General features: G+C 38.9%; 3 protein-coding genes and 1 long non-coding RNA gene across 8 annotated transcripts; 2 read left to right on the top strand and 2 right to left on the bottom strand.

The window, feature by feature from the left end:
* Positions 1 to 6197: 6197 nt before the first annotated feature.
* On the bottom strand, positions 6198 to 39067 carry dse.L (dermatan sulfate epimerase L homeolog). Of its 2 annotated transcripts, XM_018263281.2 has the most exons (6): positions 38673 to 39067; positions 26286 to 26754; positions 13867 to 14120; positions 12540 to 12779; positions 10971 to 11178; positions 6198 to 9875 (listed from the first exon to the last, which is right to left on the bottom strand). In XM_018263281.2, exons 2-6 carry the CDS (start codon positions 26699 to 26701, stop codon positions 8123 to 8125), a joined length of 2871 nt encoding a protein of 956 aa, XP_018118770.1. In that variant the 5' UTR covers positions 26702 to 26754; positions 38673 to 39067; the 3' UTR covers positions 6198 to 8122. The 2 variants fall into 2 exon arrangements, with proteins under 2 accessions (XP_018118770.1, XP_018118771.1); XM_018263282.2 differs by lacking the exon at positions 38673 to 39067 and having other exon boundaries at positions 26290 to 26422.
* Positions 39068 to 88208: 49141 nt separating this feature from the next.
* On the bottom strand, positions 88209 to 227163 carry nt5dc1.L (5'-nucleotidase domain containing 1). 4 transcript variants are annotated; one of them, XM_018261903.2, is made up of 13 exons: positions 227002 to 227163; positions 225453 to 225810; positions 223255 to 223346; positions 221645 to 221716; positions 219372 to 219481; positions 217233 to 217312; positions 208788 to 208869; positions 109383 to 109557; positions 108414 to 108511; positions 101893 to 102011; positions 99639 to 99797; positions 96783 to 96951; positions 88209 to 88711 (listed from the first exon to the last, which is right to left on the bottom strand). In XM_018261903.2, exons 2-13 carry the CDS (start codon positions 225543 to 225545, stop codon positions 88593 to 88595), a joined length of 1368 nt encoding a protein of 455 aa, XP_018117392.1. In that variant the 5' UTR covers positions 225546 to 225810; positions 227002 to 227163; the 3' UTR covers positions 88209 to 88592.
* On the top strand, positions 188648 to 198212 carry col10a1.L (collagen, type X, alpha 1 L homeolog). Its single transcript, XM_041562979.1, has 2 exons — positions 188648 to 188789; positions 196351 to 198212. The coding sequence occupies exons 1-2, from the start codon at positions 188648 to 188650 to the stop codon at positions 198210 to 198212; spliced, it is 2004 nt and encodes a 667-aa protein (XP_041418913.1).
* Positions 227164 to 249990: 22827 nt separating the features above from the next.
* LOC108716817 lies at positions 249991 to 259816 on the top strand. Its single transcript, XR_001935764.2, has 4 exons — positions 249991 to 250131; positions 256999 to 257043; positions 257161 to 257226; positions 258869 to 259816. It is a non-coding gene; the product is annotated as an uncharacterized LOC108716817 (long non-coding RNA).
* The last annotated feature ends 22044 nt before the right edge of the window (positions 259817 to 281860 follow it).

Below are 281860 nucleotides of genomic sequence, written 5' to 3' on the forward strand. Positions count from 1 at the left end.
ACAGCTCTTTGTCTACTTGCCTATTCTAGTGTTGTGTATCAAGTTGCTCTTATTTTTTTGTATATGGTACTAATCTGGTAAGAGTCAGGTTTGCACATTGGATCAGTAAATGGGGCACTCCTTATATGCTTCCTTCACCAGGGACAAGATGTTCTCATTACGTGGGCTCTTTCCTTTGACATGATTTTGGGAATTAAGGCAGTGACGATACAAACTGGGTTGGATTTTATTGACCACCTTAATAGGAATGATTTTGACATCCGATTTACTGCCTTGGTCTCATGCACCCCTTAGTGCTCTTGCACTTGTGCCCCCAGGGTCAAGAATGACACCTCATAAAAACTGTTAGTATTAACATTTCTGATGTTACCTTTGTAACTCATAGTTGTGCTGATATTCCACGTTGTGGCAACAGTGCATGGAGAATTTCACCGGCACACAAGAGATGCATTTAGCAGGGCAAGCCCTTGCAATTCTATTTAATGCAATTTGCAACGTTTCGGGAACACCGCAACCAATATTACCCACAGGGGGTAATAACAGAGAGGAGACAACTGCCCAATCGGACAACACGGAACAGCTACTAAAAACGTAAGTATATAACATTTCCAATGCTGTATTATCCTCTGAACAAATAACTGTCCTACAAAAAGGCCTATCTTATTCCCCCACTAGCAATTGTGATACATTTTCACTTGATATAGACTTGCAAAAGTTTTACTCCGTTTGAAAAGTTATTTTGCTAAATTACCAGCCTCATTAGGAAGTACATATACCAATGCAGGACTGGGACATTCACAATTATCATTGAAACAGGTGGACTTAAAAAACAAAAGTACATTCACACCACCTTGTAATGACAATGTGGTTGAGGCGTATGTGAAATTGGTTGAAAAAGATATATCTAAATTGAAAGAAAAACTCCAACGTTCAACTATATGTGATCAATATCCCAATATGAGAGAGAGAGAAAAATGTTTTATGGATCTCATGAACAATGATAAGTTGATCATTAAGCCTGCAGATAAGGAGGGTGCACTGGTAGTTATGGACAGGGATTTTTATCTGTCAGAAATTAATGAACAACTATCAGATGCAGAGATTTATAAAAAGATCTGTTAACCCATTAATCTCTATACAGCAGTGCATTATGTCCAGGGTGTACCAGGCAGTGGATGACGGCATAATTGATGATCATTTGAAGGATTTCTTAATTAAAACTAATCCAATAACCCTTGTATTTTACACTGCCAAAAATCCATGAAAACATGGAAAAAAACCCTGGACGTCCAATAGTGGCAGGCACAGATTCAGTACTCAGTCCACTGGCAATATATGTGGACAAGATTTTACAACCCCTAGTACATAATACCACCTCCTATGTAAAAGATACAAAACATTTACTCACAATTTTGGAATCTTTACAATTACCGTTACATAATATAATTTTGTCAGCCTTCATGTTTCCAGCCTTTATACCTCCATTAAACATTCTTCAGGTCTCACAGCTGTGAAATACTTTCTGGACAATAGTGACTACACTACACCCCGAAAAACATTCATTATTGATCTGTTGGAGATTATCCTACATCAAAATTACTTTCTTTTTGGGGATACTTTCTACTTACAACAACAGGGGACAGCGATGGGGAGTAATGTGGCACCAAGTTATGCCAACCTTTTTATGGCTTACTTAGAAACACACATGGTATATACACACCCCCTTTACAAAGCCCACTGTCGACTATACGTTCGCTATATAGATGACCTACTAATGGTATGGGAAGGCCCCTCTGACACATTGACAGCCTTTATAGGCTTCCTAAATAATATGGAATCTTCCATTAAATTCACATGGACAAGTGACAAAAATTGCATTAGGTTTTTGGATGTTAACATTTTCAGAAGGGGAATAAAATTGGAAACTGACCTTTTTAGAAAATCAACTGACAAAAATAGTCTCCTACATTTTGATAGCTTCCATCCGCGTTCCCTCAAATGTTCCCTTCCGTATACACAATTCTCGAGGGTTAAAAGAATCGTATCTGATCCACATATATACACAAAGAGAATTGAAGAAATGACTGACCGTTTCAAAGAGAGGGGGTACCCTGAGGATGTTCTAAATAAGGGTCTATCTCTAATTAACAATAAGAGTAGGGATGAGCTACTACAACCCCCAAGTAGAAACAAAACTAATGAAAATAGGATGGTTTTTGTTTCAGGTTTTTCTACTGCCAGCAAACATGTTACTAAAATCATACATAAACACTGGCATTTGCTTACATCATGTTTGTCCAACATACTGGCATTTCAGCAACCACCACTAATGGCCTATAAACGCGCCAGAAACCTTAAAGACCGATTAGTAAAAGCTGATATTGGACCTCTGAAACAGCAGTCCACACGCTTTTTATGTAATCCAAAATTCGGCCCTTTTCCCTGTCTCAACTGCACACAATGTAACTCAGTTACCAAGGTGGACGTGTTTTATCATCCACATTCGGGTAAAAAATATACTATAAAGAATTACTATACATGTGATTCCTCTTATGTGGTCTATTTATTGAAATGCCCCTGTGCTTGCTCTATATTGGAGAAACCACACAAAAGGTCAAAGACCGCATTTCCAAGCACAAATCCACGATTCGTAAACAACTGACAGCCCTCCCGGTTCCAGCTCACTTTCAGGAGGCTAGACACAAGTTAGTCAATTGCGCTTTCAGGTCATTGACTCAGTAGAAGTCCTAGACGGGGTGGTGACAGGATCTTGATGCTTAAGAAATTGGAAATGCGGTGGATACACAGACTGGATACGATTTGGCCTCGAGGGCTGAATAGGGACTATACCCCAGCAATCTTAAATATTAGGTATGGAGTCCTGTTCATAATGGTGCTTTTAATGGTGTAGAAAATAAATGACTGATTCAATATGTGTATTATATTTATGTTTTTAATAATCTCTTTGTTTTTTTTAAAGGAGCATGATCTACAGGAAACATCCTGAGTATCGGTACCAATTTGTACATACGATGAAGTGTCTCATGAAGAGTGCTGAGTACTTTATGCCACATGGGTGCCAGATGATATCTCAGGCCTGTATAGATCAATTCCTTTCAGCATCTACTTCCTTTATGTTTCAATTTTAGTATCACTTTTATCACAATGTGTCACAATGTTTTTGATATATTTATATTTTGGATACACTATTTGCAATTGTATAGTGCCATATCTACAGAAAATAACATTTTGGACATTGGTTGTTATGGACTATGAACTACGAAGAATAAAATATGGACACTGTGAACTTTGACCTTGGGGGAGGGATGAGAGGCGTAATTACACCCCTCTTCCACTATAAATGTTTGTCACATGTTTTACACCAATAGGCTTGATAAAGGGCCCAGTGGAGGCCCGAAACGTTGCCGCTTTGTTTGTGAGCTGAATAAATACTGATCACTTAATCAATTGCATCAGTTGTGCCGCAGGTCTCTTCCTTTGTCAAGCATAGTGCATGCGTGGAACAGAAAAAATTTAAGGGCTCTTACTCACGAGCGGTTGTAGCTGCGCTCCCCTGCGTTCCATTTTTCTGCGTTCAGCCGCAGGGGAGCGCAGGAATAGACGCATTACATTTTTTCCAATGGGGCTGTACTCACACAGGCGCGTGTAGGCGCCTACACGCGCCTATGTGAGAACAGCCCCATTGGAAATGCGTCTATTCCTGCGCTCCCCTGCGGCTGAACGCAGAAAAATGGAACGCAGGGGAGCGCAGCTACAACTGCTCGTGAGTAAGAGCCCTAAGAGTGTTCCCTCATGAACCAATTAGTAATTAATTAACACAATAATTGATGAAACCAATTAAGTTCAAACGAGACATTCCAATAGATAAGTCCAAAGTCTCAATTCCCTTGTGTTTTAGGGCTCTTACTCACTGGCGTTCTGACCTGCGCTCCCCTGCGTTCCGTTTTTTGGCGTTCAGCCGCAGGGGAGCGCAGGAATAGACGCATGTCATTATTTCAAATGGGGCTGTACTCACTCAGGCGCGTGTAGGCGCCGAACGCAGGTTGAGACGCAACATGCTGCATTTTTCCTGCGTTCGGCGCCTACACGTGCCTGAGTGAGTACAGCCCCATTTGAAATAATGAAATGCGTCTATTCCTGCGCTCCCCTGCGGCTGAACGCCAAAAAACGGAACGCAGGGGAGCGCAGGTCAGAACGCCAGTGAGTAAGAGCCCTAAACCTTGAAATGAAATCATTGAAACAGTAATCTAATGAGAGGAAATAAAAAAATGTCCAACAAACCCAACAGCAACTAGTATCACATGTAAACAAACCTTTAACTGTGTTTAACATGTGATACTAGTAATTTGATCTATCTTTTGAAATGTCCCTGCGGTCTGGCATATGTTGGCCAGACAACTAGACCCATTAAGATCAGGTTAAATGAGCATAAATCCACTATAAGGAACTAACAGCCACCACCAATATCCACTAATCCTAATTAAAACAAAGAAAGAAACAAAGATAAAGATTTAAGGAAAATTAAAAAAGAAACTTTACTAGGTAGGCATTTTTTTACACATGGCCACAGGGTGGCACAAATTTGTTGGCAGATCTTGGGAAAAGTTAAGGCTAAACAAGGACAAGATAAAAGGTTACTCTCACAGAGAGAGTGTTATTGGATCTGCGTACTTCAAACCAGATCCCCTAAAGGTTTAAATGAAGAGTATAAAATGTCCTGTTTTTTTATGAACAACATTGGTGCTATGTTCTAATACAAAATTTGCTTCCTCTTCCTTTCAGATAAGCATATTCTGATTACCCTCCAGGGACAGGTAATTTTCCTTTTACCCTTCCCTTAATACGTAGGGTTATTAATGGATACTTTAATACTGTGTAATTTATTTGTATGATACTTTTGTTGCTATTGGGTTTGTTGGACATTTTTTTATTTCCTTTCATTAGGTTACTGTTTCAATTCAAGCTTTAGTTTAACCACAAGGGAATTGAGACTTTGGGCTTATCTATTGGAATGTCTCATTTGGACTTAATTGGTTTCATCAACTATTGGGTTAATTAATTGCTAATTGGTTCATGAGGGAGCAACCTTAGGGCTCTTACAGAGGAGCTTTTTTACCTGCGCTCCCCTGCGTTCCGTTTTTCTGCATTCAGCCGCAGGGGAGCGCAGGAATAGACGCATTACATTTTTTCCAATGGGGCTGTACTCAGACGCAACATGCTGCATTTTTCCTGCGTTCGGCGCCTACACGCGCCTGTGTGAGTACAGCCCCATTGGAAAAAATGTAATGCGTCTATTCCTGCGCTCCGCTGCGAATGAACGCAGAAAAACGGAACGCAGGGGAGCGCAGGTAAAAACGCTCGTCTGTAAGAGCCCTTAAATGTTTTCTGTTCCACGCATGCACTATGCTTGACAAAGGGGCGTGTCCCCGAAATGCTGCACATTGCTTTAAATAAAATTACAAGGGCTTGCCCTGCTAAATGCATCTCTTGTGTGCTGGTGAATTTCTTCATGCACTGTAACAGAGGTTGCAGATTCCCCCAACACTGAGCACCAAGAAGGAGGATAAAGAAGGAGGATATTGGGAATGTAAGGTGTGCTGTTTCTCCACTAGTTGTTTAGTACGTTGTGGCAACAGCCCATTGTAGCATCTAATAGCACAGCTTGCTCTCAGGCTGCAGATGGAAGCACCAGACCCCTTCCCTATACAAATATGGCTGCAGTTATGCCTCTGTACACCCAGTGATACCCCGGGCACAATTGTAGATGATACCTCCATGCCTCAAGTGAAAGAGGAGGAGCATGAAAGAGAAGCGAGTGAAAATGAAATAGGAGGCAAAGAGATGTATAGAAATAATAATTTGGCCACTGGGGATATGGGTTTATTGCAGAGAATGCAGTATTGCAACTCTGATAAGCTCATCAATAAATGTAAATATGGATACGTCTCTGTGCACAATATTTGTAAAAGGAAATTGAAAGAAAGTTGATACCACCACTGCATTTAGGAGCTGCACACAAAGAAACAGCATTATATTTTCATATCTGTAATCTCCTGTTCACCGTGCAGCCTCCCATTCGGTAGGATACAATGCGGCAATCTACTCTAAATATAATATACATACTAACCATGTTATTCTTTATCATAGAATTATTATTGGTAAAATAAAACAAAGAATATGTTGAAGAGGTTTTATTAATCAGTCACTAAATTCCAAAAAAGTAGCTGATGCCCAAACAAAAGTGTAACTGATGAAACCATTTCCTCCAAGTAAAGTAGAGGGCCCGGCATCCAAAAATCATTTGTTGCATAATGAAAGAAAATATAGTGTTTGTTTATCCCTTTTTGTTGTCTGGGTCTTGCTCTCGATACAATATAAGAGGTGTCCTATTCTAGCTGGTTTCTGCTACATTGTCTCAAGAGTCAGAGGCAGCAGTGCAGAGAATATAAACAGCCTGACATACTTCTTATACTTAATCACAGATACATTTAACGATAACTTTAAAACCATTAAAAATGTTTAATGTACATTACAATTACATTTTCTTTTAGTATGCAAAAACAGTTTTGAGGTGGAGGACCCCTGTTTGTAAGAATAAGGGCAGGGTGAAATTTAAAAAACAAACAAATGTCAAAATCATTCTTACAATGCATTAATGATTGTGTGGGCATATACCCATGATCACTTTACATTTCATTGGCCATGTTGAGGATTTGCAGATGTTGCACAACACAGCAATTCAACTTCTACTCTTTTTTTATATAGAGCCATTATACTCTGAAGCATGTTTTTTCTTGTAAGTCTGCCTCGGCGCAGCTTACAGTCAAAGTCCTTGTTCTATTTACACATACTAGGATCAATTTCATCAGGATCAAATTAACCTGCCAGTTTATTTTTGTAAAGTAGAAGCAAGTACCCAGAGTAAACTAATAATAAACTCCATGAACATAGTACCTTGGCTGGAATCAAATCTAGGACCCACAAACTGTGCTGCATTAAGTTCATTTTTCTCTGTTCAACACTAATATTCACACCCTTTTTTCCAGATAAGGGGCTGCTCAGTCATTTGGATCTCCATTAAATTGACTAAAAATCATTTAAACGTTAAATAAACCCAACAGGGGTGTTCTGCCTCCAATAAGGATCAAGCACAGGGTACGGTTTTATTATTACGCTAAAAAAAGAAAATAATTTTTAAAAAAGTTTAATTTAATTTAAATGTAATTTAAACATTAAATTTTTTGTAAAATGGAGTTTATGGGAGAGGGTCTTCCCTTAATTTGGGACTTTCTAGATAAATGGTTTCTGGATATCGAATCCCATACCTGTACAATGAAGTAAAGTCACACAGCTTTACTGTGCTGTGGAACACAAACAAATCTACAACACAACAAATGCAACTGAAAGGAGAAGGAAAGATTGCCACGTTAGGCACTCCCCAGTGATTATAATCACTTACCTGATACCCCAGCCGATTCTCCTGTTAGCATAAAATTGCACTGGCCCAGGGTATTAGTGAGCGAGCACCACAGAGCGATCCTCCCTTTGTTCGTGTGCAGCTATTGTTCTATTGTGCAGGCGTCAATACAGGATCAAGGGTAGACTCCATTGTGCTTGCTCAGAAGTACCCCAGGACTGTGCATTTTTCTGCTCATATTATCACTTGTCCAGGGTATCAGGTAAGTGATTGTAATCACTTGGGTTCCTAACATGTGACAACGTTCTTTTCCAATCAGTTTGGCTACACAGAGCTTGCTGGCGCATGCGCAGTTGAAGGCAGTCCCAGGGTATCTTCAACTGCACATGCGTCAGCAAGCTCTGTGTAGCCAAACTGATTGGAAGAGAACAAGAATTTTCAGAAGATGGAGTTTGCTGACTCCGCTGCACATTTCTGCTTGTAGAGGTCATCTTTACTATGAGAGACACTGTTCACTGCAATAGACTCGGTGGGGAGGGGGCTCATTTCATGGCTGGGGACCTTTGTCGGGGGGGGGGGGGTTTAGTTCTCCTTTAAGCATCAATTTCAAGTATACACTAGACACTTGTTGCTGGGAGATCTAGCTTAACAGTTAAAGAGCTACAGGTTTGACATGCCTGCTTTCTAACACTGAGACCGATAACATGATGAATACAGCCACATCAGTATGCAAAAATCTAATGCAAGTATAGCATACAAACATCTTTTCTGCTGCACACCCTTTGGCTTTAAGAATCGAGACAGCTGTAGCACTAGCAGAACTATGAAGATGGCAATATTTAGAATTAAAAACAGTTTGGTGTAAGAGGCTGAAATTGATGAAGTCCCGCTGTGGAAAGTTGTAAACATATGAGGGGGTGCATGTTTACTAACAGAAGCAGGTTTGGGCTTGACTTGAGGTTCATCTACAAAGTCCAAAAGGTCTTTCATTTCTTCTTCTTCATTGACTGGAAGTTCACTCTGTGCCAGAGCCATGGCTTTTTGGCGTGTCTGCTTCTCGTTGACTTCTATTTGCGCAAATAAGTCTGGTATGGCATTTATAAATTTGTTGTTTCTTGTGGCCTTCCTGGTTTTTTTGGTTCTGCCTTGCTGCTTCTGCTGCTGAGATACAGAAAATATTTTTTCAATAGCCTCCTCTGTGTTCCTTTTATCTGTAAACCTAAGCAGACGTTCGGCTGTCCTTCTGAAGCTGGCTGTGTTTCTGACATGAGATAAAATCTGCTTCTCCATTTCCTGAAAAACAGGCTTAAAGTGCTGGAGATTCTGCTCAACAATTGCAGAATAATCTTTGACTTCCTCTGGAGAAGAGCTCCTGATGGCAGAGGTCTTGTCAAAGACAAATTTCTGTCTATCTGCAACTACTTTAGCATAGATGGACTGGCTAGGTGTTTCTCCCGTGAAAATGTAAGCAGCATATGCATGTTCACTAGTAGCAAGATACACATCAACTTGCTGATAGTCTCCATGGACACTGAAGCTCTCAACATCCACAGAAGGTCCTATGAAAACATGTATGGCTCTTGTTATAGGTTTCCTGAGGTAAGTTGTGACATTCACATAATTAGTTCCATTGTATGGATAACCCTGTGGGTAAGAAACTGAAGTAATGACTGCTCTCTCACTCAGACCAGTGTCATCCATCCAGTACATCTTATACATTCCATCTTTGTGCCTAATTATTGCTCCATGAACACTATCAATGGAGGTTGCCTCAAAAGGCATATCCACATTGTGGAAAAAGCTTGAAGTTGCCTTCAGAGTGCTGCCACTGTCTAAGTGAATATGGTCTACAAGGAGTAACAACTGTGGATGTAGCAGGATAAGATTTCTTTGAACACTTTTCAATTTCAAGTTAGGATTGTAAGCTCCAACCCCTTCACCCCTGATAAAAACAAACCCAGATTTCTCCACAGCAGCAACCACCCTTCCTTGACAGTCTGCAGCTTCTCCTTGCTTGTATTTCAGCCATTTAGAATGACAGTCTTCTGTGACCTGACCTTGCCATGGAGCAAAGCAGCTCTCAGACACAGAAGGTGAAAACATTAAAGCATTATTTAGAAAAGTATATTTTGGTCCATATAAAGCTTCAGTTATAAAAGGAAATCCGTTAGGAGCAAATGTAAAAGAGTTCTGATCAGGATGCTCATGTCCAGCATTAAAATTTCTCCATCCTTTAATCCAGTCTTTGTACTTGTTTTCATGAACAATATCAAATATAGCACGGCCTCCAAGTTTTCCGGATTTAAAGGAAAGAAAAGGCCTGTTAATTTCTGCGGGTAGGGAACTTCCATAAGTCACAACTCCCCAGTCTTCAAAGAAGTGAAGCTGAGGTGTGCCAAAATCTGGTGGAGGTGTAGACTGTAAAGTTGCATCATACCTGTATCAAAACAAAGTATATTTATTCTTAATCTCTTTCATTATAAATATACAACTAGACACATGAAATAACAAAAGTAGAGCATTAGAGTGAATCAAAATTAATGCTGGCTGTCAATAGTAGTGATAGTTACTAAGCCCTGCCCAGTCTTATAATTATGGAGGTTAGATTGCAGATTGTTAATCCTGCCTACTCTTGTCCTGCAAGTCAATAACTTTAGCTCACCATACAAATTAAGATCTTGCCTGATTTGGCCATCCACATTCTGGGCCAACTTGGCTGATCTCATTGTTTAGCCCCCAGGCCATTGATCAGAATATAACTGGTGCCTATGCCAGCAGAAGAGGAGGTCCCCACGATAAGGGATTTTCAAACCTACCCAATAGATATCTGGCAGATTTTTGGACAGATATCTACCATGGCCATTTGAGGGGGCCCATACACAGGCAAATCAACATCTTTAAACAGTTGTTGGACAAGCAGGTGGGGCTAAAAAAAGTATTATGGGGGAATGTAATAAAAGTCGCAAAGAGCAAAACAATTAGCACAAATAAGAAGATTAATACTCTTATTACATTGCAAATTTTAATTGCGCATTGCGAATTTTAATTGCGCATCGCCCACTTTTAAGAAGAGCTTGAAGGTGTCGTAATCTTTTGGTGCAAACATAACAACATTTTTAGTAAGAAGTTTTATTACATTCACTGCGCACTGGCGCTAACTATAAAATTCGCAAACCTTCTTCCACTGTCGGAAGTGGTCGCTAAACAGTTTCCGGGTTCGCAAAAGCTATATTAGATTTGCACAAAGGCAAATTTGTTCGCACAGAGGCATAATTTTTCGCATTGCGAATATTTTTTCAGTTAACGACTTTTATTACATTCCCCCACTAGAGTTTAGTATTAGAGTTGGCATTTCCCTAGGATAAATTGAATACACTTCTATTAATGCTTCTGGAACAATTACATTTTAAATATAAACATTTGTTACTACAGAACAGTCTTTGTCTTCATAGTAAGCAGTTTAAGGCAACATGCTGGCCCCCTATCTGTAGTTGGATTACAAATTCCAGCAGCTTTCCAAACTCATACTTACCAAATAAACTCAGTATGAAGGGTGCACCAACGCTGCCCTTTAGCTGGTGTTCCAGGACCTTCTTGCACTCTGTTTGCGTGAATCTGTTCAGCCAGCCAATTACCACTTCCATTTCTCAAGACATATTTGTCTAAAAACACCAATTGACTCTCAGGTCCATAAAACCAATTATAATTGGAATCTGCTATGGCCACAGTTCTCTGAAAGCCTAAAAAACAAAAGCACACTTTAATAGCAAATACACAGGTCTCCGGGGGCTCCTTTAAGTGGTAAGCCCTGCCAGTAATGTGTCCTCAATCCGCCCTTTATTTCCTAACTCACAGAAGGAACCATGAAATTATCAACTGAAACAGTAGCAGAAGGTGGTTAGTAAGGTTTGGATGAATCTACATAATCTCCCTGAATAGAAAAAAAAAATTCTGACAATAGAAACATTAATTAAAACAGTATTACTTGCTCTAAAACCCTCAAGAAGTGAGGCAAAAAAATGGAATTAAGAGATTCATATGCTGAGGAAATCTCTGGACTTTATTGTTAAGGATCTTATTTTGATGCCGCACCCTGTCATCTCAGCCCGTTGGTGCCTCTCCAGTAGTCATACAAGATGCCAATTTTGAAAACTATTTTCCAAGTTGGATTAATACTGTATAACCTTCTGATACAAAAATATTATGGCTAATACTTTTATGAATCATGAATATGAATCATGTCTTAAAAAGATACAAATTCCAAGTATAAGCAGAATGCAGCAATTTATATATTCGCACCGTTTCCAATGAGGATGTTTTTTATGCTATAATGAAAGCACATTTTATGCAATAATTAAAGTTTTGTGATATGTGACCTTTCTATTAAACATCATGCACATATTAACATAGCAAGCTTTGTGCACTGCAGTGCAATATAAGACACTGTGTAACTGACCAAAGAAAGGTATACGAGTTGTCCAGCTGTTATTGCATCAGAACTCAGGACCTACATAAGCCAAGATGCTGTTTTATTAAAAATCAAGTTGGCGTTTTTAACTTGATTTGAGAGAAAAACGGAGGGGAAAACAACATGGACATGAAAAAAAAAAACAAAAGTATTTTTTGAAATCTCGAATAGTTGAGGAAAAAAAAAAAAGAAAAATAGCTTGCATTTTTTTTTCTTGTTCGCGTTTTTTCCTGCAAAGTTGAATTTTACCAAATAAGGCTCCAAGTCTGTTGGTGGGATGCTGGAAGCTGTAGTGTGACAAAAGCAAGAGGTTGAAGGCCGGACAATATGAGGATCTAGTCTCCAACCAAATCAGCCCCTGTTCATTGTCCTAAGGTATTTTTCAACTTATATATATGAAGATGAGTATTTTGGTTAAGAGAGGAATGTGTAGCATTTGCAAGTGTAACCACAGTGACATATTTTTATAATCGGATCCACATTTTACAGTGAGGAGATATTCTTGCCATTTTATAAAGCAGAGGGAATGCCCGGGCTGTGTATATTTAAATCTAGTGGCTTTATATTATAGCCTTTTCCATAAAAAACCTTAAAAGAAAAATATGTTTTCCCCCCTTTTTTTGTATTTCTTACCTGGTAGTATGGTTCTGTACATGAATGCAAAGTGCTCTTTTAGCCAATGATGGTTGAAGTGATTTATGTCGAAATGCCTCTGAACAAGGAACATGTACTGAAAGAGCGATCTGGTGGTGTAGCTGCCATAAGCCACTCCCTCATAGAGAGAGCCATCCGTCACATCATTTAATAGAACTATAGACTTCTCCATGATTGTCAACACTTGCTTTGTCCAAAAATAGGACTCTTGCAGGTAACCTAAGATAAAGGCAGTTATACATTATAAGCATCCATCCAGATGTTGTCTAACTGTTGTAATGACTGCTGTTGGCATTCAATTCAGATTCCCATCATAGCTATAAAGAGTTATGTTGTAATGGAACTCAAGCAATACATTGGTCCATTAAGCTAATAAAGTATCCAGATGCTTTTGGCCGTGTAGTGTGTGGTGTATAGTAAACATAGAAAAAGAGCAAGTGGCACCTAAAGCACAAAAAATAAATATTTCTCCCACTAGAGCAGGGGTGCCCAAAAGGTAGATTGGGATGTACCTTTAGCTGGTGTTTAGTAGATCTCAAGACACCTTCTATTTCATGCTTTTCATGCAGTTATTACTTTAAGGTCACATAAGAAATAGTGGTTTGTTAAATGTAGCAAGATACATTTTCTCATAAATCAATAAAGTAATATTTTCCATGGAACAGAATGCTAACTGATTTTATGGATGTAGATCATAATGAGCCAACATCACTAGAAGTAGACCTTGCATTAATAAAGTATGGGCACTCATGCACTAGAGGTTTTATTTTATTCAGACACTGTTCTATTCAACTTTTAGTCACCTAATAGTATGTAAAATAGTAAGTAGGCATACACTGAATCCATGTGCCTGGCCAAATCTGAATTTGGTGCATCCCTAATATTAAGGCAAATAGCAAGGCACCGTATTGTGGAATATTTGAGATTCTTGTTATCGAAACTCTGTTTTAATAAATGTATCTTTATTAACAGAATTTTAGCTAATGTCTAATGTGGTGTCTTTGCTGCTGCCATCAGGGCAAAAACAGGCAGTTAAAATGCCGTTCTACATCGGGTACTGCTTCCTATATATATCTATGGGAAACAACATCCCTGAAGTGCAGGTAAAGCTAACAGGCTGATATCCATTAAAAAAAGCTCATTCGAGCATTTTTCAGCAGAGATCTACCCTCCACCATCAGGTGTGATATTAGCTCAAGTTCTGTTAATGAAAGCACATTAATTAAAATTGATTTATACGTGGCATGCACAGACAGTTTGTAAACTGTTATAACAATGTGTACTGTGTTACTGCAGAGTTGCCTACCTTGATTCATCATCACCAAACTTCCAGTGAGCAGGGCCACACAATTAGTGGGTTGATGGTTGTGAATGTACTGAAAGCCCCAGCCTCTCCTGAATGAGGTTTCATACATATTTGCTGAGGCGTTGGCAATAACCTCTAGAAACCTCACCTTCTGTTGCTTGCTAAAGGAGTGGTAGAGAAAGTCATACGCAGTAGCAAAGCCGACCAGAGAGTGTGCCAAGGGAACTTCATCCCAAGGAGCATCTTTCACTAACCTGTAGGAAGTAGAGCATATGTTGGCATTACACGCTTAACCTATTCAAACCAACTGCTACACACAGAGATGAGGTTTGTAAAGTTATCATGCACTTCTATGTATTTCTGGCTGAAACAAAAAAAAGAAAATCAATATGTGTATTTTCCAGGGGGGAACACAGACTGACACAAGCTTTGTGTAGCTCCATAATGCCAAGCATATCACTTCTCATGTATCGTTTCAGGGAAGAATTACTTAAAAGATACAGAACAACAACAACAACAACATAAAGAGCATTTCTGTGACCACACTGTATTTCTCTCCCCGTGATTCATTTCAGGAAGCAGATGGTTGCAACCATAATGTCACTTAATTAAGAGAAACCAAAAGATTGCAACTCTGACAACATAGAATTATGGCCAATCAAATTATATTACAGGACAGTTAAGCCTAATTTATTAAACAGAAAGTTAAATGTTTTGAATGGGGTGGGTGGTTAAAAAGTAACAACCACTAAAAAAAGATGGTGACCAATTGTGTTATATACGCCACTTTAAGAACTATATATTAAATGGGTTTTGGAAAAACCCTGGGACAGGGAATGTTTTAAATATTAGCCCCTTGCTTTCATTGTTGTACAGTCAGAATAGTTAACAGCTAAGGCGCTTTGTACTTACTGTACACACATGTACTACCTTGGCTGAAGCTGCATTTAGGCTCTATATTGGCTTACACTTATAAGATTGATTACGTATATCAACTGACAGTCTAGCCTGTGTTGTACTTGCAATACTCTTCCTTTACAATCAATGCTTTGTATACTCGGAATAAATTAACTGAACTTTAAAAAGAGCTAGACACAAGCTTCTAAATCTGGGCATGCTGAACAAAATAGTATGCCACCAATTTGCTCACATATGAAGTAATCTGGTCAAAAATATATTCAGCTAAAAAAATTCCAAACACTTGGATCATGAGGACCCATGCAGTACTGCTAATTGCCATACACTGGCCAATCAGAATTGCAAACTTGGCTAATAACTTTGCTCACCAATTCACACGGGTGCAAATAGTATTTGCACCCGAGGAAGGGGTTGGTCCCCGAAAGCTTGTGCCACAATGTCTGCAATAAACAAGATGAAGGCTTAAGCCCATGTGAATTGGTGTGCTTCTTCCCCTTGCATAGCTTGGATACTATTGGACTTGGACGCAGTCTGGGAATTGAAAGCACCCTATATGCAAGTAAGTGGTGTGCGGCAATAAATTTTCATTTCTTAATAACTTTGCTCCACATCAACAGGATATAATAAGTACCAAATTAATCAAATAATCTCAAATGAATAGCAACAACTATTAGTCAGAATGCAATCACCACTGACAAAATATTTTACAAACTCTATAAAGCCCAACTTTATTAAAGCCACATGAGCAAAAATCATTTACAGCTTTTTCCAGTATTTAGAAGAATGTCTGTATCAACTGATCTCATACTATCCATGGTAGCTGCTGCCCCCCCCCCACCCATTGATCAGCGCCAGGAACTTACAAGGAAGTAAACACATCAATCTACTTGCATAAAGAGAATTTATTATGAAAATGACTTGAAGAAAAAAGTGGTCATTATTAGAACAAGTTTGAAGACATGCTCTTCAGCTGTCATGTAATGTAGTTTTTGCATCCAAGGGCAAAGGCACATAGGGTGATCAAACAGCCAACGAAAGACACCCTATACGTAATCAACTGCAATGCATACAAGAACCAGGCATTACTATCTACTTTTTGTGCTAGAGGCCCAATAGAAAACTGTTCACTCAAGATGATTCACTTTTTAAAGGGTTTATTCTTGAGTATATAGCAGTCACTATCTTTTAGCCTCCCAGCTGTGTCTTCAAGCATTACTAAAGAATCAGTTGTTGGGTGTGAACTGTGTGCAATGCAAATAAATGGCATATGCAACACATTTGTGCCTGCCTTTGCTTATCTACACTAGTGCTATATGAAATTTTTCATTTGTGCCTAGTTTGGTGCATGAGTGACATGGTGCAGTGTGTTCTGGTGCAGAACAGCCCTATACAAAACACTTGTATTAACCAGACAGGAAGTTCCTTCATGTGTTACACCTAAAGGCACAAGTGATTTTTTTTTTTGCCAATGGGTGAAAAAAATTGTCACATGTCAAACAAAAATTTCTTGTGCATCGAAAATATTGTTTCCCATGGACTTCAATGCATTTCAGCAAATTTTCACTGTTTCACAAAAACTCGAATCAAGTTTTTAAAATTAGAATCTAATTTGATTCGATTTCAATTCTAGTTTTCTGGTCTGTTCTATTCACCAGAGTTTAAAAAAGATTTTTATAATAAATTTCAATTGGTTGAATTTCAAGTTCATGAATTCGAAATTCGACCCTTCATAAATGTGCCTTTTGATGTTGTGACTGCCGAATGACAGAAGTTGCTCCCATTTGAGCAAAAGTTGCACCCGACTGCTTTAGGTCACGACCACCCTAGAATTCTGAAAAAGATTACGATATACGGTACTGTGCTGATTATTTGTACTTCACACTCCATTAGAAAATGAGCCCTACTGTCTTTGTGGCATACTCCATTGTGATCTCACTGTATATAGTTTAAGTGACTTCTGTTCTTAGTCATGCAGTACAGGTATGGGATCCCTTATCAGGAAACCCATTATCCAGAAAGCTCTGAATTACATAAGGCGACCTCTAATAGACTATTTTAGTCAAAGTTAAAAACATATTTACTTTTTCTCTGTAATAATAAAACAGCACCTTGTACCCAATCCCAATCAATATATAATTAATCCTTATTGAAGGCAAAACAATCCTGATGGGTTAATTTAATGTTTAAATTGTTTTTTAGTAGACTTAATGTATGGGGGCTAATAGAGTTGTTTTTTTTTTTTTTTTTAAAATGCCCCCTCCCCAGAAGGAGCTCCCAGTGCGAGCAGCCATGTCCGGTCACTCGCATGCGGATAAAGCGCATATGACATCACAGGCATTCGCATAATAAGCAATTTGTGGCACATTTTCATTATGTGAGTAACCAGGCTGCTTGCATGGGAGCTCCCTCCTGGTGCAGGTAGCATAGCGCTGGCGGGCATTTTAAAAAAAAAAAAACTACTATACTGTTATCTACGACTGGAATGCGTGCGATATTAGACCGCACCTTTGGTTGGGGATAACATTTTTACCTAACAGGTTTTGTCTCCTATAAGGATTCATTCAAATTAGTTGGGTTCAATAACTGTTTTATTAATAAAGAGAAAAAGGAAATACTTTTTTAATATTTGGATTATTTGAATAAAATGGAGCCTGATAGTCTTTCTGGAATTTGGAGCTTTTTCACAGGTACAGAATGTGACCGTAAAGCATTTTATGAAGCAGTGGCGTCAACTGAAAAAAGGCTATATGGCACAGGTTAAATAGTGGTTAACAGATAACACCATTATTTTCTACAGAGCTTATCTGCTATCTGCTGTGTAACCCGAGTCTTTTCTCCTTTGAATGGCTGCTTCTATTGCTATGCAGCAGCTTATTTATATAAACAATAGTAGTGTTTCTGATGCAAACACAGCTGTTTTACCAGTGCAGGGCAACACTGCATTATATTTTTACTTTAAAATACTTTCATTTTTTGAAGTTACTGTTCCTTTAAGTGTGACAATTATCCTGTCAAGCTGCTTTTTTAGATCAGTAACTTTTACAGCTGCCACACTAAATAATGAGAATGCTGAAATTACAGTGCCAATGCCTTTTGGAAGAACAGATTATATCCTAGTTTGATAGTAAGGGAGAAGTGCAGTCTGTTTCTCAACTTAAGGTTAGTAAGGGTCACCTTTTCTCTCAGTCTGTTTGGTTTTCATAAATCATTTCTGTATTAACATGACAGATATATTTGCTGACAGGAGTTCTTTTTCTGAGTCATTTTGAAAATACTTTTACAATATATACATATATTTTTATTATTTAATAAGCACGTAATAATCTTGGATTTTGTAAGATAACTTTCCCATGGTTATATGGCAATAAAACATAAAGCAGAAACCTTAAATGGAAAAAATCAGCAAGTAGTTACAGTATGAGTGTTTTACTATAATATAGTATTACAAACATAGGAGCTAGTATCTGTATTCCTTGGGACCTGGGGTTTACAGGATAAAAGATCTTTCCATAATTTGGACCACCAAACCATCTGCTTAAAATCATTTAAACATTAAATAAACCCGGGGGGCGGAGCCGAATGCTGAGCCGGTAGGAAGCGCAACACGGGAGCTCCGCGCAAAAAATCCTGTTCAGCCCATATAATTGCTCCTTCTCGTGCAGGAAATTGCCCTCAAGCGGTGTCTACTAACTGCTCTTACCTTCCGCAGCAGAATACGCGCAGAGGAGCGCAAAAGGTACGTGCTGACACGGCTGTAAAGCTGGGGCAGTTTGCTCGCAGCATGGATCAAAATGGCGCCCGCAGCCCCAATACTCCGCCTAAGCAGGCCTCCTCTCCCAAGGTTTTTGCAGGCCCTCCAGAGGAGGCTGCGCCTTCCGCTCAAGATATGATGGCTGCAATTGCGGCTTGCCAATCCTCCATCACCGCCACCCTTACATCCAAGATAGATGAGGTTAAGGTGGAGATCTCGCTCCTTAAACAGGATATGCAGGCCATCAGGGAGCGCACTGGTGCGCTTGAGGAGAGAGTCAGTGCACTGGAGGACCGCACAGCTCCTGTTAATGGGGACATTACGCAGTTACAAAAGCAGCTGAAGATGGCTGCTGATAAATTGGAGGATATGGAGAACAGACAGAGGAGATCAAATGTAAGAGTAGTGGGGCTGCCAGAGAGAAGTGAGGGAGCCAACCCTGAAACCTTTGCAGAGCAATGGCTGAAAGAGCTATTGGGGCCAGAGACTTTCTCATCGCAATTTGTTGCTGAACGGGCACATCGTGTCCCCACTAGGCTCCTGCCTCCTGGGGCCCCTCCGCGTCCATTCCTGATAAAGCTGTTAAATTACCGGGACAGGGACGCAGCATTAAGGGCAGCAAGACTAAAAGGTGATCTGCTGTACAAGGGCGCACGTGTTTCATTATACCCTGACTACTCGGCCGCGCTGCAGAGACAACGCAGCTCCTTTTTAGGAGTCAAGAGGCAGCTACGAGATTTGGGAATCAAATACAACATGATTTACCCCGCCAAACTACGCATAATTGATGGTGATAGGCCACAGTTCTTCGAGCGTCCGGAAGGGGCCCTCCACTGGTTGGAAACACGTCCCTCGAGGCAAAGACGGAACCCACGCCCGGAGCAGGCCAGTCCACCTTCCTCCCCAGCATGATCCCCTTTTGCTTCTTCACGGATGAGGGACCGGGAGCATCCAGCTCGGCAACAAGTCTTTATAATGGAAGGTTTGTGACAACCCTGGGGACTGGGGTTGTTGTGGTGTCATCGCTACAGGGCTACCAGTAACTGGGGCATTTTTCGGTTCATGTCCATCTCACTTTGCATATATATTTACCTGGCTATCGTGTGAAATGCATCAGTCACTGGGAAGGGAAGGAGCTCTGAGACCTTAGCAGCGGGCATGCCCGTAGTTTGTCTTTCATTGCTGTTATTCTTTCGTTTTCAAGAACTACTAAGTTTTGGAGGACATATATATGTTTTTTTTTTTTTTTCTGTTTCTGATATTTTGGTCTAACGGAGGATTCTTTGGTTTGGTGAATACCGGAATACCGTATACCCCAAAGACAAGGGAAGTTCATAGTTAAGGGATTAATGTATCTCCAGGTTTGGGTGGTGATACCGGGTGGGGGAGTTTTGTGGGGATTTAAAATGCTGTACTTAACTGTTCTTTTCTTCTCCTTTCTGCTTCTGACTATCTCTTCCGGATGGGTTCTCCACGCGGCTACTCAGTGGATCTGGGGTCAGTCTGTGAGCGGTCCAATGATACCTAACGCTGTCCAACCACTACATGCATCATGGCAGGTACTAAGATTAGGTTAATCTCTTGGAACGTAAGAGGTCTCAATGATAGAATAAAAAGATCCTTGGTACTGGATCACCTTAAAAAACTTGGAGTGGACATTGTACTCCTGCAGGAGACTCATTTAATAGGGCAAAGGGTAAGGGCTCTCAGGAGACACTGGTTGAATCCCACCTTTCATGCTGAATACTCTACATATTCGAGGGGGGTGGCAATCCTTTTTAGGAAAACACTTCTACCTACAATTGAGTCTTGTGTCTCCGACAGGTATGGCAGATATGTAATTCTAAAATTAAGCTTAGCATCGACCCCATTTATATTAGTGAACGTCTACTCCCCACCCCCGAGGGACATTGCCCTCCTGCAGACTATTCTGGGAAAGGTGGCTACCTTAGGGGATTACCCCACAATTTGGATGGGGGACTTTAATGCGGTACCTGTTCCGGGAATTGACCGCCTTAAACCTAGCAGGGGTGACTCTTCTGCTCTGGGGGACTGGCTCCGGGCTTCCAATTTAACGGATGTTTGGAGGTGGTCCCATCCTGACAAGCAACAATTTTCATGTTTTACAGTCTCCACTGCTTCCCTCTCGCGTATTGACTTAGCGTTTGCCTCCCCCACACTTCTACCGTTTGTAGATTCAATTAGTTATACCACACGCATTTGCTCGGACCATGCTCCTTTGCAAATGGAACTGGGTCTTACACCCCAACCGGGAGAGAGGCAGTGGAAACTACCCCCCAAGTGGATTCAACATGAGTTTGTCAAGCAATTCAAAATGTACTGGGAGATTAATTCCGGCACAGCGCCAGCCCCAACTGTATGGGATGCAGCCAAGGCCTATACTCGGGGCACATACATTTCACTAATCAAAGAGGCTAGACGTAAGGCGGATTCAGGGTTGTTAGAAGTCCGCAAGGTCTTGGAGGAGGTAGAGGAAACACACGCGGTTGATCCGACTAATGATTCAGGTGAAGCGCTGTTATCTGCCCAAAGAAATGTCAATCTAGCATATATGGAAAAATATTCACAGAGGGAGGTGTATCGAGTAGCTAGTTGGTATGACAAGGGGGATAAGTGTGGCAAGCTGTTGGCAATGCTATCCAGAGAACCGACACAGATAACGGCAATCCCTAGGATCATTACAGCTGACGGTACAGTGCACCAAAGCCCTGACCAGATATTGAAGGAATTTTTTTCCTACTACTCTGACTTATATAGCTCCAAAGTTAACTTTTCTCAGGATGCCCTGAATCTGTATCTGGATGGCATTTCCTTCCCTAAACTTTCCAGTGATGATACAGAGTTACTAAACCGATTCATAACCACAGAGGAAGTTCTGGAGGCTATAGCCGCCTTTCCGAATGGCAAGTCACCCGGCCCGGATGGCCTGCCTATAGAATGGTACAAGGTACATGGTGAAGTTATTGCCCCACGATTGGCCTCTCTATTCAATGATATTATTCAGGGTGCCCCCCTTCCAGCCACCTCTAAACTAGCAACTATTGTGTTGATTTTAAAAGAAGGCAAACCCCCTGAACACTGCGGGTCCTATCGACCGATTTCTCTCCTAAATTCTGATGTTAAAATCCTGGCCAAAATACTTGCAAACCGCCTGAAACTGGTGATAGACAATCTGGTCCACCCAGATCAAACAGGCTTTATGCCAAATAAGGGTACGGATATCAATATTAGACGCCTGTACACTAATATTTCGGCCCATCATCGGAATGCGGGAGAGAGAATCGTGGTATCCTTAGACACCGAGAAAGCCTTCGACACTATAGAGTGGCCATACCTATGGCAGATCCTTTCTCGGTTTGCTATAGGTAATAACTTTATAGCGTGGGTTAAGGCCTTATATGATTCCCCCAGGGCTAGGATACGGGTGAACTCGGGTCTATCTGGTGAGATCCCCTTGGCTAGAGGGACGAGACAGGGGTGCCCATTGTCCCCCCTTCTCTTTGCCCTCGCGATCGAACCCCTAGCCATTAACATTAGAACAAACCCTCAAATTAAAGGGCTACAGATGCAGAGGTGGGAAGAAAAACTTTCACTTTACGCGGATGACATGCTGGTCTATCTGGCGGACCCGAGGGACTCATTGTCCAAGCTCCTGAGTGAGATAGCTGGCTTTGGAGATTTTTCTGGTCTCCGGGTTAATTGGGGGAAATCTCTTGTTTTCCCCATTGATGCTGCAGCCCAGCGGGATGTTCTACATGGCCCCCTATTACAATGGGTGGATAGTTTCAGATACCTTGGGATATTAATACACAAAGATACAAAAAAATATGTGGATCTTAACTTGGCCCCTCTCATTGGATCTCTCAAACTTAAGGTGCATAATTGGGCAAATCTACCCTTATCCTTACCCGGACGCATCAATATATTGAAAATGGTTTTTCTACCAAAATTTCTTTATGCCTTTCATAACTCTCCAATTATACCCCCCAGGAACTGGTTTAGGCACTTAGACGCCATAGTACGTGGCTTTGTTTGGGCGGGAGAACGTCCGAGGATTGGGTGGCAGACTCTCCAGGCTCCAGCTAACAGAGGGGGATTGGCCCTTCCTAATTTCCTGCTGTACTTTTATGCAAGCCAGCTGGTATATGCCTGGTGGTGGCTGAACCCCAATCCGAACAACCAGGCGGTGGTTCTTGAGGCAGGAATACTCTCCTCATTCGAGGCTTTAGCCAATCAGTTACATAGGGGTATAGCCTCGATATATGTTCTTACACCAGGTATGAAAACGGTATGTACAATTTTCCAGAGAGTGGTGGTGTCTCCTTGCCGTAAGAGACTTCAGTGGTCCAAGTGGTCCCCTTTGTGGGGGAATGACGCTTTGATGCAATTAAGGCATTTGCCCGATGCTGCCACCTGGGCAGCGGCAGGAATTAAGTTTTTGGGGGATGTGGTTGGTTCTGGGGAGATAAAACAATTTGCAAAGTTGAAGGAAGACTTTGACTTACAAAATCACATGCTCTTTCGATATTTGCAATTACGTCATGCCTTATCAGCGCAGTTTCCAGAGAGAGCCCCAGAGGTAGTGGAGACTACTTTAGAAAAATATTTGAGACGCCCTGAACTGGTAAGGTCACTTAGTTGGTTCTATGCCCTTCTCCTGCGGGATGACTTTGATCCGCTCCAACATTTCTACCGGAAATGGCAGCCTGAGTTTCCCCAATTAAATGTAGGTGACTGGAAGGAAATTTTATGTCAAATTCCTGAGACTAACATTTCTAGTAGAGATAGGTACATACACACAAAGTTTCTTAATCGTGTCTACTTGACGACTCACAGACTGGCCCAGATTTATCCTGGCTGTGCTGATGTATGCCCTAAATGTAATGGTGCTCAAGGTACTTATAGTCATGTTTTTTGGGACTGTCCTGAAATACAGAGATTCTGGGCGGAAATAATGCAGTTTGCGGAGAGTAAGCTTGGACTCCCCAATGTATGTTCACCTGAACTTTGCTTACTGGGTGTAACTGAAGGTCTCGCTCTGAGCACCAGCGAACGGATCTGCCTTTTGCAGCTACTGCACTTCACCAAAAAAGCCATCCTGATGACTTGGAAGGCAACGGCACCTCCGACTTTGAATTTCTGGAAAAAACTAATCGACGGTGTTCTTCCCAGTCAAAAGTTGACATATATGGCAAGAGGCTGCCCAGGAAAATTTGGGAAGATATGGCATGCCTGGTTGGGGGTGGGCCAGAATGTTTGAAGGTCGTCTAACTTTTCTCTACTAAAGGCAACATGTGAAATGTGACCGAGGCCTATCGATATATACGGACTGAAACTGACTTCTGCACTTTTACTCGTGGTGGGATGCCTAGTTCGACATGCCCACTTTAGTAACACTCTGAGCCGAACGTGGGTGACCCTTCCCCTCTTTACTCTTCCTTTTCCTCGGTTTGCCCCGAGGCTCTATCTCTCTTGACTCTTTCTCTTTCTTTTTCTTTGTAACTGGATGTTTAAAATGCAATAAAGAAAATCTGTTAAAAAAAAAAACATTAAATAAACCCAATAAGATTGTTTTCCACCAATATTAATTAATGCAGCTTAGTTACCATCAAGTACAAGGTGGCTTTAAAGAGAGAGATTGTCCAAACCAACGCCCATATTTAAAAGCATAGGACCACCATTAGTTTAAAGGGGTGGGTATGGGGTGCTATTACAAAAAAACCACATGAAGCTAAGCCACAGCTTCCAGCTAATACAATATACACATTTCTGGGGGTTTTAAATATGGGCGTTGGTTTGGGCAATCTCTCTCTCTTAAAAGCCACTTATTGGCGTGGGAGGATTCAGCCTTTAGACTGAAACCAATGTTCAAAACACACTGAATATAGATAATGCTATTATGCAGAGAACTAAGTCTTTTTATAGTATGACCTGAGGTAAAAAAGTTAGGTATGTGGCTTTTCAACTTTATGATCATAACTTTGTAACTAAAAACTCCTGTTTTGTAAACACATGCACTTGCATTTATACTGAATTATTTATGAGACAGGGGACCAGGGAAGTGCATTGTAAGTAGCACTTCCATTATACTTAAATATACTTTAATTTAGCCTTTAGAGTGCTTCCACAACCCCCCAGAAATTTGCTTATTAAGACCCCCAGAAAGTTTTTTGGGTCCCTTTTTAGTGGGACTCTCCTTACTTCTACACATAGATCTGCAAAGAACTGTGCTATTCAGCAATAGCAGTGATGTTATTTTTCAACAGTGATGGAGATAATGTGTCACAGGAAAAACGATGTTGCTGTATCCCTCAGAGGGGAGGGGAAATAACAGAGAGTTTATATAGTGTAGTAGTTTCAATCTTAGATAAAACACACCCTTAGTGTCCTCCAATACTTATTAAAACACACCTTCAATGTGACACAGAGAAATGCACAATTGTGTATTACAAAAAATTATTCACCCTGTGTACATTTATGATTTTTTAACCCCTATTTTAGACAAGAACCAAGACATGGGTGGGTGGATCCGTAACTAAGGGTTAGTGAGGTTAGCAACACAACTCTCGATTGCTACTCTCCGGTGGTATTATATACTCACAAGAGGTGAGCTTCAACCAATGTGTAACAAAAAGAACGATCTCTCATCCAGGGTGAATAATTTATTGTAATACACAATTGTGCATTTCTCTGTGTCACATTGAAGGTGTGTTTTAATAAGATTGAAACTACTACACTATATAAACTCTCAGTTATTTCCCCTCCCCTCTGAGGGATACAGCAACATCGTTTTTTCTGTGAAGTTTTTGTATGGGCAGAGGAGGGCCTTAAAAGAAGTTGCTGGACTTTGGGGGAACCTAAATCCCGGGACTTGTTTTTTGCATTTGGACTTATGGAGATAATGTGTGCTTGGTAATTTGCTGCAACCATATTTCCTTTTGGAAACTCAATATTTACACTAAAAAACAAAAGAATACAAAGCCAAACAGAAAAAATGTGACTGAAAACAAACACAGCTTCCCACTCTCATTTGCAAATCAACAGTGTCTAGTTTGTTGTATTAAACATTTAGAACTAGTTTGAAAGCCATGCTTGGTGGTCCTAAATTGGCCCATAATGAGGTAAAATATATTGAAACACTATGAAAGTGACCCTGCCATAGTTTATCCCCCTATTCACAACTTTGGACCCAGTCAAGAACAGCACCAGAGTGAACCTACAATTTAGAATAGTGGGTTCAAACTTGCCCTGGTGTTTTTTGGATAACTACGTAGCAGCACTGGTGCATGGTCCACGCAGGTGACCAATTGAAATACCTGCAGTGTATTTGTGTACCTCACTCAAATACTCCCCTAAGATCGCTTAACAAATCTACACTCGGATTCAATATTTTTCAAACGTGTGCATGTGTCTACATGCTGATCTACTGAGAAACCGTTAAAGTGGGTTAATAAAGCAACAGAGAGTGCACCATGGATACCTGGCTAAACTATATCCAAAGGTGTGCAACTGGGTGTACAATGAGGCAATCTCTAGGTTTCCCACAGTTTCTATTGTGATTATTATTTTATGATTCGGAGTACTGATATAAAAGAAGGCAAACTACCAAATGCGACTTTGTCACAAATAATATCAATGGCAATTTGACCGTGGCTGCATCGTTTTGCATCTACTGAGTATACTAAAGACATGACAGAAGTGAAGTTAACAAAAGACAAACAAAATCTACCAACTAGGCTGAGCTGCCATCCTTTCCATATATTCTCTGGCCAGACCAAGTGCTTCAGTGTTATCTGGATTCAGGACGCAGAACATTGCCAACGCGCCAAGGTTGTTGCCGTAAATTTCATTCCATCGAGCAGAAAACTCCTTTGGGTCCCATGGGGGAAGGTATTCACTAGGGTTGGTCAGCATTACATGAACTGCCTCATTGATTTTTGCAGAAATGTGTTGATGGCTGCTCTCTGCCTGGGCTCTGAGTCCTTCCATGTCACCCTTTGAGAAGTACAGCATGGGATAGCCATCATATTTTGCATTAAGGAATGGTATTTGTGTATTTATGTCCTTTTCTGTGCCATAGACCACAATGTAACAAAGCAGATGTATAAAAAATACACTGGGGGCTCCCCGAGTGTGAGTCCTCATTTTGACATTAGATCTCCAGGCCACCTGCTCTGCCAGACCATCTTTGATACAGCCTGGCGGAAAAACAAGAATAAAGAGATTAGAAAAAGAACACATGATTTTAAAGGTAAAGAAAGCACTGTAAAACATAATATGCACTAAACTATACATACTCATTACATAAAATAGCATTTCCACACAAATGTATACATGAATAATGTTGTCGCTTTATAAATTTTATTAGCATGTATTTATAAAAGGCCGTATTCCACATCATTGTACAATAAATGGGTGCATTTATTAAATATACAGGAAAATATACACAAACCACCAAAACAAAAATACATGTTAACAGTAGCTATATACTGTACAGATTTCACCTATATCTGGATCAACTAGAACAATATTTCTTAGCCTGTGGGCCCGGGACCCAAAAAAAATGGGTTCCTATGCTACCATTAATACAGTGTCATTTCTTCCTACAAAACAATATAGTACAGGTATGGGATCTGTAATCCAGAATGCTTGGGACCTGCAGTTTTCTGAATAATAATTTGGATTTCCATTTAAGTCTATTAGAAAATAATTTAAACATTAAACCCAATAGGTTTGTCTTGCCTCCAATAAGGATTAATTATATCTTAGTTGGGATTAGGTACAAGGGACTGTTTTAATATTACAGAAAAAAAAGAAATATTTTACAACATTCTTAACTGATTAAAATAGTAAATGAGGTATATTTATCAAAGAGTGAAGTTAGAGATCACCAGAGTATCCTAGTGTGAAATGCCACCATTCGTTTCTATAGCATTTTTAAAGGCATAATTATCAAAGGGTGAACTTTCACCCATTGATAAATATTCTTTTAAAAATCACTGACCTAGATGGTATGTCTGACATTTTAAGGTATGTGTTTTATATGGTTACACTGTTTATAGAACCGCATGAACAAATACCACATGGACATTGGGTACTGCATGTACAGAAACACATAATATGGCTAGTCTCACATAAATGTGTTCAGGTATAAACTTGTAATGTTCAGTTATAAACTTGTAAATTGCCTTTATACAAGAACATAATGACTATTTTCTGTTTACACATAAACATTAAAAAACAAATTAACTCACGCTCTGTTTTTCAGCATAAACATTCCCAAGTGATCAATAACCTCTATTTTCACTTACAATGCCAAACAGCACTGAAATGCCTGACGAAATTAGAAACCCTACAAGTCAGAATCCTTACAGTGCTTTTAGTATTTTACAGAGACTTAAAAGAATTATATATGGTGTTTCAGGTGAGTAGTGAAGAATTTTCCAAAGAGGAAAATAAAATAAGAAAATCTTAAACTTTAAACATCTGTGGTTTCTTATGCACCAAGACATTCCTATGAAAACAGAATTCTACTCCAGTTTCTGAAAGCGTAAAAATACATCATAGTTTAAATTCTACAAAAAAATATATTCGTATATTATGTCAACGGAATAGATTGAAATCGCTATGTATTTTAATCCTTACACACTAGAATGACTGAAATGAATGCAATACACTGCTCAGACAAAATATATTTTTTCTGGTTTGAAAACAGACATTTATATAATTTATGTAGAGGGGCCTGTTATAATGTTTTCTATAACTTTTCCTCTCTAAGAATGTCAGGAATTCCCTGTCTTTCCTCAAAGGGATTATACTGCATGTGTTAACCCAGGCGCACGCACGCGCACACACACACACACGACCTGTTATCCAAAATGCTTGGGACCTTGAATCAAGTACAAGGTACTGTTTTATTATTACAGAGAAAAAGGAAATAGTTTTAAAAATTTAAATTAATTTAAATTTAAAATGGTGAGATGGCCTTTTCTGTAATTCAGAACTTTCTTGATAATGAGTTTCCAGATAACGGATCTCGTGTGTGTGTGTGTATATATATATATATATATATATATACTCTTCCAAGAACTATGATAATGATCTCAACACTGGCTAGATGCATTGTAATAGGGGTTCATTGCTGTTGCATTTATTAAATGTCTAAAAATGCCATTCTTTTTCAACACAGATCATTAGTTAAAAACAGGAAATGTGAACACATGCTTAAAGTAATTTATTATTTCAGCTTGTTCTTATTGATTTATTGTTTTGTCATATTAAGAATGTTGATACAGGTGTGCATCTAAGTGCAGTTGCTAGCACTTAAAAAAAATGGAAATTTGGCTCTTTAAGGTCAGGAAAATTGTATTCACAGAGGAGTTGCAAATATGAGTAAATTGCTAAGTTTATTTACCCTGAGGCAGTGCTTCTTGTAGGTAAAGAGTGCACTGCTGCCATTTTACTTACCTTTCCCAAGCATTCCTACTGCTGACTGGCAGTACCTGAAATGCTTAGCTCTCAGTTTCAGACCTGTTTTCATTTATTTTTTAAATTAAAATGCATCGTATCTGTACATCACCCACACTGTTTTGAGGCTAACATACAATTTTATTTTCATGATATCATCACTGTATCAGTGGCATCTAATTTCTATACTTTCACTTCCACCATCCTTTTCTCAAGTATTAAGGCTACATCACCCTAAACAACAATGACAAAAAACAGGAAAAAAACTGTGACAAACAAAGTGAACGCACTACATAAATTAGTAAATAAACCTGTTCCGGTCTCTATTTATTATCACTTCCTCACGCTTCCCACTCCTGTTTACATTACTTTTATTGATTTGTTTATATAGACTCCAAACAACTGAGCCTCGACTAATTGATCTAACTGACCTCTAATGTAAACATAATTGGAATGTGCCTCAGATTCCTACTACAGAAGTAAAATACATTACAGAGAACACAGCCCCATTTCGTTCCTTTATGACAGTCTCCGCTACACATTTATGCGTCTAGGCCAGATCTGCAATCTACTGTGGAAGGCAAAATAGCTAGTAAACTGGGCTCACCGTGCACCAGTGTCAGTTTCAATGTTGTGCAAAATGACATAAAAAAAACAGAACAGAAAATAAATACTAGGCCAAAGGTACATGTACTGTTTTCTGACTGAATGTTGTGTTCCTAATCACTTCCCACAACTGCTAATCCCCTGACACACCTAAAATACTACACTAAAAATAGCAGGCTTCATGTCTCGAAGTGATATCTGCTCACATGTATGCACCGTTAAACCCAGAGAGTCTGGCAAACTAGAACAGGAAGCCATTTGGCAATTGTAGGCATGTGTATTATCTTGTAAACAAATTACACTTACATAATACCAGGTGCATCAAGGGCCTTAGTACTCGAAGTATAATTCTGAATGTGTATCACAGCTGCTCATTTCATAAGCTAAGGTTAGCCCTGACCAAAGGCTGGATTATCAAGGGAAACCACTGCCTTAGAGGGAACACTGTTGCTAAACCTGAAAAAGGATTCAATAATAAAAAACATGCAATTTCAGGAATTGTGCAATAAATGTGGTATCTGTAACTGAAAATTTAGTATGATGACTATACCCTTGCAACTAGGCAGCAGTGAGAATGAGAGTCTGGAAGATGAGAGAGTCTAAATAGAAAAATAACTAATAATAATAAGAATAATGTAACAGCACCAATAAAACTGTAGCGTCCCACATCAATAGTATTTTGTCAGCCGGGATCAGTGACCCCAAACTGAAAGCTGGAAAGAGGCCGAAGAGAAATGCAAACCATAAACTATACTAAAATATTTAAAAAATGAGGATCAACTGGAAAGTTAATAGAGTCTATAAATAACTAAAAGTTAACTTAATGGTTAAAACACTGCCCATCTCCTTGCATATTTGATGTCTGTTTTACATATCATTTTAGTATTGAAACATTATAAAGCAAAATATGGTTTGTAGTGATTTTAACATAGAGCTTTAAAGAACAGGTCCACCCTTTGGTGCAAACACTTTTTATTTATTATATCCCCAAGTGCCAAGATGACATTGTCTCCACATAAACTGCTAAATAAATAGTTGGAAAATGTGTCTCTCTTTAAGACAATGACCCCAATCATTAAGCCAAAACTACAAAAGAATATCTTTCGAACAACTATGTTAATGTCCTTAAATGGCCAAATTATACACCAGATTTCAATCCAATAGAGAATTACATTGCTTTCTGCATATGTAAAATGTATCATTTAAAAATATTATTGATATTGAGATTATTATTGAAAGGTATGCTTGTGGGTGGTTTTTTTTGTAGCAGCTACTTCAAAAGAATCCCCCGCTTAAAATTACATATCTGCTGAAAGATAAACTGGACAAATATGATCTAATATGGAATCCCTGGATTACTAAAGACGATCCCACTTAGACTGTTTATACCCCACTGAATGTGATATAACTATATTCTCTGCTCATGTAGGAAAGTTGAATCAATGACACGGTGACAACAGAAAATGTATGCAAAATGTTTGTTTATTATTTTACTTTCTTTTCCTTAATATTATATTATTTTATTGTGTGTTGTGATACAGAATTGCAAATTACAACTATTCATTGGCATTTTGTATAAAATGTTAAACCTGAATAAACACAAAGTTGAAAAAAAGAAAAAAAAATCCCCCGCTTGTAGGATTTTAAAGGACAAGAAAACCTTAATTAACTGGGAGTTTTTTTCGCCTTTTTTTCGCCACTGGTACTCCTATTGATACCCACCCAATGAATTAATTAAACTCCATTTACTGGGAGGTAATAATTTACTAGTGATTTGTCCCTTGAGCCTATGCAGTATAGCACACTGTCTGTTGTAAGTATACTGTGCAGGTGCAAGGCAAGTTTAGGCAAGTCTGGGAAAGTCAGGTGATATGGCGTGGCACTGCTATAGAGAGTTCCCTAGTGGGAAGTGCCTGACATATTGGTACCTTCCCCCCCATGATTTAGGGTTCCCTTGTCTTTTAAAAACAGGATTTACTTGCACTTTAATAAGCCCTGTAATGTGAAAGGGTAAGCAGTAAAACTTTATTTAAAATATGTAAAATCTAGATTTTCTTACTTTAAAGATGTGAGGTATGCATTGTATCTGTGCTGCTCTTTTGACCCTATACTCCTCAAAGCAAGAAATCAGGTGTTTAAAGAGCATACTAAAATACAGCTGATTCAGCATAAGAGTTTGGCTCCTGTTTACAGGGGAATTTTGTTCCTTAAAAAAACAATTTTGGTTATAATAGTTGGAACTGAATCTAATTCTAATGAATTCTAATGACAAGTTGATATAGTAGGGGAATTTAGCTTCTTGTTCCAGTGTTTAACTGGAATTTAGGATATATCTATGTATTATGACACATCATTTTCCCTTTCACCCACAGTTAAGCAATTTCTTCCAAGTATATTGCCCAGAATAACAAACTTTGCTACAACTTTCCCTTGAAGTTTTTCCAGCAGTGGACATGAGGGCATATATGAATGATGGTGGATAAAATATAAGGACACAGGGTTACCCTCTGTCTGCAAGTTTGGCAAAGCATTTCCCTAGCTCAACCATAAAAAATACATTAATGCATTAATACATCAATAACAATGCAACTGAAAGCTAGTGACCTAAACTATTTTGACAGTTTTTCTTGTCGAGATGCAGAATTTATTATTATTATTCATGGTTACATAGTAAGAGAAGTCAAATAAAGACATTGGTCCATCAAGGTTAATATTTTATTGCAAAGTCACCATTAAACAAACTGAACAAATAGTCCCAGTGTGTGGGAAATGGTATTCTGTGTTGCTGAATGAAATGAAACCTTGGGGCTCTGATAATAAAAAAAAATGTTTTCAATGCTAAGTAATAGCCGGAATGTGTCCAAAGAATATAGTCCCAAGGTCCAACTGTGCCCACAATCCTTAGCCGAGTCTTACTTGTATCCCTTCAAGTCCAAATCCCAGTCTCTAAAATGAAAGCCAGCGCCAAAGGCACAGGGAACAGACAAACAAATATATAGGGTAATATTGTTTTTTAATGTTGCCACCTTCTGTGTTCGATGGGAACAATTATCTCCACCTTTTTAGTGCCACCCTTATTCGATATCTACCACCACCAAAAGATTAAGAACTTTCCTTTAAAAGCTTGTTTAGGTGGGTACTCACAAATGCATATTGTCATCTTGCATGTAAAAAATCATGAAGTACATCTCATGGTAAATGCTTTAAAATGACATGCAGCAGCAAATAGTGTAAAATTACTTCTTTATTTTTTAAAAGTAAAATATTAAAATGCACTCACATGGCATTTGCTATTGAAAAGTATATCTATGCCTCGTCCTGCTGGAACGATTCGAAGGATTTTAAATCCAACGATCGAAGGAATAGCCTTCGATCAAAAAAAGTTAGCCAAGCCTATGGGGACCTTCCCCATGGGCTAACATTGACTTCAGTAGCTTTTAGATGGCGAACTAGGGGGTCGAAGTTTTTTTTAAAGAGACAGTACTTCGACTATCGAATGGTCGAATAGTCGAACAATTTTTACTTCGAATCCTTCGATTCGAAGTCGTAGGTCGAAGTAGCCCATTCGATGGTCGAAGTAGCCCAAAAAAAACTTCGAAATTCGAAGTTTTTTTACTTTGAATCCTTCACTCGAAGTTAGTGAATCGGCCCCCTAGTGTTCACTAATGTTTGGTGTATAACTATCTTGATTCAATATTGCATTTACTGTAAAATACTATAATAGAAATCAGTAGCTAAAGCAAATAATATATAACGGTTCAGACTTTGTGGAAAGATCGCTTTGGAGAAAGAAGCTGAAGTGTAAAGGGAGCGAAATAAAGGACACTGAAAAATACTCGTCTCTAGGGCAATGTACGTAAATGCAATATTGAATCAAGATGGTTATACACCAAACATTAGTGAACACTAAGAGGTTGTAGAGGATCCCTTATACAAAATCCATTTATATATAAAAACAGTTATATATATATATATATATATATATATATATATATATATATATATATATATATATATATATATATAAAAACAACTATAAAAGAACTGTTATACGTAAAAAAAAGTTCTCTAAAAGGCTTAATATGTTGAAAGAGTTATTTTTCGCTAAAAGGTTATTAGCAGATCCATATGTGTACCAATATATCCACATTTTTCGTATTATTACCTTTTCATATATAGCTGGAATAATATATGTATATTGGCATTTCATAGGAACGCTCTTAAATTTATATCTATATTTAACCCATTTGGTACAGATGATTCCATTTTATGTATCCATTTACTCTACCTGTAGCATTTTATTTACCAGATCAACCTCTTTTTATCTGTTCTAATAGCCGGAATGCTGCACCCAAATCAATGCTTTGATGATTGTTGCACACCTTTCCTCCAATATAATACACCAGTCAGTGGTTTAACTATATATTACTGGGCCACAAAGCAAATTATTTTTCAGGCCCCCAAAATATCTAGAGGTCGACCTGTTTTACCAATATTTATTGAATTAGGGCCTTATAGGACCCTATAGCTCCTGGGCACCCCTGCAGCTGCAGGGTCTGCTTCCTCTGTAGTTATGCCCCTGGCACCAGTTAGGATAAACAAATTCAGTGACCCTAGATTAAATAGTCTTTCACTTGCCTCTGCCTTTCTGGCTGCAAAACTATATGAACACAGATAGGACATATTGATAATGGAACTCACATAACTCTCAACATTTGAAAAATAGAATGAGGGGCAAAAAGATCTGCTGCGTGTAGCAAAATTACATTTTTTGTCCCTGCCCAATTATATGGTTACACCCCCTAAATAACACATCTACTTTACAAAGTTTGGCAGGCTATGGAAAATTTGAACACAGTTTAAGGTCAAGTTTTATGTGTTATTACAGTTTTGATAATGAAGGTGAATTGCCCTTTAAGTTGCAAGTCAATGATTCCCCAAGAGTCTTGCTTATCTTAAATAGCTACAATTCTATATTTGCTTAGCTTAAATTGTTACAAATGTATGTAAGTGCAGGTGCCAAGTATTCTGGGCTCTCTGCCAAAAGCCTCTTATTTAACTACATTTCAAAACTGTATCTTTTTCTGGCTGTTCAGCGCATGAGATCAAAGAAAAACTCAGGACATTTCAGTAACTATCTGGGACAACGACTGAGCTGTCAAAATCAGGACTGATTAAACAGGCATGTCAGATATCTATTTGGTAGCAAAGGACAAATTCATCCCTCAGAATAAGTGAACTTTTTAGTGGTATGTGGTATATAGAGGGATGAGTGGTGTGTGGTGTCACACAAAGGTGAACTCGGAAGCTGGGACCAAACACATTATTACTGGGGTTCAAACACTGGATTTATAGCATCTTCAAGGTTTGGGGAGGGAGTAACAAGCAGGTACCAGTTGCAACAATCTACAGGTAAACAGCCCACTCACATCAAACAATTCCCTAGTACACAGTACAGCACCCCCCTAGTGGTATCTCCACGTTAACGGTACAAAGTTCTCCTTAAGCAATACACAGATCAGCAGGACAGAGTTCCCTTTAAACACACCCACAGGTTATAAGTACATAGTTCTCTTTGTACAATCCTCAGATCATATGGGCAGAGTTCCTTTAAAGGGAAACTAAAGTCTAAAATAGAATAATGCTAGAAATGCTGTATTTTATATACTAAACATAAACATGAACTGCACCAGAAGCCTAATTAAACAAATGATTTATGCTTTCAAAGTTGGCCACATGGGGTCATCATCTTGTAACTTTGTTAAACATCTTTGCAAGACCAAGACTACGCACATGCTCAGTGTGGTCTGGGCTTCAGTTGGGAGGTCAAGCTTAGGGATCGCCATAAATTATAAAATCAGTGCAAGTCAAATAATATCTGCCATAGAAGCCGATACAGCAAGACTGATTAGTAATCAGAATATGCAGACTGCTCTGGGTCTGCGGCTACAAATCTGCAGCTGTCAGAGCAAGTAAAACAAAGGGGGAATTTCACTGCATATAGTCAGGTTTATTATAAAAACGGTACACGTTTTTTATATTGAAGATAGGTTTCTTTTTCATTAAAGAAAGTAAAAATTGGATTTTATTTTTTTGCATTTACATCCCCTTTAATCAATCCACAGATTAACAGTACCTGAGAAAAAAAAAACAGTCCTCTTTGGGTCAGGGGATCCAACTGGCTTTTATGGAGAGTTTTCCTACGGCAGCTAGGGCAGAATCCTGGGTGTGCTGAAATGGGATGTCCTGCCACAGCCAGGATGACCCACAATGTCTCTGAGGAAAAATGCCTCTAGCCATGAGCTACACATGCAGCTTACCCAGCCCACACTGCAACAACAACACCCAAGTCCCAAACCAACAGCACTATGTTTTAGTGGAGGGAGGGATTTTTTCAAGACCCCCTGGGATATACTGGTTTGCCCAAAATGTAGCTCTAGTGGGGGTGGGGGCTGGGTAAGGTCCTATGTTCTTTACTGTTGTGGGTTTTTTGTGCTAAAAAGGGACTATGGCAAAAAGATGCTCTACCTTTATGGTTACTAAGGGATTTGAAATGAAGCTGCCTTTTAAATGCCAAGCAACGTATCGTCTTCATCTCAGCATTCATCACATATGGTATATAGAGGGATGTGTGGTATATACAGGGAGGTGTGGTAAGTGGCATATTGAGGGATGCGTAGTATATAGAGGGATGAGTGGTATGTAGCAAGATGTGTGGTATGTGGTACATAGAGGGATGTGGGGTATATATGAGGGATGTGTGCTATGTAGTACTGTATATGGAGGGTTGCATGGTATGTGGTATATAGAGGCATGTGTGCTATAAAAAGCGATCAGTGGTACAGGTACGGGATACGTTATCTGGAAACCCGTTATCCAAAAAGCTCCAAAGGCCATCTCCCCTAGACTCAATTTTATCCAAATAATCCAACTTTTTAAAAATGATTTTCTTTTTTTCTGTAATAATAAAACAGTACCTTGTACTTGATCTCAACTAAGATAGAATTAAGCCTAAATGGAAGCAAAAACAGCCTATTGGGTTTATTTAATGTTTACATGATTTTCTAGTAGACTTAAGGTATGATTATCCAAATTAGGAAAAGATCTATTATCCAGAAAACCCAAGTTCCTGAGCATTCTAGATAACAGGTCGCATACCTTACCTGTATATGGTACCTAGAGGGATGTGTGGTGTGTGGTATATAGAGGAGTATGTAGTTCTCCATGATAGAGCTGATTCTCTAAGTTAGAAAGTACTGGATTCACATACCAGCAGCAGAAAACAGTGAGAGTTAATGAGCTGCTGAATAAAGAATTGAGAAAGCCTGTACTGACAGGAATAGACTCACACATGCTGCCCTCCAGGGGACTACAAATACCAACATGCGCAGCCAGCAATCTGCGACCCCAAGAGTTGAAAGGGAGTAGACTGTATAGCTATACAATGGACAGGACCAAAGAGCATTGATATAGAGCACACAGAGTAGTGGAATGACGTGCTCAGCACTGTACATGTGGAAGCACATGCTTACACCATCCTTCACTTAATCACCCCCTTGCTAAATGGAACAGAAACACCAAAAAATAAAAGTGTGTTAATTAAATATAACGTACTGTTTCCCAGCACTAGTCCAACTGGTGTGTTTGCTTTAGAAATTCTACTATAGATTATATAAAAATAAACTGCTGCCTAGCCATGGGGGACAGCCATTTAATCTGAAAAAAGGAGAAAAGGCAGGTTACATACCAGCTAAATTCTACAGAGATAGATTCCTGCATAAGAACTAGACTCATTGTATTCTATACAGCTTAACTACTACTACCTGCTATTTAACCTGTGCCAGTTAGCCCTATTTCAACTTGAACGACTGCTCCCTTTGCTACACAGCACATTTACAGGATAGAATTTACAGGACATTCATGGCTTTTGTGTATTATATAGTGAATAAAGTACCCCCTCTTGTAAAATATAAGGATATTATAAGTTACCGAGGAGTTTCATGACCATATAAAAACACGAGGCCGAAGGCCGAGTGTTTTTATACAGGTCATGGAACTCCGAGGTAACTTATAATATCCTCATATTTTACAACTGGGGGTACTTTATTAATTATAATACACAAATTTGAGTGAGTCATGTGACAGAAATTACATCACTACTCACCGTTTATAACTGATGACATCACTACTCACCGTTTATAAGGATATAATTTACAGGATATTCATGGCTTTTGTGTATTATATAGTGAATAAAGTACCCCCTCTTGTAAAATATAAGGATATTATAAGTTACCGAGGAGTTTCATGACCATATAAAAACAAGAGGCCGAAGGCCGAGTGTTTTTATACAGGTCATGGAACTCCGAGGTAACTTCTAATATCCTCATATTTTACAACTGGAGGTACTTTATTAATTATAATACACAAATTTTAGTGAGTCATGTGACAGAAATTACATCACTACTCACCGTTTATAACTGATGACATCACTACTCACCGTTTATAAGGATATAATTTACAGGATATTCATGGCTTTTGTGTATTATATAAACATCCATACAGAGACTGGTATACACACGCACACACAGACTAAACTATATCATGCATACAGATGTATAAGTCCACACATACACACCTAAACAGTAGTCAACATGTGCGTATGCAAACACATACACTATATACACCTTTTTCCTTTAGAGAAAGAATATATTTCCTCGGTCCCTAACCTGGCAGAGGGCAAGGGATGAGAGAGTCGACAGGGTCGCGTTAGATTTGAAGTAGAGACAGGGGAGAAGAAGGAGGGGACACGGGTAGGCTGTCACGGTCAGATTTTTCATCTGCAGCTCAGAACTTGTGCCCAAGCAAAAAAACAATATAATGTGTAACTGCAGTTACAGTGGGCCCTGGACTGTGGTCAGATGCCCCTATTTGTCCTTTATACAAGTGTCCCTGACCTGAACCTCACACTGCGATTACTGCTCTACAGTCTACACAGGCAAGATGTATATGCAGTAGGAAAGTAAAGAGTTCTCCATATACTCACCGGGCTCTCTGAGCCAAGTCCTGTGAAATGAGAGCGAGCCACACTACACCTTTTGCGATGTGCTTGCGATCTCTTGCGACTCGGAGTCAGGGCAGATCATCCCTGGCCTCTCGGCACCTCCCACAGAAGGCAGAGGTTCATGCTCGAAGCTATAATTTTACGGAACCTAGAGCTCCCGCTATTTCTACAGACGCCACAGCTCCTTGTGAAACTACAATTCCCAACATCCCCCAGCAAGGAAAAGGGGTTTAAATAGAGGTGCGCAATTTAAGAGAACGGTACCAAGCATAAGCCTCGTTGGCAGTGTAGCCCCGCCCCCAGTCATGTTTAACCCTGTCCTAGCTGAGACGGGAGGGAGTGAGGGGTCTGCATTTTTGTGTGGTGCCGTGCAACGTCAGCAATGGAAATACCAAGAGTTCCCCTCTCTGTGGAATTTGGAAAAGGAAGAAAGACACATCCCCCACCCTCAGTGTAATGAGTGTATCATTGAGCCCTGGGGTCTGGGGAATGTTGGATAAAGGTGCTGGCACTTGTCCTGTTTAACAGATACAATAGTTCTGAAGTGAAAAATAGTCATTTTTGGAATTGTTAAAGTGGTCCTGAGCCAAACATTGAGAATGGCTCGATTGCACCAACCACTAAGGCAATTAGCAGAAGTAATGGTTCCCCCCCTACGCATTTTAAAGGGGTTATTCACCTTTACAATAACTTTTAGTATGACGCAGAGAGTGATATTCTGAGACAATTTGCAATTGGCTTTCATTTTTTTATTATTTGTGGTTGTTGAGTTATTTAGCTTTTTTTTCAGCAGCTCTGCACTGATTATGAATAGGAGAAGAGCTGAATAGAAAGATGAGCAATAAAAAGTAGCAATAACAATACATTTGTAGCCTTACAGAGCATATATTTTTTTGATGGGGTCAGTGACCCTAGGGGCGCTCCACCAATGAGGCGAGCTGAGACACTCGCCTCAGACGGCAGCGCCACTCCTGCAACTTTAAGAGCCGAATTTCCATTTTTTAAACCGAAATGTTGTTTATAAAGGGCCATTCTATAACATACTAAAAGTTAACTTAAAGGTGAACCACCCCTTTCAGTACATTTTTGCACCAATGCTCTGTACACATCTATGCTCGGCTCAGGACCACTTTAACAATGGGCATTTGCCCAGGGTCCACTCTAGTTGCAGCTGTATGTTTTTATATATATATATATATATATATATATATATATTTTTTTTAATTTTTTTTTTTTTGGTTGGGCACAAGTTGCAGCTGCAAAAGAAAAATCTGACTGTGACAGCCCACGTGTGTGTCCCCTCCTTCTTCCGTCTGCTTCAAATCTACGTGTAATATGACCCTCTGACTCTCTCATCCCTCTCAGCCAGGTTAGGGACCGCAGAAAATCAGAAGTAGCAAGGCATCCAGATGCCTTTATGGCCCCCTGCCTCACTTCTCACTCCAGCTCTTGTGTCAGGTCACACTGCTCCAGATGTGTGTGACTGAACAACAATATCATTCCACAAAATACATTAGAAATAATACATTCTCTTGCTATTAAAGGAAAAAAAATGTATATAGTATATGCATTTGCATAAGCACATGTTGACTATTGTTGATGTGCGTTTGTGTGGACATATATCTCTATTCATATGTATCTAGGTTTGACAACTTACCTGGCATTCATGTCAAGGAGTGAGGATGGGGTGAATTGGGGCCAGCATTCTGCTGTGGAGGTGGGGCAGACCATGGAGAGGGGGGGTATTAACTGACCTATCCAGGTTTTATTGGCACAGCCTGCAAAATGATTTTTGATGCCAATGAAGAGTAAGCTGCAACAGCTATAGGAATTGGGGTATTTGTTTCCAGAAAAGGTTCCAACCCTTCAAACTGTAGCTGATTCCAGCCCTGTCAGGGATTGCTTCGGAGCCCTCAGATTCTCAAACAATCCCCAAATGACAGTGCCAGTGTCTGCTATAGGCAGCACCATTCAAACAAAAACAAGGGGATTTAACTGCTGCAGTTTTCTTTGAAAGAACTACAACTACATCTGGACTGAGATGCAAAATAAAGGCCCTGATATTTCAAGTACACAAATACCCAAATTTAAGCAGTGGCTTAGGTCACCCCCAACTTTCCTTATAGGTCTGTAGTTACACTATGGACTGTTTTTAAGTCAATCAAAAACATGTTTCAGGCTACTTTACTAATCCTGAAACATATTACAGGCAAAATTACAAATATTTTTGTTTAATTAAATTTTTCTCTATTTCACATTTTTTAACTTGTAAACTCATTATGACTGTACCCACTCTGCAGTGTCTGCAACCGAACTGGAAGATTTATTTCTTGCTCACAGGAACCCTTTTAATGCTTCTACTGTATCTATATTAAGGGAATGCAGATGCTCTAGATTGGACCCAGCAAGAAGCTGCATGTGGAGAGAGTGCTGAAGTTCTTTCATGGCGAGTATTATTTATAAATCCTTTAAAGGAGCTACAAGTATTTTCTAGGGAATGCTCACCCTAATGTGATATAGTTTGTGTTTACATTGACATTGGCAGAACATTGGTGAAACACCTTTGGACTCTAGATGCCATAGCTAAAGTGTTTTCTTTGAGCACAATGCTGAAGAATTCAAGTGAAAGAAAAAGTTGCTGTATTCTGCAGTTCATGAAAAGACCCTGCTACATCTTCATGTTCGTATAGAATAGGGCACTTCTAAATGTTTCACATGCACCATGATCATAATAGTATGATCTCAATAGCAGCAATGATCCAGGACTTCCAACTTGTCATGGGGGTCATCATCTTGGAAAGTGTCTGCGACACTCACATGCTCAGTGGGCTCTGGCCTAGTCACGCCGCCCTTCCCCCTATGCTACGCTTGTCTCCAGGGCTCTCTTGACACAGGCACGGCCTAACTTTGCTTCCTTCCCCCATTAACAACGCGTGACAATATGCTTATTTGGAATGATATTGGCCACAGCTTTTATTTAATCACATCCCAACAGTTGTATACATAACAAATGCATGTCAATTAAAACATATCAGCCCTTATATGGCTTCAACATAGAATAACAACCATTATCATAACATCACATAACAGTATATATTCATATATAGCTTTAAATGAAAACCCTGGGTTCCCTGTCAGTCTGCCGTTCCTCAATGCCTTGTCAGCTGGCCGCAATTCCTAGCTCAGCAGACCTGCAGAACACAGTCCAGTTATCACCAATCTGATGTACTTTTTCCAAGTATATAACTTATCCCCTTCCAAGCTTGTGTTAAATATTTTAGTTGTTACCATGGTTACCCACCTCAGGGGTTAACCATACCTTTTATACCATCCCATACCATGAGTATCGCCCTAGAGGACTGACAAGGACCCGCCACAATATGTGTGTTTGGACTCCTTCAAGCACACATATGACCCCATACTTTAAGAGCAAACTCCAAGCCTTCTTGAATGCCCATGTTGAATAAGTCATGACCTATGTCATTCAAATGCACTCCATCCGCTGCATAACACGAATCCTGACTTTCTAGCTCTACATGGCGGATTACTACCCCTCCGTTGCTCTGTATAAATTTTCCTACTGCTTTGTTGACCTTAATCCTTGCTTTATTGATGGCTATTTCTGACCTGACCCCTTTCCAAACCCGTCTGGGGATGATATCTGACCATATGATCAGCAGCTTGTGGAATAGGGACCATAATCTCAAACAATCCCGGCGTATATCTTTTATCAACTGTTTCATTGGGTACTTCCCTAAATCATTGCCCCCTGCATGCAAAATTACCACGTTCGGCGGCCCTTGTTTCTTTGCATTTTCCACTAAAATGGGTACTATTCTTTCCCATTGTAGACCTGGTACTCCAAGCGATGGTAACTGTAACTGGGTCCTTAAAAACCCCAACTGCCCACTGGTTTCCCGGACCCTGGCCCTCTTTTCCGCCCTCCGAATGTAGGAGTGGCCCACGATCCAAGCCACACAAGGTCCTGAACCTGTAAAACATAAGTAAATTCAAATTTTCGATTCTCACTATAATTTTTTTTTTTTTTTTAATCGAGTTAGCCCGTCTTCCATCCTATGTGGTCTTACATATGACCTGAACCTAGATGATTCCCATCGCCCGATTCTCTTGATTGATTCCTCCCCGAGGCCCTACCTTGCCGCCTCAGTTGCCGCTCCTATACGAAAAGAGTGGCTGCCGTACTCTGAAAAAGTCAACCCTAAAACTCTTATTGCTTTTTTGAATATGGCTATGAATTGAAACTTAGACAAACATGCTCCATTCTCGTGTATCAAGCACGAGCCTTGAGCTATTGGCCTAATTGCCCCAAACTTCTTGAAGTGTCACACCCTTCAACCCCATAAAGGAATATATGTAACCCTGCCCCTTTTTTATCTGTTTTTGAATGCCTGACCACAATGTGTAGGCCGACGTTAGTCAGTTGTACATCTTCCCACTGTATTCCTCCTGAACCTTTCCTACTATTGCTCACTAGTTCCGAAATCCGAAGTGCTCCGAAAAATGCCCATGAAAATGCCAATCTAAATAACGCCACCTCGTATTGGGAACGCAGCATATTCGGTAACAACCCAATAATCTCCCTCAGGATCTGTAACGTGACTGGTCGTCTCTTGTCCATCACTTGTTTCCCTCTCTTAAAACCTTTTAAAATTTGTTTCACCATGAAATCTTTTGTCACGTCCCTCCAACCCATTGCTTTAAATAAAAATGCCAATGCTGCCATCTTCTTACTTAACTGGCTCACCGATATTGCCTCCTCAAAATGCAATGTTAACTGCCAAAGTAAAATGTTCAGCCTATCTGTGTCATCCTGTGCACTTCCACTCTCTCTCTCCAACCTGAACCATTCTTCCCATACCCTTTTGTAACTCAACCATGTTGTTGGTGCCACTGACTGTTCCAGCCATTCTAGCATACCTCGCACACGATTTTCCAGAGATGTGCCGGGCAGCGAGTTCCTTCCCGTTCCGCTCCTGGTGCCAAGTTCCTGAACCTGTCCCACTGGAAGCGAGATAGAGCGTCAGCAATATCATTGACAACTCCAGGCAAATGTTTTGCCCGAAACACAGTGTTCAATTGTAAACAGCGTAACACCAAGGACCTTAGCACCGCTAATACTGGTTGTGAAGATGAAGTGAGGTTGTTTATCGCCATCACTACTGACATGTTATCTGTGTGAAAAAGGACTGATTTGTTTGCAAAACGTTCACCCCAAATTTCTATGGCCACTCTGATAGGAAATAGTTCCAGCAGTGTAAGATTACCCGTAAGGCAACCATGCCCCCATGCCTCCGGCCATTGCTCAGCACACCAGCTGCCTTCCAAGTAGGCTCCGAACCCCAAAGCCCCAGCTGCATCTGTGAATAAGTGCAGGTCCACATTAGATTCTGTCTCCCCCAACCAATAGGACTTGCAGTTATAGTTCTCCAAAAATCGCTCCCAGACCACTAGATCCGCCTTATGACTCTTATTCAAACTAATGAAATGATGGGGTGATTTTACACCTGATCTGGCCATCGCTAACTGTCTTGCGAAAACCCTGCCCATTGGCATAACCCTGCAAGCGAAATTGAGCTTGCCCATGAGTGACTGTAATTGCCGTAATGTGACCGCATTGTGAATGTCTGTTTGTAGCCCTCGAATCTTATCCTTAGGGAGTCTGCACACCCCTTCCCTTGTGTCGATTTCAATGCCCAGAAATTTTATACACGTTGTTGGGCCCTCGGTTTTTTCAGGTGCTAGTGGAATGCCAAATTGAATGGCAACCTCCTGTATCGTTTGAAGCAATACAGCACACACCGTGGAATTGGCAGGGCCCACACATAAAAAGTCATCTAGATAATGTATCACAGAATTTAGACCAGCCCTGCGCTTCACAGCCCATTCCAAGAATGTGCTAAAAGCCTCAAACAGCGCACATGATATCGAACACCCCATTGGCAGACATCGATCTATATAAAATTCCCCTTCAAAATGGCAACCCAAAAGGTACAATGAATCTGGATGCACTGGCAGTAGCCTGAAAGCTGCCTCAATATCTGTCTTGGCCATGAAGGCGCCCTTGCCTGCCTCTCTGACCAGCCGTATGGCTTCGTCAAAAGATGTATAAGATACTTTTGTCAGGTCTTTATCAATGTCGTCGTTTACTGAGCCCCCTTTTGGATAGGACAGATGATGAATTAATCTGTATTTTCCTTGTTCCTTTTTTGGAATCAAGCCCAATGGTGATACCTTGATGTTATCCAAAGGTGATTCCTTAAACGGCCCTGCCATACGTCCCAATCTGACTTCCTTCTCCAATTTCTCCCTTACCAATTGTAAATTGTCGTTTACAGATTTTAGGTTTTTAAAACGGTTTGCAACCATCATTTCCTTCCCAGGAATTCGCAAACCGTCTCTAAAACCCCCAATCAGCAATTTCGCTTTATCTCTATCGGGGTATTCATTTAGAAAAGGAAGCATCTCCTTTATTTTCACTGGTGTCTCCCCTTTTTGTATAGCTATCTTTTGCTCTGGGTGAAACCGCCTTGTTTCTTTTAAAGCATCTGGAAAACGGGTGTGATCCTGCACATGTTGAGCACTCGTGCTTAAATCGACATGTGTTCCCCCATTTGCAGTAGCTGTCATTATACAGCCAGCAAACTCCTTTTTCCCTTTACGAACATGTCAGTACTTACTGGGTTAGCCCCTCCCCCATGCTCCCATCAGAAGGACCCTCCCCAAGTCTTTAAAGACCGGCCACACCCACCTACCGGCGTCTTTTTTTCCTTCTCATTTTGCTCTCATCGGAAGCAAAAATGGTTTTCTTTTAACCTTGGGAAAGCATAGGCCTGCCCATAAGGCGTCCTAGGGACAGGGGTTTTTGGTCCATGGGACCTTTTGTTCCCCAGCACTCGGCCTCATATCCTGGAGTCTTCTGTGCTTCAGCTTCTGGATCAGGTAAGGCACTGGTGTGCAATGTTTGCTACTCCTGGTCTGCCTGTGTTTCAGTTGCGTTTCTGTATTGCTGTCAGAGCATTCGACGGCAAGTGCTTGTCCCCCCATCCGGTGTGCCCTCCTGACCTGCCCAAAAGGCGTCCAGGGGCAGTGGTGTATGTGGCCCCTACACACCCTTTATTTTTACGGATGGGCGAGGGAGGCGGCAGTTAAAGGGTCAGCCAATTATTAGGCAAAATTAGTTAGGGGCCTGAGCCTTACTGCCTCCTGTTTTTCTTTTTGTTTTTCTTGTCTTTTAAATGGAGGACAGGTTCCATGGCCAGCTGCCTCCCTCAGCAGACTTTCCTAAGGTGGAGGTCATTTAAAAAAAAAAAAAAAAAAAAATGCCTGCCTTATAGGTTTCAGCTAGAAACGGTGCATGGCTCTGTTAGGCGATACCAATTATCCAATTTGCCTCTGTGTAACCACAGCAGTTGCTTTTGGTTACCCGCTTCTGCAGACAGCACCTGAGTTTAATCAGCGGGTTCCACTGGTAAAGTGACCCCCCATTGAGCACAATTATGGGATTCCTCTGTATGTGCAGACACCAGCTGAGTATAATCAGGTGATTCCTGTGCAACTGCCAGCTATAGCAAGTGGAGATGGCCCCGCCCACTCACTAACTCTGCAGACTGGAAACTCTGTCCAGCAGCCTCTGGTAAGTACTGCTATCAGTAAACTTGTGAGGCCTGTTAACAATGAACCTGGTGTCCTGCAATATGTGGCATTAGAGACCTACTTACAGCCTGGCATTAGGAGCTACAGGTAAGGAACATGTTCATATTCTGTTCTGAAGTGTACTGAGCTAATCCTTTGCTGATCTGCACTGTGCAAGGCTCTGACCTTTTGCTCACCTGAAACCAGCAGTGTATGCTGAGTTCTGGCTAATTGCTGACTTTATTCCAATAGTTCTAGTGGCTAACACTATCCTATGCAAAACTACAGTGTACTGAGTCCTGTATATTTGCATACCTGACAACAATAGCCCTAATGAATGCTGCTATTTGTTCTGTGAGGTGATGTGCTGAGGTTTTTGCTATTTCTGGAATCAGTATTGCTCTCCAGTATTGCTCTCCTGGAACCAGTAGCCCTTATGAATGCATCCCTGGGCTGGCGGCTAGGCTCTGATATACTGTATGCTTGCTCTAAACAGCAGCTAATTCAAACTATGTATAACATGTTGCTGTGATTGTATCTTTGCTTTGCAGGATCTAATACACTTACATCTGAATGTCTTATAATACAATGCATTCTTCTATGTTAAGGTATTATTTAATTCAATTAAACACGGAATTGTATCAGGTTAATGTTCTCCCTGTGCTAGGTGAGTTTACATATTATTTCTGATATACACAGCAGGAGCGACTCAAGCCTGTCTGCTATATGGATTACAGGTATTAATTGTACAACACAATGTTTGGGGCCCTTCTCTGCAAGTTTTTCCCTGTTTTGTGTTGCAATTCACTGTCGGCATTACTGGAGGGCCAAGGCAGTTTGCTCCTTATTCCGGTCAAATAGGCAGTATTATTCAATATCCATAGCTGGAGCTCTGGGGTTGGTCAGTATACTCTCCCAGAGAGCAGTATCTCTAGGTCCTCAACAGAGGCCTATGTAATAATCTGCCATTATAATACATGTGGATTAATACATGCTAGCACCATGGCTCTACACCCTGTTGGTGGTCTCTAAAGGATCACTTATGGTGGCTTTATATAAGACAAAGTCGTCTAATCATCCGAGGAGTATGCTTATCCTAAGAAAGCCAATACCTTCAGAATGAATGCTTAACCAATGGTTAACTGTAGCGTGTAAGTGTTCTGCATAAGAGTCTTACATGTGTGCGTATCATGCGTGTGTGTGTGTATATATGTCAGTATATATGTATACATATATGTATATGTGTATGGGCCATCTGCATATATGTGCATGGCTAATGCATATTGAGATAAAGCATTATTTTGGCCTCATGGGGCCCCAATGCCTCCTGGGCTCCCTGCAGCCGCGGGTTCTGCTTCTTCAGTAGTTACGTCCATGTCTGTACCTGGAGGTCCAGACCCGATTGTGCCCTTAGCTGGATAGCTCCTTAGTCCCTCCTAAGGGCCGTAGGTGGTGACTGCCACACAGAATTATGCATTGGCACATACTACTAATAAACCTACTGTCATAACACACACATCACACCCCTCGGAGATGACCTTTGTTCAGTCACTAGGGTTGCATAACTAAGTTTAATTGTTATTAAATCTTACCTATGTAAGCTCTCCTGGCAGTTAGATTGCCGTGGTATAAAATATGATACAGGCTGAACATTGCTGTTGTGGTTTAAGTCATACTACCAGCAAAGCAGAACATCTCTGTGCCCCAAAAGCCAGGTTTCTGCTCTGTGTCTAGAAGACAGACTTAGTCAGTTGTCCATTTGTTTGTCTAGTCTCCTAGATTAAAAAAAAAAAAAAAAAAAAATATGGAGTATCCATGTTTTGAGGCTAGCTGTTCTGCATACCATATGGGTACTGATTTAGACTGCAAATGATGGAAGCATCTAGTGAGTGTTGATTCTTCCCTCTCTTTATATCGGTGTCCTCCTGAACCACCAGTATGGAATCTGCATCGTCACGGTTACATACCTACGGGTTCTACCCATTTTATTGCCTCACAAGAGAACATCTTAAAGACTGTCTTAAAGATTATATCAGTCTTGCATTTCTTGAGGTGTGTGCACTTCTCTTACTTCTATTTCATTGGTTCATAACTGGGGAAATGAAGTCATCGGTACCGAAATTGTCCCAGTTCAGCGTGTATAGTTCACCTGACCCAGTGTGCATAGTTCAGTCTGCATGTTTCAACTTTCCCGGTAGGATGGTTCACCATTCCCGGTAGGATGGTTCACCATTCCCGGTAGGATGGTTCACCTTTCCCGGTAGGATGGTTCACCTTTCCCGGTAGGATGGTTCACCTTTTCCCGGTAGGATGGTTCACCTTTTCCCGGTAGGATGGTTCACCTTTTCCCGGTAGGATGGTTCACCTTTTCCCGGTAGGATGGTTCACCTTTTCCCGGTAGGATGGTTCACCTTTTCCCGGTAGGATGGTTCACCTTTTCCCGGTAGGATGGTTCACCTTTCCCGGTAGGATGGTTCACCTTTCTCGGTAGGATGGTTCACCTATCCCATTAGGTCTAGTTTACTGGACCTAGTATCTGACCCGGCAAGTCTCGGTCATCTGACCAGGAGGTTCATTCATTCATCTAACACAGTAGGTCTAGTCTGGTGGATTCTGATGTTACTCAAACATCCTTATGATCAGTCCAGTCCTAAGTACTTGAGCAATTGATGCCTACGCACATCCTCTGCATGCCCAATGGTGGGCAGCCTGGTACTCAATTTAAGAGGATTCAGCTACCTCAAATATAGTCAATGTGAGGAACACACTGACACAAAAGATATATGGCTGCAGGGCTAACCCCTGCCATTTTAGTAATGCAGAATATTGAGGAAGTTCGCATGATATAGGATGGTTGAATTTCCTACATGTACACATGTTCCTTTGCTGGAAGGAGGAAATCTGATTGGTCTCATGAGACTCTGAGCATCTCTCCAGGTTACTCTACAACCTGCCTATGTGAGTCTTGTGGCTATCATAGTATTGCTTGGGTTATTTTATTCTGACTCCGAAATCCTCTAGGGGTTACCAGTTCTATTTCTCACAAGGCTATGCTCTGCCATTCAACCAGGGTTTTATTCTTCAGGTAATTGCCCTGTCTCCAACTGGCATTATCTTCTAGAGGTTGGTACCAGTGTTTCCATCGTAAGGATCATACACGGAGTAAGTAATTCTCACCCCAGATAAGTTTCAGGTTCCCATGTCCCTGTTCTCTGGGTTTGCTTTCCAGTTAGAGCAGATCTAATTGCTAGCCAATCAGATAGTTAGGCATTATAGTACATGCCTCAAGTATGCCTCATTGTGCATTTTATGCCCGGCACTTTTGTTTATATTCTAAACAGGCCACACATACAAAGGGGTCTGTTTGGCATTCTAACTCCTACCAAGTGTTTTTTACAGGTGCTTTACAAATCTGCACTGAAACTAAGCATACATGTGATGGATGCTTTCTGGTGAGTAGGAGAGTAAGTACATGCCTCAAGTACATCAAGTACATGCCTCAAGTATGCCTCATTGTGCATTTTATGCCCGGCACTTTTGTTTATATTCTAAACAGGCCACACATACAAAGGGGTCTGTTTGGCATTCTAACTCCTACCAAGTGTTTTTTACAGGTGCTTTACAAATCTGCACTGAAACTAAGCATACATGTGATGGATGCTTTCTGGTGAGTAGGAGAGTAAGTATTTTAAACTATTGAGTTTGCCAGGTGAAGGGAGGTCTTCATCCCTCTCTCTCCTTTTCTTCTGGAAGAGTCAAGCTGTTATGGAATTCATCTTTTCCACACACTGACGCTGGGCTAACGTCTCTTTTTCTGGGGTATAGAGCCTATGATATAAGACTATTCTTATACCTGTCACTTATTCTGGAGCTTTCACCGGGAATTTTAACATTCACTTATAGAAGTTGCATGATTGGTCTCTTCAAAGTCTTGCCATCTATGGCTACAGATTCTTGTTAAGAGCCTATTACCCTCCCACTGGGAAAATACTAGCTTGCTACGTCCCAGTAAGTACTGACATGGAGTTCGTAAAGGGAATAGGGAAGATTGTAACATACTTACCGTGATCTTCCTTTCCTGTACGAACTCCATGTCAGTACGGCCCGCCCTTTTTCAAGTGATTTTAGAAGCTTGTTACAAAGACGCCGGTAGGTGGGTGTGGCCGGTCTTTAAAGACTTGGGGAGGGTCCTTCTGATGGGAGCATGGGGGAGGGGCTAACCCAGTAAGTACTGACATGGAGTTCGTACAGGAAAGGAAGATCACGGTAAGTATGTTACAATCTTCCCTATTTGTGGGCTCCTGACGAGCTGGCCGTCCCCCCGCTGGAGCCCCCCTGAAAGGGCTGAGCATTATGCGCCACTGTATAGCCCTGATAACCTTTGTTGTTCATGAGTCGCATCCACAGACCAATGTCTCTATGATCCCACTGAAGGTCCTGTCTGATCGCCATCTTTTGCCTAAAATGCTCATCGTATCTTAACCATGCCAAGCCACCGTATACTCTATGTGCCTCCCATATCCCATCTAAATAACAAAATAACCCAGAACATTGCCCTGGGTGCTTTTCACCTGTCACACTGGCCAAAATTGCGAATGCCTGTAACCAGTTCCCAAATGTTCTAGGGATCAGCCGGAAACACCTTCTGTCCTCATCTTCCTCTTTTCTGTGTTCTTTCCCTTTTTCCCACTTCTCTACATTAAACCTCTCCAGCGGTAGTAACGTAAATATATCCACGTACTCTCGTTTCCAAATTTTTTCTCTCAGCTCCTGTTTCAGTGGGCCTTCATAACACACATATGTATGCCCCTTAGCTGCATCTGAAATAGGTGTTGCTTTATTCCCTGTACTTTCTGCAGCCTTTTCTGTGGTGCTTACCACTGCTGGTCTTATTTCACTTGCCGCATTGGTTAATATATTGTTACCTTGTGCACCACCCATTTGCATCAGTAATGTGTGCAAACCCCCTAGGAATGTCTCCATAGAATTGACTGAACCCGGGGTACTACCCTCTTGGACCTTATGTGCTCCTTGTCCCCCAACTGGGATTGTTATCTCCCTTCCCTGTTGCCCCATTTAACTTTGCATGTTCTGTGTGGTGATAATTTGTGCCGTGTGGCTAGAGCTACCTGTGTTAGCAACTGTGCTGCGTTGATCCTCTGCTGCTCTCGCTGTCATCCCAGCTGTAGAAGTGCTGGGCAACACGCTGTCTTCTGTGATCTGTGCAGAAACATTGCCTGACAGGGATCTTACCCTGTCGCCAGCGAACCCTGACTGCCTGTTCTCAGCTGGCTGCGACCCTTCTCTAACTTGTCTGTTCCCCCGTAATGGTTGTGGGTCTGTTATGGCCTGAGCTGACTGCCGTGCTGCAGCCACTGCGCTGTGTTGTGGACGCTGTGCAAGCTGACACTCCCCCCTTGCCGTAGATGGGGTAGACCATACCGCTTCCTCCGGCGGCAGCGCTGTCACCTGGCGGGTCCTTGCTCTAGACCCCCTGCTGGCGCCCCGCTCCTGTGCCGCTTCCAGACTACCCGCGGGGTACCTCCTCCCCCTGGTGCCTGGCTTCTCCGGATGCTTTGCGGCGCTGCCCTGAGTGATATTACCATCTTCCGCGCCGCTCCCTCTGTCTCCGCTTGCCCCTGCTGACTGTCTCCCGGATGTCTCACCTCTCGCCGCATCAACTGACTCCTTCCGACTCCGGTACCTCTGTTGCGCTGGCTGCGGGCTGCTGCTTGCTGTCCGTCTGATGCCTCTGCGCGGTGGTGACGGGCTGAGTCTCACTGGAGGCCTGGACCGCCGTGCCTTCTTAGCTTGAACCCCGGCGCTGCTCCGTCCGTTGCTTCCCGTCCTTTCCGACTCCGTTGATGCTTCTGGTATCAGCTACTGAAGCCACCCCGCTCCGCTCGTTGACGCCTCTGCTCTCAGCTGGTCCAGCATCGCTTCAATGTTCGGCTCCATTGTCGCACGGTTTGTATGACCAGTCTCTTCTCCTTGTAAAATGGCCGCTGACTGACTTATCTTTTGGCGCCCAAACCTATGCCCACTATAACCCCCCCCTTTCCTTTGCCCAGACTATTCTGCCTAACCAATCCCCGCTTAGTAGGCTGGCCTAGTCATGCCGTCCTTCCCCCTATGCTACGCTTGTCTCCAGGGCTCTCTTTATCACTGTACCCACTCTGCAGTGTCTGCAACTGAACTGGAAGATTTCTTTCTTGCTCACAGGAACCCTTTTAATGCTTCTACTGTATCTATATTAAGGGAATGCAGATGCTCTAGATTGGACCCAGCAAGAAGCTGCATGTGGAGAGAGTGCTGAAGTTCTTTCATGGCGAGTATTATTTATAAATCCTTTAAAGGAGCTACAAGTATTTTCTAGGGAATGCTCACCCTAATGTGATATAGTTTGTGTTTACATTGACATTGGCAGAACATTGGTGAAACACCTTTGGACTCTAGATGCCATAGCTAAAGTGTTTTCTTTGAGCACGATGCTGAAGAATTCAAGTGAAAGAAAAAGTTGCTGTATTCTGCAGTTCATGAAAAGACCCTGCTACATCTTCATGTTCGTATAGAATAGGGCACTTCTAAATGTTTCACATGCACCATGATCATAATAGTATGATCTCAATAGCAGCAATGATCCAGGACTTCCAACTTGTCATGGGGGTCACCATCTTGGAAAGTGTCTGCGACACTCACATGCTCAGTGGGCTCTGAGCAGCTGTTGAGAAGCTAAGCTTAGGAGTCGTCATAAATTATCAAGCAGAAAATGAGGTTGGCCTGTAATATAAGCTGATGCTACGGGGCTTATTATTAAATTCTGATGCTAGTTGCACTAGTTTCTGTGCTGCTATGTAGTAATTATCTGTATTAATTACTAATCAGCCTTATATTGTTACATTTATTTTCAATGTTACTGTATCTTGTGTATCGGTCCCTAAGCTCAATTTGTGACAGCAGCACAGAGCATGTACAGTGAATCAGCAGAAAAGAAGATGGGGAGCTACTGGGGCACCTTTGGAGACACAGATCTTTACTGCTAAAGGGTTGTGGTTGCCTTGGGCTGGTAAAGAAGCCTAAAACAGAATGTACATCATTCCTAGCCTAATTGTTAGTTAAGCTTTAGTTCTCCTTTAACTGTAGAAAAGCTATTAATTATTTCAGTGGACACTTAACAAACCTAGCTCAGAATAAAATGCAATGTAAGCACTGTTGCAAACAATGAAAGGGTGGGCATGAGGCTGCTTAAAGGGATACTGTCATGGGAAAAAAATTTTTTTCCAAAATGAATCAGTTAATAGTGCTGCTCCAGCAGAATTCTGCACTGAAATCCATTTCTCAAAAGAGCAAACAGATTTTTTTATATTCAATTTTGAAATCTGACATGGGGATAGACATTTTGTCAATTTCCCAGCTGCCCCATGTCATGTGACTTGTGCTCTGATAAACTTCAATCACTCTTTACTGCTGTACTGCAAGTTGGAGTAATATCACCCCCTCCCTTTCCCCCCCCAGCAGCCAAACAAAAGAACAATGGGAAGGTAACCAGATAACAGCTCCCTAACACAAGATAACAGCTGCCTGGTAGATCTAAGAACAACACTCAATAGTAAAAACCCATGTCCCACTGGGACACATTCAGTTACATTGAGAAGGAAAAACAGCAGCCTGCCAGAAAGCATTTCTCTCCTGAAGTGCAGGCACAAGTCACATGACATGGGGCAGCTGGGAAATTGACAATATGTCTAGCCCCATGTCAGATTTCAAAATTGAATATAAAAAAATCTGTTTGCTCTTTTGAGAAATGGATTTCAATGCAGAATTCTGCTGGAGCAGCACTATTAACTGATTCATTTTGAAAAAATTTTTTTTTCCCATGACAGTATCCCTTTAAGTGAGAGGTCTAAATCTATACATCACTGGCCTTTTTTCCAGCTCTCAGTGCAATGTATTCAAAAGGGTGCTCCAATGAGAATCCTGCCTGACACACTGTAATCATCACTGATATCAGTCCAGAAATGTGGCCTGTTATCTGGAAACCTTTTATCCAGAAAGCTCAGAATTAAGCGAAGGCAATTTCCCATAGACTCCATTTTAATCAAATAGTTAACATTTTTTAAATGATTTCCTTTTTCTCTAAAATAATACTACTTATAATAATACAATACATTGTACTTCCAAACTAAGATATAAGTAATCCTTATTGGAGGCAAAACAATTCAATTGGGTTTAATGATTATTAAAATGATTTTCTACCAGATTTAAGGGATGGAGATCCAAATTCTGGATAAGACCCCTTTTCTGGAAAACCCCATGTCCCGAGCATTCAGGAGCAACAGGTCCCATACCTGTAATTTGTATCAGATTTTATGACACATAAAAATATACAAAAGGCATAAGATAGTTTGTTCAAAACTCACAAATTAACAAATGTGATTCTGGTGCACCAGAACCTCAGCTAGAAGAGTGGAAATCCACAGAAGAAGCAATAAAGAGGCACTCAAGGAATCCACAAAGGCCACATAAATAAAGAGAACATCTGATAGAGACTTAGGGTTTTGTTCTAAAAGCTTAATTATAGTCTGGTTGTGTACAGTGAGAGGTAGGTATTTAAAAACAATACAACCATAAGAAAACAGAGTGAAAACAACACCTAAAAGATTCTTAAAGGATCAATGCACCCCACAAATAGAGGGCAAATTCAATGACAGCAAGACACATCATAGTAAAAATTCATACCTATAGGTATGAATGGTATATATGGGTGAATATCCCAAATTAATTCATACTTTCAAATATTTTTGAAAAATTCACAGTCTCTTCAATTCAGAAGCATCCTTAAAGGAACAGTAACACCAAAAAAAAGTGTGTCAAATAAAAATAGTGTACCCGTGCAGTATGGTGTAGCCATGGGGCTGCCATTCAAGCTGTAAAAAAGGAGAAAAGGCACAGGTGACATATAGATATCAGAAATACCTGGTAAAACACCATTCTATTATACAGAGCATATCTGTTATCTGATATGTTACCTGTGCCTTTACTCTTTTTTCCAGCTTGAATGGCTGCCCCCATAGCAACACAGCAGCTTGTTTCTTTAAACTGTAGTAGTCTTTCTAAAGCCAACACAAAACTTTTACCAGTGCATGGCAGCAGTACATTATATTTTTATAACTCTGATACACTTTCAGTTTTTGGTGTTACTGTTATTTTAAGTCTACTAGAAAATCATGTAAACATTAAACCCAGTTCTCTGGTTTTGCTTGCAATAAGGATCAATATATCTTAATTTGGATCACGTAAATTTACTATTTTATTATTAAAGAGAAAAGGGAAATCATTTTTAAAATTTTAATTATTTAGATAATATTAAGTCATGAGAGATTTCCGCAATTCAGAGCTTTCTGGATAACGGTTTTCTAGATAACGAATCCCATACCGGTACAGAAAGGTATTGCTAGGTCTGCAGATATATAGATAGATAACTAGTACATAGTATCACCACATTTAATTGTATTGTATATTCGTGATTTTACAATGCACACAAAGGACTTGGCTTGTATGCAGCAAAATGCATATTATTGGAACTGTTGTATTTGTACTTATGTCATGTGCATAGGCAATATGTTTTATGTATGTTATTATCTGTTATATCTCATTGCTGAAATGGACATAAACACTTCAGGCAAACTGGAAATGATATACCATGTGGTTTGTCTGCTACCTCTATGGTCAGTAACAGTATGTTATTGTATTTACATACCCTATACTTGGGTATAAACCTCTGCCCATGCAATGTAAGGCATACCATCAACAGAGGGGAGTTACCATGGACTGTTTTTTTGTGGTTTCTCTCTGCTGTTATTTAAACCTCATAAGTGCATGGGAAAAACCTGAATAATAGAAGCACCCTCGTAAATTTCTGCTTGGCCATTCGACTGGAGGACTTAAGCAAGTAGATAATAGTTACATTACTGTTGCAACAGGAAAAAAATCATTTTACAGCAGTCTTTTTTGTGCAGATTACTCTTATGTAAGTTAAAGAGGTCATAAACCTTCATTTTTAATGAACCATTTTGTCCCCAGGTCTACAGAGAAGAAGGTCTCTGGAGACCGAAAGGTGGATATATACACACAGATACAGTGAAGCTTCACTGCATTCTGGCCACTAATCTAAACCGATATCCATGTTGGACAGGTTTGAAGTTCTGGGTGAAACAATTATAAGACAGCTATACTGTATGGGGTGCCGTTTGTCCCAAATACATTCTGTATACAAAACTATCCCTAATACACAGAATGAATGTCTCTCATGTTATATAAGTATTTGTGACCATACACAGAGAAAGAAAATATACAAAATACTTATTTCTATTAAAGAATGAAAACAAAATCTGGTTAGTGCACAAAAGGATGTCATTATATCACAAACTCCATTCTGTACAGTTTGACAAGCAATCTGTCGCACAAATGAATAACCTCCATGTAACGGACACACTTATGTGCAAAGTTACTTACAGAATGAATTATGTAAAAACAAAGTTGGACATAATATATAATAGTGTAACTAACTAGTGCTTGTCAAGCTAGATTTGACTGACAAAATAGATATCTGTGACAGAAAGCAAGATTTTATAGTACAGGATCCATTCTTTCCACAAAATTACAGTTTTGTTTCACAAAACAGATAAAATAACCATTCTGTGAAGCAACACTGTCAGTCACATTCCTGAACCAATAAGAACAAAGCTTATTGCCATATACAAACAAGATGAGAAGTGGCCAGCACTGCTCCACATGGCTAAGGCAAAGTATCTGACCTGCTATAGAGGGCGCCCTCTAATGTCCCCTGTGCTGCTGTGCTGCTGTTAAACACTACAGGTTCATAAATGGAAGTTTTTACAAATGGCTGAGAAATATAATGCTGCACTTATAATGAAAGAAAAGTATGCAAAACTTATATAAATATGATCATTTTAAGCCAATTAAGTCAGAAATTTTGTGTATTTTTCTGGCTGTTCAGTGCAGAGAAAAGAGGGACTTTCCAGTACAAATGAGGGACCTCAGGTTGAGCTGTCAAAAGAGGGACTGTCCCTCTGAAAAATGGACAGTTGGGAGGTACATGATCAGTCCCAAGTCTCTGGCTAAAGCTATTAAGTAGTAGTTGAACTATAGCTAAGCACATTATTAAGAGACTACTACAAGCTACAACATCGCAGGTGGGTGTGGCCTGTCCCATTATTACTCTCAGCTTAGACAGGAAGAGGAACAGGAGTGAGTCATAAGATAATGGCAAAACAGCAGGAATGCCCTTAACAAAAATGGCCACACAAGCCGGTTACTACAATAAGAATAGCCATATCACCTAAAATGATCATATTTATATAAGTTTTGCATTATATATTATATATTGCAGCATTATATTTCTCAGCCATTTGTAAAAACTTCCATTTATGAACCTGTAGTGTTTAACAGCAGCTCTTTTAGGAAAGGTTTGTTCATGTTCATTACTATGCAGCACAGGGGACATTAGAGGGCGCCCTCTATAGCAGGTCAGATACTTTGCCTTAGCCATGTGGAGCAGAGCTGGCCACTTCTCATCTTGTTTGTATATGGCAATAAGCTTTGTTCTTATTGGTTCAGGAATGTGACTGATAGTGTTGCTTCACAGAATGGTTATTTTATCTGTTTTGTGAAACAAAATTGTTATTTTGTGGAAAGAATGAATCCTGTACTATAAAATCTTGCTTTCTGTCACAGATATCTATTTTGTCAGTCAAATCTAGCTTGACAAGCACTAGTTAGTTACACTATTATATATTATGTCCAACTTTGTTTTTACATAATTCATTCTGTAAGTAACTTTGCACATAAGTGTGTCCGTTCATGGAGGTTATACATTTGTGCGACAGATTGCTTGTTAAACTGTACAGAATGGAGTTTGTGATATAATGACATCCTTTTGTGCACTAACCAGATTTTGTTTTCATTCTTTAATATAAATAAGTCTTTTGTATATTTTTTTTCTCTATGTGCATTCACAAATACTTATATAACATGAGAGACATTCATTCTGTGTATTAGGGATAGTTTTGTATACAGAATGTATTTGGGACAAACGGCACCCCATAATACTGTGTGTGGGCCCCTGCGTATGCCTGTGGGCAAATCGGTCATACACTGTACTACATTGGCCTGTGTATGGATGGATTTAGATGGATAATCTTACAAAAAGCAATCTTGTCAGCCCTGAATCAGTAGTCCTTTTGTTAATTATTTCATATATTAAGCCTGTTGTATGTCTTTTCTTTTGAAATTCTTTTTATTGAGATTTTCAATAAAATACAAGTATATGACAATATGATAAACATACAGTGTTTCAATAAGGAGCAAAAGAAGTATTCATGAGCATTACAGTAAACATTTGACATGAAAGACAACAAAATAAATAAACAAACAAAGAAAAAGGGGAAATACAAATAACATAAAATAATGAAATATCAGAATAATAATAATAAAGTAAAATAAAATTAATTTAGATAATTTAGAAAAATAGACCTGGTATTCTCTCCTACCAATTAAAGTCTGACAATGCCAAAAAATATATGAAGAACCATTTTTGTGAATGAAGGCATTAAATATCTCTTTTAGCATTTTATTAGCATAGATCTTGTCCCATAAGACCAAGGATAAATGACCTCTTATCAGCCTCTAAAGATGAGATATAAAGAGACCATCTATTCCTTATTCTATTTCTCTGGAGAAGATCATCCATTCTAAATCTAATTACCTCTTGAATACATAAGTTAAATAGATAAGACAGCACGTCCTTCAAAGAAGGGGGGTTCTCTTTTATCCAGTACAAGAATATAGATTTCCGAGTAGCTGCCATAACTAACCAACAAAAAGATAATATTTCATCTGAGACATTAATAGAAGAGCCATTGCAAGATACCTGAAAAAAGTCCTTCACATCTACTAGAGCATATTGAGGATTTAAAGAGACATCTAAATTAGTCAATTTTTTAATAAAACCTTTTATTTTTTCCCATAGGTTTCTAATAATTGGACAATCCCAGATATAATGAAAGAAGTCAACATTCTTCTCTGTACATTTTGGACAAAAAGAAATCTTCTGAGAGCTATCACAGTTTTGGAACAATAAGCCATAACCTAAATGAATGAGCCGGAAATGTTGGTCTCTCCAGGACTCAGAACATATATTCTTTCTAAAATTTTGGAAAGAATGTAGAAGTTCCCTGGAAGAAACATCAGTTCCCAAAAATGAAGACCATTTTTTGCTCGAATTCTCTAGTGGATCTAAATCCTTGGAGACTGACTTTAAAAGATGTAATGAGATCCATGAAATATTATTTAGTTTAATATCATCAACCAACTGTAATAAATCTTTATAAAACTGATGATGACTTAATTGTGTTTTTGTTCTATTATCGATTAATTGAAAGCCTTGTCTAATCTGCAAATAGCTGAGCCTTTCCTTCTCAGAAAGACTATACTTTTCCTTAAACATTTTCCAAGGGAGTGGGTCTCCCAAAATTGGATCTAAAATGTGAGTAATTTGAGAAATACCGAATTTTCTCCTGTTGTATGTCTTAACATACCCATTTCTGCATTTCAGTGTCAATCTGCCTTTGTATAGGACTGGAAATTACTTTACTTCTGGGTTTCAGTATCATAAGTGGCAATAACAACATTGCTCTTTCAAATTCTGCTATTTCTGTTTATTGAACTGAAACACAAAGGACTTTCCAATCCTACACTTCTCAATAGACCTTGTCACGTAAACGTGTGACGTATGACCAACTAGCACACACAGTGAAATACCACACTTGTAAGAAGGGTTTACACAGGAGTTTATTTCAGATACAAAACAAGCGGTAGATCAGGAACACGGAATTAGCATGTGAAATCCCCAAGTCCAAAACACTCCCGGTCCGAAATAAAGTGCTTCCCTTGGAGCAATCCACACCGAGATGCACACGCCCTCCAGGCAAATCCAAACACAAAGTCAGGGAGTTCCTTTGGGCAATTTCAAAGGGGAAAGGAGCAAAGTGCCTTTGGGTAAATCCACCGAATAACCATACCTCAAGGGGATCCAGGTATAAACAGTCCTCTGGGAGTTAGGGTAATCCAAACTGTTGGAGGGAGTAGGATAAACTCCAAGGAACCGCAGAGGAGGGTGCCCTGCCACAGCCAGGTTACACCCCAGACGAACAACAACTCTCTAGCCCTCCCCTCTGGTATATCTGGCCTTTTCCCCACCCCCTAGGGTTGATTGGCTGGGAGGCCGGCCTTGCTTCTGGTTAACCCCACCCAAGCAGGTCTGATTGGCAGGGGCCCTGCTGCATCATTAGGGGAGGGGGAAATACCTTGGAGGGGGTTGTCCAGCTCTTCTGGAGGGCTATCCTGGGAGCTCCTTTGTTTAAAGCTTTTTGGCGGGAAAGTAGAACAAAGAAGAAACACCATCTTGGTTTAAATGTGTACTAGTCAGTTAGCCATGGATAAAATGGGACCAGTAGAAGGGGCTTTTGGTCACACTCAGTATTTGTCACAGACCTTATCATCCAAAGTCTTATTGGTTTCCTGTACCAGGAATTTGACCCGGATTTGACCCGGACAGCCCGGTTTTCGGAAGCGCTGTCCAGGTCAAAACTGTCCGTCCGGTTTTCCTTGTTTGGAAAAGGTGATTGGCCAATCGCCAAGTCATAGCACCACCCATTGACCCACCCATGCACCATCACAGTTCCACCCACAATGTTAAAGTCCCACCCCGTGATGTCATTGGACCCCCGCTCGGAGCTCCCAGCAGGTAAAGGTGGCAATAGGGTTGCCATCTTTCTTCCAGTTTAACTCTGGGCGGGACAGTGACATTGTGGGGGTGGGGCTGTGATGTCAAGGGGTGGGTCGCCGTGGGGGGCTATGTCATGGCGATTGGCCGATCACTGTGTCAATCACAGGGAATACTGCCCGGTTTTCCTAATTTGGAAAACCGGGCAGGCAGTTTTGACCTGGGCAGCCCTTCAAAAATTGGGGCTGTCTGCAGGGCTGGATTTACATAGTGGGAGCCCCTAGGCCAACTGTCGTTCCTGTCCCCTCCCCTTTATTTGTGCAATTTCTCATCATCTGGATTGGAGCAATGGTGATTGGCGCATGGGAAATTGAAAAAAATGTATCTCCAGCAGATCTCCAGTGTTTTTGAACCAATGTGGTTGGACAGAATGCCGCCCCCCCCCGAAAATCCTGCCTCCCACCATTTTGTTTGAAAAGAAGTCTAAATGACTGTAGTCACTTACCTGATACCCCAGGCCAGTGCTCTTGTTACCAGAAAACTACACCGGCTCGGGGTATCTCTGTGCAAGCACCACAGAGCAATCTTCTTTTTCAGCTTCATCTTTACTAACCAATGTATGCACAGTAGAGTGAAAAAGTTGCCTTTTTTTTGGCTTTTCACTGTACTGTACATATGCACCAGAGCAAATAATGAATAAGCAGGAAGATCGCTCCATGGTGCTCGCACAGATGTACCCCATGTCAGTGCAGTTTTCTGTTAACAGGAACACTAGTCTGGGGTATCAGATAGGTTATCGCAATCACTGGATATGCTAATATGTGGCAGTTAGCATACACAAGGGGCATCACCAAAAATGTTGGTATTGTGCACGTGTGTTCATAGAGGCCCCATAAAAAAAACTTGCACTGATGGCTGCCCTGACTACAGGTGTACCCAACTCCACATGGCTTATTTACATCCGCCGACACAGTGAGCAACTTGTGTTTTTCCCTGTCATGAGTTGCTTTTAAAACCACTTCTCTTCAAATTTGCTCTGTCCTCTTCCATATAGCTGATCTCAGTGGCAATCAGTCCTTTCTGGCTTCCATAGCAAAGTGAGTGTTGCTGCACCTTTTGATGAAATGCACTTCTTTTACCCTGGAGCTTGGTGACCAGACAGTAGCTCAAGGGTTCCTTCAGTGCTCTGCAAGAATAGATGTAGCACACTTGTGGCGAAATAATATTTTTTCTGGGGAAAAAAACGGTGCATTGTAGGAAAAAAAACATGTGAAAAGGCACTTTACTGTTTTTAAAAAACAGATGAATCACAATACTATAGTGAATGCCACCAGCAACAAAGGGGCTCCCTATTCACAAATCATTAAGAAAAACAGTAATATTACTATGGCACAGCAATAATAAACAAGTAATAGGATTTGGACCACAGCATAATATGAAGTTATTGAATGAAAATTGGAACAATGCTGTTACACATAAACATTTATTAAGGTGATGTCACAACAGACACTACTGTTTTTTTTCTTACACTTTAAATACCTGAAGCATTCTGTATATACATGATCTATCATTGATATGGGCGAAACCTTAAACTTCTATTAAGCCCACAGAAAGATGATGGGTAAAAAACTAGACAGAAGCATTAGACTCATTACTGTAAAGATTGTATTCTATAAAAGGACCAGGAATTACAGTAAAATGTTTTGTTTTTTACCATGGGAAGATCAAACTGTTATACGTGCAATAATTTTATTACCTGAAGAACTGGACAAGATTTCATACAACCACAGACAGAAAAATGAGATACGATTTTACACTGACTTCCTTGGACCACCACATATTTGATAAATATCTCTTTTCCCTGCAGGCTGTAGTATGTGGGCAATACATCAAGGAATGTATTGTGAGTCAGAGCTCCTCAAGGCATTATCCAGCAAAGCATCAAGAAAAGCAAAGGTGCATTTTATTGAAAGGCCACATTTTCCTATCTTCTAGTTTGTGACCATTGACTTTCAGTCCCCTCTGCCATCAGGGGTCAACAGGGACCTTCCATTATTACTCCTCAAATTCTATCATATTCATCACCTTGACTCCGTCTCTCTTTCTTCTTGGCAGCACTTACGATATGTGTTAAATTTCAGGTATGGGCTCTATTATTACAAATGATTCGGAATGTTATGCTTAAAATCTATTAAATGGGGTTCTAACACCATGCACCAACATCAGTGCATGGATAGGGTGAGAACAACAAGAGCAGAATAGATAGAGGGATTAAGACAACAGAACAATACATTTAACTGCTGATTACTAGAGAGCCAACCTGTGACCTAAACTCAGAACCCAAAAGCAAACTTTCTCTGATCCCACGTGAAACCACTAGAAGAGAGAAATTTTATTTTTGTTAGTTGGTTGTCAAATTTCAACCGAGTTACTGATTAATTGATTGAATTTTCAGATTTTGGAGCACATTTTCTGGTAAGATTAAAAATCCAATGCCAGATTTTGGAGTGGGATCCTACAAGCTCTGGTTTTTGGAGCATACCCATTAAAAGGTCCAATACCTGTAGTTGAATAGTGCCTGTTAGCACTGGTTTTGGAAGGACACTGACTCTGCATATGGACAGATGAGCATGGTGCTACTCTCTCTTTTCGTTATCTCTTCTTTTATTCTACTGCTGAGCTTTCCTTCTTGTTCTTGTGTGATTATAATTCTCCAGCACTTAGCTCAGCTTATCTGAGTAATTTTGTACTTTACTTTTATGACTTGTGTTTTTGTTTTGCTGGGGTGTTGCCAATCAAACTTTTTTTTGGTAGGAAAGACAGATGGGTTTATATAGCTTTGCTTTTTAGTGTTGATCTAGTTGTCATCTATTTGTGTCCCTGCTGAAGGTCCCTACGAAATGTTGACTATGGGGGACTCAAACCCCCACAGTTATTTTAGATTTTTCTAAATCCTGTGTGTGAAATTGTCAGAATAATATTAACTATTTTTGTGCTGGGTTCAGCTTTATGGTGTGCACTATATATATATATATATATATATATATATATATATATATATATATATAGCAAAATGGTCAAAAAAACCGCACAACCAGGACTTTCATAAGTGTTGAAAAAACAAAAAGTAATTTTTGTTTTTTCAACACTTATGAAAGTCCTGGTTGTGCGTTTTTTTTACCATTTTGCTGTTTATGTTTTAACCAGCACCTAGGCATTTACTAATACTTGGGAGTGCTACAGACTGTGAATTTTATATATATATATATATATATATATATATATATATATATATATATATATATATATATATATATATATATATATATATATCCCATACTTTAATTCACAAGGCTAATAGAGGTCACAGATAAGTTTCAGGTAATGTAGGGACCCATTGGTTTAGTATGTCCCTATGGCTTTAAAGGCCTACACTTCCTTATCTCCCTAGTTGCTGGGAAGATGCCCATGTATCTAGTTACTTAATTTACATATTTGTATTATTAACCTACAGGCCTATGACCACTTCCTGCCACACTTTAACATAGTGTCTGGTTAGGGGTGGATCTCTCTCTTTGGCCATCAGTTGCTGACCCAGCTGCATGTGCTTCAGGGAGCCTGGGATCAACACGGCCCAGTAAAGCCGTTCTGCCAAAGAAGGACCTGTACCTCTAGTGATAAGTCGGGAGAAGCGACCCCATGAATGTGGCCAGTCAGTGACAGGTTAACCCTTCATAGCAATCTCTAGGAGAGTGAGATAGAGAGGTTAATTAGAACCAGCAGCCTGTGCTCCAACAAGGATTTGCAGTAGGGAGTAGCTCTCCCCTAGGCTCTGAGTCTAAAGTGAAAGGACAGCAGCTGGATATGTTATCAGGCTTAGATTTATTCTCACTGATCATTCCACTGTATAGGAACCACAATGGAGCAACCTATAGGTGCACCTTAAACTTCCCTAGCTACATCCCCATGGTGACACAGTGTACTGCCTTTGCTGAATTGGCCTTTTCTGGTATACTTAACAGCTGCAATACCATGCCTCTGTGGAGTAGTAACCCTGTGGATCTGTTGTCTTGGACAATAAAAGTTACTTTGTTTGTTTGCTGCAGAAACCTCCTGTCGTTCTATTACTTTATTTTTACACAGTAGCCTATGTGAGTTGTAGTCAACTACACCTTTCCTTCATAACTTCCACTTAGCGAAAGCCCTGCCTTAAGTGTTAGAGTCAAGTATAACCCTTGTTGTACTGTATAGCTGGAGATTAACCTTTCTTGGCCTAATATAACCCCAAAATCCCTTGTATATTGGTTCTTCTCTGCTAGAATGTTGCTTATTCATACCATGTATTATGATTAGAAAGGGAAACTGGTGGTTATGTCCTACTATGACCTTTCTGGATTTCTGTATGCGTCACAAATAACACTCCAAAAGTATTCTAAGGAATCCATTTTGGTGTAGTACTGTGATAATTTAACTTGTCAGAAGTTTCTAAGGAGCTTCATAATATTTTCCAAAATGAAATGTCTTTTAAACGTATGCGTCATTTTTTTTGAAATACGGAATGCAGTAGTATGAACTTGCAAAATATTCTGCATTGGCAGGCGGAATTTCCCACCTTTTCTTCATTGATTCTAGCTTGCAAAAATAAATGCGTGTGTATCCATGAAAAATGTTTAGTATTGGTTTCCATGGAAGGCTTCAACTACAGAGATAACAATGCCTAACTATACTAGCAATGTTATTTTTACTTATGTGTAGAGGGCATATTCAAGACTTTCATAGATCCAAGGTAGTTTGCTTATAACAGACTACCTCTGTTCTAAAACATTCTACCAATTGATATGATTTCCCTAACCAAAGTACTGCATTTTAACAGGGGAGGGGGCATCAGACAGCTTTTGGACACTTCTTAGGTATTGTATACTCTTTTTTTGGCCTTGGTTTGCTATAGCCAGAGTGACAACACTCACTGTCTCTCTCTGGTTATCACTTTCACACTGCTGCTTCTGTGACCCTATATTTTTAGTGTAGTGCCTCTGCTGCAGATACTGTAGGGGTGTTGTGTAGAAACACAAGGGATTTTGTGAGCACGCCAAGGCTAAATAAATTAAATTAATTAAAAAAAATCTTTGGCAAAACTTGTTGAGCAAAAAGTGATCATATCACATTTATTATGTTTTTTTATTTTATATTCTTAATAACAGGAACATTTAGTTATATGTTTATTATCATGCAAGTGCCACATAAAAGTAAACGTAGACTAAACATATGGTGGGTCTAACCATTTCCCTAATGTTATGTCTTCATAGGCTGGTGTCTCTGCCTTTTTGCATTGGACCTACAGACTGACTTCATATCTCTTTTAAAGGCATAAGACCACCATTAAATTTGCAGGACTTCATATCTCTTTTAAAAGCATAAGACCACCATTAAATGGGCAGGATTTGTGGTTCTACAATCCAGTGGAAGTTTGGTCTGCCCTCCTGCTTTCATAATATACAAAAATACAATGGTGCTAAACTAGCACCCCAAACCAATGTTCCTTGTAATTTTTTTTTCATGTGTACAAAAATGATCTTTTCTGTGCACTTTTATAATTGTGTATACAAAAAAGAAATTGTTCACAGAGAGGTGGGTGGGTCAGGATAAAAACCAAATTATATATTTTAAAATATGTAAAAGAATGGCAGCACTCACAAGTTTTAGAAGCATTGTGCCTGGGTGCAATCCACATACTAGGCAATGCTTATGGTCGTTGAGATTACTTTAATGCAAAGCCAACGTTTCATCAGTTGATGAAAAATATGTGCAGCACAATATGGGCCTTTTATCAAAATCAGAAATTATGTGATTTTTTGTAATGAAAAAAGTCAGAACAAACTAGAATCCACGACTGGACCTTATTTATTATTAAAAAATCACGATTTTATTGGATTGGGGACAAACATGAAAATTCTGATTTTTTTTCTGGAGCTTTTTCTGAATCACTCGATTTCTTCGGATTTTTGGGTTAATTCCTTGGCAGACCACAGAGACTTCCAAATAGGATAGGGACCTCTCCCGTTGACTTACATACAACCTCGTGTTATGGAAAAAATATATCTGGAACGGTCTAAATCCTAAGACGGACGAATGGCTAGTGTCAGAGGGTTGATAGTTGTCACCCCCGCCCTCTATGACGCCATAACGCTATAGGGCCCAAGGCAGGATGGACTATAAGGGCTAATGGTCTACTGTGGACAATGGTCACTCATATAACTTATACTAGGCCATACAAATAAATTATCTCCACTCTGTTACTTAGAAGAGTGTCAGCATAGTGTCAGCATGTCTCTTATGCCCTTTTTGCAGAAGTGTTGCTCAAATTACTGGAAATACCACAATGGCTATGATTAGCCAATAGCTGATTGCTAGACTGTGGACAGTTGGATCCAGAAATCTCTTATGTTGCAAAACTGCACATCTTACAGGAATGTATAAATATATATGCCAGTAAGTCTCCTCTCCAGACCATGTATGGTGTTTCCGTGAACCCCTTGTCACATTTACTGTAAATGCCTTCTGAAAGCTATATAACGCCTGGACCAAGAGGTCGGTCTTTGGTAAGTCCTTGGGTGACATTCTGTGTGTTACTCCAACAGCTTACCCAGACAAAACTGTTATGTTGTATTATGTATGAATAAATTGCCTGACTATTACTAAAGGTTTTCCTTTACTGAGTTTTGTCTTACACGAGGTCAAAATGGTACTACTAAAAATACCATTACTCGGCAGGTTTGAGATGCCGGATTTTCCGATTTTGACTTTTTTAATAGTGGGTTTTTCCCCACTAAAAATTTGGAACTTTTGGCATTCGGGTCGTGTTCTTATCTCAAAGGTCTCAGGAGGGATCACCTGACTGTAGCTGGAAATGAAGGGAGCTACAACATGGAGCTGGCCACTGCTAATGTATAAACGAAAGTTGCTCTCACTGCTACATTTTAAACCTTAGGCGGCGGTGCCATGAGGCTTTGACCACAAAATATTGGGGATAAATCTTCTTTTCTCCTCTCTTTAGCTTGTAACTTTGCTACCTTTTATCCAATGTTACTTATAATACCAACATTCTACAATATTTTAGACAATCAATTTCCTGCTTGCTTTTCCCAGACCAGCTTTATATTCCTGCACAGTTATCAAATGCAGTAATCTCTTGGTTTGCAATTCATTAATGCAACCCGAGGAAGCTGTTTTTCTTCATCTGCAGCATGGCTTTTTTCTCCAAATCCTTCATAAGAAGCAAAACATCTGGAAACAGTTCCACTTGGCATCATATTTCCTGCAAACGGAAGTTTCACTTTACAAGCAGTGTTTGGCTTAAGTCTCCCACCCCTTTACTACTGCAAGCTGGAAAGGATTTATTCTATGCCTTTAGGTACCTTTTGATTCTGGAATAAAACCATGACCCAGAAATGTGCATTTGTTGTGATTTACAGGGCTGTTTGTTTGGAGACCACTTGCTGGAAAAGGCAATAGCCAGCACCATAGAGGGAATAGAAGGGTTTGCTGTTTTCAAAGAAGTACATCATATTTCACATTTTTCCTAAAAGCTGCCTTATAGTCTTACATTTTTTCATCATAAAAAGATCAACCTTGGCAGTCTGTGCTGAGCAGTTTCATCATATTAGAATAAAAACAAATGTCCCTGGATGATCAAAGCTGGAATTGCACAACAAACACATATGCCTCTGCCAAAAGGGCATGTTTGGAAACTATAGCTCAGATATTGTTTTTTGAAAGCCCGTGCATTGTTTCCTCCCACAATCAGCATTTTGCAATGTGAAAATCTGATACAACGAACGACAGCTGTGTTCAACCACACACACACAGGCAAAACCACCTTTCAGAGTCAAAGTGATACAACTTACTAAGCAGATTTAGCAAGCCCTTAGATATTTCTTTTGCATAGTAAATCTGCCTCCTTCTTTGTTTGTCTGAGAGAGAAGGGTGGCAAAACTTATTGAAGTTATAGAGCTTTGTGTAAAGTGTTCTACATACCTAACTCTGGCACATAAGTGACAAATATTTCTCTCCACATTTGCAGCATCAGAAAACATAACAATCTGTTGCAATTCCACAGGTAGGTGTTACTTTTGGCACAATGTTTTTTTATATACCACAGCACTCAACAAGGTGCAGATTTGACCCTGTTTGCGCCTGCACCTTCGTTTCAATTGCTCCCTTTGTAATTTTGTGCTTTAATAAAATAGCCTTGGACAACATGGTGCTGTCATCTGTTCCATCTGCAGTAAGGGAAAAATACAATAGTTTCACTATTTTGTTCTGGCCACACTAGTTGATCATTTCAAATATGCAGCTGATTCTCCTGCCAAGAGATTTCAATATTGCAGTATGTTGTTTTACTAAAAGTAGTTATCAGTGTACTGGTCTGTATTTGAACTAAAATCCACCAATACAAGTGTTGAAAGGTTGTAATTAAAGTAACAGAAAATGACAGGTGTGTTTCTGCCAGGAGAGAAAATCCTGGTGTCTCATTAAACATTTCCGATAAAATGAGGCAAATTATATGGCATACCCTATACAGTGAAATTTCTGCTTTCCCTTATTTTTTTGTTGTTTCTCCAATTTATAATGCATGATACATTTCCCTGATTTTACATTTTCTCATATACCATACACAGGAACTCTGTAGACCCACATGAATGACCAAATACCATTATACATTTGTTTTCCCAGATTTTCCATCATTTTTTATGGAAAAAAATGTAAAAATGGGGGTTCTGTTTTCAGTTATTGAGGCAACCATACACATGAAGACCCACATGAATGTCCAAATAGAATTTTTGTATGAGCTGACAGCAAGATAAAGCAGATATAAGTAGAAGTGAGAGGGAAGGATGGTGAATGAGAGGTTGCCAAAGGACCGGATCTTGCACCAGTATGCCCACCTTGAGTGGTCACTATTGGCTGATCCATTTGTTGGGCCCTAGGGACAACTTTAGATGGCAGTATGGACAATTGAGACTGGTGCCTCTCAAGATGCATGTCTAGGCTATAAAGTCCTTAGTATCCAGGCATGGATTAAATGACAGGCAAAAAAGAGAGACTGTGAACTGAGATGGATACCTATGCAATAACCCAAACATACCCATAGTGGCTATACTCTGTATGGTTTATTGTAGGGCTCTTGTAGCCATTTCTGGGAGATTCTTCTTTTGAAAGTCGCTGCAGATAAAAATGATTGGAAAATATCTTTTACTCTGCAACAGAAGCCATGTCTTTCTACTGATGGCAATTTGTAACATGGCTTTAACTCCACAAGAAGTAGGTCAGAGAATTATGAAACTGGGCCTGAGTGTATCACAAGTCTGTTTACCAAGGTATGATAGACAGCTATAATGACCTGTGACAAAAAAACCCACAAGAGCAGGTTTACTAATGTGTGAGCACTTCTGTCATGGAGATATTCTGGTGCACATATATTTTATTGCCCATCAAGGTTTAATAAAGATTATCCTCAGAAAATAGGCAAAATTTTCACCAATTTTTATCGCCTCCCAGGTGGTATGGTATTATGTGAAAAAAGCCATCATGTGCAAAAAAACATAAATTGTATAGTGAGAGATTTAATGTCCATAAGCAGTGACAATAAGTGATTGCACTGGGGAAGAATAATACTTCTAAATGTATTATTAGTGAATTCATAAAGAATAATTTACTGTATATAATGTGAAAATCATTGATTCCTGATATTACTTAATTGCTCATAAGTATATTTAATAATACATTCATGAATTGCTAATTAATACTATGTTATATAAACTATTCATTAGTGGGGCCACTGGTAGTGGTGCCAAAAAACCTGCAAGATTTATGGCAGATTATATAGTTAAACTAAGTGAGTGCCAAAAACTCTCTACTCACCAGAAATAACACTGAAACTGCTACGCTTGCATAATTAACGGCACTTATTGCAAGACAAATTTGTCTCATCACAAGAATGCATGAGTGGTGTTTTGTCGCAATCATTGTTGCAGTTTATAGTCAATGGTTTATAGTCAATTTTTACAAACATTGGTAAACAGACGCCTTAGTAAATCAAATGGACTGACACGTTCCTCGGTGAACTAACCTGTTTCACACAACCATGCATGTGGCTACACAGGCCAATTCCTGTCCCGACCCCATGTAGCCATACTCAGGCACAAGCTGTACATTTCAGTGCAAATATAGGAAGCCGCTGATTTGAGCTGATCCACTTCTCTCCGCCTCATTAAATAGGTGTAGAACGTTCCATGTGCCTTGGGTGCCCTTGCCCTAAGGGCTATGGCGTACAAGACATTTTGTCATTCTCTGCTACCCAATGGTAAAAAGTGATGGCCAAAACGCCACTGCCTACCACTACTCCTGATAGTAATGAATTATTTATCTATCACCAATCAGAGTGCATGCAGTGCAGCATTTTTCATTCATTCTATCAGGAGCAGTGACAGCAGGCCATTGCTGTTCCCCACTGAAGGCAAATAGCGGTCAAGATGTCTCTGAATTAGGGAAGCTGTTCTCTTACCACATCACTGGTGCGGTTTTGGGAGGGGGAAACTTACCCTGGGTAAGTGCTACTGGGCTGAAGAATGCTAAGGGGCACATTTTGTACAAAAGAACAGTGCAGTACTACATGATGAGCAATACTGATTGGTATAGGAATATCAGTATCACTTTAATTACACTTATTTATAATGATTCTATTACAAGTATGGGATCCATTATCTAGAAAATTATCTAGAAGTTTCCCATAGGCTCCAAATAATTCAAATGTTTTAAAAAATATTTTTCTCTGTAATTATAAAACAGTACCTTGCCCTTGATCACAACTAAGATATAATTACTGTAAGTATTATTCAAGGCAAAACAAGCATACCAAGTTTTTTTCATGTTTAAATCTTATTTTAATAAACTTAAGGTGTGAAGATCCAAATTATGAAAAGATCTGTTATCCAGAAAACCCCTGGGCCCAATCATTTTGGATAACAGGTCCCATACCTGTATCATTGTTTCTGCTTAAGAAATGGGACAATACATTTTTTTGGTGCAAATGTATGTAAAGCCAGTTGATGTTAGGTAAGGCTACAGTGTGGAACTTATTGAAAGTAACTCAGGATTCTTCCAAGCATCTGTACAAGCTGGGATTTGAATGGCACAATTTGGTCACTGTTTGATTTTGTTGATATCTTTTCTGTCTTCCATTTAAACTGAGGTCAGTGGCTTATTAGTGAAATATCTTGCACTTTGCACTTCCAGCGAACTCGTGATGTTGGTGTATTTAATTTGAAGGGGTGGGAAGGTTTACTGGAAGCAATTTAATCATTAAGACATTTGGTAAGAGATCAAGCAGACTGTAACATCACTTTCTCAGCATCTGTGAATTACCAGAGAACAAAAGTCTGTGCAATGCATTGTTCCCCGCATAAAATGCCTTGTGAGCTTATAACTCCATAAAGACCATGTCTCTGATATAAAGGCTTATTTTGCTCTTATCAATATCTTTTTAATGCATTAGTTAAGTGTTTTCTTTTTTTTAAATTATTATTATTACAAGTTCCATTACAGACCAGAGAGAGAGAGAAGGAAAAAAAGAACCATCTGGCAATTAATTTACATTATCTCTTGCATATGGCTGCAGCTGCAGCTGTGTGCCAACCAATATCTTTTAAATATTGTCTACTACTTCTACTTGCCAGTAAACTTGCCTACTCGCTCCTTTAGAATTCTCTGACCCATTAATCACCAATCAACCAATCTTTCCAAATTACTGTAAAATCCTCTGGACCTCCCTTCCCTTATAAGTCTTTTTGTATAAGGGGAATGCGCTCTCTACCAATTCAAACCATTGTATTTTGTACAGAGGTAATGCCTGCATCCAGTGCAATATGAGATTCTTTCTAGGTTAGACTAAAACTGTTTGGAGAAGAATTCCCCTACTTTGAGAAGGGGTAAAATAATCGACTGCTCCTAATAGTCACACCTCCAGAGCAAATCTCATAGGGGTTTTTTCCTCTCCGAAATATAACTAAATAACTCCCTCCAATATATCATCACATTACAACAATTCCAGACTATATGAAAAAGATCTGCTTTGCACAACCTAGATCTAGGGCAAACATCATCCCTAATGAATACATCTTAATAGCAAGTATTTACAGTGTGTAATATTTCAGATGCCAACGTTTTAAATTAATCAACTTATCACTAATGGATATAAATCCCCTACCTATAGATTTTGGAGTTGCTTTAATTTCAAAACTCAAATGTTTTTCTATGATTTAAAACAAAAGACAATAACTTCTAAAAAAACAGAACAGGGGAAGAAGTCATAAAAGTACTGTACTTCCTGATAACAGATTTATCTGATTTTGTGTATAAAGATAAAGAAAAAATGTGCATTTGTAGGTCCATATTTAGTGATGAGGGACACTTTAGTTAGCTTTAGACCATGATAATGATCACAATAATGTGTAGGGGTAGTGATGCTGTAAGTAGGGAACTTAGCCGAAGCTTCTAGGGAATGCAAGGCTGTAGCCTCGAGCCTGACTGTTGGATTATCCTCCTCTGATGTCAACCAACCACCAGTGGACAAAAACCAGTTGGCTTGCCTGAAAGTATAATCGGAAGTTGGGTAATGCCAACCCCCCTTTGGTGCAAGGCGCTTGTAGTATTGCCACACTAAGACGTGGTGTGCACCTGCCCAAAGAAACCCCCATATTAATTTGTTAACGTAACTGAACCAATGGGCCCTAGGAATCACTGGGGAATTATGAAAGAGATTTTAAGTAAGTTGATCCTCCCAGGCAGAGTTAATGAGAGATCCCGCCACAATTGAATTCTGGAGATCAGGGACTGCACTATTGGTGTAAGATTTAGAGCCTCATATTAAGTGAAGTCTTTGTGGATTGTTATTTCAAGGTATTTGAATTTGGGCACCACCTGAAGCTGCTCAATATGTGTTGGTGGGGCCCCTGTAAGGGAGTATTATTGGGAAGATACTTGATTTACCCTTGTTTATTCGGAGGCCTGAAAATTGCAACAGTCTTGGTTACCCAGCAAAGACAGGTCTGTTGACAGACAAACACTGGTTTCAATAGCAATGCATATAGAAATAACTTAAAAACCATAGAAAATGTGTAATGAATGTATATTGCAAGTGACAGCGCTTGTATAGATGATTTTCATTGTATAATCCTCTTGCTTGGAGATTTTGGAGAGCTACAGGTGCAAAAGAGACAGTTTTAGGGAAGCAGCTGTGTGCTTTCAATGTGCAGCCCCCCCCAACAAATCATCTTTGAAGCGGTCCAACGGGCACCAGCAGGCCCCCCAACCCCATTACCCCCCACCTCCACACCATGAAAAACACAAGCAGGGGGCAAGTGTGATACCTAGTTTAAGGTGCAGATTTATCAAGGGTCCAATTTCGAAGTAGAAAAAACGTAGAAATTCAACCATCGAATAGAATCCTCCGACATAGAATTCGTACATACTCCGATCGTACTTCGAATCAAACAATTCGAACGATTTTATCGTACGAACAATTCGAACGATTTTATCGTACGATTGTACGATTTTCCCAAAAAAATCCTTTGTCTTAAAAAAACTTAGCAAAACACACAGGAGGTCCCCCATAGGCTAAACAGCAATTCGGCAGGCTTAAGATGGCGAAGTATTGAAGTTGAAGTTTTTTTAAAGAGACAGTACTTTGATTATCGAATGGTCGAATAGTCGAACAATTTTTACTTTGAATCGAAGTCGAAGTAAATTCGAAGTTGTAGTATCCTATTCGATGGTTGAAGTATCCAAAAAATTACTTTGAAAATTCCCTCGAATTCAATTCGACCCTTGATAAATCTGCCCCTAACAGTCAAAAACAAAGAAGTGGTAATTGTACTGAATTTTCACTCATCTTAACATCTCCTTCTTGTACTAACTCTAGCCTTAGTCCATCATTCCTTTCAGAGGGCCTAGTTTCCATTTCATTAGCATTAGAGATAGAGCATTTAGCCCCATGGTACATACACGTGCCCTTTAGCTGGTGTCGGAAAATGTGCATCAAGACATCAGTAATAAATCCTTCTGCAACACGTGCAAATGCCTGGGTTCATGGATCAAATACATGCCTAATGGCAGAGACACACGTGGAAATTCGGGGAGATTAGTCGTTCAGCAACAAATCACCTCTTCTTCGGCGACTAATCTCCCCGCTGGCTAGAATCTAAATCGCAGGTGGGATGGCACTCGGAGCACTTCATTTCCCAAAGTCACCCAAAGTCTCCTCATGAGGCAACTTCGGGCGACTTCGGAAAACAAAGCAATCCGAGTGCCATCCCGCCGGTGATTTAGATTTTAGCCGGCTGGAAGGCAGTTTGGTGAGATTACCGTATATACTCGAGTATAAGCCGACCCGAGTATAAGCCAAGGTACCTAATTTTACCTACGAAAACTGGGAAAACTTATTGACTCTAGTATAAGCCTAGACACAACTACAGCCCTGTCTCCCAGCAGCGCACATTCTGCCAAAGCGACCCCCCAGCGATCAACCGGACTTCTTTACAAAGTTGATGGTGACAGAGAATTGCCAAACGGATTACTGTGTGCATTGTCCCACTGTCCCACTACCATGTGCAGAGGGTGCTGTGTGATATTGCCATCACTGTTAATCTTTCGTATAACCAACAGAGGGCGCTGTGTGATATTGCCATCACTGTTAATCCTTCATATAACCAACAGAGGGTGCTGTGTGATATTGCAGTCACTGTTATTCTTTCATATAACCAACAGAGGGCACTGTGTGATATTGCAGTCACTGTTATTCTTTCATATAACCAACAGATGGCGCTGTGTGATATTGCAGTCACTGTTATTCTTTAATATAACCAACAGAGGGCACTGTGTGATATTGCAGTCACTGTTATTCTTTCATATAACCAACAGAGGGCGCACTGTTATTCTTTCGTATAACCAACAGAGGGTGCTGTGTGATATTGCAGTCACTGTTATTCTTTCATATAACCAACAGAGGGCGCACTGTTATTCTTTCATATAACCAACAGATGGTGCTGTGTGATATTGCAGTCACTGTTATTCTTTCATATAGCCAACAGATGGCGCTGTGTGATATTGCAGTCACTGTTATTCTTTCATATAACCAACAGAGGGTGCTGTGTGATATTGCAGTCACTGTTATTCTTTCATATAGCCAACAGATGGCGCTGTGTGATATTGCAGTCACTGTTATTCTTTCATATAACCAACAGAGGGCGCACTGTTATTCTTTCATATAACCAACAGAGGGCATTGTGGGATATTGCAGTCTCTCCCCAAGTGAACTGTTGGTATAGGAATGATTAAAAGTGACTGCAATCTCAGCTACTGCCCGCTGACGCGAGTATAAGCCGAGGTAGACTTATTCAGCACAATTTGGATGCTGAAAAACTCGGCTTATACTCGAGTATATACGGTAGTTGCTGAAGAAGAGGCGATTTGTCGTTGGGCGACTAAATCTCCCTAAATCTCCAACTGTGTCTCTGCCGTAATGGTTTGCATTCATTGATAGCATGCTAGCTAGCACTGTACAAAAGTCAGCTATTTGATAACATTGTTTATATATCCCCAGCCTAAGTTTAGATTCTGGCAGTGACCAAAGATTTGGAAACACAACACCCCCAAGGAGAAGCAACAGTCCTCATCTTATCCAAAATTAAAGGGAAATAACTTGAATTTTTCAGTGATGGTACAGAATTTCTAACTGATTACATGCTCGCGTGGAAAAAAAAAATAGAGATACAGTATAAACAATACCCTTATTTTCTATCTAATCATTAAAAGCTTTCAGAACATGATGTATCTCAGATGCACCTTAGATCTAGTTTCTTTTTTCTGGTATTTTATCTTACCAGCAGTTATCTCTCTCATGCATGTCAGTAAACTGTTTTCCTATCATGACCTGGATAAACAAGGAAATTAAGGGGCAGATTTATCAAAGGTAGAGGTGAATTTTTGAACGAAAAAAATTCGAGCTTTTTTTTTGTGTAAAAATGAGAGTATTTGAATATCAAAATTTATCATGTACTGTCTCTTTAAAAATTCAACTTCGACCATTCGCCATCTAAAACCTGTCAAATTGCTGTTTTAGCCTATGGTGGACCTCCTAGAACCCATTTGGAGTCAATTGATGGACTTTGAAAAATCTAAGTTGCGCAACAAATCAAAGAAAGAGGAAGACAGAAGAGGATCGCTCTGCGGTGCTTGCTGGAAGAACCCCCGGGCAGGTGCAGTTTTCTGCTGATAGGAGCACTGGCCCGGGGTTTCAGGTAAGTCAATACATTTAGCACCCTCAAGTGCAAGAACACTTTCCTTCTCTAAAAAACGAAATAACTCAAAAACCACAAAAAGCCGATTTGAATTATCTCAGAATATCACTCTCTACGTCATAATAAAAGTTAACTCAAAGGTGAACAACCCCTTTAATTTACTCAATAACAGTAATGATCCAGGTCTTCAAAGTTTTTACAGGACCACATCATCACAGCAGCACAGAGCATGTGCAGTTAATCAGCAGAAAAGAAGATGGGGAGCTACTGGGGCATCTTTGGAGACACAGATCTTTACTGCTAAATGGCTGTGGTTGCCTTGGGCTGGTACAGAAGTGCAAAACATACTGGTAATACACAAGATTTCTGCCCTACTTTCTTCTTACTTTAGTTCTGCTTTATAGCAGTATTGCTAAAACCTTCCTCTAACCTTTCTCTACCTTCTTCTCTACCTTTCAGTGCCAGCAGCCCACTTAATGCATGGGGATCCTGTTGAGAGAGCCCAGACTCATTTATTTCTTCTGTAACTGGAAACATAACACATATTTCTTCTCTAACCATCAAAACAGTGCCATATCTGCATTTCTGATTATAGTATAATATTGGCAGGCAATGAGTGTACTCATTTAGGTCACTCCTTGAGGTAACTGTGACAGCTGAACTACAGTACTTGAGAGACTTTGATCAGATAGATGTATCTGTCCCGCAGAGATTTAATCATGCAACTACACATGAAAGCAAGAGACTGTGGATTCAACAAAATCTGATCCCACATGCTGTAATGCAAAATCGAATCAGACAAAAACCAGATGGGTTTCACATGTTCACATCCAAGTCAATTTCTTTCACTAAGAGACAAAAAAATATATCCAGTTTTATCTTGTCTAGTGAAAATGCAGCAGGTTGTACTTGTTCAAGTCTGTCGTGTTCAGTCTGATGGCAAATCATTAATGTAGTTAAAGGAAAACTATACCCCCAAAATGAATACTTAAGCAACATATAGGTGGTAATTTACTAAGGTCCGAATACCCGAAATTCCCAGAAATCCGAAAAATTAGTGATTTTTTGTGTTATATATAGTAGGCTTTTAAAAAAATCACGGATTTTGGGGAATTTATTAAACCCAGAGGGCTAAAAAGTCAGAATATAAATACACGGCATCTCAAACCTGTCAAGGTTCCATAAAAGTCAATGGGAACAGTTTCGTGTCGGGGGTTTCGGGCAATTTCATGTTTTCAGAGCTTTCGGGTGATAACTCAGAAAAATTCAGAGATATCGGGGGAAAATTCACAAAGAAATCGTAAAAATCTGATAAATTTAATAAGTAAGCGTTAAAAATCCGAGCGGCTTAGAACAGAGTTTGTAGCAGCCGATATTGAGATAAATTAGGACCTTGATAAATAACCCCCATAGTTTATATCAAATTAAAGAAGCTTACCAAACTGGTATTTATAATTAAGTAAATATTGCCCTTTTACATCTCTTGCCTTGAACCTCCATTTCGTGATGGTCTGTGTGCTGCCTCAGAGATCACCTGACCAGAAATACTACAACACTAACAGTAACAGGAAGAAGTGTGGAAGCAAAAGACAGAACTCTGTCTGTTAATTGGCTCATGTGACCTAACATGTATAGTATGTTTGTGAGCACAGTGAATCGTACGATCCCAGGGGGCGGCCCTTATTTTTTAAAATGGCAATTTTCTATTTATGATAACCCAATGGCACATACTACTAGAAAAGTATATTATTATGAAAATGGTTTATTTACATGAAGCAGGGTTTTACATGAGTTATTTTATGCAATAACTTTTTATGGAGACCAACATTGTGTGAGGGGTATAGTTTTCCTTCAACAGATCTGCTTAAATCACCAGTTACATTGCTTTTGTACATGGGCAACTTCAGCAGACTTGTCAAGTTTACATACGTTGATTTGAGGACATCTCATGTAGCTGAGCCCTTAGTTGACTTGCATTGTTAATGATGCTGATTTTCAAGGGGTGATGGACTTACACGCACAAAGCAAACAAACTGTTGTCATCTGTAATAAGCATTTTAGTTTGGCAGTTATGCAGTACACCAGCCATAGGCAGCCTCAATGAGCTAGTGCTTGAGTGGTACTCTATAGGCCTCATTTACAATGCAGGATACTGTGTGCTAAGTGCAAAAAAGGCTGCAATCAGTTATTGTATTTACACATTGCAGGCTTCCTTGCATTGTGGCACACAGGCAAGTGCTCCTTTTTGGAGAACATTTTTGACCTAATAAAACCTTGATTTTTTTCATACAGAGTGTGCTTTCCACTTTTCTAGTTTTGTATTGGAGACCTATGGGTAGCCTCCTGTGGAATTAGAACCTCACAGTGAGTATATTGCTAACTGTTCTCTAGTCTCCTTTTCGGAGGACGATTGAGCACTGCCTACCTTAGTCAGCACTCAATCTAATTGGCTGTGCTGATTTTTGATCTGGTGTTCAGTACAGAAACCAGCAACATCGGGGGAGCAAGTGCTCTGCAAGTGAGTACTAAGGGGAGCGTTCTTGCACCCCTAGGTTATCCTACACTTGTGCCCCTGAAGAAAATAAATGACCCCTTGTATCTTTCCTGTTCTTAGATTTTATGAAGATTGTATATTTATGGGGTTATGTAATAAAAAGCACTAAGTTTGCCCAGGAGTAGTAACCCATAACAACCAAAAATCAGGTAGAATTGATTGGTCATCTGTTCAAAAAGCAAACATCTTATTGGTTGCTACCACTACTGGGCAAACCATGTCTTTTATTACATATGGAGTTAGACTGTAAAGAAATACAAAATACTAATCCCAACCACCCATAGTTTTAGACAGAAAGTTATAAAGGTATAAGGCATAGGTATGATACCCGCTATCCAGAATGCTCAGGAGCTGGGGCTTTCTGGATAATGGATATTTCCGAAATTTGGATCTCCATACCTTAAGTCCACTAGAAAATCATGTAAACTTAAATAAACTCTGGTTTTGCTTCTAATAAGGATTAATTATATCTTCGTTTTGATAAACTACAAGCTACTGTTTTATTATTACAGAGAAAAAGCAAATCATTTTTAAAAATTTGGATATGGATAAAATGGAGTTTATGCGAGACAGCCTTTATGTAATTCGGAACTTTCTGAATAATGGGTTTCCAAATAACAGATCCCATACCTGTATCTTGATATTTTGAAAGGCTCTTTGTAGAGCTCAGTAAGACATCACTATATTAGAACAAAGACAACACAGCTGCTTCTGCATATAAAATGGAGATAGCTCTGTATAAATATTACACCTCTCATATGAGCTATTACAGTACATACGTCCTTAGGGCAAGTGTTTGGGTTTTTTTTTTATATATATATTCCCATCCTCCACACGAACACAAGCTTTCCACAAGTGTTTCATTTTTATTATAAGCTCAATAAATGATGAGTTAGAGATAAAAGAAACAAATCTGGTCGATAAACATTTATAAACGCAGGCAAAATTATACTAAACTAATGCAGTGATAAAGCTAAACAAAAATACCCATAAAACCTACCAATTTATGATAGGAGCAATGTTCCCTCTAAGGTGCGTGCACACATGCATTTTGAGGCCAGTGCACACAAATTATTGTGCGTACAAATACATGTTTGTGAAAACACGAACTTTGTAATTATTCTGACATGAGCATACAATTTTCAGAAATGTGCACACAAGTTTAAAATGTGCAATTAGAGGGAACATTGGATAGGAGGCTGCAGTACAGGTATGGGACCTGTTATCCAGAATGCTCGGGACCTGGGGTTTTCCGGATAATGGATCTTTCCGTAATTTGAGTCTTCGTGACATATGTCTACTAGAAATTCATTTAAACATTAAATAAACCCAATAGGCTGGTTTTGCTTCCAATAAGGATTAATTATATCTTAGTTGGGATCAAGTACAAGCTACTGTTTTATTATTACAGAGAAAAAGGAAATCATTTTTATATACCTGTATGATGAAAAATATTACCAGCACACAATGGGGCCTATTTACAAACATTCTTTTTTCACGAATCTAATGTTTTCTCTAACAACTGGTGCTTTTTTTTTTAATAATAAAGTATAAAAACTATGAAAAACAGCAAGTAAAAGCATTTGAGGTCTACATAAGTCAAAGGGAGCTGCACTGATTCTATTGGACCTTTTTTAGCCATGCAGACTTTGAGGTTTTATGATTTTGTTACACTAGCAATTGTCCAAAAAAACTCTATTTTTAGAGGTTTTTAAGGTATTTGTATTTTTTTCAGATGGTTCAGTGCTTTTTTTTGTTCACATTTTTATATTCGGATCTTTTAATAAATGACAGGCCATTCGTAAGTTTAATTATGGTTTCAAAAACCTCTACAACCACTAAAATAAAAACGTTGTTGCATGGGACTCTTTTTTTAATATAAAATCAGACTTTTAAAAACTCTTTCTGAATTTATTAAACCCCGAGGATGGAAAAGTCAGAATCTGAAAATTCGGGATCTCAGACCTGTCAATGGGAGAAGTCCAAATGATTTTTTGATGTGCACTGGGTTTTGGGCATTACCCCGGAGTTTTTGATGAAAATGACGAAAAAATCGGATGAAAAAGTCAGAAACATTCGTGAAAATCGGATTTTTTTCCTGCAAACCAAATTTTCAGGGAAAATGTAATAATAAATAAGCGTAAAAAACCCGAGCGGATTTGATGGGACTTTGATAAATAACCCTGTCAGTTTTCTTCAATATTTGTCACGAGATAAGATCTTTGTAAGGTGTAAGATCTTTGCCCAATCTGGCCACCCATGTGGTGGGTCAAACATAGCTGATCTGATTTTGCCCCAGCCCAACAATTGTATGATAATAGCCTATGCAGAACTATTGCTAGAGAATTTTTAAACATACCCGATTAATATCTGGCTGTTGATTTTCACTTGGGCCAAACCAGCTGCTGCAATTGGACTGTGTTCAGCCAACTTTACTCTCCAGGAAGCCATTCATTCTGGTTGTTACAGGGAGGGAGCTTAGATGACATCAATCGGTTGAAGTCAGATTAATATAAACTGAAATTGGATTCATTTTTATCTGATGGAAAAGTGGTGGCCAGTCTGTAATTTAATCTCTTTTATTGAACACTGAATAAACACAGTACAGGAATATAGTAACAAAAGAGATACAGAGTATCAACACCAATAATAAATGGAGGTACAGTTTCTAAAGTAATATTTGTATTATAAGAAATGTAGGTCTCACCATGTGTTTTCCCCATATTTCATTCTCAAAATGGAAGAAGTCGTGGCAAGGAAAAAAGGAACTGGGGGGTAAATGTGTCCTTGTTTATGTGTGTGTGTGTGTGTGAGGTATGAGTGGAAGGGAGAGAAAACAAAAGTGGAGTTAAGCCTTATATCTGCACATTTCTGGCTCTTTGGATTCATTTAAAGTCAAGATATCGAGCAAAGAAATTGGTAAATCGTTCCTCAAACCTAAACAAGTCATTCTTCTTAGATATATACTTTATTTGTGAAAGGTGAATTTGATTTCCACTGTAATGGAACAGAACCTCTGGAGAAAAATATGGACAAAGCCTTGTCCAGGTGGAACAGTAAAACATTGCCGGCATCATGTGCAACCCGTAGCATCTTCATTATCTTTCCTTATCTCATTCCAACAGAGATGGATATTAGATCAATCCCAGAAAACTTGTAACATAAACCCAAAGTATAGCTGTGACTACTGTAACGGCTCACTAAGCCTCTCTACTCACTGTCTAGCATGGTTTATGCTTGTGGGATTGGGCACATTCTGTTTAATAAATGGACAGTGTTGAAAGATATAATTAATGATTAAATATTCAGTGGAAATATTGGTATTTTAGAGTAATGATTTCTTTATATGTATAAAGTGGTTCTACTCAAAGAACTTGATGATAAGAGACCAGGACACATGGTATAGTATTGTATGAATATTAGATCAAAGGGTAAAAGGTTACTGCATTTACTAGGGTCTCTGACCACACAAAAAGGACAAGCAGCTGTTGTCTTCAATTATTAGGCCTGGTTAATATCCTGACCCTGATTAATATCATTGAGCCTAGTTAGGCGCAGGCTTGATTGTATGGAACTATTTATTGAAATTAAAGAGTGCGTGGGAGATTCTTATATCCCTGGAGGATTATATGATACTGATTAGCACAAGGGAACCCTGTAATTTATACCTGTCATTGACCAGGGTCCCCTCTGCACACTATGGGGCAAATTCACTAAAGCGTGAAGCGGCTGACGCTAGCGCAAATTCACCAGCGTGACCTCATTTGGTTACTTCGCCGATTTACTAACGGGCTCTGGCGTAAATTCGCTAGCGCTACTCTAGCGCTACTTCACACCCTTGCACCAGGCGAAGTTGCGCTATGGTGAAGGGATGTAACTATGCTGATTCACTAACTCGCGGATTTTACTGAACGTTATCTCTTGCGCCAGACTTGCCTTCGCCACCTCAGACCATGCGAAGTGCAATAGAGTAGATAGGGCTTGCTTCAAAAAAATTTGAAATTTTTTCTAAGTCCCAAAAAATGCTGGCGTCTTTTACTTTTTAAGGGTGATAGGCTGAAAAAGATCGTACATTTTTTTGGGGGTACCCTCCTTCCCCCCTACATTTCCTAACATATGGCACCTAAACTATACAGTGGGCACATGTATAGGGCAATATAACAACTCTATTTAATTTTATGAAGCTTTCCTAGGCTTGTGTAGTGTAATGTATTTGCTGCTACATATACATCCATTGTACTTTAACTTGGTGCCGTATGCAAATTAGGCATCGCTAGCGTAACTTCGCTTTGCTTGACGAATTAACGCTTGCGCAACTTCGGATTTTAGTGAATTAACGGCGCCGTGGCAAAACTTTGCCTGGCGAAGTGCGGCGAAGGCTGCTCTAGCGCAACTCCGCAGGTTAGTGAATTTGCCCCCATGTCTGCATTTTATTTTTTGTGCTAACTAAACTGTGGTTAAATGAGTGCATGTATGAGAACTCCCCATGTCCTGCCCACATACTGCCTATAATGACACAAATGTAATTTGCTACAAATTTACAAAGGGTACATAACACTGTGGTTGGGTGGGTCACACTGGCACTTGCAGGTTGCACCTTGCTTGCTCTTAGTGAAAGAGCCCCATAGGCCCGCAGTCTGTAAAAGGCGCATTGAGTACTATATAAGATATAACAGATGGTGCTCTGCATTCGTTTAACAAAAGCGCATTCAGCACTGATTAAAAACATCATGTTTCATCGCTCAATAAGTTAATTTTCATCATATTTAAATTAGCAGTCAGTACATGTAATTCTAAAAGCATTATAACGTATAGATAATACCACACAGTTACAGGATGGAATGCCTCAGATGCACAATAATCACAAAATATGATGATTTAGAAGAGGGTTAATTGCTGCCCACATATGGCAGTGGAGAACAGGACTAGCCATTCACATAACCCAACGTGCTCTCTGTAGTTTGCATCATGTGCATTTATATTTTGTCTTTCAAAGAATGATCAAAAAGGATTTTTCTCTTTCATATACACGAATTTGACTTGCAGGAACACTAACCTCTCAGACCCAGCAGTTGCAGGGGGGCCCAGGAGGTATAGGGGCCCCATGAGGCCCTAATTCATATACAATTTCAATAAATATTGGAGAAACAAGTCAACCTCTAAACATTTTGGGGGCCTGAAAAATAATTTGCTGTGGGGCCCAGTAACATCTAGTTACACCACTGCTCTCAATTCCTATTTCTCCATGTTGAGCTGGGCCTCCAATGGCCCATTCACACAACAATTAGATGGAGACAGTGCCAAACGGAGGATGTATAGGCTTATATATCCTTATAATACACAAAAGCCATGAATATAAACGGTGACTAGTGATGTTATCAGTTATAAACGGTGAGTAGTGATGTCATTTTTGTCACATGAACCACTAAAATTTGTGTATTATAATCAACAAAGTACCCCTTATTGTAAAATATAAGGATATTAGAAGTAACCTCGGAGTTCCATGATCTGTATAAAAGCATTTTATATGGTCATGGAACTCCTCGGTGACTTATAATATCCTTATATTTTACAATAGGGGTTACTTTATACACTATATATTGTGCCACACTGGGGCCCATTGGGAGATCCTGTGTATTGTCTGACCCTGATTCACAGTTCCAAATACACAGTCCATATACAGTAACATTGATAGAGAGAGTTGTAAAGACAACATTAATGCCCCCAGAATCATTTTTACCACTACACACCTGATCTTTCTATTTCTTTTTAACTTGTGTGCTTTTTCTTCATACAATACAGTATATCCAGTTTCTGTACAATACAGGTATGGGATACATTATCCAGAAAGCTCTGAATTATGGGAAGGTCATCTCCCTTAGGCTTCATTTTAATCAAATCACGCAAATGTTTTAAAATGATTCCCCTTTTCTCTGTAATGATGAAACACTACATTGTACTTGATCCTCAATACAATATAATTAATACTTTTTGGTGACAAAACAACCCTATTGGGTTTATTTAATGTTTAGATGTGATTTTAGTAGACAAGGTATGGTGATCCAAATTATGGAGAGATCCCTTGTCCAGAAAACACCAGGTCCCGAGAATTCTATATAACAGGTCCCATACCTGAACAGTATAAAAGAGTTGCAAGGAATAGTTTGCTATGCCTTAAAAGAGAACCAAACCCTTATTAATAAAATGCCCTACGCTACATAGACCCGCCTGCTCCCCCCCAGCCTAGGGGTAATCCTCATTAATTGCCCCTAAGTCTTTACTTACCTCTCTTTGCTGACCCAGCGGAGCTCACGGGCGCCATTTTCTTCTCTTCGGCCTTCTTCATGAAGTAAGCTCAGTATCAGCGCATGCGCAGTTGGAGCAGTCTTTTGACAGCTGCACATGCGCTGAAAGTGACGGAAACTGCCGAAGCACCGGAAAAAGACACTAAAGGTGGCCATACACGGGCCGATAAAAGCTGCCGACAGACTGTCGGCAGCTTATTGGCCGTGTATGGGGGCCCCCGACGGGCTTCCCCAATCGAGATCTGGCCGAAAGTCGGCCAGATCTCGATCGGATGGGTTTAAAAATCGCGGCCGCATCTGTTCGTTGATGCGGTCCCGCGATCCGACTGCCCGTTTGAGAATGCTAGGATCCGATTGTTGGGCCCTAGGGCCCACGATCGGATCTGCCCGATATTGCCCACCTCAAGGTGGGCATATCGGAGGGAGATCCGCTCGTTTGGCGACATCGCCAAACGAGCGGATCTATCCATGTATGGGGACCTTAAGATTACAGAAGAGCCGAAAGATAGCGCATGTGAGCTCCGCTGAATCTGCAAAGAGAGATAAGTAAAGATTTAGGGGCAATTACCAAAGATTACACCTAGACTGGGGGGGGAGCAGGGGGGATCTAGGTATTGTAGGGGTTTTTATAAATAAGGGTTTGGTTCTCCTTTAAGGACCTGACTTGCACCAGCCCGTGTCATCTAATCAGTCAATAAATTGGATGGGGCTGCATTTTAAGCAGTAGCAGTTGTGGGTAAAGTGGTACAAGCCAGATGAGTCCATTCTCATCTACTTGATTCTGACTCCTCTTTATAAATGAGAACATTATGCATTCCCTTAGTGAAGGTGGACAGTGTTGCATTATATAGTGAAGGATAGATGCCCCTAAATCACATGTACGATTTTATTGATGGAAACTCGACATACAGCAACAGAAAACATTTTGTAACTATACTAGGTTATCTAGGGGACATTCTATAACAGTCCCCCTTCAGAGGGACACTGTATACAGTCTGCATTTGTGCCTAAAACAGTAAGGCTCATTTACCAAGGGAGTATAAACCTGCACAGTGCAAAAGTATCATCCTTGCAAAGCACCATGTTTTTTATCCACGCTGCAATATATTCTCAAAAAGTTGAATTTATTTGTCTGATGCCAGAGCTGCAAACATTTGCAGAGGGGAGTAAATTGCCATGTAAAGAGTAACACTGATGTAGGAGTCTGTGCAGGTTCCTCACTTTTGTGCTATTTAAAGTGGTTGTTCACCTTTGAGTTAACTTGATTGAAGACAGTGCTATTCTGAGAAATATGCAATTGGTATTTATTTTTTGTAGTTTTTTTTAATTATTTCCCTTTCTGTATATCAGCTCTCCAATTTGCGGGTATATTTATCAAAAAGTGAAGTTAGAGATCACCACAGTCTGCTAGAGTGAAATTCCGCCTCTCTCCATTCATTTTTATGGGGTGTTTAAAGGCGTATTTATCAAAGGGTGAATTTTCACTATCACCTTTTTTAAATACGCCTTTAAAAATGCCATAGAAATGAATGGAGAGAGGTGGTATTTCACTGTAGCGGACTGTGGTGATCTCTAACTTCATTCTTTGATAAATATACCCCATGGAGTTTTAGCAGCTATCGGGTTGCTAGGGTCTAAATTACCTTAACAACCAGAGAGTGGTTTGAACGAGAGGCTGCTATATGAATAGGGGAGGACCCGAAAGAAATATAAGTTATAGAAAGTAAAAATAACAATACAACTGAGGTCAGTGACCCCCATTTCAAAGCTGGAAAGAGTCAGAATTAGAGGGCAAATAATTTAAAAACTACTAAAAAAAAAATAATGAAGACTAATTGCAGAATCTCTGAGAAATGACCATTTTATAACATACTAAACATGAAAGGTGAAACAGTCCTTTAATAGGTACAACTGCAGACCATTACATTGTGACCCATCTCTTCATCTGTCATAGTTACACTTGTCTAACATCACATTTATAGAGAGGGCAGACTGTTTCACATTTGCTACTTTACTGCTTAATGATACAAAACCATTAGAAAACATCCACATTTGTAATACCATACTAAGTGGCTAACAATACTCTATTACAGAAATACTGATTCACCACTAGGCTCAGCTAGCTTTGAAAAGGATATGCACGCTACATCTATGTTTTACAGAAATATAAAAGATGGTTAACACCTATTTGAGTTGATCGTGTTACAACAAAACTTTGGGGGGAGGGGATTAAGCAGTAGTCCCTTCATTTTTCTGAGGTATCAGGGCTTGTGGTGGGTATGGATAGTAGCCTTCAGTCTCGGAGTTGTCAGCGGAGAAACGGCTGAACTTGTAATCCAGAGGCAGATCTGTAACAAAGACATCAAATTCAGACTTAAATACAGATGACCATTATTCTGTTACCACAAGGCATTGGTTAGAACAAGAATACAGATAAATATACTGTATATTTTAATATTGGATATAATCAGCAGCTACTCTGCAACAAAGCCAGTAAGGAGCTACAAAGAGACTTCACTGAAGTCTTAAAAAAACCTAAAAATTGTATCGGAGCAAGTGGGGTTTGGTGCTGGTACAAATACATGAAGTAAGCAGTTGCTGGGTTATATGAACTAAAAATCAGGATGGTACTAAGTTAAGAACTGCCATCTTTAATTTCCCAGAATGTACATTCACTGGAAACAGTAAAAGCTGTCTGTCTGTAAAGCACAATGGCATACTATAATAATCTGACAGATCTTAATGGAGAAATATTATGTAAAAAATAAGAATGTGCATTATACTCTTTTACATATAAAGGGAATGTGCCAAAAAAGTAGTGCTTCTGGTTACTTTTTGCAAAAAAAGTAAAAAAAATAAATGGCAAAATTTCTACTAATCCCGCCCATCTGTTCCTGCTGCCTCCATTCCCAGGCTGTGCAGGGGAGTAGGCGGCACAGCACACTGTACTGCAGGATAGGAATCATCAGCAGCTAGGCTGACCTAATAGGGAACTGAAACCTGTATTTTGCTTGTGTCAATGCAGGGCTGTGATCTCCTACTATGCTTCTGGTAGGGACCACTAGGGCACCCCTCATTTGACACATCATTTGACGCAGATCTATAGGGAGCTCCAATAAAGGGGGTCTTTTTCTTAAAGACAGTGGGGCTCATTTATCAACGCTGGGCAAATTTGCCCATGGGCAGTAACCCATGGCAACCAATCAGATTGCTGCATTCACTGTTCATCTTGCAGCTGGTTTCAAAAAGCTAATCACTGATTGGTTGCTATAGGTAACTGCCCATGGGCAAATTTTGCCCAGTGTTCATAAATGAGCCCCAATAATAACTTTTAGTCCAAACAGGGCCAGATTTCCCCCAAGTGTGCCCAAAGGCCAGCATCCTCCCATGCCCCCCCCTCCTATAGGATCACATGCACATCTTTTCCCTACCAGAGCACTGACCACTTAGCACTCCAGAATGAAGCAAACTACCTGTGCGGCTGGGCGGCATGCCACTCCTTAATTTAGCCTGATCCCAAAGTCAAACTAGCACCATCAATTATTCAACAATGTCTACAATATTATGATGGGTTTTTTCAAAGGGGAAGTGTGACATGTAAACAGAATAAGCCTGCTAACATACAAGGGGCTGAGAGACCACTATAAGGCTAATTAATACTTGTTGCATAAAACACAAAAAAGAAAATGACCAATGTCTATTCCCTGGTCCATGTTAACTACTGATTTATTATTTGGACATGGACATTTTCAAAAAAAAAGGGTCAATACCTGGCATACATTTCTTATCAAAAATATATATTTAGCCTTTGAAAAAAAATGTAAAATTAAATTGCCGAAAGCAAGATATATTAATGTATCCCTGATACTCAGCACTAATCTTCCTTAATCCTCTGAAATCTCCCAATAACTTTCAGAACTATCAAATCCATTCTGATTACATGGCTTTTCATGTTTCATCCAAAGGGATTAAAGTGGCGACAGGGCTAATAGATAAGCTTTCAACAGTCATACCGTGCAACTGAATATAACGTTATGCAGCAGCCGGACGTCAACAGGTAAAGCAGGACAAAGAAATCATGATTATTGATTTCTATCAACCTTTAAAGGGTAAGTCAACCCCCAAATAAAACTTGCCTAATAAAAGAAAACAATTTTCCAATATTCATTTATTAAAAATGTTTAGTGCTTTAAAAGTTATTTGTAAAAACAGTTGCTATTGAAAGCAGCATTTGCTTAACTCCTGGGTTTTTATTTTTTAAACAATGTTGCAAAAGTCTTAGGGGGAAATTTACTGAAGGGCGAAGTGACTACGGTAACACTGGTGAAAATTTCGCTAGCATGACGTCATTTCGCCGATTTACTAACTGTCGCTGGTGTAATTTCGCTAGATAGACTCTGGCGCAACTTCGCACTCCAATGCCAGGCGAATATTTGCTCTGGTGAAAGTTTTTGATTTTACTGACCGTTAGACTTGCCTTCGCCACCTCAGACCAGGCGAAGTGCAATAGAGTAGATAGGAATTCCTCAAAAAAAAGTTGAACATTTTCCCAAAAAAAAAACGCTGGCGTCTTTTACTTTTTACAGGGTAATAGGCTGAAAAAGATCGAAATTTTTTTTGGGGTACCCTCCTTCTCCCCTACATTTGATAACATATGGCACCTAAACTAAACTGAGGACACATGTGTAGGGCATTATAACAACTTTATACCATTTTATTAAGGTTCCCTGGGCTTGTGTAGTGTAATTGTACTTTAACTGCACGCCGTATGCAAATTAGCCAACGCTAGCGTAACTTCAAACTGTTGAGTGTATTTTCGCTAGCCCCAGTGTTCGGTACCCTGTGCGCAACTGTGGATCTTCGTGAATTAGCGTTGTCCAGGTAAATTTATGCCTGACGAAGTGTTGCGATGTGCGCAAAGCCAGCACTGGCGAATTTTCGCCGGTTAGTGAATTTGCCCGTTATTTCCCAGCAAAGACAGGTCTGTTAATCAGCTGCCTTGTCTTACATTGTATCAACAGTCTGAGCCATCAGGACAGAGAATAGAAAGGGACAAACACTGATTTCAATAGCAATCTATATACAAAATACTTAAGAACCATAGAAAAATTCTAATGAATGTATATTGCAAAGTTGCTTGGAATTATGTGTTCTTTAATTAGGCAAAAATAGGTACTTTCAGTTAACTTATTGTTCTTTTTTTTTTTTTTTTTTAATAAACTGTTTCTGCATGCTGACATCTACAGTTTGTAAGACTGTTTCCTGATACTGGCTTTGGTTTTCTGAGAAACAGACAAACATCTTCATCTAGATCTGATTGAAAAATAAAAAAACAGGAAATTCCCTTGCCGATAAGGCTATATTTTCCTATGAAAGAACATGCTGCAAATTGCAAATATTTCTATAAAAGTTTACATGCATTCAATGAAGTATTGGAGAAACAGACATGATTTGTTTTAGATAAGACACTTTCCAAGCATCTTACTGGACGACTGTCCATCCAGGAACAGGTCTCTTCTTACCATGTGAATTCCTACTGCTTACTGGCCACTGGTACTACTTTTATTAAAGGGGTGGTTCACCTTTAAGTTAACTTAAAGGAACAGTAACGTCACAAAAATAAGTGTTTTAAAGTAATGAAAATATAATGCAGTGTTGCCCTGCACTGGTAAAACTGCTGTGTTTGCTTCAGAAACACTACTATTGTTTATATAAATAAGCTGCAGTGTAGCAATGGGGGCAGCCATTTAAAGGAGAAAAGGTTCAGGTTACACATCAGATAGCAAATAAGCTCTGTCTGTCTAATGTTGTTATCTTTTATCCATTAGTTATCCTGTGCCATATAGCCATTTTCAATTTCTGACATTGCTCCCCAGCAGCTTATTTATATGAACTATAGTAGTGTTTCTGAAGCAAACAGATCAGTTTTACCAGTGCAGGGCAACAGTACATGATATTTTCATTACTTTAAAACACTTACATTTTTTGGTGTTACTGTTCCTTTAAGTTATAGAATTGCTACTTCTAAGCAACTTTTTAATTGGCCTTAATTTTTTCTTTGTTATAGTTTTTGAATTATTTGCCTTCTTCTTCTGACTTTCCAGCTTTCAAATGGGGGTCACTTACCCCATCTGTAAGACTACAAATGTATTGTTATTTGTTACTTTTTATTACTCATCTTTCTATTCATAGTCCAGTCTCTTATTCAAATCAATGCATGGTTGCTAGGGCAATTTGGACCTTAGCAACCACATTGCTGAAATTGCAAGCTGGAGAGCTTTAAAAAAAAAAGCTAAATAACGTATAAATCACAAATTATACAAAACTAAAACCAATTGCAAATTGTCTTAGAATATCACTCTCTACATCATACACAGGTGGCATACTTATTATGGTGGGTAAAACAAAATTCGCAGAAAAAATTGTTTAAAAATTGGTGTAAAATATTGCATGGTGTGTGAGATTTTAGACCATGAGAACGCCAGATTTGTTGCCCTTATTTTACATTGCTTCCAGTGGAAGAAAATTTTTTAAAAAGTTATGCTGTTTTTTACACGGCATAATAAATATGCCCCTAAATGTTTATTTAAGGGTGAACACCCCATTTAAATAGAAAAATGCAATGCAAACACCAGACTTAATTCATTCACCAAATCATTTCTGGAAAATCTAATTTACAGCAAAAGTAAAGCAATTTCACTGTAACAGAAAGTTTGTTGTACAAAGGGCTGATATCAAAACTCAGCAGCCAGTGTCAGTATCAAAGTATGGAAGGGATTATTCACTAAAGTGTATATTATAAACCTCTTAATCTGCCCGAAAAGTCACATGATCCAGAAATGGTGTAACAGCTGCCTCTCTGTGGGTTCCAGGAAATGTTAATATGATCCCCACCCCCAGTATTATCGTCTTAAATTTGCTGCAACAACAGAAATGGAACAATAGCAATCCCACAAAATGACTAAGAGATAGCTTTGTACTTTCACACCATGAAAAATGTGGAAGTCGATGTTAACGCTTTCTTTCATGAACTGATTATACTTTTGCACCTAAAGAGCTGTGGATGCCTAATTTTTTTTAAAGTTAAAAAGGTTATTTATTTTATAAACAATAAACATTGACAATACAATAAACATTGTTATTACATTTGTGTGTCACTGGATTTATTTTACATTGCAACTTGTTCTTTATTCCTTACTTACAGGATGTTCTAACAACCAAAGTATTTATTTGCAAGGGGGCACCTTCATTCCCGCATCATGTCACTGCTGGATTGAGTGCCAGAGTCCCACTCCCACCACGGGCTCCATACTTTGTCAGATTTACTGGCCCTGCCCCTGGCTTCGTGTGTGAGCGAAATCAGGGGTATTACCGCATTTACTACGTTTACCCAAGAGTCTCTCTCCAGGACTAATTGGTCTATTACCCCCAGTATACACACCATAGGGAAGTCTGTGGGAAGTCTAGGGTGGTTGCTAGGGTTGCTATTATTTGGGACCAGTAGGTATTAATTAATGGGCAGTCCCAGATCATGCGTATGAAGTTGGCCGCCGGAGTTCTGCACCTGGGGCATATATCATTGTCTCTCTTCCCCATAGCCATAAGTTTTACCGGGGTTTTATATAGTTGACGGAGCACTTTATATTGTGTGGATGCCTAATTAACCTTCAGTGTGATGTAGACCAGTGTTGTTTCATTTCTTAGGCTATGGTCATGCTGGGTTGATTCTCAACCTGTGAAACGCAGACGGAGAATCAGCTCCTGTTAATAAGCTCTCTTCTGTGCCTGCACCAAAAACCACTGCGTTGGCCCGGGTGAGGACACAAGTCGTGGAATCCAGCAGCAAAATAAATAGACGTTTTACCTCCACCTGGGCAGACACAAGTGTTCAAGGAGCGGTCAGAGCAGGAATCAGTATGTTTATATTATATATATAAATATATGCATTATTTACAGTGTGTATCTCTCTCTCTCTCTATATATATACACACACACAGAGCCGCCATCAGGGGGTCACAGGTCGGACAGTTGTCCCGGGCCCACAGGATTTTGTGTCTAAGGGGGGGCCCGGCCATACTTCACTTACTTGATTAGCCGGGCTCCCCTGCTTTCAGCGTGCTGGACAGCAGCTCTGTGCACGGAAGATTTTCTCCTATTAAGATTTGCTGTAACCTCATTGGTACTTAAACAATAAGTGCTGGTAAATCTGCATTGGGATTGGATCCCCTTATCCAATCCCTGTACAGCTTTACCGGGGCTTATTCTTTTTTTTTATTCTTATTCATTTCTGGATATCGGGTTTGTAGATAAGGGATCCTATACCTGTACTCTAAGCACAGCAGCACCTTTATATTTTGTGGACATAGTTGGCATCCTCATACAGCCTAGTAGGTATTGCCACTTGCCTAATTCTTTTAAACAAAAAATAATATCTTCTTTAAATTATCTCATCTTTCTCTCCTTTTCTCTCCAATTCCCTTTCTGCTATTTCTTTTTAGTTTATTGCCCCTTCCCCATTCTTTTTATGTTCTTCACTTTTGTCTGCTTCATCTCCCATTCTTTCCCTAAGCCCAATCTACTGGCATTCCTTTACATTTTAATTCTCTTTCATTTTCTGATTGTTTCTTTAGTCTCATTCTTGCTAAGCTAAACTAATGCTAAGCCATTCCTATGTTCCTTGTGCAGAGCTGGGCCAATAAGTTCCTTGTGCAGAGCTGGGCCAATAAGTACTTGCCGCCAGGGCAATATCACTTTGCCTGGTGCCGTGCCTGAATGCACTTCATCCCTGTGTACCCCTTGTTCCAGCCCTCCACTTTTCACAACCTTTATATCTCTTGCTCTCTTTTACCTTTTCTCTACAGCGCTCCTCTCCTGTACTGCTTCTGTTCTTTATTATTCCTTCAAAATTTCCTTTTTATAATCTTCCATTCAATCTTCACTTTTTTTATCACCTTTTCCCCTAATTTGACTTATGCAGTGTTCCTGAAATTTGTACCAAAAAGAAAGGAACTGCAAAGAAGAGCTAACGAGGTCGCCCAGCCTTGTTAATAAATATAATTAGATTGTGTGTGTCACTCAACAGGATTACTTCAGCGCACAGCCCAGTATTTTATGCAGTGGTGCTTCTTTCCTCATAGACTTTACCGCAAGTCTTCGGCATACATATAAATAGAAAAGTGAGGAGAGCAATCCAGGGCAGAAGATCTGCAACAATGTAGTTTATTAGCAGCTACAAAACACACAACATGTTTCGGGCCTCACTTGATAAAGGGCGTTTGAGGCCCGAAACATGTTGTGTGTTTTGTAGCTGCTAATGAACTACATTGTTGCAGATCTTCTGCCCTGGATTGCTCTCCTCACTTTTCTATTTATATAGATTGTGTGTGTAACACCATAGAAGCAGGGGTGTAACTACAGAGGAAGCAGACCCTGCGGCTGCAGGGGGGGGCCCAGGAGGTATAGGGGCCCCATGAGGCCCTAATTAATGAGCAATTTTAATATATATTGGTAAAAAAGGGCAACCTGTGGTTATGTTGGTGGCCCTGAAATTAATTTGCTGTGGGGCCCAGTAACATCTAGTTACGCCACTGCATAGAAGTAATAATTAATGACTTAGAAAATATTTTTGATAAGTGCAAGATGCAGTGTTCCCCCTTCGCTTCACTTCGTAACAGTGAATCTCGGTTCATTTCATGCAGCAATAATTCTCTCAAGCCTAATCCTTTTCTCTTTCCTTGCATAGTTTTCAGCTGTAATGATAACTAATACTGCATGCTCACTAATACCTGAAAATAACTGAGCCACTTATTTGTTAAACTTAATTGATATAGTGCAACACATTTAAACAAGACTTTACAGAAACTGTTATTCTCACCAGTCCCTATTACTTTCACATATCACATTAAGGTTATCATCAGGAGCCAATAGGTTTTTGGAGTGTGCAAGGAACCCAGACAAATTCCTTTCAGGCAGTGCTCAGGCTAGAATTGGACTCATAAGCCGAGCATTGCAAGGAATATGCTAACCACATAGCTCCTGTTGAACCTCCTGCAAACTTTGTCACTGAGCTGCTCAGCTATTTGCAGGTATTCTAGCAAGCGTGCCGACGAACTTACCTGTGCAAGGAAACAGAAAATGATTAAAAAGGAAGACAGGGGGCATACGTGTAGGCCAAATGAAGCCCGTGGGCCACAGCTAGACAGTTCTGGTGTACATAATTGCTACTACAATTTACTTCACTCTTTGTGGTTTATGGATTATTAAATGTTGTGTTCTGCTGATCCCCAGTTTGCAATATATATTCCCACTTAGCATAGAAACCAGGTTATGGTGTGTACATTTTAAAGTCATAATAACACAACAATGTCTGCTTACTTTGCAATTACAATTATCAGCAGAAATGGTGCATTGTGCTCTTACCTACTACTGATTCTATACTTGGGATTGCAATTGTGCTGTAGTTTCTGATGCTTGTGCAGCACCAAGTGAGACAATGTACCTCCTCTAGGCCTTGTATGCCTGACATGTTGTCAGCAAAATATGATCCCCATGTTCTTGATACTGTGCACTGATTCTTTGTTTCCAGACTCTAAAAAAACAAAACAAAATAAACATAAAATAAGACAGTGGAAAATTATTTGTTTCCATTTAGAATGGTTTTCTCTTTAAATAAAACACAATACTCTGCATGGCTCATTAACAGTAAGGGGCCCATTTACTAAGGGTGAAAGTGAATTTTCAAATTCAAAAACTTTGAATTTCGAAGTAATTTTTGGGTACTTCGACCATCGAATAGGCCAAAATTCGATTCGACTTGAAAAAACGTTGAATATTCGACCATACGAAAATTGAAGTACTGTCTCTTTAAAAAACTTTGACTTCGACACTTCACCTCCTTAAACCTGACAAATTGCTAAGTTAGCCTATGGGGACCTCCTAGTACCTAAAGCCAGTATTTGGCTAAGGTTTTAGAAGTCAAAGTTTTTTTTTTGAAAATGGCTCGATCGATCGGTTAAATTGTTAGAATCGTTCGAACGATTTGAATTAGATCGAAAGCGGCTAAATTTAATCCAAAAAAAAACTTTGACTATCGAATTTCTACAATTCGATGTTCAGATTTCGAAGTTTAACCACTTTGAAATTCGACCCTTAGTAAATGTGCCCCATAGCGTATAAAGAGAGATTCTGCAATTAAGGTTGGACAAAGTACCCATCCAGGTTCATATAAACCAAGAATTTCAAATTAGTGTTTGTGGGCTGGAAGGGGACTACTATAGTCTTGTAGTCACTTCTATTACCTTTAAATACAGCTCCCAAACGTTTAAAAATGTGGCAGGTTTAATTGTATTGTGATGATAATATATATATATAATATATATAATGCTTTTATCATGTCATGCAGGAAGCCAGTTTTTATTTAATTTTACATACATAAATATATTACCCACAAATATTCTGATTTATACTTAACAGCTTTAGTGGATATAAAATGTTGATTTTTTTTTTAAGGATAAATGAACATAAAACATGTAACCAGTAGAAAGAGAAAATTCTTCCAGGAATTTTACATTTGTTTTTGTTAACTTTGACTAGCAATTGCCTTGAACTAGGCCATCTATAATAGGGATGCACCGAATCCTGGATTCGGTTCGGGATTCGGCCTTTTTCAGCAGGATTCGGATTCGATTGAATCCTTCTGCCGGCTGAACCTAATCCTAATTTGCATATGCAAATTAGGGGCGGGGAGGGAAATCACATGACTTTTTTCTAACAAAACAAGGAAGTAAAATGTATTTGCCCTTTCCACCCCTAATTTGCATATGCAAATTAGGATTCCGATTCGGTTCGGTATTCGGCCGAATCTTTCAAGAAGGATTCAGGGGTTCGGCCGAATCCAAAATAGTGGAATCGGTGCATCCCTAATCTATAATGATCTCATGCCCAGAAAGACAGGCGTTAACTTTTGCCACAAACACCTAATGCCTGAAGGTATTACTAGAGATCTAAGCATTTTGCTTTGAATCTATAGGGCAGATTTAGCAAAGATCAAGTTATTAACCCTTCAGTGTGGAAACTTGTGTATTTCTGAATGTGTGCAAAAGAAGCAGCTTTAAATAAACTTTAAATCAATTAAAAAAAAATAATAAATGTGTTTAGAAAGTCTGTAAACCTGCAGTAATTTTCAAAAAGTTAAAAGATTTTTAATGGACTAATGGACCCCTGTTGGGCAAAAGTATTATCCCCAACCAAAGGGGTAACAGTAGTTTTTAAAAAAAAAAAAAAAAAAAGCGATAGGACACTCGCAGCAGGAGGGATCTCCTGGTGTGAGCGGCCATGTCATACATAGTGCATGCACATGTGCATAATGAGCAAATTGCAGCATTCGTTTATTATGCACATGCGTGTGCCCCAACATAGCTGCTCATACCGGAAGCTCCATTCCTGTGCGGGTGGGGGGCAATTTAAAAAAAAAAACTACTGTTACCCCCAACTGGAATGTGGGCTCTATTAGCCCATACCCTTGGTTGGAGATAATAATTTTGCCCAACAAGTGGTATTTAAGGAATCGAACTTTTCTTTCCTGCTGTCCAGAAAAAAATTAATTTTCTTTGCATGAATAATTAAAAAAACATGGCTACTTTACAAATTGCACAGAAAATTCTACAGCATTCATTTTTTTTGTTTGGAAAAAGAAGCATATCAGTAAGTTACTGGTTTTTCAGAGAGAGATTTGGAAAAAAATGAAGGGTGAGCCAATGACTTCTAGGTGAGTTAGGTACAACGTTAGGTTTCATCAGAACTAGGGATGCACCGAATCCAGGATTCGGTTCGGGATTCTGATTCGGCCGAATCCTTCTGTCCAGCCGCACCGAATTTGCATATGCAAATTAGGGGTGGGGAGGGAAATTGTGACTTTATGCCACAACACAAGGAAGTAAAAAATGTTTTCTCCTTCCCACCCCTAATTTGCATATGCAAATTAGGATTCGGTTCGGTATTCGGCCGAATCCTTTGTGAAGGATTCGGCCAAATCCAAAATAGTGGATTCGGTGCATCCCTAATCAGAACAGGGGATGATAGGTAGAGCATGAAAAGAAGATTTCAACCATTTAGACTGGTTTAAGCATCTTTAATAATAGGGACTTGGAAAAAATTTGAGAATAGCATTTAGGCATAAACGTTAATTTCTTGCATGCCGTTTAGTAACATACAGTACATTCGTGTTTGAATATATGATGTTAATTCCCAGAAGAAACAGCTGTAAGCCTCACTTACATCATCTTTTCCTTTCTTTTTTGAGGATCCCCAATGGGTCATGTTTGGTTTATAAACTTCTTCTCCTTCTAACTCCTCAAAAATGAGGACTGTCTCCCAGTTGCTATAGTGATGAGCTGAGAAAATATCTGAACGTATGCTGTCTCCAAAGTATACAACCTAGAAGCCAAATAAAAGCACACTGAAATTGCATTCTGTTTACAGAGCGGTTCTTTACTTTCTGAAAATATTATCATTAATGATGTATACATGTAGTTACTGTTATAGTTTGCCATGGTATGCGCTTTGCAGGGCTTCACAATGAGACATCGAAAGAAAAAAAAATACAATTAGATATACTGCTGAAAATTCATGGTAAGTGGTCCCTGCCCCACAGAAGCTTTTAATCTATTTATAACCTCAGCTAGCTTTCCACTGTCGGGAGGGGATGTTTATACTTACACTTTATACTTACACTGTATACTTATACCTTCTAAATACATCTTTTAGGGGCAGATATATTAAGGGTCAAAGTGAAAATTAGAATTTTGGTCAAAACACTCAAATCTGAATTGTGAATTATCCAAACTCGATTTGAGTTTTTATTCAAATTTTGAGATTTATCACACTCTGGCCCTTTAAGAACTTGAATTTGACTATTCTCCACCTAAAATCTGCCGAATACTTATAAGTCAATGGGAGAGGTCCAGGGATCGATTTGGTGATGTTTGCAGCCTTCCGGACATATATTTTTTTAACATTTGAATCGAGTTATTATAATGTGCATCAAATTCGATTAGAGTTTTCGGGTTGTTTAAATTTGTTGAAGTTTTCAAAATTCGATTTCATCAATACATTTCGACTATTTGAATTTATGGGAGTTAAGGGGAGTTTAAAAAAACTCGCATGAATTGGAAATTTGACCCTTGATAAATGTGCCTCTTAATGTTACATTCTGTTAATCAAGAATTTAAATCTGGTCCTGAACTTGATAGATACAAAATGGAATGTACGCTCACAAAATTAAATTGCATTTAGAAGAAAGTAAGGGGTAAAACTGGCCTTTTTTTGCCATCTAAGGCAAACTTGACATTCAATATATTTTGTAAATCTGGCTAGTGGCTGTCAAGCTAAAATCTTACAACAGGTAAGCGCTTTAGTCATAGTTCAAGTTCAGAAAAAGCCACAGGCTGGAGATCCCACATCTAAAAAAACAACAACCTTAATATTTAACATCCAGTTTTATGTAATTATTCTGATTGATTACCCATCACATAGTCTCATTATTGTTGTGCAACTGACATCACTCCTTGACATTGTTTTTGCATATGTATGGACACTGCTTACCCAGTGACTGATGATGGCAAGAGCAGGCACCTTGGGGGGTATTTATCAAACTCCGAATATCCAAACCTCGAATAATTTGTAGTTTTCGAAGCAAAAAAAAAAAAAAAAAACTACAAATTATTCGAGATTTATTAAAGTCCAATGGTATAAAAACTCAGAATCCGAAACCCCGGCATCTAAAAGCTCTCGAGGTCCTGTATAAGTCAATGGGGAAGGTCCCAGTGTTTTCGCAGATGTTCTTACCGATATCCAATGATTTCAGGGATTCGGAGCAAAAAGATTAAAAAAACTCCAAAAAATACATTGTTTTTGCAGAAAACTCCGAACAATTTGGAGTTTACAGGGAAAGCTCTGAAGTTTTCGGAGTTTTGTCTGACCCTATTTTTTCAGGCTTTTTTCTTCATAAATAAGGTCTATTCAGGAATTCGGAGTTGCTCGAAGTTGGATATTAGAAATACTGAGATGAATTCAGACCTTGTTAAATAACCCCCTTTATGTTAGAAGAGGTAAATGCATATTTGTAAAATATTCCAATGATTTAATAAACTGTCTATATGCCACATATATTTTAGATTGTAATAATATTCTTACAGTAAGTCACCAATTACGGATTAGTTGCTTAGGTAGAACTGTCTCATTTGATAGACATATTAGGCTCTCCACGTTCTGTCCATGGTTTGAATGTGTTCTTAAAAAATAAACTATGTGAACAATTATGATAATGCAGCGTTCATGTAATTTCAACACTAATCTAAAGTTCTTTTACGAAAAAAATATGGTTTTGCAAAAACAGACACAGGTTTTTAAACAAAGACTAAATAGATTTTTATGTGCATTTGTACTTCTTAATATGAAATATCAAGGAGGATGTGGAACACTTTCTTTAACTCTGTGCATCTCAATGCAAAATCTTCAATGATTTTAGTACCTTGGGGTCACTCTTTTCAGTAGTTTTCTTTAAAAGTTCACGGAGATGTATCCAGTTGCCTTGTGAGTACCAGCCAGGTTTCTCCAGCGATGGCAACATAAGAATTTCTTCGTCATTTTCTAAAAGAAAGAATAGAAATTAATCATAAGGATGAAATAATCCTAGCATGTGATAAAACAGTATTAGAACAGTTTTTTTACTTTCACAGTAAACATCTGGTGTAGACTGGATACCAAACTGGGAAACTAATTTGAAAATTAACCTACATTATTTTATTCCTACATACATGTAGTAAGCATGCACCGAATCCACTATTTTGAATTCAGCCGAACCCCCGAATCCTTCGTGAAAGATTCGGCCGATTACCGAACCGAATCTGAACCCTAATTTGCATATGCAAATTAGGGGTGGGGAGGGGAAAACATTTTTTCTTTGAGATTTCCCTCCCCGCCCCTAATTTGCATATGTAAATTAGGTTTCGGATTCGGTTCGGCTGGGCAGAAGGATTTGGCCCGTATCCGAATCCTGCTGAAATAGGCCGAATCCTGGCCGAATCCCGAACCGAATCATGGATTCGGTGCATCCTTAACATGTAGGAACTGCAGTGTTTTCTTGTCTGGACCAGTTCCAAATGCCACATATTGAGGATAAAGCATATATACAGGTATTAGACCTGTTATCTGGAAATGCATTATACGGAAAGCTCCAGATTACGGCAAGGCCATCTCCCATAGACTCCATTAAAATCAAATAATTTAAATAAAAAATTAAAAATGATTTCCCTTTTCTCTGTAGTAGTGAATCAGTACCTTGTACTTGATTCCAACTAAAATATAATTAATCCTTATTGGAGGCAAAACAATTACATTTGATTTATTTAATGTTTAAATGATGTTTTAGTAGACAAGGTATGGGTGATCCAAATTACGGAAATTTCCCTTATCTGAAAATCCCAGGCCATGAGCATTCTAGATAACAGGTCCCATACCTGTAGTTGATAGTAGGGATGAGGTAAAGAAACTATTAGTCATTTGTGTTTGGGTGCAATAAATAAGGGGCCATACACAAAATTTTGTACCAGAGCTATGAGTCAAGTGGGAGTATCTGAGTATTGCGAATGTGTGTGTCCATGTAACATTCTAGCCAGACCTGTTGCCAATTTCCTACACACTGTGAGGACTGCCTCATCACTTTTATCTCATTCAATCTTCAGTAATGTACAGTAAGTGCATTTATTTTGTTTCATAATAATGGGATCCGTTATCCAGAAACCCGTTATCCAGAAAGTTCAGAATTATGTGAAGGCCATCTCCCATGTACTCCATAATTATATATATTTTTAAATTATTTCAATTTTTCCTGTAACTAAGATATAATTAATCTTAATTTAGGGAAAACCAATCCAATTGGGTTTATTTAATGTTTTAATAATTTTTCAGTAGACGTATGGTATGCACATCCAAATTACAGAAAATCCCCGGGTCCCAAGTATTCTGGATCTCAAGCCTCATACCTCTATAATCAAAGATAACTGTCTTTATATAAGTGATGTCTTCCATTAGAAGTTCATTCAGCTATGACCTCTTATCTAATGAGAGCATGTAAAGGATCCATTTCTGGTCCATACCATAATATTTTATTTTGAAGGCAAGACTAAGACCATGGCACACTGAGATATTTCCATTGCTGCAATTTACTGATGTAAATTTACTGATGAAAAATGCACCAACCAATATGTCTCTACCTTGTGAATTCGGTCTTTAATAATTTTCTTTAAAAAGCCACTTCACCTCCTACATGTATTAAATATAGGGATGCACCGAATCCACTATTTTGGATTCGGCCAAACCCCCGAATCCTTCGTAAAAGTTTCGGCTGAATACCAAACCGAATCCGAATTTGCATATGCAAATAAGGGTGGGAAGGGGAAAACATTTTTTAATTCCTTGTTTTGTGACAAAAAGTCACGTGATTTCCCTCCTTCCCTTAAATTGCATATGCAAATTAGGATTCGGTTCAGCTGGGCAGAAGGATTTGGCTGAATCCTGCTGAAAAAGGCGAATCCCGAACCGAATCCTGGATTCGGTGCATCCCCAATTAAATGTGATGATAACATACCAATGGTATGGTCTAGTATCAGTGAGGCTTTTTTTTGAAGTTTGCAATGAGCCAATAAAAGTCACTTTTTGCATTGAGAAAACTGAATTGTGTGCTACAGCTACTTTGGACTTAGTATCTGACATCAGTGAGGCTTTGGCCAGCACTAAACAAACTATCAATGGCACACAATATTCTTAGGAAAATGGTCGAATTCTAATAGGTTTGCTCATTGCCTGCACAAAGACTAAAACTAAAAAAGTTATTATATTAGGGTGCTTTTAAGAAATAAAGTAGAGCTGATTTTATTCATTTAATTGTACATTATTTCATAACAATAAAAAGTTAAAATGAATATGCCCAATATATTAAGAAATTGTGTACAATATAAATGGAAAGCTGGCATCTCTGAAAGCAAAAATCGTTTTCTGGGAATCGACTTTTGAAGAGAACACATTTTTTCAGACCATCGCATAAAAACTACAGGAAATGATGTTGAAAGAATTCCTTGGAAGCAGCTGGGTTTCTTTTTGTAAAAATATACTTAGTCACTGTGTATGAGTGACCTTGCTTGGAATACTTTCAGATTAAATTTCTGCCAGAATTTACGAAGTGGGAGAACTTTATGTGGAACTGAGGACGTCTGATAAACTATCTAGCAGATGTAAGCAATGACTAAATAAGCACAATCAGAGCGATTCCTAGGAATGTGATACTAATTTAGAATAAACAAACTTGAGTAATCATTGCAAAATACTTGACATTATTTAAAAAAGGGATCCTGTTTGCACATCACCCATTAGTGTCTCTGCTGAAAAATAATTTTACAGTAGGAGATCTGCCTCTATGGGCATATAAAAAAATCCTAAACTTTGAACTTTTTTTTATCATGTATGTGGTGCTCCATTAGAATAATCTGCTGGCTAACAGCCCATATATTTGCAGATCAAAGAACTCAAATGGCTCTTATAAAAAGCATATGCAATATATATTACAGTATACGTTTATTATGAGCTGCACACAATATTTCAGGGACCAATACCCTATATACAAAGATGCATTCAGGATGCAAAGATATTTGGTTTTGCAAAAACACAGAAGGAATTTGTTAAAGTGACATTACCTTGCAGATGGCAGCTATGCTAACAGGATATATTTAGTTAGTTTACAATCTATTCAATCTATCACAAGCACTGGAAAAATCTAGAAGATGCAAAAATGAAAATTGAGAGTAAATTACTGTATAAAGACCCAAAGCACTCAGAAATATAAGAAAAAACGCTTACTTGGGAGTATCTGTCAGGCTGCATTTTTTCTGTTCTACAGAAAAAGACCCCCAATTTTTTTATGAGGGGAAGGTATATACACATTGGGTTGGTATGTGTGAATTATATGAGAATAAATAGAGATTTTCTATTATTTCTGCCACTCATTTCTAAGAATATTGATTACCTGTTGGGAGGTAACCCCTGCATTTTTTTCTAGTATATATGTTTATTCTATTATGTATTTTTACTAATACATTTTTAAATGAGGGGTGCGAAACCAACTGTTGGTAGGCAAAAATGTATATATATATATATATATATATATATATATATATATATATATATATATATATATATATATAATATCAAAAGCCCTTAGTGAAAAAACAGCGTTCAACGGACATTGATTACAGGTAATGCTAAAATGCACATAAAATATAAAACAAGTTAGGGACCGCCATTCGGGGTTTACCTTGACGTGGTATGGTGGCTTATCAATTTTATGATCATAACTTTGTAACAAAATAACCCCTGTTTTGGGTACATATGCAATAGCATTTATTATACTTATATATACTTTAAAGCCTTTAGAGTGCTCCCACAACCCCCCTGTTTTGATATTATATATATATATATATATATATATATATATATATATATATATATATATATATATATATATATATATATATATATATATATGAATCTTTGTATCTTTCAGCATAATAATTTGAAAACTACCTTCAAAGTGATGCAATGATTATTTGTACATTTTTAGCTCTATAAACAGACTGGTTGGGAAACAGTTTTTGAATGTATTCTTTTCTAGCATAATATCTATATTTCTGCTTAAGATACTGTCACGCTGGTCTTTTAAGTGGATTCTCTTTCTGCATTTCAAAAGGATTGTATGTCTAATACTAATTGTATTCTTGGCAAGAAATCATCCAAGCACCTCTTAAAGGCATTAACTGAATCAGCCATCACAACATCACCCGGCAGTGCATTCCACAACCTCACTGTCCTCATTGTGAAGAACCCCCTACGTTGCTTCAAATGAAAGTTCTTATCTTCTAATCTAAAGGGGTGGCCTCTGGTGCAGGAAAAAAGTACCCCTGCTATTTGTCTATAATGTCCTCTAATGTACTTGTAAAGTGTAATCATGTCTCCTCGCAAGGTTTTATCCAGAGAAAATTTACCCACATAATTTAAGTCTTCCGTCCCTCTAACCAGTTTAGTTGCACGTCTCTGCACTCTCTCCAGCTCATTTATATCCCTCTTAAAGGAGAACTTTAAGTAAAGTTAAAACAATACTGACATCAGAAAATAATATTTTTTATTATCATAACATTTCCTCTATGAGGGGGCTGCCATATTTGTGCAGCACTAGTCCGTGAGTATTAGAAACTCTAACTGACAAGTTAAGAAGGGACAGTCAGGTTGACAAAACAGTCAGGTTTAGGAACTTCAAGTGACAATTATTTACAAAAGCAGAATTATCAGTGAAAAATTATCAACATAGCCTATAGGTAACTTTTGATGTAGATTAATATTTTGAAAATAAATTTTTTAGTGTCAGTATCACTTTAAGTAGACTAGAAATGTTGTACATGTACATGTTTTGGGTTCTGTACCAGCCCAATGCAACCACAGCCTTTTATCAGGGAAGATCTGTGCCTCTAAAGATGCCCCAGTAGCTTCCCATATTCTTTTCTGCTGATTCACTGCACATCTGTGCTACTGTCACTTACTGAGCTTAGGGACCGACTCACAATATACAGTACACATAGTATAGAAATATTACAATAAAAGGCTGATTAGTAATTAATACAGATAATAACTACATGGCAGTGCAGAAACCAGTGCAATTGCATCAGAATTTAATAATCAGCCCTGTAGCATCAGCTTATATCACAGGCCAACCTCATTTTCTGCTGGATAACTTGTAACAACCCCTAAGCTTAGCTTCTCAACAGCTGCTTAAAGCCCACTGAGCATGTGAGTGTCGCTGACACTTTTCAAGATGGTGACCCCTGTGACAAGTTTGAAGTCCTGGATCATTGCTGTTACTAAGAAGCTGAAACTTTAGGTTGGTGCAATAAGTTCAGTATATCAATTATGGCATTTTTAGCCATATCATTTTTTAAGGTTAAGTTCTTCTTTAAGGACTGGAGCCCAAAACTGCACTGCATACTCCAGATGCCACTTTGCCAAGATCTGTCCTTTTCTCAAGTGAATACTAATTTATGCCCTTATGCAGGGGCATAACAACTATTTAAAAGAAATAGAGAACGGTGAGGAGGGGGATTTGAACGATATAAAGGAAACAAACCCTGTGGTCTGTGCCCCCCGCAACCATGTGGTCTGCTTCCTCTATAGTTACGCCACTGCCCTTATACTAACCCAGAAACTGTTTGCAACCAGTTCTGACAGTGGAAAGGAAATCGCAAATTTTATAGTTTGTGTCAGAGCTTAGTGTATGAAATGAAACTTCTTACTTAAAACGTTATATTTGATCCAAAGGATTACAAAACCTTCAAGCACTTCTTAAAAGTGTGCAACAAGCAATTTAAATTTGCAATGCAATAACAGTCTTAGGTATTATGTTACATAGCAAAATGTTAATTTTTAGTCTTATTTGTATGCATTGTTTTTCTCTTTGTGAATTTTATTACAAATCCCTAGTAGTGCTATATAAATAAAGCATTCATTTATTGGAAATCGTTAAAAACATGAATGACAATGACATGTTCCCCTACGCTTGACGCATTTCGTGGCGTCTCGCCACTTCCTCAGATGCTTCTGAGGAAGTGGCGAGACGCCACGAAACGCGTCAAGCGTAGGGGAACATGTCATTGTCATTCATGTTTTTAACGATTTCCAATAAATGAAGATTTTAAGATTCAGCGACCGACATGCTCCGCAATTTTTTGGTTTGTTTCTATATGATATCGGCCTGGACCGGGGGCTCTCTGCGTGTAAGCACACAGGCTTGCTGAATCTACACGTGCAGGTGAGAGAAGGGGGAGTGCTCCCATTTATTCTTTCACTATATAAATAAAGACATAGGCGCACATACATATAAATGGTAGACAATAAGAGAATTAAAAGCAATACAAAAGCGAAGTAGTTAAACAGAATTACATGTATTCTTACCAAGGACCCAAAAAGGTCTTTGTTGTGGAGTATGAGAGAAGAAACCAGGCTTTAGGGCATTGGTTATTATGATATCAAACAGCTCTTCAAAATTCTTCCTAAAAAATAGATACACAAGTTCAATTTCAATTAAAATATTCATTGATATAAAAAGTTCTTGATGGATGAAACAGGCTGTGAAAGAACACACACAAACCAATGTCAGCATTAGAGAATAATTTACAATTGTGTGGTGTTTATACAAATGGCCTGTAGATGTCACTGTGCCCAGACTTATACTGTGCATACTTCCTGGTAGCGTAAAACTTAAAGTTACTGTTGTGTAATGGCTGCATGAGAGCCTGCTAATAAAGCACTGTTATACTCTACTCATCCTCGGCTACCCAAAACATAACAAATTGTGTTCATTATTTCATGCATGCAGTACATATATGTAATATATTATATCTATTATGATATATAGTCTGGTTTCAGAAATGCACATGCAAACAAACAAGTGTGTACAAAGTAGGGATGCACCGAATCCAGCATTTGTTCTGGATTCGGCCTTTTTCAGCAGAATTCGGTCGAATCCTTCTGCCCGGCCGAACCAAATCCGAATCCTAATTTGCTTGTGGAGATTAGTCGCCCAGCGGGACACGTCCTCTTTTTCGAGGTGACATCTCCCCGAACTGCCTCCAGCCGACTAGAATGTAAATCGCCGGCAGGATGGCAATCAGTGTGCTTTATTTTCCGAAGTCGCCTCACTAGGAAACTTCAGTTGACTTCAGAAAGCTAAGCGATCCCAGTGCCATCCCGCCGGCAATTTAGATTCTAGCCGATGTGAAGCAGTTCGGGGGAGATTAGTCGCCCCAAAGAAGATGCGATTCTCCCTGAATCTGAGAAATACTTGCTGAAATTTGTCTCAATGTGCCAAAGAAGTAATTCATAGCATTAAATACAGTATGTATAGAAGTATTGTATATTTACCCTAAAATATGTTCACACAATAGGCGGCAGTAGTCACTGTGCGAACTAGTGATTAATAGTAGAGTTTTCCCAGAGTTCTTGAGGTCCCTTAACCATTGTTTCACTGCATCTGAGCAAGGCTTTAAATATTTGCTTGGCTCCTTCTTCACAGCTGGAAAAAACGTCCCACAATTTTCTGTAGAAAAAAACAAAAAGTCAGACCCATTTAAAGAAAATAATTTTTTTTTGTATTTTGGCTTACTTAAAAAATTAAGAAATGAAATGAAATTTAAAACTAGAACAAATATATTAATATTCCATATGTATAATAATTTCTTATAATACACAAAAGCCATGAATATCCTGTAAATTATATCCTTATAAACGGTGAGTAGTGATGTCATCAGTTATAAACGGTGAGTAGTGATGTAATTTCTGTCACATGACTCACTAAAATTTGTGTATTATAATAAATAAAGTACCCCCAGTTGTAAAATATGAGGATATTAGAAGTTACCTCGGAGTTCCATGACCTGTATAAAAACACTCGGCCTTCGGCCTCGTGTTTTTATATGGTCATGAAACTCCTCGGTAACTAATAATATCCTTATATTTTACAAGAGGGGGTACTTTATTCACTATATTAACAGGCCACCTTCTCAACCAGTGTTTAATAACTACATAGGTCTCATGCTCCCACAGGAAAAAAAAATTGGTTTTAAGAAATAACAGGGGTAAATGAAAAACATACAGTAATGCATTTACCTCAACTTGACTGCAAATAAAGTAGATATCACTATTAAAAAATTTCTACAGCAAAATTTGGTTGCTATAGTTCTTATGCCTATTCAGTGATAGATGCCCAAAGCTCCTAGACGCTTGTAGCAGAAACCAAAATGATTTAAAAAAAAAAAAAAACAAGTTATACACTGGATATCTCTTAGATAGAAGACAAATAGTCTAGACTTTAAACAACATATACAACAGGACTATATTGCCACCAAGTGGTCTACAGTTGCTCTGTTGTGTTTAGTTTAAAAAGGTGTAAATGTCTTGTGTTGTGTATTATAAATGATGTCAATCAACCTAAATAAACGTCATCTCAAACATAAGACATCAGATTTCAGGTTATACAAAAGAGTTAATATTTCAGATCCTACTCTAACCAGACAGCCTAAGACTGTATGGTTTGTATTACTATTATATATTCATTTTCAACAAAACCCAAGCATTAACATTGCTAAATAAAGCAGTGAGGATGACTGCCAAGTTTCAGTGCCCCAGGTCAACAGCCACAAAAAAGCCAAATACACATTGCAGCCTGAATATACATATTTTCAGATATTTATAAATCTGTGTAAAAACAGTTGAAAGAATACAATTTATATTGACATTTTAAAGGAGAACTAAAACCCTAAGAATTAATATGGCTAAAAATGCCATATTTTATATACTTATTGTCACGTTCGGCACCCTATATCCAGAACACAAGCTAAGCTCCCTGGTCTCGGCTCTCACTTCTGCCTGTGACCGCCGCCTTTCACCTTTGGCGGAGCCCTCGGCTAATCGGATGCTGCCAGGTATTATCAGAGAGAGGAGCAAAGCTAACGGTTCTGGACGAGCAAAGGGGCACGATCGTCTCACAGGATACTGGAAGGAAGAACACCACCAGGAACAGGCGGGCCAGGCCAGCACAAGCAGATAGAATGGTCAGACAGGCCGGAATCAGGATAGGAGAGCATAGAATAGTCGATGGACAGGCAAAGGTCGGATTGGAGAGGTCAGAACAGTCACAGACAGGCAGGATCAGGGTTGTAGACATCAGAGTAGTAAATCAGGCAGGCAAGGGTCAAACCACGATAGATTAGTCAGGATTCACAATGAATTAACACCCAGGAACTTCTAACTAGAACCTAACAACGGGCAAGGTCCTGTAATCTAAATGAGCTTTTTATATCACACCAGCGCGACTGCGCCTTTAAATGACAGACGTGTGCACGGCACGCACTTTAGAGGAAGCCGGCACAGGAGAAGGGAGCAGCGCAGCGGGCGTCCACGCCGAGAACACAGCGGTGGACCCCACTGCCCACTAGACCACCAGGGTAAGGCTTCCTTACACTTTTATGCACTTGTTGCACCAGCCTAAAGTCTCAGCTTCTGAATAACAGCAATGATCCAGGACTTCAAACTTGTCACAGGCGCAGGGGGTCACCATCTTGGAAAGTGTCTGCAACACTCACATGCTCAGAGTGCTAAAAGCAGCTGTTGAGAAGCTAAGCTTAGAGGTTGTTGCAAATTATCCAGCAGAATATGAGGTTGGCCTGTAATATAAGCTGATGCTACAGGGCTAATTATTAAAGTCTCATACTAATTGCACTGGTTTCTGTACTGCCATGTAGTAATTTTCTGTATTAATTACTAATCAGCCTTATATTGTGACATTTCTATTCTATATGTACTGTATATTGTGAGTTGTTCAATAAGCTAAGTAAAGGTGGCCATACACGGGCCGATAAAAGCTGCCGACAGACCGTGTCGGCAGCTTATTGGCCCGTGTATGGGGGCCCCCGACGGGCTTCCCCGATCGAGATCTGGCCGAAAGTCGGCCAGATCTCGATCGGATGGGATTAAAAATCCTGTCGGATCGCGGCCGCATCTGTTAGTTGATGCGGTCCCGCGATCCGACCGCCCGTTTGGCGAACGCTAGGATCCGATCGTTGGGCCCTAGGGCCCACGATCGGATCAGCCCGATATTGCCCACCTCAAGGTGGGCATATCGGAGGGAGATCCGCTCGTTTGGCGACATCGCCAAACGAGCGGATCTATCCGTGTATGGCCACCTTAAGTGGCAGAAGCACTAAGCATGTGTAGTGAATCAGCAGAAAATAAGATGTAGAGCTATAGAGGCATCTTTGGAGACACAGATCTTTACTGCTAAAGGGCTGTGGTCCCTTGGGCTAGTTCAGAAGCTCGAAACATGATGTACAACATTTCTAGCCTACTTCTTTAGTTAAGCTTTAGTTCTCCTTTAACCCATTGGTACACCATGAGAAATGCACATGTATTTATAGGTGAACGTGAACCCAAGTACCAAGTACCCAAGAGGAGTCAACTAAATGCAGTCTCATAAAAACCAGTGCAGTGCAGTTGAATATCCCCAATTACTTTAATGCATTATGCTAGGACCCATAGAAATTAATGATAGAGTGTAGCGAGCTCTCATTTCACTCATTAATAAATATGCTCATGACAATAATATAACAAAAGATAGACAGTAATCGCATACTGTAAACTAATATATATATAAATATCCTCATACATTAATACACTTACATACAGTGATATAGATACACCCTGTGTACACATAAATTAAACAAGAATGAAAATGACCACTGTATGGCAAAACAGACACAAACCTACATTTGCTCACAGTATAAGCTGATACACACAAGTCTTGCAATATGATTTCTTGTTTTCTAGACAAAAGTAAGCACAGAATTAACCCATTTGGTCAGGAAACACACCTATATGGAAACAAGTCAGTATACAGGTATAGAATCTGTTATCCAGAAACCCGTTATCCCTAAAGTTCTGAATTATGGAAAGGCCATCTCCCATTAAAAATGATTTCCCTTTTCTCTGTTATAAGAAACCAGTACTTGATCCCAACTAAGATATAATTAATCCTTCCTGGAGGTAGAACAGCACTGTTTGGTTATTAAATGTTTAAATTATTTTTAAGGAGGCTTAAGTTATCGAGATCCAAATTACAGAAAGACCCCTTATCTGGAAAACCCCAGGTCCTGAGCATTCTGGATAACAGGTCCCATACCCGTCCTCTACATCCCTAATTAGCTTGAAGGTTTTCTATATTTTGTCTGTTACTGTACCTCTCTGACAGTCAAAGCTGATTATAAACATGGTATCTTCCTTTAAACCTTTGACTTGATTTAGGATGTTTACTACTAGTAGTTTGTATATGACCCCTAGGTGCAGTTTCCAGAAACATTCAGGAAGGTTAAGTGGCTCCTGATAAAGCTAACTATAATGTGTGTATATGTGATGTGAATGATATTCACAAGTGGGTGCTATACAATCAGGTAATAGCAATTGGCTCTTGAAAATTATGTTTAATCCCTGTAAAGTGCTATGGAATATGATTATGCTACATAAAATAAAGAATAATAATAATAAAACGTGAAACCTGTATATATGGTTAATTTTGTCTTTATATAATGTAAAACCATCCAAATCCACAAGGGGGGACCATACCATTAGACATAGGCATTAGAAGGACTGTGAAACCTGCAACTTCAAGTGGCTGCAAGCTAAAGCATGCAGTTAAAATCATCCTGCTCAAGAAGATATCCAATGTAGAATTTTTAAAATTGAAACCAATGTTGTTGGACAGAAGTGCAGAATAAGTACATTTTTAAATAATACAGGTATATTAGGAACAGTCCAGCTGTAATGTTTGGCACCTGACGTTTTCCAGCTTTCCCTTTTAAAAAAAAGTTTAAAATGACGACAGATTCCCTTTAAGTCTGCTAAAAACATATAAACAATATATAAACCTAATGGAACTTTGCCACCAATATGGATTCCTGCGGGTTAGTTGGAATCAACTTTTTTATTATTAAAGATAAATAAATCATATTTAAATACTAGGATTATTTCTGTAAAAGGAACTCTATGTAAGAGGGCCTTCCTATAATTTGGAGCTTTCTGGATAAGGAATCCAGAAAACCTGTTATCCACACAGTTTAGGATTACAGTCCGAAAATGAGGAGAGCACTCAAAAGTAGCAAAAATATGCTGTGGTTACATTTATTCAAGGCCACGACATGTTTCGGGTCTTTAAACCATTTATCAAGTGACACTTGATAAAGGGTTTAAGGACCCGAAACATGTCGTGTAGTGGCCTTGAATAAATGTAACCACAGCATATTTTTGCTACTTTTGAGTGCTCTCCTCATTTTTGAATTTATTAGTATATATCGGGATATCGGTGTACCCAGAAGAGGATTTGATGCATTCGACTATACAGCTAAGGCAGTGCGGAAACGTTTTTCTAGGATTACAGGCCATTGTAATCAAATAATTCTAAGTTTTAGAAATGATTATCCTTTTCTCCAAAATAATAAAGTAACTTTTATTTGATCTCAACTAAGAGATAATAAATCTTTATTGGGGCAAAACAATCCTATTGGCTTTATTTAATGTTTAAATTATTTTTTAGTAGACATAAAGAATAGTAATATGACTATGAAGATTTTCATTCATCCAGGTCATAGTATATCTAGTATAGGTCAATCTAAAAACAACTGGACTTGCTGAGTAATCAAAAATGAGGTGAATCACTAAGCTCCGATTATAACAGATGACATCACTAACCACCGTTTATAAATATATTCATGGCTCTTGTGTATTTAGGGTTGCCACCTGGCCGGTAAAAATTATGGTTGATCCCAATATTATTAATAGGGAAAAAAGTTAAATATATAGGAAGGCTGGTATTTTTTTCCAGAAAAGGTGGCAACCCTATGTGTATTATATAATACTGCAAGACAGTTTCCCTAAGAGACCTGCTTATCTTCAGTAGTTATAATTGTATCTTTGCTTATCTTATATTGTTACAAATGTATCGAAGTGCAGCTGCCGTATTCCGGGCTTTGCTCCAAAAGGCTCTACTTTAAGTTTTAGAAACTTTGTATCTTTTTCTGGCTGTCCAGTGCAGAAGATCAAAGAGAAACTCTGGACATTTCAGTAACCATGCGGGACTGCGGGCTGCGCTGTCAAAATCGTGACTGTCCGGTGAAAAAAGGAACAGTTGGGAAGTATGCCAGAGTATTAAAGCAAGAGCAGTTTTCAGTAAATAGGAACAAAGGCCTGGGGACTCAAGTAAGCAATTATTAAGATTGGAGTGAATGGATGGACAAATTGCACTGATCCAACTGAGACAAATAAGTATAAGTGCAGTTCCTGGTTGGCCTATGATCCCACATTCTCAGCAAATCAGATCAGCAGTCTGCTCACCATGTTACTTTACCACTGTCCAGTCAAATCAGACAAATGTCATTTAAGGGGTTGACATTGTAAAACTCTGGCAGTGGATAAGCCATAAGCCTAATATTATACTATCCATTTACATTTTCTTACAGGGCAACCCCAAAATAAAATAAAACATTATTTCAAGCAACTTTGCAATATACAGTACATTCAATACAAATTTTATATGGTTTTTAAGTTATTTGTATATGTATTGCTATTGAAAGCAGTGTTTGTCTGTCTCTTTCTATTCTCTGCCCTGGTGTCTAAAGGTGGCCATACACGGGCCGATAAAAGCTGCCGACAGACCAAGTCGGCAGCTTATTGGCCCGTGTATGGGGGCCCCCGACGGGCTTCCCCGATCGAGATCTGGCCGAAAGTCGGCCAGATCTCGATCGGATGGGGTTAAAAATCCCGTCGGATCGCGGCCGCATCTGTTCGTTGATGCGGTCCCGCGATCCGACCGCCCGTTTGGCGAACGCTAGGATCCGATCGTTGGGCCCTAGGGCCCACGATCGGATCAGCCCGATATTGCCCACCTCAAGGTGGGCATATCGGAGGGAGATCCGCTCGTTTGGCGACATCGCCAAACGAGCGGATCTATCCGTGTATGGCCACCTTAAGACTGTTGAAACAATGTAAGACAAGGCAGCTGATTAACAGACCTGTCTTTGCTGGGAAACCAAGACTTTTGCAACATTGTTTAAAAAGTAACAACTGGGAGTTAAGCAAATGCTGCTTTCAATAGCAATTGTTTTTACAAATAACTTTAAAAGCACTAACATTTTGTAATGAATATATATAGGAAAGTTGCTTAGAATCATGTATTTTTTTATTAGGATTTTTTTATTTTGGGGTTGACTTGCCCTTTAAGACTGGAGCATAGACCCATTGCAGTAAAAGGACTGCAGTACACGACTGTGTTGTTCATGAACTGTAACATGAACTGAAGGGAAAGTTGTGCTCACCACTAGTTTTTAAAACCATTAGGTGGGGGTGCAATGAGGCTGTAACCACAAAATACATATAGACAAATACAAGAGTCCTCTGCACTCAACCCATTATCAATATATTTAAGACAGAGACATTTTGTGCATACTGCTACTGAAAAATGCCTTACCCTTTAAACAAAACAGGGATTGTTTGTCCATATATTGCAATATATTTAAGCTGGCCAACTACGTCAAAGTCATCCCATATCTGGCCAGTCCTACGCTCAAATTGCATCTGATTCATTAAGAATTCTATTGCTTCATTATACATTTTACAAAGGGACGACTACGTTTTACCTGCAACTTACTAGCTGCTTTAAAAGTAAAACTCCCAAACTTGGCTGCCCTTTTATTAGACACCAGTGGGATCACCTGACTGTAGTTGGGAAGGGTGGGAGCTACAACATGGAGCTGGTCACTGCTCCTGTATAACTATAACAAACAAGGGAAAGTTGTGTTCACCACTATTTTTTAAAACCATTAGGCGGGGTGTAGGACTGGCCAGATATGGGATGACTTTGACGTAGTTGGCCAGCTTAAATATATTGCAATATATGGACAAACAATCCCTGTTTTGTTTAAAGGGTAAGGCATTTTTCAGTAGCAGTATGCACAAAATGTCTCTGTCTTAAATATATTGATAATGGGTTGAGTGCAGAGGACTCTTGTAATTGAACATGAATTGTATGCGGTATGGCAAACAATGCTCTCTACACAGGGGGCAACAACTGTAAAGGTTTACAGATACAGAGTTTGATGTTAATTAAAAATCTCTTAAGGGACCACTATTGACATGGACACAAATCAAGACAACTTTCAAAATGTACCCCAGATATAGAAACACTAGTGAAGATTTAGGTTCATATTTAATATTGAATGATGTATGTTTTTTCTATGTGTAAAAATCTTTCTGAAATTTGAATACAAGTTGCCCATAATTAAGATGCTCACAACAGGTAAAACAAACGGAATATTGATGAATATTTGTTTGGACTTTGCTAGCACTTCTAGCACTTTCACCATCAATGTGGTCACCTCTCACTACAGTGACACCGTAGTAACCAGTCAGAAATTGCATCTGGATTTTACTTTCCACCTGTTACTGAAAAGCACTGAAGCATACCTGAAATTCTCTAAAATTGAACAGGGTGATTGGAGGTGTAGCCAGCACTCAAACAACAAGTTGTGGAGTGCAAAAAAAGTGCTTAACACTAAGGGGGTTATTCATTAAAGTCTGAACAATTTGAGCTATTTTAGAATATAAAATCTGAATTTTAATCTGAAAACTTTTTCGTGATTTATTATACCACAAGGATGGAAAAAGTCTGAATCTGAAAATCCAGCATCTCAGACCTGCCGCGGTTGTATATAAGTCAATGGGAGAAGCCCTGAAGATATCCTGATCTGCGCTGGGTTTCATGCAATAATCCGCAGATTTTGTGGTTTTTCAGGCAAAAATCTGAAAAAAAGTTTTTTTGCGGGAAAATCTGTACGACCGAAATTTTCAGGGTTTTTTTTCCTGCACAAGGAATTTTTGGGAAAACGTGTAGATAAATAAGGGCTAATAACCCATGTGGATTTGGTCAGAGTATATTTCAGAAATAAATTATATATTTTCGGATTTTGATAAATAACCCTCTAAGTACCATCTGGTATGAAACATGTCAGGTGGATCTTGTTTATTTATTTGTTCATATATTTATGACCATAAGAACATTTCATAGTTTTCATTCCTGCTAGGTTTCATGGGTCATAAACTGGTCCCTGGGCACAAGAGAGGGCCACTAAGTGCTTACTTAAAAAGCAACCTGGGGAATGCTGCACTCTGCACAGATTACAGTCTTCTGTTGCACTTTAAACTCTATGTTTCTGGGTTGAGGACTGGTAACTAACTGTCTGCTTTTGCAGAGAGAAATCTCTGCTCTATAAGCTACAGGTTTGGGTAGGCTGCTCCAGGGCCACAAAAGAATCACAGTGAGCATGTCTTTTTACTTCAATTGTTGGTTACCAATACTGTTCCGGAATACCGGAATCTACTGTACACTGACTGTGGATTTACAACACCTTATTAAAGGGGTTGTGCACCTATGAGGTATGATGTAGAGAGTGATATTCTGAGACAATTTGCAATTTGGTTTTTGAGTTATTAAGCTTTTTATTCAGCAGCTTTCCACTTTCCAATTTCAGCAATCTGGTTTCTATGGTCCAAATTACCCTAGCAACAATGCATTGATTTGAATAGGATATTGGAATATAAAGAGGAGAGGGCCTGAATAGAAATATGAGTAATAAAAAGTAGCAATAACAATACATCTGTAGCCTTAAGTCAGAGACACACGTGGAGATTCGGGGGCGATTAGTCGCCCAGCGACAAAATCGACTCTTCTTCTGGCGACTAATCTCTCCTAACTGCCTTCCCAACGGCTAGAATCTTAATTGCCAGCAGGATGGCTCTCGGAGAGCTTTGTTTTCTGAAGTCGACTGAACTTTCCTTGCGAGGCAACTTCAGAAAACGAATCGCTCCGAGCAGTGTCGGACTGGGACACCAGGGGCCCACCCAAAAACCTTTGACCAGGGGCCCACCAATTAATCTTAGACCGGGGCCCACTCTCAGTACTATTTTTCTTCCTCTCCTCACTCAACCTTTATTCTCCTAGTCTCCTTTCTTTACATACTATTCTCCATGTATTTAGCCTCTTTGTTCTCATAGAAATAGGGAATGACCATGAAATAGGCTAAATGTTTAGCAGCATGAGGGCCCCATGACACCTTGGCCTACCGGGACTTTTCCTGGTTTCCCGGTGGGCCAGTCCGACACTGGCTCAGAGTGCCATCCCGCTGGCGATTTAGATTCTAGCCGGTGGGAAGGCAGTTAGGAGAGATTAGTCGCCCGAAGAAGAGGCGATTTGTCGACAGGCGACAATCTCCCCGAATCTCCAAGTGTGTCTCTGCCCTTACAGGGCATTTGTTTTTTAGATGGGGCCAGTGACCCCCATTCAAAAGCTAGAAAGAGTCAGAAGAAAAGGGCAAATAATTCAAAAAAGATAAAAAATTAATTATGGAGACCACTTGAAAAGTTGCTTAGAATTAGCCATTCTATAACATACTAAAAGTTGAACCACCCCTTTAACAGAATTTTGCTATTGTTGAATTAACCATTTAGTTTCTTACATTATTGTAGAAATGATTGCTCCCTGAACATCCAGGCACAACTCCAGGCACAACTCCAGGCCCTTTAGTAGCACTGTAAGTTGCATGCTTTCCCTAAGGGGTGTCTTTGAAAAAAAATGTGTCATGTATAGGACCTAGCCCAGGGGATGAAGTACGGATGATGTTTAATGTGTAAGTAGCCCTTTAAACAGAGTTGAAAAAGATGCCCCTGTGAGCTTTGACCCTTTCACTTAATCCACACCTGAGTGTTTTTAGGGCTTTGTCGATTTCCCTTAAAGCTTTTCTAAATTTTCTACGATGATAAAATATATAACTAATACAAGAACAGATGTCTTTGCTTGAATATTTTGCTGTTTATCTGCTGCATATCATGCATTTACAAACCACAATCTTCCTTTCCCAGACTATAATCACTGAATTCCATTCTTAAAGTAATGGAAACAATGTGCAAGCATTTTCTTTTTGTCTATTGTACTAAAAATCTTTCTATCCTGCTTAAGAGGCAATGCTGAATATTGTAGGAATCAAATAACAATTTTCTAACTATTACAGCAAATAATTTTTGTTTTGACAGGAAGAAATTTTAAATGTCGCTGCCAAAAGACTTTTCAAAAGTTTATACCATAAATTTAAGAAACACTGAACAGACGTTTAAAGGAAACAGTATAAAGAAGCCATTTGACTTGACATACATAAATACACAGCAGCCTTGATGCCGCCCCACCGGTACATATCTTTCTTGCATTGGAATGGGTTGAAAGGTTGGCCACGTCACCAGTGCTACAGAAATGGAAATCTGGCTGTTAAAATTACAAAGGGAAGCTATTTGCCATCCCTGCCTCATAGCCCTGCATACCCTAACACATGTATTCTCCTTAAAGGACAAGAAAAGTGAATTTAACTGGGAAGTTCACTGTGAAAACACACCAACCTGCAGTACTGGAGTACCTCTAAGCACCATGCTGCCATTAACAATGGAAATTTTATTATACTGAGAAATCAATGAAGATGGCAGCATGGCAGTCAGAAGAGATGTACTCTATTCAATAGGGGGAGCCTAACAGATTGCCACCCCCGGTGATGTTCTCTTTCCTTGTTTTTTTAAGAAAAATATTGATTAAAAAAATGACAGATGTTAACATGTTCATTTGCAGAAATATTTACATGCAAATAGTCCATTTCCTTTTTGCTAAAACTTCATATAATTAGCAAATAATATTTATACTTCTAGCAATAGCTTTACTTTTTTCATGACTGTATATTTCTGCTATTATGTCTTAATTTGCAGGTTGTGCAAATGCAGGAATGCCAGATGTATAATATATATATATATATATATATATATATATATATATATATATATATATATATATATATATATATAGGCTTGTTTTTATAACCTCCCATTTCCTTTTTTTCTCTCTCTGCTTGCTTTTCGTCTCTTTCCAACCACCATAACACTCTTCCTTCCCACCCTCAGGGTCCACCCCCTTACCTGCTAATCATCCTTTCCCACTACAGTCCTGCAGCGCGGGTTACCCCAAAAAACCTGCAGTACCCTGCGGGTTGTGGGTAGAAGTTCCGGGTGCAGGTATAGATGCCGGTTGGCTGTTCTGCAGGTTTGCGGGTTGGGCCGCGGGTCTTCTCAATAGTGATTTTTACTCTTTTTTTCTGATCACGCCCACTAATGACAGATGTTAACATGTTCATTTGCAGAAATATTTACATGCAAATAGTCCATTTCCTTTTTGCTAAAACTTCATATAATTAGCAAATAATATTGATACTTCTAGCAATGGCTTTACTTTTTTCATGACTGTATATTCCACCATAACACTCTTCCTTCCCACCCTCAGGGTCCACCCCCTTACCTACTACTCATCCTCTCCCACTACTGTCCTGCAGCGCGGGTTACCCCCAAAAACTTGCAGTACTCTGCGCGTTGTGGGTAGAAGTTCCGAGTGCAGGTATAGACACGGGTCGGCTGTTCTGCAGGTTTGCGGGTTGGGCCGTGGGTCTTCTCAATAGTGATTTTTACTCCTTTTTTCTGATCACGCTCACTTCTGGTTTACAATGACAGCACTTCCTGTTTTACTCCCTTTTTTCTGATCACGCCTACTTCCGATGATGACACTTCCGGTTTACAATGACAGTACTGCCTGATTCTTGATGGTCATCGGGTTGTGGGTCCAGGTTGCGGATAAGGTACTTGTGGGTCGGGTAGTGGGTCCAAGCGGGTAAGAATGCGGGTTGCAGGTCCTGGTTGCGGATTGCAGGTTGTGGGTACGGGTTCCAAAAAATGGACCCAGGCAGGACTCTATCTCCCACCCTATTCATGCTATTAATGTGGTTGTTCACCTTTAAATTGACTTTTAGTATGATGTAGACCAGAGGTGCCCAATCTTTTTTTTCTTGTGAGGAAGTCAAATGTGAATGAGTTGCGGAGCAATACAACCAAGCCAAAATAAGGGCTGTGATTGGCTATTTGGTAGCCTCTGTGCGCTATTTGTCAGCCTACAGGTGGCTCTGTTTGGCAGTACATCTTGTTTTTATTCAACAAGTTTGCCTCCCAAAGCCAGGAATCTAAAAATAACCACCTGCTTTGGAGATACTGGGAGCAACATCCAAGGGGTTGGTAAGCGGCATGTTGCTCACAAGCCCCTGGTTGTGGAACATTGATGTAGACAATGATATGCTTAGACAATTTGTAATTGGTCTTCATTTTTTACTTTGTGTGGTTTTCAATTATTTACCCTTCTGTGCAGCAGCTCTCCAGTTTAGTAACAGTTTATGGGCCCAGTTTACCCTAGCAACCAGGCAGTGATGTGAATGAGAAACAGGAATGTGAATAGGAGAAGTTTGAATAGAAGATAAGTACAGGTATGGGACCTGTTATCCAGAATGCTCGGGACCTGGGGATTTCTGAATAATGGATCTTTCAGTAATTTGGATCTTCATACCTTAAGTCTACTAGAAAATCATGTAAATATTAAATAAACCCAATTGGCTGATTTTGCTTCCAATAAGGATGACTAATATCTTAGTTGGAATCAAATTCAAGGTACTGTTTTATTATCACAGATAAAAATAAAATAATTTTTTGAAAATGTGTATTATTTGAATAAAATGGAGTCTATGGGAGACTTTCCGCAATTCTGAGCTTTCTGAAAAATGGGTTTCCGGATAACGGATCCCACACCTGTAATAAAAAGTAACAATAAAATGGTAATCACACAGAGCAATACTATTTTGGCTGCTGAGATCAGTGACCCCTTTTGAAAGCTGGAAAAAAAGCAGAAGAAGGCAGCAAATGATTAAAAAACTATAACAATAAAAAAATTAAGACTAATGGAAAAGTTGCTAAGAACCTTAACCTAAAGGTGAACTCCAGCTTTTAGGATGACTGACATGACTAGAACATCAATTTATAGAGAGCTTTATTAGTTAATACTATGTTGATATTGCATGTACTCATTGAGATGATTTGTCCTTGTACTAACCATTTTGTAAGCCTTAAAAAAGCCTAATGCAAAAAAAAAAAAAAAGATATAGGGGGCCAATGTGTTAATGAGGGGTATGTAATAATACATATAGAAGGATTCACATTTAACTATTTGTTTCCCAGCATGGAAAGAAATTGGCCAAACCCTTAATCATAGTGTACAATTTGCACTGGTAATTAATGATTTCAATGGGTGTTAGTGCTCATTTCTGCCCTTAAGCCTTACACAGATGAATGGTATTTGACCGAAACAGCGCTCATTCTGCCACACTGACAACGATTGGAAATGACAAAGAGCAATGTTTTCAGTAGTCTTAATGCATAATAACCAACCCCATTACTAACCTCACACCTTACTATAAGTCACTAAATGTACAAGAACTTTAGGCTAATTTTTACATTGCCCTGTTTATGCCAAGTGTTAAAGAAAGAGGAGGCGCCAGTCCTGCACCTCGTAAGTCACCATTCACCATTTTCCTGGCTTTATGCTGGTTTACAAATACACTGTGAGAAATGGTATGGCTGGTTTTCAAAGGATACCAGCCGTTTTGCTTATCCCATTCACACAAACACATCACCATGTTTAACATGTACACACGCACACTTAATACAAACTCACACAAATAGAAATCCCTGTACCGCTGGTAAATTCTGTATTGCATTTAGGGCTGAATGCAGACCCAAAAGAGATGGAATGCATTTGGCTTATGATGAAACATACACATATTAAAGGTTTGTTTTCAACTTTTACATACATTTTTCTAATTTAGCATTGAAGCAACTGCCAATTTAAAATTACTCAAACTAGTTGGTCATGCAATCAGTATAATTCCCTGCGTAAATAACATAGTTGTCTAATACAAATATAAAAAGGTACTGGAGCGCACAGAGGATTAGGATAAGATTTATATTCATTAGGACGGGGCTGCAACTAGAAGCATGGTTAAAGTGTTTATTCGCTACAGCAAAATTATATTGTTCCAAAATAAAATTCTACTGGTTTCTCTCAACTCCTAATAAGATGACAATTTATATAAAGGCTTGTTCCCCAAGGAGAAAATGTTACTGATTTAACTTGATATCATGAAGACTGGCCCCTACCTTACTTGCCCTTTGCCTCTTCGTTATACAGACACATTGGAAACTTGTCATGTGTTCATATCCAGCAGTGGCGTCATAGGCCCCTCTGCAGAGCAATTCTTTCCAACAGCTTCACATACCTCAAAGGTCTACTAGTTCAACTGTCACGCTCCCAGAGACCACTGGATTTTTGGCAGTCGCTAAGGTCTAAGATCTTTCCTGTTTGAATTTATTCAAGCTCCATAAACCAAGGAAATTTAACAAGGAAAACAAATGAGAAAGAGAGATTTGGTGGGGCAATATTTTACCTATGATCCAAGAACTCCTGTGAACTCAATGGCACCTTTACAATTAAATCACTACACATTAATTTCTGAGTTTTATTTATAAACAATGTGAATATATTTAATATAATTTTCTAATATTTTCCCTCTGGCTACTACTTTGTATCAATACAGGTCACATTAAGTCCCCTTACAGTGTCTGGGTTCTCGAATTAAAATTTTAGGGGTTGTAATATTAAAATGCAGTGCATGCAACTCTACAAAGAACTGCTGAATAGCACTGACAAACAAACAGATAAACAGACATAATTATATAAAATTTATACTCTGTACCAGCTCTATCAATATAGTAGGTCTCACATGTGCCTTGCCACTTTACAAGGCAATCCTAGGGGATACCCACGCTCTATAGTGAACACTTGTTCACTATACTTATGCCTACCAATTCTCCTCAGAAAAGCTTCTCTACCTATCTAGTGCTGCCACGGTAGTACAAAGAGGTAGCCACAACACTATTGACTATTTGCTCATTCCTAATGTCCAATTTCCTGACTTGCTTTTGATTGTGTCATTTGTCTCCGGAATCACAGCATTTCTCTCCTCTGTCCTTTAGACAAGGCCCACACCAGAAAACTTTTGGTACCCAAACCTTCCCGGGGAGAGTGTGTGCATGCAAATGCAGAAATCAGGGTGATCACAAACTGGCTATGGCTCAAACGATTTTCATAAACAATGGCATACACTGATGTATTTGCTGAAAAATGTAAACGAATATATATAGCACAGGCATAGGATCTCTTAGCTGGAAACTTGAAATCCAGAAAGTTCCAAATTATGGCAAGGTCATCTGCCATAAAGCTCATTTTAAGAAAATAATTAAAATGTTTTAATTATTTCCTTTTTCTCTGCAATAATAAAACAGTATCTTGTACTTGATGGTAACTAAGCTGGGTAAATTCATATTGGTGGTAAAACAATCCTACTGGATTTATATGATGTGTAAATGTTGTTTTTTTTTTTAATCAGACTTAAATTATGTAATACAAATTGTGAACCCCCATATACCAAGCATTTTGGATAATAGATCCTGTACCTATATACATTTTCACACACAGTAGCTCCACAATTTTTTTTTTAATACAACCTGATTTACCGTCTAAATTACTAACACTGGTGCTCAGCTGTACCAGTGAATTAAGAAACACCCCTTTTGGCACAGATCAATGCTTGTAAATGTATTTTGCAGGTAGGGGTCTTCAGTTCTTACTGTAAGGATCTTCCTTGCAGATCACTTCTAATTCCTAGATCTTCTTGGGCATGTTTAAGATTTACTCACAGATTTTCAATGATGTTTAAAATTCCCTTCCATCCATTGGCCCCCCTCATTGCTTTCTCCCTCCTTAGTAACTCAGTGGAAAAAGTGCCCCTGTCATGTACCTTGGCATATACATGCAAAGTAGTGCAGCAGAGATCTCAGGCGCCATCTAGTAGTAAATTAGGTTGAAAAAATACACACTTCCATTGAGTTCAACATTTTAACTCTATTTTAACCTGCCTAACTGCTTGTACTTTTTTACTTCATCAGTCCACAGCACTTGTTTCCCAAAGTCCTCTGTATTCTCTAGATTCTGTTCTGCATTCCACAGACTTAGACATTTGTGATAAGGTTGCTGGTAAAGTTTTCTCCTGATGACTCTTTCATACAGATAATGTTTGTGCAAACACTTCTGCACTGTGGAACCAATGCAACTGTACTCCTGTGTCAGCCAAACCTTCCTCCAGGTCTTTTGCAGTGATTATGAGGGTTTGCCTTTGCCTTTCCAGCCAGCAAACGATAATAATAATACTGTATTATAAACAGTTTTTTATAGCTTTCTCCTGCTTTGAAGGCATCAATTAGCTTTATTTCCAGATACTCACTTAGAGAAGCCCAAGGTTACAGAGTGACAGAGCAAAGTTTGGGGTGTCAGAGATTCCTGCAGTAGTAGTTTACTACTTTTCACTTAAAGGAGAAGGAAAGTCATTTAACCTTGGGGGTGCCAAAAGTTAGGCACCCCAAGTGCACTTTATTTGCTTTAGTAGTCATTGACACATTTTATGGTATGGTGTTCTCAGAGCCAAGTCTTGTTTATTTTCTTTTATGCAGAAGTTTGCAGAAAGTTGCTAAGCAGTATTGCAATTGCTGACCTTTTGGAACCACAAATGACATATTATGATATATGAACAGAGAGAAGCCTAAATAGTTGTCTGCAGACAGTCTTTATTAATAGTTTATTCTCTTACTGGACTGGGGTTTGATCTAAGAACCAATTTTTTTTTTTAAACTCTTAAGGGAATCTACTTAGGTCATTGTTTGAGAACCTACAAGAAAATGTTATCTGGTCCTGAAAAGTAAATCTTTACTAAAGCTAAGCATTATTATTAATTACGAGACAAAACCTTGCACATAATTGCCTATTGTGTCTATGCAGTTAGCCCCACTTAGTGATCAAAGATGGGGTAACTCCAGGTCTGGGGTACACAGATGAAATTTACTTCAAGGAGAGGATTCAATCTAACCTTTAGTTAAATATTCCTAGAGTAGAGTAGGAATGGCAAAATAAGTGGAATAAAGCTCAAAATAGGGTGGTAGATGCTGACTGGAAGCAAGCATAATCAGAACACTTCTAATAGGCCTGTTTAATGGCTGCCTTTAAATGAGAACTAAAACCTAACTAAAGAAGTAGGCTAGAAATGTTGTATGTTATGTTGTGTGCTTCTGTACCAGCCCAAGACAACCATCACCCTTCAGCAGTAAAGATCTGTGCCACCAAAGAAGCACCAGTAGCTCCCCATCTCTGTGCTGCTGTCAGTTACTGAGCTTAGGGACTGACTCACAATATACAGTACACATAGAATATAAATGTCATGGTTAGTAATTAATACAGATAATTACTACATGGCCGCACAGAAACCAGTGCAACTAGCATGATATTTTAATAATCAGCCTGCTATTGAGATGCTAAAACTTTAAGCTGGTGCAATACATTTATTACACAGAATATGGCATTTTAACCATATACATTTTTTTGGGTTTAGTTCTCCTTTAATAATTCAAGCAAACAGGCAAGTAGTAACAACATGTGATCCTCCCCATCAGTATGCAACTAGCCCTATATGCGTCACAACCGGAAAGTCAGGAAACACAGAAATAAGTGAGGGAGTGCTAGGCCTCTCTTATCAACTGGGCCAGTAAAGAATATCCATGATAAGCAGGGGGGGACTTACTGGATCATAGGATAGATTTGTTTTAAATACCTTCTTAGGGACCCAGATTGGAAAGCTTAGTGATTTATAAAGGCATTTTGGGAAGTATATCATCTTATATTGGCAAATGTAACCCCAGGAAGAAACTTACTCACACCAAGGTTACCACTTGAAATGTTCAATTATGAATCCAGTTGTATCCTCATTATAATTGGATAGGTTGGTAAATTATTCCTAAGAATTTATATAGGATCACCTACTTATATGCAAATGGCAATTATTTTAAAGGAAGCACTACTGATTTCTCCTGGAGTATGCTCACAAAACATTTAACAACTCGAAAATAACAGATCTGACTATTGTGCCAATTTATATAGAATATTAATAACCCTCAAACCTATGACTTAATGGGACTGTATATTGCAAAGTGACTCAATGGCTACTGCTTTAATGGCCCTAACGTAAAAGTAGAAAAAGCTATGGGTAAATATGGTATTAAACCTAGGGAAACTACTCCAATTGTAGCAAGAAACAAAAAGCTGTTGCACCCAATTTGTATTGCACACGTACTGTATTTAAATGGATATAGACTTAATGGAAAGTAAAATTCTATTGTTCATGAAGTACTGCTACAGGTAAGTTTTGTTGTTATCTGCAATAACAGAAAAAATAAGAGAAAGGAGCCATTAACCACCCCCAAGTGTCATACTGTACATAACATTTATTTGGATTAGGGAATCCACCGAATGGTTTCGGCCGAACCCCTGAATCCTTAGCAAAAGATTCAGACGAATACTGAACCAAATCCTAATTTTCATATGCAAATTAGGGGTGGGAAGGGGATACAATTTTTTACTTCCTTGTTTTGTGACAAAAAGTAATGTGTTTCCCCGCCAATAATTTGCATATGCAAATTAGGATTCGGATTCAGTTCAGCCAGGATTTGGCCGAATCCGAATCCGAATCCTGCTAAAAAAAAAGTCAGAATCCTGAACCGAATCCTGGATTCGGTTCATCCTTAATTCGGATACATAGAGAACAACGTTTTGGGGGGTATCAGGAAAGTAAGAGGAAACCGTTACCCTCTTAAACACTGTACTTCACCTTCATCTGCAACAAAAGCTGACTAGGATTTTTTAGCTTAGTTTATCTTGGTATGGCTGAATCTTTAATAACAATGAAACTATAAACTAAGACATCCAGCTGGATTCATAATTACTTCTTGTTCTGTCAAATGCATCCTTTACATTACAAAAGGGCTACATTTTAAATAAAAAAACATACATTTCACCTGTTTGTGCTTTAATCAAAATTCCAGAACCTCACTGGCTAAAAATGTAGCTCTCCTCTCCCACTAAAATACTGCATTTCTTCTATCCTGGCATAAGGCAGAAACCGCAAATTGTAGCAATATGCCACTACTGGCCGTATTTCTAAGTCTTGATTATATTCATAGTGAATCATCTGGAATGATAAAAAAACTGAAAAGGTGTTATATACGTAGTAACTTAATCACATGTTGACATTGGTTTTCTTTCAAAGAAGATTCAATTTGTTTTGAATCAAGCTAAGAAAAGAATATCAGACAATGCTAATAATCTGTTTAAATCCTGTTATTACTATATCATTGCACAGTTATGGGATCTATTTTCGAGAAAATACAGTTTAAAAACAGTAGATATAATTTTATTCAATTGTGTAACTTGGTTGCACTAGGCCCCTCCCCCTTAGCGCAAACAGCCCCTCCTCCCCAGGCCCCCCTCCTGTCCTGTTTGTGTGGGATCTCCCTGTGCCGCTGACCTAAAGGTATGAGAAGGGCTGGGGAGGGGGCTACGATACAGCAGACCCGCTAGTTACACCACTGATTTTATTCATACTGTGTATGCACCAGTGGCAGCACACCACTGTTTTTCTTTGATTTAGACAGCATATTTGAGGGTTTATTTTAAATTATTTGCCCTCCCTGTTTTATCTCATGCTGCTGTTCCAAACTGGAGAGGCACTAAACATTAAGATAAATATAAAGCTAAATCATTTTTTTGGGCATCTAGTGTCTATGACATATTATATTTTAATCTGCATTTGTTCCAAGCCTGTTTACTAGCTCATAGATAACCAGTCATATAATATAATAATATAATAAGTCAATTGCTGCTTTCTACAGGAACACCTACATTCGAAAAAGTCTAAATTCGCTGAGCACAATTAAATGGGAGAAAAGTAAATAGATTCACGAAAATAAGACCCACACCTTGATTTAATGAATCTATTAATCTATGGTAACATTTCTAAAGGCATACACTAGAACTACCATAAGGGCTCATTTATTACAAGTGGAAAAGTAGAAAAAAAACAGACAAATAAAATAAATTTTTTTCCACTTTTTTGTTCACAATGTATCTTCCCCAAAAGAAGCTGTGCCTGAATGGAGTGCAACAGGTTGCACCTGTCTCTTTTGCAATCACTGCTTGTGCCTGCGCTAGGTATAAGAGGGGCAGAGACCCGTCATTCAGAAGAATTTGTGTTTTTTTTGCGCTTTGAGTACAGGGCTCAACTGCACCTATAAGCAATGTGTTTGTAGAACTGTATGGCTACACACAACTGCTTAGTACTTATTATACATACCTATGCAAGTGCAAAAAAGTAACAACTCCCCCGAAATATTTTAGGATACTAAACATTACAATTTTTTCTTCTCAGCACAAAATTTACTTGATGACTTTGATGAGAGTGTCCCTTTGTATATTTCAGAACCCCTTTAAATTGTATTGTTTAGAAGCACTACTCAGCAAAACTATACAATGATGGTACGGAGCACGACAATGACAGAAATCACAGTGGAATCCCACTTAGTGTGTAATTCATTTGGTTTTGATGCACTTGAACTAAAAGCAATTAACTAAGTAGTCCTAGTGCAAAGTAGAGTATATTGTGGTGACGGCCTGGCAATCGATTAGACCTCTTCCTTACATGTGAGTTCAAGCGAACACATGGCAATGCTCGCACTTATGTATGCCAAATGGTCAGTCTGTTTTAGATCTGACTGCAATTGTTATTGCTATGGTTGCACCAAGCAACTAAACTGAGAACTAATGTCGTTTCAAAGAAAACTAATTGTTCTGCCGTTTTGTTAAGGGAATGAGTCAAATCAATCCAAGTATTAAAAATTGTACCAATCCAGCTCTTTGCTGCTAAAGCTCTTGGCCACATCTTACACAATACACTCCAAACTGAATATGGTAAAAAAATAGACAAAACAAGTATGTGAGTCTAAAATCAACAATAGTCTTTGTTTTAATCATGTTAATTGAATCAAGTCCTTGGATACCATAATGTCTGTGCACTTTTTTTAGGTCATTAGATTGAATACTTAGACAAATTCTAATAAGTAACAAACCACTAACCATATCCGATGCCAGCTTGCAGATTTACACTACATCAGCATTATTTTTATCATTTCACAAAATGTTCTTCTGAAACGCAAACAATTTAAAGGTCAGTGTAGCTGGAGTTGTGGAATAAAAGGGGATGCAAATAAAAGATAGGAGTTTTCATCCAGTGCAATTATTTCAATAAAAGGCGGCTTATAAGAAGTAAAGCCCTTGATTTTCACCCTTTTGGCAGTTCTGTTGTTGGATATTTTGCATACCCAGCTCCTGGAATGCTTATTATTTAAAATAAAACAAATCAGTAACTTGCATGCTTATTTAATTTACTATGTCCTCATCTTTATCTGGTCAAGAGTATGACTTATAGAATGGTAAACTACTAGTGTTTGAAGTAGTCCTACCAAAAACTATAACACATTTTGCTACAAGCCAAAATGTTAACATCTATCCAATGAATTCTAAAAAATGGTCATTTGTAACGTTGAAATGGTATAAATATATGTCTTGAAGATGTGATCGGGATCCGCAGTATGTAGGTTTTGCTAATCCACACAATTGTGTGTAATAAATCTTCTATGGCAGAATTTTCTTTGTCTCCTCTTTGGTTTATACAGGTTTAAAGAGAAAGTCAAGTCTAAAATAGAATAAGGCTAGACCTGCTGTATTTTGTATACTAAACATAAACTTACTGCACCACAAGCCTAATGAAACAAATGATTTATGCTTTCAAAGTTGGCCACAGGGGGTCACCATCTTGTAACTTTGTTAAACATCTTTGCAAGATCAAGACTGTGCACATGCTCAGTGTGGTCTGGGCTGCTTAGGGATCATCATAAATTATAAAAACAGGGAAACAAACAAAGCTGATTGAGTTCTGCATGGCTGGGAAGTAAGCAGGGGCTCCCCCTGCTGCTCATAAGTATGATTGTTTCCCTGCAGAGCAGTTAGGGACCATCTGACAATTCCTATCCACAGCAGTAAATGAAGGGAGAATTTTACTGCATACAGTCAGGTTTCTTATAAAAACGTTACACATTTTTTAATTAAAGTATATTGGAGATGGGTTTCTTTTTCATTAAAGAAAGTAAAAATGGGATTTTATTTTTTTGCCTTTACTTGCCCTTTAAAGGTTTATACACTTTATAAAGTATAAAATTTACATTTACTACACCTATAATTTTAAAATATATAGTATTCCTATACAGTGTTTTACATTATTTTACTCAGGTTTTATCAAGTAAACATTTAAACACAAATGTATCTTTCTGGGTTTTTAAGGGCAAAACTAGAATTTTTCGTGGAAAAAAACCCTCTAATTTTTAGAGATTTATTATACCCCAGAGCTCCGAGAAATCTGAATCCAAACCAAAGTTGTGGTGAAACTTACTTACTTACAAAGCAAAGGAGCATGAGCATTGTCTGCATATATTTTTATTTTGGGGGGCAAATTTATCCGTAGTAAAGAAGTATCCCTTAGCTCGAGCTCAACAAAAAACATAATTTTGCTGCAAATTGAGATTTTACTATAACTTTTAAGTTTTCTGTTCTGTTTGGTGTAATGCTGGTAATTGTATTTAATAAGGTAATTGTATCACTTGACTTATGTTATGAAATCTATTAGGTAAGGTCTATGGGAGCCTTGCACAAGTTAAGAAGAGCTTCTTTAATTATTAAAAATCTTATGGTTTTTTATTTCTTGAGCTAAACAGAACAAGCAGAAATCAAAGCTCCTCTATGTTTGGTTCTTGCAAGGTAGATAATTAGATTACCAGTATACAACCCCGTCCTCTCTGGCATAATTAGATATTATTGGGCCCCACAGCAAATCAATTTTAGGGTCCCCAACATATCCAGAGGTTGTCCTGTTTAATCAGTATATGTTGAAATTGCTTTTAATTGGGGCCTCTATGGGCCCCCTATACTTCCTGGGTTCCTCTGCAGCTGCAGGGTCTGCTTCCTTTGTAGTTTTGCTCCTGCCCACCCTTCCCTCTTTGCTGTGACTGTTTTATTAGCAAGAGTCTATTATGCAGTGGGGATTATTTGTCTAATTTACAAAAACTAAAAACAAAATGTCCGTTTGCCCTGTTTATCTCAAGAAAACAAAAACATAGCTTTTTTTAAAAATTTAAATAGTAGGGAAAACACATATATAGCACAAACCCTATTAACTGAACTCTTACGGAGCAAGGGGGTATACTATTCCTTTAAGTTGTCTCACTAGTGAGACAAGGTAAGAAGAATCGAAAATGTTTCTTGAACTTTGAGAAATCTGTCTGTAGTGACCAGAAGTTTGAAGAAATATTGTGCTATATGCATTTTGCCTATAAACATTTCATTGTACTGCATTCTGATTGTTTCAGTGTACAGTGAACCTTACAAGGTTTTTTCCTACGGTAAATTCTTTTGACAGGACAGACCTGAAACTGATTTAATCTTAAATAGTTTCAAGCTAAAACAAAGAATCTCAATTACATCCTACTAAATTGTGTTTTACATGGCATGAGATTACACATTTCATATTTTGTAGATGTTCATTTTTTACTTAGAACATTCACAGGCTAGGGTTACACCAGCCTAGACAAAACACTTTCAATATCTTACTGGTTAGTAATAATGCTATTATAGCACACAGTTTACCTGAATATTCGATTACAGCAGTCTCACAGTATTTAAAGTTGAATACTATATCTGCTAGAAACAAGATTCAAGATCATCCTAAATCAAGCTAGAATATACAGTACATGTTTTATATTTGTATAGAGCTCCAAAAACAGCAATATCCTAACTTTTTACATATGGTGTTCTAAACAAGTTTCTTGTATATTTGTAAATGTATTTGTAAATATAAGTGCAAATGGAAGCTACCAACCACACAGCTAAAGACTATATTCTTGAAGGTCCAGCATATGACAGCATAGTAATAAACTATGTGTAACAGAATCAAAAAATATAATGTCGAGCTTCTAGAAAATGGATCCCATATTTATCCTTCATAATCCCAATACAAAAATTATTGTTACGATATTAAGTTTTTCTCTATTTTACTATTGAAAGAACTGGATTATTTTAAATTATGTTCAGTCACCTCTGTGTAAAGGAACCCAATCTTGTATTTATTAGATCTAAGAAGAATCCAGGCTAGAATTAATGTATGTCAAAATACAGTGATACTTTTTCATACTTGGGAATATATATCATTTTCTAAAATGAAAATATGGCCTAAATGAATAATATCCTTTTCAATATGTTTTTACCCTCCTCAAAATCAAATATATTCTTTCATTACAAAATAGTTTCAAATGTTACAAAAGACCAAGGTTTTGATTAAGAGATGCATCATGCAAAGCTATTTCTTGGAATGGGTTGGGGGGAAAAGTCAAGTTCAAGCTACCAAGTTAAAGGGCAATCTACCAAAGCAATCATTTTGTTTATACAGATCTTAAAACCTGTTGTAAGGGGCACAACAAGCTATTTACAAGATACAACTGATCTGCTAAACAAACTTGCAGGCATAGGACCATTTCCAGAGGGTACCATTTTGGCAAGAATGGATGTGGAATCATTATATACAAACATTCCACACAAGGATGGTATAGATGCCTGCAAAACATTTCTGGAAAAGCATGATCTACCAAGCTGTTGTACAACTGATTGAGTTTACATTAACACACAACTGCTTCTTTTTTGGCCAGGAAGTATTTCTGTAAGGATGGGAACCAGTAAGGGTACACGCTTTGCACCCCAGTATGCCAAGGTGGTTAATGTGTCTGGACTTAGAGAGCATAAAGTGTTATTTCACTCTCGTTTTCTCTGTATTGCCATACATGTATTTCTTAATTTCTTTCCTTTTTCCCTTCTCTTCCTCTTCTCTCTCCTTCAAGCTGGGCCGCATTCATATCCATCCTGGGCTCCTGGCTTCGGTTGTTCTGAAAAACACCCCCCACACTCAAAAAATGCACTTAAAGTGAAAGAGCACAAAATTTTCAGAAACTGTCTGGTAGTATAGTAACTGAAGTGCGAAATTCAGCGAAAGGTACATAGCCTATAAACAACCATGTACTCATGATCTATGACCTGCTCATTAAACAGATGAAATTTGGCTACAGTACTGTACCTTTTATTGAATAATTAAGGTCTGAAATTAAACAATAAAATGCTACTGTCAACTCTGGCTTCCACATCCTTTTAACACCCTGCCTCCATAGTAGTGACCTACACTGAGAACTAATGCAGCATTAGAACCACTGACAGTAAAAAAAGAGTGCTGACGGATGAGCAAGAAGTGACAGGAGGGAGAGTTGTGCTCTGATACTACAAACCAACTGGTATGTCAGCAATAAAAGTACAGTACGGGCATGAGACCTGTTATCACAAATGCTCGGGACCTGGGGTTTTCTGTATAAGTAATCTTTCTGTAATTTGGATCTTTATAGTTGAATGTCTACTAGAAAATCATTTGAAGGGGTTGTTCAACTTTTAGCATGATGTAGAGAGTGATATTCTGAGACAATTTGCAATTTGTTTTCATTTTTTATTATTGAAAGTTTTTGAGTTATTTAGCTTTTTATTCAGCAGCTCTTCAATTTGCATTTTAAGCAATCTGGTAACTAGCGTCCTGGAAGATGAATAGGAGAGGGCCGGAATAGAAGGATTAGTAATAAAAAGTAACAATACATTTGTAGCCTTACAGAGCATTTGTTTTTTAGAAAGGAGTCAGCGACACCCATTTGAAAGCTGCAAAGTGTCAGAAGAAAAAGGCAAATAACTATAAAACTATAAAAAATAAATAATGAAAACCAATTGAAAGGTTGCTTAGAATTGACTGTTCTATAACATAATAAGTTACCTTAAACGTAAACCACCCCTTTAAACATTAAATAAACCCAATAGGCTGGTTTTGCTTCCAATAAGAATTAATTACATATTTGTTATGATCAAATACAAGGTACTGTTTTATTATTACAGAGAAAAAGGAAATAATTTTAAACATTTGGATTATTTGGATAAAATAGTCAATGTAAAATGGCCTTTCCATAATTCAGAGCTTTCTGGATAGCGGGTTTTCGGAATAACGGATCCCATACCTGGGACCTGTTATGCAGAATGCTCGGGACCTAGGGCTTTCCGGATAAGGAATCTTTTTGTAATTTGGATCTTCATAGTTTAAGTCCAGTAGAAAATCATTTAAAGGGGAACTATTATGAAAATTTAATATAAGCTGAGCATACTGAATTAATTATAGTCAATTAAAATACTGTAGCCTTTCTGAAATAATCAAGTTTATCTTCACTATTCCTCTCTCAGCATCTATTTCTCTTCATTCTGTCTTCATGCAGGAGTTGGGTGTCCGATATAAATTGACATTTAAATCCAAAATATTTTATAGGGGAGGCTCCTTTTGCCTAGAAGATGTATTAGAGCTCACTCTATTAAAATCATCAGACATCATGATTCTCTACATGCAGGATTTGTGCAAAAGGCAGTTATTTTGTTAGATTTTGTTTGTAATGGAATCAGTTATTTGAGTGAGCTCTAATTCATCTGGTAGGAAAGGAAGTCCCCCTATATTATCATCATCATCATCATTTATTTATATAGCGCTGTCAAGATACGCAGTGCTTTACTGCAGGTATAGCAAACAGGGAATAAATGGTGGATAACAGACAAGGATTACAGAGTACAATAGGGTTAGAAGGACCTAGAGATTAGAGTTTACAAACTAAAAGGTTAGGGTACAATTGAGACATTAGGATTATATAAACACTTTGTCATTTTTGATACAGCAATGATTAATTAAGGTACATCGAATAAGCCTCTTTAAACAGATGGGTCTTTAAGGAGCGCTTGAAAGTTTGGAAGGAAGGAGAAAGTCTGACAGCTTGTGGCAGAGAGTTCCAGAGAAAAGCAGAAGCCCGAAAGAAGTCTTGTAGACGAGAATGGGCAGAAGTGACCAGAGGAGAAGTGAGGCGAAGATCAGAAGCAGAGCGTAGGTTTCGTGAAGGAGTGTATTTGGAGATTAGAGATGAAATATAGGGAGGGGTTTCATTATTAAGGGCCTTGAATGTGAGTGTAAGTAATTTGAATTTGATTCTAGAAGAGATTGGGAGCCAGTGAAGGGACATACATATGGGAGCAGCTGATGCTGAGCGGCGAGCTAGATGAATGAGTCTAGCGGCCGCGTTTAGAACAGATTGGAGTTGTGAAAGGTGACTTGTTGGAATACCTGTGAGGAGTAAGTTGCAGTAATCAAGGCGGGAGATGATGAGAGACTGAATCAGTGTTTTAGTTGATTCTGAACTGAGATAGGGTCGTATTCGAGCAATGTTGCGCAGTTGAATACGGCAAGATTTTGCAAGTGTTTGAATGTGTGGTGAAAAAGACAGATGAGAGTCTAAGATAACTCCTAGGCAGCGTGCCTGTGTGGTGGAATGAAAGGTGGTGTTGTTTACGGTGAGTGATATCTGAGGGACAGGGGAAGATCTTGGAGGAAATATAATGAGTTCTGTTTTAGAAAGGTTCAGTTTCAGGTGGCGCTGTGACATCCAGGAGGAGACAGCAGAGAGACAGTCTGTGACTTGGGAAAGGACAGAATTAGAAAGATCAGGAGTAGACAAGTAGAGTTGGGTGTCATCAGCATAAAGGTGATACTGAAGTCCAAATGACTGAATGAGTTTTCCTAGTGAAGTTGTATAGAGCGAGAACAGCAGGGGGCCAAGAACAGAGCCTTGAGGAACTCCAACAGAGAGTGGGAAAGTAGTAGAAGTAGAGTTAGAGAAGGAAACTTTAAAGGAACGGTCAGACAGATAAGATGTAAACCATGAAAGAGCAGTGTCCCGAATGCCAGATGAGTGTAGAATGTCAAGGAGGAGTGTGTGGTCAACTATTGCATTTGTCAATGAATATTTGACACTCAACTGCTGCAAGAAGACAGAATGAAGAGAAACAGATGCTTAGAGAGGGATACTGAACATAAACTTGATTATTTCAGAAACGATGCAGAATATTTAATTGATTATATTTGAAGTTTCTTATTTCAGTGTGCTAAGCTTATATTAAATTTTCTTTTTTGCAGTAGTTCCCCTTTTAACATCAAATAAACCCAATAGGCTGGTTTTGCTTCCAATAAGGATTAATTATGTCTTCATTATGATCAAGTACAAGTTACTATTATATTATTACAGAGAAAAAGGAAACAGTTTTTAAAAAATTGTATTATTTTGATAATACGTAGTATATGGGAGATGGTCTTCCCTTAATTTGGAGCTTTCTGGATAATGGGTTTCCTGATAATGGAACCCATACCCATAATACACCGATATCCTTTCATCCCACAGCAATAATTGATGGGTGGCCAAAACTGTACCTAGGATACATTTTACCAAGTGACACAGCCCCCCCCTCACACATTTATTGTAGTTGGTATCTTGTGGAGATTATTTTTTATTTTAGCACTTTTTATTGGCAGTATATGAAATCTACTGTATCCTTTGTAGAGTATTTACTACAGTTAACTAATAGCATTGGATGTGGACATTAATGAATGACCTACCTGGTAGTTTAAGAAATTACTATGCTAGGCAAAAGAAGCATATCTACAAAATATTAATGTTTTGGTACCACACCCTTTTCCATGAACATTCTCCATCATGTTGGGGAAATAGGTACCCGTCCACACACATTTTGGACTTGCCCGGCAATTATCCCATTATGGACCGAGGTCCAAACCTTATGAGCATGATATTGCAGAACCCTCTCCCGATGGATATGTGTACCTTTCTGTTGGGTAGACCATTGCCTAGAGTGCATAAAATCACTCAAGCTTTGATAAACCAGATATTAACAGCTACCCGAATATCGATAGCATCCCATTGGAAATCTAATATTATACCAACCCTGGGGGAAATTAGAGGCCGCATGGAGATCAATAAGAAGTTTGAATATGGAATTGCCAAAATTCACAACAAACTCCCTCTCTGCTTAGAGATATGGGCACCCTGGGAACTACTAGCCTCGGAAGACTGAACTTTGACACTCTTGCCTCCACAAATAGTAGAACTGAACTGCCTCTTATTGGTTCATCTCCACCGTAACCCTTCTTTTTTGAAATGATCATTATTTAGAGTAGCAATATAATTACGATGCTATGTTGTTTCTTTCTATATCCAAAACATTTGCAATATACTGATGCTGACTGTAAAATAATATTGCTATGCTTAATAAAAAAAAATGAAGTTACTAAAAAAAAAAAAGAAATTACTATGTTTCTATTGTACATAATGATTAATACTCTGCAAAAATATTCAGTACCCAAAATGTAAAACTGCTTACAGTATCAAGTACCGGTGAGAGGCAAAGTATTAATGACAATATAAAATATCTCACGCAACGGTCAATAATTATTAAACTCTACCAGAATTTTCAGTGTTACCCTGCCAGTTTTATATAAATGTAGTTGTAAATGAGGGTGCCATTGAAATGAAACAACAAGCATACCTGTAGGAAGGGGTGTGTTATTATATTACATGTACTTGTATTTTGCACATTTAGCATAACAGGTGGAAAACCATCATCCCGGCTTTTAGGAACATATTCCAAAATATTTTTGTCTCACTAGCAACTGTCCATTGATTAAAAGCCAAAAAGTTTTTAGTTCGACTTATTTTTAGCAGCTGGACACTTGTATGATGCCAAAGCCAGAATAACACTATTTACATAAATGTTAATGTTTTATATGCGGTATAAGGATAATTAAGTAACAGCCCCGTCTGGATTACACAAAATATAAACCATAAAAAAGACTATCCTCAGAGCGCATATTTCTTAAAAAAGCATCAAAAGTCACGGTCTAAGAATCTAACCACAGGCTCAACGACAAGATCACAAAGTTCATGTGTGCCAAATGGCATCTTACCCAGAAGCAGTATGAGACTCCACAGACAAATTTTCTTTTTCCACCCCACGGTAATATTAACATCCATTTCATGTTCATTGTTACTGTCACAGAACATAACCTCTTACATATGAAGCTGTTTGTATAGGATCTTGCTCCTTTCTAGGTATGTATTGACTTTACTGCCCTAATAACATCATGAGACACTTAATTATTTACTTGTTCAAAGTGCAAATAAAGGGTGAATGTTGTATCATATAATGCAGTCACTATATTTCTATCACTTTATATATCTTTCATTCTTCCTAAATGATGAAGCTGCATAAGTAGTAAAACTTTGTCAAAATTACAGTTTTTCAGCAGTCCATGTTGTTTAGACTTACCGGTACCACTCCTAAACACTGTATAAAATTCAGTTTTTTAAGTAAAATATATGAGCTGTTATTTTGTTATGGTAACGATAGAATGGGTCACTTACAACTAAGAAGGAATTGTGCAGAAAATGGCACATTTTTGTACTTCGGCTTCTTCTGGCTTCTCTTGTGACAGAATTGCCTGCAGCTGCCACTATGACAGGCAGTAAAGCCAGTGCTGGACTGTCCACCAACACTGCAGTCTGCACCTCAAGCTGGATTTTTAAAGACAAAATGATACTGGTAGTTAACTGTACTTTCTCCACTTGGAGTAGGGTTTTTAGTGGGGTCCCTCAGGGTTCTGTATTGGGTCCACTTTTATTTAACTTGTTCATTAATGACTTAGGGGAGGGTATTGTAAGAAATGTATCAGTGTTTGCAGATGACACAAAACTATCCAGCCCAATTAATTCCATCCAGGATGTGACATCATTGCAGCAGGATCCTGACAAACTTGGACTCTGGGTGGTTAGGAGTCACATGAGATTCAATGTCGAGAAATGTAAGGTCATGCACCTGGGATGTAATCACTTATACCGTAAATTGGACGGCACTAGGCAAATCCATAATGGAAAAGGACCTTTAAGTCCTTGCAGATAATAAACTTGGATGTAGCAAGCAATGCTAGCCAGCAGATGCAAGGGCAAACAAGGTCTTGAACTGTAATTAAAAGGGGCATAGATTTGCGGGTGGAGGCTTTCTTCCTCTTTATCAAGAATATGCCGTACAGGTTTGATCTCCATCGTTCAAACGGGACCTTATTGAATTAGAGAGGGTACAGAGAAGGGCAACTAAGCTGGTAAAAGGTATGGAAAATCTTAGCTATGAGGGAAGACTGGAAAATTTGGGGTTGTTCACGCTGGAGAAGAGGCGCTTAAGGGGTGAAATGATAACTATGTATAAATATACAATGGGATCGTATAATAAACTCTCTAATGCTTTATTTACCAGTAGGTCCTTCCAACTGAAAGTAGGTTCGGTCGAAATTTTTGGAGAGGGTTTTTTATTACAGAATATGAAAGCAGTAATTGTGTAATTCTGGCTGATAAATTAAGATAGCTTTTAGAAGGGGTTGGATGGCTTTTTAGCAAGTGAGGAAATACAGGGTTATGAAAGATAGCTCATAGTTTAAGTTGATCCAGGGTCTGTTCTGATTGCCATCTTGGAGTCAGGAAGTATTTTTTCCTCCTGAGGCAAATTAGAGAGACTGGAAGGTTTTTTTGGCTTCCTCTGGATCAACTAGCAGTTAGGCAAGTTTTATATAGACATACAGTACAAGTTCTTATGTTACTATGCTATTATGTAATGCTCTTTAACATATTCCCTGCCCGATTATGTTCTGTTTTCTGCAACAGTGGTGCTATACTGGCTTATTGACCATGCCCTCCTCCAATCAAAAGTTACACATTTTATTGTTATTCTTACTTTTTATCACTTAACGTCCTATTCTGTCCCTCTCCTATTCATATTCCAAGCTCTTATTCAAACCACTGCCTGGTTGTTATGGTAAATAAGACCCCAGTACCTATATAGCTCCTGAATGCCAAACTGGTGAGCTGCTGAACAGAAAGCTAAATAACTGAAAAACCACAAAAAATGCAAAATGAAGGCCAATTGCAAATTATCTCAGAATAGAATTTAATATTTAAAGGTGACCAACCCCTATAAAAATTAGATTCCAAACCTCTTTATATTTGCACTTCTAACTCCAACATGTCACACAATAATAATTGTGGTCAAGAAATCTGTAGGGAAGTGCAAAAACAAACGACTGATGCCTTCAGTTAAGCAGTGCAGTTTTGGACTCCATTCCTTAAGAGGGATATAAATGAGCTGGAGAGAGTGCAGAGACGTGCAACTAAATTGGTTAGAGGGATGGAAGACTTAAATTATGGGGGTAGACTGTCATGGTTGGGGTTGTTTTCTCTGGAAAAAAGGCGCTTGCGAGGGGACATGATTACACTTTACAAGTACATTAGAGGACATTATAGACAATTTGCTGGGGACCTTTTTACCCATAAAGTGGATCACCGTACCAGAGGCCACCCCTTTAGACTAGAAGAAAAGAACTTTCATTTGAAGCAACGTAGGGGGTTCTTCACAGTCAGGACAGTGAGGTTGTGGAATGCACTGCCGGGAGATGTTGTGATGGCTGATTCAGTTAATGCCTTTAAGAGGGGCTTGGATGATTTTTTTGGACAGACATAATATCAAAGGCTATTTTGTGATACTAAATTCTATAGTTAGTATAAATATGGGTACGCATTTCACATGGTATTCCACATTTCCTCAGGTGTATAGTGAGCTATAATAAAAGAAAAACTGGCACTCCGAGCTCGATGCATGCGGGCAAAGCCCTGCGTGTTTATTACAATGTAACGTTTCGGGGGCGGGCCCCTTCGTCTGACGAAGGTGCCCGCCCCCGAAACGTTACATTGTAATAAACACGCAGGGCTTTGCCCGCATGCATCGAGCTCGGAGTGCCAGTTTTTCTTTTATTACGCTGACTACAATTGGGGTTGCCGATCCCTTCTGACTGTGCACCGGGCCAACTTATGCTGGAGAGGCCAGGGTGTGCTGGTGGGTTCTGGAAATTGGACTATAGTGAGCTATAACACATGGCTTTAAAAATTCTGTCTTTATGTCTTCTATCAATGATGCAAAGTATCGGGCTGTTTCAGCATAGGTTCCCCAACTAAATCATCACTGTGCGCCTCACCTATAAAGTATCACTTGTCCCTATGTGTCTAGCATCACTTAAATGTCGATATTCAAATCTGCATGCATGAATGTGCCATTCTTTAGACAATTCTATACAGAAATATCTCTTTTACATCTAGAAATGCACAACATTTAAATATTCAGACAATAATAAAATGCTTTGCCATTGAAGTGAAAAAAACACTTAAGGGTTAATATAGATAATCAATTTTATAATAGAAACTATAGATTCATTTTTAAAAAAATGTAAACTGCACATGACAAAACGATTGCAGAAATAAAGGGCCTAATATTCATAACAGGCATAGGAGGCTGCTAAATAGATGTAAAATAAAATATATCACTTTATCGAGATTAAAAAGCAGCTAAATCCAAATCAACGTTCAAACCCTTTGTATGTGAAGTGTCCACTTGAATATCCAAAAAGTCTCCCTTTGTCTAAGTTTAATCAACTTGTCCCAATATTTAAGACTAACTGGAAGTCCCACAAAGTATGTGCCTTCTGGATTACTATCATGTTTTTCTTTGTTCGTGTTACACTATGATTAATTGTTCCTGCCCTTATGTTACGGATATACTCACTAATCCTGCATCTCACATTTCATTTTGTTCTGCCAACATAAAACAAATTGCATGGACATATTAATAAGTAAATAATATAAATAGAAGCACAATTGATGAAGTTATTTGTTTACGGAAAATCATTCTCCATATTCCTTTTTGCCAAAACAAAAGGACATGCTACACATCATTTGCGTTCACACTTGAAAGTGTCCCTAACAGTGGCATTACTACCGGGGGAGCAGGGGGTGAGATTGGGCCAGGGCCCGCACCCCCCTCAGGGCCCCCCGGCAGCTCGAGCGTCACTGAGTTCTTTAGTAATTGCGGCCATATGGAGGGGGACGGGGGCCCGACTGCACTTCCCGCGCCAGGGCCCCCCCCCCCTCTAGTTACGTTACTGGTCCCTAATACCAAAGAGATTTTGTCTGTTGGTTGTTTTTCCCCACATTTTAGAGGGGGCCACCATATCCTTAATAGTACGTGATTTCCTAAAACAAATTCTGGGTTTAGTGTTGAAATATTTATTGTGGTTGACTTGGGTGATGCTAGGCAGAGGAAAAAAGTCCATCAATAGAAGCATTCAAAACGACAAACCCCTCACTGCAACTCCTGTATATCAGCACAATCATCACAAAGTTATCTTCAATTTCATATCTTTTATTACGCACATATTAAAATACAAATTTAAAAACATTCTATTAAAATTATGAAGGCAGCTGCATCATGATGGTCGAATACCTGGATTAAAGGTTTACATTATAATTATATAATATATACAGTATTTATATGTGTATATATATATATATATATATATATATATATGTATATATATATATATATATATATATATTATATAAAAAATATATAATTTACCAGCTATCCATGGCTCTTGTGTATTATATGTGCATTAATGTAGCCTTTATAAATTGGCAAGCTCATAATCATAATCTATTTAATTCTTTCCTCTGCCCTTCAATCTATTCTCATTCTTTGAAATGTTCATGTTCTCTCACAATGTATAGAGCTAAAAAGTTTCAATATTCTCCCAAAGTTTCTTTTTGCATATACCTGTCAGATTTGACGCCTTAGCTTACTTGCAAGCAGGAGACAGTAGGGAATCTCAGGTATTTGCGCACTTCAGTTTTTAGTTAATGGTAGTGATAGTTTTACAGTTCCTTACCCCAGGTCAGTAAAGTAATATTTTGACAAATTTCTGAAGAAACCCTACCATAGTCAGGTCCATCATGTAATAAAGAATACTTTGAAAATTACACTGTGGTCACAGATAGCTAGAACCTGAAACACAAAGCATACCTGGTGTCCTTCTTTTTTCCCCCACAAATAAACATAAAGATTGTATTTTGTCAATAGAAGATATAGTACTTTAACACTTTTAGAAAATGTTTATTTAGATTTGTAAGTTAGTTCACACCAAATAACTTTTGTACATACTGTGTGCTTAGTAAGTATCTATATGGCAATCTATATCCATTTCTGTATTCATGCAATAGACCTTATTTACTAAGTCAAATGCTAAATGAGCGTTAAATCAGCTTGAGGCCTGCACTTCTAGACCTACTGATCCCATTCATCTAAGTTAAAGCTTATCAGTCAGCTAGGAGGAAGGTTGACTTATTGCTTATCACACACAAACCTATCCTGTAAAGTGCACATGGTAGATATTTTTTTTAAATGTAGGGGTTAAAAAACACCATATTTGAGTAATCAAAGGGTTGATATGCTATAATTTATTGTGACTTACATCATTAATTCCCACTTGTTTCAATTGTATCTAAATGAAGATTCTCACTAACTGATATATTGTAAAAGTTTATTTTGGATCAGTTCATAGACATGATATTAGACACTTCAACCACAAAACATTCCTGGCAGAGGCGTTCTCACACGATTTCTGAAGGATAAACTTCAAAAATGCTGTTGGCATTCATTTTCTCCTACCAGCCAGACATTTAATGTACTGTATGTGTCTCCAGAAAAAGTGATTTTTCTGCTGTCAGTAGATCTTAACATAATGCACAACTTTCTTACGCTGGGTCAGATTTTAACATAAACCACTCTTGAGATTTCCAGAGAAAAACCAGTTGCTGCACGTTAATACACTATGCCCAAATTACTGATCAGATGAGTTCAATTCTGCATTTAAAGCAATATGTAACAAAAAAATTACCTTGTATTTCAAATAGAGGGTAATGTTTTTAAACACTATTAGTAAAAACCATGCTGTAGATTTCTTATGTCACTATCCATCACTATCCATTTATAGAAGTAACAAACACTATTTGGGTGCACCCTGGCAAAGGCAGGACCACCAACCCCCCCGCACTTTCCTGGAGTCTTGCACCCCTCTTGCTGGTCTTCGGGTCAAAATAATCCCCCTACCTAGATATATTGTACTGCTTCTCAGACAGCTACGGTTGTCCCCTGGATACGAATGACCCTGCTCAGCCTAGATATATTGCATTGTCCCCGCATGTGAACTGACGCTACTTGGACATAGAAAGTTGTTCTCAGGAGAAGAATCACTGACCTTATTGTAATAGTTTCGAGATGTAAAATAGTGTTCTTCACATTAAAAGTGACCCATGTCACTATCTGAAATTCCAGAAATAAAATATAATAGCATTTTTTACACAGACATACCTGATTTCACAGATTAAAAGGAAACCATGATAGTCTGCCTGTGCTCGCTGAGACCAATTACCCATCCCCTTAGGTTCACAGCTTAATGCAGCCCCTCCCTCAAATTCTTCCATTGTGAATTGATGTATTCTGGGACTTAAAATCCCTATGGTTTTGTATAGTGGGTGGCACACAGATTCGCTCGAAAAAATTGTCACTTGAACTTTCAGGTTTCCTTTTTATGGCAATTGGTATGTCTGTGTAAAAAACATACATTACAGTTATTTTTGAAAGTTCAGCTACTAATATTAACCCTTTGCCTGCCAAGCATGTACAGCGTACGTGCTGGCAGGCAAATGCTCAGACTGCTAAGAAAGTACAGCTTATGTTCAACCAAGCTATTCTCTCTGTGTCGGCGGCTTTTGCCACCTCCACAGAGAGTGGGGAGGGATGACAGCCCCCTGGGCAAAGAAGCTAAGCGGCTGTCATGTCAGATGTGCGACGTTATCGTCGCAGATCAGACTTTAAAGTAGCAGACGCAATCGCATGGAGGATCTGCTACTTCACTTACCTCCTTCTCCATGCAGAGCCGCCCACGCACTTCCTGCTGCGCAACAACTCTGCACACACAATGTCCAGGGCCCTCCAGGGATGGCAGCGATCCTCCTGCTCCAAGTGTACATTTTTTTTACACACATTCACTTACAGTACATTTATACACTTACACACAAACATTTTAGTAAAGATTGGTGTTTTTGAATATTTTATTTTAGCACACTTGCTCCCTTTTGTACACTTATTTAAATATATGTACACACTCAGACAACAAGTGCACAAACATGTATACTCAAAAACTCACAAACAGGTCTTTTTTTTTTACTTATTCATTGTAGCGTTATCTTTAGTTTTTTGTGCTTTTTTTGGCAGCATGGCTATTGGATAATTGATTTTGGCCACTAATTGTCAGATCAGTTATTTTGTTATTTCATTCATTTACATATTTTTTGTAGTTTTATTGCAATTTTATGCCTGCATTATTGTTTCTTATGTATCTTTAGTATAGTTTTGCTGTTTGGTGCTTGGTATAAAAAAAGATATATTTTACTTAGTTTGATCCACCAGAACAGGGCCGGAACTAGGGGTAGGCAGAGTAGGCACGTGCCTAGGGTGTAAAGCTTTGGGGGTGCCTGGCACATACCTTTAACTGCTGCCTACCCCAAGACCTACTCCTTGTGCGCATGCGCGCGCATGCACCTACGTAAGGGAAGTGTGGCATGCGCGATGACGTGACTGCACCTATGTAAGGGGAGTGTGTCGTGCGCTGGATGCGGCTCTTAGCATGCATTCCACACTCATGTACACGCGTGCTCTGTGGAGGGGCGACAGGGCCAGCCGAGTTGCCTGGGGCGCCAGGCCAGTATGGCCCGGCCCTGCACCTGAATATGTGCTTTTTACAGTTTGGGGGTCTTACAGCACATAACGCACAGTTGGGGCTCTCTTTTCAGGAGCTGAGTTGGCCAGAATGAAAATTCATATGCACGTTTTTCATTTGGGGTCCGTAGATACCACATACTTTGGTAAATCTATGCATATTGCGTATCAAACTCAGTAGACCTCTAACATCCTTATTTAGGGTGATTTTTATTTGTACGTAAAACATTGTGTGAGATAAATGCGGCAAACCAACATTTTTAAGTGATTTTCAGAAATGTTGTAAAAGCCTCTACATTTAGAAAAGCTTTGCAGTTTGCTAGTTTGGTATATAAAGACGTCTTTATCTTTGTTGGATTCATCAGAATGTGTACTTTCCAAAAATATATGGTTTTGGGGGGTCTTTGCTGTTAGGAGGGTCTTGTGGCAATAATATGAAGTCATGGGTCTATGTTCACAGAAGGTGAATCGGCAACGGAGAAAATTCACCAAAAATTGAAAATTAGTAAAATGGAGAAACATGATTACTAACAGCATAATTACTGGAGGTTGCACGGGGTATATGCCAGAGAAGCGCTGCTGTGCAATTGCAAGCAGAACTCTTAGGGGCATATTTATTATGACGTGTAAAAAACAGCGGGACAATACACCACACTGACTTCAACGTATTAAAAAATGGTGTAAAATAATGGCGGAAAATCTGGCATTCACATGGCATAAAATTACATACACCATGCGATTTTTTACACAGTTTTTTCACAGCATGATAAATATGCCCCTTAAGGTATTGCCATGTGTGTCCACAAATGGGGGAAGACACATATGGAAGGAGTCGGGGGGGGGGACTAGCGGGGGTGAGGGTTCAGGAGGGTCAAATCCTGCACCTTGGCCAGTCCGACCCTAGTTATGCCACAGCACAGGTCAAAGATTTTACCTGCCCTATATTTTATCAGAGGAAGAGCTGGAATAACCATATTTATTAGAATGCTGTAAATGTAAACTTATACCATAATGTAAAACTTGAGGACACTAAATCACTTACTAACACCAGGCAGATACTCCATCAGCCTATTTCTACTGGTGAAGAAAAATGTCTGAAATTGACTGTTGCCTATCTATAAATACAGTATATATATATATATATATTACTATTCACTTGGTCTGAACAAGATCACTTTGTGATTTATTATCATTTTCCTTTGAAAGTAACATTTGTGTGTTATGAAACATGTGACAGTTAAACTATATGGCCAACACTAAAAAGCACCAGGCTAAAACAAAAATACAGCAAAAGCACATTTTTGGAGGAGCAGACCTTAAAATTGCAACAGTCGTTCCAAAATCAAGTACAGATGTTGAAAGCTTTATGGTAAAGTCTAAAGACATTCATTTTTCAGCTAGTTTAGATTTTGTTTCCGCCTTTAATCCATCAACCAAATTGATTCACAGAATAGCAGAATAAAACTGTTACGGGAAATATCTCACAATATTGTAAATTACATTAAAAAATGGCAAGACTTTAACTGACAAACAGTAAAAAATTAAAAAAATTGTATTGTGAGGAAATTATACTATTCCACATGCATACTGCTTTAAAACATTATGACACATTCCATACGATCACGTGGTTAGTCTGTTATATCTTTTAGGGATAAAGTTTCAAATGCACACATATTAATTTAACTAAATGAAAAAAATCTGAAAACATTACTCTTCTCAATGACAAAGGTACAAACAATCATGTCTTCATGGCCAGCCCTAATATATTGTATAGCGGCCAGGAAATTATTCCAAGGTTGAGGGGGTTTTGTGGTGTTGCTATGTGGATAGGTTAATAGTTAGGCAATGTCAGCGCTACGCGACTATGTTGGCGCTCTAAAAATACATGTATTAATAATGTCCTATTACTTAGTACAGGTACTAAACCATTACCCAGAAAGCTCTGAAATATGCAAATTCTATTATCCGTAGAGTCCATAGGACCAGTTAAAAACAGAAGGGGGTTAGTTCCCTTTAAAGAACTAAACCCCTGCTATTAAACATCGTGACCTCCTACCCTACATAGCCCCCCTCCCTGCCCCCCCCAGCCTAGGTGTTAAATCCTGTAATTGCCCCTAATTCTGCACTTAACTTTCCTTGCAGAGTCAGCACAGCGGAGTTTACGGGCGACATCTTCGGCTCTTTGGCCTTCTTCGGGAAGTGAGTGGTGTATCGGCACATGCGCAGTTGGAGCAGTCTTCCGGTTCATGACAACTCTGCATGTGGCAAAAGTGATGTAAATTGCCGAAGGGAAGGAAGAAGACCCGAAAAGACAGAAGAGCCAGAAGAAGGCCTAAGCTCCACTTCACTGACTCTGCAACGAGGGGTAAGTAAGGAATTAGGGGCAATTACATGAGTTAACATCTAGGCTGGGGGGGAGCAGGAGGGGGGCTATGTAGGGTAGGGGGTAGTGGTTTTTATTAGTAGGGGGGTTTGTTTCCCCTTTAACAAAACTGCCTCTTTATTCTGAAGAGCATGAGTGAAGGAGAAGTATATTACTAGTTACTGGTTAAATTCAGGTGAACATGTAAACCAGATTTTCCACACTGAAAAGAAAAATACTTTTAATCAGCTAGGCTAGACAGTGGAATGAATACCACTTTGAGAGTTGGATAAACAGTCTGTTCTTTTTCTTGTGGACCTGTTTGTTAAGAATGAGTAATAAAACAATGGTTTTTTTAAATATATATTTTAAAAGTGTTTTGAATATGTCTGGAGATCTCAGATGTTTTCATATTTCAGAAAACTTTAATATTAACAATTATTCTGGAGCACCAAAACAAGCATGGGGTTCGGCACAAAGCTGGAGCCAAATGTTCTTCTGAACAGTATGTGAAATATGGGAGTGTTGCACTGATAGAAAATACACAGACTAATGAAAGAGAGATGCTGGAAATAATTCTTTAAGTCTACAAGGACGACTGCGGGCAAAACACCAGAGTTTTTGAACCACGCGTCTAAGGTAACATTATTGGCTGATTCTATTCGCAGATTGATTCTGTAAATCCCAAACTTGAAAGAAAATAGAGATCGGTTTAACATCTAAACTCTGCCAACAATTTTTACGAAACCCTATGCTAATGCATTATTAATGAGATCCTTCTCTTTGTGGTCCTTTTTGTCTGCATACTAGTTTTTCCAAACGCGGATTATTGGTTTAATTGACCAGAGACACTGTTTGTCAACCTGAAGGCAGATCCAGGATAAAGACAACGTTTTATTTAATGATATCTTCTCATGCCACCAAAGAACAAATTGTTGAAAACATTACAATAATCGCACACTTGTTGTAAATGAATGTATATTCCAATTAAAACATAAGCAAATGCCATTCAGAGAGACTTACATTATCATACTAACTAGTTTGCAAATTAGCACACTTAGAGGTATCTTTATAAACAAATTTAATACGGTTATGGGATCCATTTTTATCCAGAAAGCTCAGGATTACGGAAAGGCTGTCTACTATAGACTCCATTATAATCACATAATCCAAATTTTTAAAAATGATTTCCTTTTTCTCTGTAATAATAAAACAGTACCTTACACTTGATTGAAACTAAGATATACAGTTAGGTCCATAAATATTTGGACAGACAATTTTTTTCTAATTTTGGTTCTGTACATTACCACAATTAATTTTAAATGAAACAACAAGCCCAGTTCAACTGCATCTGATTTGTTTCATTTAAAATTCATTGTGGTAATGTACAGAATCAAAATTAGAAAAAAGTTGTCTCTGTCCACATATTTATGGACCTAACTGTAATTAATCCTTATTGGGTTTATCTAATGTTTATATGATTTTTTTTAGTAGACTTAAGGTATGAAGATCTTAATTACGGAAAGATCCCTTATCCTGAAAACCCCAGGTCCCAAGCATTCTGGATAACATGACCCATAACTGTATTTCTAACTGATTTAATTTAATATAATATAGCTCCTTCTTCTGTTTGTAAAATAGTTATATGGCTCAAGGGACCCTATTAATTACTACAACTGATCTTACCTGTGCACTTGGGTTACTATCCTAAGAGATCTTTTTAAAAGACGTATGTTTAAAAGCTGTTGCAAGTGCCTGGCATTGATCAAGCACTAAATATTGGTAAGGGTATAAGGTGAATTGCCAGTTAAGCTGCAAGTCAGTTTCCCCAATTACCTGCTTTTCTTAAATTGTTACAATAGTTTTGTTTGCTTTTCTTAAATAGTTACAAAAGTATCTTAAATGCACATGCCATGTATTCTGGGCTCTCTGCCAAAAGCCAATTAAATTAGAAACGTTGTATCTTTTTTGGCTGTTCAGTGCAGGAGATCAAAGAGAACATTTCAGTAACAATCCTGGACTGCAGGTTGAGCTGTCAAAATTGGGACTGTCCCGCGAAAAAACTGGACAGTTGGGAGGTATATGTAGTCCTACCGAAAACGACGCATGTGCACGTGGTCCATTAACAAACACATGTAAGTCTGAACTAAACTAACACTTTTTAGGAAGGGTATGCATGAAAACACTGGGAATTTTAATTGTGCGCAAGTTTCACGTACGGCTCCCTAAATTCAGAACAAGTGCTAGGCTTCCTGGACACGGCTCAATCTTCTGACTGTTGCAGCCACCTTTCCCTCGGGAGGAGCCCTCAGCTATTTAGATGCCGGCAGGTCTTAATTTTGAGAGAAGCAAGTGTTCTGCATGAGCAAAGGGGCACTTTCGTTTCCAAGATTTAGGATGGAAGGCAACACCAGGGTCTCAAGGATTAAACGATAAAGCGTAGTCAGGCATGCTGGGGTCGATACAAGCAGAGTTCAAGAATGGTCAGGCAGTCCAGGGTCAGTACATGCGGAGTTCAATGATAGTCAGACAGGCCGGGTCAGTACAGGCAGAGTTCACAGAATGGTCAGGATTGGCAGAATTCAGAGTCAGACAGGTAGGGATCAAAACCGGGATACAAATAGACAAAATCACTTCCCAGGAACTAAACACGTTAGACCTAACAACGGGCAATGATTTCCAGCCTACAGTCCCTTTAAATATTCAAAGTTCGCGCCAAAATGCGATGATGTCATGACGCTTGCGAAGTGTAAAACCAAGAAGTGCACGCCGCACGCGCCATAAGAGCCACAGACACAGAAGGGGAAACATCACGTCGGCGGGCGTCCCCGCCGGCCCACTAGACCACCAGGGTGAGTCTTCACAGCAAGCAACAAAACAGAAATGTTTTTTTCTGTTGGCATTCAAATCACATTTGTTGTCAAACATTTGTTAACTATGTGCAAAGGAAACATTATTCACACAGAGTAAAACATGTTTGCATTTTGCACATTTTTCCCGTTCATAACATTTCTTCAAATATGTCCAAGTAGGGCAAATACAATTAACTTTTGAAACATTATAAATACATTTGTTAATGAGGTGAGCTCATTCAAAAGGTTATATTGTAGATGATTATTACTGATGCACACACACACAGAAAAACAGCCTTTTGATATAATTTTTTTTGGACAAAATATGAGAGTATATGAGTGAAACGCAATGTGCCATCATGAAATGAAACCTGAAATGTTACAGACTATATATAAACGTCACCATGTAACCACACATGGAAAGTGTAATGATAGCTTAAAAGTGGAAGCAGGAAAGAAATCACTGAACTTAAATATTTATGTAATGACACTATGACTATTTGGACTTGAGAAAAAAATCATAAAATTTTTCTGTTAATTCTGCATAATTTTTGAGTAGGGATACACCGAATCCATAACTTTTTAGAACTGGCTGAATATTGAATCTTTCACACAGGACTTGGTAGAATACCAAACTTGAGCCAAACCCTAACTTATATATTCAGATTTAAGATAGGTGTAATGATTAGTGATGGCGCAAAACGTCAAAAATTTGCCAAAAGGCATTGTCTATCGGAGTCAAAATTTTTTTTGTCGTCTGACAACTTTTTCACCCGTTGGGGACTATGGCCGTCATTTTTGCATCGAAAAACTCGAATGGGAAAAACTAAAATCAGCAAGTTTGGAATTAACAACCGAAAACTCAAATCAATCGAGTTTTCGTAAAAAAAAAACTTGAATTGATCAAGTATTTGGACAATACCATCCTAGAAAAACTCATGAACATGAGTTTGATGAACATCATGAAGGCTATTAACATCTTTATGTGGTTCTAGGGACCCCTGCCATTGACTTCTACATGACCTCGACAGGTTTTAGATGGTGCATTTTCGCATTTGAGCTATTTCCATGGTCGGGGTATAAGAAGACTTGAAAAATTCGAGTTTTTTTTAAACAGAAAAGTCTATTTTTTTACTCTACAATAATCTGGAAAATGCAACTCGATCCTTAATAAATCTGCTCCTTAGTAAAACTCTTTGCTTTCATTTTCCAACTTGTAGCAGACTATTCAAAGCTGATTACTAATTATAATTTAGTATTGGCAACTGTACTTGTGCAATTTAGCACCTTTGTTTGTAAATACACCCTATAGTATCCAAGGGAATGATCTGCTTAATTGACATACTGTGCTGTTCCTCATTTATCTGAGGTGATAAGAAAATGAGTGTTGTTGGATGGTAGAGTGCCATGAGCATTAATGTCATTTACATTTGCTCTCCTATAATGAATCTTTGGGGTGTGTGAGGTGAAATGAGGATATGGGGCCTTTCTGTAATTTAGAGAACCATTCCTCAAGACAAGATATATATATATATATATATATATATATATATATATATATATATATATATATATATATATATATATATATATATATATATATATATATATATATATATAGATAAGATATATATATGCAAAACAGCAGCACAAGTTAGTCAGTGTTAGTCAAGTTAGTCAGTGTCTATAGAGTAAATCACACTTAGTTTACTTACTCGTGTGAAGATCTACTCAGAAGCACAGCGCTGATCCAAGCCGGAACAAGCCAAAACCCCAGATCTCGCTCTGCCCCAGGCAGGGGGCGTGTACTGCACCCTGTCTATATATATATATATATATATATATATATATATATATATATATATACATATATATACTGTAGATGCTGTAAATATGTATCATTTATGCTGAATAAACATTGAATGAAAAGAACCGGAGTGCGTGTCGCTACAGCCTGTTTCTACATCTCAATCTTGACATAGCACCCGGAAGCAAAGAATATTCAGATAGCGTGTGCAGATGCCGATGACAGAGTGTATATATATATATATATATATATATATATATATATATATATATATATATATATATATATATATATATATATATATATCTTAAAGAAACCCAAAAGAACTGTTTTGCCACAAACAGGGATTTACGCTAGCTTAAGGTGGCCATACACGGGCCGAGACCGAGTCGGCAGCTTACTGGCCCGTGTATGGGGCTCCCTGATGGGCTTCCCCGAAAGTCGACCAGATCTCGATCGGATGGGACTAAAAATCCCGTCGGATTGCGGCCACATCTGTTCATTGATGCGGTACCACGATCCGACCGCCCGTTACCATTTGTTAGGATCCAATCGTTGGGCCCTAGGGCCCACGATCGGATCAGCCCGATATTGCCCAGCTCAAGGTGGGCATATCGGGGAGAGATCTGCTCGTTTGGCGACATCGACAAATGAGCGGATCTCTCCGTGTATGGCCACCTTTCGTTATGTACTACTCCTTTATTATTACAGAGAAAGTAAAATCAGGAAATTAAATTGTTTACCTAAATAAAACTCTCTGAAAAATTGAATCTGCTTATTTTAGAGCTTTCCCAAGAGTTTATGGATAACAGATCCCATATTTTTGTATAAAATATTATTAAAACAAGTTTAGTAAAATGTTATGCATGAATTGTCAATAGCAGATTAGGGTAAGAACCTAGGTGTACAATTGTGTCATCTTGTACATATTTACTGAAGTGCAAATTTTCCTTGCAATACTGTATTTTACATTTCTTAATGTTATAATATGGAATTATAGCATTTTAACCTAACTGAATGGCATTCTTACTGAATGGTAATGTTCAGTGCTGCGGCACTAAAACCTGTCCTTATCCTTACTGACCAATGCGTATCACATGCAGGAAAGAGGATGTAAATTATTTTTCACACTGGAATGAATCAGTCCAGCACAGAAAATAAATTGGTTATTTAAAATCTTTGGTAATGTTTTATAAAATGGTAGCAATTGAAATTGCATGGTAAAAACTGAGGAGCCTCTCAAATATCGAGAAGCAAAGAAAGAAAACTTTTTATCCTAGGCCTCTGAATTAACACATAAGGAAATATTAATGAAAAGCGTAAGAAAAATAAGCCCAATCTCATATTATTCTGAAAAAAATATCTAAATTATTTTGATTTATTAATTAGAAACACTTAGGAATGTATTATCTAAGTTTTCCTTATCCAACCCTTGTAAAAGGAAACTGCCAAGATAAATGTCATAGCATTCTCTAATTTAACACATGGGATCAGATGAATGAAAATAATATTCTCTGTCCACTGCTCAAACAGAATCTCTTACAGCTGGGAAAAAAAAAAAAAAAAAAAAAGATTTTCTCCTGGAAATGAATCATAAGACACACCACCATTCGGTAGCCAGAATATAATTCAACTGAGCTAGGTATTTAAAAAACCTCCAAAATCGAACATATAAACATTAAGGGGAGACGACATTCTTTACAAAAGCTAGCATGGGAGAAGGTCCCAGTCTGTGTTGACGCTTACAGCTTAAATATGCAGTAGGAAGGACCAATGAGCTGGAGCTGAAGATCACAGTAGAGACAAGTTACAAGCAGTGAAGCAGTGTGTGTTCGAAATAATTAAAAAGCTGCACATTCTACTAAAGGTAAGCAATGTTTTTTTCATTCTGCAATATTTAAGAAGAATAAAATGAAAATATTTTTACTAAATACATTATTTTTCATGTTCCCCTAACAGAAATATATATGTAGGGGTGTAGCATATATTATTGTTTAAGCCTTAAATTTATCAACAGAAATGGAGATTCTTAATTAATGTTCAAGTTTTAATTCAATGAGTCAGTACAATTTATATTTGAAAAGGACATAGGATATATATATAAATATATATATATATATATATATATATATATATATATATATATATATATATATATATATATATATATATATATATATTGAGATTTATAGTAGAAAAGCATATAAACATAGTGGTTGAGCTTTATTGAATGATTTATTAGAAGAGTAACTTGTTCTTCCCTGTCTCCGGTACGTATTTGATGTGGGATGGCAACTACAGGTATGGAATCTGTTAGCCAGAATGCTTGGGACCTGAGTTTTTCCGGATAATGGATGTTTCTGTATTTTAGATCTCCATACCTTAAGTCTACTAGAAAATCATTTAAACATTAAATAACTAAATAGGCTGGTTTTGCTTCCAATAAGGATTAATTACATTATATCTTAGTTCAAATCAATTATTACAGAGAAAAGGAAAATCATTTTAATAAATCTGGATTATGTTTATGGGAGAAGGCCTTCCCGTAATTCAGAGCTTTCTGGATAACGGATTCGAATTAACGGATCCTGTAATATATTTCAGTTGCAAGTCTGTGGAATAGGGATAATTTTATTAACAAAAGTAGCAAGGATTACAGTGTGGCTACTCATAAGTAATTCTGATAATGGTTTGATGTTCTACTTTGTTGTAGTGGTCTTTGTGAATTTAGGGTGAAGTAGTTTTAAAAGATAAATTCTTTACATATCGTTATGTGTTCAGTTTTACACTTGCCTGGCAGGTTACATAGAATTTGCACCAGTGTTTCTACATGAAGCCTATTTAGGCTGTCTACGATTAGTGAGGGGTGAATAAATTCGCCAGGCGAGAATTTGCGATGAATTTCCGCGTTTTGTTGCCAGCGAATACATTTGCAAAACTCCAACAAAACTTCACCATCGTAAATTCTGGTCGTGCTCCGGAAAAACCGCCACGTGTCTACACTATTCGGATGCCCAATGACTTTAAGGCCGGCGTCAAAATAATGCAGATGTCAATTTTCGAGTTTCGCAAATTATTAACCGTTTCGTAAATTTTCCAGTGAAGCGAAACCGGAGAAATTCACCCATCACTATCTACTATATCTGTTTTGCTAAGGCAATAGTTTTTCGGCACTCTGAGCACCAAAGTGCCAAAGCCTGCCCCCCTCCACCATACTCTTTTGAATTGTCTGACAAGCAGTTATACCAGCTCTTCTCCAGGGATAGATACTATGAAATAGAGGAATTTCAAGGCAACTATCTCCTGCGGTTTCACTATTGGCACTGTGTATTTGGGTGTCTCTTAAAGCCCCTGAAATAGTGATGTGTGCCACTGCCCTAAGAGAGATGGGGTAATTTATAAAGTTTGCGCTATGCATATTTATACGCAAATGGTTGTATTGGCCATGTTTTTTCCTGAATGCTAAAATATTGCAATGCTGTGTCAGTCTTTCTGTTTTTTGCGAATTCACATAGCACAATAATATTCAAAAATTAAATGGGTATTTGCATGAGTGCAACCACTGTGCAAGGTTGTAATACGTGAAAATAATGGTGACTGCAAATTAAATTGCAAATTGTTTTTGAGAATATTTTCTCTGCCACCAAAATCATGTTGTAACTCAAATCCAGAAATATTCACAATTTTGCTGTTACACCATATTTTAAAATCTCTTATAGACAGTAGCAGAGCAAATGAAAAAAATCACAATTCTGCTTACACATTAAATACACCACTCTTAACCAGCTTTATAAATACAGTAAAACGCCCCTTTTACATTTTTCAGGGGACCAGAAAAAAATGGTGTAAAATCCAGGAAAATGTAATTTCAGGGAAAAGTATTATGCATAATTTATATATATATATATATATATATATATATATATATATATATATATATATATATATATATATATATATATATATATATATATATATATATATATATATATATATATATATATATATATAATATATATATATATATATATATGGGACCACAAAACAACAATGTAAAATGAGGGAAAACTTAAAATCAGGGCATGTAAAATTAAGGTTTCACTGTTTAACAATGCGCAGGGCAAATATGTTCACTGTGCAAACCATTCTGCGATGTGCAAATGTTTAAACATTTTTTTAGTATTTGTTTTTTTGCATGTCAGTTACAAGTCCATTTGTCAGGTACAAGCATTACAGTAAAATGTCCTGACAAATGTTGAAGTGTAAATACAGTGCTCTGCTTATATTCAACTACTGTACAACTCGTATTCATTATAAACACAAGATCAACAGGTGTAAGTCATTTTCAACACATTATCACTATTCTACTGAAGGTAGGAACTGTATGTTCACGTTCTTACTCAAGGTTATGAACCCAGTGCTCAAAGTACTGGGAAACTGACCAATATGAATTATGCACGGACATAGTACTGCTCTCAGCTTCCTGCTTCAAGTCTAGTACCTAATAAGAGTAATTTACAAGGTGGTTTTCAGAACGGTCAAATTTATTTTATTTTCTTTTTTTTAATAGGATAGCTCAGACATTTAAAGAATGTTTCTTGGTTTCCTGTAAAGGAAAAGATTTTCCTGCAGAGCAAATATTTTATACGGTTAATCAAATCTGTGCCAGCCACTTTAATGTACTTCAATAAAAAGGAACAGATGTAAACTGAACAAAATTGTAGTCAATGGAAATGTGTGGGTTTGTATGTAGGCTTTCCTTACTGATACATTAAAGGGATACTATATTGAAATATAAAGTCTGTAATTTTTCTTGAAAACAACGGGGCAGATTTATTATGGAGTTCCCAGGAGTTTAAAGGAATCAACACATTTATCAAAGCTGATAGCAGGAGGGGTCACAAAGCTGAGCCCTAGTCTGGGTTCCACCACACAAGCACAGAAAAAGGGTAATAAACTCTAACAGGGTCATGTACCAAAAGGCAATAAGTTTGCCCAGGAGCAGTAATTCACAGCAACCAATCAGCAGGTAGCATTTATTGGTCACCTGTTTAAAAGCAAATATCTTATTGGTTGCTATGGGTTACTGCTCCTGAGCAAACTTAGTGTCTTTTATTATATATGGGGGGGATAGGCTCAATTACAAAAGCAGTGTATGTTGCAAAGTGCACAATGCAGCATTTTGTCAGAATTCTAGTGTAAAATTGCTGTTGTGCATGATGTGACGATATGTGTGACAGTGCATAGTTGCGGCAAACATTTTCACAAGATAGCATCACTTTGGTATGCCACTTTACATGGCATGAATAATGCTATTAGAGTGCAATTTGCTTGGAGCAAGTTGACAACCCACTAGTTGAACTCTGGAACTACCACTAGCTAATAACAGGGTTCCTTTGCATCAATGAGTACACTTGTGTACTGTTCATCAAAACAGTCAGGGCAGGTACTGTGGTGCAAGGATTTTACAATGAGCATGTTTCTTAATGCTTGTCTCTGGAGAATTTTTCCATAGCCTATAATTTTCCTTTTTATGAAATTTGTGACCATTAAGCGTGATTTCAAAGAAATTCTGGTATCCTTCTTTTACATATGCTAGATATCAGATTTCACTATTACAGGGTTTTAAAAAAATAAATAAATTACATTTGGGCAGCCTGGTTTTAAGATTTTGTTACTGGTGCCAAATACATAATATTCTCCTGTCTGTAAAAATGTTTTGGCAAAAGCTGTATAGGTGTGGTATAACAAGATATTAGGAAAAAAATAACATTTTTGTTCTCTATAAAACACACGTTACTACTATAAAGTTTTTGCCTGTTACATGTATCGGTGAGCTTCAGCAGGGCCATTTTAGTACAAATACATAGTCATGGCAAGATCCTTATTGTAGTCATTTACTGTGTATTCAAAATTAGTAGTTTGAAATTAGTGGTAGGAAAGCTTTTGGAAGGAGTAATAAGGGATACGATACTTGAATACTTTTGTAAATTACAATACTATAAGTTTGTGCCAGCATAGTTTTATGCATAACAGATCGTGCCAGACTAATTTGCTAAAGCATTTGATATAGTACCACACAGAAGGCTATTAATTAAATTAAGAAATACGGGCCCAGAACATAATACTTGTACTTGGATAGAGAACTGACGGATAGTTTACAAAGATTAGTGGTAATAGGAATATTTCCTAATTGGACCAGCGTTGTTAGTGGAGTACGGCAAGGGTCTGTCTTTGGCCTTCCCTTTTAACTTAATAACTTTAATAACCTTGAGTTGGACAAAAACCAGGCAGCAAACTGACAAATGAGGTTCAACTCTGGTAACTGCAAGGTTATACATTTTGGCAGAAATAATGTAAATGTGAGTTATACCCTAAATACAGTAGTAGTGTGTTATGAGTATCCTTAGTTGAAAAGGATCTGGAGATTTGTAATGATAACAAGCTGTTCAACTCTATGCTTAAAACACTGTCTTGCATAAAAAGGGCATTAATTTGAGAGATGAAAACATCATTTTATAGGTCCCTGGTAAGGCCTCATCTTGAGTATGTAATGCAGTTTTGGGCTACAGTCCTTAAAGGAGACAATGTGTAAAAGCTAGCTCATTATACTCTAATAAATATAGAAGGAATGTGCAGAAGAAAGTATTGTTTCAGGTTGATCAATTGATCAATTGAAATTTTTTTCAAATATCTTAAAAGAGAACCAAACCCTTAATTATAAAAACCCCTACCCCCCTATCCTACAAGATGGCGCTGTGAGCTTTGCTACGATGAATCTGGAAAGAGAGGTAAGTAGAGAGTTACGGACATTTACCAAAGGTAACAGCTAGGCTGGGGGGGAGCAGGGAGGGGGGTCTATGTAGGGTAGGGGTTTTTATAATTAAGAGTTTGGTTCTCCTTTAACAGTCCCACCCATATCTTCCACTTCCTGTTGTTTCCTTTCCCAGGTTATGCAGGACAGCTGTCAGCACTCAGCACACTGCAGTGTAGGATAGGAACAATCAGCAACTAGACTGACTTACTAGGGAACTGAAGAACATCTTTACTTGTGTGACTGCAGGGCTCTGCAGGGCTCTGATTGGCTATCCCCGTCATACTGGCAGGAACCAATAGGACACACCCACCCCTCATTTAAAACTGGATTTTCATTTTGTGTAATGTCTGCAACATGATATTGAGATGGCATTATAACCAAGGCTATTGTGATGTTATGATCTACAGTAAGTTTGTATACATACTGGTATATATAGTTTATATACAGTGGGGGCTCATTTATAAACTTTGCAGATTGGTTTGATATATTTGCCCTGCACATGGTTATTATTATTATCATGTATTTATATAGTGCCAACATATTGCATAGCGCTGTAAAGTAAATGTGATTATACAACTAAATCACATGAACATATGGAGTTACATACATCACAATCAATACCGGTACAAAAGGTGAGGAAGGCCCTATGCAGAAAGATCTTTCACTCTAAAGGGAAGGGAGTAATACACAAGGTGTGGGAGTGGGCAAGATCGAATTAAGTGGGTGAGAAATGTGGTACTGTATGTGGTGTTGCATTTGGTAGTTAAGCAGAGTGAGGGTAGGCTTCTTGAAAGAAGTTCCAGAGGAGGGGTGCAGCCCTTGCAAAGTCTTGAATACGAGCATGTGAGGAGGTAATGAGAGAAGAGTTGAGTAGCAGGTCAGTAGAGGAGCGTAGTAAGCGGTTGGGTATAGAGTATATAGAGATGAGTTCAGAGATGTAGGGTGGGGCAGAGTTATGAAGTGCTTTGAATGTCATGTCATTTGTGACATGATTTAATAAATGACTGGATATGAGGAGTGAATAACAGGGCAGACTCTAGGATAACCCCAAGGCACCGGGCCTGGGGAGAGGGGATGATAGTGGAATTGTTAGCTATGATGGATACTTCCGGGATGTTACTGGTGTTAGTTGGAGGAAAGAGAACCATTTCAGTTTTAGAGAGGTTTAATTTAAGGTAGTGTTGCGACATTCAGGTAGAGATAGCGGACAGGCAGGAGGAGACGCGAGTTAGGAGCTCTGGGTTGAGATCAGGAGATGAGAGATAGAGCTAAGTGTCGTCAGCATAGAGGTGGTCGTTTTAACCATACGAGCTGATTAATTTGCCGAGGGAGAAAGTATACAGGGAGAATAATAAGGGTCCCAGGACTGAGCCTTGAAGAACCCCAACAGAAAGAGGTAGGGGAGAAGATGCTACTCCGTTGTAGGAGACACTGAAGGAACAATTGGTGATGTAAGAAGAGAACCAGGACAGGGCTGTATCATAAAGGCCAAGCGAATGGAGGGACTGGAGGAGGAGAGGGTGATCTATAGTGTCAAATGCAGCTGAGAGATCAAGCTGTATTAGTAGTGAGAAATGATTGTTGGCTTTAGCGGTTAAAAGGTCATTAGTTAGTCGGGTCAGGGCAGTTTCAGTGGAGTGTTGTGGCTTAAAACCAGATTGTAGGGAGTCCATCAGGTTATTGTCAGAGAGGAATGAGGTTAGTCGGTTGTAGACTAGGCACTCAAGTAGTTTAGAAATGAAAGGTAGCAGAGAGATAGGTCGGAGGTTGTCAAGATTGGAGGGATCAGTAGAGGGTTTTTTCAGAATGGGGGTGACAAGAGCATGTTTTAAAATCTTTTTTGCAAATAAATATGCGCTGCACCAACTTCATAAATGACCCCCAGTATGTGTATAAATAAGTATGTATAAGTATGTATATACATGTGCACTGGGGTTGGTTTGGTTCATTGAAATTGATTGATTTTTTTTCAACCCAAATTAACTATGTAACTAAGGAAATGTAAAGGGGATGTAATAAACCTCTGTTGACATATAAGCACAGCCAGTTGAGAGAATCTGTTTAGGTCAGATACCAAGCCAAATAGCAACATAACAATTACTTTGCTCATAGCTTGTATTGAAAGGCACCATAAAACCATCTTTGGCATCTCAATTTCTCAAGCTATCCCAGATAGTTAGATTTTTTTTAGATGGATTACCGAGGGTTCGTTTGGCTAAACGGCTTAAAATATGTTCAACTCTTTATGCCAAAAGATTTCATATGATCTGAATCTAATTAACCCCTAGGAAATTATATTACAAACTATCTGGGATTTCCTGAGAAACAATTTGGGATAGCCAGCACTCATTCTGAGGTATTACTACTCCATATTCACCACAGTTTTAAGATATAGTAAGAAAGTATAGTACTACTTTTAAGGAAAGTGTACATGTGAAAATCTGTTGCCTCTGTTTTTGCTCTTTTTAAATTAAAGATGGTCTAGGATAGAAAATATTTTGTACACATTGCATATTTTATGGACACTGTGTTTCTTTACAGTTTTCTAATGCTTCAAAGTTCAGGTTAAACAACTTATTGGTTTATCCTGTGGGTTCATTTACTTACTTACCTGTAGCTGTGGCTTCCAATATATAGGAAAAACCATGAGGAAATTAAAAGACAGATTTAGGGAGCATAGGAGAAAAAGTTTGAATAGAGATAGATCCTATGGATTTTCCAAACATTTTTTTGATTTCCATAGAGGGGATCCTTCAGGTTTAAAAGTTTTAGGCATTGAACAGGTTAAATGCAATGGAACTGAATACAATTTAATTAATGAATTATATAAACAAGAGAACTATTGGGTTTATAAATTACAATTAGTTTGTGTGTACATACAGTAATATGTATTTACACTTTCAAATATAAAAATTAAAAATAGTTTTAATGGAAAACTGTTTATATGTAATTGTAGTTTATTGAATGTATTAATTATTGGAACTATTGCTTTTTTTCAGGGAGCCAATAACACATAGCGGGACATTTTTTCCCCCCTACTTCTCCACCAAGAATAGGTATGCATAGAGAGTATAATTTCTCTCCATACACATCTAGGTTGCTTTGGAGGAGAGACTTATACTAGATATCCAAGGTGGCATTAGAGGGTGATTCGAATGACAAACCGAGGCGGTGCATGGTAAATAATGATCATTGGGAGTTCAAAAAATAAGCATGCACACCCGTTCAATTATTTTTTATAGGAGCCGTCAATATTGAGTGAAACCTGAGATTGCACAACTGCTCAATTGCATTAGTAGAAGCCATCTTTGGTAAGGGAAACTGCAAATCTAGTGCCGGAGATTACTACCTGTGGGTGTTGTGCATTTAATGACCATGTACCATCAAAGTAAGCATCCACTGTTTTATTTTAGCATCATCTCCCCAATAAAATGTTAATCTGGTTTTAAAGAACCACTGGCACCCACAATTACTGAATGAATTTGTGTATTGGTGGAGATGAAGGGGCAGATTTATCAAGGGTCGAATTTCGAAGTACAAAAAACTTCGAATTCGAAGTTTTTTCAACAAATTTGGCAATCCTACGATCGAATAAAAATAGTTTATTCGATCGATTAAATAGTTAGAATAGAACGATACGAACGATTTTTAGCGATCGATTGAAGGATTTCTATTCAACCAAAAAAAAACTCTGGAAGTGCCCTGGAAGGTCCTCATAGGCTAACATTGCACTTCGGTAGCTTTAATTTGGCGAAGTATGAAGTCTAAGTTTTTTTTAAAGAGACAGTACTTTGAAGTCGAATGGTCGAATATAGCCCATTCGATGGTCGAAGTACCCAAAAATGTACTTCGAAATTTGATCTTTTTGAAATTTGAACCATCACTCGAGCTTAGTAAATCTGCCCCAAAGTGTGTTTAACCCATCATCCAACAGTAAGGGAGAGCCCACCTGAAAAAAGAAAAGTCACATATAACTAATGCTCTATTGGGAGTTGCCATGAGTTGAGCCCAATCTGATGGGTCTAAGGTAATCTAAAAATGGAAATTGTGATTTTGGGTTCCCACCCCATCTACCTATTACACAAGTATGATAATTACTTTAATATCTTACTGAATACTGTATACATTTATTGCATACATTGATATGCAAATTACGCCATGATTTAGTATATTTGAAGTAGTTACTGTTAGCATTCTCCAGAGAATCATTAGCAACTTTCAAGGGTAATTTCTGTGGCTTGTACATATTATTATATAAAAACACTGACAACTGAACAAAGGCAAAGCCAACTGCCAAGGAAGAAGGAGACAAAAAATATCAGAAAGGTTGAAGGACATTGCATGCAAATTTATATTACTTTAAATTATTTAAATATGTTCCAAAATTAAACTTCTCAACAACAAAGTTGCATTAGTCTTGCTTGAGGGTTGTAAGATATTGTCCTTAAATGACATCAACAAGTCTAGCTTTATAAAAAAAAAGTCAGGTTAATTTTGTTTCTACAAAGATACAGATGCATTTGGTATTTATTATACTACTTGAACAGAAACATGTTGCTAGGATAATTTATAGAAAAAAGAAAAATTCTGGATGTTAAGCTTTGGGATCTTTTTATAGTGCGTTATGCTGTTTTAATGGGGGAATTCACCAGAATTAAAACTGTTATTTAAAGAGGCAGCTACAATTAATTGGTACAATTAACATTTGTAGAATGCATTATACATTAACTACTCAAATAGTGGTTTATTAACATACATTATTACACTTTTTCACAATAATTATCACATTTTGGTTTAATTTTCTAACTTGTAGTAAATTGACCAAAACATATTCCTGATTGGCTATTATGGGTAAATGCTATGGTGCAAATCAGTCTCAGAATCTTCTAAAGTCTTTGGGGCAAGTTTACTAAGATAAGAGATAAGCGTCACCAGTGAGGTTGCCCATAGCAGAGATAACAGAGGGAACAGATGATCTTGAGAGGCTATTCAGGGTGGAGTTTAGCAGTAAAACAGTAACATATTATTCCTCATGTATTAGTTAAGGGAATGTGGAAAGAGCAAAAACTGGTCCAGATCATAATATTTGTGTCTGCATTGTACTTTACACACCTGGCAATGTCAAGCACAATTTTTGTGCTTCTCAAATTAAGAGCAATGATTTGTGCCTGACCACAAACACAAAAAAAAGTGTCTCATTCCAAAGATGAATCAGGGAAAGGAAGAGACTGTAGCAGACTACAAGGTAATGTAGAGAAAATGCTGTCACAGACAGACAGCAAGGATCAGCAATGTTTGAGATATCCTGAGGCTAATAAAGTAAAAAAAAAAAAAAAAAGCAGAAGTCAGTATATTACAAGTCTTCTTGACACTGGGGTGAAATTTGAATAATGATACCAATGAATGCCTTCAGAGATTTTGGACAAGACCCCTAGGAAATTATAAAAAGAATGCCCAGTGGAGTTGATGAGGATTCAGTGTTTTTAGTAATGGCAATAACTGTGAATAAGATTAGACAAGATTATATGCCCCACCAGATTCAAGTTTGGAAAAATAACTTGACACCTTAGAGGTGATTAAACAAAAGCCCTGGATTCAATATCTGTAGTTATTTACTATTTACATACTATATATGTTTCTATGACAGCAACTAGATGACAAAGGTAGTGTTTTTTTTATATCTCATAATGATCAGTGAATATCAACGCACTGCTTTATTTTGGACCAAAAACAAAACTCTTGCACCCCCACTGCTTGTATATCCCTTACAGCCAGAGTCATGGGCTTTGCACCTTGCATCAGATTTCCTTTCTATGGGTAGGAGTGAAAGTGTTCTGCGTATGGGGCCTAAGGGGGTGCAATTTTGCATCCCTTAGCAAACTAACACTTACGCCCCTGTCTGTAGTTAACTAGCCCTGATGCCTGCTGCTGCAATATTTTATACAATTTTACCCAGCGCAAATCAAACTATTGGGCTCACCAAGGTATTCAAATTCCAAAAGCAAATATCAGAACAGCAAAAAAGGTTGGTATCCCCATCGCTTATGCAGTTTTTAATATACAGATGTAATCAATTTTCAAACTCCCCAATATTTACTACCTTACAGAGACACAGATTTTAATAAGGACCCCCCCCCCCAAAATTAAAGAAAATAAAATTCAATGTTTTCATATGCTAAATCTCTTGGAATTAATTAAAATTAATTATATGTGCGCCATTTCAGTAACAAGTTTTATATTTCCTCTTGTGTGCCTTTAAAAATAGAGATGAGTACTAACATGGAAGTGGTCAATCTGACACTCAATGAAGAGAGCAGCATCAGGACACACAGCTTGCCCTGTCCTAAAGGCAGGCGGTAAGGACAGGACCCTATGTGGGCTGCGCGTACATCCACTCCCTATCTTGCACACTGAATGGCGAACAAGGTAAGGGGCAGGAGGGGAAGATGTCTACACTCCTCCCCTTGCCTGCCCCTTTTGAATCAAGGGCTGCCTAATGCAGACTACACTCAATTCAAAGAACAGTCCACAGCTCTCTGAACTAATTTCTTGCACTTTGCACATGTGTGGGGTATTGTGCATGAGCCCTGAAATGTGGTAATTCATATTTTTCATTGATTGATTTCTCTCATTAATGTAGTTTCTCTGTCCTGGCTGTTTCATTTTAAAGCAAGCACTTACACATAAACCACTAAGGTCAACTAAGGCCAGAGCACATATAAAAAGGGCAGTGACAGCTTTGAAAAAAACTACACGTTTACACGTGACAGCATCAGAAGCATTCCACAAATCTGGTTTCTATGGTAATTATGGCAAAATGAGTTAGGTGTGCCCAGCCTGAATTCCATTTATATTATAGAAAAACACACTGAAGAACATTCTGTAGCTATTTATGGGAAAAATTTTGTTCATGAAACTAAAATGTAATGCTTTTGCCAAAGCTAAGTGTTATTTTTGGCATAAAGAATAAAGCAAAAAAATTAAAGATCACCATACCACTTTAAAGCATGTTGGCGGCACCATCTTGCTTTTTTTTAATTATGCGGTATGTACAAACTCCATAATGAAAATATATCAATTATAAATATACTTATGAACCCCTAAAAGTACAAAGATCCCATAAAACCATATCATTTTATAAAGTACACATTCTCATGAATTCAAATATGGCGCATATTCACTAACAGGCAAATTTTCGCCAGCAACCTCTTTGCCACACTCCGTGCCACTTCGTTACCATTACGCTAATTCACTAAAATGTGAAATTGCGTTTCGGCAGCCAAACGCTGGTGAATTTTCACTAGGGTGCCTTGCAGTGCGAGCATTTCATAGTGAATTTTCCCTAGCGTTCATTTCTGCCTATCGAAATTTCGCTAGCACTCTTGCGCTTAGGACGTCTTTAATAGTAATGTTGGAATAAATGTTCAATGAGCCATAACAAAGACAGAAGAGATTCTCTAATGCCCTAGACATGAGCCCACCCTTATATAAATGTGGCATGCCTCTCAACAGGCCAGGACTGGCAATCTGTGGGTTCTGGCAACTGCCAGAGGGGCTGCTATAAGGTGCCATAGAATGTCAGTTTTTAGTTTGGGCCTCTGTGTGGGCTCATTGGGCCTCTGTGTAACTGAAATGCCAGGGCCTATTTTAATTCTCAGTCCGGACCTGCCTCTCAAATTAGTTTAAAAAATTTGTTCACACAGAAGTCTTTAATAGTTTGGACTTTTGAAGGCAATCCCGTTTTAAAAAAAAAAAAATCGCCATAGTTTTTGACAACTTAAATGTATTTCCAGCATACTGGATATGTCACTGACATAAGATTGAGGAAGATGTAACTTCGTTTTATCAGTTCGCCTGGTCTGAGGTGGAGAAGTAAACTCTGGCGAAAGAGGTAACATTCAGTAAAATTTGCACTTTACTGAATTTGCGGAGTTACAACCAGTCGCGTTCACTAGTGAATTTTGTTAGTGAATTGGCGTTGTCCCTACGGATGTGACTTCTGGAGAACTGTCGCTAGTGACGGCTACTTCGCCCTTTAGTGAATCTGCCCCTATGTCTTTTTCCTCCAAACTGCTGAGCAGAAAAGTTACAATACAGTATATTCAAGTAACAATAATGCTGGACTAAATATGCAATAAAATCATTAAGAGGAATATTTATCAAGGGCCGAATTGAAAATTCGAATTTTCACATTTTTTAATTGTCAAAACGGTCAAATACACTAGGGAGCAATTCAAATTTGATTAGATTTTTTTCTTAAAAAAAAAAATAGACTCCATTTTCAAGATTTATCATACTCTGGCCCTTTAAAAATTCAAATTCGACTATTCGCCACCTAAAACCTGCCGAATCGCTGTTTGAGTCAATGGGAGAGGTCCAGGGATCAATTTGGAGTTATTTGCAGCCATGCTGACATTCAAGTTTTTTTCAGAGAAAAAAAAAAAAGACTAATCTAATTCGATTTAAATTCAATTTGAGTTTTCGGGTCGATTTCATTAATCCGAGTTTTAACATTTTTTTAATAAATTTCGATTGGTCAAATTTTGCATTTATGGGAGTTTTTAAAAACTCATATGAATTTGAAAATCGACCTTTGATAAATGTGCCTCCCAAAGTCATATATAATTACTCAGATCAATAATATAATAAAATATTATAGCAGTGTGATTTGTGGTCAAAATATCTGATCTAATAGCCACACTGGATATTATCTACGCAGCAGAAGGTCATGAGTGTGGTTCAGGGGGCACCAGAGACATGTTGCTGTTTGGGATAGATCCTGGAACAGAATTGAAAAGAATGCCAATACCTGTGGTTGCAGCAAACGGGGTGATCCAAAATTTATTCAATGGTGCTATACAACACTTTTGAAATGATCAAACGTTTCGGGACGGCATGGCCCTTCCTCAGTGATACCCAACCTTAGAGATTGTGCACATTTATAGACAATTAAACAGCGACCTCTCGTGGTGGTCGTTGATATACAATTCTTAAAGGAGAAGGAAAGCTACAGAGGCATTTTATTGCCAATAGATTAGCTGCAATAGTGCAAGCTAGAATGCTATATTTATTCTGTAGAATGTTTTACCATACCTGAGTAAAAAGCTCTAGAAACTCTCTGTTTGTTTAGAATAGGAGCTGCAGTATTAACATGGTGTGACATCACTTCCTGCCTGAGTCTCTCCCTGCTCTGGGCTCAGATTACAGCAGAGAAGGGAGGGGAGGGGAAGAGGAGCAAACTGAGCATGCTCTTGCCCAGGGCAATGAGGTTTAAGCTGAAGGCAGGAAGTCTGATACAGAAGCCCATGTGTACACAATAGAAGGAAAGAAATGCAGTGTTTCTTTTGACAGGGGACTCAGAGCAGCACTACTTTGGGGGTTTACTGGTATATTTAGATGGACCTTTCTGATAAGGCTTACTTAGTTTTAACCTTTCCTTCTCCTTTAAAGCAATTGTGTAACAATGTTCTTTTCCTAATAATGTAGCAATGTCCATTTTGCAATGGCAGTCCATGTACAAATTTCCAACACCTTTTGCTTAAAACTGGGATTGCTCTTTGTTTCTCTCACTTTTAATATGCACTGTGTATATATATATATATATATATATATATATATATATATATATATATATATATATATATATAATATATATATATATATATATATATATATATATATATATATATATATATATATATATATATATATATATATATATATAGGGAGGGAAAAAAGCCAGCACAGCTCGTGTATAGGTTCTTATTGCCTGGGTGCTAACAGCAAAATAGTAATGGATATCCAGAAGCAGGCGAGCACACACAGGTCTTAGTAGCAAAACAAATGGTGTTTATTATACAAGAAACTAACGTTTCGGCTAGCACTCTAGCCTTTCTCAAAGTACAAATGCACTGGAAAAACCAATCTTTTAACCCCCAGTGGCGGGAAAGAAGGGAAAGTGACGTCATAGTGACTAGAATATTAAGTGTGAGTAAACAGTATACAGCAAAGAAGCGTGAAAGTAAAATAAAACCATCAAACAGGGGGAATTCATAATATATCCACATCGAAGAAAGCAATCAATACGGGAAAAGTTCATGTTTAAATTAGTATGTACAAAGATTAGTAAAAGCGCTAACGCTAAGGTGAGTCCAAATTACAGTTCATGAATATTTAACAATGTCGGCATTTCATTATATAAAGTAAATGCAGTATACAAAACATAAGTTAATAATAAAGGTAAAAGTCCCTTGACAAAGTAGATAAATGTAACAATGCAAAATTGTATCAGCGCTTGAGGAAAAGAAACAATGTGTGGTGGAAGTCCGTTAACACATTAATCGCCAGGCTGGTCATTATGGAGGGAGATGTCGAGTGGTGACAAATGTAATGATAGTTCCACACAGATAAAATATGTTCGTCAAATGATCCGGCAGCATAGGTGCCGGAACATAGTGTACCTTATTGCAGGTCGTGGGATCCGTTATTCAGGAGGCAAGTAATCGGTAGCATGATGTGCAATGGAGAACACAGCGGTGTGGGGCCTCTAGTGGTGCAGCGGCTGTTCGAGGGCTCCCGTTGATGTCAGTCGGGGAAACAGCAGAAAAGTTTCTCTCACATACGTGGAGTGAAGACCGTGGGAGTAATCACCATGGAAATGAAGCTAGGGGTGTAAGGCCAGCAATAGATCAGGTGCAGTTCAGGCTAGCTGTGAGCCCTATATGGAAGTGAGCTTAGCTAGGGCCTGGAGGGGTAGCAACGAAGGTGAGGTCAAGGGTCAAAGTTCCAAGTTCGCTTGCTTCAAACAGAAGAGAAGGGATCTCAAAAAGAAATGTAACGAGATCGCAACTAGCGATCAATAAGCATAAAGTAAGGGAGGTTATAAAAAATGTCTGCTGCGGTTAATAAGAAAGTTAACGTGTGCTGCGCTGCGTGCTTATGATAACTGTGAGGAGAGGTACACATGGGGAAGGGGTAACACATAAGGAAGGATAGGTGAAGGGACATGTCGGCAGTGGCAAAGAGTGGCAAGGCGGTGGTATGTACTCCTAAAATGAGGCGGAGCCTGTTGGAGTGGCGGAACAGCAAACCAACGGCAATGTCGAGAGGTGCTGTTAGGGTGGGTAGCACCCCCTAATATCGGCTGTGCCGATTGCCTTTAAAGGATTACAGTGAAAATTATCGGGTTTTGATATGGAGAGGCATGAAAGTCATGTTCTAAGGGGTCCAACATCTGGACCATAAAGTGCACTGGGCAAGGGGTCCGGTCATCCACCTTAAGATAACAGGGGCATTCAGACACGTGACCCTCCCGAGTGATGTGCACGACAAGAAGAGTATCGTTAGGGGTGCACCCCCCCTGGCTGTGGGTAGTGTCAAGGAGACATGAGAGCCCCGAGGAGTGCCGCGTATGTGCCAGAAGCCAGAGCCTAGGGGAGCTAGGGGGAGACAGAAGGGGGGTAACGAACAGAGGAAACTAACGCAGGATAAAGGGATACAAAAAGGGTCACAGTTAATCGTGTCTGGCAGCACATGTTGTGGCATACAGTTGTGTGTGCAGGGTAAGCACCGTAGAGCCAAAAAACGAGAAACATGATATTAAGGGAAGGCAATAAATCCTCGTAACTATTCAAAAAAATGGAGCATATGAGATCAACTCGTTGAGTCCTTTAGGGTTCAAGGTATCAAGACGGTGTATCCATTTAAGCTCGAGTTGCAATAGCCGCCGTTCTCGGTCACCTCCTCGTGCCAGGGGCGGGACATGGTCAATAATCATGCTCCTAAGGGAGGCTAAGGTATGTCTGTTGGAGACAAAATGTTGGGAGACTGGGGTGTCTCCTGAGCCCTTTTGTAATGCTGTCCGTATGGAGGAGCGGTGATTGGCCATGCGGTCCCGAAAGGAAGTTATGGTCTTACCAACGTATAAGAGTCCGCATGGGCATTTGATGATATAGATGACAAACCTGGTGGTGCAAGTGACCCGGTGTTGGATCGCGATGTGTTTACCGGAGTGTGGATGGGTAAACGAAGGGCCAGTGACCAGTTGTCTGCAGGTGGTGCAGTCAGCACAGCGGTAGCATCCGGCTTTGGGTGTTGAAAGCCAGGTCGAAGTCTTGGAGGTATCGTAACAAGGTGTGGGGTCAGTCTTGACCAGCAGATCTCTCAAGGTGGAGCCACGTTTGTACGACATCCTAGGAAACTGTTTAAAGATTGGTGGAAGGGATTTGTCCCTCTGGATAATAGTCCAGTGATCCTTAATGGTTTGCATGAATGTTTTAGTACTGGGTGAGTAGGTGGTGATAAAGGTAAGACGATCATCATTGGCTTTCTTGGCGTGGGTTGGTGTGGAGATGAGGTCAGCATGTGTCAATTGGGATGCTCTGTTGCGACTTACTATCAGTTCATCTGGAGAATATCCACGTTGTAGAAAGCGTTGTGTTAACTCATCCAGTTGTAATTCAAGATGTGCTGGATTGCTGTTATTGCGTATTACTCGTACCATCTGTGAATATGGGATACTTCTGAGTAAATGGGGTGGATGGCAGGAGGAATAATGCAGCAGGGTGTTGCGATCGGTCGTCTTACGGTAAATTGTGGTGTTCAATGTGGTGTCTTGTTTGGATAGTAAGATGTCCAGAAAGGGTATTTCTTTAGAGTCAATCTGGGCTGTGAATTTGATTGAAGTAGGAAGGTCATTTAGCTCCCTGACCATTGTTGTAAATTGATCTTCAGTACCAACCCACAAGATCAGAAGATCATCTATATATCGCCAAAGTCTGTAAATGAACTGTCCATAGTGAGGGAAGATGTGTTGGTCTTCGAAGTGTGCCATGAACAGATTGGCGAAAGATGGTGCCACGTTGGAGCCCATACTGGTGCCACTGAGTTGGAGATAGTAGCTCAATTCGAATTTGAAGTAATTGAGTCTCAGACAAAGACCAAGAAGGTCAAGAAGGAAGCCTGTATTGGGCCGTAGTGGATCTTTGTGCTGGGAGAGGGTATCGGAAACGATCTGTAGGCCCAATTCTGTGGGAATAACGGTATATAAAGAGGAAACGTCCATTGTGGCCAGAAGAGTGTTGGGTGGGACAGGTAGGCAGGATTGTAGTTTTTGCAACAAGTCACCAGTGTCCTTGAGATAGGAGATGCCCTTCTGGACAAGTGGTTGCAGATAGTAGTCGACAAAAATTGCTAAGGGTTGAAGTACAGAGTCTCTGGCACTAACAATGGGGCGGCCGGGTGGATCCTTCAAGCATTTGTGTATCTTTGGAAGAGTGTAAAGAATTGGGCATACTGGATGTTCCTGTGTCAGAAAGCCTTGCGTGGACTCAGAAATGAAGCCTTGAAGTAGAGCTGCATTCAGAATGGAGTCAACCCTTCTCTTGTAGTGGCCCGTGGGGTCAGTCTGCAACACTTGATAAGTGGAGGAGTCACTAGGGCCGAAAATGAGATGAGGTATTTGAGGTCTTGGTTCTGAAATGTTCTTTAAGTTTTCTCATTTTCGGCCCTCCAGCACTTTTGAACCTACCAACACGCCCAAGTCCATTGCTGCTTTCACCAGACTCATGATGGACGAGTCACTTAAACCCAGAGACCAGAATAACAGGTCGAACATCACTAAGGCCGAGAGGGAAGCCATCACTACGCTTGCTAATAACGCTAACATCGTAATTAGACCAGCCGATAAGGGTGGGGGTGTCGTTGTCATGGACTATACATCATATCGCTCTGAAATATTAAAACAACTTAGTGACTCCTCCACTTATCAAGTGTTGCAGACTGACCCCACGGGCCACTACAAGAGAAGGGTTGACTCCATTCTGAATGCAGCTCTACTTCAAGGCTTCATTTCTGAGTCCACGCAAGGCTTTCTGACACAGGAACATCCAGTATGCCCAATTCTTTACACTCTTCCAAAGATACACAAATGCTTGAAGGATCCACCCGGCCGCCCCATTGTTAGTGCCAGAGACTCTGTACTTCAACCCTTAGCAATTTTTGTCGACTACTATCTGCAACCACTTGTCCAGAAGGGCATCTCCTATCTCAAGGACACTGGTGACTTGTTGCAAAAACTACAATCCTGCCTACCTGTCCCACCCAACACTCTTCTGGCCACAATGGACGTTTCCTCTTTATATACCGTTATTCCCACAGAATTGGGCCTACAGATCGTTTCCGATACCCTCTCCCAGCACAAAGATCCACTACGGCCCAATACAGGCTTCCTTCTTGACCTTCTTGGTCTTTGTCTGAGACTCAATTACTTCAAATTCGAATTGAGCTACTATCTCCAACTCAGTGGCACCAGTATGGGCTCCAACGTGGCACCATCTTTCGCCAATCTGTTCATGGCACACTTCGAAGACCAACACATCTTCCCTCACTATGGACAGTTCATTTACAGACTTTGGCGATATATAGATGATCTTCTGATCTTGTGGGTTGGTACTGAAGATCAATTTACAACAATGGTCAGGGAGCTAAATGACCTTCCTACTTCAATCAAATTCACAGCCCAGATTGACTCTAAAGAAATACCCTTTCTGGACATCTTACTATCCAAACAAGACACCACATTGAACACCACAATTTACCGTAAGACGACCGATCGCAACACCCTGCTGCATTATTCCTCCTGCCATCCACCCCATTTACTCAGAAGTATCCCATATTCACAGATGGTACGAGTAATACGCAATAACAGCAATCCAGCACATCTTGAATTACAACTGGATGAGTTAACACAACGCTTTCTACAACGTGGATATTCTCCAGATGAACTGATAGTAAGTCGCAACAGAGCATCCCAATTGACACATGCTGACCTCATCTCCACACCAACCCACGCCAAGAAAGCCAATGATGATCGTCTTACCTTTATCACCACCTACTCACCCAGTACTAAAACATTCATGCAAACCATTAAGGATCACTGGACTATTATCCAGAGGGACAAATCCCTTCCACCAATCTTTAAACAGTTTCCTAGGATGTCGTACAAACGTGGCTCCACCTTGAGAGATCTGCTGGTCAAGACTGACCCCACACCTTGTTACGATACCTCCAAGACTTCGACCTGGCTTTCAACACCCAAAGCCGGATGCTACCGCTGTGCTGACTGCACCACCTGCAGACAACTGGTCACTGGCCCTTCGTTTACCCATCCACACTCCGGTAAACACATCGCGATCCAACACCGGGTCACTTGCACCACCAGGTTTGTCATCTATATCATCAAATGCCCATGCGGACTCTTATACGTTGGTAAGACCATAACTTCCTTTCGGGACCGCATGGCCAATCACCGCTCCTCCATACGGACAGCATTACAAAAGGGCTCAGGGAAAGGTGTCAAGGAAGACAGAAACGTTGGAATAATATATAAACTGTATCTCTTTTCCACATATTTTAATGTCTTGTGAGTACCTTGCTTTACATGATATTCTATACATATCTATAAACAATATTATTTTCATTGTACTAGGAATATAGGAAATGTTTTTACAACAAACAGGTATGGGATCCGTTATCCGGAAACCCATTATCCAGAAAGCTCCGAATTACGGAAAGGCCGCCTTCCATAGACTCCATTTTATCTAAAATAAAACACATTTTTAAAAATGATTTCCTTTTTCTCTGTAATAATAAAATAGTACCTTGTACTTTATCCCAACTAAGATATAATTAATCCTTATTGAAAGCAAAACCAGCCTATTGGGTTTATTTAATGTTTACATGATTCACTTAAGATATCCAAATTACAGAAAGATCCATTAAACGGAAAACCCCAGGTCCCGAACATTCTGGATAACAGGCCCTATACCTGCAATTGGTAGTTCTAATGAATTAAGCTCCCCAAAGACGCGACGATTCTTCTTGCCGAACGACCGATTTTAGGGAAGCCCGACCAATCCTTCGAAATTATCGTTCGGTTAGTGGTATTCGAACGATCGTTCATCTTACGATTTTTCGGCCAACATCTGTCGGGAAATTGATCGGCCAGGTCAAAAAATCTTTGTCGGTCCCAGTGCAATCTATCTATGTTTGCAAGGCCAAGCAGGCAGCTCTTTGTTTTCCTGGCAAATTGGTCTTTTTAGTTGATGGTAAATTCATATGATCGTACGATCGTTCTGAGAAGTTCGTGGTTTCACGATCAGGATCTGATCTTTTAAAAATCTCAACATCTATGGCCATCTTAAGTCTTCGATAAAAATTGTATAGTAAAAGGTTATCTTTACAATCAATAGTGTCAGATAACAACTTAGTCCGCTTTGGAGTTAGTGTCAGTTGCCATAAGTCTGCATCAGAATATTGCCATTTGTAATTAGCCTTAATTCAACTAATTCCTGAATCTGGTTTACTTTGTTTAATATTAACTGCCCTCTTTAACCTCATATTCTATTATGGTATTCTTAAGCTTACAAGGAAGTAGAGTTGCTGATGCACCTTTGTGACCAGAGCTTTGCTGCTCTCTTTCCAGAAAATGTTTTTCTATAGATTCAGGCCCAGAAATGTACAGTGAAACCCTCATTTTAACATACTTATTTTAAGTTTTCCCTCATTTTACACTGTTTTTGGGTGGTTCCCCCTAATACATTGCCCTGATTTTACATTTTCCTGGTTTCTCCATTTTATTTTGGTCCCATGGAAAATGGAAAAAGGGGGTTCTACTTTAACGGAGTTTACTCTCCGAACAAAATTCTGTGCTGCCTAGTTGATCATCTGAAATCTATTATCATTTTTTTTTTTGGCTATATTGAAGGCAAGGGCGGTCTTTACCACGTCACAACATTTTCCACCAATAGTCTATACAAGGACTTATCATCGTCTTACTGTATATTACTATGGTATCTATATGTCACAGCTCACAGATGGAGGTAGGTATGTATTGAAAATGACAACAAGTTTGGGCTTGGGCAAAATCCCGGAGGTTTACCTAAACTTATAGTAATTGTTGATGATTTGAAAAAGTATATGTAAAAAGCTGAATAACCAACTGCACATAAATTATCAGATGAGATCTCAGTTTCTTGATGAGCTTGTTCAGTCTGTGTTGAAAGTAACCAATAAGAAATTTGCTTGACTAGTAAATTTTACCTGCTGGTTGGTTGCTGTGGGCTACTGCACATATGGAAACTTAGGGGCTTTTTTTTACATAACCTCATTCATCTTTGGCTTCTTGGGAACAAGGATAATCATGCAACACAAAGCAGAAGTGCAAGATTTTTGATCTGGATCAGAAATCTCAATCTTAATTTTCTAAAGACATCATCCTTAGAGACCTTAGGAGGCCCATTTATCAAAGCTTGAATTTGGAATTCATGTGAATTTTTTTTAAAATTTGAATATAATCACAATTCGACTGGGAGGTTATTTAAGAAAAAATTAAAATGTCTAATATTCGATCAAATGGTTCTGACTGGAAAATTTTAATTGCTTGTGTTTCCTTCGAAACGATATTCAAAAAGGTAGGAAGGCTATTTACATACACAAATGGCTCAACTGACCTCTGCCATTGACTTGTAGATGAACTCGGCAGGTTTTAAATTTATATTTATATAATATATTTATATTACATGATAAATCTCACATTCTAATTGATATTCGATTAGGGGGATAAAAATTTGAATGTGTGAATTTTGACAATTGAAAATTTTAATTCAAATTTACTATTTGACTTTTTAATCTGATAAATCTGCCCCTAGGTATGGGTTCATGAGGATATGTGACTAGTCTGATGGCACAACGCCATAAACATATCAAACTTTAAGCTTATTTGTAAGACTGAGGATCATGCTTGTTACACTGAACTTGGAGTCTTTATTTCATGAATAGCCTGCCCTGAATAGTTGCTGGAAAATTATCCATTGACTGTATAATGTTTCTTGGCCCTCCTTGGTCCTCCCAATTAAGTGCAGAACAACACATGTGGGAGAGCACTCACCCTCTTCCTCGCTAGGAGTTGACAGGAATCCCTGTGCTGTCACGTGACCAACGCCTCTCGAACAAACGTGAACATTTGTAACAACTTGAAATTTCTCATGGAGCACCAGGCAACTTTGGGAGAAAAAAATCTTGATTTTCTTGATGCATTCAAAAGATTTAATCATCCGCAGTATTGAAACAAAACCCACGCTTGACACGTTTTGTGGCTTTGCGCCACTTCCTCAGAAGCCCAGGGTTCCCCACCATACAGGCTCCCATCCGTTTGTTTGACTTCAGTGTCCGATCATTACAACAACCGACTGTGGTCCTGACTCTATGTTCTCTTATGGCTGCGAATTGGCATGAGTCCTAGTGTAGCCGATCAAGCTGGACATCTTGGGGTCAAAGGAAGTGTTGCTCTCCATGGTGCTGTCACACTGCAGCAATTTAAGCAAATAGTAGCAAAAAAACCCCCACACAACCACAATTTTTCTCAAAGCAATCTAGTTTTTTGCCACAATTTATTACATTTGTAAAGAATAAAACATGTTGCCACCTAAAACCTGTCAAGATGCAGTAAAAGTGAGTGAGTAGTATAATAACTTCAGTATTTCAGCCATTTGAGATTTTACTTAAATATTACAAAAAAGCACAAAGAAAAAATATGACCATGGCAAAAAAAACCTTGGGGGTTCCACATTTATTTTACTTTTAAAAATTGCAGGCACTTCCCATACTGCAGATCTGTGCTGGGCTCTGCCTGTGTTACAAATGACACCAGGCATTTCCTAATGGTACTTCTTTTAAAGCATAGCAGGATTGGGTGGTTTGCATTTAAGTTCATTCTTAGTATGTTATAGAATGGCTAATTCTAAGCAACTTTTCAATTGGCGATCTTTTTTTATAGTTTTTGAATTATTTCCCTCATTCTTCTGATTTTTCCCAGCTTTCAAATGGGGGTCACTGACCCCTTCTAAATAACAAATGTATTATTATTGCTACTTTTTATTACTCATCTTTCTTTTCAGGCTCTCTCCTTTTCTTATTCCAGTCTCTTATTCAAAATAATGCATGGTTGGGTAATTTGGACCCTAGCAACCAGATTGCTGAACTTGCAAACTGGAGAGCTGCAAAATAAACTAAAAACCCAAAAACCACAAATAATAAAAAATATGGACCAATTGCAAATTGTCTCAGATTATCACTTTCTACAACACACTAACGTTTATTCAAATGTGAACAATCCCTTTAAGCAGCCACTCACTGCTTTTAACTTACAATGGAATACATAAACTGCAGATAAACTGGTTGGACTAGATTCTTCCACCATCACATGGGGACCAGCTGGCATCCTACATGGCAAAATGAGTGGCAAGAGGTAGTCAATGGTTGCCTGATAATAGCAAGGTTTTTGGATACCGTTTCTTTGAAGCAGCACAAAAGGCAACTTTTAAAAGCACATTCCTTCTATTTTAGATGTGTAAAATGCAATGGCACGTACTTGTTCTTGGCATTATATGTCTCCTAGAATTGATGTTGCATATTCTAGTGTTTAATTTCACATAAGAATACAGAGATGTACAGGGGGAAATGTATCATTATTTTACAGTGTTAAACCATTTCTTTAAAAGCTTTTTGCAAGGAAAATGTAGTATGGTATTACTTTAACATACCATCTAGTTATGGTATGGTATGTTTTCTACAATGTTTCTTCTTTATGGAATGATTCAGCAGCTAAGCAGATTTTAAACTGTTCCATACAATTGCGTGCTTTTTCAAATTGCCTTTAGTAGTTCTATTCTATACTCTAAACACTATTCTGTAGTGCTGGCAAGAGAACTGTTATTTCAAACACTTTGGACAACATAACCCAAATAGGGGAGGAGGTCTAGTGGTTAAGGAGTTGGTCTTGTGGATTTAATTCCTGGCTGCCCGCACATTCAATGTTATTTTTGACTATAATTTATCTAATAGTAATCGAATTCAAAAAAAAAAAATTATGCTACTGCAATTGCCTTACTGAAACAAGACAAAAAACATGTCTGTAGACGGAAGTCATGAATAATCTGTAGTCTATGCTTTTTTGAGCTCATTTTCTAATTTCATTTACCAACGTTCGATAATTGTACATTAAAACATTTACATAGACATGTACAAGCATTATATATAATTACAACATCCCCTTGCCAAGTGGAGCTTAAAGTGTAAGGTTCCTATCATATTCACTCAAACAATGATAATTTTATCTGGAGCCAGTTATATTTCCTACATGTTTTTTGTATATGAGTGTCGTAGGAATTCAATGTACCAGGATGCACATAAGCATCCCATCTGAGTGCATGTTAATTGAAAACGTAGCCTCTTCACAATTTTATATTGGTGACTAGAAAAAAACACAGCTTCCCAGATCCGGAGGGGCTCCATTTAAAATTGCTAAAAAGCCGTTGACTGTGCCAAAAAACATGAGAAATTTTAAATGGGCCCCTACGTGTTTATTTTTTATTTGTGTTAAGGAAGTTTTCCATACTAGATGCTTTCTTTTACCAAGCAGTATAAAGGGATGGGTATTATATACACACGTAGTTGGTGCTCCAGCTTGTACATTATATGTTTATAATACACAAAAGCCAATGAATATCTTGTAAATTATATCCTTATAAACGGTGACTAGTGATGTCATCAGTTATAAACGGTGAGTCGTGATGTCATTTCTATTTTCTTTTTATATAGTCATGAAACTTCTCGGTAACTTATAATATCTTTATAATTTACAAGAGGGGGTACTTTATTTACTATATAATGCTTAAATGGTGTCCTTACATTTTAAGGGCTGTTCAAGCTCTAACCAATCGTTAAATTAATAAGACCAGAAGGACCAGTTGATGAATATCCAGCTGCATTATCCAGAAACCTCTGAATTACGGGAAGGTTGTCTCCCATATACTCGATTTTAATGAAATATGTTTACATTTTGAAAATTATTTCCCTTTTTCTCTGTAATAATAAAACAGTAACTTGTACCCATATACTCCATTTTAATGAAATGTTTACATTTTGAAACATATTTCCCTTTTTCTCTGTATTAATAAAACAGTACCTTGTACTTTATCCCAGCTAAAATATTGGGTTTATTTAATGTTTAAATGTTTTTAGAATATTTAATAGAGATCCAAATTACAGGAATATCTCTAATCTGGATAAACCCAGCTCGTGAGCATTCTGGATAATAGGTCCCATACCTGTACTACATGTTTGAGGCCTAGATTTTAATAACACGATCATGTAATCCACAGAGGTCAATGGAGTTCTTCAGCAGCTTGGGGGTCTCCGTCAGCCAGCAAGGGAATTGCCTTTGCCGACAGTAAAAACAATATTTAGACTGGGTCAAGCTGCTCCTTCCCATCACAGCTTGGCACAGTCAGCTGATCAGCAGAAGTAGCTATGCATGCTGGTTTCTAATTTGAGAAACCTCAAGCTGGCCATGCAGTGCAACAAATAAAAGTAACAACCAGGAGTTAGGCAAATGCTGTTTTCAATAGCAACTGTTTTTGCAAATAACTTTAAAAGCAGTGCATTTTTTTATAAAAAAAAAAAAAAAAAAAAAAAAAAGTTGCTTAGAATTATGTTTTATTAGGCAAATTTTTATTTTGGGGTTGACTTGCCCTTTAAAGTTGCAAATTCTTGCTTAAATGGGACATACTGAGTAAAATAAAAAAAAACAATGTGCTTCCTATAAATACAGAAGAAATGTGCTAAGAAAAGTTGTGATTTGTGCTGCTTTTGAAAACTCAGAGGAAGCAAAATACAGGCTCACCAAAGACCCCCCCCCCCACACACACAAAATCACAGGGGATCCCCAGACTTTTTCCCAGAGGGGCGGGTTCCCAAAGTTACACCCCTGGCGTCTGGCAAAGGCTGTCCAGACAATCCCATCACTCATTTGAACCACAGACAGGGATCAGAAAGGATCTATGGAGTTCTAAGAAAGGGGCCATTTTTAAAGATAATGATCATTCTCAGGCCAGATTTAAACCAGCACCATATAGTATTCATAATTGCCTACAAGAATAGTGGCATTTTGAGATATGATACATGTCTGCTTTTATTACTGTATAAAAATTATTGCCCCACCTTCCACAATTCTTTACACACTCCTGCACTGGTGGTGCAGATCTCTTCTCCCTAGATGGTAGGCACGCAACAATTCAGCAAAATAAACTTTTTATAAGGGAGCCACACAACCAACATATTTCATCCTAGCAAAGGGAGGGTTGCACTCCCCCAAAAGGTTGATGCAAAGGTGGTAACAATAAAAGGTGTACGCACCTGCATAAAATATACTGTGTGGGGCTCCTTTATAAATTATTTCTATTACACAGTTTTATCTATTTAAACAATACATCCTGAGTTTTTTTAAATTGTAATATGCAAAGTACAATTTTAGGCCACAATTGCACTTAAAACATTTACCTGTTGCATTGTGATCCACATATCAGAAGGGCCCCTACAAACTGAGAGAAGCAGGAACTGAGATAATGCACTGAGATAACTTGGTTTGGTAGGTATGTTTCATAAAGTAACATATAGACTAATCTAATCTACACAATCTATAGACTAATCTAATTGAATCTAATCTAATGGGGCAGGCATTCACTCTACTTAGAAACTAAGTAGAGTTCACTAAAGTATAGAAAAACTTGCACTAAAGTATACATAAATATAATAACTACTATAATTTAAGATGTGAAAAATAGAGGCAATCCCATCTGTGATAAGCAGAAAATTTGGTCTGTATTTCATCACATGCAATAGACTATATGAAAGAAGTGTATGACATTTACAATTACATAAAGAAATCGGGGAAAAAGGGCTTCAGACAGGAACGTAAGCCTATAAATCCTGGCTATGGGCTATTAATCACAAAAACTGAATTAAAAAAATAAAATTAAAATATTAAGATTATACAGTGTTGGACACATCAGTGGGTGGCCTTCTCACAATGGAAAAATAGAAACTCTTGCGTTTTTAATTCATGTGTGTGGGCTACTTGCTTTAAAAACTGAATATGTATATTAGGCCACCCACAAGGGCATCCCTAAAGCCTTGCTTTTTCCCCAAACATAATGCTTCTTCTGCATCTGTATTCTTTGCTCTATTAATTATGTGAGCTTTAAATATAATTAGCAAGCAGTCGTCTCCACTTGTGTTATTTTAACATATAGCTCAGTATGCTCGTACTGATTTTTGGTAAAAAAAAACTGTAGGTCTTAAATTTTAAAATAACAGTAATTGCAATGGATCAGGAGGTGTTTCCATAACATTTAATTCCAATGTGTTGGCCTTTTCATTCTCCTTTCACTCAATCAGACTATTTGTAGCAACTTATTTTGGAAATTATTAGCTAAAATTCTTGCCTAAGGCCATGTTAGTCTGCTCAAACTGTCAGCTGCTTAATCTCTGTCTTGTCTGAAACATGGCTGAATGTTTGTCTGCTTGATTCAGCTAGAGCCGGATCTTAGAGATTTGGTGTCCTAGCCAGATGCCCCCTGCCTTCTCAACCTCAATTTTTTTAGTTTTTTTGTTTTAAAAAAAAACAAATAACTAATTTTTCAAGATTTATTATACCCCAGCCCTGGAAATAGCTTGAATCCTAAAATACCTGTAGAGGTCATGTAGAAGTCAATGGCAGAGGTCCCTTGAACAATTTGTAGATGTACAAGTTTTTTTCTGAGGGTTTCGCTCGAAAACTGAATCAATTCGATTTTTTTTTTTTTTTGCTGAAAACTCGATCAATTTGAGTTTTCCAGTTGTTATTATTGACACCTCCACATGAAAAACTTAACTGATCATCTTTACAGAAAAAGTGATATATGGGAAGAATACAAAGCAATCATAACTAACACTGAAATTGGCAGACTTAATGATTCAACCATTTATTATATACCGCTGCATTATTCTATTGAAATGGAGCTCATGAGTAACCAACACAATGTTGCTATGGAAACCCAAAACGGTTTTAATTATACTCAACAATATTGTATAACATTCTAGAGATATATATTCTAGAGATATTCTACAAACTAATTTGGATGCCCAATAGAAACACGGGTGGTGAAAGATTAAAGCGGAGCTCACCCTTCCTTGTGGCGTCTTGGCCGCAGCTCTCGCGATACTCCGGCAACTCCAAGCCGGCATCTGCAGAACAAAACTGTGTATCGCTGTTCAGCGCTGGCCAGTCCACATCAAGACTCGCCACACTTGTTCTTTGAAAAAACGGCTTTATTCGAATTGCAATGAGTGATAACAGGCAGTGGGTAAGTGGTGCGAACTAACGCGTTTCGTGCCCTCTCTATTGGCACTTCATCAGAGTTTGATGCCCAACCCACTAATTATATCAATACAACCTTAACTTGTTACAACATATTGAAATTACATCTCACCTAGGCATCTCAAAGTGACGTGCATATTTGTGCTAAAAAACATTACCAATGGTCTATAGACTATACACACTTTTAATCCAATAACTGAATATAGCCCATACTCAATTTATCCAAGTGACTTTTGTATATACATTTTTTAAATTCCATTTTATCGAACTTATTTTATCAGCTTTGGAAATATCTAGTTACTGAAGTTTGAATATTATGAAACCTTCTGCTAGATGGTAAAAAAGAGAATATAGGAGACGGATGAAAAATACCTTCCATTATGCTATTTGCCCATTGAATGACCTGCTATCGATAAAGTTGTGATATAGGCAAGAGTGGATTTCCTATAATTCTGCTGTTCTGACTATAATTCTGCAAACACTTTTGTTCAGTAACAAAACTTGTAAAATGGTGATTGATTTAATTCAACACTTTTTCAGTTTCACTTAGTTTTGTTTTCTATTATTGCTTTAGTTAATATTCTGAAAAGTACTGATTTCACAACAGTAATAGATTATCATTACTGCTCATTATATTTTCACTTGCTAGAAAAGCAGTGCACAAGATTCTTGTAATTGTGTATCTATACTTCAGTAATTTTATAACATTTAAGGGGTTATTTACAGTAATATGAAAAAGTTCCTCTCAGCCTGCATAATAATTTACTCCACTTTCAACAACAAAAAATAACAGTGGTATGTCTTTAATTTCCCATTTCCTCATTTTCATATCTGAGTACTGGGGTGTTTTCTGAACAAAGATTTTTAGTGAAGCAGTATTAGTGAAATTAAATCAAATGTGAAAAACTGGTTGCGCAAAAAATTGGGTACCCTTGTAATTTTGCTAATTTGAAAGTATGTACAGGTAACTGCTCAATACTGATTACTGGCAACACTAAATTGGTTTGATTAGCTCGCTAAGCCTTGAACTTCATAGGCAGGTGTGTCCAATCATGAGAAAAGTTACAGTATTTACAGTAAGGTGGCCAACTGCAAGTTGTGCTTAAGTTTGACTCTCCTCTGTAGAGTGACAGCATGGGATCCTCAAAGCAACTCTCAAAAGATCTGAAAACAAAGATTGTTCAGTATCATGGTTTAGGGGAAGGCTACAAAAAGCTATCTTAGAGGTTTAAACTGTCAGTTTCAATTGTAAGGAATGTAATCAGGAAATGGAAGGCCACATGCACAGTTACTGTAAAACCCATGTCTGTCAGGCCAAGAAAAATACAGGAACCGTCTATGCGGAGGATTGTGAGAATGGTTACAGACAACCCAAAGATCACCTCCAAAGACCTGCAAGAACATCTTGCTGCAGATGGTGTATCTGTACATCATTCTACAATTCAGCGCAATTTGCACAAAGATCATCTGTATGGCAGGGTGATGAGAAAGAAGCTGTTTCTGCACTCAAGCCAAAAACAGAGTCGCTTGTTGTATGCAAAAGCTCATTTAGACAAGCCACAGTCATTTTGGAACAAAGTGTTTTGGACTGATGAGACAAAAATGTAGTTATTTGGTCATAACAAAAAGCGCTTTGCATGGCAGAAGAAGAACACCGCATTCCAAGAAAAACACCTGCTACCTACTGTCAAATTTGGTGGAGGTTCCATCATGCTGTGTGGTTAGTTCAGGGACTGGGGCCCTTGTTAAAGTCGAGGGTCGGATGGATTCAACCCAATATCAACAAATTCTTCAGGATAATGTTCAAGCATCAGTCACAAAGTTGAAGTTACGCAGGGGTTGGATATTCCAATAAGACAATGACCCTAAACACACTTCGAAATCTACAAAGGCATTCATGCAGAGGGAGAAGTACAATATTCTGGAATGGCCGTCACAGTCCCCCGACTTGAATATCATGGGATGATTTGAATATGTCTATGCTCGGCAGCCATCAAATTTAACTGAACTGGAGAGATTTTGTATGGACAAATGGTCAAAAATACCACCATCCAGAATCCAGACATCATCAAAGGCTATAGGAGGTGTCTATAGACTGTAACATTTGCAAAAGGAGGCTCAACTAAGTATTGATGTAATATCTCTGTTGGGGTGCCCAAATGTATGCACTTGTGTAATTTTGTTATGATGCATATTGCATATTTTCTGTTAATCCAATAAACTTTATGTCACTGCTGAATTAGTACTGTTTCCATAAGGCATGTTATATATTAAAAGGAAGTTGCTACTTTGAAAGCTCAGCCAATGATAAACAAAACGTCAAAAAATTAAGAGGGGTTCCCAAACTTTTTCATATGACTGTATCTTATAATTAAAATAAAAAACTTCAACCAAACTGTCAGATTTTGCCTTATTTATTGATAAAATGGATTGGGGGGAAAAAACAATAAAATCAAGCGAAAACACGAATTATGTGATTTTTTTTGTACTTTTTCTCCGAATTGCTAAATTTTTTTCAGGTTTTTGCCCAAAAACCCCAAATATATTGGATTATATATGACATCTCCCATTGACTTATACATGACCTTGACAGGTCTCAGATGGCGGATTTTCGGATTCAGGCATTTTGCAGCATTGGGGTATAATACTCGAAAATTCAGATTTTTTTTTTTTAGAGCAGTGCATGTTAACAAGTACTAAACCCTGTTTACAAAAGAATGTTTATTTTAAAGCATATGTTATTGCACCTTATCAACATTTTTAAAACCTAGAAGTGTTTTAGTGATTCTATTTTTTCCCTTTTGCACTAAACAGATCTGGGAATATGCATTTACAAACAAGCATTATTTTGTTCCTGGTCTTTCCAAAGTTTGTATACACATCAGGCTATTATCCAGAAAGGCATGCAAAGCAGTCCAGCATGAAAGGGCCACCACCTTTCCTTCCATTTAATGCAAAAAGTCAAGGTAAGCATGGATATTTTTCGGTTTTTAATTTTACTTTTAAGGAATACTATATTTTGTTAATGAGTTTTGAAAATAATAATTTAGTTATGGTTGTATGTATTTTGCATATATTTTCTTTAGAGGTCACACACTAATTAACTAATTAACTAGATAACGCACGCTGCTTTGGAGTCATCTTTGACCAGTCCCTCTCCTTCTCTAACCATATTAATAATACTGCCAAAATCTGTCGTTTCTTCCTCTGCAATATAGCCAAGATACAACCATTTCTTTCACAAACAACAGCCAAAACACTAATCCATGCCCTTATCTTATCCCGTTTAGACTATTGCAATCTCCTCCTAACTGGTCTTCCTGACTCCCATCTTTCTCCCCTCCAATCAATCTTAAACTCTGCTACCAGGATCCTTCTGCTCTCTCCTAAAAGGGAACCTGCTCAACCCCAACTAAAATCCTAAGCGTGGCTGCCTGTTAAGCAAAGGATAGCATATAAAACCCTTCTACTAACATTAAAAGCCCTTCACTCCTCTACTCCTCACTACATTTCTTCTCTTGTCTCACTATACGTTCCTGGTCATTTCGTTTCTACTATGTACTGTATTTACTGTATATGGCTGAAATGACAATAAAATCCACTTGACTTGACTTGGTCGTCTCCTCCGCTCTTCTCAGAGCTACCTTCTCTTCACAACATCCACATCCACTGCCACCTCTCATCTCAAACCCTTCTATCTTGCTGCTCCTTACCTCTGGAATTCCATCCCTGAAATCCTCCGTAAGGAATCCTCTCTTGATCTCTTCAAGAAAAAACTAAGAGCTTACCTTTCGGACCACTAGAACATTAGCCTAGTCCTTTCCCTACTGACTATGCCTTAACTTGTGCACTTTTTCATCTACAATTTGTACCTGTATGTTAGCCTCCCATCCACTTAGACTGTAAGCTCTACGGAGCAGGGACCTCCTTCCCACTATGTCTCTTACCACATAGCACTAAAGCTCTTTGTCCTATGATTCTGTATATATTTATGTGAATTGTCTCCCCCATGTATACTTTTATATTTATTGCACTTTTATGTACTGTACAGCGCTGCGGCTCCTTAACAGCGCTTTACAAATAAAGTTATACATACATACAATTAAAGAGGTTTTTCAACTTCATACTAACATTTACAATGTTTTAGATGGGGCTATTGAAAGCAAATTTTCAATTGGTATTCATTATTTATTATGTATAGTGTACAATCTGAGAACATGAAAAATACTGATGTGTACATCATACTAAAAGTTAAATTAAATGAAAACACTTTTTTTTCAATTGCCTGTATTTGATGTTTATATCATATTAAATGCTAACTGTAAGGGGGAACTACTCCTTAAAAGCACATTCATATTATAATCAGATTATCATTTTAATTTGAAAGTATTACTGGGCCCGCCTGATGAGCTATCATTCTGAGCATGCTTTCTGCTCTCTGATGTGTAAGGGGTGGAATTACTCTGCAGTATAGGCCATACATATAGCTTTGACAGACAGAAGGAAGTAAATGTTATATAAGATCTAAGCATAGATCACATCTTGTGAAAAATGTATAGTAAAAATGCTCATTTACATAAACAGCATTTGGTTAATAGTGGTTCTTTCTCAGGTGGTTACCTTAGATGACTCTTTTTTATCCCATACCATATAATACTGATTAAAATTAATATCAGCTGTTTTTTTCCTGGAAGACTACTTTTCTGTTTGTTTTTGATGTTTGCTGGAAAATATAAATATCTATTGAAAGGCGTTTTGTGTTGCTATTTTTTGACATAGCAGCTGTATTAGAAATACATAATTTCAGAAAAATATAAACACTTGCTTTGATTTCTTTCATATTTAATATCCATACTGGTATATATGAAAACACAAGCACAATACTGTAAGTTACAGTATTTACCATTAAAACAGAGCTGTCCAATTGGCAATGCAGACACAATGGCATTTTATGCCCTCTCTCTGCTTAAAGCTCCATAGACTTTTTGTATGACATCATTATTTTTATATAATGGCTTTTGAACTTGTGGAATCACAAACAATTAGCAATCCGCTGCATGGAACAATTTGCACAGCACAAAAACATGGGTGGCTGAATAGTTTTGCTATAAAACTAGTTCAATGTGTATAGTTACATGGAAACATTTTTAATATGGCTGTTCAAATTCTAACTGTCCTGATAGGATACCAAAATACCTTGTGTGACCAGGTTCTAATGGGCCCCTCTGTATGATAATACTTTTTCTCATTTCCACCCCATTCATGTATACCGTTCAGCATGTTTTAAACTAATGTACAACATTTTGTCTAATCCACTAAATAGGGAGTACATTATATAGAATAAGGTTTCATAAAGCACAGAGTCCTCTTGTGAAGTCAATTCCAGAGATTAATAAATGCTTTATAACAGGATCCACAAAATAGTGCCTGACTGCTTCCTGTGATTGGAAATTCCAAGACTGAAGGAAACATGATTTTACTAATTTATATAGTGTAAGTACTGTAAATTTATCTTGACTAACACAATAGAAAAGGATTTGGAATTATTTCCTAGGATGACTGGCCTTTAAGGATTCTTCAGGATAAATAAGCCCCAGTGTGTCTTCTAATTGTTTGAATAAATGTCTTTCAGCACAGTTGTGTACATTTAGAGCAAAAGAAACATCTATTATGCTTTGGGATGTGTGGCAGCCAGTGGTAAAGGAAGTACTGTATTAAGGGTTAAGAGAAACTATCGTCCTACAGATAGTGAAGGAACCTAATCTAGAAAAAGAATATTTCACCAATACAATAAATTAAAACATATAGTACAGGTATGGGATCCATTTTCAGAAACCCATTATCCAGAAAGCTCCAAATTATAGAAATACTATATAAAGTCTCCCATAAACTCCATCCAAATTATTACAAATTATTTCCTTTTTCTCTGTAATAATAAAACAGTACCTGATACTTGATTCAAAGTGATATATAATGAATCCCTATTAAAAGCAAAACCAGCCTACTGGGTTTATTTAACATTTACATGATTTTCTAGTAGACTTAAGGTATGCAAATCCAAATTATGGAAAGATCCATTAACTGGAAAACCCCAGGTCCAGAGCATTCTGGATAACAGATCCTATACATGTACCTCAAAATCAACAAAGAGCTACTTCAAGATACAAAATATTGACGTTTTAACATGGATCTTTACAGTTGCCAGATTTATAAATCTGGTGACTTTAAAGATTAATTTTGAAATGTTACTATTTTGTATCTTGAAGTAGCTCTTTGTTAGTGCATCATTCAGGGATTCAAATCAGAAAAGAAGAACCTGAAAGATGGTAACAATAAATATTTGGAGGCTAACATTTCTAATAAAGGGGTGTTACTAAATACAGTGCACAAATGTTTGCATATGTCACATTTAGGGCCAGACTTAATTTGATAAAAAAAAAACTGTATATCATTGTCTACCAAATAACCATTTAACTCTACTAAATCTTGAATTGAATTAGGAGATAAGTATTTCTCTTCAAAATAAATCTGTATAATGTATTATGTTCCTAGTCTGTATTATGTTCCCTGTCAGGACCAGGACAAGATCTATTCTGAAGAGGCGCTAGGCACATACCTCTTCTTTCACCTACCCCTAGTCCAGGTCATTGTACCCACACCGCTGTTCCTTGCAAAGGTTATGTTAAAAGATGTATCTTAACAATATATAGATAGGTATGCACACTCAAAAGAAGGCAAGTATGGTATATTTAAAATAAAGTTTTACTTATTTATGCAAATAATACACACAAAGCCACAATAGTAGGCCTGTATAATACAATACATAAGCTTACATGGTATATACCTAACGTTTAAACATAGCCACAATTACATAACAGTAAACAGTAAGTATTACAATTATACAGCAAGGAGCAGATACACCTACCACCAGTATGAGAATGGCCCCAACGTTTCGGCGTAAGAATCCCCTTGACAAAGGCTTACGCCGAAACGTTGGGGCCATTCTCATACTGGTGGTAGGTGTATCTGCTCCTTGCTGTATAATTGTAATACTTACTGTTTACTGTTATGTAATTGTGGCTATGTTTAAACGTTAGGTATATACCATGTAAGCTTATGTATTGTATTATACAGGCCTACTATTGTGGCTTTGTGTGTATTATTTGCATAAATAAGTAAAACTTTATTTTAAATATACCATACTTGCCTTCTTTTGAGTGTGCATACCTATCTATATATTGTTACGTTGTGGGGTACCCATTGTAGGGGTACCCTTTTGATGTTTGCACCTCTTGCACTGTTTACCTACAGCATTTGCTGAATTGGTGTGCCCTCCACTCATTACTAAAAGATGTATCTTAACCATCTATCATTATTAATCATAGTAATAGTTGTAATGATGGGTCATAGTTGCATCAAACAGCCAAAAGTTTTTTTGGGAAAACATGTATGCTTAGAAGTGCGAGAGTGGCCCATCCATCCAAGTCATTTGCAAATACCATTTATTTTATTATATAACATATAAACCATATTGCATTATAAAGTAAAATGTAATTATATGTTACTACCTCAGAAGTGGAGGATGATTCAGTCACTACACAATAATCTTGTTTTTCTATCATATTGCATATCTTAATTGTAATAGCATTATCAATGCAAAATCTGTCATTAATATTTCATAGTTTGCACTTAAATGGATTGTATGGACTAACAATACAATTCCATTGAATATCCATGGTCAGAATCACATAAGGGTTTGAAATAAATGTTATTTTTGTATAATTTCATAATTAAGACTTTGTTGAATTAATTGTTAGGAAATTGGATTTTACTTAAATGTTATTGCTGTCTTCCCCACAAGAGGGGGTGGATGGAGTAGTTCCTTACCATCACCAGAATGACTGTGGCTGTTTTTTCGTAACTAAAGACCCTTTTCAAATTCTGGGATCAGCTCCATTTTTAACGCATGTAGCAATAAAAAAAATTTTGTTTTGGTATTAAGTAAAGCAGGCCTGTGCGAAACCAGATTGTGACTCACCTTCTCCTCTTTTTTAATGTCTGTTGTATGATCTCATCTATATAAGCCTATGCATTTTATTTCATCAAAATCTATGTTAGTATGATGGAAATCCAAACAATTGTACAAACCTTTTAAATATGCATTTTATGTATCTCTAAATAACCCAAGTGTTTGGGTTGAATTTGTTACCTATTGTCTGCTAAATATAAAGCATATACAGTAGCTGCATATTCATTAAAGTAGAATCTGCAGAACAAATAGTGCTGTGAAATTCTCACTGCTGAAGTCCACAGCATGTACCACAAGAATAGTTAATATTGTGTGTGCTTCACCCACCTTATTTAACCTTATGGGTTGGGTGCAATGCAGTCCAGAAACCCTTGCCAGGGGGTTGCATAGACATACATGAAAAAAAATTCAGCTGCAGCACCTCTTTGTTGCAAAATGTGAAAACTTTAATTTATTAGTTCAAAATATTATTAGGTAATTTATATGCGTGCTAAGTGGGTGGATTTTGGTGTGGTATACTCCCACTCAAAGGGGGGTTAAATAGTTTGTACACTGTACCACCAGACAGGCAGGTTGTTTGACCAAATAAATTCAAGTTTTCACTTTTTGCAACAAAGAGGTGCTGCAGTGTTATTTTTTCCTTGTATGTCTATGCTGTACCACAAGCTCCTGAATTCTGACATTGTTTACATTTTACTTTCTGACAATTATACCACAAGGTCCTGAATTCTGACATTGTTTACATTTTACTTTCTGACAATTAACCTCTACATTTCTTGCATGTAACACTATCACTGTATTTTGTCATGATTCATAATTGCATTGTGTGAGTCATCACAGCCTGTTCTTTGACTCCAAACAATGCAATCTTTACACCACTTTCTATCATTTTGGAACCTACGCTTAAAGGAGAAGGAAAGTAATTTTTACTTGGGGGTGCCAAAAGTTAGGCACCCAAGCTTCTTCAAATTTCCAGGGACAGACACATGCACAATAGACCGAAATAGCCAGCATTTTGGTTAAAGCTTGGCTTCTCGCTCTAATGCGCTTCTGCAAAAAGAAGCAAGAAGCACTTGGGGGTGCCTAACATTTGCCACTGCCAAGTGTAAAAGGACTTTCCTTCACCTTTAAGAAATGCAGCTGACAGGAAGACCATTCATAACAAAGTCATGGAAGGAATTGGAAACTATTTGGCATGTAATTGTTTATTTTACCAAATAAAGGAAATGAAAGGAAATGTTTTAATATCCTAAGGGAATGCAAGCAAACAGATATATGCTTACTGATAGTAGTCACATGTAGACACATATTGCTAAGAAATTATAATTGGAACATTTTTAGCAAAATAGAATTTATGAAAGCTGCTTTTCATATAAAATGTCAGCAGTTATTTATGTAAATGTATGTTATGCTTTATGCAGGGGAAACCTTGCTAATCTTCTGTTGTCACCTTACTATTCAGTCTATAAGGCTAAACAGATGGTAAATCAATGTTGAAAACGTTCACCATTAAATTACATTTTAGTATGTTATAGAATGACTTTTAAATGCTTTTTGAATTGTTCTTGCTCCTATTCCAGCCTGCAACTGAAAAAGTTATATCTGGTTGTCAGGGCCAGTAACCCCTGCATCCAAAAATTACACTGATTGGGAGGATCAGTTTTTTAATGGAAACGGCCTTAAGCATTGCAGTTTACAGCATCTTCTCTCTCATGTGTCTTTAAGTAAATGATGTAATAGAAAAGGACTTTGATAAAGCTTTGTGCACATAAGAAAAAGAAGAAGTGGACCTGTGGACATTCTGTGGTTCTTAGTCCAAATAAGTGACCCTACATTGGAAGAGGGAACCAGGGAAATCTAACTAGGATGGATGGTGCTGACCAATGAGATTGGCACACAGTTGTGTTCAAATTCCCTAGCAAGATCTGCACAAATTATGTCACAGACTCAACAAACAATTTATTAAGGTCTTTTACTGAAGACACAAGTTTTTCCTTTTATCTGAATCTTTGTATTTTCAAGTTACCATTACAAACCAAAACCTGTTATATTATACAAAAATACAGAAGTATATCCTCATTATCACTGATAATTAACTTGCACCAGATAGATAGACACAAACCTATAAAAAGGCCATTTTCCCTTTTTTCCCTTTATCTGTGATTTTTTTTTCTAGGGACAGTTGGTAAGTATTACCAAGGAAGTAAATTATGGTAATGCAGCTGAACCTTTCAGACTTTTTGCCACAACTCATACTGTCTGTCAAATCTGTGCAGCCTAAATCACTTGGTTGATACATTAAATGAACATGAACAAAGATAATGTGTTTAACCGTTTTAGTAAACACTGTTTAATCTTGTTAAGTATATATATAAATAAACACACACTTGTAGCAGTTTGTTTTTGCTATTTTCGTTTATGGCTTTACACATAGTAGATAACTGCAAATGTTATTTTACACTATTTTTATAAAACAATCATATTTTATTTTGTTGCAGTCATTCCAGTACCAGAGCAAGGCCCAACAGGACCCCCGGGGCCTGCTGGTCCGAGAGGACTGCCTGGACCCCCAGGGCCTCAAGGAAAGCCAGGCTATGGAGTTCCTGGGCCACAAGGAGCACAAGGAGTGCCAGGACCACCAGGATATTCATCTATCGGAAAACCAGGATTTCCAGGCATACCAGGAAAGCAAGGAGAACCTGGAAAACCAGGGGAAAAGGGGGACATTGGGCCAATTGGACTCCCTGGTACAAGAGGGCAGCAGGGACCACCAGGAATCTCAGGTCCGACTGGAATTTCTGCAGCTGGAATCCCAGGTTCAAAGGGAACAGTGGGGCCACCAGGGCCAAGAGGCATTCCTGGATTCAAGGGTGAACCTGGTATTCCTGGCATCAATGGACTCAAGGGACAAAATGGTTATGGCATTCCAGGTCACCCAGGGGAAAGGGGGCTTCCTGGGTTAGCAGGACCACCAGGGCCTCAAGGTCTTACTGGGATAGGTAAGCCTGGGATAAATGGGCTTCCAGGGCAGCCAGGAAAAGTAGGTGATCAAGGCTTGCCAGGTGAACAAGGACCCCAGGGTCTTTCAGGTCCCCAGGGCCCTTTTGGACAACCTGGACTACCAGGAGTTGGAAAGCCAGGCTCAAATGGTGTCCCTGGAATGATTGGCCCACAAGGGCCCAAAGGACAACCAGGACTCCCAGGAATGCCAGGCCCTCAAGGCTTGCCAGGCTTTGGGAAACCAGGATTGTCAGGGTTAAAGGGGCACAGAGGACTTGACGGAGCACCTGGTATACCTGGATTAAAAGGTGAACAGGGTTCTGATGGTTATCCAGGGCCACCCGGGTTACCAGGCCAGATAGGAATTCAAGGTATACAAGGACCTAGAGGGACACCAGGAGAAGCTGGTCTGCCTGGACATAAAGGTGATGTTGGACCAAAAGGTTCTGCAGGCATTCCAGGACCTAATGGTGAAAGAGGTATGCCTGGATTAGATGGAAAACCAGGATATCCAGGTGAATCAGGTCTTGCTGGCCTCAAGGGTCACCCAGGCATATCTGGCCAAAAAGGAGAGAAAGGCATTGTGGGGCCTCCTGGTCTCCCAGGAATTGCTGGTCCTATAGGGCCTCGTGGAGAAACAGGCTACAATGGTGAACAAGGACCTAGAGGAGTCACAGGCATACCAGGTATGAGGGGGCCAGCAGGGCCTCCAGGTATACCAGGTCTTCCAGGTCAAAAGGGGGAAACAGGGGCCCCAGGAATACCAGGCCCAGCTGGCATTGCAGTAAAGGGAATGCAAGGACCAATGGGCCACTCTGGAATTCCAGGCCAAAGAGGGATGAATGGGGAGCAAGGTGTACCTGGGCCACCTGGTCCACCAGGTGAGCCAGGCCAGGTTATAATGCCACATTACATGCCAGATGGCTATGCAAAATCAGGTCAAGTTCAGAGTCTAAGAGAGGTTCAGGCATCGGCTTTTACTGCTATTCTAACTAAAGCATATCCATCAGTGGGAATACCCATAAAATTTGACAGAATTCTGTATAACAAACAAAATCATTATGACTCTAGAACTGGAATATTTACATGTCGATTACCAGGACTTTATTATTTTTCCTACCATGTACAAGTCAAAGGCACAAATCTTTGGGTTGCATTATACAAAAATGGCAATCCAATAATGTACACTTATGATGAATATAAGAAAGGATACCTTGACCAAGCATCAGGCAGTGCTGTTATGGACTTAGCTGAGAATGATCAAGTATGGCTTCAGATACCAAATGCAGAATCCAATGGTTTATATTCATCCGACTATATACATTCATCTTTCTCAGGATTTTTGTTCGGTTTAACATAACAAAATATGTGATGTGATGTCTATGCTGATATTTGTGTTGATTTTTTAACTGAAAAAAAAAGTTCCCAAAATTTGTTGTATTTTGTTTTTAGTTGCATGCATTTTAGGACTACTTGAATTTTTCAAGGCTGTGTTGAAAGTGCCACAATCTGAATCTCAGCTTTCAAATGTTTATTTTATTCCATTTAATTGCTCAGTATAATAATTAGGGTGTGCTTTCTTGAAAGGGTAGAACTACACAGACGTTTTCGAGGCGATCCAACTCGCTGCGACAAAACGCCGGTGTCAAATCGGATGCGACAGAAATAAGGTAAGAAATACAAATGTCGGATTAAGTTGCATCGTTCATCCGACACAACACGACTGTCGGATGCAAACGATGCACGATGCGCCTGCATCCGACAGTCGTGTCGGATGAACACTGCGACTTCATCTGACATTTCTATCTCTTACATTATTTCTGTCGCATCCGATTTGATGCCGGCGTTTTGTTGCAACGCGTCAGATCGCGGCGAAAACGTCCATGTAGTTCTACCCTAAGACTGTGGGGCTGATTTAGTAAACTATGCACAAATGTGTATCAGTGCAATTGCTCAAAGCAATCAGCTAAGGCTTGTTGGCGAGTGCAATGTAACACCTTTATTACAGAATTCCAAACTTTATTCAACAAATTAATTTGGCAAATGGGAGCTTTTTCCATTATGTTAGACTAAAAGACCTCTTCATATTTCAGAATATCAGAAATAATTAATATTTTAGTAAAAATGTTTGATTTCACAGGCTGGTATAATTCCAATAAAGCAATGCATCTTGTTCATTAACTATTTACAAAACTATAAAAAGAACTACAAATCTTTAACAGTATACACATTGATTTTCTCTCTCTTTGATTTCAATGGAATAGCTAAATATAAAGATTCCTTTTCTACCCTCATTTATATTTTAGGAGCTGACATTCCCACATAAAACCTGGCTGTCAAGAGGCGCCAAAATTCACCATGTCAGTTTATTGTTTAATCCATATGGTAGCCAGAAACACCTTATAGTTTACAGTTCTTTGCAAAACATTGTGTGTAAACAAAAGAATCCAAGCTGGCAGTTTTCTTAACTTAGTTTAGGGAACCCTGGAAAGTTACATGAACGTTATGACCCTTGAAGGCATGACATTTCCCATTCCAACTGGCCCAAATGGAGCAACAGGGAAAGCCAATTCAATATTTTTTTCTGATCACTCAGAGACACACTACCTTGCAGCCAGCTCTACTGTACATAAATACTTAAAGGAGAAAGAAAGCTCCAATCCAAGGGGGGTTGACAAATGTTAGGAAAACCCAAGGATTATAGTGACTTAAGTGATATCTTGGGGCAGGGCTCCTGTTAGCAGAAAACTGCACAGGCCCAGGGCATTTGCATACAAATGATCCCCTTCCTTGCTTCTTTGTTTACACGGCACACATGCATGTTACTGTATATGCCCAACTAGTAACACCAAAAAATAAAAGTGTTTTAATGAACTGACAATATAATGTACTCTTGCCCTGCCCTGGTAAAACTGGTGGGTTTGCTTCAGAAACGCAACTATAGTTATATCAACAAACTGCTGTGTAGCCATGGGGGCAGCCATTCAAAGCACAATATACACAGTATAACAGATAAGTTCAGAAGAATCCCATTCTGCTGTGAAACTTGTGCCTTTTCAACTTTTTCAGCTTTGAATGGCTGCCGCATGGCTACACAGCAGCTTGTTTATATAAACTATAGTAGAGTTTCAGAATCAAATTGTACCAGTGCAGCGCAACAGTACATTATATTCACTTTTATTTTTGGTGTTACTGTTCCTTTAACAAAAAAATGTGCTTTTTTGCTCTTCTGCGCATGCGTTTGCTGCTGGATTCTGAAGAAAGGAGAAGGGAGGACCACTCACTTGCAAGTGCCCCAGGCCAGTGCAGTTTTCTGCTAACAGGAGCCCTGGCCCAGGTATCAGGTAAGTCATTACAATCCATGGCGGGGTGCCTCAACATTTGGCACCCCCTTGGATTGGGGCTCTCCTTCTCCTTTAAGTATGCACAAAAGAATTGTTTTATGTACACAAAAAGTTACTATAAACCTGTTATTTACTGATAATGGGAAGTAACCCCTAAAAGTGTTTTCAATTTAAAATATAGAACATTTTACCTAAATGTGTGCACATTACTGTTGTATTTATTTTTATGTAAACAGTTTTATTGGCATGCCATAAACTATGAGTTGAATATACATGGGATGTACTGTATAGAAAACAAAAGAAACACAAACAGTGCAATAGTACCCATATCTCTGCCAATGATAATACAGCTTAATTAGAAATAAATAAAATGTATTAATTGATATTCCTCTGTATGGCCAAACTCCTAACTCTTTCCCTGCTGGACTACTCGGCAGGGAAAGGGCCATCTGATCAAATGGCATGAATACATATATACTGTGTATACAGGTACAGGACCTGCTACACAGAATGCTTGGTGTGTGTGTTTATCTATATACAGTAATTCAGGATACAAACATGGTACTTATAAAAAACAAATAAAAAACAAAGCAAATGGTTCATTTAAAATGAAGACTCACCTTTTAATCAAGGCACACAGTAGATATGCACATACTTTTTTCATGATGGTGTTTTTACCCCTGCTTATCAAAACAATAATATCACTGCTTTAATTTGCTACTCTACCAGAGCACTGATCTATTATTTGCTTTGTACTTGAGAAGGGTTTTTTATTCATTTGGAGTACAAATGTAATACTACACAAATAAACATTCAAAATTGCGGTTGTTTTGCCATTTGTATAGTTACCATCAATAACAAGGCTTTAGGTGAAACTTAGGGGGCTCTGTTTTCTTTACATTGTGGATAATGGGTTTTAATGCAATTAACAGTACATTTATTGGCATTCAAAACCTTATTAACATGAATTTCTATTAGTTTTATTATTTATTTGAACTATTGTATGACATTGTAAAGTTAAAGATTGGGTTTCAGCGGTCTACATTTACATTACCTCAAATTTACATTAAAACATTATTGGCCTGAGGTTATTATCTTTCTAGCTGAAAATCTAGCTTTCCCAGGCTCCTGGTCTCCTAAAATATGCCTCCTGGGGTTGGTAGACAAGATCGCACCTTTGAGTATGACCAGGTTGCTCATCATTTTATTATTCTACAGTAAAAAGTTTGTCACAATGTGATGGATGGGACAAATGACAAATACTATTCCTTCATGGGTTGCCCTGGTTAACAAAGTTCTTCCGTTAATTATTTTAACATATATAGCCTGGGGCTGTGTGAGTAGATTTGACAACATGAGGCTCCCCTGGTTTAAAAATCATCAACAAATCTGGGAATTTTGGAATTAGCACAGTTAGATAAAATTTTAAGTCTGTAAGTCTTACTTTACTCATTGTGAGCACTCCTGGTGTGGAATGTCTGGGAGCTGACATGAACATTATGTTATTGTAATGTGTGTACTGCTTTCATTATTGTTTCTCCTTTTTGTATAATAAAATAAACATTTATAAAAAAAAACCACATTTTAATGTTAACTGCCCCTTGAATGTACAGTTGAGAGCAGATAGAACAGTTTGTAGTACTACAGATAATACAAATTCTAGAAATGAAAAGCAAAGGATCAGATAGGTAATTCTGGAAAAAAATTGTGTATCTGCTGTAGACAGTGAAGACTGGCCAATTTTATAGGCCGTACATGGCTTTTTTTCACCATGTGGTTTTCAGATTTTTCGGATTTTTGCCCTAAAAGTCCGAAATAGTCGGATTTTCATGGTAATTCCAGTGCAGACAACAGAAACTTCCAAATAGGACAAGGACCGCTCCCATTGTCTTTTTACAAACTCGTTAGGTCGGATATGCTGGACTTTTTCCATCCTCGGGTATAATAATTCTCGAAAAATTTGAGATTTTACACTTAAACACTTAAAAATTTGTATTTTATAGTTAAAAAAATAATTTTGAGTTTTTGGCATTCGGACTCTAATAAATGACCCCCTAAGTGTTAAGTTTAATACTTATAATTTTAAAAGAGCACTAAAAAAGAACATGGACAAAAATGGCATGTTATAAAGGGTGGTTCACCTTTAAGTTAATATAAATATATGTATATATATATATATATATATATATATATATATATATATATATATATGTATATGTATATGTATATGTATATTTATATATATATATATATATATATATATATATATATATATATATATATATATATATATATATATATATATATCAGAGGCATTTTTGTTCATGTGTTTTACAAAGGCTTTTTTAAGCGGAAGTTCAACTGTTTTAGTGCATAGAGTACAATTAAAGATATTGTCCCCCATCAGCTTCCAATACAGCGGGGTACTACTGTGTATTGTTAGTCTGCCCTTATGCACAGTGAAAGCAATTCAGGGCATACAATGTGAAACTACAGTAAAAAGGATGGCAACTTCAGAAGAACAGATCATCACTGTTAAAGAACTGTATTGGCCTTAGTCTGGCAAAGAAGCCCAAAAGATAGAGGTTATTTACAAAATCCCCTGCTACAAGTGCTCAATTACAAAGCACTTGATGCAGTCTGATCTGAACCCAATGTCTACCCTAAAGACCTGCATCCAGTCACCTCTTATGAAAAGCTTGGTACCAGACTCTAACCAGCACTAAAGTACAACCTTTTTTTTCTTAATTTTTTTTTTTTTTTTTTTTTTAAATAAACATACTTTGTTGAAAATGTTGCCCAAAAATAGACCGGTACATATATAACCAAAAGTTGATTTAGAAAGCAGACAAAAAAGACTGGTACCAATGTACAGATCCATTTGGCATTTTTCCCACAATCTTGCTCCAGCCATCCAACTTCTACTAATATCACAGGTAAGACACAAAATTGTCATGGCTAGCCTTTCTTCCACTTTGTAGATAACTCTTGTATAGGTCTTATATAGGTTATCTTGCGTCATACAGTAAAAGTTTTTCCTAGATGAGGGATTTAGATGGTTTTTAGTGCAGGATAAGATCTATTACCCAGAGTGCTTGGGGCCTGGGGTTTTCTGGATAAAGGATCTTTCCATAATTTCGATCACCAAAAGTCTGCTAAGTGTCTTTTAAACTTTAAGTGAACCCAACAGGATTGTTATGCCACGAATATTGATTCATGCAGCTTACATAGGATCAAGTAAAAGGCATTGTCTTATTGTTACATTGAAATAGGAAATCAATTTTGAAAATTAAGAATTATTTTCTTAAACTTGAGTCTATGGGAGATGATCTTCCCATAATTTGGAGCTTTCTGGATAACAGGTTTACAAATACAGTAGTCCATACCTGTACGGGCACATATTGAAATAGTTAATTCTGGATGCAATTAAATGGGTGTGTGCACCCATAAATATACATATTTAGACATAAAATTGCAACGTTTCCTGCGATTTATGTAATTTGCAAATTTATAAAGGAATGCCTCAAGTGGCAACTTTTGTCAGTCAAATATTATCAATATGCTCTCTGTCACTTAAGACATTATAAAGTGTAAGAGAGTCAAGTCTATAACAGCAATAAAGAAAAAACAAATAATTACGTGGAGAATTAAAAAAAGCAAATGCTTAATGAATTCTTGGCTTTGCCAGATGATGGGCCATAGGTCTAACTAGCCTGTGTTTGTACTTTCACTTAATATTTGTACTTTAGGAGAACTAACCCCTAAAAATTAACATTTTATATACTGAAATTATTAAACCAGCCAAAAGGTTCAGAATGTCTAAGGTTGAAATGGCCGAGGACTTCAAAGTTGTCACAGGAGTTTAACATCTTGATTTTTGTTAGGAGTGTGAGATACACAAATGCTCAAAGTTCTCTGAGCAGCTGCTAAGAAGCTAAGCTTAGGGGTCATCATCAAATCATCAAGCAGAAAATTAGGTTTGTCTGTCATATAAGTTGATGCTACAGGGCTGATTATTAAATTCCAATGCTAATTGTGCTGGTTCCTGAACTGTCATATACCAATAATCTGAATTATTTACTAATCAACCTTATATTGTGACATTTATATGATATATATAATTAGTATACTATGAATTGGCAGCACAGAGCATTTGCAGTGAATTAGCAGAAAATAAGATGGGGGCAGATTTTCAGTGCTAGAGTTGTGGTTGCCTCGGGCTGGTACAGAAGCCCAAAACATAATGTATATTTCTGCCCTAATTCTCTAGTTAAGCATTAGTTCTCTTCAGAATTATAAATCTCTACCTACTATAACCAATACACTCGTATGGTGGTGGAATAAAGATTTATTTCATATGTAAATAAGTTAGAGGCAATATTCAGTGCAGTTTAGAAGAGGCATCAACCCTTAAGGTTGGCCTTAGGAGAAGTCCCCTGCAGGAGAAGTGCTGGAGCGAAGCACTTCCTCTTTGGCCTAAGAACATCAGCAGAAAATTCAGACATTACCGAGTCCCACCAAGTAGGAACCTGTGCCTTGCTAGGACCAGACCAGAGAGAGAGAGAGAGGAGATTGTTACCAGCTCACTCTAGTAGTGAGAGGTAGTTAGGGTTACCAGCAAGGGCAGCCTCCTTTCCTTTTGGAGTAAGACATTGGGGTGGAAACACTGAGTGATTATGCACGCGTTAGGGATTGAGAGAGTGTAAGACTTGTGGCAGCCTAGTAAAGCTGTAGTGAGACAGCTCGGGAGAAGCTTCGGCACTGTATGCTGGACACAGTATAGAAGCAGAGGTACAGTTTGTGGAAAGAGGAGGCCCCCCCTCAATACCAATGGCACTATGCCAATGAATTTCCATATGACAGGGGTCCTGGAGGCTTTATGAGAGCAACACTATGTGTGCGAGAGGATTGGAAAGAATCATCTGAAGTAGTATATATTGTGTAACTGAAAATTGCTGGTCAATTGGCTTTGGTCTGCCACTGCTAACCTGTTTAACCGTGCCTAATAAAGTCTTGGTTGCATAACAATTGCATTAGGTTTATTCAGTATTTAAATGTTTTTAGTATACTATATGCATCTAAATTACAGAAAAACTATTTTGGAAAATCCAAGGTCCCAAGCATTGCAGATAATAGAGCCCATAAATTGACTGGAAAACTAAACACTTTAACCTGTCCAGACACCCATCTGACATGTATTTTAGCATCTTGCCAGCTGTATTGTTCTCCAGGTTTATATTGACTAAATACACCAGAATTTAAAGGGATAATGTCATGGGGAAAAAAAATTTAATATTGTCAATTTCCCAGCTGTCCCAAGTCATGTGACTTGTGCTCTGATAAACTTCAATCACTCTTTACTGCAAGTTGGAGTCATATCACCCCCTCCCTTTTCCCCCCAGCAGCCTAACAACAGAACAATGGGAAGGTATCCAGCAGCAACCTAACACAAGATAACAGCTGCCTGGTAGATCTAAGAACAACACTCAATAGTAAAAACCCATGTCTCACTGAGACACATCCAGTTACATTGAGAAGGAAAAACAGCAGCCTGCCAGAAAGAATTTCTCTCCTAAAGTGCAGGCACAAGTCACATGACCAGGGGCAGCTGGGAAATTGACAAAATGTCTAGCCCCATGTCAGATTTCAAAATTGAATATAAAAAAATCTGTTTGCTCTTTTGAGAAATGGATTTCAGTGCAGAATTCTGCTGGAGTAGCACTATTAATTAATGCATTTTGAAAAAAAAACATGTTTTCCGATGACAGGATCCCTTTAAAAAACAGGCAACTATAATACTCTGGGGCTATACAAGGACAACAAAATTCCAAAAGGTGCAGTGGCACTTATCTTTAATGCAGTAAATCAGTTGAGACTAAGCTTCTTATGCTAAACTTTGCAAAGAAATTGGCAAGTCTTTTTTTCTTATTACAATGCGTGCTTATGGTCTGTCTCATTGCCTCTTCCAACTAGCTGCTTGCTGTCATATACAAATCCAGTTACTTGCCTGTTTTTTTAGGCAGCATCAGAACTCTGTGTGTTACAAGCTACACTGAGGGAGCAATACTATTTTAGAATGTTTGGAACAAATGTGGTTCTTTTAGAATAGAAGTGTTAGATCACAGCCCAACTAAAATAAAGTGAATGTGCCACTAAGCACCAGACAGTTTACAAAGCACTGTTCTGTACTGGAAATCTGAACATTTTTCCTCTACTTCATAAAGCTAGAATTATCAGGCTTTTCACTTACTTCATGCTCACCCAAGGCTTCCCTGTTCATTCCCAACTCTCAACCAATAGGTAAGTTTTCAGTAGGAAAAATTTCATAAGGAAAGAAGTGCTTCTTAAAATACGTGTAGAGTTTACAAAAAAAACTTCTTCCTCAGTTGGATAGGCTAACATTTAGAGGCATAATAATAAAGATGGTAGACCTAGTAACAACTGGAAAGTCCAGAAATGTAGTTGACCAGTTGGTTGTTCTGTCAGACGCTATGGGGCAAATTCACTAAGCCGCGAAGCGCCGAACGCTAGCGTTAATTCGCTAGCGTTTGGCATTTTTCGCTACTGCGCAAATTCACTAACGAACGCTGGCGTAGTTTCGCTAGTGTTACTTCGCAAACTTACGCCAGGCGAATCTTCGCTAGCGACGAAACTACGCAAATTCACTAACTTGCGCAGTGTACTGAACGCTACCTTTTACGATAGACTTCCTTCGCCACCTCAGACCTGGCGAAGCGCAATAGAGTAGATAGGGATTGTTTAAAAAAAAAGTCAATTTTTTTTCTAAGTCCCAAAAAAACGCTGGCGTGTTTTCTACATGATGGCTGATAGGCTGAAAAAGATCTAAATTTTTTTGGGGCTGCCCTTCCTCCCCCCTACATTTCCTGACTCATGGCAACTTACCTAGACAGTGGGCACATGTGTAGGGCAAAATAAAATTTTTATTTGCTGATTTGAAGGTTTTCTAGGCATTTGTAGTGCAGATACGTGTTCCTCCATTGAAATTTGAATTTCGTGCCGTATGCAAATTAGCCTTCGCTAGCGTAACTTCGCTTTATATAGCGAATCAACGCTAGCGCAACTTCGCAACCTTACGCTACCCCTGTGCGCAACTTCGGATTTTAGTGAATTTGCGGAACCCTGGCGAAACTACGCCTGGCGAAGTGCGGCGAAGTTGCGCCTGGCGCAACTTCGCATCTTAGTGAATTTGCCCCTAAGTTTTAGTAAATGCATGTAAAACTAATTTCCCAAACATTTTAGTCAAAGAACTTTCCACAAACCGATAAAATATTGCTGTAATTGCATTGCAAATCCTCCAAAACACCACACGTATACCTTTATAATACACAAAAGCCATGAATATCTTGTAAATTATATACGGTGAGTTCTGATGTCATCAGTTATAAACGGTGAGTTCAGATGTCATTTCTGTCACATGACTCACTGAAATTTGTGTATTATAATAAATAAAGTACCCCAGTTGCAAATTATGAGGATATTATAAGTTACCTTGGAGTTCCATGACCTGTATAAAAACACTCGGCCTTCGGCCTTGTGTTTTTATATGGTCATGAAACTCCTCGGTAACTTATAATATCCTTATAATTTACAAGAGGGGGTACTTTATTCACTATATAATGCACAGTTCACTAAAGACCACAGGACAGGATAAGAATATACAATGCCACACTGCAAAGGCTTTAAATCAGAACTATAGCCAAATTAAAATCCTCTGTTTCAATCACATTTAGAATACCAGGTATTGTTTATATTAAGCATATAAAACTTGTCCCAAATTAAAAATGAATTGGAAATATGTCTGGGTGCAGAACCAATTAATTATCTATAACTGCTGCAAGAAGATCTGCACTCTCAGGACTTATAAAGAGTAAAATATTTTTCTTTACCTCTTTATAATTCCTGAGAGTGCGGATCTTCTTGTACAGTATATATATATATATATATATATATATATATATATATATATATATATATATATATATATATATATATATATATATATATATCTGTACATAAACAAACGCAAAAGAGTGTACTGGGGTGCTAGCTTTATTTTGTAAGCCCATTTTCCCTGAGGGAGAACAGTACAATTAGAACACCCTTTTTCCGGCTAACTTCTGTCTTCCCAAATATTATCCACCTTCTGGCAAAAGGGTCTGTAGACTGTCTGCAGAGAAAAGCATTTTTGCACCACAATTCTTACTTTAAACTATACTATTTGCTCTGTCATTATTACTGCTATAAAAATGATCTACAGTATTAACCCCTTTGCAATGTTAAAATGAAGGTTAGTTTTCCTATTGTCTGCAGGACTCAGATTGTATAGAACATTCCTACAAATTAAGGCTAAAGTGAAGTTTTAAAATATGAAAATTGTGGAAAACAAAAGATACAAAACCTCACCATTTACTTATATTTGAAAGAAACTATTACAATGACAATTATAATAATGCATTAATATAGTTTATACTTTAAAACCAAATATTTCGTGCAACACATTACAAATTTAGGGACCTACCAAAAGGAAGTGACAATACAAAAAGGCTTTAAACATATTTTTGGACACTCACCTTTAAAAGCTGTAGTCTTATAATTGTGTTCAATAGCAGAAACAATGTCTTTCCAAAAATCATACTTCTTCTGACCCTCAGTCTGTGAATTTGGAAAATAATAATAATTATGATGTGATGTATACTTGTATAAGAAAACTTGTAAAATACATCAGTTTTCTGACTGATTCTGTTGTGCCGCTATCTTAAAGGGATTCTGTCATGATTTTTATGATGTCGTTTTTATTTCTAAATTACACTATTTACACTGTAAATAATTAACTTTACAATATAAAATGTAATTCCTGAACCAGCAAGTGTATTTTTTTTAGTTGTAATATTGGTGTGCAGGCAGCCATCGCAGGTAATTTTGCCTGTTTGTGTGCGTTCAGAAAGAGCCAGCACTTTAGGATGGAACTGCTTTCTGGCAGGCTGTTGTTACTCCTACTCAATGTAACCGAATGTGTCACAGTGGGACCTGGATTTTACTACTGAGTGTTGTTCTTAGATCTACCAGGCAACTGTTATCTTGTGTTAGAGAGCTGCTATCTTGTTACCTTCCCATTGTTCTGTTGTTAGGCTGCTGGGGGGGGGTGAAAGGGAGGGGGTAATATCACTCCAACTTACAGTACAGAGTAAAGAGAAGTTTATCAGAGCACAAGTCACATGACTGGGGGCAGCTGGCAAACTGACAATATGTCTAGCCCCATGTCAGATTTCAAAATTAAATATAAAAAAATATGTTTGCTCTTTCGAAAAATGGATTATAATGCAGAATTCTGCTGGAGCAGCTCTAGTAACTGATGTGTTTGGGAAAAAAATGTTCCCATGACAGGGGAATCGTGTAATATTTAAGAACGATGTATATAATTTCCAGATCTCTTGAAAGGTAAGTCTGCACCAAGATGCTCCTGTAATGGAAAGTAAAGAACTTACCCCACGGGACATCCAAGATGGCGACCTCCTGCTCCACCATGCGGCTCTTCCTGGTCGTAATATGACGGCGTCAGAATGTGCGCCGGCGTCAGGACGCCAACGCGTGGACGCCGGCGTCATGACGTCAATGCGTCAAGTTTGGCGCCAACTTTTGGACTATTTAATCCCAAGTGCCCTTTCTGTCCTTGCCCAATTATAGGTCTATCTTGTATAGTTCCTGGGTGTGATTTCTTGATATTCTGCAAACCGTGTACCGACTTCTTGCCTGTTTCATCGATTCTGATCCTTGCCGCCTGTATTGACCATTTGCCTGATTACGACTATTCTTCTGATAAATCCTTTTGTACCGCGAAATTGGTGTTATTGTCTCCTCCTTGGTCCACACTACAACAGAGCCTTCGGGCCCTGACGGTATAATTGGGCCATGGACCCCTCTGAGGAGCCCCAAGTTCCTACTGATGTCGGCAGAGCCGTTCGTGGATTGGCTTCCCGTATGCACACCTATGAAGCCCAGCAAACCCACTTCGGCCAGGCACTTGAAGCAATCCTGGAGAAATTATCTGCTTTATCTCCTGTGGCTCCAGTCCCTATGCCGGTTCCTGCAACTCCGCTCCAGGTTTCCGAGCCTGGCATCCCTGCACCTCCTCTGTATAGCGGTGATCCGGAATCATGCCGTGGTTTCATCAACCAGTGTGAGATCCAATTCGCCCTGCTTCCAGGTCAGTTTGTCTCGGAGCGAGCTAAAGTGGGCTATATTATTACCCGCCTGCAAGGGAAAGCTCTGGAGTGGGCTTCTGCCCTTTGGGAGAAGGAAGATCCGGTAATCGATGATGCCAAGGCCTTCATCCAGGATCTTCGCACAGTCTTCGATGCTCCTGGTCGGGCTACTTCTGCCTCGGCTCGTTTATTCCAGCTGCAGCAAGGCACTCGTTCTGTTCCGGAATATGCCATCGAATTCCGAACCCTCGTGGCAGAAACTTCGTGGAATAATGACCATTGCTGCCATGCTGCCTTCTACAACGGCCTGGCGATGCGCATCAAGAACGATCTTGTTTCTTGTGAGATTCCTTCCCGATGGGAGGACCTTGTTGCGTTGGCTGTGAAGGTTGACACCCGACAGAGGGAGTTCCAGGTCGAACTTGACAGAGAGCGTGCTAGGAAGTTTTCCAGGTACCAACCCACCCTGGCGCCACGCTTCCAAAGACCCTTACTTCCCAGTCCGGCTTCCAACCTTCCTCCTCCTGCGGCACCTGCTACCTCTTCTTTACCACCTGAAGAACCAATGCAGATCGGGCGGGCACGCCTTTCCGAACAGGAGAAGCTCCGGAGAAGGGCCGCTGGGTTATGCCTCTACTGTGGGGGAAAAGCCCACTTCGCCCTGGAATGCCCAGTGAAGCCGGGAAACTCCAAAACCTAGGTAAGCTTGGGGAGACTTACCTGGGTGGAATTTGTTCTCCTCCCCATTCCTCTGCTCAACGCTTTCTTCTTCCTGTCCAAATCCAGTTCGGCTCCAAGAAGATCTCCTCTCAGGCTTTCCTCGATTCTGGTGCTGCTGGCAACTTCATGGATCGTGCCTTTGCTGTTAATCATACCATTCCGCTCCAACCCTTGGCAACTCCTCTTCGAGTCCTGGCGATTGATGATCGTCCCCTTTCTTCTGCCATCATCTCACAGTCTACTCAAGAACTCTCCTTCAAAGTGGGCACTATGCATTTGGAAAGACTGTCTTTTCTTCTTATCGACTGCCCTTCAACTCCCGTTGTCCTGGGACTGCCTTGGCTGTGTGTTCATAATCCGGTCATTGACTGGTCTTTTTCTCAAATTTCCCGTTGGAGTCCATTTTGTATACACAACTGTTTACCTGCTGTTCCTGTTGTCAAAGTTTCTTCAGTATCTTCAAGTTCTTCTCTCCCTCCTGTGTACCAAGCCTTTTCCGATGTCTTTGATAAGAAGTCCGCTGAGACTCTCCCACCTCATCGTCCCTATGATTGTCCTATCGAACTTTTACCCGGCTCCATGCCTCCCCGAGGCCGCACTTATCCGCTTTCTCCCTCCGAAACTTCTGCTATGAAGTCCTATATCCAGGAGAATCTTCAGAGAGGATTTATTCGTCCTTCTACCTCCCCTGCCGGAGCAGGGTTCTTCTTTGTTGAAAAGAAAGACGGTAGTCTACGGCCCTGCATTGACTACAGGGGGTTAAATAAAATCACCGTAAAGAACAGATATCCTCTTCCTCTCATCTCTGAACTTTTTGATCAACTCAAGGGGGCTAGTTTCTTCACTAAGCTGGATCTACGAGGGGCCTACAATCTTATTCGGATTCGTGAGGGAGACGAATGGAAGACCGCTTTTAATACTCGTGATAGCCATTACGAGTATCTCGTCATGCCTTTCGGTCTTTGCAATGCTCCTGCAGTCTTCCAAGAATTGGTCAATGACATTTTTCGTGATCTTTTGGGACAGTGTGTGGTCGTGTACTTAGACGACATTCTTATTTTTTCCAAAAACCTTTTTGATCATCGTTGCCAAGTACGTGAAGTTCTTTCCAGGTTGAGGAAAAACAATCTTTTTGCCAAATTGGAAAAATGCACCTTCGAAGTTTCTTCCATTCCTTTTCTTGGCTACATCATTTCTCCACAAGGTTTTAAGATGGACCCCGCCAAAGTTTCTGCAATTTTGGATTGGCCCCTTCCTACCAGCGTCAAGGCAGTTCAGAGATTTATTGGCTTCGCCAACTATTATAGACAATTTATCAAAAACTTTTCTTCCAAGATCCATCCAATCCTTGCCCTGATCCGTAAAGGGAACAAACCTCAACACTGGCCTCCTCAAGCTCTCGAAGCCTTCAAGACCCTCAAGGAAGCCTTTTCTTCTGCTCCAATTCTCAGACACCCTGAACCCCTTCAACCTTTCTTCATTGAAGTCGATGCCTCTGATGTAGGAGCTGGAGCAGTTCTATCTCAAAGATCTTCTTCTGATGGTAAACTCCACCCTTGTGCCTTTTTCTCCAAAAAATTTTCTTCCCCTGAGCAGAACTATGATGTAGGCAATCGGGAGCTACTTGCCGTTAAGTTGGCCTTGGAAGAATGGAGACATTTGCTTGAGGGTACTTCTATTCCGGTGACAATCTTTACCGACCACAAGAACCTTGAATTTATCCAATCCCTCAAGCGCCTCAATCCCCGACAAGCCAGGTGGGCACTTTTCTTTTCTCGTTTTAATTTTATTATTACCTTTCGTCCTGGCTCCAGAAACACAAAGGCTGACGCTCTGTCCAGAAGCTTTGCTCCTGAGGATTCCTGCCCCGAAGATCCTGTACCCATTGTGCCCTCTACCAAGATTATTGCTGCCTTGTTTCCCTCATGTGCCTCTCAGTTACTTTCTGCTCAGTCTTCGGCTCCTGTAGAGACTCCTCTTGGTGTTGCCTTTGTCCCTCTGGAATTTCGTCATGACATTTTATCCCAAGCTCACAGTTCCAAACAGGCCGGTCATCCAGGGGTTAAGAAGACAACCGAGCTCCTGTCTCGTTTGGTCTGGTGGCCGACCCTAAGGAAAGATGTCAAAGACTTCGTTTTGTCCTGTTCCACTTGTGCTGTTTCCAAGTCCGGACATTCCCCCCCCCAAGGGTTTACTCTTGCCACTTCCCATTCCATCTCGACCTTGCACTCACTTGGCGATGGATTTCATTGTCGATCTCCCTGTTTCGTCTGGTCACACTGTCATCTGGGTGGTGATCGACAGATTCAGCAAAATGGCTCACTTCACGCCCCTTCGGAAACTGCCTTCTGCTCCCGAACTCTCTGAACTTTTCATCAAACGCATATTTCGTCTCCATGGGTTTCCTGCCGAGATTGTGTCTGATCGGGGTTCCCAGTTTATTTCCAAGTTCTGGAGATCTCTTTGCAAAGCTCTTAACATTTCCCTTCAATTTTCTTCTGCCTACCACCCACAGTCTAATGGAGCCGCAGAACGGGTCAATCAGGCTTTGGAACAGTTTCTTCGTTGTCATGTGTCCTTGTGCCAGGATGATTGGTCGGATCTTCTTCCCTGGGCTGAATTTGCCCACAACAACGCTCTGCATTCTTCTTCCCAAAAGTCTCCTTTCTTCTGTGTTTATGGTCTCAATCCTTTGGCTTTTTCCCAAGATTTTCTTCTTACCAATGTGCCTGCAGCCAATGACCAAGCTGCTCACATGTTGGCTATTTGGCATGCTACTGCTGCAAACTTAGAGAAGAGTTCCCTGGTGCAGAAAAAGTTTGCTGATAAAAGAAGGATTTCTTCCCCTCCATACAGTCCTGGTGATAAAGTTTTTCTTTCCACACGCAACATTCGTCTCAAGATCCCTACACCCAAGCTTGGTCCTAAATTCATCGGCCCCTTCCCTATCATCGAAATCATCAACCCTGTGGCTGTTCGTCTTCAACTTCCTCCTGAGCTGCGGATACCTAATGTTTTTCATGTTTCCCTGCTTAAACCTGCTATGTCTTGCCCCTCTTCTTCTTCCTCTCCAGCTCCTGTTTTGGTTGACGATCACAAGGAATTTGAAGTCAAAAGGATCTTGGACTCTCGTATTTCCCGAGGCTCTCTTCAATATCTTATCGAGTGGAAGGGGTTCGGTCCAGAGGAGTGTTCTTGGGTGAAAAGCTCGGACGTTCATGCACCTGTCCTGGTTCGTAAGTTCCACAAACTTTTTCCTTCTTCTCCTAGCCTCGGTGGTCCTGAGGCCCCCCCTGAGGAGGGGGGTACTGTAATGGAAAGTAAAGAACTTACCCCACGGGACATCCAAGATGGCGACCTCCTGCTCCACCATGCGGGTCTTCCTGGTCGTAATATGACGGCGTCAGAAACGTGTCGCCCCAGGATTGGTCGCCGGCGACGGAATGGACGCTGGCGTCAGAATGTGCGCCGGCGTCAGGACGCCAACGTGTGGACGTCGGCGTCTGCGTCATGACGTCAATGCGTCAAGTTTGGCGCCAACTTTTGGACTATTTAATCCCAAGTGCCCTTTCTGTCCTTGCCCAATTATAGGTCTATCTTGTATAGTTCCTGGGTGTGATTTCTTGATATTCTGCAAACCGTGTACCAACTTCTTGCCTGTTTCATCGATTCTGATCCTTGCCGCCTGTATTGACCATTTGCCTGATTACGACTATTCTTCTGATAAATCCTTTTGTACCGCGAACTTGGTGTTATTGTCTCCTCCTTGGTCCACACTACAACAGAGCCTTCGGGCCCTGACAGCTCCATCATATCAATTAACAAATGTGAATAAAATAGTTAATTTATGACACTTAAGGATATAGTGATATTGACAGTTGTGTAATAAATACCAGCCCCTTATGCTAGTTCCCCATAGGAGCATGTTTCTTTGAGGAAGAACAGTATGATTGCTAAGACAATCCCAATGGTGTCCAATGATGATTCCAAAGTATACAGAAGAGAAAGGAAATCACAATATTTTTTTGTAAACCTTCAGTAAAGGTAGGAGTACATGGCCTAGAGTCTGGGGTAGGAGGCCCCAATGAAAGAGGCATAGGGAGTATCTGGATTGAGGCAAGGAGACCTCATAAATTTACAAGATAGTTTGATACTATGTTCATGAGCTGTAGGATCACAAGGAGGTACTCTTGCACATGGAATGTATTAGGAAATTGTAACCCGTGACAAATATACCAGCTTTGGGACCCTGCAGTTGTTTGGTACAAAAGGAGACGTGGTAGCATGGAATGATCATCATCTCACTGTACTCCATGTACTGTATCTTTACTAAATTGGGCATATTTTACTTTTATATGCTTTTCCAAAATTTAGAAGATTGATTTGTGTAATTTAATCCCATTGCAAATTGCACATAATTAAACGCACAAATTACATTTTTCAAGGACAGGAATATAACATGGTTTTGGGTGGAGTTAAGGGTACTACTGCATATGTTCTGACTGTCTTCAGAAAATAAATACAGTGAAATCTCAATTTTTCCGATTTTAAATTTACTGCATTTTACACTGTTTTTTGTGATCCCACCAATATATACTACATTATACACAATATATACACAATATATTCTACATTTCCCATTTTTCCTGGTCCCCTGAAAAAAAATGTAAAATGGGGGTTCTGCTGTATTTTACTTGCACAAACAGAACAAACAGTTGCAAGATACATCGGCCAAAATAGTAGCAACACAGTTATGGCCAATTATCAAAAGGTCTCAAATTTTAGTTACCATGGTAATTATTAGAAATTATTAGTAAAACTACAAAGAAAACCTGTTAAAATATAACATTGTCAATAAATATACCCCTGTTTCTTAACCGTAGGTCCCCATAAGTTGCCAAACTACAACTTCCAGAATGCTTTGCACTTTGTAAAGTAAAGAAACAGAGAAATAAACGCTTGACTGCTAGAATGAAGGCTGTCCTTGAATGTATGCTTTGATAACTTTACAGTGCACCTTATGAGTCAGTATTTAATAATGTTCCACTGAATAGTCTGGATGGGGCTGTGTTTAGAGAAGAAATAAAAGATGGATGATCACACACACTTCATGAACAGGACTTTCCCTTTAAAGAAATCATTTTTATATGTACAAGATAAAAATAAATGGTATGCCAAGTAAAGGACTGGGAAGCAAATATCTAATTGGTTATAAAAACTGCAACAAACTGGACTGGGGCAAATATATGCCTTTTTTTTAGTCCGCAAACAGGCGAATAATTTTAAAAACCAGAAAGATTTAAAGGGTAATTTACAAAATGGAAGGCAGGGTGCAAAGTGCAGCAAACTGGTGCAATCCACCATTTGTTTGTACTTTACACCCTGCTGTCCACCTGTGGACACCCCGATAAATATTGCGCTCTTCTCAAACCCACAATTACAAAGCAATATCAGGTGTCTGGACCATGGTAGTCTAGTTGAGACCTATAGGCTCACCTTTATTTCTGCTGAAAATTACAGATCAAAGAAGAAGCATAGTATCAGACTAAGCTTTTCAATCAATGATTGCAAAAAATATATAAAATAATGTTCAATACAGCATTGTATAGATAAGTTTAGAGTAGCATTGGTAAATGCAATGTATTATCCTAAAAAAAAGGTTTAACTCACTTTTTCTACAAGCAAGAATACAGTATTTCCTGTAGTCATACAGATATATCTTTATGATATAAAAATGATTTTAAAAGTTTCCTTCCCTTAAAAACTAAAATGTACTTAATAATGGCTAATTCCAAATCACACTTCAGTATACCGGAAATGTAGTCCCATAGAGTCCCAAGAGAGTGCAGAGACCAGTGGCTATTTGCACAATGCCCCCACTCCGTGGGCAAATTACAAAAATATGGCTGCCTTTCTTTGCACTTTGCACACTGTGTTGGGCATTTGCCCTAATATCATTGCCAACATTACAAACAGTCATACAAATAATGTAACATTTATCAGTGTTTGAAAAAAATTGTCCTATTTATGAATTATCCTAATTCCACTAAAGGCACATAAAAAGGGTACTATATTGGAGTATTTTCAACTTACCATTTCAATACAATCCACAATTTTTGCGCATAGGAGTGCGCTAGGCAGATCAAAATGGTTGTCATAAAAGTAATATTTAGCTGTCAAAAAAAGACATAAAATACAATAAACTGTTTATGTTAAAAATTAACATATTTATTGCCGCCCGTTCCCAAAAACTCCATTCCAAAGATGGTTACTGGGGTCCAGATACTAATTTACACCCACATTAATTCTGATATAAAGCTACTTTCTCATTCACCAGAAGAGTTGTTCATTGGTTTTTATTTTAATTTATGTTAATTTATTTTTGTTTCTTACTACTTTTAGCTAAAGCTGCTAAGCTTAACTGTGTTGTTGTGTGTGCCAGTGGCACCAAAGAATAATGACCCACAAAGCACAGCAATTCAGCTGACATGCCCAGTAAGAGAAATGCTTCTTCATATTACTTGTGGTTACCTAATTTTACACCATGAGAGGTAGAGATAAACAACACTCACAATACAACTAATCATATCCTCTTTAGTATCTATTTTACAGTATATCATATAATAAACTGCTTTCATGAAACTGAATCTATTATATTACAGGTGTGGGATCCGTTATCTGGAAACCCGTTATGTAGAAATCTCCGAATTATGGAAAGGCTGTCTCCCATAGACTCTTTTTTATATAAATAATCCAGATTTTTAAAAACTATTTCCTTTTTCTCTATAATATTAAAACAGTACCTTGTACTCAATCCAAACTAAGAAATGATTCATCCTTATTGGAAGCAAAAGCAGCCTATTGGATTTATTTAATGTTTACATGCTTTTCTAGTAGACTTAAGGTATGAAAATCCAAATTACGGAAAAATCTGTTATACAGAACGCCCCAGGTCCCGAGCATTCTGGATAACAGGTCCCATACCTGTATTAAAAGCTAACAGTGTGCATACAATATTAATAAAAATAGAAGCTAAAAAGGTGACTTAACGGCTTTAAATGCCCAGCAGTAACTTTTTTCGACAACTGCCCCAGCACCATGTTACTTTGCCAGAAAGTGACATTGCTTCTCCCAATGTTGTTTCAGGAGGGATGCCATTTTGGGAGTCATTGGACTAAGACCTGATAGCCTGTTGGGTCTTTGTGTGGGGAGTGTTTTATAGTACATGATAGTAGCAGCAGTTAGCTTTTAAACTCTTCTGACGCATAATAAAATATGGAATTTGTTTGTTCCAGAAGCATTCTTTCTCTAATCTCCTGAGGCTATAGCACTGTAAACAAAAACTTATTTTGGGCCCCAAGAGACCCTAAAAAATATGATGTTGCTCACTCTTTGTTGAATAAAGTGTCCTTAATCTCCAGGACATTAGAAGCTGAGTTTTAACTTTGGCTCATTTTTAGGTACCATTAAACAGTGCTGGGTGTCCTTGCTATGGACGCTACTGCTATTATTTGGATTTGCAAAATTTACAGGTTGAGTTAATATGGCTCCACCTAGTGGAAAATAAAGGGAACACATTCAAAATAATTTATTTTGAAACTAGCAATTTGTATTATTTTGTATGCTCTGCTAAAAGTCAGGGCATGGGATCCTGAAAGGATCTGATTTTCAACAGAAAATAAAAAGAGCTGTAGTAGTAAAGTGTGGTAAGGTAAAGTGACACTACTGTGCCATCCACTACCAAAAAAATCTAATATGTACAAATAGAGCTGATTTCTAGTATACTCATATTAAGATTTCTCCATGGACAACACAGCATTCTTTTTCATTAACATATGCCCCTATATATATGTATATATGTATATATATATATATATATATATATATATATATATATATATATATATATATATATATATATATATATATATATATATATATATATATATAGATATAATAATATGGGATCTATTGTAAAGAATTCTTGGTACCTGGAGTTTTCTGTAATAGGAAAACTAGGATTGCTTTGTCACCAATATGAATTTATGCATCTTAAATCAAGGTACTGGTAATGTTTCATAATACAGAGAAAAGGATACAATTTTAAACAATCTGAAATAATTGCTTACAATTGACTCTATGGAAGATGACCTTTCTGTTATTCTGAGATTTCTGCATATTGGTTTTACAAATAAGGGATATCATATATGTATTTAATTTATGTTTAAGTACCTGAACGTGCATAACTTCCATTAATTGCATTAAAATGTTTCCACTCTCTCTTCTCTCCATAAACTTCCGCAATTTCTTCTCCAGTCATTGACTTTGTGCCATGCGTTGCCCTAATCAGTAAGGTACAGGTATAGAACATAGTCAATAAAGGTAAAAAAGAATCATTAATGGTAATTATAAAAAAAGTTCTGATGCAAAAGGTACTGTGCTATCCTAAAAAATGGTCCATTGTGCCACTTATATAAGAGGCACGAGCAGTAAGACACAACATGAACTAACAAATATTCAAATTCTTGTGAATAAGGTACATTAACAAAAGATGATTTGTTCCTGATTATGTATAAAACACAACATTCATTCAGAAATTCAGTTCACTGTCAAAATGTATACATAGCTTATTAGTTTCCATATTCATAGAGCATTTAGTTTCAAAGCACCTTTAACATAAGCCGAATGTGGTGCCTGTACTTATAATTCGGAATGGAGGTTGGCTACATGCAGGCAAATTTCTGCCCCTGCATCAAATGAATGTAGATAAAGCAAGGGGCATCTATATACATCATTTGAATATGAAGAATCAAGTACATCTGTGTAACATTAATAAAGTAATATTAGTTATGATTATTACTATTAACACAGATTTAGAAACATATTCCACAGTGGTGGAATAAATGAATGTATACATTGAACAAGCAAGAATAAGAAAGGGATGGAAGTAGCTTTTAACAGCAGTCCTTTCAGGTAATGTTTGTTTAGTCTTTGTTTATTGATATGCAGCACCCTCTGTAGTAGGTTAGATAGTATTCTACACACTATGGTTGCGACAACCATGTGGAGCAAGGCTGGGTGCTATTCATCTTGTTAAATAAATTCTACAATAAAATATTTTTCTTACACATACAAAAACAATATAAGAGTAGCATTGAGAGCATCAATAATGTTATGTGTACACATAAAAGCTGCCAGTCACTACACAGATGGTGGACAGGGAAGCTATCATGTGGTCACTTGCCAACCAGATTTTTCTCATCTGCTACAATTGCGATCTGTGAAGCTAAGATCCATTATCAGAGTTAAAGAGTTAGTGTGTATATTCCATGGACTTCATGATGAAAGACTTCAACAATCAGGGGAGGGGAGACTTCTCAGTAGACATTTGGTTACCTGTACATAAATAAGCAAAGTGTCTGTGTTGCCTATGCACACATTCCCTACCTGTGTAAGGATTGGGAAAAATGTAAGTAATGTATAGGGAATTTTAAATACAGTTGAATGCAAATCTGCATCTGCTCCCCTGGACAGATCACAAATCTAGTTAATTTTGTAAGTGAAAAGTAGTAAACAACTAACACATGCATCAGTGTATTAAAATAACATAATGAATTTTCCAATGGTAAAGGGGTGGCTCACCTTTAAATGAACTTTTAGTATGTTGTGGAATGGCTAATTCTAAGAAACTTTTCAATACTTATTTTTGATAGTTTTTAATTTGGCATCTTCTTCTGACTCTTTCCAGGTTTCAAATGGGGGGCACTGACCCCATCTAAGGCCACAAAATGTATTGTTATTGTGTGTTATTATTACTCCTATTACTGTTCAGGCACTTTCCTATTCATATTCCAGTCTCTTATTCAAATAAATGCATGGTTGTTAGGGTAATTTGGATCCTAGCAACCAGATTACTAAAATTGCAAACTTGAAAGCTTCTCAATAAAAAGCTAAATAACTCAAAAACCACAAACATTGAAACAGGATTGTCTCAAAATAAATCTCTATATGTCATAAAAGTTAAGCAAACATCTAATTATTTGCTATGGGTTACTACTCCTAGGCAAATTTAGTGGATTTTATTACATATAGAGGTTAATGGCAATTAAGGGCTAACGGGTATTAGGGTCAGGGATCTATCACAAGTGAAAGGGTGTCCAAGCTTATGCACATACCACAATCACTATTCTGTTTATTCCTGTGTTTTAAAGTTGATGAAATAAAATGTTACTATGCTTTAGCATTTGCAAATATGATGTTTTTTAACACACTGATTCCTGCAATAGATGTTTACTACTTTCTACTTAACAAAACATATCATTTAGCAATGGGTGCATAAAACTGTAAAAGTGCTTACTATTTTACCTTTCTGGTGTTATTTCTGCATGAAAAAAAAACACTTTAATAATTATCCACAAAATGTGTGTTCTCTTTGAAAATATTTTAGATCACAAATCTTTACATTTGACAAATAACATAGAGCATGCACTGCCAAAAATGTTTACCTGAGTATAGTGCCATCAGCAGCAAGCTTGAGAAAGTTCCCCTCTTCCAAATCCAGAACCAACCCTTTTGAACTACACCAAATAAGAAAATGAGTCAACAGTATTGTAAGCAAAGAACTGAAACTTTTTAAAAATTATTTTCCTTTTCTCTGTAATAAAAAAGCTACATGTACTTGATGGTAACTAAGCTTAGTAATTCCAGATAATAGATCCCATGCATGTAATGCAAGACCAGACTTAAAGGAAAAGGAAAATTGCTAACTTTTGGCACCCCCAAATTATTGTATTTTCTTACCTCATACCTTGGGCTGGTGCTCCTATTAGCAGGAAACTGCACCGGGCAGGGATTCTTCCACCAAGCGCCACGGTTTCTGTTTTCTATCTATGCGCAGGTGGGCATGAATAGTAACACGAAAAGCCGAATTTTAACAAAAGTCAGCTATTTCGCTGTACTGTGCATGTTGCAGAAATGTTGCATATTATGTTTTGGGTTTATGTACCAGCCCAAGGCAACCACAGCCATTTAGGATTAAAGAGCTGTGCCTCTGAAGATGACCATGCCAGTTACTGAATATATATTTAATATAAATGTCACCATACAAGGCAGATTATTGAATATTTCAGATTATTGGTACATGGCAGCTAAGAAACCAGCAGAATTAGCATCAGAATTAATAATCAGCTCTCTAGCATCATCTTATATTACATAGAAAACTTCATTTTCTGTTTGTTAATTTGAGCCAACCATAATCTTAGCTTCTCAACAGCTGCACACTGAGCAAGTTCATGTTGCAGCCACTCCTAAAAAAATCCATGATGGGAAACTCATGTGACAACTTTGAATACCTGATCATTGCCACTATAGAGATGTTGAGCCTTTAGGTGGGTTCAGTATGTTCAGCATATAAAATATGTCATTTCTAGCCATATTCAACTCTAAGGTTTAGTTCTCCTTTAAAGGTACAAGGAGTAGCGTTATCAAAACAGATTAATGTCAGCCAATTTTATTAAACAAAATTTGAGATATGTTTTACCAGCATTGTTCAGATAGCTAAGGCTATCTAAGATCATAAGTAAATATTTTATTTTAAAATCCTTAAACGGCTCTTAACAGTCCCCAAAATGATATACCTATCTTCCTACATTGAGTATGATGTCTTTTCTAACACAGAAGCTGAAAACTGTAGCTTGAATCGATAACTTCCTTATTTAGCATAAACCTCCACCCCAAGAGTACTGAACAGATAGATCAGGAAAAGACAGGTATTGCAGGTTTCAAATGTGATGCTGCAGCAAGAATTTACTAGAATGTCCAGAGTTCTGCAAGTGTACCACTGACAGTAATGGCACTGAGAGAACGTTATTGGTTATGGCAAATCAAATCCGGGGAGTCACTGCCTGCAAACCACTTGGAATGGCATAATTGTGCAAGACTGCAGAAGGCTATTTTCTGTAGGTGACAAAGGGCTCCATACATTCTAAACCTTCACAAATCAGAATCAGATGACTACTGATCCTTACATATAAATTATGCAATGGAAATTTTGGATAACGTACATAATGTGCTTTGCATGATAATTGTTATCAAATACAATCAAGATAGAAATTACCAAAAATCCCATTCCTCGGGTGAAACGCACAGCAGTTCTTCGCTGTAACCTTTTTCAGTCACCAAGTACTGAGCAAAACTCTCATAAATTAGCTAACAGAACAAAAGAAAAGGTAAAATTATAGTCATAATAATTAAATACATGACACAGTCCTAGGAACATAACATACAGCAATGGATACAAAGGAAATAAAAAGAATATTCAGTTACACATGCATAGCAAAGTTATCTTCTGATCTAACAGATAGGCTGTTACTGATTTAATTTCACAAACCAACCTAAAAATGTTAAAAAGACCTCCAGTGATAGGTATGTATGGAGAGTGCCAGTACAGATTTGGAATTCTTACATAGAACTGATTGTTTTACATCAGGGATATTTAAACTGTATTTATGTCTCGTCACCATAAAGTCAGAAAGTTACTATAATCTTTGATTTTTACTTCATACTAAATGCAATATATGATTTTAGCAGCATCATAAAGTTTATGCTTTGCTGTGAAAAAACTACTGTATCCCTTCATTTGATACCACATGGGTAGAAAATTCTTTAGTTGGAAACCAGTTAGCTACAGTGCTCCTGAAATGCTATTGACCACAGTGCACTAATGAAACAATATTTCAAATAGTCTTTTAGTAAAGAAAATCCATGCTAATGCCAAACCAGTTGTATTTTTTGTATTTGTATAGATTTTTTAAATCTTCTACTCTTAAGCATTCTGTATGAAGAATTTTTATATCTGATTGCAGGCCTGGTTGAACACGCTAGGGTTAAGCCACAGGTTTCTTGTATCTGGCTTTTTGCTCAGCAGCTCTGCAATTTGGAATTTCAGCCTGCTAGGATCCAATTTACCTAAGCAACCAAGCTGTGCTTAGAATGACAGACTGCAAGATGAATAGAAGATGGCCTGAACAGAAATAGAACATTCTATAACATGCTAACACATTAACGATATAGCAAACTACTCCTTAGAGGGGTTGTTCACCTTCAAACATCTAGTTTTTTTCAGATAGATCACCAGAAATAACGACTTTTTTCCAATTACTTTCTATTTCCTATGTATCATCGTTTTTCTAATATTGAAGTGTAAAGTGTAATTTTTCACCTTCTAAAGCAGCTCTGGGAGGGGGGGTCATTGACCCTGACACTGTTCTAAATTGATACATTTAGTTGATACATTTCTTATCTCTGTCCCTGCTGTGCAGAATTTCTGGGCTTCATTACAGGCAGCTGTTGGAATTGATACAATACTGTAATTGCTAATACTCCGGAGATGCTGCTGAGAAATTTGTCAACAAAATGTTGCAAAATTTTAACAGTTTAGAATCCGCACCTGAATTACTGAGCTGCCAGACTCAAACACCAGAAGCAATGACATTCAACTTTAAACTCAGATTTTGGAAAAACAGTAAAAAAGTAAAGAAAACAATACTATCCCCCTACGTGATAAAGGCACTAAGTTTGCCCAGTAGCAGAAACCCATAGCAACCACTAAGGTGTTTGTTTTTAAGCAGGTGACCAGTAAATTCTATCTGCTGATTGGTTGCTAGGGTTATTCCTCCTGGGCAAATTAGTGTTTTATATTACATAAACCCACCCAAATTGGAAAGTCCCTCCCAGTGTGGACTGCAATGATGAAACTCTAAGCTACAGGGTCTTAGGGGCACATTTACTATGGGTCAAATATCGAGGGTTAAATCCTTCAACTTCGAATATCGAAGTCGAAGGAATTACCGCAATTCGCTCGATCGAAAAATCGATTAAGGATTCGAAGGATTTTAATCCATCGATCGAACGATTTTCCTTCGATCAGAAATTGCTAGGAAAGCCTATGGGGACCTTCCCCATAGGTAAACATTGGTGCTCGGTAGGTTTTAGGTGGCAAAGTAGGTGGTCTAAGTTTTTTTTAAAGAGACAGTACTTCGACTATCGAATGGTCGAATAGTCGAACAATTTTTAGTTCGAATCGTTCGATTCGAAGTCGTAGTCGAAAGTCGAAGTAGCCAATTCGATGGTCGAAGTAGCCAAAAAAATACTTCGAAATTCAAAGTATTTTTTATTCTAATCCTTCACTCAAGCTTAGTAAATGTGCCCCTAAATGTATGATTAGCAAGGCAGGACGCTGCTCACTAGGCACAAACATGTAACCAAACATGGCGGGCCATACCAGGAGCTCTCTCCATGCACTGCTGCACCTACCTTGTTGGATTCTTGCAGCTGGTAACGGCACAGAGTGTGGTCCAGGTCAAAGCCAATGACATCGCACTGGCTGAGACAGAATGAGTTAGCCATTGTTTGGGATTGGACACAGGGTTCTTGTTGAGTGTGTGCGGAGATAGGCAGCACTGACAGCACAGTGTGTGGTGCCTGACCGGAACTGGGCTGTGCTCTGCTTTCCCGTTTCTTTTCACAGTATTTGGTGGTAGCTCCCTGACAATGAGTGTAGCTCACTGGGCAATGTCAGCAGTCTTCTGAATGGATATAGCAGCTGCAGCTTAGGCCTCGCAGCGAGTTGTCATTGTTACTGTATAAAAAGAAAGCCTTTCTGAAAATCCACCTGTAATGTGCATCACACATTGTTATAGCCATATCACAGACATGACACATGGTTTATAGTGTAATACAGTGGCAGAATCTGGGGTCTCAAACCATATCCCCCAAAACAGCAGCTAATATGAATGGCATTAAATTCAGTATATGTAAACATTCTGTGTCCATATCTATGAGCCAAATCCAAGCATGTCCTGCCCTCTCTCCCCTTTAAAATTTCTGTATTGCTAAGGCATCATTTTTGTGCCTCCCCCACTACTGGTAACAGTTACATGATCTCCTCTTACTTGGAAGTGACCATTTATACCTGCCCCATTCATCCTCTTCCCTCCTACCAGCGATGTCAGTTATGCAATCTCCTCTTACTTTTTCCTTGACAGATCGCAGCTTCCCCATTCATCCTCCTCCCTGCGATATCATCCTTCATGAATCCTATAAGTGATGTCATCCCTGGCCCCTCCTCTAAGTGATGTCATGCTTCAGTCTACCTCCATGGTTCTTAAGGGCTGCAGACTTAATGCTTCTCTATCTGCCCTACTCTCTCATCCCACAGACCTCCCCCTTGCAACGTCATCCCTGAGGCCCTCCTACTTCACTTTTCAAACATACAGTCTCATTCATAAGCCCTTCTTTATTCTCTAGCCTACTGTACTGCACATGTTTATAGCCTCAGTCACGCTACACACAGTATCAGCTTTACTTAGTCAGTCCTGCAATTTCAGCTACATGAATTACCACACTCTCTTTAAATATGCACATAAAACAATGCATGCAATAAAGCAAGCCCTACACAAAATAGATCACCCAGTGCTGCTAGTGAAGATCTTTGTGCTCTCAGTCAGGATGGATACTGTCACATTTTGTGAGAAAAACATCTCTTCGCTAGCAGCACTGCATGATAATTACATTTTGTTTAGGAATTGCTTTTTCACATACATTGATTTACATGCATGTTTAAAAATAGCATGAATAATATGTTTAAAATGCAGGTAATACAGCGATGATCTGGCTCAATTAAAATGTATTCGAAGCAGGAAATTACATATAGCTGAATGTGTTCAGTAAAGCTGATATGGAATGAATGAAGCTACAAAATATACAGCAGAATTCAGACAAAGAATACAGCATGGCTTACAGAATAAGTAAACCTGTTATTTTATCTCTCAAATGACTCTAAACAGCCCCCAGAATGACATACCTTTCTCCCTACATTCAGCCTGGTGCCGATTCTAACACACAAGCTCAATGCTGCATCTCAGAGCAGCTACTTCCTCTTCTTGCATGAAGCTCCACCCCCTTTAGTGAACTGAGCTTTCCCTCTCGATTGACTAGGAAGTCTGGGAAAAGCTCTTTGCTGCGCATGTGTCACAGATCTAAAGTCAAGCCAGAGCCAGCAGGCATGTGCAGCTTTATAGTGGTGAGGAAGCAGGGAGCTTGGATCTGTCAGTAAAGAGTAGTGTAACTGTGGGATAGTGTATAGTAAATCAAGATAGTCACAGGGATTTGGACTGTAACTGTGGGATAGTGTGTATAGTAAGACAAGATGGTTTATGGGGAAGGGAACTGTAACTGTGGGATAGTGTGTATAGTAAGGCAAGATAGTTTATGGGAAAGGGAACTATAACTGTAGGATAGTGTGTATAGTAAGGCTAGATATTTTGAGGGGAAGGGAACTATAACTGTACGATAGTGTGTATAGTAAGGCAAGATAGTTTATGGGGAAGGGAACTGTAGCTGTGGGATAGTGTGTATAGTAAGGCAAGATAGTTTATGGGAAAGGGAACTATAACTGTAGGATAGTGTGTATAGTAAGGCTAGATATTTTGAGGGGAATGGAACTATAACTGTACGATAGTGTGTATAGTAAGGCAATATGTTCTCAGGGGTTTATAAGAGGAAGTGACTAACTGTGGCATAGTAAGTATAGTAAGGGTAGATGTTATTAGGGAAGGACACTGTAAATAATGATATCTAAGCCTAATAATGTAGTAAGGCAATATGCTCTCAGGGCTTTGGACTGTAACTGTGGGATAGTGTGTATAGTAATGCAAGATTTTTTCGAGGGGATGGGAACTGTAACTATGGGATAGCGAGCATAGAAAGGCAAGATGTTCTCAGGGGTTTGGACTATAGCTTTGGAATAGTGTGTATAGTAAGGTAACATTTTCTGAAGGGAATGGAACTATAACTATGGGATAGTGAGTATAGTAAGGCAAGATGGTCTCACTGCTCCCTTGCTCCTGATTACAGCAGAGTAGTACAGCAGGCTTGGAGGGTGTCAAATCTGTGGCTGCTCCTCTTACTGTCTCTGTCCTGGCTTCAGCTGCTCATGGTTCTGGGCTGCTGGGTCTGCAGTGATCCTCGAACAATGCAGGAGCTGTCAGAGGAAAACACACATTTAGTGGGTTATTTAATAAAATCCAAATTTATTTGTCATTATTAAAATTAAAAAAAACTCAACCAAACTCCCATGCCCGATTTTGCCTTATTTATTAATAAATAAATAAATCGGATCAGGACAAATCACGATAAAATCAAGTGAAAATCAGAATTGTAGCAATTTTTGGGGCTTTTTTCCTGAATCACTTGATTTTTTCGAGTTTTTTTCCCAAAAACCCTAAAAAGGTTGGGTTTTCAGGCTAAACCCACAGAAGATCGCAATAACGTCAATCTGGGATAGGTGCCTCTCCCATTGACTTATACAGGACCTTGACAGGTCTGAGATGATGAATTTTCTAATTTGGGCTTTTTGTATTATCTGGGTAAAATAAATCTCAAAAAATAGTTTTTTTTTTCCTCTAAAAAATTGAGTTTTGCCCCAAAAAGCACGACCAGAAAAGTTTGAGGTTTCATAAATAACCCCCTTAAATTGGTTTACGTTAAAGTAACACTGAACTCTAAATTATTCACCTAAATAACTTATGGAAGGGTGTTTCCCTATAAATGCCCACTCCATTTCTTCATGCCATGTTCTGCAGAATTCGAATCATGTTCTTGCTATGTACAGGCATGTACAGAACATTTGCTGTGTGCCGCTGCATGGCTATGCGCGATTAGGTGGTAGCAGCACAGTAAACATACTGGGTAAGGTGATTCTGCTAAATAAAACAGGTAACCCTAAAGCTGGCCATAGATGCAAAGATAAAGTCCTTTGTTTCGTATGATTTACAGACTGTGTGTGGATTGTCCCGGCATTTTTAATACAATGTCGACCAGACAGGTTAGAAGATTTTTGTTGGCTAACGATGCATGTATTGACTATCTGACAATATCAGTTAGTGACTACTATTTGTTGGACATAACTTTTGTATGATTGCTGTCTGTCAATTCATGTTAAGCTGGCCATAGACGCAAAGATCCGATCGTATGAATCATCGAACGATCGGACTTCCCCATCTCCCGACCGGCCACTAACCATTGAGATCAAATAAAGTACAAAAGAACAGATCAGCTGATGCTCTGCCCCTGACAGCAATCAGACGAAAGTTATGTCCGACAAAAGCTAGTGACAATCTCCCACTGAAAATCGTACGATCGGCAATACATGCAGATATATTATCGGCAGACGACAGAAATCTTTTAACCTGTCCGATCGATCAAACGACCGATCTCCGCCGGACGAAAAATGTCGGGACTCTCCACACAGGGTCCGAAAATCGTAGATCTTTGCGTCTATGGCCAGCTTTAGGGTCTCTGTTGCAGATCTCAAGCCTGTGCTGTGTGCCTGCCCCAAGTGTCCAGCACATATAACCTCTTTTTGCTTTTAATTGATCTCTCCCCACATACATTATTGTATTTATAATCAGCATTTGGAGGGTTTGTTCCTTCGTTATTAAGTTAAAAGCAATGGCTCTCTCTATTTCTTGCTCTAGTGTTTAGTATGTACAACTGATTAGGCAGCGCTCATATATACTGCACCAAATGGAATAGTTCCATTTATTTTTTTTATATGTAACATACTTAACATATTGGCAATAAACAAACATTATAAGTTATCTACTGACATGAGCATGCAACATACTGTATCTCCTGCCATGTGTATAAAACATATGATGCCGCCCAATACAGCAACTATGAAAGGCTAGCAGGGACAAATTCTGCACTCTATGGATCAAATTTATTAACCTCCAATAATTCGCCAGCGACGGCTTCGCTCACAGTGCAACTTTGCCAGGCGTAGATTCGCCAGGACAACGCTAATTCGCTAAAATCCAAATTCACGTCCAGGGTGCCGAACACTGGTGAAGTTGCGCTAGCGTTACTGCACCAAGCGAAGCAAAGCTGCACTAGTGTTGCCTAATTTGCATATGGCGGGAAGTTAAAGTTCAATGTACGTATATGTTGCAGCAAATACACTACACAAGCCCGGGAAACCTTAATAAAAGAAAATAGAGTTGTTATATTGCCCTACACATGAGCCCAGTGTATAGTTTATGTGCCATATGTTAGGAAATGAAGGGGGGAAGCCGGTTACCTCTAAAAAATGTTACGCTCTTTTGCAGCCTATCACCCTGAAAAGACGCATATTTTTATCTATAAATATAGACACTATTTAGAAAATTGTGACATTACTATTTTATGTCCACGTTAGAGTTGTAAATCAGCAATAGTAAATGTAGGCTGAATCAGGCATTGCTTACTTTGCATAATTACAATATGTAATGAATATGAGCTGCTGCAATGTATTGATAGCCTTAGTTTACCAGGATCTCAAATACTGCTATATCTGCTAATACATTTTTATTTATGGGTCTATAGAAAAGAATGTCTATAGACATTCATTTTTTGCATTGCAACAAGGACAGACAGTCTTTAAAGACTCTGTTATTACTAGCAAATGATATTGGTAAATTAAAGCCAGAAGTACGTGCAACTTTCCATGCAACTACTGTTTTGCAAAGATGGAGTTACAGCCCCAACTGACCAACTTAAGGTTTTAGTTTTGACAATTGAAATGTCTACTTGGCAGTGCTTTGCAGACAGTATTAAAGAAGACAAAGGAAGTTATGATGATACAGTGGATGAATTACTAGAAGTCTTACATCCATTTGATATTGGCCTTATGGCTGCATACAAAACAAAGCAAAAACAAAATGAGAATCAATTGATTTTTGCTAACAGGTTATGGGCATCAGGCCTGGACTGGGAGTCAAAATAGGCCCTGCCATTCCAAGTACACAGAGCTCCCTATCAGCCCAAACAGCCTCCTACCAGCCCACTATATGGTTACTTTCTATGGAACCATACAGCAGCCCCTCTGGCATTTGCCAGAACCCACATATTGCCAGCCCGGGCCTGATGGGCATCTTACCACATTGGCAAAGGCAGAACAGGTAACAGAGATGAGTCTGAATACAAAAATGTGTTCATTTGCAATGCTCAGCCAATTATTAGGGCAAAATGTGAATTTTTAATATAACCCCATACACATGCATATAATGAAATAATTGTATTAATGCAACAATGCTTTAACCCTTTAAGTGCCAGCAGAATTTCACATTTTGGTTACGCGAAATGCCAGCCGTTTTTGAAACATTTTGTGCTCTCTCACTTTAGGGGCATTTTCTGAGGGGAAACCTATAGTTTACCTAGGAAAACTATACATTGTTTTTTTCGGTAGAAACTGAGCTTTCTAAATCTGCCTGAGTTTTCATGTATTTCCACCTGTGCAAAAAAATTTATAGTGCTAAATACCAAAAAAAAATGAAAAATTACCATTTTTCATCGTATATCAATTTATACCAGAAAAATATTTCATTTTACGGATGAAAATCCAACTGATTTGGAAAGCCTTATGTCTCTCGAACGTGCCAATACCAGATATGTATAGTTTTAGGGAGATTTAGGATTTCTGTACAGCAAAAACTCCCGGCAGTATATTACCGAATTTTGAAAGCACTAAGGCAGAAAACGGCATGCTTTAGATTCCAAGGGAAAAAAATCCTGAAACCGTAGGTTTACCCCAGAAAACCATACATTTTTGAAAAGTACACATTCTGCCGATTACAAAATGGGTAACTATGTCTCTCTACTCCCAACTACCAAACATAAAAGCTTGTCTGAACATAGTGGTTTTTCAACAAAAAATTCAAAATTCTGAAAAATCATTTCAAAGGTTTTATTTTGCTGCTCCGCATATCCCAAACTATATTAGGTACCAAGAAAAAGCACCTGAAATATGATTGCCAGGGGTCCACTGAACAATTTGATACCCATTATGCATAGGTTTACCAAAGTATCTGGCATTTAGAGACACCAATATGAAGTTAGCACATCCAAATTGTTCAGGACTTTACTTCAACTACTGAGAAATCAACACATTGACTGCATTTTTTGTGGGGTAAAAACACAGAAATATATGTTTACCCCCCAAAACCCATATATTTTTGGAAAGTACACATTCTACCGAATCTAAAATGGGTACCCATGCCTTTCTGCTCCAAACTACTGAGTCGCAAGGCTTTCCCAAAGTTGTCGGTTTTGGTGAAATATCTGAAAATTGCCTCAAAGCTTCAACTTCCCAGCACCATATCACCCATGTGTCATTACGTACTAAGAAAAAGCACCCTAAATATGATTGCCAGGGTTCCTCTGAACATTTTGGTGGCCATTGTTCATAAGTTTACGAAAGTATCTGGCATTTAGAGGCCCCAAAATGATGTTAGCGCATACAAACAGTCCCGTGGGTAACTTCAGCTAATGAAAAATCAACACATTGACTGCATTTTTGTGGGGTAAAAACACAGAAATATATGTTTACCCCCCAAACCCATACATTTTGGAAAGTACACATTCTACAGAATCTAAAATGGGTACCCATGCCTTATTGCTCCAAACTACTGAGTCGCAAGGCTTTCCCAAATTTGTCGGTTTTGGTGAAATATCTGAAAATTGCTTCAAAGCTTCAACTTCCCAGCACCATATCACCCATGTGTCATTACGTACTAAGAAAAAGCACCCTAAATATGATTGCCAGGGTTCCTCTGAACATTTTGGTGGCCATTGTTCATAAGTTTACCAAAGTATCTGGCATTTAGAGGCCCCAAAATGAAGTTAGCGCATACAAACAGTCCCGTGGGTAACTTCAGCTAATGAAAAATCAACACATTGACTGCATTTTTGTGGGGTAAAACACAGAAATATATGTTTACCCCCCAAAACCCATATATTTTTGGAAAGTACACATTCTACAGAATCTAAAATGGGTACCCATGCCTTTCTGCTCCAAACTACTGAGTCGCAAGGCTTTCCCACAATTGTCGTTTTTGGTGAGATATCTGAAAATTGCCTCAAAGCTTCAACTTCCCAGCACCATATCACCCATGTGTCATTACGTACTAAGAAAAAGCACCCTAAATATGATTGCCAGGGTTCCTCTGAACATTTTGGTGGCCATTGTTCATAAGTTTACCAAAGTATCTGGCATTTAGAGGCCCCAAAATGAAGTTAGTGCATACAAACAGTCCCGTGGGTAACTTCAGCTAATGAAAGATCAACAAATTGACTGCATTTTTGTGGGGTAAAAAACAGAAATATATGTTTACCCCCCAAAACCCATATATTTTTGGAAAGTACACATTCTACAGAATCTAAAATGGGTACCCATGCCTTTCTGCTCCAAACTACTGAGTCGCAAGGCTTTCCCACAATTGTCGGTTTTGGTGAGATATCTGAAAATTGCCTCAAAGCTTCAACTTCCCAGCACCATATCACCCATGTGTCATTACGTACTAAGAAAAAGCACCCTAAATATGATTGCCAGGGTTCCTCTGAACATTTTGGTGGCCATTGTTCATAAGTTTACCAAAGTATCTGGCATTTAGAGGCCCCAAAATGAAGTTAGCGCATACAAACAGTCCCGTGGGTAACTTCAGCTAATGAAAGATCAACAAATTGACTGCATTTTTGTGGGGTAAAAAACAGAAATATATGTTTACCCCCCAAAACCCATATATTTTTGGAAAGTACACATTCTACCGAATCTAAAATGGGTACCCATGCCTTTCTGCTCCAAACTACTGAGTCGCAAGGCTTTCCCACAATTGTCGGTTTTGGTGAAATATCTGAAAATTTCCTCAAAGCTTCAACTTCTCAGCACCATATCACCCATGTATCGTTATGCACCAAGAAAAAGCACCCTAAATATGATTGCCAGGGTTCCTCCGAACAGTTTGGTGGCCATTGTTCATAGGTTTACCAAAGTATCTGGCATTTAGAGGCCCCAAAATGAAGTTAGCGCATACAAACAGTCCCGTGGGTAACTTCAGCTAATGAAAAATCAACACATTGACTGCATTTTTGTGGGGTAAAAACACAGAAATATATGTTTACCCCCCAAACCCATACATTTTTGGAAAGTACACATTCTACAGAATCTAAAATGGGTACCCATGCCTTATTGCTCCAAACTACTGAGTCGCAAGGCTTTCCCAAAGTTGTCGGTTTTGGTGAAATATCTGGAAATTGCCTCAAAGCTTCAACTTTCCAGCATCGTATTGTCCATGTATCATTACCAGCATAAAGCATCCTAAATATAAACATATGGGTCTACTAAACAGTTTGATACCCAATGTGCATAGATATACCAAACTATGTGGCGCACAGAGACCCCCAAATGACAATATGTATAGACATTTTCACGGCTGACGCGCTGGCTGCTGCAATATAACCACCCGGTGTGTGTATTATGCGACATTAGCCCACCTAACAGTACAGAGACCCCAGAAAACCATATATTTTCAGAAAGTACACATTCTGACGAATCCAATATGGGTAAATAAGTGTTTCTACTGCAAACTGCCAAACTGCAAAGCAATGCTGAACATAACGGTTTTTATCAAATTTCGGAAAATCGTCACAAAGCTTGAATTTTACCCCATTATATGCAACACATTTCGTAACGTATCAGCATAAAACATCCTAAATATGAACGCCAGGGGTCTACTGAACACTTTGATGCCCAATATGCATAGATATACCAAACTATGTGGCGCACAGAGACCCCCAAATGACAATAGTGTATATACATTTTCACGGCTGACGCTCTGGCTGCTGCAATATGAGCACCTGGAGTGTGTATTATGCGACATTAGACCCCCCTAACAGTACAGAGACCCCAGAAAACCATATATTTTCAGAAAGTACACATTCTGACGAATCCAATATGGGTAAATAAGTGTTTCTACTGCAAACTGCCAAACTGCAAAGCAATGCTGAACATAACGGTTTTTATCAAATTTCTGAAAATCGTCACAAAGCTTGAATTCTACCCCATTACATGCCACACATTTCGTAACGTATCAGCATAAAACATCCTAAATATGAACGCCAGGGGTCTACTGAACACTTTGATGTCCAGTATGCATAGATATACCAAACTATGTGGCGTACAGAGACCCCCAAATGACAATAGTGTATATACATTTTCACGGCTGACGCGCTGGCTGCTGCAATATAAGCACCTGGTGTGTGTATTATGCAACATTAGACCCCCCTAATAGTACAGAGACCCCAGAAAACCATATATTTTCAGAAAGTACACATTCTGACGAATCCGATATGGGTAAATAAGTGTTTCTACTGCAAACTGCCAAACTGCAAAGCAATGCTGAACATAACGGTTTTTATCAAATTTCTGAAAATCGTCACAAAGCTTGAATTCTACCCCATTATATGCCACACATTTCGTAACGTATCAGCATAAAACATCCTAAATATGAACGCCAGGGGTCTACTGAACACTTTGATGCCCAGTATGCATAGATATACCAAACTATGTGGCGTACAGAGACCCCCAAATGACAATAGTGTATATACATTTTCACGGCTGACGCGCTGGCTGCTGCAATATAAGCACCTGGTGTGTGTATTATGCAACATTAGACCCCCCTAACAGTACAGAGACCCCAGAAAACCATATATTTTCAGAAAGTACACATTCTGACGAATCCAATATGGGTAAATAAGTGTTTCTACTGCAAACTGCCAAACTGCAAAGCAATGCTGAACATAACGGTTTTTATCAAATTTCTGAAAATCGTCACAAAGCTTGAATTTTACCCCATTATATGCCCCACATTTCGTAACTTATCAGCATAAAACATCCTAAATATGAACGCCAGGGGTCTACTGAACACTTTGATGCCCAATATGCATAGATATACCAAACTATGTGGCGCACAGAGACCCCCAAATGACAATAGTGTATATACATTTTCACGGCTGACGCTCTGGCTGCTGCAATATGAGCACCTGGAGTGTGTATTATGCGACATTAGACCCCCCTAACAGTACAGAGACCCCAGAAAACCATATATTTTCAGAAAGTACACATTCTGACGAATCCAATATGGGTAAATAAGTGTTTCTACTGCAAACTGCCAAACTGCAAAGCAATGCTGAACGTAACGGTTTTTATCAAATTTCTGAAAATCGTCACAAAGCTTGAATTCTACCCCATTATATGCCACACATTTCGTAACGTATCAGCATAAAACATCCTAAATATGAACGCCAGGGGTCTACTGAACACTTTGATGCCCAGTATGCATAGATATAGCAAACTATGTGGCGTACAGAGACCCCCAAATGACAATAGTGTATATACATTTTCACGGCTGACGCGCTGGCTGCTGCAATATAAGCACCTGGTGTGTGTATTATGCAACATTAGACCCCCCTAACAGTACAGAGACCCCAGAAAACCATATATTTTCAGAAAGTACACATTCTGACGAATCCAATATGGGTAAATAAGTGTTTCTACTGCAAACTGCCAAACTGCAAAGCAATGCTGAACATAACGGTTTTTATCAAATTTCTGAAAATCGTCACAAAGCTTGAATTCTACCCCATTATATGCCACACATTTCGTAACGTATCAGCATAAAACATCCTAAATATGAACGCCAGGGGTCTACTGAACACTTTGATGCCCAATATGCATAGATATACCAAACTATGTGGCACACAGAGACCCCCAAATGACAATAGTGTATATACATTTTCACGGCTGACGCGCTGGCTGCTGCAATATAAGCACCTGGTGTGTGTATTATGCAACATTAGACAAATGGATATATAGTAAATAAAATTTACAAGGCAAAACAAAATAAGGCAGTAAAGAGTGAAATGCAAAAAAATCCAATAAAACCACAAAAATCAATGTTTTTTTTCCAGACTCGTGTTATCGGCCGTCAGAATCACAGTTTGAATATTTTAGCTGGGCCAAACAGGTTATACGGCTAGAAACAAGTGAACACAACATACGCAGAGCTGAAAATGCAATAAAATGGCTAAAAATTCAATAAAAATGCTAAAAATGCACCAAAATACCCAAAATTGCAATATAATCACCGAAATAACATAAAAAAGATATTGCACAGTACGGTTAGCGAATACGCTATTCGTAATGGCAATAAAACATTTTTTTCAGCCAAAAAAAGAAACAATGCGATAAGAAAAAAAAAAAAAAAGCCACAATGCCATGTATGTGCGTGTGCGTGTGTACAAATGGTAAATTACATGTTATGTGCGCGTGTGTGCGTGTGCACATGTGTGTAAGTGCAGTGAGTGTAAGTGACCCCCCCAATCCCCAAAAATGTATGTGTAAGTGTGTGTAAGTGTGAATCTAAGTGTGTATTACTGTAATAAGTGTGTGTTGGTGTGTTTGTGTGTGTAATTGTTGCACTAACCTGAAAAAATCGCTGGAGACTGTTGCAGGCGATCTGGAAGGGCCTCAGGAAGAGATCTGCGACGTCCTCTGTGTGCCTGTGCTGTGGGGGCGGAGATATCCAGCGCGGTGTAGGCTGCAGCAGCAGGACACGTAAGTTACACGTGCCTGCTGCTGTTTTTGGGCCCCTGGGCGATCGCGCCCCAGGGGCCACTCGATCCCCTGCTCTGCTCGTTGCCTAGGGGCAGGGGATCGATGCGGAACGGAGCGAGCGGCTCTAACAGCCGCTCCTCCGCTCCAGAACCCGGAAGTGCTGCAGAACGTAGAATCTACGTTCTGTGGCATTTCAAGTTACTTTTCCACAGAACGTAGATTCTACGTTCTGTGGCACTTAAAGGGTTAATGTCTTACAGAAACATATTCCGGGTCAACAGATGACCAGCACCACCATTGCAGTGATGTAAACGGCGGGAGTGTGGTGGGTTAATCAAAACTTTACAGAAACATAAAAAACATTAAGACCAAGAAATAGCATTGCAAATAATCTAGAAGTGACTGGAAATTCCTGCCATGCAAAACCCTGCATCTCTTCTATAAACAAAGCAAATGGTCATTACAATAACAATACCTTCCAAAGCAAGGTAACAAATGTACACAGTGCTCAAAGACAGACCTCTAACAGAAGTATGCAAATGTAATGCATAACAAACACCTAGGAAATACCCTAGGAAATGGCCTAAAGACAGAACATAGGAAAAATATTTTGAGAGAATTGGAATTACACAACAAAATTGATTCCCTCAAAAAAAAAAAAAAAAAAAAGTAACCTCTTAACAGACACAAAATATTGATTTGCAACACACCCATATTCTGCAATTGTCCCATAATCATGCAGTTGTTAAATATGATTTGTGCCATACGGAAATGGTAAAATGTAAAAAAAGAGTTAAATGACCTACAGGGAAAATATACTAAGATTGTCCCATTAAAAGCAGTCAAATCTACTCAAACAGAGCACATGGGAGACAACAATAAAATAGCCATGGTCTCTCCTGATCCTGATAGATAGAAAAACATGCACCAAGTAAAAACAACACACAGAATCAAGATACAGAAAAATATACTTCCGATGAAATATATGAGTCTGATGTATATGATTTAAGTGGCTTGTTTTCCCAAAAACAAAATGCACAACTTACAGAAATATATGATAATAGGTGCGACATAGTTACCTTGGAAAATGATGTAAAATATAAAAATAAATTATAAAGTAATGTTTATCCATGTACTGTTAACCCTTTGGGGCCAGGATGCTGGTTTACATTAAATATGTTTAACGAGTTCCCTATTGCCCAAAATTCATAAGAAGGTTTTTCTTCCACTCTTCCTGATCTTTTATCTATAGGACTGGTCAGATATGGGATGACTTTGATGTAGTTGGCCAGCTTAAATATATTGCAATATATGGACAAACAATACCTGTTTTGTTTAACCCTTTGCCTGCCAAGAACGTACGCCGTACGTTCTGGCAGGCAAGGCTCAGACTGCCAAACACGTACATAGTACGTTGTTTGGCACTTCCGGTATTCTTCTGTGATCTGTGGCTTGCAATGCAGCGAAAAAGCCGCAGATCACTTGGCAAGCCCCTAGGCAATGAGCAAAGGGTCCTCAATCCCCTGCTGGGCCCCCCGATCGACCCCCCCATCCGACCCCAAGATGGCCGACCACATGGACACGTACCTTGTACGATGTGCGCATGTACGATGTCCGCATGTGCAAATCTTCTGTGATCTGCGGCTTGCGATGCTGGGCAGATCACTTGGCTCTCCCTAGGCAACGAGCTCCGGGTTGCCTGCTGGCCACTGATCGCCCCACACATGACCAGAAGCAGCGCCAACATCAGACACCTGGCTGCTTCTAGGGGCTGCCTGCCAGCACTGCCCCCTTCTCTACTGGTGCTGATCTGCCTGGGAGCCTTCCTGCTGCGGTCCTCCAGTGTTGCTTGAGAAAGAGAGACTTTGCCTGTCCCCAGGTACAAAATTTGCTTTATTTCACATTTGTTTTTTTCAATCTTTTTTTTTGCTTTTTCAATTTTTCACTTCTTTCTCCCACTTATTGTTGTAGACCCATATACCCACACATATACTCGCACATATACACACCTACACACACCTATACACACCTATACACCTGTATAATTATATTTATTTGCTGTAATTTTATCATTATTGCATTTTCTGTGATTTTTTATTGAATATTATTTTCTGTTTTGCTTATGTATCTTTAGTATAGTTTTGCTGTTTTGGCATAGAAATATGTATTTTACTTTGTTTGATCCGTGAGAATTTGTGCTTTCCAAAAATATATGGGGTTTCTGTTTTTTTTTTTTTTTTTTTTTTTTTTTACAGTTTGGGGGTCTTACCGCACATAATGCAGTCGGGGCTGAGTTGGCCAGCGTGAAAATTCATATGCACTATTTTTATTTGGGGTCCGCCCATGCCATTTGCTTTGGTATATCTATGCATATTGGGCATCAAACTGTTCGGTAGACCCTTGCCATCAATATTTAGGGTGTTTTACAATTGTATGTAAGAAATTGGGTGAGATATATGCGGCCAATTGCAATATTTTTAGGCGATTTTCAGAAATGTCATAAAAACCGCTGCCTTTAGTGTAGATTTGCAGTATGGTACTTTGGAGTAGAAAAACATAATTACCTATTTTTGATTCGTCAGCATGTGTACTTTCCAAAAATATATGGCTCTGGGGGGTCTCTGTGCTGTTAGGAGGGTCTTGTGGCAGACAATGCTCAGTCACAGATTTTTGTTCACAGAAAGCGAATCGGCAGCGGAAAAAAGAATGTGCACTGTTTTTATTTGGGGTCCGCACATGCCAGCTCCTTTGGTATATATATGCATATTGGGCATCAAACTGTTCCGTAGACCCTTGCCGTCAATATTTAGGGCGTTTTACAATTGTATGTAAGAAATTGGGTGAGATATATGCGGCCAATTGCAATATTTTTAGGCAATTTTCAGAAACGTCATAAAAACCACTGCCTTTAGCGTAGCTTTGCAGTATGGTAGTTTGGAGTAATTACCTATTTTTGATTCGTCAGAATGTGTACTTTGCAAAAATATATGGCTCTGGGGGGGTCTTTGTGCTGTTAGGAGGGTCTTGTGGCACACAATGCTCAGTCATAGGTCTTTGTTCACTGAAGGCAAATCGGCAGCGGAGAAAAGTCAAATGCACTGTTTTTATTTGGGGTCCGCACATACCAGCTGCTTTTATATATCTATGCATACAGGGCATCAAACTGTTCCGTAGACCCTTGGCATCAATATTTAGGGTATTTTAAAATTGTATGTAAGAAATTGGGTGAGATAAATGTGACCAATTGCAATATTTTTAGGCAATTTTCAGAAATGTCATAAAAACCGCTGCATTTAGCGTAGCTTTGCAGTATGGTAGTTTGGAATAGAAAGACATAATTACTTATTTTAGATTCGTCAGAATGTGTACTTTCCAAAAATATATGGTTTTGTGGGGTCTTTGTGCTGTTAGGAGGATCTTGTGGCAGACAATGCTCAGTAACAGGTCCTTGTTCACAAAAGGCGAAACGGCAGCGGAGAAAATTCATATGCACTGTTTTTATTTGGGGTCCGCACATGCCAACTGCTTTGGTTTATCTATGCATATTGGGCATCAAACTGTTCAGTCAACCCTTGGTGTCAATATCTAGGGTGTTTTCTAATTGTATGTAAGAAATTGGGTGAGATAAATGTGGGCAATTGCAGTATTTTTAGAAATGTAAAAACAGCTGCCTTTATCGCCAAATTTCGGAAAGATTCTGGCTTGGTGCTTTGGAGTAGAAAGACATGCATATCCAATTTGGATTCAGGGGAATGTGTACTTTCCGAAAATATATGGTTTTCTGGGGTGAACATAATGTTTTCTACCTTTGCGCCCCCCAAACTATGTAAATGTGTTCATTTTGCAGTACCTGAAATGACAGACCATATTGGGGGGGTCTTCATTTTGGGGCCCTTATATGCCACATGCTTGGGTACACCTATACATATTGGACACCAAACTGTTCAGACGACCCTAGGCTTTCATATTTGGGGTGATTTATCTTGATACCTAAAAGTATGTGGGAAATACGATGCTGCAGGGTGGAAAATTTGAGTTGATTTTTGGGAATGTCACCAAAATCGCCAAATTTAGGATTGGTTTGCGGCTTGGTACTTTGGAGTACAAAGACATGCATACCCAATTTGGATTCGTGAGAATGTGTACTTTCCGAAAATATATGGTTTTCCTGGGTGAACTTACTTTTTTCTACCTTTGCCCCCCCCAAACGATGTAAATGTGTTGATTTTGCAGTACCTGAAATGACAGACCATATGGGGGTCTTCCTTTTGGGGCCTCTATATGCCACGTGCTTGGGTACACATATACATATTGGACATCAAACTGTTCAGAGGAACCCAGACTTTCATATTTGGGGTGATTTATCTTGATACTCAATAGTATGTGGGACATACAATGCGGCAGGGTGGAAGTTTTGAGGTGATTTTTGGAAATGTCACCAAAATTGCCAAATTTAGGATTGTTTTACAGCTTGGTGCTTTGGAGTAGAAAGACATGCATACCCAATTTAGATTCGGGGGAATGTGTACTTTCCGAAAATATATGGTTTTCTGGGGTGAACGTACTTTTTTCTACCTTTGCCCCCCCAAAACGATGTAAATGTGTTGATTTTGCAGCACCTGAAATGACAGACCATATGGGGTCTTCATTTTGGGGCCCTTATATGCTACGTGCTTAGGTACACCTATACATATTGGGCATCAAACTGTTCAGCGGACCCCAGGCTTTCATATTTGGGGTGATTTATCTTGATACTCAATAGTATGTGGGAAATACGATGCTGCATGGTGGATGTTTTGAGGTGATTTTTGAAAATGTCCCTGAAATTGTCAAACTTAGGAAAGTTTTGCAGCTTGGTGCTTTGGAGTAGAAAGACATGCATACCCAATTTGGATTCGTGGGAATGTGTACTTTCCAAAAATATATGGTTTTCTGGGGTGAACGTACTTTTTTCTACTTTTGCAGCCCCCAAAAACAATGTAAATGTGTTGATTTTGCTGTACCTGAAATGACAGACCATATGGGGGGTCTTCATTTTGGGGCCCCTATATACCACGTGCTTGGGTACACCTATACATATTGGGCATCAAACTGTTCAGGGGACCCCAGGCTTTCATATTTGGGGTGATTTATCTTGATACTCAATAGTATGTGTGAAATTAGATGCTGCATGGTGGATGTTTTGAGGTGATTTTTGAAAATGTCCCTAAAATTGCTTAACTTAGGAAAGTTTTGCAGCTTGGTGCTTTGGAGAAGAAAGACATGCATACCCAATTTGGATTCGTGGGAATGTGTACTTTCCGAAAATATATGGTTTTCTGGGGTGAACGTACTTTTTTCTACCTTTGCCGCCCCCCAAAACGATGTAAATGTGTTGATTTTGCAGCACCTGAAATAACAGACCATATGGGGTCTTTATTTCGGGGCCCTTATATGCCACGTGCTTGGGTACACCTATACATATTGGGCATAAGACTGTTCAGAGGACCCTAGGCTTTCATATTTGGGGTGATTTATCTTGATACTCAATAGTATGTGGGAAATACGATGCTGCATGGTGGATGTTTTGAGGTGATTTTTGAAAATGTCCCTGAAATTGTCAAACTTAGGAAAGTTTTGCAGCTTGGTGCTTTGGAGTAGAAAGACATGCATACCCAATTTGGATTCGTGGGAATGTGTACTTTCCAAAAATATATGGTTTTCTGGGGTGAACGTACTTTTTTCTACTTTTGCAGCCCCCAAAAACGATGTAAATGTGTTGATTTTGCTGTACCTGAAATGACAGACCATATGGGGGGTCTTCATTTTGGGGCCCCTATATACCACGTGCTTGGGTACACCTATACATATTGGGCATCAAACTGTTCAGGGGACCCCAGGCTTTCATATTTGGGGTGATTTATCTTGATACTCAATAGTATGTGTGAAATTAGATGCTGCATGGTGGATGTTTTGAGGTGATTTTTGAAAATGTCCCTAAAATTGCCTAACTTAGGAAAGTTTTGCAGCTTGGTGCTTTGGAGAAGAAAGACATGCATACCCAATTTGGATTCGTGGGAATGTGTACTTTCCGAAAATATATGGTTTTCTGGGGTGAACGTACTTTTTTCTACCTTTGCCGCCCCCCAAAACGATGTAAATGTGTTGATTTTGCAGCACCTGAAATAACAGACCATATGGGGTCTTTATTTCGGGGCCCTTATATGCCACGTGCTTGGGTACACCTATACATATTGGGCATAAGACTGTTCAGAGGACCCTAGGCTTTCATATTTGGGGTGATTTATCTTGATACTCAATAGTATGTGGGAAATACGATGCTGCATGGTGGATGTTTTGAGGTGATTTTTGAAAATGTCCCTGAAATTGTCAAACTTAGGAAAGTTTTGCAGCTTGGTGCTTTGGAGTAGAAAGACATGCATACCCAATTTGGATTTGTGGGAATGTGTACTTTCCAAAAATATATGGTTTTCTGGGGTGAACATACTTTTTTCTACTTTTGCAGCCCCCAAAAACAATGTAAATGTGTTGATTTTGCTGTAACTGAAATGACAAACCATATGGGGGATCTTCATTTTGGGGCCCCTATATGCCACGTGCTTGGGTACACCTATACATATTGGGCATCAAACTGTTCAGGGGACCCCAGGCTTTCATATTTGGGGTTATTTATCTTGATACTCAATAGTATGTGGGAAATACGATGCTGCATGGTGCATGTTTTGAGGTGATTTTTGAAAATGTCCCTAAAATTGCCTAATTTAGGAAAGTTTTGCAGCTTGGTGCTTTGGAGTAGAAAGACATGCATACCCAATTTGGATTCAGGGGAATTATTATTATTATTATTAACATGTATTTATATAGCGCCAACATATTGCGTAGCACTGTAAAGTAAATGTGATTATACAACTACATCACATGAATTACATATATAGAATATATGGAGTAACAAACATCACAACCAATACAGGTACAAAAAGGTGAGGAAGGCCCTATGCATAGGCATACAGTCTAAAGGGAAGGGAGTAATACACAAGGTGTGGGAGTGGGCAAGATCGAATTAAGTGGGTGAGAAATGTGGTATTGTATGTGGTGTTGTGTTTGGTAGTTAAGCAGAGTGAGGGTAGGCTTCTCGAAAGAAGTGCGTTTTTAGAGATTTTTTGAAAGCAGAAAGGTTGGGAGAAAGTCGGACAGACCGTGGAAGAGCGTTCCAGAGGAGGGGTGCAGCCCTTGCAAAGTCTTGAATGCGAGCATGTGAGGAGGTAATGAGCGAAGAGTTGAGTAGCAGGTCAGTAGAGGAGCGTAGTAAGCGAGTGGGTGAGTATATAGAGATGAGTTCAGAGATGTAGGGTGGAGCAGAGTTGTGAAGTGCTTTGAAAGTCAGTGTCATTAATTTGAATTTGATTCTGAAAGGTAATGGAAGCCAGTGCAGGGATTGACAGAATGGCGAGGCAGAGGAGGAGCGGTTGCTGAGGTGTATGAGCCTCGCAGCAGTGTTCATTATGGACTGGAGAGGTGACAGTCTCTGGAGGGGGAGGCCAATTAAAAGAGAGTTACAGTAGTCTAGACGCGATATGATGAGAGAGTGAATAAGAATTTTGGCAGCGTCTTGGGTGATAAATGATCGTATTTTGGATATGTTCCTTAGGTGGAAGTGACATGATTTAATAAGTGACTGGATATGAGGAGTGAATGACAGGGCAGAATCTAGGATAACCCCAAGGCACCGGGCCTGGGGAGAGGGGGTGATAGTGGAATTGTTAACTATGATGGATACTTCGGGGATGCTACTGGTGTTAGTTGGAGGAAAGAGAACCATTTCAGTTTTAGAGAGGTTTAATTTAAGGTAGCGTTGCGTCATCCAGGTAGAGATAGCGGACAGGCAGGAGGAGACGCGAGTTAGGAGTTCTGGGTTGAGATCGGGAGATGAGAGATAGATCTGAGTATCGTCAGCATGGAGGTGGTAGTGAAAACCATACGAATTTATTAATTTGCCAAGGGAGGAAGTATAGAGGGAGAATAGTAATGGTCCCAGGACAGAGCCTTGAGGAACTCCAACAGAAAGAGGTAGGGGAGAAGATGATACTCCATTGTAGGAGACACTGAAGGAACGATTGGTGATGTAAGAAGAGAACCAGGACAGGGCTGTGTCACGAAGGCCAAGCGACTGGAGGGACTGGAGGAGGAGAGGGTGATCTACAGTGTCAAATGCGGCTGAGAGATCAAGCAGTATTAGTAGTGAGAAATGATTGTTGGCTTTAGCAGTTAAGAGGTCATTAGTTAGTCGAGTCAGGGCAGTTTCCATGGAGTGTTGTGGCTTAAAACCAGATTGTAGGGGGTCCAGCAGGTTATTGTCAGAGAGGAATGAGGTAAGTCGGTTGTAGATTAGGCGCTCAAGTAGTTTAGAGATGAAAGGTAGCAGAGAGATAGGTCGGAGGTTGTCAAGATTAGTGGGATCAAGAGAGGGTTTTTTCAGAATGGGGGTGACAAGAGCATGTTTTAGTTGAGAAGGAAACAGTCCGGTTGAGAGCGAAAGATTAAATAGGTGAGTTAAGGCTTTGATTAGACAAGGATTGGTATTGCGGAGAAGTTGTGAGGGAATTGGATCAAGCGGGCAGGTGGTAAGGTGAGAAGAGGCCAGAAGCTTTGAGACTTCCTCATCAGTGACAGGGGTGAAGGAGCACAGGAGAGACTGGGGAGTGTGGAGGGAGGGTGGTGGAAGTCTAGGGGGGTTGAGTAGTGTAATGTCCCTTCTGATAGTGTCAATTTTGTTTTTGAAGTGCTCAGCAATATCTTGAGCAGAGACAGATGTGCATGGAGGGGGTGGAGAAGGGGAAAGGAGAGTGTTAAAGGTGGAGAAAAGTTGTGCTGGTTTTTTAGAAAGGGAGTTAATGAGTGAAGTAAAGTATGTTTGTTTGGCTTGGAAGAGGCTGGTGTTAAAGGAGCGCAGGGCAGATTTGTAGCTCCAAAAGTCTGATTCTGAACGGGATTTGCGCCAGCGACGCTCAAGTGCACGTGAGTGTCTTTGGAGCGCTTTTGTATGAGCAGTATGCCAAAGTTGAAGTGGTTTGGGTCGAGAACGTTTAGAATGTGTACTTTCCGAAAATATATGGTTTTCTGGGGTGAACATACTTTTTTCTAACTTTGCCCCCCCCAATCTATGTAAATGTGTTGATTTTGCAGTATCTGGCATTACAGAAAAGCTAGCTCAAATGGGGTGTCTACATTTTAGGGCCCCTATACACCACATGTTTAGGTAAACCTATATATATTGGTCATCAAACTGTTCAGTGAACCCCAGGCTTTCATATTTGGGGTGTGTTACATTGATACCTAATGATGAGTGGGAGATATGATGCTGTAGAGTGGAAGCTTTGAAGTCATTTTTCAAAAAATTCACCAATTTCTATAAAACATTATAACTTTAGGAAACAATTGCAACTGTAGTTTGGAGTACAAAGATATATTTACCCATTTTTGATTCACCAGAATCTGTTCTTTCTAATAATGGGTAGTTTTCTAGGGTAAACCTACTGTTAGTGGAATGTTTGGCCTTGAAATCAGAAGTATTCCATTTGGGGAGCGGTGCTTTGGAAATTTGGTAGTGTACTGCTTGTAGATTTTGATCTATACAAGTGAGAAATCTCCATAAAACTATATATATTTGGTATTGCCGCATTCAGGAGGCATAGACCTTTCCAAATCAGCTGTGTTCTCGTACATAAAATAAATGATGTTTCTGATATATGTGATTGTTCTTTGTGAAACATGATTTTTTTCATTTTATTAGACACTTAGAAGCCTATATTTTTTTACAGAAGTAGAATTACACCAAAATTCTTGCATATTTTGAAAGTTCAGGTTGTCCTGAAAAAAACAATATATTGTTTTACTGGGTAAACTAAAAGACCACCCCAAGAAAGGCCCTTAAAGTGAAAGAGTACAAAATGTCTAAAAACTGCTTGGCAGTAGATGTTCGCATCTAGGACAAAATGGCTGGCAGGGAAAGGGTTAAAGGGTAAGACAAAATATCAGTGCTAATGGGGCAACACAAACCCGTCAGTGAGGTCACTGCCTCTATTAACAACATTAACCAATACATGGATGCCATTACAGGGTTACAATTTTACCAAAACTTAATAGTACAGATTCACCAAATTCATTATTTTTAGTTTTAAATGAATACTCAAACCTCCACAAGATATTTGGCCGAATCAATCTTTTTTTCTCAAGTTGAAATATATACAAATTTGAGTTAATATTCAGCTAAATATTTGCTCTTTTATGGAAGATTTAATATTCAGCCAAAAACAAGAAGAGATGGATTCAGCGGATTGACATCAAATGCTGAAACCTGCCACATATTTGCACTTATGGAAATCACAAGTAAATGGCAACATGGGGAGAAAAAAAGTGAATTTTCCAGTGGGAATCACATAAAATTTTTCTGGGTTGTTTTTTTCACACAAGTGGTAATTGATGACCCCCAAGTGCAGTTGTGATCACGCAAATTTAGAAGCAGCTGCTGCAAGAAGAAAAGTCATTCAATAAAGTTATTTGCACGTAAAACAATTTGCACTTTTGAAAAATTACATTAAGTACCACTACTTCAGCCCCGCCAGTGCCGCTACCTGTTGCTTGCAGCAAGTCTATTGATGTGGGGAAACCTCTGAGCAACAGCCACCCTTGAAGGTGGTTCCCACAACGGCCTATGATTTGATTGTGTCTAATACTAGTCAAAGCACACATGCACTGGGTGAACAAGTTTGCACCCTTAGGGGCCGATTCATCAAGCTCGAGTGAAGGATTCGAAGTAAAAAAACTTCGAATTTCGAAGTGTTTTTTGGGCTACTTCGACCATCGAATGGGCTACTTCGACCTTCGACTACGACTTCGAATCGAAGGATTCGAACTAAAAGTCGTTCGACTATTCGACCATTCGATAGTCGAAGTACTGCCTCTTTAAAAAAAACTTCGACCCCCTACTTCGGCAGCTAAAAGCTACCGAAGTCAATGTTAGCCTATGGGGATATTCCTTCGATCGTTGGATTTAAATCCTTCGAATCGTTCGATTCGAAGGATTTAATCGTTCAATCGAAGGAATAATCCTTCCATCGTAGCATTTGCGCTAAATCCTTCGACTTCGATATTCGAAGGATTTTAGTTCCTAGTCGAATATCGAGGGTTAATTAACCCTCGATATTCGACCCTTGATGAATCGGCCCCTAAGTGTTTTAGCACTTGCATCTGTAAGTTATCCCTCTTGAAACGTATTCCTGTTCCCAAAAAAAAGATAAATATATCACCTTCAACCCAGTGTAACGATTTCATTATCGGAAACCTTGCTTAGGGATGGGTACACACCGAATGCACGGGAGATCCCTACGAATTCCGGTGCTTTCTGCTGCGGAAAACACAAGGAAAAGTGCTTAACAAAACAACAAGTCTGTGAACGAGGTATCGGCAAGTATTTAGAAGAGACGTGGTCGAGAATCAGGCAAAAAGTTCAAGAAAAAAAAAACAGGAAAACAATCTCAGAATAAACGCTTCGGCTGGAACAGTAAACTGAAACCTAGCTTGGGCACTTTCAAAATGGAGACTTGTCCCTTTAAAGAAGATTTGGTGCCAAAGTTTGAATCCGGTGCATCTTCGCGACGTCATGATGCCAGCATCAACCCGGAAGTGCGTACCTGCGCACCGAGAGCCTATGAGAGACGCGCAGGGAGGTAACCAATCTCCGGGTGCGTCTTACACCCAGACACAATATACATATAATGGCCACTAAAATCTAGTAGCCAGCATTGACAGATACATAATCCACTAAGGGAGAAGTCTTTATTTACAGGAAATAATCTAGTCATGTTGTGGCACAATAGCATTTGCAACTCACACTCGCTTATCAGCTGCAAACACACAGACCTCAACTCATTCTAACATATACCCCCAAGCCCCCACACACACTGATACCACAGGAATAATAACTCCCACTCACCCTACATGCACCTCACTCTACATTAAGAAAGCAAAAAAATTAACTCCTAGTTGTAATAACTCTTGAGTGCTCAAAACCTCATTCCCTCACATTCCCCTCAGTTACCAGTGTCCTTATCTTAAAGATAAACTTTTAATACACATTCACATTCACCCCCCACTGACAGCCACCAGAATCCTCACTCACCCTTCACTGACAGCCACATCCCCCCCACTGAAACGGCTTGTGCTACATATTTTATAAGTGCAGAGGCAGAGAAAGAACTCCGACCAGGCAGAACAAGGCGTGAATTTTATGGAGCAACTCGCTTGGTGGAAAAGCTACACATGCCTGCTGGAGCCTGTTTTACTGTAGCTCTGTCAGACATGCGCAGCAGAGAGCTCTTCGACAGACTTTCAGGTCAATAGAGAAGGAACGTGCAGTAAAAAGGGGGCAGGGCTACACGCTTATACCGGAAGTAGCTGAAATGAGTTGCAGTTTTGAGCCTGTGGTCGACTGAATCGACTAGAAAGGTATGAGAGAGAGAGAGAGAGAGAGAGAGAGAGAGAGAGAGAGAGAGAGATTATCCTTTAAAATACTATTATTTAGGAATATGCTGACTCTACTGGTGTATCTGCAATTTTTTTTCTGTTCCGATTTGTGCTATTATATGAATAATTACTGGGAACATCAAGGCATCATAATCTTAATCATTTTAAAATGGCTTGTTCTACACTTTTCAAAAGGCAGGAAAAGAGCTCCAACCATGGAGAACAAGCAATAGATTTTATAGAGCAACATGAACGCATTTGGGGAAGAAGCTGTCAGACATGCGCAGCAGAGAGCTCTTCGACAACAACACGGACAAAGGGGGCGGGGCTTCATGCTGGCACAGGAAGTAGCCAGGTTGGAGGGGTTTACTGCCGAATTGGGCTAGTTTTAAAATATAGTGGCGGGTTTTAAAAGTCCAAACCCACCAACATACAGATTTGGGCTAGTTTTGGAAGTTGCCGTGTGTTCGGACTTTCAAAATCCGCCCAAATGTTTTATGCAAATTGTAGTGACGTCAGGGCTCACTGGAGACGAGAGAGAGACTGCTGCTGCTGCTGCTGAGCTGCCCCAAGGCATACCCCCCCAGCTTCGCTGATTGAACTGTGTGGAGACTGGAGGAGGAGACAGTGGACGTCACAAGAGACTGTCTACTGACCTGTGCCGCCTCCCAGTAAACCTCAGTAGTACCGCTCACTCAGTCTGTTCCTCTGGCTCTGCTGCTGTTGCTGTGTGTGTGGTTAGTGGAAGAACTGAGCTGTGTATTTGTGAGTACTAGTTAGTTCCCTTACTCTGCTTTTGCATTTAATAAACCTGTAGGTAAAGTACCAGGCACTAACAGAATTCTGAAAACTATGCGCTGATGTTCCCAGAAATATAAAAAATCCTTATTTGTGCTCCCTTTAATATTACTAAAGTGCAACATCTGATGATGTGCAAAAGTAAAATCATGCTGCGTTTTATCAAGAAATTCATGCTGCTGCATATTTCCATTTCCATATAGGATTAATGCTCTATGTTGTGATTAAATTTGTATATTGATTGACTGCATGCACATTCAGCTGTGGTATTGAACTATTACTCAAGCTGCCCCCTTTTTGAACATTTTGTAGATCAAAATCAATCTATATATATTAGTGATGTGCGGGCTGACCCGATGCCCGCGGGCGGGTTCGGATCGACCTCGCAGTGCTGCTGGCAGGTGCGGTTGAGCTCTTCTCCTGCTCTCCCCCCCCATCTTCAAATGCCGGCATCTGACTTCTGGGTTCCAGTTTTATGGTGTCGCGTCTGTTTGCCCACCCCTTTTGTGACGTCATCGGCGGCGCTGGTCTATAAAAGGACCCGCGGTTGCAGACGGGCGCAGGTATTAGCAGGGCGGGTTAGGCCAGCACTCACAGGATTTGCAAAAGGTTCAAAATTGAAAGAATCTTTATTGAAGCTCAATGTTTCGATCCCCCACAGGGATCTTCGTCAGGAGGGAAAACAAACAAACTGTTTGTTTTCCTTCCTGACGAAGATCCCTGTGGGGGATCGAAGCGTTGAGCTTCAATAAAGATTCTTTCAATTTTGAACCTTTTGCAAATCCTGTGAGTGCTGCTTTCTTCTACATTTGAATCTATTATATATTGGCAGACACCCAGGTTCTTATCCACGGAAATGGTGTGCACCTTAGGACTGTGGTGTGTGGCTTTTGTGTATTATATATATATATATATATATATATATATATATATATATATATATATATATATATATATATATATATATATATATATATATATATATATATATATAATACACAAAAGCCATGAATATCTTGTAAATTATATCCTTATAAACGGTGAGTTCTGATGTCATTTCTGTCACATGACTCACTGAAATTTGTGTATTGTAATAAATAAAGTACCCCCAGTTGTAAAATATGAGGATATTAGAAGTTACCTCAGAGTTCCACGACCTGTATAAAAACACTCGGTCTTCGGCCTCGTGTTTTTATATGGTCATGAAACTCCTCGGTAACTTATAATATCCTTATATTTTACAAGAGGGGGTACTTTATTATACACACACACACACACACGTGTGTGTGTATATTAAACAAACTACATTTTCATATTTTTGTATAATAGATTGTTTCATAAGTAGCAGTGACTTATTTTTTAGTGATACATTACTTGGGCTTTACAATGAATAAGAGAATATAGAACATCAAAGGATGTGTGCTATTATATAAATAATCGCTGGGAACATTAATTAATTTAAATATATTAAAAATGTTCTCAGAAATTAGTAAAATGCTTGTGCTACGCATTTCATAAGTGCAGAGGCAGAGAAAGAACTCAGACCAGGCAGAACAAGGCATGAATTTTATAGAGCAACAAGAACACGCTTGGTGGAAAAGCTACACATGCCTGCTGGAGCTTGTTTTACTGTAGCTCTGTCAGACATGCGCAGCAGAGAGCTCTTCGACTAGACTTTCCAGTCAATAGAGAAGGAACGTGCAGTGAACTAAGGGGGCAGGGCTTCACGCTTATACCGGAAGTAGCTAATATGAGTTGCAGTTTTGAGCTTGTGGTTTGAATCCACTACAGACTGAATGTAGGGAGAAAGGTATGTCTTTCTGGGGGCTATTAATTATTTATTATTTAAGATACTATTATTTAGGAATATGCTGACTCTGCTGATGTATCTGCAATTTGTTTCTGTCCAGATTTATGCTATTATATTAATAATTACTGGGCAAGGCATCATAATCTTAATCATTTTAAAATGGCTTGTGCTGTACTTTTTATCAGTGCAAAGGCAGGAAAAGAGACCATGTAGAACAAGTAATAGATTCATAGAACAACATGAAAGCGTTTGGGGGAAAAGCTACACATGCCTGCGGGCTCTGGTCTCACTGTAGATCTGTCAGACATGCGCAGCAGAGAGCTCTTCGACAACAACAGAGAAGGAAAGCTCAGTAAACAAAGGGGGCTGGGCTTCACTTTTGAAACCCGCCCAAATGTTTTATGCAAATTGTAGTGACATCAGGGCTCACTGGAGACTAGAGAGATTCCAGAGAGAGAGAGAGACTGCTGCTTCTGAGCTGCCCCACGGTATGCCCTCCCTCCCCCGCAGCTTCCCTGGCTGGACTGTGTGTGGAGACTGCAGGAGGAGACATTGGACATCACGAGACTGAGAGAGGGAGAGAAAGACTGTCTGCTGCCGTGCGCCACCACCCGGTAAACCTCAGTAGTACTGCTCACTCAGGCTGCGACTCTGGCTCTGCTGCTGTTGCTGTGTGTGTGGTTAGTGGAAGAACTGAGCTGTGTGTGTTAGTTCCTGTGTCAGGAGGGTGCATTTTGTGGGGACTGGTACAGAAGGAGTTTCCTTCCCAGTTCCCAGCACAGCAAGGTAATAGTGGACTGGGCAGCAGAAGTTGTTTTTGCAGGACCAGCCATTTGTAGTATAACTGTGTGTGATTCTCCCCTGATTGTCCTGGAACTGCACTGCCACTGCATAAAGTTCCTGAGAGCCAGGGGGAGGGTGGGTTCTGTGGTAGATGTTGCTATGGTTACTAAAGCTGCAGCGTTGCCCTTTTTCAATTTCATCAGTTTTCTCAGTAGCTTGTGTGATACATGTGCTTATTGTGTGTCTGTGTTCTGTGTGTCTCCGTTCTGTTCCAGCAGCCTGTGTGTGAAATGTGTAGTAGCTCTCCCCCTCCCCTCCCTGTATTTTGTGTTTCTCTGAGCAGTGAAATATTGTACAATGGCAAAGCTTTTTTTTCTCCATGCACTTAATTGATTTGATACCCTTATTGTTTTACTTTATTTTTTTACGATTTTTCAGTTTACGAATTGGGCTATTTTTGGTCTACCTTTTAAATGCCTTTTGTCTACTTTTTGGCTAGTGTTTTGATAGTCTTTTTGGCTGGTTTTGAAATGAAAACTTGGCAACCCTGGAAATAGCTGATCTAAGATGCAGTTTTGAGCTTGTTTCGTTAGAATTGACTCCAGACTGAATGTAGGTTGAAAGGTATGTCGTTCTGGGGGCTGTTTACTTGCAAATTAGAGGCTATTTAGTGACAGAGAAAGAAACAACATGTTTATTCTTTAAAGGAGAAGGAAAGGCTTGGTGCACTTGGGGTTGCCAAATGTTAGGCACCCCCAAGTGATTGATTACCTGAAATCCCAGGCCTGTGCTCCTATCAGCAGAAAACTTTATAGCAGTGAGCACCGCAGAGCGACCCTCTTCTGTCTTCCTCTTTCTTTGTGCGGCTGCACATGCGCAGTAGAAGGAAAAGCCAAACTTTAACTAAAAAGTCTGCTATTTCGTTCAACTGCGCATGCGTTTTCCAAAGAAAATTTGAAGAAAGAAGGAGACAGAAGAAGATCACTCTGTGGTGCTCTAGTATACTAGTACTTGTATAACCCCGGGCCGGTGCAGTTTTCTGCTGATAGGAGCACCGGCCCAGGGTTTCAGGTTAGTCAATACAATCACCTGGGGGTGCCTAACATTTGGCACCCCCAAATGCACCAAGCCTTTCCTTCTCCTTTAAGATGGCTATTATCTATAAATATGCTGACTGCTGAGGTATGTGCAAGTTTTTTTTCTGTTCAGATGTGCAGATATTGACAGGAAAGTACATTTAGCCTGTGCTGATGCCCACCAGAACACAAGGACCCGTATGGCTAGCACAGAACTTCTGGAGCTCCTCCCTGTGGTGGCCATGCTGTTCATAGCACCACCCCTTATATATTTACACACTGATGGCTCCTTATACATATATACTCAGGGGGACAGCTAATGAAAGGTACAGGGAGTGCTCATAGTTTAGGTTTATTGCATTTGCGTTTCATCGCATTTATTTAGACACATGTTGCATTTAGAGACCAATACAAAAACGGTTTGCATTTGGGACTGACAAAAACGCACTTATGTGTATTTAAATCAATGCAAATAAAGACAGTATATGAATTTTAGATGGTGAGCATGCGTTTCTAAATGGATTAAAAAATGACAGACATGCGTATGAAGCCTAAAGCTGTGTACTTTTACAACAAATATTTTTACTTCAGTGCTTAAAAAAATGGACAATCTTTTTCTACATGGTGTTCCTGATTTCCTGATACAGGTATAAGATCCCTTATACCGAAACCTGTTATCCAAAAAGCTCCAAAATGTAGGAAGGCCATCTCCCATAGGGCACATTATAAGGAAAAAATTACAATATTTAAAAAAAAAAAATTTCCTTTTTCCTTTAAGGCACAACCTAACTAGGCTGCATGAATCCATATTATAAATCCTATGCCTGTACTATTTTTTTTTCTCCATTCTGGCTAACAGAAACCTATCTTTATGGCAGGAATTATAGATTATAGGTTTAGAGCCAATGGCCACAAGAAGACGTATCAAATACAATTTATCCAAATGGCTCTTAGATATAAACTACAGTTTTTACAATTAGAGTGAAAGAAATTAAGTTAATGTCATCACAGTTTATAGCCTTGTGAGCCACAAAGCTTTACAGAGAGAATATAATTTTTTTTTCCTCTATATACTTGTTAACATAGTAAGTTAGGTTTTTAAAAAAAAAAAAAACACTTTATTTTAACCTGGCTAACTGCTAGTTGGTCCGGAGGAAGGGAGAAAAAAAAACATCTGAAGCCTCTCAATTTGCCTTCCTTCCTGACTCCAAAATGCCCACTGGACCAGTCCCTGGATCAACTTGTACTATGAGCTATATTCCATAACCCTGCATTCCCTCCTCTGCTAAAAAGCCATCCAACCCCTTCTTAAAACTATCTAATGTATCAGCCTGTATGACTGATTCAGGGAGAGAATTCCACATCTTCACAGCTTTCACTGTACAGAAACCCTTCCGAATATTTAGGCGGAACCGCCTTTCTTCTAATTGGAATGGGTGACCTATAGGTAGGTAGATTATCATATTATCCCCTAATATATTTATACATAGTTATCATATCATCCCTTAAGCGCCTCTTCTCCAGCGTGAACAACCCCAATTTGGCCAGTCTTTCCTCATAGCTAAGATTTTCAATACCCTTTACCAGTTTAGTTGCCCTTCTCTGTACCCTCTTTAATTTGGCGATGTGCTATTTGAGCACAGGAGACTAAAACTGTATGGCATATTCTAGATGGGGCCTTACCAGTGCTGTGTACAGTGGAAGAATAACCCCCTCCTCCCGTGAATCAATGCCCCTTTTAATACAGCTAAAGACCTTATTTGCCAGTGATCTCTGACGCAGCACACAGACCATCACAAAATGGGGGTTCAAGGCAAGAGATGTAAAAGGGCACTATTTACTTAAATATTTAACAATTTAGTAATATTCTTTAATATGTCACTTAATATAATGTAAACTATCTGTTGCTTTAGTATTAATTTTGGGGTATAGTTTTGCTTTATGGTTTGAAGAGCCAAATTACAGAAAGATATGTTATCCAAAAAAAAACAACACAGGTCATGAGCATTCTGGATAACAGGTCCAGTACAGCATTTTCAGGCTATAATCATGCTTGTATATCCAGTCACAGGAGGATGCCATTCATGCAACTGGAAATAGGTACGAAGTGTGGTTGGTGGTATTTATATTTTCTCCACTGGCACTCCTCCAGGAGAAAAAAATGCTTGGTCAACACTTTATGAAATATGGTACATGTGTTGCATATAATTTCTTCTCTCAGTCCAATTTATCAGAAACAAACTGGGATTTAATGATAGTGCCGCTTGGTAACTTCCATCTAATTCTTCTATAGAGTAATTGTAATTTCATATTTTTTTTTATAAATAGTGAGATATAATTGTATATTATTTACAGGTTTGACAAACTTTATTTTCTCTTTAGCCTTTGTTGATCTGAGTTTTCTTTCTACTCCCGGACAATAGCTTGGTATGTATACCATTTTATACAGTTAATAATATTAACACCTGTTTCCATATAATATTGGTAAAAATGTTAAATGTTTTATAAAATTGTTACTAACTAATGTGCTAATTTTATTCACAGTGTCAACTGGATTTTCTCAAGACTTTATTAGACTGAATGTTATAACCACTCACTGAATAAAGCTTGGTATGTATTTATCCATTTGTCTGTAATGTCCCCTTTACAGTTGTTACTGATCAGTTTTTACTTTAGGCTTTTATTGCTCCCTGTAAGCAGTACATCAAAAATGTATTCAATAGGGGCAGACCAGTAGTGGCATGTGTTAGCCTTTGCATCATTGAAAAGTCCAACCTAGGTGTGATGAACGTTGAGATATGGAAGAGCGTGTTGTTTGGCTGTTGATATGCTCTTGCATCTTTTTCCCTTAGTTCCCCATTTTCAGTGAAGGGCATAGAACATTACCACTGGAGCTACCAGTTTAAACCAGTCTATCCCAATGGTCCGTCAAAATCCCTCCCTCTACTGAAAAATAGTATTGCTGGTTTAGGAAGGGGGGATGTTGCAGTAGGGGCTGAATAAGATGCACGGGTCATACCTGGCTTCTTTATAGACTTTGGGATGCACCCTGGATGCAGCAGAATACCCTTCCTTGGCACTTCCAAGTAGTGATAGGGACACTCTATCAAAAAAGCCAATTGGATTTCCTGCCCAAGGAGGACTGTATACTGCTGGGAGTCAGCAAGGATATTTTTTTCAGGTAGTTAATCTGTGAATAGATTAAATGGAAACTCCGCTGATTTGCAGATGGAAAAAAGAGAACTATATGCTTATAACCAAGGGGTGCGTTCAATTTAACTCTGTCTTGCCGATGTGTGATCTGCTTAAACAGTTGTTGAGTCAGTATACAATTAACTCAGGGATACCACTAAGGGGGTGCTGTACAGTGTGCCAATTAATTTTTTGATGTGAATTTGCTGTTCACTTTGTTGATTGTTGCAACTCATACCTGCTTGTTATTCCCAGGGTCGGACTGGGGGGCCCAGGGCCACTGCGTGAACAGTGTTTTTGCCGCGCCATTAAGAGCCTTTGTATCGGGCCCACTGGGTTTTTTCCCGGTGTCTCGACGGCCCAGTCCGACCCTGGTTATTCCCTCCGTCAAAGCCTCTATATTCTAAAGATGCTATAAATCCCCTGTTTGATTCCCAATAATAATGTTTGTCCGAGCTTGGTGCCAATATTACATCACACTTGGGGACACGTTTATTAAAGGTCAAATTTTTGACTTCAGTTGAAAGCTTGTCAATGACAGATGTCCCTTTTACAATTGTAAGATGTTTCTTGCCTTCATGATCTAGGGGTTCGGGCATTTTGACGCTGGGTTTTATGCGTCAATCCAAAAAATTTGCACTATTTGAATTGTAACATGTTTTTATTGTGACTTTTCCTGCACATGCTTTTTTCGTTCTTATTTTTTTTAGTACATTAAGGAATTCATCAAAATTATTTTTTTAATGAAAATGAAAAAATTGTATTTTTAATAAATACCCCCCCCAATGTGACACTAGGGTATGGCAAGGTGCGCAAGCAGCTGCACAGCCTTTTATTTATGGTCTGCCTGTGTCTACATCCTACTGAAATTTGCTGAACAAAGACTATGATATTGCTATGATATTTAATAGTTTATTAACTTTGTTGCATGCGATAACAGCTCATATGTAGTCCTATTAATTTATGCCCTAGAAATGTATTTTGCAATAACGGCAATCCAAGATCCATAGCAGGAATACAAATATTTTTATATAACTTTTTTTTTTTTTAATTGTTTTAGATTAATAACCATGCCAAGGTGTGTTGTAAAAAACTGTCCTCACTGGACCGGAAAAAAAGGATCACAAGTCATTCTACATGGATTTCCAAATAATAGTCGATTAATAAAATTATGGCTCAGTCAGACAAAGCAAGATTTTGGAGATGTTGAGGACTTCACACAAAAAATACTTGAAGGGAAAAAAAATGATCTCTACAGGCTCTGCTCTAAGCATTTTACTAATGACTCCTATGAGATAAGAGGAACAAAGAGATTTCTGAAGTATGGTGCTGTCCCTACTGTGTTTGAAGACACTCCTCCATTGAAAAGAAGAAAAGGACAGACTGCAACCATTATGAAAGATTGTGAGACACAGACTGACAACCCGATTCAAGATTTAACTGTAATTTCAAGAAATAGGGCTCGCATGACAAATTCAAAGCTACGTTTAAAGAGTAGGGGTACTCAGATAGAACCAAAATACTTTACAGCAAATTGCGGCATTCAGTGTCAATTATTGATTCCAAATCCTGAAGAGAACGATCAAGACAGAGCACATATAGTGCAAATGGAACACTTTTATCCAATATCTTTTTAAACACCTTTGAAGACTTCTACAGTTCACCTGCAAGAAAACGTATTCCACTCTACAAAATAAATAATATATAGAACTAAAAACTCGGAAAGTAATAGGGCAATCTGAATGTGTCAACGTGCTATGAGTCTATAGACGGTAATGTCACAAATAGCTCTCTTACACCAGTATATGTTGGCAGCAAATATTTGAATTCATGTTATTTGTATGTCTAACTTTATTAACCGTGTCTGCCACATTGGTTTCTAAAACTCACTGTGCTAGAGTTATGTGATCCTGTATATATGGAAACCTGTTATTGAGAATGCCCTGAATTACGGAAAGACTATCTTCCACACACCATTTTAATTAAATAATTCCAATATCTTAAAAAATGCTTTCCTTTTTCTGTGTTATAATAAAACAGTACAATGTTCATGATTGGAACTAAGATATAATTAGTCCTTATTAGAGGCAAAACAATCCTATTAGGTTTATTTACTGTTTATGTGATTTTTATAGTAGACTTAAGGCATGGTGATCCGAATCCTGTAAAAATACATACACAGTTAATACAAATATTGGGAAGCAGAACTGAGTATCATGGAAATGACTTTGCTGCAAAAAAAATAGTTAATTGGGAGAGAGGAGCATATGAGTATTGAAAAATTAAGCAGATATAGGTCAGCAAACGCATACTTGCACATTGGTGGGTTAATGCTATGCCTGACACTGCTCACACAGAATGGGGCGGATTTCGTCAGATTAACATTTTCTCTGTAGACGGTTTCGTCCTGCAGGGAAAACATCTTGTATTATATTAGCATAAGACCGATACAACATTTTTTAAAAGGTTAATTCTGTACATCAATTTTATAGCCAAATTAGAACACTCCTCTTTCTGTTCTTTTGATGCCAGCCATTTTAAGAAGTATCTCGGGAAGGTGAGGTTAAATTACTAACTGGCCTTCAGGCAGGACCCTTAGCTGATTACAAGGTTAAAGATATATGGAAACATTGGTTAACAAACTCCCTACTAAAGTTCCAGGGGTACCTGGGACACAGATAAGCACTAATCCCAAATCTAAATCAGCTTTGTGTGAAAAGTGAATTACAGCCCTACAAATTTTGCACATATACTGGTAGTATTTGCCTAAAATATTAGTGCATAGTATTTGCCTAAAATATTAGTGCACCATGAGCATAAGTAGCACTTTGGGATGTGCACTTTAGTTCATGACAAGGTTAAATGTGTAGTACACATATGTAGAAACATACATATATGAGCTTGCTAGTGTCCCAGGGACATTCAGGTAAGCAAAGTACTTACCCAAATTTAATTTTACCACTCCTACATAGGGTACATTCAATCTGGGGGTACATGAACATTGCTTCTGTAATCTGTTTTGGAAGTGGATGCTGTGTGGTTTGTTGCATGCTGTGACCTGTGATGGGCATGCCGTGTTGTAAATGTACAATAAACAAATGGCAAGCGCCAATAGTGTAGGTTATAAAACATTTTTAAAAAAAATAGTTTTAAACGAAAACATTTTTAAAAAAATGTTTTTAGAACCTACACTATGGGCGATCACCTTTTGTTTATTGTCTAAGTATCTGGGGGTTTATAATATAGAGACACTGCTGGAATCAATACAGATTTGCATATTTTACAAAATATGCCTGTACCCAGGGCAATGGATGTCAAGCTAAATGCCATTAGAAAAGTGTGAGAACATTGCATTTAGCATCCATCTCCATTGTCTTGGGTGGAGAAACATTGTGTAAATGCAGTTAATTAATTGATAACCAAACAGCAGGGCACTGTTTGGTAAACACACAGTAAATGCACTTATTACATAGACTGAACGTGGATGTGCCCAAATCACAATTTGTACGCATTTAAAACGGCATATCAGAATTCCATTTTCAATAATACACATAAATTAATTAGTTAAAAAAAATCATAAAGGGTGCAAGAAGCTATAGAGCAACACCACCACTGAGTCAATTAAAATGCATATGCATATGCAAGCAATCACATTGAATTAATCCCAACATTAATTCTATCACTAATCAGCAAATATATATACACCAAGCAGGATTTTGGTTGAAAAGACAAAGCAGTTGACTTTGAATGCTTTTACACATTATAAGTACTGATTAAAAGAATCATGTTTTTAGTATTTGCTGATTAGTGGTACACTTGCATGCATTCTTTACAGGTGAATTAAAGGAGACCTAACTGCCCCCCATTGTGATAAGTCCTCACTGGCCCTCCTCCCTGTCTCCCCCCTGCATAGCCCCTCTAGAAATAGCGACCGCACATGCAGAGTGAGTGGAGCTCACGGACGCAATCTTCTTCTCTTCGGTAATCTTCATGTCTTCTTCCTCCCCTTCGACAATTTCCGTCTTTCAGCGCATGCGCAGTTGTCGCGAACCAAAAGATTGCTCCAACTGCGCAAACGCCAATATGCAGATCACTTCACAAAGATTGCCGAAGAGAAGATGGCGCCCGTGAGCTCCGCTGCGCCCACTCTGACCCATAATAATGTATTCACTATTTAGAAAAAACACCTATTACCTTCTCTCATTCAAATGCCAACATTTGTGCATAAATAAAAATGGCTGATGTAGAGCCATGAGCGCAGCTTTAGTCTTGTGTGGATTATTCTGAAAGAACTTTGCATGCCATCTTTGAAAAGCAGCTGACCACAACTGGTCCTCTTCATTTCCAAAACATGGACAAAGGTCTAAGCTAAATAAATTAACTTTCCACAAATGTGTACCTAATTCTGTCTGATTTTATATATGTATCTCTATCTATCTGTGGGCTGTGTGAATCTCCAAAAGTATTTAGTTACCCACGAAAAGAGGCAAAAGAGAAAAAAGAAGAGAAAATGGTGAAACAAATAGAAAAGGGTATCATAATAAATTAAAAAGTGAAAACATTAGTCTGTCAAAAGATTTCAATTTAGTGGGAGAATAGTGCTTTATCTCTGTGCAATAAACCATCCATGTGGTGCCCTGTTATAAAAAGCTATTCACCAAATCATTATGTTGTAAAATAAGTACAAAGCTATCTGTGTTATTATCTGCCATCTGTAAAATGTGAAAATACAGTATGCTATGGATAAAGGGTGGTGGCTAACAACTGCTTCTGTTTACAAGGGTGTTGCTGTAAGTTCAGGCTCAGTATCCCTTGGTGTGTATCTACATACAAGAAAATACAAGACCATTTTTTGTGGAAAAGATGGCAACACTAACTTTCTCTTCCTCTTTCTCAACCAGAGATTAGTTTGTCCTGCCAATATTGGAAATCCCTTATTTGGAAACCCAATATCCACAAATCTTCAAGTTACAGGAAGATCATCTCCCATAGGGTCAAATTTACTTACCTCCGAAGTTGCGCCAGCGTGGGCTTCGCCGCACGTAGCCAGGCGTAGATTTGCCAGGGCTGCACAAATTCACGAAGATCCGAAGTTGCGCACAAGTTACCGATTGTCTGCGAAGTTGCGCTAGCGATGTTACTAACAGCGGTTCGAAGTTACGCTAGCTATGGCAAATTTGCATACGGTGTGCAGTTAAAATACAATGGCCGTATATGCAGCAGCAAACACATTACACTACACAAGGCCAGGGAACCTTAATAAATGTGTTCTAATGCCCTACACATGTGCCCACAGTATAGTTTAGGTGCCATATGTTATAAAATGTAGGGGGGAAGGAGGGTACCCTAAAAAAGTTCGATCTTTTTCAGCCTTTTTCATCACCCTATTAAAAGTAAAAAAACGTCAGCGTTTTTTTGACTTAGAAAAAATGTCAACTTTTTTGGACCATCCCTATCTACTCTATTGCACTTTGCTTGGTCTGAGGTGGCGAAGTAAAGTCTCTGTAATAATAAAACAGTACCTTGTATTTGATACTATCTAAGCTACATGAATCCACATTGGATTTTGTGATTTAAGGTGAGGTGATCCAAATTACAGAAAGATTCCTATGTGTATACCTATAATACAAAATAATAGATTACCTTAAGGTTGCCACTAGATGGCAGCAATTAAAAAGGTTATGGACTGGGTGAATTCTAAATTTACATTTTCTTCTATCATAATTGTTTCCCAATAAACAGGTTAAATATTGAGAAAAATCAATGTCAGTGATATGAAAGAAACTAACTAGAAACTGTCCATAAACTCTTTTTGGAAATGATAATAGGTATCAGATTGCAATGTCAGATTTTTTATAGTATCCCGAACATGCATGACCAACTCATTATACCCCAAAGCTGCTTAAAATCTGAATTCAAAAATACATCTTAAACCTGTTGAGGTCATGTAGAAGTTAATGACAGATGTCCCTGAAGATTTTTTGTGATCCCTGCTGGTTTTACTTCTATAATCCAATAGATACAAGTTTTCGTGGCAACAATTCCATAATATTGAGTTTTCAGAGCGTCAGTCATACGATTCGAATTGACACAAATTTGTTGCAACGTTTTTTTCTCTCCAACTTCTTTTGCAAAGAATTATTGATGTATGCGCCAGGTCCCCAGGAAGTCTTTTTTTGCTGGGCACCCAATGCCCAATTTTCTTTCTCACAGTTCTGCTGCAAATCATGTCAAAACTACTAATTTTAGGATTTTAATGTTAAAATTGACTCATTTGTGTTTTGGTTTTAATACTGCTAAGTTGGAAAGTAACCTTCATAAAACAGAAGTGCTTTTCCAAAGATTTTTGCAGAGCACATAGTCCCCCTCACCCTTGCATACGCCTTATTAAATTTCACTAACATTCAGCTAATCGTTAAAAACGATACAAATGTTACTATTTTTCCCTAATGAATTATAGTATCTCTTCCAATATTTTGGCATGTTTTTCTTTAATTATTGTTGTTTTCCGTGAAATCAGTGTAGCCCAGAAGAAAACTTTCTCAGAGGCATGTGAAACATTTGGAATGATGAAATTAAATAAAATACACAAATAAAAGTTATACAGGAGAAAGGTTCAAAAGGATATTGCTTCGGTTTAAAAGGGAAAAACAAACAAACATCAGTTTGTTTGTTTTTCCCTCCTGACGAAGATCCATGTGGGGGATCGAAACGTTGAACTTCAATAAAGATTCTTTCTATTTTTGAACCTTTTTGCCAACCCTGTGAGTGCTGCTTTCTTTTACTTTGGATTTTATATATATATATATATATATATATATATATATATATATAGTTTTAGGCAGTGCCCGCACTCAGTCAATGACGAAGTCAGAGGAGCACGTTCACGTTTGTAGTAATGATGAATAGAAGATCAGCACACTCTGTGATGTTTAGGTGAAAACAAGTGTTGGTTTATTCACACATTTTATCCAACGTTTCGGTCCCACATGGGGACCTTTCTCAAGGATACAGTGCAGTAGCAGTGTTGCAATTAAATACCCACCCCCATCAGTGAATTTTGGGCGCCAATGTCATTAGTCCATATAAGGAATGTCAGTCCATCCTTCTATCACTGTCCATTTTCAACAGTAAGTGCAATATCTCTTCTTACCACCGGGTGTCAGCGTTGAGTGCATTAGTGTATAACAGTGTCCATATACATTGTAACATTGTGAGATAAAACTTAAAGGAAAAAACTGTATCGCTTTCCATACAGATAACAAAAGATACTGTTTCTACTCACATAGTTGTAAGTAAATTCTTTCTTCACATAGCTGTTAATGTTTAATTTCTTAATCCTTTAGGGGCAACGCAATCTAGCTCAAAGATCCAAAAAGCCTCTCTTTTCAATAGCAGCTTCTCAATATCACCACCTCTAGGGGGTTTTGGTACATGATTGATGGGCATACATTTAAACTGGGCAGGATCATGTCTGGCTTCGCGCCAGTGCTTAGCCACGGGTTGCTGGGCGATGTCCTGTTTGTTGGGATCAACTCGCCTGTCAGTATCTAGTGCTGCCCTGATACTCGCCCTATGCATGTTAACCCTTTCCTTCAGCTGCCTCACGGTTTTGCCACAATAGAGAAGACCACATGGACACTTGATATATACAACCATAGTTGTTGTACACGTCATCCTCTGTCTGATTTTGTAGCTCTTGCCCGTCCTGGGATGCCTAAACTCCGTGCCCAGAATTAAAGTGTTACACACAACACATCCTGTACATTTGTACACTCCTGGGCGTGCTGTCAAAAAGTGTTGTGATGGGGTTTGCGTGTACTTCCCCACCGACTCAGATGTTCCTTGAGGTTAGTATTTCTAGAGTAACTAAACCTGGGCCTGCGTGGGATCCTGTTCCCCATTACTTCATCGCTGGACACTATTTCCCAGTAGTTTATCACAGCTCTCTTGGTGTCTCTACTATGGGGGTTGAATTTACTCACATAGTACATATCGTTTACGTCACCACTCTCTAATTGGCGCAACTTTTTCTGTAATAATTGTTCACGATTCATTGATGCGACAGTGTCCATGGTTTGTTTGATCAATTCTTGTGGGTAACCCCTCTCTAGGAATTTCAAACCCATTTTCTCTAGATCAATGTTCTTCTGCTCAGGATCTCTGTCTATGCGAGACACCCTCATCATTTGAAACTTGGGGAGTGTGTTGAGGAGGTGCCTCGGGTGGTGACTGGTGTAATGCAACAGTGTATTCCTGTCAGTGTCCTTAGTGTAAATGCGTGTCTGTAAAGCCCCATCAGACTTATAGACTTGGCATTCAAGAAGCTGATTTGTTGTGAACTGTAATTTGAGGTAAGTTTAACCGGTGTGTCCAACTCATTGAGCTTTTGTACATACAGCTCTAACAGTTCTGGAGACCCTGACCATAGGAAAAACAAATCGTCAATGTAGCGCCTGTAGAAGCTGCCATGCTTCTTAAATAATTCGTGTCCATAAATATGTTTACTCTCAAACTCATACATAAAAGCATTGGCATAGGCTGGCGCTACCCTTGAACCCATGGCGGTGCCAGTGTGTTGTAAATAGAAATGTTTTTCAAATTTGAAATAGTTTTTATGTAGCACAAACTCAAGGAGCTGCAGCATGTATTCCACTGGTGGGTCACTGTAGTTGGGATTGTCAGTAACTAACCAATTTACTGCTTCCATGCCCTTGGCGTGCGGGATGCAGGTGTATAAGCTTTGGACATCCATAGTGACCATTAGTAAGTTATCAACTGGCATGTCAACGCTCCTTATGACGTTCAGGAAATCAGTGGTATCCTGTAAGTAGCTGCTGGTGGAGGTGACACATGGCTGTAGAAGCATATCTAGGAATTGTGCAATCTTTTCATTAACCCTTTAAATGCCACAGATCGTAGAATCTACGTTCTGTGGCAAAGGTACTTGAAATGCCACAGAACGTAGATTCTACGTTCTGCAGCACTTCCGGGTTCAGAAGCGGAGGAGCGGCTGTTAGAGCCGCTCGCTCCGTTCCTGCTCGATCCCCTGCCCCTAGGCAACGAGCAGAGCAGGGGATCGAGTGGCCCCTGGGGCGCGATCGCCCAGGGGCCCAAAAACAGCAGCAGGCACGTGTTACTTACGTGTCCTGCTGCTGCAGCCTGCACCGGATCGTCGATCTCCGCCCCCACAGCACACAGACAGGAACCACGAGGCAGATGTCTTCCAGGGGCTCTTCCTGATCGCCTGCAACAGTCTTCAGCGATTTTTCAGGTTAGTGCAACAATTACACACACAAACACACCAACACACACTTATTACAGTAATACACACTTAGATTCACACTTACACACACTTACACATACATTTTTGGGGATTGGGGGGGTCACTTACACTCACTGCACTTACACACATGTGCACACGCACACACGCACACATAACATGTAATTTACCATTTGTACACACGCACACGCACATACATGGCATTGTGGCTTTTTTTTTTTTTTCTTATCGCATCGTCTCTTTTTTTGGCTGAAAAAATGTTTTATTGCCATTACGAATAGCGTATTCGCTAACCGTACTGTGCAATACCTTTTGTATGTTATTTCGGTGATTATATTGCAATTTTGGGTATTTTGGTGCATTTTTAGCCATTTTATTGAATTTTTAGCCATTTTATTGCATTTTCAGCTCTGCATATGTTGTGTTCACTTGTTTCTAGCCGTAGAACCTGTTTGGCCCAGCTAAAATATTCAAACTGTGATTCTGACGGCCGATAACACTAGTCTGGAAAAAAAACCATTGATTTTGTGGTTTTATTGGATTTTTTTGCATTTCACTCTTTACTGCCTTATTTTGTTTTGCCTTGTAAATTTTATATACTATATATCCATTTGGGGGTCTCTGTGCACCACATAGTTTGGTATATCTATGCATATTGGGCATCAAAGTGTTCAGTAGACACCAGGTGTTCATATTTAGGATGTTTTATGCTGATACGTTACGAAATGTGGGGCATATAATGGGGTAAAAGTCAAGCTTTCTGCCAATTTTCAGAAATTTGATAAAAACCGTTATGTTCAGCATTGCTTTGCAGTTTGGCAGTTTGCAGTAGAAACACATATTTACCCATATTGGATTCGTCAGAATGTGTACTTTCTGAAAATATATGGTTTTCTGGGGTCTCTGTACTGTTAGGGGGGTCTAATGTCGCATAATACACACACCAGGTGCTCATATTGCAGCAGCCAGCGCGTCAGCCGTGAAAATGTATATACACTATTGTCATTTGGTGGTCTCTGTGTGCCACATAGTTTGGTATATCTATGCGTATTGGGCATCAAAGTGTCCAGTAGACCCCTGGCGTTCATATTTAGGATGTTTTATGCTGATAAGTTACGAAATGTGGGGCATATAATGGGGTAAAATTCAAGCTTTGTGACGATTTTCAGAAATTTGATAAAAGCCGTTACGTTCAGCATTGATTTGCAGTTTGGCAGTTTGCAGTAGAAACACTTATTTACCCATATTGGATTCGTCAGAATGTGTACTTTCTGAAAATATATGGTTTTCTGGGGTCTCTGTACTGTTAGGGGGGTCTAATGTTGCATAATACACACACCAGGTGCTTATATTGCAGCAGCCAGCGCGTCAGCCGTGAAAATGTATATACACTATTGTCATTTGGGGGTCTCTGTGCGCCACATAGTTTGATATATCTATGCATACTGGGCATCAAAGTGTTCAGTAGACCCCTGGCGTTCAAATTTAGGATGTTTTATGCTGATAAGTTACGAAATGTGTGGCATATAATGGGGTAGAATTCAAGCTTTGTGACTATTTTCAGAAATTTGATAAAAACCGTTATGTTCAGTATTGCTTTGCAGTTTGGCAGTTTGCAGTAGAAACACTTATTTACTCATATTGGATTCGTCAGAATGTGTACTTTCTGAAAATATAGGGTTTTCTGGGGTCTCTGTACTGTTAGGGGGGTCTAATGTCGCATAATACACACACCAGGTGCTTATATTGCAGCAGCCAGCGCGTCAGCTGTGAAAATTTATATACACTATTGTCATTTGGGGGTCTCTGTGCGCCACATAGTTTGGTATATCTATGCATATTGGGCATCAAAGTGTTCAGTAGACCCCTGGCGTTCATATTTAGGATGTTTTATGCTGATAAGTTACGAAATGTGGGGCATATAATGGGGTAAAATTCAAGCTTTGTGACGATTTTCAGAAATTTGATAAAAACCTTTACGTTCAGCATTGTTTTTCAGTTTGGCAGTTTGCAGTAGGAACACATATTTACCCATATTGGATTCGTCAGGATGTGTACTTTCTGAAAATATATGGTTTTCTGGGGTCTCTGTACTGTTAGGGGGGTCTAATGTCGCATATTACACACACCAGGTGCTTATATTGCAGCAGCCAGCGCGCGTCAGCCGTGAAAATGTATATACACTATTGTCATTTGGGGGTCTCTGTGCGCCACATAGTTTGGTATATCTATGCATATTGGGCATCAAAGTGTTCAGTAGACCCCTGGCGTTCATATTTAGGATGTTTTATGCTGATAAGTTACGAAATGTGGGGCATATAATGGGGTAAAATTCAAGCTTTGTGACAATTTTCAGAAATTTGATAAAAAACGTTATGTTCAGCATTGCTTTGCAGTTTGGCAGTTTGCAGTAGAAACACTTATTTACCCATATTGGATTCGTCCGAATGTGTACTTTCTGAAAATATATGGTTTTCTGGGGTCCCTGTACTGTTAGGTGGTCTAATGTCGCATAATACACACACCGGGTGGTTATATTGCAGCAGCCAGTGCGTCAGCGGTGAAAATGTCTATACATGTTGTCATTTGGGGGTCTCTGTGCGCCACATAGTTTGGTATATCTATGTACATTGGGCATCAAACTGTTTAGTAGACCCCTATGTTTATTTTTAGGATGCTTTATGCTGGTAATGATACATGGACAATACGATGCTGGAAAGTTGAAGCTTTGAGGCAATTTCCAGATATTTCACCCAAACCGCCAAATTTGGCAAAGCCTTGCGACTCAGTAGTTTGGAGCAGAAAGGCATGGGTACCCATTTTAGATTCTGTAGAATATGTACTTTCCAAAAATATATGGGGTTGGGGGGTAAACATATATTTCTGTGTTTTTACCCCACAAAAATGCAGTCAATGTGTTGATTTTTCATTAGCTGAAGTTACCCACGGGACTGTTTGTATGCGCTAACTTCGTTTTGGGGCCTCTAAATGCCAGATACTTTGGTAAACTTATGAACAATGGCCACCAAAATGTTCAGAGGAACCCTGGAAATAATATTTAGGGTGCTTTTTCTTAGTACGTAATGACACATGGGTGATATGGTGCTGGGAAGTTGAAGCTTTGAGGCAATTTTCAGATATTTCACCAAAACCGACAACTTTGGGAAAGCCTTGCGACTCAGTAGTTTGGAGCAATAAGGCATGGGGTACCCATTTTAGATTCTGTAGAATGTGTACTTTCCAAAAATGTATGGGTTTGGGGGGTAAACATATATTTCTGTGTTTTTACCCCACAAAAATGCAGTCAATGTGTTGTTCTTTCATTAGCTGAAGTTACCCACAGGACTATTTGTATGAACTAACTTCATTTTGGGGCCCCTAAATGCCAGTTACTTTGGTAAACCTATGAACAATGGCCACCAAACTGTTCGGAGGAACCCTGGCAATCATATTTAGGGTGCTTTTTCTTGGTGCATAACGATACATGGGTGATATGGTGCTGAGAAATTGAAGCTTTGAGGCAATTTTCAGATATTTCACCAAAACCGACAAATGTGGGAAAGCCTTGCGACTCAGTAGTTTGGAGCAGAAAGGCATGGGTACCCATTTTAGATTCGGTAGAATGTGTACTTTCCAAAAATATATGGGTTTTGGGGGGTAAACATATATTTCTGTGTTTTTACCCCACAAAAATGCAGTCAATGTGTTGATCTTTCATTTGCTGAAGTTACCCATGGGACTGTTTGTATGCGCTAACTTCATTTTGGGGCCTCTAAATGCCAGATACTTTGGTAAACTTATGAACAATGACTACCAAAATGTTCAGAGGAACCCTGGCAATCATATTTAGGGTGCTTTTTCTTAGTATGTAATGATACATGGGCGATATGGTGCTGGGAAGCTGAAGGTTTGAGGCAATTTTCAGATATTTCACCAAAACCGACAATTTTGGGAAAGCCTTGCGACTCAGTAGTTTGGAGCAGAAAGGCATGGGTACCCATTTTAGCTTCAGTAGAATGTGTACTTTCCAAAAATATATGGGTTTTGGGGGGTAAACATATATTTCTGTGTTTTTACCCCACAAAAAATGCAGTCAATGTGTTGATTTCTCAGTAGCTGAAGTAAAGTCCTGAACAATTTGGATGTGCTAACTTCATATTGGTGTCTCTAAATGCCAGATACTTTGGTAAACCTATGCATAATGGGTATCAAACTGTTCAGTGGACCCCTGGCAATCATATTTCAGGTGCTTTTTCTTGGTACCTAATATAGTTTGGGATATGCGGAGCAGCAAAATAAAACCTTTGAAATGATTTTTTCAGAATTTTGAATTTTTTTATGAAAAACCGCTATGTTCAGACAAGCTTTTATGTTTGGTAGTTGGGAGTAGAGAGACATAGTTACCCATTTTGTAATCGGCAGAATGTGTACTTTTCAAAAATGTATGGTTTTCTGGGGTAAACCTACGGTTTCAGGATTTTTTGCCTTGGAATCTAAAGCATGCCGTTTTCTGCCTTAGTGCTTTCAAAATTCGTTAATATACTGCCGGGGAGTTTTTGAGGTACAGAAGTCCTAAATCTCCCTAAAACTATACATATCTGGTATTGGCACGTTCGAGAGACATAAGGCTTTCCAAATCAGTTGGATTTTCCTCCGTAAAATGAAATATTTTTCTGGTATAAATTGATATACGATGAAAAATGGTAATTTTTCTTTTTTTTTTGGTATTTAGCACTATAAATTTTTTTGCACAGGTGGAAATACATGAAAACTCAGGCAGATTTAGAAAGCTCAGTTTCTACCGAAAAAAACAATGTATAGTTTTCCTAGGTAAACTATAGGTTTCCCCTCAGAAAATGCCCCTAAAGTGAGAGAGCACAAAATGTTTCAAAAACGGCTGGCATTTCACGTAACCAAAATGTGAAATTCTGCTGGCACTTAAAAGGTTAAGTGAGCCCGTGGATGCTATAATAGGTCTACCAGGTGGCCTCTCCAAATTCTTATGTATTTTAAGCAGCGTATATATTGCAGGGAGAACTGGATTACTTGGAACCAAACACTCACCTACTTCTTTAGATAGCCAACCATGTGAGACACCCAGGTCAATCAAAGCCTTAAGTTGCCCTTTAAAGTTAGACGTAGGGTCAAAGGTGATCTTACCGTAATTACAGGTGTTGGACAACTGAGACAATAATTCAGTTCTATAATAACTGTAATCCATAATAACGATGGCACCCCCTTTAGCTGCATTTTTAATCATTATATCTGTATTGCGCTTGAGACCTAATAGCTTCCTTTTCAACTGGGCTCAGATTCCCCCTCCATTTTTTCTTGCCCTAATATGCTGACAAAGAGTGATTGTTTAACAAACGGTTGAATATTTTAACTGAGGCATTGGAACTGGGGGGGGTCATAAGAGCTTTTGGATCTAAGTACACTTGCACAAGCTATAGCCTGCTTCTGGTTCTCAGGGACATCTCCCACCCCTCCCACCTGTTGCTCACATATTACAGTCTGATTAGTCCCAACATCAGTCCAAAAATGTTCACGCAGCCTCAGCTGACATGTAAACTTGTAGTTCTCTACAATATGCTCAAATGGGTGATTACTCACCATTGGTACAAATGAAAGTCCTCTCCGCAGTACAGACATCTTGGCTGTTGTGGGGGTGTACGTAGATAGATTAAAAATCAGGTCCACTTTCCCCTCTGCCTTGTCACAGGTTGTGTGCGCTGTTTTGCGGCCCCCCTGCGGGTGGTTTCCCTGGGTCTCTCGCGCCGGTATCCGCTCCTAAAAAAGGAGCCGATGTGGAAGGTGCTGTGCTACGATCCGCCTGTTCCCTTGGTACGCTGCCGTCTGTCTCACTGTTAGATGCGCCGCTTCCGGAGTAGTTACCCTAGTCATTTGGTGAGAATAAACAAACTCTTTGCATTGCATGGCAAACAAGCTATCCACTGCCACCATGCTGCCCATGCCAACAAGACGCTTTATGCCTAAATGCATAGTGCCAGCATTAAAGTTAGGTGGAGAAGGAATAAATGTCTGCGTATATTTAGCATGGTTCAAGCTAGTACCTTTGGTTTCAGTGAAAACAACCTTAATAAAATTTACTGTAACATTCTCGACAATTCAAGTTATCCTATTGTATGGCAACCATTTGAAGAAGGCCCTTTTCTATTTCACCATGTGCAAATGAAGTCCAGAATGGGTTTGCGGAGTTGTGAATGAAAGAACTTGACTGCTCTGCGCAACACCCTTGAAGTTAAACATCACTGGTAGGACTTTAATTTCCAGCTACGAGCCAGGCCTGATCACTCAACATTAATGGCCAACCTCACTAATGTTCTGGCGGCTGGATGGAAATAAATCTCACCAACAGTCATCCAACATCCAGTGGAAAAACTGTCCAGAAGAACAAACGCCGTCAGTAGGAGCTTTCAGAAATCATCTGCTAGATTTTAATGTATAATGGTACATTGCTCAGCTTCATACTATCCTCTGATTTCTCATCGGAAACATGCCTTCTACCCAAATTAACTCTTAAAGCCTTTCCATTTGTTATCATTATTTTGGAAAGGGCCTGTGGGACTGCCTGAAGATTTGACACAAAGCCTTTAGTCCTATGAGTTCCCTGTTTCTGTTTCTACAGGAATAAAGGGTTAATCAGATTTCTGTGGCTCATACAAAAAATTAATGCCAAAGGAATTTAGGCAATTTTACTAAGAACAAAGAAAGGCCTGTGTGTCTCAAAAGCATTTATCATAACATTGATTACTCAAACAACACAAAATATAATGAGCATGAACTAATTTTATTATTATCTTGAAAGGCAGCTTTCTTCCAGTTATTAAGATATATTATTTGGTATCAGCTAACCTTCTCTTTACTTTTTGCTAGTGGACAAGTAAGGGATCCAATCACATATTTAATAGCAGCCTAATATTACAGGGGAATAAATCTCTCAAAAGCAATTCCACCTCAGACTTTATTTATTGAAAATCATTACATTTTAAAAGCTTGTTATCTGTTACCTATGAGAAAAAATTGGTGGTCTAGATACAATTCTCAGTGGACAGATCTATTGCAAATGTCACTGTGGAGTTTCTCGAAAATGGATATGCAACTCTCCGATTCTGTCTGCATTATAAAATCAAGTTTAAAGTGTAGCATAACTACCCATATCAATTAACCCTGTATAAGCAGGGTCTAAAAAGTCACATAAAAGAATGGTCAGCCTAACAACAGATTCCTGCAAGTGAATGGCACAGCCAAGCAAGCACATTTAACTATACAAGTTTGAGTGCTGCTAGTTTTTACCATGTTTTCGAATAACGTCATATATTTTAACTTTTAGACACTAGCGCTTATTTTCTAACAAATGGTGCAGTAAACTGCAAAATTGTGCACTTAATTTTTTATTATATATATTTAAATAATAATTTCAGATGTAGTATACTCTTCTCAGCAGTTTAAAGGGACTGTTCACCTTTAAATTAACTTTTAGTATTACATAGACATTAATATTCCATGACAATTTGCAACTGGTTTTATTTTTATTCTGTGATTTTTCAGTTATTTGGCTTTTTGTTGAGCAGCTCTCCAGTTTGGAATTTTAGCAGCTATTTGGTTGCTAGGTTTGTTCTTTGTAACCAGGCAATGGTTTGAGTAAGAGACTGGAAAATCAATAGGAGAGAGACTAAAAAGATAAGGAATAAAAAGTAACAATAATATTGTAAGCTCACAGGCTGCCAGGGTAAGTGACCCCCATTTGAAAGCAGGAAAGATGTAGAAGAAAAGAGAAATAATTAAAAGACTATAAAAATAAATAATGAAGACCAATTTCAGTTACTAGGAAAAGTTCACTTAAATGTGAAACACCCCCTTAAATTTGTGCTTGTCTGACTGGCTTCAGCTGACCTAGCTAACTTGAATGCCTTAAGCTGGCCATAGACGCAAAGATCCGATCATACGAATCCTCGATTCGTACAATTTTCAGACCATGTGTGGAGAGTCCCAACATTTTTCATCCCACGGAGATCGGTCGTTTGGTCGATCGGCCAGGTAACAAGATTTCTGTCGGCTGCCGATAATATCTCTGCATGAATTGCTGATCGGATGATTCTCAGTGGGAGACTGTTACTAGCTTTGTCGGACATAACTTTTGTACGATTGCTGTCAGGGGCAGAACATCAGCTACTTTTACTACTTTATTTGATCTGAATGGTTAGTGGCAGGTCGGGAGATGGTGGAGTCTTTGCATCTATGGCCAGCTTTACACCAACATTTCTTACCAATCTTAATGGTGTTCTATTCTGTTCTAGTGTATTTTGTTAAAGGAACAGTAACACCAAATAATGAAAGTGCTTTAATGGAATGAAAATATAATGTACTGTTGACCTGCACTGGTAAAACTGGCAAAAAAAAACAGGCTGCCGTGTAGCCATGGTGCAGCCATTCAAAGCTAAAAAAGGACAAAAGGCACATGAGACACAGTAGATAACAGATAAGCTCTGTAGTATACTGTAAGGGATAAACCTTACCATGGTGGTCTAGTGGGCGATGGGGTCCCCCGCCATGTCTCCGGCGGGGACGCGCGCCGTATGCGCCCTCTTCCTTGCAGTCCCAGCCCCCCTATGGCGCGTGCCCCGGCGCACTTCCGGGTTTATATGCCGGCGTGATGACGTCATCGCGCAAAGGCGCGAAATTCAAAGTATTTAAAGGAGCCTGGCACTCAAAATCACTGCCTGTTGTTAGGTTCTATTTATTAAGTTCCTAGGTGCCTGATTCTATTTGTAATTACTTGTGTTGACCCTTGCCTGTCTTTTTGACTATTCTGATCCTCTCCAATCCTGACCTTTACCTGCCTGATTTCTCTGACCTCTCCAATCCTGATCCTGCCTGCTTGTGACTACTCTGACCTATCCAATCCGACCTTTGCCTGTCCACTGACTATTCTACATTCTCCTATCCTGATTCCTTCCAGTATCCTGGTGAGATGATCGTGCCCATTTGCTCGTCCAGAACCGTTAGCTTTGCTGCTCTCTCAAATAAGACCTGGCTGCATCCGATTAGCCAAGGGCTCCTCCCAAGGTGAAAGGCAGCAGTTAGAGGCAGAAGTGAGAGCAGAGACCAGGGAGCTTAGCTTGGGTTCTGGATATAGGGTGCCGAACATAACATATACAAAATTCTTCAGAATTTATCTGTTATCTACTGTTTATCCTGTGCTTGAATAGCTGCCCCCATGGTTACACAGCAACTTGTTTATATAAACTATAGTTGTGTTTGTGAGGCAAACATGCCAGTTTTATCAGTTCAAGTCAACAGTACATTTTATTTTTATTCCATTAAAACACTTTAATTTTTTTGTGTTACTGTTTCTTTAAAACAATAAAGGGTACTTTTGTGCTCCTTTGCTTCCAAAGGAGATATACAGAGCATTGGCTTAGGAGCACTGAATACATAAGACTTAATTTCATCAGGCTACTGGCCTAAACAAACAGAACAATAGAATGCAGGCAGCTGCACGGTAATTGTTTGCTTTTCTTCAGGGCCTGTTGGTCACATGTATGTATTTTTTTATTTATATAGCTCTACTTATATACACATCCTGTAAATGGTTGGCCTGCGTATGCCCATCTAAACTCAGCAATTTTGTGCCCCTTTGTGCTTTTGCACTTGCATCAAAAGTTTTAGTCAATTTAACAATATTAAAGGATATATATTGTGTAAAAAACAAGAACGTGCCAGCACATTATACACTTCTAAATATAGACTAAAGAATGTGCTGCATAAAAATTGCGTTTTGGGCTGAGTTATTGATATTTTCTCAAATCCCTTTCCCAGAATGTCCAAGGGAGTCAGCTAGGCAGACCTGATAGGGAACTAAAACCCATCTTTGCTTGTGTAAACGTAGGGCTGTAATTGGCTGTCTCCTCCGACTGTGCTTCTGTCAGCGACAGTTTGAACAAGCAAACTCCTAATTTCAAACACAAGCAGGGACAGTATCAGATCTAAAGAGAACATTTTTAATGATAATTCTTAGGAAAATGGCACTGTTGCAAAGGCTCCAGCCAACAATGAAACCAACCCTATCTGTATTCTAATCCCAGACACAAGGGGCCAAAAACCTACCAAAATCACCCTCTATGACTGTTGAATTCCACCTGTAATGCTTTCTGATGTGAATTACCTAATTAATGATTGAAAAGCATGTTAGTGAGTTTTCATATAGGGCAATAAAATACATTTTCTGGTGTTTTGGCCCGGAATATTTAGGTTACTTACTGTAAAAAGGTTCAAAATATGCAAGACAAAATCTATGGCAAGCGAATTTTAAAGACTTACTTATTATTATTGCATTGTTTATCTGATGCACGTTCAGCAAGAAATATACAGCTTTTGAAACAAAATATACATTTTATTTTGATTTATTATTTTTTGATTTTATTTTTATTTATAGAGCATCAGACTGGGGCATCTTGATCCCATGGGGCTACAACATGAAGGGCCCGCACCAAAACAATAAGGGAGCTCCCTGTGACGCCGGGGCACACCTGTTTTTTCCCGGTGTCCCACTGGCCCAGTCCAACTCTGTATTTATATATGTTTTTATATTTTGAATATGTAAATAAAGCCATAGAAAGACTTATATTGACTTATATGTCACTCTTGACCAAGTGGCACAAACTCTTTCTCATGTACAGACAAAAATAATTACTGAATTACCTTTTATTTTAGCTGGATTCTTCCATATTATTGTTAAGGAGATGTGAACCTTCCTAAGGCTAATGCCACATGGGACTGATTCTTGGCATGAAAAATGCAGGCCCCTACACTGGTCTCAGCTTTCGTCCTTGTCTGCACCCGGAACCACTGCATAGGCCCTGGTGCAGGCACACGCATTTCAGCGATGAAATCTGCCATGTGGGCCTGTACCTGGGCTAATGCAGGGATTAAGCAAGAAAGGAGGCTGATGCCAGCGGGATGGCCACCAGTTAGGTGGGTTTAGGTTGAAATTTGGGTGACCATTGCAGGCTAGGGTTGGGTGCGGGTCAGACTAGGGAAGTACAGTCCTCCACTGCTCTAGAAGATTCTATGTCTTGGAACCACAGGCACACACAGCAGTATCTTACAGAGTGAGAAGATACGGGTACATGGTTGGGTACAAGTCCTATAATGGCAACATTTTGTGGGTTAGGGTTGGTGGTCGGTTGCATTCATCCTGACCTGCACATGACGTCTGCCTTTAACAAGCATTGCATGAACAAATAATAGGAAGCCAGATAGACACAATGGAGGTAGGATACCTAATGCAAGATCCTCTTGTATTCAGTCTACTGCTGGCCCTCCAGATGCGGAAACAAGTTTTATAGGGTAGTGTTGCTTTAATATTTTGTTCCTAAGGCTACAGTTGCTGGGTGCTGTAGATTTAGAATTTAGAGCATCACTGCTATGGAATGTTTGTGTCCAGTATTTATTGTCATAAGAGATGTAAAGATTTTACAGTCTTTTTACAATCCATTTACAAACTGATGCTACCACTTCTCAGCCATCAGAGTAAGGGGTGCCGCTTCACTATTGTTCAGAGTGCATTTGCTCTTCTTGCTAAAAGAGATGAACTTCAGGTTAAAAAAATGGAAATGTGGCATTTCAAGTTAGTGCAAATGTGAGTTGTTCAGTTAACGGTTAATAAATATATATATATATATATATATATATATATATATATATATAATGTTAGTACAGTGAGCGCACTCCTCCCGGATTTAGATTGTCGATGGTGGTGCGTTGGTCAAGGTTTTATGATATATTCCAGTAAATGGACCCGCACTTTTCATTTTGGTGAAATAAATCAATGTGCTTTATTCACAAATTCATCTCCAACGTTTAGGTCCTCTCTGGGACCTTTTTCCTTGAAGATGAAGACGTTGGAGATGAATTTGGGAATAAAGCACATCGATTTATTTCACCAAAATGAAAGAGTGCAGGTAAATTTACTGGAATATATATACAGATACACCCTATAACAGATTGGCCACTAGAGGGAGCTCCAGAGTAGCAGTGGTTTCGCGAGGGAGGGAGGGACTGTTCCCAGAAGTTGAAGACTGAGAGGTTATAAAAGGAGAGAGGCCCTTAGAGAGTGAAGAGAGATGCAGCATAGAAAGAATAGCAAGCAGGAAATCACTGAAACAGTAGAGTCATCTCCCAGGAGAGGTATTGACTTTAGCTAATATGAGGCCTAGTGGTTATAAAGGACACTCTAGGAGTGTGAGATAAGACAGGTGAATTAGCATGAGCAGCTATGGTCCCAGCAAGGAGTGAGTGGGCATAGTGACCCAGTGGGTATCCCGCCAGTCAGGGTTTAAGCGGATAGGCGAAGACAGTGAAGTGTGTGAGACCTCCACTGGAACCACCTAGCGTTAGTGGTGTCAGGGCAAAGCCTGGAAAAAGGGGGGGAGTGCTGACTAGACCCCCTGGTAGGACACTGCAGGCTGAGGTGTGAGTGGGAAGGGAAGCCGTGGAACAGTTCCCTAAGCCTAGCCCCCTGCTTTGCTGCTGATCCATTTGACTACATTGCTGAGCTGGCTGACCACTGTTACTTTGTATCAGCAGCCAGCTGTCCTCAGCCTTCATCCTCCAAACTCCACAATTCCCTGCACATGTGATTTCAATAAGGAAATTAACATCTCAGTGCAATGCATGGTGGGTTATGTAGTTCCTGTCTGTAAGCCGCGGAGAAGTTGTTACAATATGTGTAACAAAGTGTTTTAGTTCCTCCTTCCCTACCAGGATTTTAAATGATGAAAAAAGGTGGTTGTGGCAGCACTCCTAAGGCTAAGTAAAAATGTATTAAAGTATAATGGAAGTGCTACTGACTTCGCCAAATTAATCAGTGCACATTCCCTGGGCCCCTGGTAATTCAGTATATATGCAAGTTCATGTGTTCACAAAGACAGGGTTTTTCAGTTACAAAGTTAAGATCATAAAGTTGAAAAGCCACCATAACAACGTCAAGGTAAACCCCACAAGGTGGTCCCTAAGTTGTTTACCTCTGGTCATAGTATAAAGGTCTTGTGCCTCTCTGCATAGTAGCATTAATTGAAGTAAATGACTGCTGAACCTTGGTTTCAGTCTGAGGGCTAGATCCTCCCAGCCACTAGTTTTTTTAAAAAAAAACTTAATAATATAAAAATAGTGAAGGGAAAGTAAAATTGTTTGTATAGATGCACACTTGCAAAGTGTGTATATATGTGTGGGTATGTGTGTGAGTATAGGTAAGAATATAGGTGTGAGCTAAAGTAAGTAAAAAAAAAAGACAAACTAAATTAAGTGTAGTAATAGGTGTAGTAAGTGTAAATAGGTGCAAAAGTGTTACTTGATGCAGTTAAAAACATAGAGCCACCATTAGTTGAGCGGGGTAGCTATGGAGGGTGCTACAAACCACATGAAGCTCAGCCACAGCTTCAGGCTACATTTCAATACAAAAGGGGGGTTGTGGGAGCACTGTAAATATGTATTAAAGTATAATGGAAGTGCTACTGACTTGGCCAAATTAATCAGTGCACATTCCCTGGGCCCCTGTCTCAGTAATTCAGTATATATGGAAGTGCATGTGTCATGCTTAAAGCTGGCCATAGACGCAAAGATCTCCCTGCAATATCGGACGAACAATCGTACGTCCTCATCTCCCGACCTGCCACTAACCATTCAGATCAAACAAAACAGTAAAGAACATGTTCTGCCCTACAGCAATCGTAGATAGTTTTTGTCTGACAAAGCTGACAGTGACAGTCTCCCACTGAAGATCGTCAGATCGACAATACATGCAGAGATATGATCGTCAGCCTAGAGAAAACTTTTAACCTGTCCGATCGACTGAACGACTGATCTGCATGGCAAGTTAAATGTTGGGACACTCCACATATGATCGAAAATTGTACGAATCGAGGATCATGATACGATCAGATCTTTGCGTCTATGGCCAGCTTAATATAATGAGCGTGGGCCATGCAAGGTGTTATATGGAAAGGGCAGAGTGCCAAGTCAAGCATTGCATGAATGCTAGAAATCTTTGTCTTGGAGAGCTTATCAGCTGATACTTTGAGGAAACTGTACGCAGGAACAACCTTTGAGCTGCAATAAAAAAAAGTCACATTGCTAACTATAAATTTTCCTGATCCCTACATGCTGATTTCCTTTGACTTTGCACAAATTTCTTCATAGGAGAATAACCAGACATACACACAAGTCACATTTTAAGTGACATCTGAATATTATAACAACTGAACATCTGAGTATTATGATAACTATAAATTACAGCTTACATTATATGTAAGGAATACATACTAGCATAATACCCATTCTGTAAAAGCACAAAAAAGAAGAGACCGCTCAAGCTCACCGCTCGTTCCTCCCCCTGCCAGGTGCTCAGTCTCCAGTATCCCCACTGTATCCAATAACAAAACTTGACATAGACGACACATCTGGACAGTTTAATAAATGCTCTACTGAGTAGTTCTATGACATAATTAAATGGCACAATCTCATTGCTTATATGGGAGGTGTGTGCCTTTGGGGTAAATGGATAGTAGAATGAAACTCAGCACCTTTAAAAAAATGCCTACATTCTTCTTTACCACTGCATAATACCTGTGATATTGTAAGATGAAGGTAGATTGAAACACTTTTGAAAAGCCCTAGATACTTGCTGTTGTAACAAAATTAATTCATATTCAAAGTACATGTATCCCTTAATATCTTAAAAGAAAA

Source organism: Xenopus laevis, chromosome 5L (genome assembly GCF_017654675.1).
Source record: "Xenopus laevis strain J_2021 chromosome 5L, Xenopus_laevis_v10.1, whole genome shotgun sequence".
Lineage (NCBI taxonomy): Eukaryota > Metazoa > Chordata > Amphibia > Anura > Pipidae > Xenopus > Xenopus laevis.

What these genes read in the sequence shown, in the direction of transcription:
- dse.L (XM_018263281.2), bottom strand. Translation starts at nt 26,701, where the DNA reads ATGAGGACTCACACTCGGGGAGCCCCCAGTGTATTTTTTATACATCTG. An exon ending in TTTGGTGATGATGAATCAAG is followed by an intron (nt 12,780 to 13,866) that starts GTAGGCAACTCT and finishes CCTTTATCTTAG; the next exon opens with GTTACCTGCAAGAGTCCTAT. An exon ending in CTTCATACTGAGTTTATTTG is followed by an intron (nt 9,876 to 10,970) that starts GTAAGTATGAGT and finishes GTTTTGATACAG; the next exon opens with GTATGATGCAACTTTACAGT.
- nt5dc1.L (XM_018261903.2), bottom strand. Translation starts at nt 225,545, where the DNA reads ATGGCTAACTCATTCTGTCTCAGCCAGTGCGATGTCATTGGCTTTGAC. An exon ending in GCTGATGGCACTATACTCAG is followed by an intron (nt 219,482 to 221,644) that starts GTAAACATTTTT and finishes CTTACTGATTAG; the next exon opens with GGCAACGCATGGCACAAAGT. An exon ending in CTGAAAAGAGTGACCCCAAG is followed by an intron (nt 99,798 to 101,892) that starts GTACTAAAATCA and finishes TTTGGCTTCTAG; the next exon opens with GTTGTATACTTTGGAGACAG.
- col10a1.L (XM_041562979.1), top strand. Translation starts at nt 188,648, where the DNA reads ATGCATTTACAAACAAGCATTATTTTGTTCCTGGTCTTTCCAAAGTTT. An exon ending in ATTTAATGCAAAAAGTCAAG is followed by an intron (nt 188,790 to 196,350) that starts GTAAGCATGGAT and finishes ATTTTGTTGCAG; the next exon opens with TCATTCCAGTACCAGAGCAA.